This window comes from Mus musculus, chromosome 14 (assembly GCF_000001635.26).
Source record: "Mus musculus strain C57BL/6J chromosome 14, GRCm38.p6 C57BL/6J".
NCBI lineage: Eukaryota > Metazoa > Chordata > Mammalia > Rodentia > Muridae > Mus > Mus musculus.
Window position 1 is genome coordinate 66,624,574 of NC_000080.6, and position 288,358 is coordinate 66,912,931.

A 288,358-nucleotide genomic window follows, 5' to 3' on the forward strand; every position below is an offset into this window, starting at 1 on the left:
TGTCTCCCTTTTCATTTCTGATTTTGTTAATTAGGATGCTGTCCCTGTGCCCTCTAGTGAGTCTGGCTAAGGGTTTATCTATCTTGTTGATTTTCTCAAAGAACCACCTCCTTGTTTGGTTGATTCTTTGAATAGTTCTTCTTGTTTCCACTTGGTTGATTTTGCCCCTGAGTTTGATTATTTCCTGCCATCCACTCCTCTTGGGTGAATTTACTTCCTTTTATTCTAGAACTTTTAGGTGTGTTGTCAAGCTATTAGTGTGTGCTCTCTCTAGTTTCTTTTTGGAGGCACTCAGAGCTATGAGTTTTCCTCTTAGAAATGCTTTCATTGTGTCCCATAAGTTTTGGTGTGTTGTGGCTTCATTTTCATTAAACTCTAAAAAGTCTTTAATTTCTTTCTTTATTCCTTCCTTGACCAAGGTATCATTTAGAAGACTGTTGTTCAGTTTCCACGTGAATGTTGGCTTTCCATTATTTATGTTGTTATTGAAGATCAGCCTTAGTCCATGGTGATCTGATAGGATGCATGGGACAATTTCAATATTTTTGTATCTGTTGAAGCCTGTTTTGTGACCAATTATATGGTCAATTTTGGAGAAAGTACCATGAGGTGCTGAGAAGAAGGTATATCCTTTTGTTTTAGGATAAAATGTTCTGTAGATATCTGTTAAGTCCATTTGTTTCATAACTTCTGTTAGTTTCACTGTGTCCCTGTTTAGTTTCTGTTTCCACGATCTGTCCATTGATGAAAGTGGTGTGTTGAAGTCTCCCACTATTATTGTGTGAGGTGCAATGTGTGCTTTGAGCTTTACTAAAGTGTCTTTAATGAATGTGGCTGCCCTTGCCTTTGGCGCATAGATATTCAGAATTGAGAGTTCCTCTTGGACGATTTTACCTTTGATGAGTATGAAGTGTCCCTCCTTGTCTTTTTTGATAACTTCCGGTTGGAAGTCAATATTATTCGATATTAGAATGGCCACTCCAGCTTGTTTCTTCAGACCATTTGCTTGGAAAATTGTTTTCCAGCCTTTCATTCTCAGGTATTGTCTGTGTTTTTCCCTGAGATAGGCTTCCTGTAAGCATCAGAATGTTGGGTCCTGTTTGTGTAGCCAGTCTGTTAGTCATTGTCTTTTTATTGGGGGATTGAGTACATTGATATTAAGAGATATTAAGGAAAAGTAAATGTTGCTTCCTATTATTTTTGTTGTTAGAGTTGGCATCCTGATCTTGTGGCTGTCTTCTTTCAGGTTGTTGAAGGATTACTTTCTTGCCTTTTCTAGGACGTGGTTTCTGACCTTGTATTGGTTTTTTTCTGTTATTATTCTTTGAAGGGCTGGATTCCTGGAAAGGTAATGTGTGAATTTGGTTTTGTCATGGAATACTTTGGTTTCTCCATCTATGGTAATTGAAAGTTTGGCTGGGTATAGTAGCCTGGGCTGGCATTTGTGTTCTCTTAATGTCTGTATAACATCTGTCCAGGATCTTCTGGTTTTCATAGTCTCTGGTGAAAAATCTGGTGTACTTCTGATAGGCCTGCCTTTATATGTTACTTGACCTTTTCCCCTTACTGCTTTTAATATTCTATGTTTATTTAGTGTGTTTGTTGTTCTGATTATTATATGTCGGGAGGAATTTCTTTTCTGGTCCAGTCTATTTGGAGTTCTGTAGGCTTCTTGTATGTTCATGGGCATCTGTTTCTTTAGGTTTGGGAAGTTTTCTTCTATTATTTTGTTGAAACTATTTGCTGGCCCTTTAAGTTGAAAATCTTCATTCTCATCTACTCCTATTATCCGTAGGTTTGGTCTTCTCAATGTGTCCTGGATTTCCTGGATGTTTTGAGTTAGGATCTTTATGCATTTTGCATTTTCTTTGATTGTTGTGCCGGTGTTCTCTATGGAATCTTCTGCACCTGAGATTCTCTCTTCCATCTCTTGTATTCTATTGCTGATGCTCGCATCTATGGTTCCAGATTTCTTTCCTAGGGTTTCTATCTCCAGCGTTGCCTCACTTTAGGTTTTATTTATTGTGTCTACTTCCCTTTTTAGGTCTAGTATGGTTTTGTTCATTTCCATCACCTGTTTGGTTGTGTTTTCCTGTTTTCTTTAAGGACTTGTAACTCTTTAGCAGTGTTCTCCTGTATTTCTTTAAGTGAGTTATTAAAGTCCTTCTTGATGTCCTCTACCATCATCATGAGATATGCTTTTAAATCCGGGTCTAGGTTTTCGGGTGTATTGGGGTGCCCAGGACTGGGTGAGGTGGGAGTGCTGCATTCTGATGATGGTGATTGGTCTTGGTTTCTGTTAGTAAGATTCTTACGTTTGCCTTTCACCATCTGGTAATCTCTAGAGTTAGTTGTTATAGTTGTCTCTGGTTAGATCTTGTTCCTCCTGTGATTCTGTTAGCCTCTATCAGCAGACCTGGGAGACTAGCTCTCTCCTGAGTTTCAGTGGTCTGAGCACTCTCTGCAGGCAAGCTCTCCTCTTGCAGGGAAGGTACACAGAAATCTGGCGTTCAGACCTGCCTCCTGACAGAAGATGAAGGCCTGAAACAGGGCCTATCCCAGAAGCTGTTAGCTTCTGTAGTCCACACTCTCACCTGGGCAGACTAGTCTTGAAGTGATCCAGGAACCAAGATGGCTTCCCCAGGTGCTCCAAAGCCCTCCTGAGCAGGGTGGACACCTGTCCTCTGGCAGTTAAGGTGCCTGGATGTCTGGAGCCCAAAACGGGGTCTGCCTCAATAGCTGTCCTCTAGGGACCTTAGGGGTGTCCTCTGACTCCTCGCCCAGGTGACCCGGTGCTGGTGCCAACCAGAAGGGACTTGTGACCCTGGTTTTCTGCTTCCCTAATGCTGTCTCAGGTCCCGCGTGATTGGAATGGAACAGAAGTTGTGTTCCACTCACTCGTGGTCTTAGGATCGAGTGGAGAGTCCTCTCAGGACCTTGGGGATGTCTGCTGACTCGGCGCCCAAGGTGACCCGGTGCTGGCGCCGACTGGAAAGGACTTGTATAATCTTGTTTGTTAACTACAAGTATTTCTCTCTCCCAATTAAAACTGTAATTCAACACTGTCTCTTTCTTCCTTCTAGTAAAACAGTATGTTGGATATTAGTACAGCTCAAGTCACTGATTTTTTTAAAACAAGGGCTTTGGAGGTTTTGGTTTTTTTTTTTTTTTTTTTTTTTTTAATGTTTATTGTGTGTGTGCATTGTGAGCCACAGCCTCTGCAGTGTATGTGTAGGTCAGAGGGTAATCTGCAAAAGTCAGTTTTCTTCTGCTGCTTTGTGTTCTACGGGTCAAACTTTAGTCATTATTAGCAAGTTTCTTTGCTGTTAAACCATCCCTCATGTTCTGGTTTTGATGTCATGGCGAAAAAATATGTTTTTCTACTCCTGATTATCCAAAATCTCAAGTGTGGCCACTGGGCCTTTCACCAGCCTTCTCCACTGAAGCCCTTCTGATCCGTTTTGGACCCACAACTAGAGCGCTACACTGCCTTCACTCACTGTTGCATAGAATCAAGGTTGAGAGTTCTTTCAGACATTTAAAAATCTCACATACAGACCCAATTACCACCCATCTTGCTGTGCTCACTGTTAGCTGCAGAATTTTGGGAGATGGAACTAAGAAACAGATTTTGAGGGAGAAAAGATTGGACTCTAGCCTTGAAGTTGGCTTTAAAAGACAAACACATTATTTTAACTTCAACTTTGCGTGTTTGGTGTGGTCATCTCTAGAAAATTGATGAATGTCAGCTGCAAACATGTTAGTCTGAGGCACTGTTTAATTTACTTTATTAGAAATTCACGGGTTAATTTTCCTAGTTTAGAAATACATTTGTCACTGAAAATAGCAAGGAGACACCTAGGACTATCTGGTTTCAAGAGTTCATTTTTTTCTCAGCTGATTATGTAACTCTCTACCTTAGTTACTTTTCTGTCACTGTAGTAAGACATGATCAAGGCAGCTGTAGAAGAAGAAAGGGGACATTTGAGGTGTACAATTCCAGGAGGGTTTCTGGGGACTTCCTAGTTACTGTTAGTGCAAAAAAAAAAAAAAAAATGGACTTTTAAATGTATCCTTTCTCCTTTTTCTTCCCTTCCAGGCCTAGTAAAGTCCTCTCCATTGGGGTCATTGATTGCTCGCATTGAGTGCAATAATGATAAGGGGCTTTCAGAACTTTTTTTTTAAGCATTAGAATTTGCTGTCTTGATTTTTGCTGATATGAGGAACAAGACTGTCTTACCAATTTATGTCTCATGACTTCTAGAAGGTAAATATGATGCATCATTGGCAGTTAAATTAACAAGACTGGATAGAGGTCTGGGTATTGATCCAGAGTACAAGCTTAGCCTTCAATAAAAAGAATAAAAGCCTCCCTTGTTTCAAGTCTTCAAATGATGTCATGCTTTTTGCTGAACCAAAGCTAGAAGAAATTAAGGATCCTCTCTGTCCTGATGCTTTACAGAGTCTTCATTTGGGAAAGACTTCCAAAAACATTTTTAAGAATTCTGTGTGTTCTTATGTAAATGTGTATGCATGTTTTTGTGTGAATATGTGTGTGTGGAGGTCAGAGGTCACATGACCCTCAGTCTGCCTTGTTTGTTGAGGAGCCTTTCACTGGCCTAGAGCATACTGATTCTGCTAGGATGGCTGGCCATCTGACTCTAGGGAACCTCCTGTCTCTACCTCTCCAATGCAGGGATTACAAGTGTGTGCCCCCAGGCCTTGTTTCTTCATGTAGGTTCTGGGATTTGAACTCAGATCTTCGTGCTTGTACAGCAAGCACTTTACAGACTAAACTCTTTCTCCTATCTCTCAGAGAGTCTTTAAAACAAGTTTCGATTCTCATCTGGTTCACATGACATAATTTCAGTCCCCAAATAAATCCTAAACATGGAAGGGAAAATCAATGAGTCAAGAGGGTAAGGGTAAATTCTTCCATGAAGTCACCCTTCCTCATCACAGAGGGGAAAATCTTATAAACTCCTGGAAAGTGTACATGAAACACAGGCAGATGCAGTTCTTTGGTAACCTAGGCATATATTTGACAGGGAATGGAAGCAAGGGTGGTTGGTTGGATGTTAGCCGTGTTGTCTTAGCAGGCTTGAAATACTATTTAATCAAGGGACTGAGAACACTTGATTGATGTGGCTCAAGTCATATATGCTCTACGAGACCAAAGTTGCCCGAGCAACTAAAGGCTAAGGTAAGTAGCATGCTTCCATTGCACTGTCCTGTAAGTTGAGGATAGCAGGTGAACTCACACTGTTTGCAGGAGGTTATTTTCCCAGGTTGCTGTGGTTTGGGGCAGTTGATCTCATGAAGCCTCCTCCCACGCTGTCTGTGTACTGTGTGGGTTTCATGGGTTGTCAGAAGATTGGAACGCAATGCTCCTTTGGGAATTGTGATTTGTTACCTTATCCACAGCCTTCTGAGAGATGCTTTTCATTTTTCTCCTGTTTTAACTTCCTAAGCCGTAAGAGAATTGATGGAGAACGCAGGTTCCAGTGGCGGATGCTAAGCCATCTACTCTTCCACTTCAAATCATAAATCCCAGAAAATTGTCCTGATTTTATTGCGCATTGTTTTTAAGAAGCTGATTGTGAGGGTCACCTTTTTCTTTTCAATCCTCCAAATCTTGCACACTTTCTTTCTCACTAATCATTAATTCAGTCCTACCAACCAAAGAGGCCAGGTGTGTGCTGATTGGTCAGTCCTTCTCCAGTTGGATTGCTTCTTCCAATATTACGGAATTCTTGCACACACACACACACACACACACACACACACACACACACATACACACACACACATATGCTCTCGCGCCTTGTGACTTCCCTCTGTCCAGTTGCCTTTCCCATTTCTATCTATTAACCTGAATCTGGCTTATCCTGCAATCCTTCCATCAAGTGGTACCACCCACAAGCTTTACCAGACCCTGCCATCACCTGAATTTCTTGACCCTCACCACCTGCATTTCTTGACCCCACCACAGCTGGTCACACAATACTTCAGAATGAAGCCAGAGAAACCTCTCTTTGGGTTTCTGAGTTTTAGAGAGTCCAGCTCTGACTCTCTTTAGCCACAGACTTCTCCTTGATATAAAGGGTCCATGGAATTAAAGTCTCCTGCCTGATTGGAGCCTGAACCCTGACTTTCTCCTGTCTCCACCCTCTCTGGACAGGCATCACAGGTTTGTACTTGTCACTGCCAACAGGTGGCTCTCAGAAGGCCTGGACTAAGGGGTTCAAATGCATTTGCCTGGTCCTTGTAGACTCAGGGAGAGGAGAAGGGCAGCAGGTGTCCTTGGCCAGCCTTCTGACATCACTGTTTTCCCAAGTAAAATTTCAAGTTCAGCCATTTGCTAGATTAAAGGCATATTTCTACTAAAGGAACCAAAAATGTGCAAAAAAAAAAAAAATGGAACTCACAAGATTAATTTATTCATGCGATTAGTGGTGAGCATCAATCAGGACCACATCGAAACACTCTTCAGAGAGCTGGTTTCAGCCTCATAAACAGCCTTGCTGGGTTTCACTGTTCCCTTTAAAACTTAGGAAGCCCAGATCCAGAAAAGCCTCTCAGGAGGTGGGGCTTTCTCCTCAGGTCTCCATGGCTACAGTCTCTTCACTGCACCTTCCAGGAGTCTGAGTCATCATGTCACCATGCTTTAAAGGGTGACTAGAGTGACTAAAGAGTGTGTGTAGTATCCACACAGTGGACTTTACCCAGCCATAGGAACAAAATGATGTCATTTGCAAGAAATATATGGAACTGCCAATCATTGTGCTAAGTGAAATAAGCCAAATGCAGCATGTCAGACGTTGCATGTGTGCAACTTGATCTATGAATATATGTGTATAACATACATAAATATCACATATGACATGATTGTAGAATGTAAAACTATTTGGGAAAATGTAGGGAACTAGAGCGAAGCTAATGGGGTGAATACGGTCAAAGCACATGACATATTTGAATAAAAATGTCATGTTTATAAGCGATTATTTTGGATAATAAATATAAGCTGATAAGAAAATTAAGAGTAAGTAGCAGATGACTATCTTCCCATTTGTCAGCTGGGGGTTAGCAACCAGAAGGCTCATACTGAGCATTCGAGCTACAAAGATTGAAATTCGAAAGCTGAGGAGGTTTGGAAACCTACCTGGTTGAAGTGAGTAGCCATTGTGGTTTGTGCAATAGCTAGTTAGTAGTTGGTTTAGATATCATCTCATGTGTTAGTCTTAGAGATTTAAGAATTCCAAAGAACTTAGTTCATGTTTCCCTCCATAGCCTGTTTTCTTGCAGACAAAACCACTTGCCTTATCTACCATGGAACAGATATTAATGAGAAGGAATGTTCATGGCAAAGGGTAAGAGAATACAAAACTAAACAATGGTGGTCCCTCTAGGAGATAAGACTCCCAAAGAGCAACTCCTCCACATTTATTACACAAGGGGTGAAAGTCCTAGGGGTTCTAGATCAGCCTCCTCCACATGGGGAGGGATCTTAGTCTCTAGGGTTGAAAGAGCTGAAGTTCTTGTCTGTGTGTCCACGAGGATTCCTCTGTGCTTGAAGTTTCTGAAGAAGCAAGCCACTTATGTATATACTCTTTAAATACTACTAAATTCAAACAAGTCAAACATAGTAGGTATTATGTCTCTAGGCTCGGGGGTAGTAAGATTTTACACATAAAGGAGAAAGAAATCTATGTACTAGGTCTTCAGTGTTCTAGGACCTCTGGTCTCATGTGGCTGTTTCTCTGAACTCTGTGGCATACTGCTATTAAAAAGTCTCTAAAGGAGACACTGAAAGTGATAGAGGAGAAAGTGGGGAAAAGTCTCGAAGATATGGGCACATGGGAAAAATTCCTGAACAGAATAGCAATGGCTTATGCTGTAAGATCCAGAATTGACAAATGGGACCTCATAAAATTGCAAAGCTTCTGTAAGGCAAAAGAAACTGTCAATAAGACAAAAAGGCCACCAACCGCTTGGGAACGGATCTTTGCCAATCCTAAATCCAATAGGGGACTAATATCCAATATATAGAAAGAACTCAAGAAGATGGACTCCAGAAAATCAAATAACCTTATTCAAAAATGGGGTACAGAGCTAAACAAAGAATTCTCAACTGAGGAATACTGAATGGCTGAGAAGCACCTGGAAAAAAAATGTTCAACATCCTTAATCATCAGGGAAATGCAAATCAAAACAACCCTGAGATTTCACCTCACACCAGTCAGAATCGCTAAGATCAAAAATTCAGGTGACAGCAGATACTGGCGAGGATGTGCAGAAAGAACACTCCTCCATTGCTGATGGGATTGCAAGCTGGTACAACCACTCTGGAAATCAGTCTGGCGGTTCCTCAGAAAATTGGACATAGTACTACCGGAGGATCCCGCAATACCTCTCCTGGGCATATACCCAGAAGATATTCCAACTTGTAATAAGGACACATGCTTCACTATGTTCATAGCAGCCTTATTTATAATATCCAGAAGCTGGAAAGAACCCAGATGTCCCTCAACAGAGGAATGGATACAGAAAATGTGGTACATTTACACAATGGAGTACTACTCAGCTATTAAAAACAATGAATTCATGAAATTCTTAGGCAAATGGATGGACCTGGAGGGCATCATCCTGAGTGAGCTAACCCAATCACAAAAGAACACACATGATATGCACTCACTGATAAGTGGATATTAGCCCAGAAACTTAGAATATCCAAGATACAATTTGCAAATCACATGAAACTCAAGAAGAAGGAAGACTGAAGTGTGGATACTTCATTCCTTCTTTGAATGGGGAACAAAATACCCATGGAAGGAGTTACAGAGACCAAGTTAGGAGCTGAGGGGGAAGGAGAGACCATCCAGAGACTTCCCCACCTGGAGATCCATGCCATAAACAACCACCAAACCCAGACACTATTGCATATGCCAGAAAGATTTTGCTGACAGGACCCTTATATAGCTATCTCTTGTGAGGCTATGTCAGTGCCTGGCAAATACAGAAGTGGATGCTCACAGTCAACTATTGGATGGAACACAGGGCCCCCAATGAAGGAGCTAGAGAAAGTACCCAAGGAGCTAAAGGGGTCTGCAACCCTATAAGAGGAACAACAATATGAACTAACCAGTACCCCCAGATCTCCTGTCTCTAGTTGCATATGTAGCAGAGGATGGCCTAGTAGGCCATCAATGGGAGGAGAGGCCCTTGGTCTTGCAAAGATTATATGCCCCATTACAGGGGAATGTCAGGGCCAGGAAGCAGGAGTGGGTGGGTTGGGGAGTGGGGCTGGGGAGGGTATAGGGTACTTTCGGAGAGGAAACTAGAAAAGGAGATAGCATTTGAAATGTAAATGAAGAAAATATCGAATTAAAAAAATTCTCTAAACATCTTTTTTTGGAAAATGAGTAATGCTAACACAAGTTTGTTCAGGAAAGGGAGCAGAAATATAGGGCTTTTGTGATCTAAGTTATTGTTTCATATATACATGCAAGAGAAGACTGTACCTGCTACATGCAGCTGTAGCCCCATGCTCCCAAGGTTAGCTCAGCATCGCAAGATTTAAGGGATTCTAGCAAGTGTTTGGAACACTCATCCTCTGTCCGAGTCAATAACAATGAAAGACATAGGAAACGGGAGCCAGAATGGGAAAATTCTTGTTTGTTCTTAATTCTCTGAAGTTCTTTTGACTTCACGAAGTCCTAAGTTAACCAGAGCGTGGAATTTGTCCAGACGAGATAAATAATAAAATTGGTTGTGTACGTTTTCCACTCAAACAAGTTTAAAAAAAAAAGTAACAAAAGAGAAGAAACTCTTCTCCAAGGTTATATTTTCTTTTGAGAACTGGAAACAAGTGCACTTATAGACACTGGTTGAGGGAGAGATTGCCTTGAGAGCATATAGTTTTTAAAACTCCGTGTAACCAAATGAAAGGTGGGTCATATTTTAAAAGACTTTATTTTCCTTGAACTACTGCAACCAAGTCTAAGGAGCTTTCTCTGGGCTTGTGTACTTTTTAAACATCTGCAAATAATGTCAAGCACCTACACATTTGCCACCACCAGCCACACACTTCCTTTTTTTTTTTTTTTTTTTTTTTTTTGGTTTTGGTTGTGGTTGTGGTTGTGGTTTTTCGAGACAGGGTATCTCTGTATAGTCCTGGCTATCCTGGAACTCACTCTGTAGACCAGACTGGCCTTGAACTCTGCCTCCCAAGTGCTGGGATTAAAGGCATGCCACTACCACCATTGCCAGGCGACTTCTTGACTGAAATAAACCGGGCCGGGAGTTGGACTAAACTTTTCAAAGTAACCTTTGGGGAATTTCCGTGAGCACATTATCTATTCAGTAAGAACTTGGAAGGGAGTCTGCTTTTGGTTGGTTGGTTTTTTATTTGGTTTTGTTCTTTAATGTATTTATCAGCCTATTGATAGGGGAAACCCAGAGAAGGGAAGGAGAGGGAGGGGGATCAGTATCAAGCGTGGAGGGATGAGGGTAAAAAAGAGGAAGGGGTAAACGGGAAGTAGAGATCGAAATGGGACAGAGAAACAGGAAGGGAGAGAGACGAAATCCACTTTTTAAATAAGAAGGAGAAGGACAGTAACCCCGAATTTTACGAAATGTGCGGGTTGCTGCAGAGGAATACGGTAACAGCTGGAGATTACGGTACTCGCTAGGCTACAGCCTGCCTGTACTACGTCAACCCGAGCTGCAAAGTTCCGAGCCGCTCTTTTCTGTGTCCAGGAACTGAATATCAAACTGGTGATCGTGGAGTTATTGGATCGCTGTATTTGTCATTTCTTTTCTCTGTTTTCAGTCTTTATTTTAAAATATCCAGGAGAAGCAAGAAGCGAGCCCGGAGTTTGAGGGCTCAGCAGTGGTGGGGTGAGTCAGCGGGTGCTAAGGACTGGGTCTTGGTCTTTGGAGACCCTGTTCTCCTGCAGAGAACCAGAGGGCTCTGCGAGGACTGAAGGTCCGCTTCTCCTGGCGCCAGGGCCTCCGCAGCCGCGCAGCAGGTGAGTAGCGCAGCGGTGCGGAGCGCCGGCATCCCGCAGGGCCGAGTTGTGGGGTGGGCTGGTGTGCCCCTGGACTTAGCCTCGATTCTCCGCTTTGGGACTGGCTTTGAAACCAGCACCCCAAACCACCAGGTTTCCCTGATTTGCCATGGGAAGTTACCTTCTAGTTAACAAGTGTCATTTTAACCCATATATAGACCCCAAGTGGGAGAAAGCGGGTTCCGCAGTGTTGGTGTGGTTTGGTTATCACCTGTGAGGGCTTGAACTTGTGATTGTTTTCACAGCAGCCTGCTCCTGAGATCTCAGTCTTAGGGCTGTACCCCAAAAGACAAAGTATGCAGGTCCCGAAGCCCCAAACCTCTGTCTTACATCTCCTGGTCTGGTCCTTTTGCAGTGTAGAAATCGGGTTATTTAGGCAGATCGTGAACCCTAGCCCAGAAAATCCCAGGCTTCCCCGACTGCTGGCATGGGGACTTGATTTTTTTTTTTTAAGTCCCTTAGGGAATCCGCAGTGACTGCTACTCACAAAGCCTGGTCCGAGGAATAATGCGCTCCCACCCAGGTCTCCCAGAAAGCCCGGGTGTGGCTTGAGACTGGAATCCCTACAGCGGTCGCCCCTTGAAGATCCTGCCTGAATCCATCCGGGCCCTGTTTAGCTCTGGGAATTGGCTTTGCTGGGAACCTAGCTCTTTCTCGAGGGTGACTTGGCTGGTAGGCAGACCCGCGCGCTCTGCTCCCACGAGCGCAAATTCCGCGGGAGAAAGCGTACGCGCGGCCCTGCGGTTCCGTGCTCTCCGAGGTTCGCACTCCCAGACCGCCCTCTCCAGGTGACTATGGTGCAACCTGTTCTAAGGGAGACACGGAGGATCCCCACACCACCCCTGAGATTCTACCGGCTTGCCTCTGTGCGACAACCGCAGCTGCAGTCGAGCATGTGGAGCTGAGGTGGTGATGCAGGAAGGGGGCGTTTCGGGGCTTTATTTTCTCCAACCTATCTCTCGAAATTCAGCTTCCAGCTACTGCAGCTTGGGGTTTTATTGTCATTATTTGAGGTGGGGAGTTTTTTTTTTTTTTTTTTTTTTTTCTCTCTTGCTTGCTTTTGTTTTGGATTCTGAACTTGGTCAGCCAAGGCAAGGTGAAGCATTCGAAGGCACCTTCCCAGAGGGGAGGACTGGGGAGGACTGCAGAGGGGGACAGAGCACGCAGTCCCCTCCCTTGTCCCGTGTTGCCTACGTCAGGGCCTCACAAAGCCACTCATGGACTGCAGAGCGGCGGGCTCCCAGCAGGAGTCTGGTTACTGGGCGAGCTCCCCAGGGCCTGGCTGTCCAGGGCGACTGGCTCACGGACTGCCTTTTTCTTTGTGTTTTTTATTTTCAGCTGAATTCAGATAAACGAAGCTCCAGGGCCACTTCGGTCTCAGCAAATATTCCAGACCCATGTTACCTAGCCAGAACTCCTAGAAACTGGAGCTAGCGGTATCCCATAGATGGGCGGCCAAGTTGAGAGTCACTGCCGGTCAGCTGCAGCGCCCATTCGCCCAGCGTCCCTGCCTTGAGCTTCGAAGGCTGAGCCACACTTAGCTAACCATTTCAGCAAAGACTAGTCACAGACTCGTGAATTTCTAATTGCGTGGATGCACAGGATGGATCAGAGTGCACAGAGAAGCGGATTTTTGTAATTTCTGGTGGCTTTCACAGCATGTCCTTTTAAACCTTTGGAAGGTGTCCCCAGAAGCCCAGAGCGCGCCTGGCCATGTCTCCTTTAATGCTCTGTTCCTCAACGTGGCCCTCTGAGGGTTCCCAGAGCTGCTCCAGGCGGTTTACAACAGGTGTGTTCTCTCCCTCCCCCAGCCCAACCCAGCCCGCAGGATTCCCCCAAGCGGAGATTTTTTGACTTGGCTTCCTCAGGCTCACGTTTCCGCCCTCCGCCAGAGGGTGGCCGTCCAAAGCCCGACCTTGCCCCCTCCCTGGGACCATGGTGCTTCTTTCTGAAAATGCTTCTGAAGGCTCCAACTGCACCCACCCGCCAGCACAGGTGAACATTTCTAAGGCCATTCTACTTGGGGTGATCTTGGGGGGCCTCATCATTTTCGGGGTCTTGGGGAATATTTTAGTGATCCTCTCGGTGGCCTGTCATCGGCATCTGCACTCGGTGACTCACTACTACATTGTCAACCTGGCTGTGGCAGACCTCCTCCTCACCTCCACCGTGCTGCCCTTCTCTGCCATCTTTGAGATCCTGGGCTACTGGGCCTTTGGCAGGGTGTTCTGCAACATCTGGGCGGCGGTGGACGTCTTATGCTGCACAGCGTCCATCATGGGCCTCTGCATCATCTCCATCGACCGATACATTGGTGTGAGCTACCCGCTGCGCTACCCCACCATTGTCACCCAGAGGAGGGGCGTCAGGGCTCTGCTCTGCGTCTGGGCGCTTTCCTTGGTCATCTCCATCGGACCCCTGTTCGGCTGGAGGCAGCAGGCTCCGGAGGATGAGACCATCTGCCAAATCAATGAGGAGCCAGGATACGTGCTGTTCTCAGCGCTGGGCTCTTTCTACGTGCCACTGACCATCATCCTGGTTATGTACTGTCGAGTCTACGTGGTAGCCAAGAGAGAAAGCCGAGGCCTCAAGTCCGGCCTCAAGACCGACAAGTCAGACTCAGAGCAAGTGACGCTCCGTATCCACCGTAAAAATGTCCCTGCAGAAGGCAGCGGAGTAAGCAGTGCCAAGAATAAGACTCACTTCTCCGTGAGGCTGCTCAAGTTTTCCCGAGAGAAGAAAGCCGCCAAGACGCTGGGCATTGTGGTGGGATGCTTCGTCCTCTGCTGGCTGCCATTCTTCCTCGTGATGCCCATTGGTGAGTGTTCTCAACCCCACTGCTTACAGTTGAGGGAATGGGGAGTCCCACCGCTAAGGTAGAAGAGGGGTCTGCATTTCAAAGGCACAGGAAGGACTCCCTGGTGGGAACTGGAGTCTTTTCTTTTACTACTTTGTTGGTCTCTTTAATGGGAGTGTCCACTTTTCTTAATGTCCTTAAGTCTGGTTAACTTAAATCCACGCAGTCTCTTTAGAGTCCCCAAAGCAGACTACTCGGATACTGCTCCTGTTCCGCTATGGGTGGGGAAAAAAAGTCCTCTTGGCTTGAAAATACACACCACGCTTGTTCTGGGCAAATATGTGACTGTACAATTGGGTTAGATGGTACTCTCCGCTGTGTGTGTGAGTTATAGTGTCTGTCTGCTTAGGCTCTGTCTGTGCTCATTTTGTTCTCCGAATTCAGTGTGATAGAGAATATGGTAAGCCATTCACAACCGAAATATTTTTTTCATGTCCAAACTAATTAAAAAAACGTAAAGAATCCATTCTTTAAAATTCCAGTAAGCAAATACTCTTTCATTTAAGCAGTGAGTTTGAAAGCAGACACCACTCTTATCCAAAACCATCCCGGAAATGCAGATGACAGCTTGAAAACAGCACAATAATGTTGCAAATCCAATTTTTGCAGATGCAAAATTAGCTGTTGTCAGAATTAATTACCTCATTATAAGTATCAAGAAGCCAATCCACTGGGAACAGCCTCCTATCTGAAAGGCCTTCCATGCCATTCCAAAGCACTTCTTTGCTACTTTTAGTTTGTAAACTAAAATACAGACTCACGTGCTGGTTACCACCAACTATAACAAACACAAAATCATAGCAAACGTGCCCTCTAAAGTGCTTTTGAACCCAGTATCAATTACAGTACCATACTTTGCAACCCCGTGTCAGAATAACAAGTCTAGTTTTTGATTACCAACTGTGCCCCAGATGTTGACCAGACTTTTCAACACCTGCCATCTTGCCTCCACACATGGAAGAAAGACACTTTTCAATGCTATATCCACCAGCCACATGTAGCTGTTTAAATGTGGATTAAAATTAAATTATACCACAATTCCATCTCTCATCTCCACTAGCCACTTTCCAAGCACTCAATGGCCAGCTGTGGCCAGTAGCTGCATTTTGAGACTGCAGAGGCACAGATGATTTCTACAGTTGCAGAACTTCTGTGGAACAGGGCTCCTGGAGTGGCTGACCCTACATGGCCTTCCTTGTGCCTGCCTGTCCCTGTTCCAGACTCTTTCTGGAAGGAAGTTGGAGCTTTGACGTTACTGGAGTGACACTCTTTAGTCACTCTGCATTCTTCCCTTCCCACACTCCTTCTCTTTCTGCCTCCCGGAGGGCGCACTATTAGAGCTGCACCTATTCTGTACCTATTCACGCCACAGATGCCTGCTGAAGCCTTGTTTCAACCACTGAGGGTGAACAAGGCAGAAAGTCCTTACTCACAAAATAGACACCTGCACATAGGCTCCAGTACAGGGGAACGCCAGGGCCAAAAAAATGGGAATGGGTGGGTAGGGGAGTGGGGGAGGAGGGTGTGGGGAACTTTTGGGATAGCATTGGAAATGTAATTGAGGAAAATACGTAATAAAAAAATGTGAAGGACCAATAAGCACTGTCAGAGAGTCCCCAGAATGAGAGGCCAGGTGGCATAAGGATGATGGAACAGTGTTCTGAGAAGTACTGCGGAGTGTAGGGTATATTCCAGCAGAGCCCCGACTGAACTAAGCTTGTAAAATCCTGAGGGAAGAACAGATTGTCCAAGGGAACAGTGGCTGCAAAGATGGGAAAACGGGAAAACCTCACCTGTTCAAGCAAGGGCAAGAGGCAAGGACAAAAATAAAATTAAAAAAAAAAATCACAAGAGTAGATAAGATCACATCATGCAGGGTCTTTTTTTTTGTCGAAGTAAAATTTGCATAGATGATTATATATTTAACAGAAACTGAAAAGAATGGAAAATGAAAGGGCAGGGAGGGGCTGGGGACGTGGAACATCCGATCATCGATCATCGTTCTCCCACTGTGCTGGGAGTGTCTCTTAGACATCTGAGTGTCTGCCAGGTGGGCAGAAGGTGTGTGAACTGGGAGCTTTGAGGGGACATGGGCTAAGGGTAAAACCTTGGGCACACCAATGTGTATAGGCACAGGGAGGTCTGCCAGAGAGGAGGCATCCAGAGAAGAACCAAGCCTCAGAGGTGGCAGGCAGGGAGGGAAGCAGGTAACAAAAGGGAGGGGGGGTAACCCAGGAAGTGGGAAGAAAATTAGGAAATACAAGAAGAATAATTAATTGTGTCACACACAGCTCCCAGGGAGAGCAAGTGGAAGTTGCCTTGGTGATGGGGTGGTCCTTAATGGTGGACAGCAGTTGGGTGAGGCTGAAGGCTTCAGTAGAGCGCTGGGAACAGAAGCCCTACTGTGCATCCTCCAGGGAGAATGGAAGATCAAATGGGATAAGGGAAGGCAGACCCCTCTTAGGAAGAGTGTGCTAGAAGCACTAGGAAAGGGTGTTGCTTGAGAGAGCCAGGGGCAAGTCTCAAAAGTGGAAGATAGGCCATGATGTTTGTATTCTGATGGGAAAGATCAGATAGAACAGGACACCAATGGCAGAGGCAAGAGCCAAGAGAAGTGCCCAAAAGAAAGAAATGACGAAGGAGTCAAGGGATGTGAGCGCCACAGCATGAAGGAGAAGGAGAACATTAGAGAGCTCTCAGAGTACTTCAATATTCCCAGTGAACTAAGAAGCAGAGAGGGGAAGGAACAAGGAATGTGTCCATTGAACAGCAAGGAAAAAGGCACGAGCTACCTTAGGAATGAGAGTCTGTGTATTATGAAAATTTAGTCAAGACACACCAGTGTCCCAAGGGCCTATTTGGAATTTATGGTCATGAATCTGAAACAAAGCAGGGAAGAAGGCTACACCATGGTCTCCCAGAGCTAAATGGCTGAGGGATACAGGGTGTGGCTGAGGATGGATAGGTATTCCAGGGAGCGGGATAAGGAGGGCACATCTGGGAGGGATGGATACAATGGAGTCAGACCAGGGTCCACACAGAGCAGATGCTGGAAAGAGTCAGAGGTGATGGATACCTGGGACTTTAGGGTTGTGCTGGTGACTGGGGCTCTAAAGGAGATGGGGTGTGCTTACCCAGATCCTTGTGTCCCGGAGAGTAGGTAGATGCTCGGAATTTAGAGTCTTCTCCTAAGTGCTGCACTCTCAAGGAGTTAATAATGTCAGGGTAAAGATGTTGTGACAGAGGGACTTGTGGTTTTAAAAAGTAAGTAAGTAAATGGGCACAGAAGAAAACTGAAAACCTTCGCAGTGTGTCAGTAGGCTGCTCAGGACTAGGAGACCCCTAAACTCACCAATGTGTGATTGACAATTTCCTATGAAGGAATTTCTCCCAAGGAGGTATGGGCAGGTGATAAGTCACAGACATCAAAGCAGAAAGAATGGAAAGATGCATTCAGCACACCCTTGCTGTTCAGGGCCTAGAAAGTTAGTTAAAAAGATAGAGGTCTGCAAGACAGATGCTCAAACAGCATCCGTCCCCCGTGCTGAGGAACATAGCAGTTAAGTTCATCTGGAAGTCACTGTAGAAGCTTCTAGAAGCAGCGTTGCCGATGGAGCAGGTTAAGAGAACAGGACTTTGGCCGGGCCATCAGGGACATGTAAATTGTTTTCATTAGCAGATGTAAGTACCTTTGTTTTACACAAGATGTGAACAGAAAAGAATAGGCCATTATGCTATCAATCCCCAAGAGAAGAGGTATCAATCCGAACTAAGCAACCCAAGTTTGAACGGATTAGAGATAAAGCAGAATCCAGAAGGAAGAGGATATGCCCAGCTGAAACGCGAAAAACCCACATCAGGCTATCTAAGGAAAATCGAATGAGTGAGTTCTCCTTCATGACCAAAAGCTCCTGACCACTGAGGGTCGATGGCCTGTACCTGTAATCTCAGCACTTGACAGGCAGTGTCAGGGAGATCACGAGTTCAAGATCACCCTCCGCTATCCTACACTGAAACTGCAACGAGTGTAAGAATGGCCTGGGCTTCGAGAGACAATATCTCTCAAAAGTCCCCAACTAGCGACCAGGAGGAGGCTTTTCTTTCTGCCTTTGTTATGACATCTCCTTTCCTCTCAGCTCCTTCCCACTGAGCCTAGGCAGAGTCTAACTGAACTGCTTGCTTGTTTGCTTCCTTCCTCTCTCTCTCTCTCTCTCTCTCTCTCTCTCTCTCTCTCTCTCTCTCTCATTTATTTATCTATCTATCTATCTATCTATCTATCTATTTATTTATTTATTTATTGTATATGAATACACCATTGCTCTCTTCAAACACACCAGAGAGGGCATCAGACCCTATTACAGATGGTTGTGAGCCATCATGTGATTGCTGGGACTTGACCTCTGGAAGAGTAGTCAGTGCTCTTAACTGCTGAGCCATCTCTCCAGCCCCTGGACTGCTTTCTAACCTAAGTCTTGTTTGTACTGTTTCGGTTTTGCAAGCCAAATGTTTGGTTGAAGCTCAGAAGCCATTCAGCTGCGGGAGGTGACACTGGTGGCTGCTATCAGCCTTTCTGACTTTGCAGTGATGGATTGTAAGAAGCCAGTGTAGATGGCAGAGAGACTAGGGAAAGTGTTAGCCTTCCATCTAGGAAAGTTAGGGTGGAGATCTGACCCCTAGGGAAGGACCTGCAGCTGGATGGTGTCGTCTTTGGAACTCGACCCCTTGTCTGTCGCCTACTGCTTCCTGAGGCCTGAGATTTAGACCTCGGCTCTACTTTTTCATAAAACAAGGAACACCATCAGGTCTCCCTGCAGTGCCTAGCTCAGAGCAAATGACAACAATTACTGATCTTATTAGAACTCATACTAATCATTATGGAGGTGTTGGCATATGGCTGTCACCATGGGTATGTGGCTGTTGCCATGGAGGGGGGATGTACCTGGAAGCCCAGGAGGGAAAACAAGAAGTGAAGGGGACATTTATCAAACATATGATTACATGTCCAAGATCCACGTATAGTATACTGTTTTGATACAGTGCCTGGCATTGCCGTTGGGCCTACACCACTGCTTTGGCATCAAAGGAGCCAATGAGTTGGCTTGGAATTTGACTTATAAGGGCAGAGAACGTTTGAGAATTGTGCTTCCTGGACGACAGGAGACACGGCAGGGAGGGAAGATGTATTCTGAGCTGGGATGCTCCGGTGAAGGAATTGCTCTGGAGATGCTTACTACATGGAAGCAGAAGAAAACAATTTGTTTACTCAATAAAATGTCATAGACTACCTATTATGTTTGAGGCAGCTAGAGAATCACTGGCGATAACAATGACTCCCTGGAAGTCAGAACAATTAAAGACACAGCAGAGCTTCAGACAGTGATAAGTGAAAACACAGCAAACTGAAAGCACTGACTTGTGGCTTTGAAATGTCATATAATGACTGCTTCCTCAATGGCTGCCCAGATAACAGGTACCAATCATTGCTTTCCTATAGGTAAAGTGGGACCAGGCCCACCTTTACTATAGAAAAGGATGAAGAAGTCTTACAGACACTGGTGTGAAGGCAATCTAATATTGATTAGGGTTTAAGATAAAAGATCAATATTTCAGGTATTCCTACCACACCATGAACCACCTAAAAACACTGGCAAAAGGTAGCATCCATCTTACCTGTGTGTGGGACTGTGGACATAAGTCAGAACTCAGCCTGGCTGGTGGTCAGAACTGGCTGGCCTTTGTGGCCCATCCTCTTCCAGTGCTCTAAATCAATTTTCTTATAGTGGGACCATATATCTCCCATCATAGAGCATCAGCTACCAGGCCTCTGTGGAACACAATGCATCCACCTCTGGCCCAGCATCACTGGATCAGGAAACCAGCCTAAACCCAAAGGAAAGAGAAGCAGACGGGTCTCTTGATACAAGAGTAATGAATACAGGGGTGGGGGTTATTATGATCTTGCCAAGTACTGGCCCTGAGTGCATGAAGCAACCTCTCTCTTCAATCTATCAACTATATTGAGAATTTGCAATGAGCTGCACTTTGCACAACAAAGTCCTTTATTTTCCTTCCTGCTGGTTTCCAGTTTCCAGAGTGAGACCCACACAAACAACCCTGAATTTTATACAATGTCAGAAAGTGCCTCTGGATGGTGCCTTAACACTCACACACTGGACTAGGGTAGTCCTAGGCACTAAGAGCTGAAATTCTCTCCCAGAGTGCCCTAACCTTTGAGCCAAAATCTATATAACTGCTTGATCACTAGTGGTTAAAAGTGAGTGAGAAAGCTGGGTACATGGCTCTGTTGGTAGAGTGTTAAGCTAGCCTGTCTGAAGCACTAGGTTCCACCCCAACACTAAATAAACCAGACATGGTGGTGCATACCCGGAGTCCTCACACTCTGAGATAGAGACAGGAGGTTCAGTGGTTCAAGATCATTACCCACTATATAGTTAATTTAAGGGCCATCCTTGTCTAAAAAGGGGAGGGGCAGGAGAAAAAAGAAAATGCAAAAGAACCTGGCAGGGCCAACCAGATGCCCACAGGGATTTTCCAGATGGTCACTGTGGTCAGAGTTAATCCACGTCATCAGATGAAGCTGCAAAGAGAAGCACCAGATCAGGCAAGGTTTGTGAGCCATTTTTATAAGTTGTTTTTAATCCGACGACAGCCAGGGCAGAGGAATGACAAGTTCATATTTCAACATCGCAAAGATGAATGTTAAGATTGTGGCTAGACCAGTTGGGAGACCTTTGCGTTGGACAGGCTAAGCTATCTGTGTCCTGCCAGGTTCTGTCTGTATCGCATGTTCTTTCCGGGGTTCTGCATGCCTCTGGGGTTCCTCCTTGGTTGGCACCTCCTGAGCTCTGATTTACAAGAAAACACGCCTCACCATCCAAATAGTATGTCCACAGTTGGCTTTAAATGAACTTCGGCTCCCTCCCCCAAGGCAAACTTGTCTTGAAGATATACCATCATATTCAAAGGAGTGTACTGCGGGATTGGAGAGCTATTACCCCTGCAGTGGTTTGAACAATTGCTGAGCCTTTTAAAGCCTGTGTAGTCTGGCAGGTTCCTAGGCTAAGGAAGCCTGGTTCTGTAGGCAGGGAGCCTGGCTCTGTAGGCAGGGAGCACACTGCTATGGCCTTACCTCAGCACTTTGAGGTGGGGAAGAGAAAAATCTTCGTGAGGCATTGTCTTTGTCTAATGAGTTTTTTCTCTTCCCACCCCACTATTTAGCTTGCCAGTCTGACACTTACATAGTGGCCCTTTCATTTTTAATAGCAGATTCCTCTGCTCTTCGAACATTTCTTTCCACATTTGTATTAGTCATTTATTTTTTTTCCTTTGACAAAATTGCTTGTCTGTGCTTTGAGGGCACTTTTCTCCTTCCTTGTCTTCAGTAATCACTCATAAATACTGGCTTGTCTGCCTTCTGCAGAACTCAGATGGGCTGAGAAGAGGCAGCTGCTTTATAATCCAAAGAAACATCTGATCTTTCAGAGTTCTACAACAACAACACACACACACACACACACACACACACACACACACACACTCAGCCACTCCCACACTTAATAGCATCCCAAATTAGCTCCCCCACTTCGTATCATCCTACCTGCCCTGTATTCTACACATGACTTGGTACCTTGGTCTACTTTGATGCCATTCCATACCAGGTCATTTCTAAACAACATAAACTTTCTTCCCACAGCTCTGAAGCTGGTAGGTCCAAGATCAAGGAACCAGACTCATGCAGTGAGACCCTGTGTTCTGGTTCATACACTGTTCTAGCTGTTGAGGTGGAAGAATGGAGCTTGGCGGCCTTTTCGTCATCCTAAAGCCTCCCTCCTAATACCATTCTGGTAAAGGCTGAGATGTCAACAGACACACGTTAGAGGACATGAGCCCTCAGAGCAGAGGGCTTGGCCTTCCAGAACTTTCCTGGAACATACTGACTATGCCAGATCTTGTAGAACTCCAGGGTTGTCGGGGGCAGGAAAAAAAGAGATTGTGTTGGTCAACTTTCCATGCTAGAATGGAATGTCCGAGGCAATTAACTTATAAAGAAAAAAAAAAAGGCTGTTTTTGGGTCATGGTTCAGCAGGTTGTAGTCTAAAGTCTGGTGGCCTCATTGCCTTGGGCTTCAGATAAAGACAGAGCACCATGATGGGGAAGTGTGTCAGAGCAGGCACTTAACTCCAGGAGTCAGAAAATCAACCAAGAGATGAGAGAATAAGGATTCCCTAACCCCTTTGGAACTCACCCTCAGTGACTTTAGGACCTTCTGTAAATCTCCACCTCCTGAAGGTCCCCAGCATGCTGGTCTAGGCAGCAAGCTTTGATGGAACCAACCACAGGATGTAGGTTCAACAGACTATGGCCCTAAATTTGTCTTATTAGTTTGTGTGTGTTTTTAATGTTCTGCAAGGTGAGATCAGTTAGCCCAGTGGTTGATCCTAGCATATCTAGTCTAACTCTCACACCTGAGGAAACTCAGGCTGCTCTTCCATAGACCACTACTCCCCTGATGACCCTGCCACACCCCAGCCTCACTACGACTATAGACCCTAAAGGGCTGACTGCGCTTCCATTAGCCCATGGCTAAGGTCTGCCTACTCTATTGCTATTGTGCAGGGGGTCACTCAGTATCAAGAGTCCCCTTGCCCACCTTTGGTAACTTCCTGAGTCAAATTCACAGTACTGTTTTCACTCTGAGCTCAGTGAAAAAGAGGTCTGTGGGCTCCCTGCACTTGGGTGCTGCCCAAGACTTGCTCTCTGTCTCTGATCAGCTCCACAGCCCTCAGAACTAGACCTCCTTCTCCTCACACTGGGAATGGAAAGTTCCAGAAACGTCCCCAGCCCTTTCTTGTCTTCAGACAATTTTAATGGCTCCTCCATCCATGCTGAGGAGGAGCTCAGAACAAGTGACTACCTGCCTTTCCCCCCCCCCCCCCCACCATCTCTGTCCCTTCTCTTCACAGTTCCTCAGAGTAGACAGGGACAAGGCCTTTTCCTCTGGCAAATAAATGGGACTCTGCTGAGTATCTTGTTGCCACTTCCCAGGGTGGCACCCAGGTTCTGTGAAGTAACCATAGAGTGGGCTTCTGAGAGACAAAACCAGATTTTAAAAGAAGAATGGAGCTACGTTTATATAATCCTTACACTCGGTGACCATTTTTATTTGCATCTTTATGGGGCTTGTTAGTTTTCAGTCATGTAGACATAGAAAACAGTTATGCAGTCAAATATTTTAATCTGTTTCTTCATGGAATGTCTCCTCTGGGGATACTTGAAGGCGCCTCCCCAGCGGGACTCAGAGAGTCTATTTCTTTCAAAGCATCATGTATATTCTATCTGGAAGTTTTATTTTTTTGTTCGTCTTTCGGTAAATGACACATAACTGTATTAATTTTGAAATGGTTTTAGATCTGTCTCCACAGATTTATTGAGTAATCCATCAGATGCTATCGTACTTTGAAAATTCCATCTGTCATAGCAAAGGGGATCTTGAGTCTGTTTTAGTTCCATCCCATTCATCCTTCTCTCTGGTTTAGCGCTGGTGCCGCATTAATTGAATAACTGTGCCCTTGTAATACTGTCATTTCCCTTAACCCTTCCATTTCCCTACATACTGTGAAGGACGCTGATCACACTTCTGGCTTGTGACTCTGGAGTGAATACTCCCTTTTAAAATTATGCCTTGCACTTTCGGATGTTCAGTCTTCCCGGAAGCTCTGGGATGAGCTTCTGGTCCCACCTCGGAACTGTTACTGTTGCTCTAATTCGATTATAGGTGTGCCCAGAAACATTTGTGACAGTGATATTAAAAGCTGCTACTTTGATGTTTTTAAGCACATGCAAACACACACATGACACTGGGTTTTGGGTCAATACACCTCATCAAATCAAGGCAGGGTCTTCCTATAGTTTATAGAACTATTCAGGACCAGTTTTAAAATGCATTGCAATTCATTTCCACTTTGGAATGCAGTCTCATCAAAACTGGACCTACAGCTTCATCAAACATGGATTTTTTTTTAAAGATCATTTTTGGTGAGTTGGACGTAATCAATTTTATTTTATACCGTTGTCCTAGCTCATGCCCTTGGGTTAGGTACCATGCGAGTAGGAGGCTGCCCCACTAAACATTTACTTCAAGTTTCTCCTTCTGCTTCCACGTGGAGTCAGTCTGTCATTTTCACCCCTTTTGGGTACCAGCTTTATAAAGCAGATTGTAACACATTGAATTCTTTTTCCTGACCATCAGTAATAGTTGAACTAGTGTAAGAATTATGTGTGCCCTGAAGCTTTGAAAAATCTGCCCCATAAAACACTTGGGCTCAGTTCCTTTTATGGATGTAAGCCTTTGCGACTCGTTTCTATTCCTTCCATGGATGCTCATCTATTCTGATTGTCAGGTTTGATAATTTTTATTAATTTTCCATTTCCCCCTCTCCTTGCAGTTGAATATTTCAGTTTGGATTTGTGCATCACATTGTATAATTTTTCCTCTCTTGGATGTCTTCTTCATCTTCCTCCTTAGACATCACAACTTTTCCGTGTTATTGCAACAAATTGGAAGACTCCATTTTATGAATTTATTGGCTTGGTTTTTTTTTATGTTTGTTTATTGTTTTTTTTTTTCTTTCAACAAATTCAGGTTCTGAGTTTATTACTTTCATTTGTTTTCTAATTAATTGATTTAGTCTCTAGGAGTTTCTCTCTTTCATTTTCTGGTTACAGTTTTGTTTTTGATATCAGCTTGACCACAATGTTTATGTGCTTTGGTTCACTCTTGTTGAAGATTGGAAACAATAAAAGCTATTCATCTCCCTCTAAGCAAATTCTCATTTTTTTCCCTAATGTTTTACTCTCTAGCTTTTTCATCTGCTTGGTCTTGCTTTTTTTCTCTTTCTTTTGTTCTGTGTAGACATCAAAGGGGTCATTGTGGTGGTGGTTAATTTGAAAATAATTGGTATTTTATTGCCTAGTTTCTTAAAATTAATTCTAATTTACTCCGTTCTAATAGAAAAATGTAAACTCAGTAATTTTTAGCTATGGAAATAATTGCGGCTTTTAGAATTAATACATGATCAACAATTCACAGGCTCCATAGATTGCATGTTTAGTAGATTTATGTTGATGATTCATTTCTCTCATTTTTACCCTTAGCCATTATCTAGCTTGTCAAATGCTCCAAGGGCTGGTGAACTCCCACTGCTCCTGAGTTGCTTGTGGATACTTCTATGTATCGAGAGAGAAAGCTGTGGTTGTCAGCCTGGGGCTGCTATCACAGAGCAACACAGATTAGCGGCTTCAATAGCATCATTTCCTCCTCATAGCTCTGAGGCTGATGACGCCTTGTCAGGGGGGGAGATGTGATCAGTTTCCAGACTCAGTCACCTTCTCTGCATCTTCACATGGCAAAAGGAAACATAGACCCCCTTCTACTCACAAGGACACCATTGTCCCTCATGAGTCTCCACCCTCATGACTTCTTTGAAATCTAACTACTTCCCACCTGCTCAGACCCCTCCACAATGAAGACTGGAGCTTCAACATACCAGTGGGGAACAAGTGTTCTTCCGTGCCACTGGTGTGTGGATGGCACTTAAGGAATTAGTTCAATTCTTGGACTTCAGGATAGAAGCTACAACACTGGTGGAAATCGGGGAAACTGAGGCCCGACTGGGCATCGGTGGCTTCTTGCTGGCCCTGTGTGGCTGCCTTCTGAGAGACCAAAGGCCATCATTCCCCAGCCCAAGCCTGAGGCTCTCACCCACAGGACACTGCCCATCTTCTGGACTCTGCCTGTTTATCCAAGGGACAAGGGGGATGCGTTAGGCTGGTGGCTTTCAAACCAAGTTTCAGAATTCTATGCAAACTACATCCAAGATATAAACTGGATGTCAGGGGTGTCTTGCTGGTAAAAGCCGACTGGAAACCCTGAGTCCTGAGCCCTAAAGCAACACCTGCCCCACCCCCTTCCTGCTGGCAGTCCTGAAGATCAGAACGCAGGTTGCTCTTTGCCAGGGGTGTCAAATTCCAGACTCAGTACATGGCGCTGAGAGGACTGTTACAAGGAGAGTTGCCTGCCTTCTCCAGAGGGAAGGAGGCGAAGCTGACCTGGGCTCATGGGCTGTCGTTATTCTGGAATGCCCGCAGAGCAGTAGCCTTTGCCCAAAAAGGGTTTGAGAAGGGAACAGTTTGCATGCTCCTGCTTTTTTTTTTTTTTAAACGTGCTATTCACATTTAGCTTATTGCCAGGCATCTAGTTGCAAGTTAGAAAGCTGCTGTTCACAAACTGACCGTGTAGACACACCCCTCATTATGAGAAATGATTTAGCCGTACCCTGTAGTCTACAATGGCGTTGGCTTGTCTTTTCTCGTGATCTCACTAACACTGGCCGATTACTAATAGGCAATCTTAGAAAGAGAAAAAAAAGAACAACAACAACACTGAGCCCTGTTTCATGCATCCCAGGCTGGCTTCAACCTCCTTATGGAGTGAAGGACAACAACCTTGAACTACTGATCCTCCTGTTTCCATCTCCTAAATGCTAAGATGATGGACATGTGCCACCATAGCCTACTGGGCTTCCCACATCTTAAATAATTATTATTTTTTAATCCCCAGATTCCTGAAGGTTCTCAAAAAGTCTTTCCATTGTGTGTGTGTGTGTGTGTGTGTGTGTGTGTGTGTGTGTATGTGTATGTGTGTGTGTGTGTGTGTGTGTGTATGTTTGTGTGTGTGTATGTTTGTGTGTGTGTATGTTTGTGTGTCTGTGTGTGTGTGTATGTGTGTATGTATGTGTGTGTATATCTGTGTGTGTGTATGTGTGTGTGTATGTGTGTATGTGTATGTGTGTGTATGTGTATGTGTGTATGTGTGTATGTGTGTGTGTATGTGTGTGTATGTGTGTATGTGTGTGTGTATGTGTGCATGTGTGTATGTGTGTGTGTATGTGTGTATGTGTGTGTGTGTATGTATGTGTGTGTGTATGTATGTGTGTGTATGTGTGTGTATATGTGTGTATGTGTGTGTGTGTTTTTAATTGTGACCATTCACATGACATACGATTTGCTGTTTTAACCACTTGAAAGTGTCAGTTCAGCAGCTCTTGAGAAAAGGCTGACAGTGCTATGCAGCCGCCACCACTAACGAGCTCTTCTCCATCTCCGCCACATGAAACTGTATCCATTAGCAATGATTCCTCTCTTGCTCCTGGCAGCCATCCATCCTCCTTCATCGGTATGATTGCCCTGTCCTTAGGACTGCGTCCATAAGGAATCACACAATGTGTGGCCTTCCATATGTCCTCCCATAACCTGCTCTTCTAAAAGTCACCCATGCTGTGATACTTGTCCTTCATGACAGGCTAACATTTCATTTTGTGTGTGTGGATATACAGTATCTGGCTGAGCTGCCCATCCACTGCTGGGCAGTCAAATGCTTTCTACCCTCGAGCCAGTTTTGAGTATTTGCCAAGATGAATATTCATGTACCAGCCTTTGAATGTCTGCCGCAGTCCATTTGGATCCATAATCAGAAGTGGAATTGCTGAATCATCTGAGACTTCTATGTTTAGTTTGCAGAGGGTCTGCCAAACAGTTTCCCACAGCAGCTGCCCCAGTTTCTGCGGCCACCCGACGCGACGCACAAGGCCCCACTCTTCCTAACACAGCCACCACTTCTTCTCTTGACTGATGGTTACAGCCGTGGACACTGTGTGCAGTGGTACTCAGATGCGCTGCATTTCCTCATGATTCATGATGTCCCAGGCTTCCTCTACGCTCATGGTGCCTTTGTCTATCAGCTCTGGAGTCGTGTCTACCTGCTTGAGTCACTTGCCCACTTTAAGTTGGGTTGTTTGCCGCTCCTTGCTGAGGTTTCAGAGTTATTTGTGCCCGAGACTAGATCTTTATCAGTTTTGTGAATTCACAGATGTTTTTATTCTAAGGTTGCTCTTTCCCTCCTTCATCCCTTTGCCTTCTTGTTGCTATTCCTTCTTCCTCTTTTTGTAGTTTCTATATTTAACCTCTTTCAATCTCAGATTCACCATGGTTCGTCCTCAGCAGACGTACCGCTGAAATGTCAGGCACAGTATCACAAGGTACCATTGTCTTCATAATGTCCTTTGATGCACATCTATCTTTAATTTTTTTTCCCCTATTTTTATGTGACAGGGTTTCTCTGTGTAGCCCTGACTGTCCTGGTACTCACTCTGTAGACCAGACTGGCCTTGAACTCAGAGACTTGTCTGCCTCTGTCTCCTGAGTGCTGCCTCCTGAGTGCAGGGTGCACCACCACCCTGTCTTTAACTTTATACAGTGCAGTTTATCTGTCTCTTCTTTGGTTGTTTGTGTTGGCTTGCCCTGTATAGAAACCACTGCCTAATCTAAGATTCGGAAGATTTATTTCTATGTTCACATCTAAGAATTTCATGGCCTCAGTTCTTACAGTCAGTTTGTTGATAGGCTGTAAATTAATTTTTGTACTTGAGGTGAGGTGAGGTTCCACCTCACTCTTCAGTGTGGAGAAATCCAGTTATTACAATACCATCATTGAAATGACTGCTCTCCCATGCCCTGCCCTCCACCCTGCTCTCCCATCCCCTGCCCCTCACCCTGCTCTCCCATCCCCTGCCCCCCCACATGAATGGTGTAGCACATGAACACAATGTTAATATGTAGACAGAGTCCTAAAGGTGACTTCATCTGTGTTGTCCATTGCTCTCCACAGTTATGCTCATATTCTCACTAAACTCACAGCTCAATGCTTTGCTTAGGTCAGCTGGAGACCAGCCTCAGGGCTGCGTCTTCCTCTGCCTGGCTAGCGCCATGTGCTGGCTTGAGGCCCTACTCTCAGCTGTCTTTCCCTTGTTGTTACTGTCAGTGCCTGAGATCAGAACTCAGGTCCTCCTGCATGTTTATCAGGCCCTGTACTGCCTCAGCTGTCTCCTATGTGGAATCCATTGCATAGTCCATAGATATGTTATCTCTACACTAACAACGCGCTGTTTGGACTATGGTAGCTTTGTGGGATGTTTTGAAATTGCTACCTACTATTTTTTTCCATCTCTGGATGCTAAATGGACACTTTCAAGATAATTATCTCTTATAGAAAATTGTGTAATGTAGTATGGAAACCTATTCTCTTTGGAATGTCCAATTTCAAAACCTACCAAGACAGAAAGTTCAACATTATTCATAAGTTGTAGTGCTGATAAATTATTTTTGAATGTTCCAAGAGATGAAGATGCTGACTTTCCTGATATGATTACTCCGTGTCTATACATAGTAAGTTATCAAGAGGCACCTCATATATAAACATAATTAAAATAACAATAGGAGCCATAACCTAGCCTGATGAGAAATTGCTTGGTGGGGAATCCAGTCTGAACTCATGAACCTATTTGTATATTTAAAACTCATAAAATATGCTTCACAAGTGGTCATATTTTATTTGAGCACATATACACTAGAAATATTACACAATATATAGCCTGTAACTCCTTAACTTTATAAAAATCTAAATTCCAAAGTACATTTAACTTCCAAGATTTGGGGAAAGGAATTATAGGTAGCTACCTCATGGTGCTCTGATGATTTCCAGTCTCCAATAAAAAAACACACCAAGATAATTAATAGATTTATTTTATGCAGTTGACATTGACAGCACCACTGAGCTCTGCTGGCCAGGGCATCGAGGTCCTCCTGGCTCCCCTGTGATTCCAGATAATTCTCCTCCTTTTGCTTAGCTTATAGTTTGCAAATTTGGCCCAGGGGGTGGTGGCACATGACTTTAATCCCAGCCCTCAGGAGGCAGAGGCAGGTGGTTACCTGTGAGTTTGAGGCCAGCCTGGTCTACAGAGTTTGTTCCAGCACAGCCAAGGCTACACAGATAAAACCTCACTTGACCAAACAAAATAAACAAAACAAAACAGCAACAACAAATTTGTACCTTAATCAGTTTCTGTGATTGAGCTTTGCCCTTCTGGATGTGAGAGGAATCACATCCCTGAGGTGTGCCATGCCCTGCCTCAGGCATAACCAGTCCAATAGCATAGCTTATTTTACTCACTCTATAATTTACCACTAAAACTTTAGGACAGTATTTTCCCCATGTTTTCTGCTCCTATAAATGAGTCTCATAGAGGATAAATAATTCACCAGATACTACCAAGCTATTTCATGACAGAAGCTGTCTCGGTGTTTTTCTTCCCTATCCTGTTCACTTCCTTTGGCAAATGAAGCATTAACTGTGACTTCAGGAGAAAACCGATAATCCTGCGTTTTCTGCTCCACCTTTGTCATGAAGAGCTCGTATTGCTCCCTGTACGAAGAGAAGCAGATAAACGAGCTGAAGCTGGTGAAAGCCACGAAGAGCAGAGGGGGAGAAGAGAGCAAATGATTAACTCTGCAGTCTAATGTCCACTGAGTTTTCCTGTCCAGTGCTAACCCTGAACTCGCTGATTAATCACAAAGCCATTTATGAAGCGCTGAGTATTTACTGTGCCCTCGGTCCTGAGCTGAGTCTCGTGAGGCTCTTGGAACAAGATCCACTGCCCACTTTGAGAGACGTCGTTCTGCAAACCAAGCAACAGTCATCAGGACGAAGTCATGTCTGTTAGGAATGGGGCTAGAGGTTTAGAGTTAAGATGTAACAGGGAGGAAGAGCTTAGGTAGTCACAGGCTACTCTGAGAAAGCAAGGAGTTCTCAAAGGGGTCTTAAAAGGTAGGATTGGAAAAGTTGTCTGAAATGCCAAGTCGGGAGCAAGAAATGCATGGTCATGGCCTGGTGAGATAATCACTGGTGTGTGTGTGTGTGTGTGTGTGTGTGTGTGTGTGTGTGTGTGTGTGTACATGTGTATGTAGGAGAAGTGTTGCATAGTCATGGAATAAGCAATGATCATATTTCGTGGGACATTATCTTTAATGCCTTTTTGAAAACCAGATAAAGATTTGAGTCTTGAACTAAGAAGTAAGGAGTCCCTGGGAGTTTGGGGGGATGGCTAAGTAACAGTGAAACAGGGTGAGCGTGCGTTCAGACACAGGTATGGAGATGAGAGGTCCAGGCTGGATTGTTAGATTTTAATGACAGGTATATGACTGGGAGATGCAGCAGGTAGGGGATATGTATAAACATTTCAAGGCAGGTGAGAGGGAGTCAGAGTCCACACACATTTGGGAGAATCAGAGTGCAATTCATAAGCATTCAGGTGTGGAGGGCAGGGTGGTAAAGACGATGGACAAGCAGGTGGCTCCAGAGGCCTTGAGGTTTGATGATATTCTGCCTGGTATTGTGGTGTAGAAATGAAATTCTTTGCAATTGTGCTTCCCCTATAAGATGGCCCCTGGGAACAGGGTATCTGGTTAAGTAACTTCCCAAGAGTTGTGCAAATTAAATTTGAATTAGATGAAGTTAAATGTCAGAGTCACTGTGTTTCAGGGCTGTATCTCTACATGGAGCTGGTGGCTCACATATTGGACAGCACAGAGAGAAAATAGTCCATCTCCTGAAAGGGTTGTCTTGACTAAGACTGGTTTAGATTATCAAAAGTCAGTATTGGTGCTTTATGTTTGTGTGTGTGTGTGTGTGTGTGTGTGTGTGAGAGAGAGAGAGAGAGAGGCAGAGAGAGAGAGAGAGAGAGAGAGAGAGAGACAGAGACAGAGACAGAGACAGAGACAGAGTGCAACCTATTTCCTTGTTCTGGATACAAATGAGTAAACCACGAGTATAAGACACTGGGTATTTCTCAAGGAGGGCTGAGAGATGAACTTTAGGACATGGAGGAAATTGGAAAGAAAAAAACAGAAGAACAAATGTAAGTTCCCTGAGGTTGGAGACAATTGGAGCATTTGGGATAGCAGAAAACTCCGACAAGAAAAGAAGAGACAATAGTCAACGCAGCAACAGAGCTAGAAGGAAAGGAAACCACAGAAACATGGTATCAGTAAGTGGAGGCCATTTGTATCTCCATTTAGAATGGGAAAAGGTTCTCACTGGCAGGAAGGCCCCAGTTCTCAGGCTGTGTAGCATTCAGGACCTGAAAAGCGTTCTCAATTGGGAAAAAATGTCTCCCTAAGATTGGCCTATAAGCAATTGGGCATTGTCTTGATTAATGATCGATGCAGGCAGGCCTAGCTCCCTGTGGGCAGTGACACCCCCGGAAGGGTCCTCGATTGTAGAAGAAAGCAGGTAGAGCAAGCAATGAGGACCAAGCTATTAGAAAATGGCTTCATGGCTTCTGCTTCCATCCCTGCCTCCACGTTCCTGCCCTGACTCCTCAATAATGGACTGTGACTTACGAGTTACAAGATGAAACAAACCCTTTCTCTTCCCCAAGGTACTTTTGGGTCATGGTATTTTTCTCACAGCAATAGAAACCAACTAAGGCAGCAACTTAAGGGAGAAAGGGATTTTCTGGGGCTCACAGTTTGAAGCTGCTTCCATCATAATGGGGAAGCCAAGGTGGCAGGAACAGGAGGAGCTGGTGACATTGTAACTGCTGGCAGGAAGCAGAAGGAGGTGAATGTTTATATTTGCTTTCTCCTTTTCGTTCAGTCAAGGGCCCCATCCCTTGGAATAGTATCAACACACACACACACACACACACACACACACACACATTTAGTGTGGGTCTTCCGGCCTAGGTTATCAAACTCTAGAAAACTCCCTCACAGATGAACACAGATATTCATCTCCTACATAGTGTCAAGATGACACAATCAGTATTGGCCATCACAGTAGCCACAGAAATGGTGACCTTCGCATTTGGATGGGCGAGAAAGGGCAGGAGGAGAGGATAGAGTCTGGGACCTCAGGTGAAAAGAGCCACGGGTGGACCGGAATAGAAAAAACATCTCAGTGCATCTCATCACCTTTGGTCCCCTGTCTTCTCCTGGATTCTTCCTTTTGATTGGTTTGCTCTTAAACCTTAATTAGATCCAGTCTGATACAAGATGCTTTATTTACGGTCACTAATGTATTCCATGAAGACATTTAGAGCAATAGGCATTTTGATTCTCATTTCAAGATAGACAGTGTGGCAGAGTGTGAAGTAACTCACCCAGGGTCATGCGACAGGCGTGTGGTGGAGCAAGAACTGGAGTCTGGATCTCCCTGGTGCCAAATCTCGTGTCCTTAATGTCCTCTGTGCCCTCAAGACCAGCATGCTAGAGAGGCCATTCTACTTCTGCTGAGGTGAATGGCTGGTCCTCAGCTGTGCCCATGCCCACATAAGGATTCATTTGCTCTCCTCAGCCATAATTCTCCCTTGTTACTAAGAGGTGGAAAATAGGCGTGGGAAATAACACAAATAACACCTCCCGGTGTCAACCCAGCCTCCATGGGGACAAAAGTGCTTTAGCAACTCTTCCAAAGTAACCAAGGAAAAGCTTGACCTTCGAGCAGTTTCTCCATTTGGAGTTAAATTTGTCTTCAAACAAATATAGTTTGAGTAAATCAAGACCTCCTGTTTCAGCTATGTAACTGGGAAGGTGATATTTCTAATCTGATTTAAGATTTTTCTCTTGCCAAATTCCACAGTGCAACATATGAGAGAGAGAGAGAGAGAGAGAGGGAGAGAGAGAGAGAGAGAGAGAGAGAGAGAGAGAGAGAGAGAGAGAGAGAAATGCCAAGCATCAGAATAAAAAGAAAAATATCCCAAAAAGTGCATTGCTATAAACCATCATTGTGCTCATCGTAAATAGCACTTATACTTTCCAAACCCGTCTGGGGTTTTCATAGGTAACTGCCTTTATTCCAGCTGATTTGAATCACAATGTTTGTGTAGAAGCCATTGGCAAGAACTGGATGTGTGTTGAAGGTCAGGTGTCAATATCAAATGGATCTTCTGGGACAAACACCAGAAAGAAAAATCCTGTGCGCAATACCATCCCAGTCCCCACACCCTACAACCGTGTGGGTAGCAGTGCTTCTCAGTGCTACCCAGAATCACCATCCTCTTAATGTCAGCCCAATGCCTGCATCCCACTGTGCACATCTCTACATTCCAACTTTGTCCCTTGGAAGGGAATTATAGGCAGGAGCTCTTAGTTTACTAATGTTGACTCTTTCCGAGTGGTCTTGGGTAAGAGTGTTTCATAAGGGTCAGGATGGAGATTTGACAGCATGAGCCAAACACAAACTTGAGAAACTACATATTGCCCTCCTGTGATTCACCCAGGCTCACAGATGCAAGTGAGGGCCAAGGTCTGTGGGCAGCATCACGCAAAGGTGTCTCATATGGAGAACACAAGGCATGGTGTCGTGCCAGGGGGCCTGTTCTCTCTTTTGACCTTGGCCAACTTAGCAAGCCTGGCCCTCCAGTTCCAGGAAGTCATGAGGCCAGTTCGTGTGCTTTCTCCCCAATCCCATACCCTTCTCTCTATCCTCAGGCCCTCCCTGTTTCTGATTTCTAGTCTCCGGGAATGACTGAGAAAAAAAAAAAGTATGCCCCTTTTCACTAAATCAGCTCCATCCTTTAAAATGAGCCCCAGTGCACCTCTTCTAGGAAGCTATCCCAGACTGGACTAAGATCTCAGAATATCTTTAAGAAACACGTTGAGCCGGGCAGTGATGGTGCACGCCTTTAATCCCAGTACTTGGGAGGCAGAGGCAGGTGGATTCTGAGTTTGAGGCCAGCCTGGTCTACAGAGTGAGTTTCAGGACAGCCAGGGCTACACAGTGAAACCCTGTCCTGAAAAAAAACAAAAGAAAAGAAAGAAAGAAAAAAAAAAGAAACACATTGAAATCTTAGTGAACGCTAGATTCTAAAAGACTCTGCCCTCACAGTTGGCCTGTGACCAAGATCATCAGAGGTCACTGTAGACTTACAACCTACTGCTTTATGGAACATTCAGCTCTCTCTCTCTCTCTCTCTCTCTCTCTCTCTGTGTGTGTGTGTGTGTGTGTGTGTGTGTGTGTGTGTGTGTGTGTAGACAAGATGTTAATGTTGTGTATCTTAATTGCACTCTACCTTATGTCTTGAGATAGGGACCCTCACTGGACCTGGAGCTCCGTGATTCAGCTAGACTTGGTGGCCAGCAAGTCCCAGAGATCCTCTTGTCTTTGCCTTTTAGCACATAGATTACAAGCCCATGCTACCCTATCCAGCTTTTCTATGAGGGTACTGGTTATCTCCACTTAGGGCTTATTGCTTGTGTGGTTAGCATTCTGTCAACGGAGCCATCTCCCAGACCCATATGTTGGCTTTGTGTGCATCAGGGGAGGTATGGATGTGGCTGTGTATGCCTCTAGAAGCCAGTCTTGGGACTTGGTCCTCTGCTGCTCTTCACCTTGTATTTTGAGACAGGGTCTTTCTCTGGCCTGAAGCTCTCCAAGCAGGGTAAGCAGGCTAGCCATTGAGTCCTTGGGATCTGTTTGGCTCAGCGCTTAGGTTATGAGCGCTTTCCCACACATCTGGCTTTTTAAAAGCATAGATGCTAAGGCTCAAATGTACTTACATGTCAAGCACTTTATTGACTGAGCCAGATCCCCAGCCCTGTATTACATACTTTACATCCCCATGTCCATATGCAATTGAGCTTGATCCGTCCTTCAATGGCAGATCCTAAGTGTGAAAAACCTGGTCTTTATTAGTTTGAGTTCGGTATCTAACTTCCCCAGAATAGAGCTAAGAACACAGTTAGAATCATAATACTTTGAGGACAACATAGTTGGGGACACATAGGCTACTTAGGTCAGAGAGGAAGTGACCCTGTGCAGAGTGGAAATATATGTCCAGAGGAGGGGTGGGTGGTTCCCTGAGCCCCAGGGCTATAGAGGAGCACCTTGGGTAGTATTTTATCTGCCATTATTTTTGTTTGTTTGTTTATTTTATAGTTATATAATCCATGGCAGTCATGAGCTCAAACATTTAAACTGCCTGAATTCTCCCCTGCTCTATACCCTTAGCGAAGATCATTCCTTGTCTTCAGGCCTTGGTGCCCCATCAACAGAACCACTGGGATGGGTAAGCACTTAAGCCCAGAGGATATTCTACGGGCCTAACCTGGATCTGTCTTACACATATTTGAATTCTCAAGACCCACTAGGCATCAGAAGTAAGTGCTGAGTAAATATTTACCGAATCAAATGAAAGAGAATCAAAGTCTCTTTGTATTTCATCAGAGAGTACCCGGCCAGCTGTGGTTTATTTAATATGAGCAGCTTGGCTTTTCAGCCTGTCACCTAGACTCCAACAGTAGTGACTTGATCTTTAAGTAGACCCATGTTGGTGTCTTAGGCTGTAGATTCAGACAAGTTCTGGATTTGAGCCATGTGTTGTTGACTATGTGAATACACACTAGAAAAACAATTTGGCTTTCCAAGGTGCTTAAATATAAAATTAGGAATGTATCCTAACAGCTTTTTGATGCCTAAGAGGGAAAAAAATATGGGGTGAAACATCTGTATGATTAACTGCTTGTCCTGATTTGTACTCAATTACTTGGCTTAGCTTTACACAGCCTGGAGAAAAAGAGTCTTGTGATTGGGTGTAGACAGCCAACTGGAACAACTTAAGCGAAGGGGAAAAAATCTGAATTGTTCTGATTGTGTGTCCCGCTTACAACAAGTTGCTGGATTCTATTTCCAGGTCTTGTGGGGTACTTCTGTGAAGAGTAAAGTAATGTAGAAAGGCAGATATCAAAGTCACTAAAGGTCACGTTAGTGGGTCTCCTTTAAAGGGAGGTAGCTCACTTGGCAAAATGTCCGCCTTACAGCTCTGAAGGCTTCACTTAGCTATGTTTAAAAAATCCCACCACCGAGGAGGCAGAGACAGAATTATCCTTGGAGCTTCCTAGCCAAACAGCATAGACTACTTGGCAAGTTCCAGGCCAGTGAAAGAACTGTCCCCCGACCCCAGAAACTGAGAGTATCAAGGAATAACACCTAAGGCCTCTACATGCACATACACAAAAAACAAAACAGAGAGACAGAGACTGGCACACACACACACACACACACACACACACACACACAGAGAGAGAGAGAGAGAGACTCATGCACAGTGTGGGAGGAGCTATTGAAGTTGTGACCATTCTGAATCAAACATCCAGCCACAGAAGCCTCTGCAAACAAGGTAGCTCACCAGTGTGGGCATCTGAATAGCCCCTGCAACGTAGTCTCCTCCATCCAAGCTGGTGTTGCTGGCTGGTACCCCATCTCCAGGAAGCATCAAACAGTCTCCTCCAATGCATATTAGAGCCGTTCATGGTAATCTTCTTGCTTCTCCTTTTATCTCAATGTGGGTGAATTTTTTAACATGAAATCTATGCTCCTGAAGCTGTTTTCATCCTACATGGGACAAAAAAATCACAGGGTCAAAAACGACTTGGCAATCTCTCTAAATGGGGCTAAAATCATGTAAGCAGAGAAAGATGAAGTCGGTGAGCATTAGTTTTATTACAACTCACATGGTCAACTGTGTCACCATGCCTCTGTGTTGGTCAAATCCCTTTTCTCATTTTGTACTAATAATACTTCTTAGACGAAGTTAGAAAATGGCTGGGCTTGGATTCTAACCTGGACCTCCAGAGTCTAGTGTTAGAGCCTTTCCCAAATGTGTGGCTTGCCCCATCTGCTATGAGCCTCTGTACTCTTCCCTGCCCTTTGGAACCTCATTTAACTGTGCACAGCCTAATGTGACTTTAACAATAACCTTTATTCACTGCCCACCCAAACACTACTGCTGGCTCCTGGTACAGGACACAGGAGGTGCACTCCTTTTGAACAACCATTGCAATTTTGCTTGAAAGTTCTGAGACCTGTTTGTGATTTGCAACTCAGCATAAGAGAGCTACTGGCTGGTTTTCACATGTGTACATCCATATCCTAAACCTGAAAATTACAGCTCTCTCTCTCTCTCTCTCTCTCTCTCCCTCTCTCTCTCTCTCTCTCTCTCTCTCTCTTTCTCTCTCTCTCTCTCTCTGTGTGTGTGTCTGTGTCTGTGTCTGTGTCTGTGTGTGTCTGTGTCTGTGTCTGTGTCTGTGTCTGTGTCTGTGTCTGTCTCTCTCTCTTTCTCTCTCTCATTCTGTTTTAACTGCCCTCAAACTCTTACTATAGTCCAGGCTGCCTTCCAACTCTTAATCCTCCTGTCTCAGCCTTCCAATCTCTAGAACTGTAGGTATGCACCACTATATCCAGCCACCTCTGTGTTCTTATCATTTAACAAGCCTTTAGTGACTTAGCAACAATGCGGTACATTCTTTGTTTTTGAAACACACAGGCTCTCTGACTGACAGGTCATTTGCCACTTCCTCTTACATAGTGATACAGTGTAGGAGCCTCAGCATTGGCTCCAAGAAAGGAGTGTTGGAGCCATGTGTCCAGCATAGCCAGCTCTGCTTACTGAGCTGTAGATTAGAGTCCCAAGTCCCTTGTCCACTGTAACATACTTGATTCTGTCAAGGAGTATGAAGGACACAGGATCACCAAAGAAAACACAACCAAACACATTCTGGCTTTGACACTATCCACTCAGGCTACACTATGGAGGGTCTCTGTAAGGACCCACAAAATGGGATTTCTAGTTCCTCATGGAGCTCAGAGTTAAATTATTGGGGAAGTGATTTGCATACCATAGACAGTGAGTCATTGTGGAAGTGTAAGACAGTGTTGCATAGACCGTGGGGGATGAAGGTTCATCCTTTCCAAAGGAAGCCAGGCTTTCTGTGATGAGCTGCACAACAGTCAGCGAGGCCTGCCTAAGAAAGCAAAGGGTTTGGAAGCATTGATAGCAATGGGAGACAACTTTCTGTCTGCTGCTGAACACAGTAAAAGCAGCAGCTGCTCTTCTCGTTTCCCTTCTTCACTTCATTTTTACAATGATTTCTCTTACATTTACAATGAACACCTGACAGATTTGAAAATGCTGGCTCTCCACACAAAGGATGCACCCATCACCATCATGTGAGGCCTTGGAAGTCTGGCAGACACATTAAATGTTAAAACGGGGGTCTACACCTTTCACCTAGATAGCACAAAAGCCCACAGGAAGTGGGAGGCCTCCAGTGTTCCAGCTGGATGGTCACTCCTCTGCCAGATGTTTGTTGTCATGGAGACCCAGTCACAAGATGTGCGCTGAGCTCCAGACTCTCTCAGTGCTGTCAATAGATGCACGTCCAAAATGGTAGGCCTGCACTGCTTTATCTGAAACTATGTGGGGAGTGCTGGGACATGGGCTCTCCTAGACTGCTGGACTGGGGTAGAGAAAGCCCCTGTGCAAAATAATATCCATGAGAACTCACAGTTGCCTGAGGAGCGAGAGCTGATTTCTGTGTCCAGAAATGTTGGCTGGTAATCGGAAGAAAGTTCCATCTGTATTTTATCACCAGTGTTTATAAATGGACACAACTTCATTCTCATTTGAGTGTGTGTGTGTGTGTGTGTGTGTGTGTGTGTGTGTGTGTGTGTGTGTAATGTACATGTGGGTGCGCATGCCATGGTACATATGTGGAGGTCAGAGGACAGGTTGTGGATCTCATTGTCTCCTCTCACCTATCTGAGTGCTCTGGGATCAAATGCTTGCTGTCAGGCTTCAGATCCAGTGCTTTTACCCACTGAACCCTCTCGTCTCTGCCTGTATGCAACTTTAAGATACCTTTTGAAATCTAACCAGCCAACATCCATCCCCTGCTCTGCCTCATTTTGTCTTTTCATTCATATTGATTCCTCCAGGTGAAACTAAGAATGCTTTGGCCAATGTTAATAAACTATGGTTTGAAGTTCTGCTCACTAATATACTCAAGTGGATAAAACTTATATGTTCACAGTATAGGCGTGTCCCTTTGAAGAAAGTCACCCTTTCCTAGGAGCCAGACCATTTGTGCAGCTTTCCTTGTTACTCTTCTGCACCTCTTTGCATCCCTGGGTATTTCATGCTTTTACTACTGAAGTGCATGGAATTTTGAGCTCTGTTGTGTCAAATGCTGGTCAGGTCATTATTAAATAAAGCCACAGGTTTTTAGGCATTTATTGCTTAGCCAGATATGTCCCTGCTTTCTTACCATACTGCTAAGTACTTCCAGCTAAACCTTGTTCATTATCCAAGTATATAAACACTATCCTAACCTTCTGGTGTCTCTTTTTTCCAGTTCTCATAGCTGGGTGTTCTCTTGGCTGTTTGCATTGGCTGTTATTTCTACAATAGCTCCCTCTTCATTTCTTTCTCTGTTGCTGTAATAAAATACCCTGACAGTAGTGACTTAAGGGAGAAAGGACTTATTCTGACTCATGGTTCAAAATACAGTCCAGGTGAAGAAGTCAAGGAACCAGGAGCTTGAAGCTTGCTGGTCATGTTCTATCCGCAGCCAGGAGACTGGAGAACAATGAATGTTTGTTAGTGTTCAGCTTGCTTTCTCTATATTATGCTCTCCAGGATCCTCTACTTAGGGAATGGTGCCACCCACAGTGGGCAGGTCTTTCCACCTACTAAGGCAATCAAAAATAATCTCTCATAGATAACTCCCTGAAGCTTACCTCCTGGATGATTCTAAACTCTATCCAGGTGATACCATCACAAGCACCATAATGATACTATAGAATAGAAGAGAGGAAATATTTAAATATTTCTATGTAAGTAAAAATAGAAATAAAATAGTATAAATGAAAATAACCACTTGGAATACTGCAATCTTCTGAGCTGTTCTTTCCATATCAAAAGCATCAGGCTACTTTGAGGTTGTGTGAGAGCCTTCATCCTCCCTCCAGCACTTAGTATTAAAAGCAGAATCTCACACTGAGCAGTGGCGATGTTGGGAGGAACTAACAGGCTGCATGCATCGTTTCTACTTGCTTTGAGGATACAGTTGGGGAAGAAAGTGTCTAGTGATGAGGCCCTTCCATTTTTATAGCATCTTAATTAGTCTCAAGAGGAGAGCCTGAGTCACACTGGGATGCTTGTTTAGGGCAGAGGCAGAGCAAGTACCTTCATTTCTCAGCACTCTGAGTCACTCTCTGCCTAAGGCAGACAGTGGGGTGTCTGCCTGGAGTCTTTATTTTGTATTTTATTCCTGGTGCCAACTATGAAACCATATTCAAGGTACTCCAGACAAGTCAAAGGGAGATAAAAATTTATCCCTTGGTTCTATTTTCATCTCATTCAAAAATAGAAAGCAGAGAGTTCTCAGGAACTGGTAGGCACTCAGATGAGAGGCTGCACACCTGCTGCCTCTGTGACAAGGTCAGAGGAAACCATTGGTCCTGAGACAGCACCTGAACAGCAGGAGTCAGGGGCCTATTTGTCTCCCATTGAAAAGGAGTTCTGCCAGCCTTAGAGTTATTGGTACTGATGCGTTATATAATTCAAGAACCAAAGATTACTTTTCCTAGCACAATTGTGCACACATACCCATCACTTCACAGGCACACACAACCTATACTCATGCCCTGAGTGCTACAAGGAGCCATCTGCTTACCCACATTCACTCCAGAATGTGTGGATGGTTGGCAGCAGGTAGCTGAATGTCTGCCCTGGTGGCTGTCCTCTACAGATGGTAGATACCTCCTTCCTCAGAGCAGAAATCCCAATGGCTAAACTATGGCCTTATTAGATACCTATATCCTCAGGGATGCTGTCTTTGCTACAATTTCTATTGCTGTGATGAAACACCATGACCAAAAGCAACTTGGAGAGTACAGGATTTATTTCATTCACAGTTCCATATATAGTTCATTATCAAAAGCAGTGAGGGCAGAAATTCAAGCAGGACAGGAACCTGGAGGGAGACAGTAGCTGATGCAGAAGCCATAGAGGGGTACTACTTATTTCCCTTGCTTACAGTATCTTGCTCAATCATTCTTATAAAACCCAGGACCACTAAGGTAGGGATAGTAACTCCCACAATGGGCTGGGCTCTCTCCCACCAATCACTAATTAAGAAAATGCCCTACAGGTGGATGTTTTCAATCAAGCTTCCCCCCTTTCCGATAGCTATGGCTTGGGTTGAGTTACCATAAAACTAGCCAGCATGAATGCCCACCATCCAGCGATAGGCTAAGGCCTTTGTTCTGGCTTTGTTTTAGCCCAGCTCTTTCTTCTACCCCATTCTGCTTGCCTTGCTCCCACAGCTGGGAAAGGTCCAAAAAGCGGATTAAATGTGAATCTTCAACTCAGCCTCCTTCCCTAAACTATACAGTCTGTTTGACATCATTTTGTTTGTACATGTATACATCCATGCATATTTCGTGTGTGTGTGTGTGTGTGTGTGTGTGTGTGTACCCACATGCGTATGGAGGCTAGAAGTCACCCTTCATTGTCTTTCTTTGAATGTTATCCGTCTCAGTCTCTTTAAAGGCAACAGTGTCACTGGTCTGGAACTGGCCAAGTAGGCTAGCCTGCCCTGCCACGGAGCCCCGAGATATGTGTTTCTCTGCCTCCCCAGTGCAGGGTTCACAAGCTCATGCTACCACACCTGGCTTTTCTCACATTCCTTCTGGGGATCAAACTTAGGTCCTTGAACTTGCAAAAACAAGTATTCTACCAACTGAATCATCTCTCCAGTTGCCTGCCTTTCACGTCTCCCAGTCTCTTGTCCCACATACAGCCTGACTTAACCTGTATTTTTCCTCTCGGTGTTTTCAGTGAAAGCTATCTGTAGTGTATCAAAGGTTTTGCTTCCTCTGTGACCACCATGTACCTTGCTCTTGACTCCACTAACAGAGTCTCATTGGCAAAGGTGTTTTTACCACTGGTAGATAGACTTCTTTCTACTTGGAAAGTGCCCAATGAAGGGGCACGCATGCTTTGAGTTGTAGAGGATGTCGCCAGCTCCCTTTCTTAGAAAGCTGGAACGTGTTTCTTTATCCATGGATACCCTGCTTTTTCTTGGCCTGGTAAGCATTCCACCTGCAAATCCAAGGGCAAGCCAGGCCACTTGGTTCACAGCTGCATCACCTCTCACTGCTCCTGTGTGGATGGATGAAGGAGGAATTTGGCAGGAGAAAGAGAAGCTGGTGGTCTCAAAGGAAGGAAAGGACCTGGGCTCTCCATGCCTTCTTCCTCTAAGCAGATGAGAGACCAGCAGGTCATCCTCCCCTCATCAGCCTGCAAATCAGAGACAAAGGTGATCCAGCCTGGAGTATGGGGCTATCCAAGGCAGAGAGTATGGGGGCTGCTACCACTGACAGCCCCAGAAAGGGGTAGGAGCATTGGAGGGCAGAAACTGAAGATGGAGAAAGGATAGCAAAAATCAGCCTGCAGCACCTAAAGAATCCTCAGTCCCCTGTGAGTGTGACACTATGTTCTTCTCATCTGAGGGGAGCAGAGGGCAGAAAAGGGACTGATGTCTCTCCTCTCAGGATGACTGTTGTTAAATTTAAGAAAACCCACTTGGACTATTTAGGTTTGACCTCCTCCGATGTCTAAGACACTAAGTGTCACCTGGAATTTCCATGACCTTTAAAACATGTGTGTGTGTGTGTGTGTGTGTGTGTGTGTGTGTGTGTGTGTGTGTGTGTGTGTCTGTGCACACGCGCACGCGTGTTAGTTCGTGTAATGTGTACATGCAGAGGCCAGAGGAGGATGTCAAGTGTCCTGCTCTATTGCAATCCGTCTTATCCCCTTAAGACAAGGTCTCTCACTAAAGCTAGAGCTGGGCTGGAAGCCAACAAGCCCCAGTGCTCAGCCCCTGACACCCCCTCAAGTCCCACAGCTGGAGTTACAATGTACAGGATCACAGCTGGGTTTTTACATGAGTTCAAGTTCAGGTCCTCATGTTTATCCTCGCAGTAAGTGCCCTTACCTATGCAGGGATAACCTGAGCCCCAGCTAGACCTTTCATAAACTAGTCATCCTCAATGAAGAGGTGCCATCAGGGGCTGGATCCCAGGCAGGCTCAGAAGGGCTCAGCGCCAGCCTATCTGCTTAAGCCCTGGGCACAACATCACCACTGTGTTCCTGTCTTGGCATTGCTGGCATCTCCTCTCTCCTCATCAGTGTGTGAAATGAAACTGCCCCTACAGGCTGATTTGTGGCAGAGTCATTATCCATAACAAGCATTTCATAACTCCATCTATTTTTACCAGTTGTTTTAGATCTTCTTCATTAGCTCCATTGGGCATGCTGTTATCGTAATCTTCATAAGGTCCATGTGAGTTTGACAGATCTGCAGGGGCTGTCTGTGTGGCTGCCAAGAAAATGTGATTAGGTTATAACGCCACAATATGAGGCTCCTGAACTTCCCTCTTCCCCACCATCTGCACCCCAGATTCATCTCTTGAGCATATTTCTTTAGCCATGAGAAACTACGAGACCGTCCACGTATAAAGGTGAACCAAGGCACTTACACGGAACATCTTGTGCTTTCAAGAAGCCATTCAATCTTGTGTACATCATTAGATAAACAACAAAAAGTAAGAGAGACTCCACACACCAACCTCGATCCACTCTTAGACCCTGCTGTGGCAATGCAGACCTGCTCTGGTAGGCCCCAAAGGAGTTTCCGCAACATTCAAGGGTAGGGCTCTGTGAATTTAGATGGTTCTTGTAGGGTTATCTAGAAAAATCATCTGGGTACTGGTAGAAGAAATGACTGCGTAAGGTATGGCTCAGTTCTTAGTCAATGCCTTCAGTAAACCATCATATCTCTGGATACCCAGGTCTGCATTTGACACTTGCTGCATCCACAACCATCGGAATGTTCACTGTGCTGTCCCTCCAACCAAATGTCTTTGGGTTTCTTTTGTATTAATGCTTCCTTTTCTGCATTAAATGAATATCAACTGACTCCAGGGTATATCATCTGTGAGTGTGTGTATGTATGTATGTATGTATGTATGTATGTATGTATGTATGTATGTATGTATAGCTGTGTGTGCATCTGTCTGTATGCATGCATATGTGTGTATGTTTGTGTATGTGCTTGTGTGTGCATGAGTATCTGTGTGAGTGTATGTGGTGTGTGTGTGTGTGTGTGCCTGTGCAAGTGTGTGCATGTACACACGTGTGTATGGAGGCCCAGGAACAATCTTGGACATTGCTACTCAGGTACTATTCCCATTCTTATTTTTTTTAACCTTTTTTTAATTAGGTATTTTCTTCATTTACATTTCCAATGCTATCCCAAAAGTCCCCCATATCCTCCCCACCCCCACTCCCCTACCCACCCACTCCCACTTCTTGGGCCTGGTGTTCCCCTGTACTGAGGCATATAAAGTTTGCAAGACCAATGGGCCTCTCTTTCCAGTGATGGCCGACTAAGCCATCTTCTGATACATATGCAGCTAGAGACATGAGCTCTGGAGGGTACTGGTTAGTTCACATTGTTGTTCCACCTATAGGGTTTCAGATCCCTTTAGCTCCTTGGGTACTTTCTCTAGCTCCACCATTGGGGGCCCTGTGATCCATCCAATAGCTGACTGTGAGCATCCATTTCTATCTTTGCTAGGCCTCGGCATAGCTTCACAAGAGACAGCTATATCAGGGTCCTTTCAGCAAAATCTTGCTATTGTATGCAATGGTGTCAGTGTTTGGAGGCTGATTATGGGATGGATCCCCGGGTATGGCAGTCTCTAGATGGTCCATCCTTTCGTCACAGCTCCAAACTTTGTCTCTGTAACTCCTTCCATGGGTGTTTTGTTCCCAATTCTAAGAAGGGGCAAAGTGTCCACACTTTGGTCTTCGTTCTTCTTGAGTTTCATGTGTTTTGCAAATTGTATCTTATATCTTGGGTATTCTACGTTTCTGGGCTAATATCCATTTATCAGTGAGTACATATCACGTGAGTTCTTTTGTGATTGGGTTACCTCACTCAGGATGATGCCCTCCAGGTCCATCCATTTGCCTAGGAATTTCATAAATTCATTGTTTTTAATAGCTGAGTAGTACTCCATTGTGTAAATGTACCACATTTTCTGTATCCATTCCTCTGTTGAGGGGCATCTGGGTTCTTTCCAGCTTCTGGCTATTATAAATAAGGCTGCTATGATAATAATAAATCAGGCTGCTATGAACATAGTGGAGCATGTGTCCTTCTTACCAGTTGGGGCATCTTCTGAATATATGCCCAGTAGAGGTATTGTGGGATCCTCCGGTAGTACTATGTCCAGTTTTCTGAAGAACTGCCAGACTGATTTCGAGAGTGGTTGTACAAGCTTGCAATCCCACCAACAATGGAGGAGTGTTCCTCTTTCTCCACATCCTCGCCAGCATCTGCTGTCACCTGAATTTTTGATCTTAGCGATTCTGACTGGTGTGAGGTGAAATCTCAGGGTTGTTTTGATTTGCATTTCCCTGATTAAGGATGTTGAACATTTTTTCAGGTGCTTCTCTGCCATTTGGTATTCCTCAGGTGAGAATTCTTTGTTTAGCTCTGAGCCCCATTTTTTAATGGGGTTATTTGATTTTTTGGAGTCTACCTTCTTGAGTTCTTTATATATATATTGGATATTAGTCCCCTATTTGATTTAGGATAGGTAAAGATCCTTTCCCAATACTTCAGGCTAGTTAGGTTGGGTAGCAAATGTCAGCCACTCATCGTCTCTGCCTCCCTGTGCTGTAATCACAGTCATACACTACCTCATTCTGTTTTGTTTGTTTGTTTGTTTTTGTTTGTTTGTTTTCTAATGTTGTTCCAGGGGTCTGGGGTTCAAACTCAGTTCTTCATGCTGTTGAAGCAACCATTTTTCCAACTGAGTTCTCTCCCTCAGCTCCCATAATACCATCTTTTAGGGTCTTTCCTCAAGGGTCCAAATGTGTGGTATCCTAACACAGAAAAAGCTTCAGTTACTATGTTTGGGGTTCTAGAAATGGCAGAAGAGAGCAGTGTTCAAACCAGATGTTAGGAGGAGCTTAGGGAGCACCGTCAGTCACAGCCATGTTCCCTCTTTTCTTGGAAACAAGGATGCCCAGGTCAGTGTTCAAGTTCAATGACAGGTGCAAGAGGAATATGCCCCCACAGGATTTTTGCTAGTGTTGCTCTAGTATCTACAGTTTTGTGCTTTCTTGAAACATGCATGTAGTTGGCATGGGACATTCAGAGTAGGAGGTGACAACTCTCAAACTGTGATAAGCACAAATAAGAATTATCCAGGACGAGAATTGCGTGCACATATTCCCTGATCATCCCCCCCCCTCCACCCAGAAGCCTGACTGTCAGCCTGAAGGTATCCTCCGTGGATCTGCCACATGTTATACACTTCAGTATAATAGAGATTCAAGGTCATGGCCACCCTCACATACCATTTTAGCATTCAACATTCCTTCACTCTGAAATACCCCAGTCTACCTCTAACACACACACACACACATACACACACACACACTCAGCATTTATAAATAAGGAGCCATAGTCCCACAAATGAATAAGCTTCTGCATGCTGTGTCTTCACCTTCTCTCGGGTCTTGTGCTTCTATGAGGCTGCTCTGAATCCCATCGCTGTCTCTCTACTCATCTCTGTGCAGTATAAGAAGGGCACCATGGTTTCAGAAGCGGAATCAAGGATCACGTGATACCTACATGCATCTCTTTGATGTCTTCTTGAGCATCTTTGTCACATGGCTAGGTTTTCCCTTGTTGCTGACTCTCTCCTTTTCCGTTTGTGCCTAGGAATATTTCCCTAGGATTACAAGTCTGTTATTGATAAGACACGAGTGGAAACTCTTGCAGTATTGTGTGCAGATGCTGGTACTCACGTGTGTGAGTATACATGTGTGCATGTGTGTGTGTGTGTCTCTGTCTGTCTGTCTGTGTGAAAGTGGGGGGCAGTGGCCCACACTGAATATCTTTTTGTATCAGTCTCAACATTTTTTTTTGGACATGGTCTCTTACTGAATCCAGCGCTCACTGATTCAGATAGGTAGGCTGACTGCCCAGGGAATCCCAGTGGTGTTCTTGTCCCTGGTTCTTCCCCCACTCCCACCTCCACCCATGCCCAGCACTGGAGTTACACATAGGCCACCATGTCCAGCTTTTACACGAGTTTGGGATCCAAACTCAGGTTCCTGTGCTTGTGCAACAATGGCTCGGTCCATGACACCATTTCCCAGAGTGCTTTGCTATACTGTTTAAGATATTCATAGATCTCTACTCTCTTGCTTTTCAGAGAGACTATCAGTGAGCTGGGGGCAGGTCTGTATGACAGGTGATGCCAGATCACACTGGAGTTTGCCTTGGCTGTGACCATATTTTCATCAACCCCCTCTCCACACCATCGTGTGTGCAGCAGGATTTATCCTGACTCTGGAGTTAACAGTGGCTAGGACAGGCAGGCTGCCTGTGCCATATTAGTCATTGTGGATAATGGCCCAACGCCAACTCAGGTGACAGGTTGAAGCCACTACTGTTACTAGTGTGTCTGAGATCCCAGAAATCAAAGTCTAGTGTGGCTCTGAAGTTACTGTTGCAAAGTTATTTGTGCCAGACATAAGATACCTGTCAAGCACAGCCTTGAGCATGCAGCCCCCAAGGTAGGCACTCCGTTGCTCCCCCTGCAAAGGAAGAGACACAGAAATCCTAAGAGAGTAGGAGCTGGCATCTGAGAAAGGCAGAATGTGAGCCAGGTCCTGGCCTCCTACCCAGGAGGCCTGCCCTGCATTTGATTATGACATGCTCCTGACAAGGCCATAGGCATTGCTTTGTTATGTTGCTTTCATTGTTCAGCTCCACTAGGTACCAGCTCAGGAAACACAAGGACTGGAAAGTACTGGGACACCAAGCCATGGCTTCATAGAAAAAGGTTCTTCAGGGTAGGAAGGCCTCTGAAAACAAGTAGATTCTGTCATGCTGTGGAAATGCCAGTGTTACTGGGGAGAGAGAGAGAGAGGGAGGGAGAGACCAAGTCAGATCTCACTTTCTTGATTCTTTTTAACCAAGCCTACACGTGCACATCCCTACTTGTCTCCAGCCTATTTTCATACCCATACCAAATGCCCCACCTGCGCCAAGCTTACATCCTCCCCTCCCCTCCCTGATTTCTTCCCTGCCTATGATTTCAAATCACCATCAGTCCGCAGCTTGTTCTGGAAATGAGAGGCACACATGGGTTAAAGTGCTACTGCCTGAGGAAGGACATGGGCATGACCTCTTCCAGGAAGAGATGAGAACAGGAAAGAGAGCTAGCATACCTGAGCTTAGCAACAGATCTGGTCCCCAGGGAGGACTTGGGAATTAAGTTTCACAGATAGGTAGGAAGTGTTCGTTTAGACACCAATATTCCTTAATATGAGAGAGAATGAATGATGAATGAATGAATGAATGAATGAATGAAGAGTGTCTGGGACACTTGGGACAGGTTTTTCATCCTTGTGTGAAATGCTATGTTAGTTTCACACAATTTCACAGATAAGAAGGTCTGAATATTTGAACCCCCAAATCTCTATGAAGAAACCTTGTCACCGGTGTGGTGGCAGCAAGGGCTGAGAACTTTAGGAGGTGATGAGGTCGTCATGAGGATATAGCTCTGATGGTTAAGATCACTACCCCTACCTGTGGGGACACAGATACAAGAATCAAGAAACTGACTCTCATTAGAAATAGAATTTTCTTGCACCTTAATCTTGGACTTCCCAGCCTCTAGGACCATGAATCTCTATTGCTTATAATAGAGATGTATGTATTGTAATGTAATGAAATGATGTAAGCTATTCTGTTATAGATACTTGAATGAACCAAGACAGAAATGATATGGGACCTACACACCATTTTGCTGATGGGTGACAGAGCTGAGATCTCAATCCATGTCTATTTTATTCCAAAACACTTCTATAAAACCTCCACTCTCTATCCAAAACTACCAGCTACTAGTGAGCTCCAGAAACATAGTCTGCTCTCTGGCACTTCTTAGAAAGACGAGAGTACCTTCTGTTTCTGTTTTGTGGAATAGTTTGAGGGGTATTGGAATTAGGTCCTCTTTGAAGGTCTGATAGAACTCTGCACTAAAGCAAACCCATCAGGTCCTGGGCTTTTTTTGGTTAGGAGACTACTAATGACTGTTTCTATTTCTTTACAGGATAAGGAACTGTTTTGATCATTAATCTGATCCTGATTTAACTTTGGTACCTGGTATCTGTCTAGAAAATAGTCCATTTCATCCAGGTTTTCCAGTTTTGTTGAGTATAGGTTTTTGTAATAGGATCTGATGATTTTTTTGGATTTTCTCAAATTCTGTTGTTATGTCTCCCTTTTCATTTCTGATTTTGTTAATTAGGCTACTGTCCCTGTGCCCTCTAGTTAGTCTGGCTAAGGATTTATCTATCTTGTTGATTTTCTCAAAGAATCAGATCCTGGTTTTGTTGATTCTTTGTATAGGGTTTTTTTTATTTCCATTTGGTTGACTGCAGCCCTGAGTTTGATTATTTCTGCCGTCTACTCCTCTTGAGTGAATTTGCTTCCTTTTGTTCTAGAGCTTTTAGGTGTTCTTTCAAGCTCTCATGCATGTTCTCTCCAGATTCTTTTTGGAGGCACTCAGAGCTATGAGTTTTCCTCTTAGGACTGCTTTCATTGTGTCCCATAAATTTGGATATGTTGTGGCTTCATAAAACAGCAACCAACAGATTGGGAAAAGATCTTTACCAATCCTAAATCCGATAGGGGACTAATATCCAATATACATAAAGAATCCAAGAAGTTGGACTCCAGAAAACCAAATAACCCTATAAAAATGGGGTACAGAGCTAAACAAAGAATTTTCAACTGAGAAATACCAAATGGCTGAGAAGCACCTAACAAAAATATTCAACATCCTTAATCATCAGGGAAATGCAAATCAAAACAACCCTGAGATTTCACCTCACACCAGTCAGAATGGCTAAGAACATCTTCAGGTGACAGAGATGCTGGTGAGGATGTGGAGAAAGAGGAACACTCCTCCATTGCTGATGGGATTGCAAGCTTGTACAACCACTCTGGAAATCAGTTTGGCGGTTCCTCAGAAAACTGGACATAGTACTACCGGAAGATCCAGCAATACCACTCCTGGGCATATACCCAGAAGATGCTCCAACTTGTAATAAGGACACATGCTCCACTATGTTCATAGCAGCCTTATTTATAATATCCAGAAGCTGGAAAGAACCCAGATGTCCCTCAACAAAGGAATGGATACAGAAAATGTGGTACATTTACACAATGGAGTACTACTCAGCTATTAAAAACAATGAATTCATGAAATTCTTAGACAAATTGATGGATCTGGAGGGTATCATCCTGAGTGAGGTAACCCAATCTCACACACACACACACACACACACACATACACACACACACACACACACACACACACACACACACACACACACACACACACACAAAACCACCCATGATATACACTCACTGATTAGTGGATATAAGCCCAGAAGCTCAGAATACCCAATATACAATTTGTAAAACACAGGAAACTCAAGAAGAAGGAAGACCAAAAGTGTGAATACTTCAATCCTTCTTAGAATGGGGAACAAAATACCCATGGAAGGAGTTATAGATACAAAGTGTGGAGCAGAGACTGAAGGAACGACTGCCCCACCCATATACAACCACCAAGCCCAGACACTATTGCAGATGCCAACAAAAGCTTACTGACAGGAGTCTGATATAGCTCTCTCCTGAGAGGCTCTGCCAGTGCCTGACTAATCCAGAAGTGGACGCTCACAGTCATCCATTAGATGGAGCTCAGGGTCCCCAATGAAGGAGCTAGAGAAAGTACCCAAGGAGCCGAAGGGGTTTGCATCCCCCTAGGAGGAACAACAATATAAACTAACCAATAACCCCAGAGCTCCTAGGGACTAAACCACCAATCAAAGAAAACACACGGAGGGACTCCTGGCTCTAGCTGCATATGTAGCAGAGGATGTTCAAGTTGGTCATCAATGGGAGGAGATGCCCTTGGTTCTATGAAGGCTCTATGCCCCAGTATGGGGATTCCTGGGCCAGGAAGCAGGAGTGGGTGGGTTGAGGAGCAGGGGGAGGGAGAAGAGGATAGGGGATTTTCTGAGGGGAAACTAGGAAAGGGGATAACATTTGAAATGTAAATAAAGAAAATATCTAATCAAAAAAAGGGAAAAAAGTAATACTAGGTACTACATAATTACAAGTTGTCACTGCGCTGAATCACAGGGGCACCGATGGTCACTGTTAATACTAGCCATGAAAGGTTTATGTTCCTATACTCCATTTTATAGATGGAGACGCTGAGTCACAAACTTGTTCAATCACGCCTGACCATGTCATCCATACAAACTGCACCCTGGCTCTAGACAAAACACAGCACAGTGTTCTGGAAATCAAGAAAGAGACCTACTGCTTACAGTGTGTGTATGGAGCAGGTAATGTCATGAAGGTGGCATCGAAGCAAGGTTGTATGTGCTGATGCTAAGGAGTTGAAGCTGAGTGAGACTGGCATAAACTAGATGAGCATATGTCTACATACCACAACTCTCTCTCTCTCTCTCTCTCTCTCTCTCTCTCTCTCTCTCTCTCTCTCTCTCTCTCTCTCTCCCTATCTATCTATATGTGTATCTATCTATCTATCTATCTATCTATCTATCTATCTATCTATCTATGAGATGATATAAGGTGTCCTTCTCTATTACTCTCTGCCCTACTCACTTGAACACCTGAGACAGAGTCTCTCACTGAACCTAGAGCTGAGCTGGCAGCCAGTAAACTCTAACAATCCTCCTGTCTCAATACCTCAGTGTTGGCATTACAGATGCATATTTAGCCGTATGCGGTGGCAAGATCCAAATTCAGGTCCTCCCACTTGTGAGGCAAGTGCTCTTACCCACTGAGCTATCTCCCCAGCTCTATGCCAGAATATTTTTGAAGACCTCATAGAAATGCTCTATTTCTTTAAAACCAAAATAAAAAAAAGAACCTTATGTCAAATAAAGCATACTAATGCACAATAGAGTCATCTTTGTACCAATAAAAGCTATAAGATCTAATTGTTAGTATTCTAACATGGCAGAAGGATCCCATGAAGGCAAAGAGTAGCAGGAGCTAGAACAGGTCACAAAGTCAAATGCCATCCTCCTGTGGTCTCCTCCATGCTGAGCAGTCAAAGCCAATTATGGAATGATCTACCTACAGGTAGAAGGAGTCTGGGTCCCTCCTATGGTACACATACCTGTCAATCACAAACATAGATTCAAGAGATTATTTGTGACCTTCACCAGTTGCTTTAGCATTCCTTATGCTATTTTCCTTGACAAAATGAGAGTGTTAGAGCTACCAGTTCTGAGGAAAGCCATGGAAAGAAATCCGGTCTGTTCTGAACCATGGCAGGCAAAAAGTGGTAGCTCAGCTGGATCCCAGCCCATGGTCACTGTCTCTCCAAGGAGAAGGAGGTCAACTTGTGGGGGTGGTGGCCTCAACCACAAGGAGAGGAAGGCAGTGCTCACAGGGAAGAATGTGCTTCTGGCGTGCTCAGAGCCTAGCACAGTATCTGGAACACTGGAGGAATTCGAGAAATGGAGTCTGCTCCCGCATGCAAATACACTGGGCACACTCAGAAGCCAGCTTTCAGCTGCACCAGCCACACCATAGACAATCCACATTGCCCAACACTATGCCTACACAGCCTTTGCGGAGCACCAAAGGGGTAGAGCGTACGGTGCCTAGCTCTGCTCATCAACACCACAGGACCTAGAATCAGTGAAGAAACCAACCTCTGAGAGAAGTGTTCTGGATTAGGTTTGATGAGATGGGAAGGCCCATTCTGACCGTGGGTAGCACCACCCAATGGGCTGGGTTCCCAGGCTATATAAAAAGGAGAAAGATGAGCCTTCATCTGTCTCCCTGCTTCTGCAGACAGAATGTGACCAGCTGCCTGAGCGCCTTCGGCCATGCCTTCCCCACCATGATGGAAATATGAACCGTCAGTCAAAATGAACCCTTCCTTCCTTAAGATGATCTTGTTAGCTATTTGATTATAGCAAAAAGACAAGTAACTACCACAGAAGATTGACCCCTTCTCATGAGATGGTCACGTCAGGACTGGTACACATGATGGATGCAGTTCAGATGAAGGGATGAGCTAATTTCAGATCTAGTTAGTCTAAAGAAGTGACAGGAGCAAGATGGGCATAGGCAGGAGGAATTAGGTTATCAGGTTGTCAGGTTGATATGACCTTGGGGATCAGGAGCCCCTAGGATAACCAACTCAGAATGGCCATGAGCACTTCTGAGGGGAGGGAAAGGAAGTGTATCATCTTCTCTCCTCACCCTTCCCATTTCTCCAAACAACCCAAACCCTTGGTATTTGATGGGAGAAGAGCTGCAGGCACCTTTTCCATCATGGGGTATCCATCCCAAGCATCTTAAAAATGAGGAAACGTCTATTTTATCTTTCAGTCTTAGAGGTGTCCGTCCACTGGCCTCATGGCCCGGTTGTCTTTGGGGCTGGAGTAAAGCAATGCATCATGGGTGACATGGCCAGTATGCTCACCTTGCGACTTCCAGAAAGCAATGAGGGGAGAAAGGAACCATAGCTTCAACACAGCTTTCAAATTGGACTCCAAAGATCTCCAATTTCAGTTAGGCCACACCTTCCAGACTTTCTGCCATCTCTCTGTAGCCAAGCTTTTGGGCCATGGCTTCTGAGGGAGTTTGAAGATGTAAAGCATAAATGAGCAGGAGTGAGATGAAAGCTGCAGGGAGCTAGAAAGAGGAGAGCGGTTAGGGATTGATGATCCACAGAGGCTATTAGTAAGGAAGTCCTCCATTTCCAAACATCCTTTACGGGGGCCCAGAAATAGCTCAGGGGGTTGGGGGAGTGATTCATTCCTGAGTTGAGCACCCAGAACTTATGTAAAAAGCCAGGTATGGTGTGCATATTTCATAACGTCAGAACCAGGAAAGCAGAGATAGCATAGCCAACGAGCCCCAGGTCCCAGTAAGAGACTTTGTCTCTAAAAACCAGGGTGGACAGTAATTGAGGCATGACATCTGAGGTCGACCTCTGGCATCCACTTTCACACACACACATAGGCAGGAACTTGTACACTTGTACTCACAGGTGTGTGTGAGCACATGGACATACACACACGCATGTGCTCACACACACGTACACACATACACATGTGTGCACATGCGCTCATACACATGTAAACCCCAGGAAAATGGCACTCTCTCCTACCTCTCTCAACACAGATAGATGCATGGACCACAAGGCCTTGAAATTATGGTGGGGGTGGGATGTGTGGGTGTCGGCAGCATCTTTGCATCACATGTACATCCTTGCTTTATAAAGTTCTTGAATTCAGAAAAACCAATAGCAGACAGTATGGGGCTGCCTCATTGTTACAATGGTGATTGGGTCCCACAGAGTGGATATTTAAATCTCTTCTTAAGAGAACTCCCTGATGCAGCTGAGTTCCAGCATCCGATCAGAAATGGGAGCCGCCTTCTGCTCTTGCTGTCCATGATTAAGAAGTGAGCATGCTCATGGATCAGAGAGCATGGCTGATTTTTCTTTCAGGAATAAAGATGGGCTCATTTAACATAATTTCTACCTGTTCTCCTGTGATTAGTGTTTAAGTGACTCTCTCTGGGTATTAGTCACTCCGAGGAAATGAAAAGATGCCACGGTAATTGGCCATGTGGTTTTCTTTGCTTCCCTGGGGATTTCACTGGGCTCAGAAATCATTTTTTAACACAGGTCCTGTCTGCACTCTTTATTTAGCTAATTAGAGGGCTTAAGGGAGCAGTTGGCATGGGAGGGGGTGGGGGAGGCAAGAGGAGAGACAGCATGCTATAATGTCAGAAGAATTGCTTGAAACGGACTGAGTTCTTGTCCAAACTAAGAAGCTTCCTCTTCTATTAAGCTCGTCCCTCGGATGGCTGCATTACCCACTCATCTCCCTTAACCCACACCCTGCAACACTGGCATCGTGCCCTCCTTTGCACTGGTGAGCAAAGCAAGTCCAGAGAGGCTGCCTTGAGTAACGTTTCCTAGCTGGGAAGCAACAGGAGGGGGCCAGAGTTCTAGCTGGCCTTGACTCCTTGGTGCACCCATCCATCCTTGTTTAACCTATTAAATGCACCTGGGTTCCTGGAACCTGCCACTCTGCCTCCCCACCCTTGCTTGCTTTGTTTGTGGTCCTGCTGATGCTGGCTCTGCTGAGTGTCTGAGTGCTTTTCTCTCTGAGCAATAGAAGATATTAAGCATCCTCTCTCCCTTTCCCATTCCTTGCTCCCTCCCTCTTTTGCTATTCTTCTCTTTCCTCCCACATCCAAACCAGAGATGGTGTGGCAGGTACAGAGGGTGGAGAGGGGGAGGAACTGGGGGGATAGAGGAGAGAGAGATAGAGAGAGAGGCAGTTCTGGTCGTTACAGTGTTTTCTAGAGATACGCAATACTTGCTTCTAAGTGAGCTAAGAGCAATATGAGAAGGATAGGTGGAATTTTTGTTTCTCTGTCTTTGTCATCTTTCTGCTTTGTTTTGCTTTTTTTTTTTTTGAGGAGTATTCACTGGACTCATTATCTTACCTCTAGCTCTTTGTAAATTTCTCCAGCTATAATTATGATCTGTGGGAGGTATTATTCTGCTTAGATTTCTTTTGTCCACTTGACACAAGTCACCTAGAGAGAGGCGACTTCAAATGAGAAAGTGCCTCTATCAGGCTGGCCCATAGCAACTTTGAGATGCATTCTCTTGGTTAATGATGTGGGAAGGTCAAGATCACTATGGGCAGTGCCATACCTGGGCAAATAGTCCTAAGTTGTATAAGAATCTACCTAAGCAAACCAAGGAGAATAGACCAGTAAGCAGTACCTTCCATGGCTTCTGATTTAGTTCCTGCCTCTGTTTGAGTTCCTGCCCTGATTTCCCTTTACAGTGAACTACAAACTGTACAATAAAATAAATCTTTTTCTCCATAGGTTGATTTTGGTCATGGTGTATAGCAATAAAAGCCAAACAGCAACAGGGGGTGACCCCTCAAAGTCACAAAATCCTACCAACAACTGATGTAACTGATAGAATTATAGTCCCCAGACTCTTAGGCCTTCTAGCCCCAAATGTCTATTGAACAGAAAGCAGGAGTGAGCGTCCTGGTGCTGCATAGGTGGCCTTATGGTGGAAAACTCTGCTAGCCCATTTGTTCCCGTTTTTAAGTGTAGAAAGGACTTTTTTCCCTCTTCATAGAAACCGCACCTTTTCTAGAGGCCTTGTGAACTCACCAACATAAAACTATAACTTTCCTTAGCTCCTTTAGAGGTTCTAGAGACAGGGATCACCATGGAAATCACACCCAAATATATTCTTATTGGCTACCTGCCTCCAAAATCAATTGTCTGCAGTGGACTCAGAGTCAGTAGACCCCACCACCAGTGCCCAGCCCCCCATCACCGATGCTACCACATAAGGCAAAACTCAGCAATTGGCAAATGTGGGAAACAGGCGAGCTACAGTGTGTGGTCCCGTGAGTGTGTATTGCAGGCAAAGGCACACTTCGGAGAGAGACCCGCCGTATTGTTTGCCTCACCTCCCCTTCCCTCTTTTGTTCATTTCCGGATTTTCTATCCATACTTGTAACAAAGAATCCCAGTTTACAGTTGGGGTAAGGTCATCCTGTACCCAAAACAACCTTGAGTTATTATATGGACTATGAACTCACTTAGTTTGTAGGTGGCAATCTTTCCAAAGCCCGTTTACATCTTTGTTTCTGCTTTGCATCAACCCTGTAGAAATTATGCGAATCTTATTTCATAGCGATGTAAGTATGTCTGCCCAATAGAAGAGGCACCGGCAATGTATGGCTATTTAACTTAAATTTATTCCAAAGTAAGTAACTGAAAATCTTCATCTCCTCACACACTAGCCGTATTTCAAGCTCTCAGTACCAGCACAAAATAGTAAGTGCATATGTGTTATCGTGTTAATCCTTCACGAGACTTAGCCACATGGTCCAGGAAGCAAGTACAGACAAAAATTCTGAGATTTGGAGTAAAGAGCCTACAGAGAACACTTGGGCTAGTCAGACTCCTGAGTCCCCTTTCTGAAGAATCATGTCACACTGTCCTCAGGATGCAGAAATAGCCACGAGGATGCTTACTGAATGCTTTGGGGAAATTCTGCTTCTGGGAGGTGTGCACACAGTCTTTTACCTGCTCCTCTCCCTTAAAGCCCAGCAGAAACCCATAAGGCAACTATTTATACTATAAGTATGAGAAGGTTCTGAAAGCTGAACAAAAGGTAGACTGGCTATTGACCCAGAGACAGGAGAAGCAATCTGGTGACACATCCCAGGGCTTTCCTTTTTTTTTTTTTTTTTTTTTCTTGTATGCCATTCACTTCAGTGGAGCTAAAGAAGCCAAGAATACAGAAACTCAGGTTCAGCAAAAAATACTGTGAGCCAAAGCTGCTCTCTTCAGCCAGACGTCCTTGATAGGAGCAGACGGAGCATGACAGAGTTTTGCACAATAATGTCCCTGCTTAAACGAAACAGCAAAGGTAAAACATGCAACCCCATCCCTACCCAGGTCAACAAAGGCTGAGTATGGAGCCAAGACTTCCAGCCCTGTCAGGCTTGGGCTCCTGTTCTAGGGTGTGGGATTCTCACCTCCATCAACTGGCAACTGTACATCATGATCGTACAGGAGACACCTGAAAAAAATTAGACCCCATTTCTATCAGGGCATCCTCTCCACTCCCAGTCATGGAGGGTGAGTTACTGCTGATGTGTAGTGGGTTTTTTAGATTAGGGTGTTGTGTTTGCATCTTATAGGACATGTACAGAGTTATATCCTTACTATGTTTTCTTACAGTTACTTTTCAAGATTCTTTTTAAGCGTGTATGGGGGCCGAGGGGGTACAAGCACGTGTGAACACAAGAGCCCCAGGAGACCAGAGGTATCCAGTCCCCTGGAGCTCATATTACAAGTGATTGTGAGCTGTCCAGCATAGATGTTAGGAACTGAACTCAGGGGTTCTCTGCAAAAGCAGTAGGAGCACCTAACCACTAAGCCATCTATCTCTCTAGCCCTGTGACTATTCTTTAAATAATACGATAGAACCACTCCTATTTTTTAAGATTTGTTTTTATTTTATGAAGAGGAGTGTTTGCCTGCCTGTATGTATGTGCACCACATGAGTGTCTAGTGCCTCAGAGGTCAGAAAGGCCCTGACCTTGGAGTTACTGGTGGTCGTGGGCAGTGACATGGGTGCTGGGAATTGAACCCAGGTCCTCTGCAAAAGCAGAAAGTACTCTTAAACTGCTAAACTATCTCTCCAGCCCTGGGATAGCAGCATATACATCATGTATTAGAACTCCTCTAGAAATGCTGTGAAAGAAATGAAAAAGTATGCATAGGTTATATACAAACAGTGAACCTTTTTGTATAAGGAATTTCAGCATTCCCAGACTTTAGCATCCTCCTCACCAATGGATTTGAGTCCAAAAACCAATCCTCCACAGATACCACAAGACTGTCTCAAAACAGCAGCAGCAGCAGCAGCAACCACAACAACTAGAGTAGGTAGCTAGAGAGATGGCTCGATGGGAGCTCTGGCTTGGCTGCTCTTAAAGGCTCAGTTCCCAGCACCCACACCGAAGCTCCCAGCCATGTCCGACTCCACTTCCAGGCCTTCACACTTGAACACTGTGCTTTAACCATTGAGTCATCTCTCCAGCCCCTTACCCAGTTGCTTGAATCTGTATTCTTCTTTTTCCTTTTGCTAAATTTGGAGAGACTTCTGCCGGGTTTTTTTCTGGGTTATTTTATTTTATTTTATTTTATTTTTTTGCTTAGTTTTATTTCTCTTCTCATTCTAGAGCTCTAGTGACACAATGTCAGACCTTTATTTATTGTCTGTGTATTGGTCCCTGAAGCTAAGTTCTGAAAAAAAAAAAAAAAGATTGCTTTCTCAGGTTCATTTGATCATGGTATTAGTCTGTCTCCCAGTTCACTGAGTCTTTCCTGTCTCCTCTGTATCTCCTGAGTTTATCACTTCTGTTGCTTGCTCCAGTTCCAGGGGCTCCCACGCTCTCTTCTGACATCTGTGGGTATGGCACACACATTGTGCACATACTCATACACACATGGGGCAAACATTCATATACACACACACATAAAAATAAGTCATTTAAAAGGAGAGAGTAGGAAAAGAAGAGAAAACTAGAACTAACTTAAAAAAGAAAGAGGCAGGAGCAGTAATCATTGCAATTGAAAACAGAAAAAAAAATCATTGACAGGAAGGACTAGTTCTTGGGAAAGATCGATAAAATTGACATTCAACACGTCTGAGGAAGAAACTAAGAATGAAGACATACTGTCCAAATGTCAGAAGTGAGGTGAGATATTCCCTCAAGCTCTGCAAATATCGAAAGGTAGAGAGCTAATGCCAGCTTGAGGTCACAGACCAAGGGGATGGGTATCTCCAAGTATCATAACTCCCTCAAACAAAAGGCCTGAGGAGACCTGCAATTAACCATTTGAGAGCTTGAATTCAAGCTTAACATTGAGTTTTAAAACTGCCAGGAAAAGAAATAGCCAGCATCAGATGGCTTCACTAAAGAATTCAATGAAAAGCAAGAGTTAAGACCAATCAGAGTCATTTTCTTCCAGGAATTAGAAGGTAGAATCTATTACAATTTTTCATGGTGCTTATATTGCTCTGATATGAAATCCAGAGGCCATTTTTTTTAAAAAGCAAGAATAACAGTCTAACCGTTCCTTGTGAATATAATGCAAAAGTCCTTAACAAAGCAGTAGGAAGTAGAAATGTGCTAGGGGTGGTGATGTGTGCCTGCCTTCACAGCACTGGGGCGTGGGGGAGAGTAAGTCAGGAAGACCATGAGTTCAAAGCAATCCTCAGCTACACATTAAGTTCAAACCCAGCTTCGGCTACATGTGACCTAATCTCAAAACACCATAAAAGATAGCTCAAGTCCATAACAACACTTGTCACCCACACCTGAAGACCTGTGTCCAATACCCAGGATCCACATGGTAAAAGGAAGGAGAGACCCAATTCCTCCAAGATGTCCTCCGACTTTCACATGTGTGCTGTGGCATGCATGGCCACACACACTCACGCATGCACACACACACATACATGCACCCACGTGAGAGAGACAGAGACAGAGAGAGTCAGAGAGAGTCAGAAAGAGACAGAGAGACAGAGAGAGACAGACAGAGAGACAGAGACAGAGAGAGAACAAATAAGCAAACATGGAAAAATAGACAATAACATTAACTTGGCTGTGTGTCAGAAGAATTTATGAGTTAGAGATTGACTCAGTTGGTGCACAGCCTTACTGATCTCTGCATCAACCTTCCCAGAACTGGGAGGATAACACGGTCACCACCACACCCAGATTCACCCTAAGCTTGTTTCAGTCGCGTAGTCCCTAAGCTACAACAACTATAGCCATTGTAAAATATGTGCCTCGAGCTTGCAAACTAGAGGAAAGTTCATTTTTATCATCTTCATAATATGACAGCATTTGAATTTGTCTTTAAAACCTTTTATAATTTGTTCTGGTTTTTTTTTCCTGTTATCGGTTAGTGTCCTTTAATTTCAACTTGAGGGGCTCCCTCAACATCTCTTGTAAGGCAGGTATGGTGTGAAAAACTCAGTTTCTGTTTGTCTGAAAATGTTTTTTGTCTCAATTCCAAAGGACAACTTAGTGAGGAATAGTATTCTTCCTCCTTTTTTCCTTCCTTCTTCCTCCTCCTCCTCCTCCTTCTTCTCTCTCTCACTCTCTCTCCTTCCCTCTCTCCCCCTCCCTCTCCCTTTCCTTTTCACTTCTGCCTATCATACCATTCTCTATCTTTCAATGTTTCTACCCACTGAGCTCCTAGTAGCCAGATGCCTTCTGTGTCTGCCTTCTGTGTAACGAGCAGCTTTCAAATTTCTTTTTGTCTTTTGATCACTTGATGGTATGTGTTTCCATCATCATTTTTGATTGATCCTCTGAGGTACTCTGGAGTTCTCAGTGAACCCATTTCTTTTCCCTGGGGCTAGTACTCTGCTGTGCTTTAGTTCAGGCACCTTCTTTTACGAGCCCTGTCAGGTTAGAGAACTACACACGTGGCTGCCAACTACATGGGAAAGAGGCACTGAGTGTTAAGGGTGTGGGTGGACTAGTTGAAGATAGTGATGTGTGATTTGAGGTTTGTAGCTAGGACTCTCTGTGACTGCACAGGATACTCGGTAGAAAGTGAGGTGAGGTCTACACTCCAGTTGCTGTGAGTCCCTGCCTTTTCTCCTCTCCTTTCTGCTGCTATACTATTTATTCAACTGTAGATCCCCTCTGTGTTCAAGGTAAAGTGAGAACTAGGTCTCTTGCATAGAGTCCTATAGGGTTGGGGAAGTCTTGCGTTAACCTCTGTGGGGTGAAGGGTCTCCCTTGGCTCATGTTCCCCTTCATGTAACCTAGGTGAAACGAAACCGTGCAGTGTGTATGTAGAGGAAACAGAGTCATGGAACCACCTTACTGGGCTTCTGAGTGCTCACAAAACTCTTCTGTGGGTGTTGTTAAAATGAGTAATTCCGTGAGGATGGGGTGAAACAAAACACCTATTCCATAGCCCACTTACTGATCCCATTTAAGAGCTTTTAAAACTACTTAAGGAAACACAGAAGGAAATTATGACTGAATGGAATCTCCCTTCTAACCTTTCTCACTTAAATAATAATCACTCCCATTTCCTATGACAATTACCCAAAACTAGGTGAGAGGGTGCATATTGAAATACTACTAGTGCTCACCATGTCAAAAAACAAGATTAATAATAGGAATTTCATATAGCAAATTCCCATTAGGCATTATGTGGGGGTGTAGTTTATATCCAATAATATTTATTATGCTCTAGAAGTTCAATAGGTATTTGACAAATGCATATGATCATGTAACTGTTGCTACAATCAAGGAACAGAAATGTTCTGTCACCCACAAAACTTCCTTCACCCTCCTTTTTAGACAGACACAGAGATTTTGTGTTCTCTCCCTCTCCCTCCATCGCCCCCCACCTCACTATCTACCCCCTTCATCCCACCTCACCTTCTCCCTCCCTCCATCCTTCCTTCCCCCTCTCAATAACCACCCCATCCCCTCACCCTCTCCCTCCCTCCCTCCATCCACCCTTGCCCCTGCCAATCCCCCCAATCTCTCGATATCTGTGCCCCCTATTCCCCCCCCAGCAATCACTGACTTTCCTATCTCTATGATGCTACCTTTCTAAGAATGCCACAAGAATGTAGTCATGGAGGCATCTGAGTTCCACATTTTGCTTCTCTTGCTTAGCGTCCACATTCGAAATCCATCAGTGTGGTGTACAGGATTCTTCACATTAAGCTAAGGCATATTCCACTGTTCGGATAGGCCACAGCTCTTCATTCCTGCCTGGGGCATTCATGACAGTCCCAGCTTTTGTCTCCTACTATTTCTGCTGCTGTACTTTGAAAGAACATGAGTTCTCATTTCATTTGAGTAAACACCTACAAATTAATTGTTTGGTTGTTTCGATCGTTGTAGATGTATTGTCATGAAACACTGTCAAACTTCTTTGCAAAGTGACTGTGCCATCTTTTGTTATTGTAAACTATTCAGATAGAGTTGTCTGGAGGGTTTTGGTGGGAGGGATGTGTTAGCCAGACACTTCACACTGTGATGCCTGGCATACTTCACAGGAAGGAAGGGGACTTGTGTTTTGTCACAGTCTTAGAGGTATCAGTCTTTGGTCCTTAGAGGGCTCTTGGTGAGGCAATAGATCATGGTGGCACATGTGGCAAAGGCTGTTCATTCCACAGCCAGAAAGCAGAATGATGCACAAAGACTAGGATAAGACTGTGCCCAAGGACACACCCAGAGTGACCCACTTCCTCCAGCTATGCCTGTCTAAATAAAGTTGCCAGTACCTCTCAAATTAGCATCACCCAGCTGTAGACCAAGCCCTCAACACTTGTTATGCATATTCAAACCATGGCAGGGGGGAAGGAGCTGTTTTGTTGTTTTTAACCATTCTACTGCATGTAATGGTATTTCATTGTTTTAATCTCCATTTTCCAAATAGCCACTGATGGATCCAGCTATTTATTTGCTATTGCCATTTATTGGTGAACTCAAAAAACCTTTACTACTGTTTTTATTGAATCATTCCCTTACTGGTAAATTTGAAGGGTTTTATGTATTCTGAATACATGTCACTTTTTTAGACATGTGATTTGAAAATGTGTTTCTCCCAGTCTGTAGCTTGCCTTCCATTGTCCAAGTTTCTTATTTTTATTTTCCTTAAGTTGAGGGCAGAAGTTGTATGTGCATGGTTATGAATGTGCGTGTATGTGGTGGTGTGTAAACACATGTGTGCACTAGCCTGTGGAGGCCCAATATTGCTGTCAGGGACCATGCTCAATTGCTTTGGCCTGTTCATGGAGGCAGGGTCTCTCAATCAAACCCAGAGCTCAGTTGACTTCTTTGCCACAGGAAAATTTTTTTAACATCCAGACTATTCTCTCTCCAAGACTGGAAACCTAAAGTATGATCCTGACATGTCATGGAAGACTTCCTCTTCCTTGTCTTCTCCAGTGTGATTCAATCCAGTATGTCTTGGTGAGAATTTTATAATGGAATTTTTTTGGTCATTTTTGGCTCATGCATCCAAGTGATCTTGACCGATGAAAAGATGAAAAGGGGAAGAATGAGCCATTCTGAAATATCAAACGATCTGACTGCAGAAGAGCGTACACTCAGAAATGACGCTGCCCATCATGACGTTCAGATTTGAAAACTCTTCTTAAACTCTGAAGAATGAAGCTCGCTGGTTATTCAGCTCTCATTTTATCACACCCATTATGAGAATTGTAATGAAAATCAATTAAGAATCGTTCAACAATCCCTTTTCTTGTTAGGATAAGCCTGTTTCAAATTCTATGGGAAGTGGCCTAACTCTAAAATTTGACAAGTACAAGGCATGGTGGCGCACGCCTTTAGTCCCAGAACTCAGGAGGCAGAGGCAGGAGGATCTCTGAGTTCGAGGCCAGCCTTGTCTACAGATTAAGTTCCTGGACATCCAGGGCTACACAAAACACATCTGTGGCACCTGAGGATCACTACATCAGCCTTTTAAGACCAATCTGCTTCGCATCTTTCTCCATCCCCAAGTGAGATGCTCCAAGTTGCACCACAAACCTAAAGAACTGACGCTTCGATCCAAGTGTAAGTGAGAACACACAGCGTTTGTGTTTCCAGATCCAGGCCATTTCACTTCTGGTGATTTTCCAGTTCCACCTATTTCATCCTTTCATTTTTTCCTCTTTACAGTTGAACAAAATCTCACTGTGTCTATGGACCACATTTTCATTATCTGTCCATCAGTTCCGGGGCTGTTTCCATTTCCTAGCTATAGTCAATGAAGCAGCCATGAGCACACACACACACACACACACACAAGTTCTCACTATGGTAGGATAAAGAGTCCTTTGGGTGTATGCCTAGGGGTGGCATAGATAGATTGTATTTCTAGCTCTATTTCTAACTTTTTAAGAAACTTTTTCCATGTTGATTTCCAAGCACCAGTTACAGTCACCAAAGGGCTGAGAAGCCTTTTAGGAGTGGGCTCTTAGTAGATGGTACCTAGTACCCATACATGAAGCAAGACCAGTGTCAGGGGTATTGTGTCTTTACACGGCCAGAGGGTGAGATCACCTAGGCAGGATTCAGCCTTCGTCGTGATTGTTTCTCTCCTCAATGTCTATAAAATGATGGTAGTCACAGCCAGCCTGTCAATCAACTCAGTGTCTGCGGTGGAAAACATCCCTTCAAATTCGTGATTGTGTACTAATTAGCCCTAAACACTGGCTGGATACATTGATGAGAAAGGATGAAACATTAAAATGCCACACCAAGCAAATGCTGAGCTTTCTTTGGGGGTGGGGGAGGGGTTAGGGGGCGTTCGATGAATCACTCAATGGCACTTGAAATTAGAGCAGTTCTGTTCTTCTCACTAGAATAGGACACATGCTTGTTAAAAATCAGCTGCCGAACCTGCCATTCAAGGAACAAACTTATGAGGGCATATGTGATTAGATGGAGGTGGGCATGCCAGGGTAGGAGGGTGGACATCAAAAGGTGACATCCTCTAGAACCTTCCTAATGCTGTGACACTCATGTTATGGAGTCCCCCCCCCCCAACCATAAAATTATTTTCATTTCTATGTTACAAATGCATGTTTGCTACTGTTATGAACTATAATGTAAATATCTGTATCTCCTGATGGTATTAGGCAACCCTTGTGAAAGGGTTGTTTGACGCACCCACAAAGAGGTCACAACCCACATGTTGAGAACCCCTACTCTAGAATCTCTGTGCCATTTCATGAATGGGCAGTTGCTTTTCTACAAACAAAAGCATAGGGCATGCTATAAACTGGCACATTCTGGAACACCATCACCGTACCATAACATGGTAGTATGTTATGTAGACTCTCCTTATTTTTTACATTCTCCCTATTTACTGGGAGGAGAGGAGGCATGCCATGGTATATAAGTGGAGATCAGAGGACAACCTATGAGAGCTGGTTCTCTCCCTCCACCCTTCAAGTCCCAGGGAACAGCATGGGTCGTGAGGCTTGGCAGCAAGCGCCTTTACCCTCTGTGCCACCTAGCTGCCCCCAAAGCATTCCTTCTTGTTTGAGTGTTTCAGAACGTTATGTGAGTAATTCATTGCCTTTAATTGAGCTTCTCAAAAGCCCTCTCCACTGTTTCATTCTTGCCCATGACTGGAAGATTCCAGCAGATGACTCCATTCAGGAAACACGTGCAGCCTTTCTCCCCAGTGAGGTAGAGCAGCTGCTTCAGCCCCGTTTCCTGTCACCAAGTCTTCAGATGGAACAAGGAAAACAAAAATCCTGCAAACTTGGATTGGCTCAGTGGGAATTCAGACATGCAGCGTGAAATGAGTCCAAAGTGAAGTTCGTCTGGCTACATAGAACTCAAACGGCGGCCCCTTTTGTAAAATTGCTTTGGTGGCGACCACAGTTGGTCAAGAGCCTGGTATTATGGATATGACCTCTGAACATATTGGAGTACTAGCAGTTGGCTGTACGAAAAGACTTGTATGAGCCCGTGGAACTCTGTTCAGGAAAAGGCAGGAAGTAGAGGACAGCCAGCTTTTGTCAAAGGAGCTCCTTCTCAGAACTTCCACTGCCGTTACAAGTCAGGGGGTCGGTACTGTAGATGGAGCAGTGAGCTAAAGAGAACATCCATTAGCCATCTGGAGCAGGTAGATTGCAGCCATAAGCCGTGTCTAGGACTGACTCCTTGCTATTATCCTGTGGGTAGGTGGCATTAGTCTGCATGCATTAAGACTAAATCAGTAGCCATAATCCATTCTCCCTCCCTCTCTCCTGTCTTTTCCCCTCTCCCTGTTTTCCCTCCCTCCTTCTTTCTCACTCCTTCTCTCATTTTCTCCATCCCTCCCTCTTTCTCTGTTCCCCTCTTCAACAGAACTTTCCACTTATAGAACATCCTTTCTTTTAATTGACTGCACATTCCCTGTATGTTTGGCAGAAGTATATAAGAATTGTGACTTTATAAACTGTTACTATATTGATTGTTCTATGACCTTCCCATTCCCCCATTAAAGCTGTAAAGTGCTCATCGTTCAGCCTCCAAGGGCAAGCTGACAGGCTTGTTGAGATGCAGCATGGTGGTGCCCTGTCTGAGCCCAGGCTCCTGGAAGCTGAGATGGCGGGACTCTGGTTCTAATTCAGCTGCTGAGGAAGAGGTTTTCTTTTGAGCTTTTGGTGACTTTAAGATGATTGGGTATTACTTTCAGAGATGCTGGGCCTTAGAATCTGATGGGTTTTAGATCAGAAACAAGAAGAAAAGTGATTAAAATTCAGTCTGGGTGTGGCAAAGAATGAGCCTGGAAGTGCCCATTAAAGTTGCCTGGTAGAGACAAGCTCTGTATATGTATGCTGGGCAGGTGCATCATCATTCTGCATCATGGAGGATGCTGAGGGGGCAATGGTGAATAGGGCAGGTTGCTGCCTGTCAGAGCTCATCTTTCTCCAGAAGAGCCCTTGGGCTCTCATCATAAACAGCTGTGCAACTATCTTCATTACCAACAAGAGCTACATTCCCAATGAGGGGGACGATGGTCCACCAAGAGGGTGGGAACTTCCTTCCAAAACCTTTTACACAATTGTAGTAGAAACATAGGGGAAAGTTTTTTAAAAATCAGTTGTTACCCATTATTTTTTTATTAAGTATTTTCTTCATTTACATTTCCAATGCTATCCCAAAAGTCCCCCCATAGCCCCTCCCCACTCCCCTACCCACCCACTCCTACTTCTTGGCCCTGATGTTCCCCTGTACTGAGGCATATAAAGTTTGCAAGACCAAGGGGCCTCTCTTTCCAGTGATGGCCGACTAGGCCATCTTCTGATACATATGCAGCTAGAGACACGAGCTCCGGGGGGTACTAGTTAGTTCATATTGTTGTTCCACCTATAGGGTTACAGACCCCTTTAGCTCCTTGGGTACTTTCTATAGCTGTTACCCATTATTGTTTTGGGCTGACGCATTATTTTTTATTCTTTTACTTTAAGAGATTTCTCACGTTGTCTCCTGAAGATGTTCTCTGGATTTTCGTGGACACTGTGAATTAATTGTACAAAAGGCACAGTTTCCTCCTGACATTTTTACACACCATATGGCATACTTTGAGAAACATTTACCCTTCTTATGGTCACACACCTTTCTCGCCCTGCCCCCTCATCTCTAATGGCACCTTATCTACTTTCCCATCGATTTCTGTCTTGAGTTCCACACAGAGAAAAAACATGTAATATCTGCCTTCTTATATTTGTCTTAGTTCAGAGGACCCAGTGACCTGCAGTTCCAGCCGTTGTTCTGAAAAGAACACGCTCTTGTAACTGAATAACGCTCCACTCTGCATCTCCATCTCATCTTCCTATGCTAACAACATATACGTATACATTTTCTCTACCTGTTCATCTGCTGACAGGGACCTAGGCTGGTTCTGGATCTTGCTGTAGTGATGCCTCAAGAAACACGGTGAGCAGACACCTGTGTCGTGCTGGGCTGATTTGATTCCTTAAGACAGAAACTCAAAAATGGGATGGCTTGATCCCAGTCCTGCTGTCCTTAGTCCTTTGAAGAACATTTTTTCCTACTGATTTCCACAGTAGCTGGACTAATTTACACTACCACTGATGTAGAAAGATTCATTTTCCCTAACCCCAGCCCCACCACCCCCAGCATGTGTGGTTTAGTGGTTTCTGGGTGATACTCATTTCAATCATGGCTAAGGATGTGTGCTTGCTTTGTTTGTCTCATGCCCTTACATGTCTTCTTTAGAGATTTGTCAGCTCCATTCATTTGTCCACTTACTGAATATCCCATTCTCTTGGTGGTCAGTGTTTTTTTAATTATCTGGATGTTCTAGGTATTAGTCCTGTTGAATATGCATCTAGCAGAGATACTTTTCGGATTCTGTAAACTTGTCTCTTTCTTGGTTAGTCCTTTCCTTTGCTGTAGAGTTTTTCTTATTTCACACAATCACACTTGCTGGTTTTGGATGTAGTTTCTGAGCTATTGGAGTCTTTTTCAGAAAATCATGCCTACACCTTGTCTTAAAGTTTCCTCCAGTAATGTTAAGCCCTTTGCTAAGCCCTTGGGTTCATTGCAAGTTGATTTCTGCATGTGGTGAGAGATGGAACTCTAATGCAGATGCACTACCCATCACAGGCTGGCTTTTCTCCTGGGGATGTGAGAACCAGGGGGCTGTATTTGGGTTTCTTCAAATCTGGAAGCTCACTACCCCCTGCTTCCTTCTGTGCAAGGCTGTCTTTGGGTACTAAGCTCTTTTCCTGAATGGTTCTCCGGTGTTTGCTTTGTGTCCTGTGGTGATGGTTTGAATTAGTTGTTTGCTCTGCTCACAGTTGTTTTGGCTATTAGGGAATTTTAGGATTATTTTCCTAGGTCTGTGAGAAATTAACAGTTTTGATGGGGACTGCACTTGGTCTATGGACTGTCTTCAGTGAAAGTCTTGTTTTGACAGTATTGATCCGCTGATCCATGGACATGAGTTGTCCTTTCTTCTGTGATTTATGGTCTTCAGTGTACAAGATTTTGTCACTTTGGTTAAGCTTATGACAAAGTAAAATTTTTTCCTTCCTGAGGTGCTTTCGATTGTAATGGTCTCCCTGATTTCTTTCTCAGCAACTTCCTTGTTAGATGAATAGCTAGGTATAGCCAAGCATGGTAGCATACCCTGCAATCCCAGTGCTCAGACAAAGAGGCAGGGGGATTGTTACAAGTCTGTAAGCCAGGTCTCCATAGTGAGTTCCAAGGGATACACAGTGAGACCAAGTAGTTTGATGGTATTAGCAAACAAGAATGAAAGGGCCTATGCAAGAAACAGAACTGAGTTTATTGCTCTGTTTGATGCAGAAGAGTGAAGATTCTCCTCCCAGTGAGAAGAGCCAGTGTGGCCTCCTTCCTGGTGTGGCCTTCCTCCTGGGAGGAGACAAGAGCAGAGAAACAGGACAGAACAACCAGCATGCGTGCAGAGATTGGGTGAGGTCCTAGCCTGTGGTATCAGACGGGCATCCAAAAGCAGACTGAGAGACAAACATAAGCAATAGAGTTTCACTGTCACCAGAGACATGACCTATGGAGTCCCAAGAAAAGCCAAGTCACCCCAGAAAGAAAAGGAAACAAATATGCAAAGACCCACAATGACAAACTCTCCACAACTAGTTGCTATTTCCACAGTGTACTTAACATGAAAAAAATAAAAAAACCTACGTTTTCAACAGTAGGAATGGGTTGAACACACACACACACACACACACACACACACACACACACACACACACACACACATACACCTGCCTATAAGGTTGAAGAAGATGCATGGTCAGAGATGAGAGGGTCAGGTTTTAAAACAAAAACATGTAGAAGCATTTGGTATGCTACCTTTTGATTAAAAAAAAGTCAGAAGTAGAAATATATAAATGCATTCCTTATATTTTCATGAAATAAAACAATAGAGGAATAAAGAAAAAACTAATAAAATTATCACCTACAGGGCTGTAGGGAAACAGGAGAGACGGGATCAGGCTGGGAAAATGTTTGAGTACTCAGGGTATGAATTTAGGAAGCTAAGGCAGTGCTAAGTGCACAGCCATGTGTCTGCGGTGAGGGACTTGGGAAGCACACATTTCCAGGGAGAAACAGGTGAGGACAGAGAAAGCTCTTTCCTGTAAGATACAGAGCTTGAAAAGGAAGGAGTGGGTCAGACCTTACAGGTGAGGGGCAAAGGTGGGCTTCCTTTCTCCCTTTGCCACGTCCACATCTTCCTTGGTCCCCCACAGTCTTTATTCTGCACTTCCCCCACCTGCTGAGCTGTTTCCACTGTGGGCCATGCTGCTGCCCAACGAAAGTGAGCATCATCCTGCCTACATCTTTTCTACCTACAGAATTCTGCATTCACCTGAGCTCCTGCCTGCCCAAGACACCAGAGAAACCCCAGGGCTGAACCAGCTCCAGGCCCTCCCTTAAAGGTTAGGAGTGACAGGCCAGAAGTGAATGATGCAGCACACTCTTCTACAACAACTTCCCAGAGAGGCGACACCTACTCTAATTAAAAAAAAAAATCATCAGGGAAGAAATTCCTTCCCCTCAAGGCAGAAGGAAGTAGAGGGGTAGAGTGGGACCACTCCTCCAATCCTTGAGGCACTAGACATGCGTGTCAGTCAGTTTGATGGCTTCAGTCCAAATCTTCTCACCCATGGCCCTAATTATAACCTCCAGTACTCTTGTGCCGCATTGTTGCACAAATGTCCAAAGAAGACCTGTGAATATAGGCATGATCATCCTCATGGTAGGGATAAATTAGAGGACGGAAATTTCAAAAGTTGTTGGCTCATCAAGGTTCTATTCCTAGCTATAAGAAAGATTTAGAGTTGAATGATGTGCCCCATGATAGACACACATTGGTTTTGTTCTCTCTCTCTCTCTCTCTCTCTCTCTCTCTCTCTCTCTCTCTCTCTCTCTCTCCTTCCCCTCTCCTTCTCCCCCTCTCTCCATCTCTCTGTTTGTCTCTCTATTTCTGTTTCTCTGTGTCTATTTCTGTCTGTCTCTGTGGGTGTCTCTGTCTCTTCCTCCTCCTCTCCCTCCTCCTCCTCTGCTTCCTCTTCCTCCTCCTCCTCTTCCTCCTCCTTCTCCTCTTCTTCCTCCTCCTCCTTCTTCTCTTCTTCCTCCTCCTCCTTCTCCTTGTCCTCGTCTTCCTCGTCCTCCTCCTCCTTCTTCAGGTTATCTAGCCAGGCCTTAAACTGTGTCTCTTCCTGGGTTCCTGAGCAGCTGGGACTACAGGCATGCACTGCTGGCCTTCCGAGGCCTGTCTTTTCTCGAAGCCCTGCTTAGTGAGTCCAACTAGCTTTGTGAGTCTTACAGAGAGAAATAATGACTTACTGTGGGAGTGCTGCTTGGCTTTTTTGGTGGGAAAATTCTGCCTCGTAAAAGAATCTTGATGATCCAAAGCTTCTGGATTTTTCAGAAGTTCATTCAGTTAACACATAGTGTGTGTGTGTGTGTGTGAGAGAGGGGGGGGAGGGGACAGAGAAAGAGACGGAGACAGAGAGTATACATTCATTCAACTGTGTGTGCAAGCCAGAGGAAAACCTCAGCTGCCATCCATCAGATGCCATATACCTTGTATATTGGAATAGGATTGCTCTTTGACCTGGAAGTCACCAATAAGGTCACGGGGTGGCTGGCAGGCCCCAGGGATCTGCCTTTCACCACCTCTCCCATGCTAGGATTATAAACACAGGCCGTTACATATGACTATGTATAAGTGCTGGGGTTCGAGCTCAGGTGCTCAGATTCTATGTACGCATAGTGAACATACACACCACATGCAGGCAAACAATCATATGCATAAAGCAAAGTAATAGAGTCCTGTAGTTCATTACATGACCAAGCTCTGCCCTCCTCCCCAGAGCCTTCATCTCTCTCCTGTCATAGATGGCACCCACCTGCACCCTCTCTGATAAGCTGAGGCAATGGCCGTTCCCACTTCTTACTTAACTTCTCCTACACTGGATTTAGAAAGTCACTTGTTATCCCTGAAGATTCAAAGCTAGCTCTTCTCTCCAAAGATGTTTCTATCCACCACATCTGCCCAGGCCACAGCTCTTGTTTCACTCCTCTCAGCTTCATCCCTGTTTCATCCTCAGGGGTGAGTGGCACCTCTTGTAATGCGTGAACTGGGATGCCACTGGAGTGAAGTCCGAGGGAGCAATCCACAGTGCCGGAGGCTCTGCACTAAACTGTAGGCTGTTTTGTTTCCAGGCATCGAAGCTCGACATCTTTCGCCTAGTGTGGCAACCTTCTTATCAGCGATTTACCACCTGGGCAGAACCCTGCACACTGAATAGTTCTCATTTCCATCAAACTCTGTGTTGCACTTGCATTCCACTGGAACTCAGGCAGAAGTCACAGAAGGCTTGAAGTGTGCTTTTCTCCCACCTGGAGGCACCGTGAACTGGATGAGGGGTGGCCTATGTTCTTGATGTTCATTATCCTACAAGGAAGAGCAAAAACAGAGGGCCACCTTAGAGGTAAAATCTTAGCGACTGAGTCAGGAAGGCTGTAGAGAAAGAGTTTGATTCAAGCACAGGAAGCTAAATGAATTTTGATTGAGTTAGAAGTAGGGAAGTGGTAATTCCCTATTGTAGGGGTATTGCCTAGAGGGAGGAGAAGGCAGAGATAAGGAGAAAGGGAACCATGAAAAGGGTTTTCTTTCTTTCTTCAAAGGAGGAAACCAGAGATGGACTTAGCACTTTGTTATAGGAACAGAACATAGGAGAGAAGGCCAGGATGCCAGAGCACATACCCACTCCTGCCTACGTGGTTTGGAGCAGGTCATTGAGCCTCATATACCTGTTTCCACTCTGAAATTCTAAGCTATTGGTTTTCTCCTTCAGAAAAGTTAAATGAGATGATACAGCAACAGCATTTGAGAACTTCTGGGGATAGAGTGGCCACACAGTCACTCCTAGGTCCTGTTTCACTTTGAGTCATGGTGTCCCTCTATTATAACAATGTGACAGCCCAGTACATAGCTGATCTGCTTTAAAGCAGATATATGTTGTACCTTGTAGAGCCACTATTCACATTAATTTATTATACAGCTGTGATACCGTAGACAGAGAATGTGATAAAGCACCATTAGTGTTCTGTTGCTGTGATAAAATATCCTGACAGAAAGCAACGTAGGGAAGAGTTTGTTTCAGCTCACAATTCTGAGTTATAGTTCATCACTGAGAGGAAGGAAGGCACGGACTTCAAACAACTGGCCACAGCACATCCACAATCAAGAGCAGAAAGAAATGAATGCATTCTTGCTAACTAGCTTCTCTGTTGTGCTCGGCTTGATTTATGCATTCTTATTTAGTTCCGGACCCCTGCCTAGGGAATGGTGTCACTCACCGTGGGTTAGGTCTTCCTTCCTACACCAACTGACTTAATTAAGACAATCCTCTAAGACATGACCAGAGGCTAATCTGATGTAGACAATCCCTCATTGAGATTCTCTTCCTAGGTGATTCTAGGATATGTCAAGTTGACAAAGTCAACCATGACAATTAGTTTCTGTGCCGAGGTGACAGGAATATATTGAGACTGAGAATGAGGGGGCAAGCTGGTTTACACATGCCTGAGATCTCCTTGTTGGTGACCACAATGAACAGCCACCTATCTGATCTTTTAGGATTTGATTTGTAACCTGCAATGCTCATTGGAATTTCCAATGAGCCTTATATCAGATGTTAGAATCAGAATCTGTGGAACCTGTGTGTGTGTGTGTGTGTGTGTGTGTGTGTGTGTGTGTGTGTTCAAGCCAATTTTAACACAAATCCATGACTGTTCTTGCTGATGAGCTATGAAATTACAATTTTGTGCCTTCTCTCAAGCTGCTAATATCAAACAATAAGAATAAATTAAATTTTCATCAGAGCTTATCGTTGCAATTATTTCCATAACTCATTTCATTTGGACTCTATCATGGCTGTCCTCTGTTCTGCCAAGTAGACACATAAAGGTGATCTGTGTCATTCTGGACCTAGACCCAAATTTTCATGTAAAAATTTCTACTTTATATGGTCACTTGTTCATTAAACAGGGATATGTGTCAAGACAGAACCAGATGCCCACGCAATCCAGAGCAATGTGGATTTCAGTGTACAGGCAGATGCCATAGTGCATCTATAATCACATAAGCCTTCCGTCTCTAGTGTTGGACACGAAAGGAGCTGTACAGTAAATGTCTCTTTTCATTCACTTACCACAGTGATATTGAGATGCGTCCATGTGATGCATAAAGTTTGTCCTTTCTTTATTCTGGAAATGTTTATGTGTGTATAAAGAATAACTTTTAATATGTGTGTATGTGTGTGTTTCCAAATTGGCACTTTTACAAAAATGTTTGAATATGCACATACAAGCCTTTATGTAGCTATATTTTTTATTTCCCTTAAGTGTCAGGGAGAGAAACAGTAGACCAGGTAAGAGGCATGTGGCATGTGTTAAACTTTCTATTAAATCACATTTTTATTCTCTTGCAAAGTGATGGTAGTGTGTAGCAGTATCACTGGGCTGCAATTTCCATGTCCCTGATGACTAAGAATGCCACTATTGTGTGTAATAAAGGTACCCAATTCAGGATACTATAGGAATCTGGCATAAATCTATCCGTTCATTTTTAATGGTCTCTTATCAAGATGGTTGATCTACTTCTGTGTTTATCAGTTTCTATGTTCTATGAAAAAAAAATATCCTAACCTAAAACCACAAGAATATTTTCCTATCTTCTCTTAACAGATGTGTAGTCAGGGGGCTACGGGAGCGGCTCAACAGCCATTAGCACTTGCTGCTCTTGCATAGGACTCAAGTTAGGTTCCCACCATACACTTGGTCATTCACAACCATCTAAAGTTCAGCTTCCAGGAAATGTAACAGCTTCTCTGGCTCTGGGGACACCAGACACGAACATGGTACACATACACACATCCCGACAAACACTCAGATACATACAATAAAAATATGTCTACAAAGAAAAGGCTGTATAGCCTAATCCTTTACATTCCTAAGCCCATGTTAATTCAATGTTTATTGTATAGTATAAAGGACAAATATATGATCATCTTTTTGTTGTGATAGACAGTTTCTCTTTCTCTCACATGGAAAACATTCTTCTTCTCCCCCACTGAACTGCTTTTATACCTTTGTTGAAAACCCAATTTGCCTGCATTTGTGCAGTCTGCTTCTTAAGTCTGTTCTCTTCCATCCATCCATTTCCCTCTCCTCTCGCTTACACAGTACAGCTTTGATCGCTACACCTTTATCATAAGTCAAGAAGTTGGTCTAACTTTGCCAGTGTTTTCCCTTTTGCATTAACAATCCTAGATCATTGGCATGTCCATATAAATCATTCAATTGGCTTTTTATATTCTTAAGAAAGCTTTAAAGTCTTACCTATTTCAAAGAATGTGCTCATCTGTGTTATTGAATTTATTACAAAATCATCCAAAATCTCCACTTACTGCCTGTGCCTTAGAGAGTGATTCCTAAAGTTTGCTCTTGTGGACACTTTAAAAGTGCAGCAGAATGATGCCCTCCAGGTCCATCCATTTGCCTAGTTTAATAGCTGAGTAGTACTCCATTGTGTAAATGTACCACATTTTCTGTATCCATTCCTCTGTTGAGGGGCATCTGGGTTCTTTCCAGCTTCTGGCTATTATAAATAAGGCTGCTATGAACATAGTGGAGCATGTGTCCTTCTTACCAGTTGGAACTTCTTCTGGATATATGCCCAGGAGAGGTATTGCTGGATCCTCCGGTAGTACTATGTCCAATTTTCTGAGGAACCGCCAGACTGATTTCCAGAGTGGTTGTACAAGCTTGCAATCCCACCAACAATGGAGGAGTGTTCCTCTTTCTCCACATCCTCGCCAGAATCTGCTATCACCTGAATTTTTGATCTTAGTCATTCTGACTGGTGTGAGGTGGAATCTCAGGGTTGTTTTGATTTGCATTTCTCTGATGATTAAGGATGTTGAACATTTTTTCAGGTGCTTCTCTGCCATTTGGTATTCCTCAGGTGAGAATTCCTTGTTCAGTTCTGAGCCCCATTTTTAATGGGGTTATTTGATTTTCTGGAGTCCACCTTCTTGAGTTCTTTATATATATTGGATATTAGTCCCCTATCTGATTTAGGATAGGTAAAGATCCTTTCCCAATCTGTTGGTGGTCTTTTTGTCTTATTGACGGTGTCTTTTGCCTTGCAGAAGCTTTGCAACTTTATTAGGTCCCATTTATTGATTCTCGATCACACAGCACAAGCCATTGCTGTTCTATTCAGGAATTTTTCCCCTGTACCCATATCCTCTAGGCTTTTCCCTACATTCTCCTCTATAAGTTTCAGTGTCTCTGGTTTTATGTGGAGTTCCTTAATCCACTTAGATTTGACCTTAGTACAAGGAGATAGGAATGGATCAATTCACAATCTTCTACATGATAACAGCCAGTTGTACCAGCACCATTTGTTGAAAATGCTGTCTTTTTTCCACTGGATTGTTTTAGCTCCCTTGTCAAAGATCAAGTGACCATAGGTGTGTGGGTTCATTTCTGGGTCTTCAATTCTGTTCCATTGGTCTACTTGTCTGTCGCTATACCAGTACCATGAAGTTTTTATCACAATTGCTCTGTAGTACAGCTTTAGGTCAGGCATGGTGATTCCACCAGAGTTTCTTTTATCCTTGAGAAGAGTTTTTGCTATCCTAGGTTTTTTGTTATTCCAGATGAATCTGCCAATTGCCCTTTCTAATTCGTTGAAGAATTGAGTTGGAATTTTGATGGGGATTGCATTGAATCTGTAGGTTGCTTTTGGCAAGATAGCCATTTTTACTATATTGATCCTGCCAATCCATGAGCATGGGAGATATTTCCATCTTCTGAGATCTTCTTTAATTTCTTTCTTCAGAGACTTGAAGTTCTTATCATACAGATCTTTCACTTCCTTAGTTAGAGGCACACCAAGTAATTTTATATTATTTGTGACTATTGAGAAGGGTGTTGTTTCCCTAATTTCTTTCTCAGCCTGCTTATCCTTTTTGTAGAGAAAGGCCATTGACTTGTTTGAGTTAATTTTATATCCAGCTACTTCACTGAAGCTGTTTATCAGGTTTAGGAGTTCTCTGGTGGAATTTTTAGGGTCACTTATATATACTAACATATCATCTGCAAAAAGTGATATTTTGACTTCTTCCTTTCCAATTTGTATCCCCTTGATCTCCTTTTGTTGTCTAATTGCTCTGGCTAGGACTTCAAGTACAATGTTGAATAGGTAGGGAGAAAGTGGGCAGCTTTGTCTAGTCCCTGATTTTAGTGGGATTGCTTCAAGCTTCTCACCATTTACTTTGATGTTGGCTACTGGTTTGCTGTAGATTGCTTTTATTATGGTTAGATATGGGCCTTGAATTCCTGATCTTTCCAAGACTTTTATCATGAATGGGTGTTGGATTTTGTCAAATACTTTCTCAGCATCTAACGAGATGATCATGTGGTTTTTGTCTTTGAGTTTGTTTATGTACTGGATTACATTAATGGATTTCCGTATATTGAACCATCCCTGCATCCCTGGGATGATACCTACTTGGTCAGGATGGATGATTGTTTTGATGTGTTCTTGGATTCGATTAGCGAGGACTTTATTGAGGATTTTTGCATGGATATTCATAAGGGAAATTGGTCTGAAGTTCTCTATCTTTGTTGGGTCTTTTTGTGATTTAGGTATCAGAGTAATTGTGGCTTCATAGAATGAGTTGGGTAGAGTACCTTCTGTTTCGATTTTGTGGAATAGTTTGTGAAGAACTGGGATTAGATCTTCTTTGAAGGTCTGATAGATCTCTGCACTAAACCCATCTGGTCCTGGGCTTTTTTTGGTTGGGAGACTATTAATGACTGCTTCTGTTTCTTTAGGGGATATAGGACTGTTTAGATCATTAACCTGATCTTGATTTAACTTTGGTACCTGGTATCTGTCTAGAAACTTGTCCATTTAATCCTGGAGGGCATCATCCTGAGTGAGGTAACCCAATCACAAAGGAACTCACACAATATGTACTCACTGATAAGTGGATATTAGCCCAGAAACTTAGGATACCTAAGATATAAGATACAATTTGCTAAACGCATGAAACTCAAAAAGAACGAAGACCAAAGTGTGGATACTTTGCCCCTTCTTAGAATTGGGAACAAAACACCCATGGAAAGAGTTACAGAGACAAAGTTTGGAGCTGTGACGAAAGGATGGACCATCTAGAGACTGCCATATCCAGGGATCCATTCCATAATCAGCTTCCAAACGCTGACACCATTGCATACAGTAGCAAGATTTTGCTGAAAGGACCCAGATATAGCTGTCTCTTGTGAGACTATGCCGGGGCCTAGCAAACACAGAAGTGGTTGCTCACAGTCAGCTATTGGATGGATCACAGGGCCCACAATGGAGGAGCTAGAGAAAGTACCCAAGGAGCTAAAGGGATCTGCAACCCTATAGGTGGAACAACATTATGAACTAACCAGTACCCCGGAGCTCTTGACTCTAGTTGCAGATGTATCAAAAGATGGCCTAGTCGTCCATCACTGGAAAGAGAGGCTCATTGGACTTGCAAACTTTATATGCTCCAGTACAGGGGAATGCCAGGGCCAAAAGGTGGGAGTGGGTGGGTAGGGGAGTGAGGGAGAGGGTATAGGGGACTTTTGGGATAGCATTGCCGGGGCCTAGCAAACACAGAAGTGGATGATCACAGTCAGCTATTGGATGGGTCACACGGCCCCTAATGGAGGAGCTAGAGAAATTACCCAAGGAGCTAAAGGGAACTGTAACCCTATAGGTGGAACAACAATATGAACTAACCAGTACCCGGGAGCTCTTGTCTTTAGCTGCATATGTATCAAAAGATGGCCCAGTCGGCCATCACTGCAAAGAGAGGCCCATTGGACTTGCAAACTTTATATGCCCCAGTACAGGGGAACGCCAGGGCCAAAAAGGGGGAGTGGGTGGGTAGGGGATTGGGGGGGTGGGTATGGGGGACCTTTGGGATAGCATTGAAAATGTAAACGAGGAAAATACCTAATTAAAAAAAAAGACATAAACTTAAAATAATGTTTAAAAAAAGGAAATGTAAATGAGGAAAATACCTAATAAGAAATATTTTTAAAAAAAAAAGTGCAGCAGAGCAGAGTGGAAAATTCACCCCATAACCTAGACTTAGCTGAGGCCCCAGAAAAGTATCTCTTAGGAACTCAGGAGCAGTGGGAAAACCTCAAGATGAATCTCAACAAATTCCTTGGTTGTCCTGCAGTTCTTGCCTCTTACTTACACAGCCGCATGTGTAGCCCAGTTCAGGAGTGCCCATCTGAAGACTGCACAGTCCCCTCCCCAGACCTTGCCTTTCATTTCATCCACCTCTCCATCCCTGCATAATAATCTCTGCCTCTTCCACACAAGGTTTGCTTTCTGTGCAAGCTCCTCCCTGCCCGTGTGACAGGTGCAAAATGCTGATAGAGAGAAAGGGGGAGAGAGAGCACAAGCTTTGAGCTGCTCTCAAGTTGTGTGTGTTCGCCTCTGAAGCCCAAAACTCAAAAAACAGAAAACAGCAAGTCTGTTCAGTGCCCAATTCTATTGGTTTTTTGTTTTGTTTTGTTTTGTTTTGTTTTGTTTTGTTTTATCATGCCAGGAAGGTGTGTCACAACCCATTACTGTACCACGTCTGGAGCCCAGCACCTTTTGAGCAACTGTCTGTGTCAAGCAGACAACTCTTAGAAACTTCTGGCTAAGTAACCTAGAACTCCATTATTGAAATTTGTACATGGAAAGAAACATCCTCTGCGAGAAACAGTTGGGAAGCAACCGTCACAGTGTGTTTTGGAAAACTCTCTCTGTGGATGTGGAGGGGGCACAGAAAAGGAGTCAGCACACCAGCATGTGCTGATACACACGAGATAGGCAGCTCAAAGTGCCGCCGAGAGCACAGACAGACCGTGCAGTTTTAAAATGGGTTGACACGGGTATGTTTTAGAAAGTTGCTTCAAAATGTTTTTTCCCCATATGAAGGATGCAACATACATAATCCCCCAAATATCCTTTTTGTAAACTTTAATATCTCTTACAAATTGTATTTTCTCTGGATATCATGGCAGTTCCATTTTTCATTAGGTTCTAGGGACTCGGGCAAGTCTGCTTTCACTGCACAGACATTAAATGGCATGTCAAGATAACAGAATTGTTATCTATGCCTGGGAAAATAATTTGGAAAAGACAAATGCCCTAAGAATAAAAAGTAAATGAAAGTGAGCAGGAGGCAGGCAAGAGCCACGGAGGCAGAGCAAAGAGAAACACGCATGCGTGTCTGCTGACCGCGTTGTCAGCGAATCTGCTGACTGTGTTCTCTGCCCCTTTCACACTGTGTTCTTTTCACCTGGGTAAAGAAAACTGCTTTTTCTGAATGGGAGAAGTTCAGTCATTCCCTCAAAATGACCCCAGGACATGGCTTAGTAGGCAAAAAATACTTGCCACCAAACCTAATGACCTAAGTTTGATCCCTGGGTTAGAGCTAGATAGAACCAGTTTCCTCTAGCTATTATTTGAACTCCATACTGGATCTGTCTCTCTCTCTCTCTCTCTCTCTCTCTCTCTCTCTCTCTCTCTCTCTCCCTCCCTCTCTCCCTCTCTCTCTCTCTTACACACACACACACACACACACACACACACACTCAGACTAAATACATAAATATAAATCATTTAAAACTAAATCTTTCTCATCCAACTGGGGGCAATGTTCCACTGCTTAGAGGGATATAGGGGTTCGGTGAAGGAGTACAGTCAGGAGAGCATAATGGGGGCCAATACAAGCAAAGTACATGCGTGAAAAAGTCAAGATGAAACCCACCATTTTGTACACTGACTGGAAGTTTTTCATTTTAAAAAGAAGTTATTTAAGACGCATCTGTTCGCTTATGCAAACTGCAGCAATATGATTCTGGATCAAAAAGCAAACTTGATAACTTGAAGACATCTTGATCTTTCCTGCTTCGGCACCAAGATCCTAAGCCCAGGGAGCGCTTAAGGATCACCCACCAATATAGACTGACTGACTTTATTTATTTGTTTGTTTATTTGTTTGTTTGTTTGTTTATTTATTTATGTCTTGACTTCTTCTGAAATTCTTCTCAACAAATGGGTTTTCGGACCTGTTGTCGGTTAACAGACTCCTCACTGCGTTGCCGGGATCACACAGGACCCTAAGGAGGTTTTGTCTGTGTACATTGGACCTTCCAATATGTACCATATTTGTAATTAAAACTGAGAAAATATTTAGGTACAAGTCATTTAAATAAGAAAAACAAACCCACCAGCAGCAAAAACAACACTAATGATAAGCCTATGTGTAATAAGATTAAAAAATTGTATTTTTGTGAAAAGAAACTGTTTTCCAAATTGAAAAAAAAAGAAAAGGAGGAGAGGAGAGGAGAGGGAGAGGAGAGAAGAAACAGGGCTGGAGAAATAATTCAGAGGTTAAGAGAGCCTACTGATGATCTTCCAAAGGACACAATTTAGCTCCCAGCACACACATCTGGATACACACACACACACACACACACAATCTTTTTAATTTCTTAAATTAAAAAGATATTAGTAATGGTTACCAAACATTCTAGCTCTGTGTTCTGTCTTCATTATAAAGCTGAAAGAGTCGCTAAGATGTGGTTGCCTGTGGGCTGTTTGAGGTGTAGATAACACAGGATTAATGCTGATCCTTTATGCGTTTATCTGATCCCGCAGTAATCAGGTGGTTATTTAACTGCCTTCAAGGGCAATCAGTAAGAGTTTCCTTTCTCTCAGGATCCTTAGGAACTTGAGGAACTAAGCACTTTGGTAATCCTTATTGCATTATTCATGCTCTGTAAATCCCATTGACTCTTGCACTGCCTCACCTTTGGCCAAAGGTGATGGACTGTACCGGTGAGTTTTAAGGCCCTGCAGTCTCTCATGGCTGCCTGCCCTATGGCAAAAAGTCTGACCTCAGGCTTCCTACACAGACCTACAGTTTCTCCAAAAGTGTGTTAGTTCCTTTCAGAAAGTGAGGCACCATCTTATGACGTGTCCATTGCAACTGCACTCAGGATTGTTTCCAGGTATTTTTGGAAGCCTAACTTAGGAAATGAGATTCTTTTTTTTTTTTAATATAAAATATATCGTGGGGTTAGGGACAGCAGGATGGTTCAGGAGATAAAGGCACTCTCATGCTGATCTGATGACCTGAGTTCAATCCTGGGTCCTACAATGTGTAAGAAGAGACAAGACACACAAGAGATGTCCTCTGACACTCCCTAACCCCTCCACACACACACATAGGCACATACACACACATACAATATTATTAAATTTAAATACGCCATGTTTCGATGCAACAAATCAGTATATAGTCAGAAAAAACAGTCTTTATTTATGTTCCCAGTTTTCTTCTCTCACTGCATTTCATCTTGTAGGTTATTATTAGTTGGTTGCAATTAAAAAAAAATGTTTAAAAATTCTGTTTGCAATGATGGAAACAGAAGGATTTCCCTGACAATAATTCCTGTTGAAATGTTAACTGTGACCTCTGGGTCAGTTTTGGACCAATCCACTGCCCCTTGGTGCATGACTCATGACTTGGGAAGGATTTGTGGATTTTTTTAAATGAATAGGGAAAAGAATCAACAGAATGTATTTCATGACAGCTAACAGCAGAGCTGAACAGTCAGAGATCTGGGGCATGCAAAGCGGGAAATAGTCACCGTCTGGCTCTTCACATAGACTCTGCCACACTCAGTCATATTGTGTTTCAGAATACATTCAATGAATTAAATTTTATTATTTAATTAAGTATGATATAATATTATATAACCTTATCTTCTACTTGATGCCATTCTACAAGGTTTTAGGGTATTTTTCTTGGTGTGGTTAAGGAAAATTGATATTTCTCATTTCCTTTGCTTTGACTTAGGAGTCTTTCTTACATTGGGCATCAGAATCCTGCTGGCTTTAAAAGTGATTGCTCTTAAGTTGCTTTATTCACTACAGCAAAGAATTGGGATCAACCTAATTGTCCATCAACTGATGAATGGACAATGAACCTTTTTGTGTGTATATATACATAACTCTGTGTGTGTGTGTACATGCATATATAGATAGAGAAAGAGAAACATACAAAATTCATATATATATATATATATATATATATATATATATATATATATATATACACACGAATGCTAAAGAAATATGTAATCACAAAATTTACAAGGAAGTAAATGGACTTAGAATGTACAACATTAAGTGATATTATACAGTCTCAGAAAGAAAATCATCCTGCACATATATGCATCATATGCAGAATCTAGCTAATGATGCACATACAGGTACAGAAGAGCATGTTTAAAAGAGACCAGGAAAGGCTGAATATTAGAAGATGGTGAAAGACTGAGAGCAAGCACTGAGCAGGAACTGTGGAAGAGGACAGTGCGTACATTGGTTTCTAGTTCTAACTCCATCACATGCTGGCTAAGATGTGTGAAGATACATGCAACGGTCCAAGTGTACGACTCCATGGGAAGGTCCACAGCTCCCCTTGCACACGTGGCTCTTCGAGCTCTACAGAGGCTCCCTGAGTGGTGTAGTGTGTGAGTCTTGTGCATTTCCACGAGGACTGTCTTTCCATGGTTCTGTTTGGTTTGTTTTTGCAGCATTTTTAATTATGACGTTTTTTCCACTTCTAAAAATAAAAAAGTAAGCAGGGAAGCTTTGAACACACTTAAGATTTTTAGAAATATTTACATAGCATCAGTGCAAATAAATAGTGTGGACCCAGCACTTGCTGGGGTAAATTCTGATCATTCCTGTTATTCAAATGTTCCACCTCTCCTTGAATAAAACCTTACAATTATCGACAAAATTATCCCAGATCTTAGCATTAGCTACAATTTTCTCCCAAAGTTGCCTTGAATCCTCTAAGCATTTAAAACTACTTCCTTACTATTGGTGGGCAACTGAGCTCTTCCTCTGTGTTCAGCCAGGCTTCTATGAAAACTATCCAATCTGGGGGGTCATGACAGTGAATCACAGCAAATTTGCTAATTCAGCCTAATAATTTTCTTTCTTTTGTTTTTGTTTTGTTTTTTGTTTTTTGTTTTTTTGGTTTTTTGAGACAGGGTTTCTCTGTGTAGTCCCGGCTGTCCTAGAACTCACTTTGTAGACCAGGCTGGCCTCAAACTCAGAAATCTGCCTGCCTCTGCCTCCCAAGTGCTGGGATTAAAGGCATGAGCCACCACACCCGCCTAATTTTCTGCTTTCTAATTGTAGGGTTTTTTTTTTTAATTATTCTCTGTATTTTAAGTTTTTGGTCTCTTCAAGGCTGCTTAGCCTAATGGTCAGTTTCTCTCTCTATTTCATCTTCCCTGGCTATACCCTGACCCTCTACCGTTCTGTGGGATCCCACTGTGGCTTCTTGGACAAGGCCATCATTGTCAGTGTCTATAAGTTGCCTGCCATTGCACTTTTATTTTTAAATGATTCACTGAAGGGATCTCATTTGTGTGTCCAAATGTGTGTGTATAGTGTATGGACAGATGTGTGTTCATGCAAGTATATGTGTATATGTGTGCATGTGTATGTTGGTGTGCATGTGCCACCGTATGCCTATCAAGGTGAAAGCACAACCTTCACAAGTCAGCTCTCTCCTTCCACCCTGTGTGTCCTGAGATTGAACTCATGTTGTCAGGCTTGGTGGCAACTTTACCTCTGAGCCATCTTGCCTGGCCCATATCACTACAACTGTTATTTTTCAGCTGAAAAAAATATATTAGTACAGATTTCATTTTTTCTAATAATTTTTATTATGCATACATTGCTTGCTACCATTTAGTGCATAAGATATGACAGCTGTAGTTCCTATTTAGTGAGTGTACCATTTCTCAATTCGGAAAACCCATTTGTTGGTGTGAAAACTTAGGGGCCTTGGACTGAGCTCCCGTTCATTGTCCCTCACTGGGACTGCAATTATTTCTCATTCCTGGCACAAGTAGATATAGGTATGCTTTCTCCAAGGGAAAAAATAGAAATATTGGTTTCACACACTTAGAAAAATATATATCATATGCTTCATACGTTCTTTTCTTAGAATGTATCTTGAAAAAATTAAAAAAAAAATACCCTTCCAAATCCAGCCACAAAAATAAAAACCAAAAACAACAACAACCAAAACAAAAAAACAAAACAAAACAAAAAAAAACAAAAAAAACAAACCATTTATTTCTTGGTTGTTTATAATGTACAGAATTTGGAAAGAATCAAAATATATTAGCAAGAGTAAATAAATTTCAGCTTACTCATATGAGAAACACTATAATGTCATGAAAAATTGTTTTCTGAAACAAAAATAAAATAGACTATCTGTGGTTTTAAAATGAAGAAAGGCTTGTAACAAAAGCATGTGCTAGAAATACAATTCCAGTGTTTATGACGTGTTCTTGTTACCAGAATTAAATTCGGGGTGTCACACTGAGGCTCCAGGGATGAGTATGGAGATGAAGGAATGTTGTCCTGTCTTAAGAGGACAGATGGGCTGTCACCTTAAAGCTCTACCCAAGACCTAAGAGGAACAAGAAGAAAATAGGAAGCAGGCAGAACTGTGCCATTCAGGGTCTTCCTCCTTAAGGAAGGGGACCCAGTTGTTCCCCTACTTCTTTGAAAAACTCTGTACTTTTTTTGTAAGTTAAACCTTATGTCAATTAACAGATCCGAAGCTCAGGCTATTTCAAAAATCTTCAGATGTCCTGGGTAAAAGTAAATAAAGATTTAACTGTGATCATCTTAAAGCCCTAAGGTGGGACTTCTCTTTGGCAAAGGGAATGGGGAGAGGCAGCTAATGTGTGGAAGGACCAACGGAAGGGAAGGGAAGGAAAAAGAAGGACAGCTCTGGGGGAAACCCATGCCATCTGCGTTTCTAGACTATAGATTCTTGACTGACTAGTTGGCGGTGTGCATGTCTGCACATATACTCTCACACATGTGAGTACATGAGAATCCATTGCATAAAATAGGCACACTGTGGCGAGACACACCAATGATGGATTAATTTAGTGGCTTATACATTTTTGGCATTTGCAACTCAAACACAACCATTTTTAAGCACAGCTACAATAACCGTTTCAGGTGGTTCTGGTGCCTGGATACAGGCAACCTCGTTCTCAAAGCAAAGCCACTGTCCATTACTATATGAGGAGTTTCGAGAAGTGTCTTAATCATTGGTTTGACTTGCTTTGCTTTTGCTGTCTAAGTTAAGGCCCGATTTTTGCTTGGATTCATCCACAGGCATTTATAGCACAAATAAGAGAGAGAAAGAATGGGCTGCATACACGCAGCCCCTCAGCAAGTATACTGTTAAAGGCCAAAGCCAGGCACTGTATTCCTAAACTTAGTTCATTCTTACTGGTTATTTGTTCTTTGGGAAATTACAGAATACCTCTGTCTCATTTTCCTCATCTATAAAATGGGGCTAAACCGTATTCGGCATCTAGGATTGAGATGAGGTAGCTCATTAGGTAACACAGAGCAAGCACCCGGCACAAATGTGTTAAAATACCCGATGAATGTCACTGTTACAGTTACTGTCAGCAGACCCCACCATGATCCAAAAATGTTAAAGAACTCCTACAGGTGTTTGAAAACTTTGTAAACTTAAAATAAAATGATTTCTAACTCTTAAAAGCCTTTACATCTTTAAAAAAAAAAAGACAAATATGCTGAGTGGCGCAAAGGAACTTCTGTAATCCTAGCATTGAGGAGGCTGATGTAGCATTGAGGAGGCTGATGTAGAAGGACTTCAAGCTCAAGTCCAGTCTGAGCTACCTAGCATGACCCTCGAAAAGAGACAGAAAAATAGACAGATAAAAATGGGTACATAGATGATAGGCTGATGGAGCTAAATAGATGATCAACAGAAAATAGGTCGATAGACATAAGTAGATAATAGGCATATGGATAGGCAGACATAAAAATGGGTACTAGATGATATATTGATAAAGATAGCTAAGTAATTGATACGTTAGTAGATAGACAGGTGGATAGATAGATGATATAAAGATAGATGATAGATAGATAGATAGATAGATAGATAGATAGAGATAGATAGATAGATAGATAGATAGATAGATAGATAGATAGATAGATAGATAGATAGATAGATGATAAATAGGTGTAGATTAAATGGATAACTCACATACTTCTTCGTATATATCATCTTAAACTCCATCCAATGCTTTATTTAAAATGATAGAACATACTTTCTGACTCACTTCTGTATCTTTTTAAGTACATTTTATTAACAAAATTTTCTAAGAGCTTTTCTACAGAACCTAGTATGCACAGTTGACCCAATGTCCAAACATGTCTGTCCTGAACACATAATTACTCACATTCAATGGTTATTATTCACTCTTAATGATCAGAATTGTGTAAAATTCTGCTTTCAGGAAAAAAAAAGGACAAAGGTGTATACAGTTAATGTTCTTGTCCGCTCAGATAACTGTCTTACTTCTGAACTCACACTGCTGTAACACTGTGTACCCGTTCACCATCGAGTCAGAAAAGCAGAGGTGGGCTGCATAGATTACATAATCTACAAAGTAAAACACAGTCAAACAAACTCAGTGAGATTTGCATCTTAGCCCAACCAGATATTTCAGTTATGAATTAAACTCCCTAAGCTTCCATTTTCTCACCTGTAAAATGGATTTGCTGGTGTGTTTGCATAGGGTTGTCAGTGGAATTAAATGGGATAAGATTTCCAAAATATTTTACATGTTGTCACACATTAAAAGTCCCAGTAAAGGGCTGGGAAGATACCTCAGTAAGGTACCTTTTGTGAAAGCAGGAGGACATGAGTTCAAATCCCAATACCCAGCTGAACATTGGATATAATTGCACACATCTGTAATCTCAGCATAGGAGCAAAGATAGGCGGATCACTGACTGCCCTGTGAGAGGTCCTGTTTAGTGCAAGACCCTAGATCCAAAAAAAAAAAAAAAATAGAGAGTAGTAGAGAAAGATGTGCAATGCCTACCTCTGACTTACACACGTATGTACAAAGAGACACATATGTACATACACACACACATGCTCACCTCAATATATGTTTTATTCACGAGTAAACATTTATTAAACATCTATAATGTGCCAAGCACAATTTCTGTCTTAATAAAACATAGAAAAAGAAAGACATTCATGAAGTCATCACACATATCATCAGAGAAGTACAAATGTTCTAAATGCTGAGATGGAAAAGCTTAGTATGATTTTACAATGTTTAAAAGATAACTCTTCCTAGACTGGGGTCTGGAACATACGAATGGTTACAGGCAGACCCTAAGGAAGTGAAATTTAATCTAAGATCAAAACAGCAAATTGGAGCTTACATCACAAAAATGATGGAGATGCAGAGAATACCCCGTGTAAGAAAAACAGCAGCTCCTAACAGAAGGTGCTAAGAAAGAGAAGAATTCCACGAATCAGAATGTCCAGAGCAAGGTCAGAGCAGTGTGGGAAGGAACAAGAAGCAACACAAGATCATATGTCCTAGTGAGCCATGATAAGAATTGGAGATTTCACCTCAGAATCCAGGAAGGTAAACACCTTATGGCACATTCGCAGAAATGTCACCAAATTAGAATTTCAGACAGTGAATGCAAACATACAGAAGTCTTATGAGAAGGCTACTGCAGGTGATAAGTTTTGTGACTCGGCTTGGACAATGGAGATGGCTGTCAGGAAGGACTTGGGCAACGTTAGTCATGTCGTCCACTGGGGATAACCAGAAGGTGATGTCAGAAGTGATTTCTGTTGCAGCTTTTCATCCACTGTGACAAATAGCTGAGATAAATGTCCCAACAGAGGAAGAGCTTTCTCTGGCTCATGGTTATACAGGTGTTAGTCCATCATGCCAGGAAGAGACAATAGAGTGTTCACACACAGCATCCAAGAAGGAGGGCTAACTAGTCTTCTCCTTTCTCTTCTCTTACTCCACCCAGACCCCCAGCCTATAGCTGTACCATCCACATTTAGAGCAGGTCTTTCCCTTTTGACTAATCTGTAGGAACATCCTCACAGACATAAATCAAAATGTGATGCCCCCATCTTCCAGGTGCCTCTAAACATAATCAAGTTGAAGACCAAAATCAGCCGTCACTATGCCCTACTTTTTGTGACCAAAAAGCAGTTGCTATCTATCACTTATAAAGTGGGAAGTCCTAGAAGACAAGCAGGGGCACACGAGCCGCTTTGGACTTAACTATGGGAAATGTGTATGACGTTGTGAGTTCAAACACTGAGGGCTGAGCCGCACACTTGATAGCTGGATGCCAGCTACAGATAATCACCTCCAAAGTGTCCATTTTTCTCAAGTGGGTTTCCTGAAAGATCTCAAATACTTCGAGGGAATTTCTACCATGGCAAATGAAAGTTTTATCATATTAACAGGAAGCATGATGAGCCAGGAATCTGAAAATCAAAGTATTTTGCCTGGCCCTTACTTCCCTGGATGGTCACATCCTTACCTACCAACTTGGCTGTTCTATGGGTTTATAGAAAGTGATAGTGAATAACTTCAATATCATTTAGATCAAATCGTCATTGGTCAAGGCTTGTAAATTCCTTAAAACATTTCTACTATAACCACTCTCAAAAGCAAGTAAACCAACCAAAGAACTTGTCGTAGCAAACAATATACCCATATCACTTTATTATGTACGTTTAAAATTCTTCCAGTGGACAATTTCTTTCCTGCAATGTAAAAAGAAAGCCAGACATTCAAGATATCCAACTTAGAGCCAGGTGTGGTAGAGCATGCCTTTAATTCCAACACTCAGGAGGCAGAGACAGGAGAATCTCTGACTTCGAGGCCAGCCTGGTCTACAAAGTGAAGTTCCAAGACAGCTAGGGCTACGCAGAGAAACCCTGTCTCAAAAATACCAAATCAACCAATTTGCTCTCCCTCAGCGCTGTTTGTGTCTCAAGAATTTCTAAGGCCTCAGGGTTAAAAGGCTTCATAAAGAATACTGTTTTACTAACTTATTTTATTACTTCTTTGAAAGTTTCATAAAATAAGCTTTGATGATATTTAACACCCTCTCCTAACTCTTCTCAGATCCACCCCATTTTTAATCCTTCAAAATCAATTTGTGCTGCCAAAATATTCTTGGATATGTGTTCTTCCATTGCAGAATGATCAACTTACCAAGGCTCTCATGGCTCGTTAATTAATATTTTAATATTTGTATTTTTCTTTGAAAATTTCATGCATTTATACAATGTATTTTTTATCATACCCACCATCACTGCCCTGCAGGCTCCAGCTCCCCGGTGGTTAGATCTTTCTAAGAGCCTTGGATGCCACGGCTGCTGTCTTAGATTCATCCTTACCACTATCCCCATGAATCTTCCCTTCTGTCTACCCTTTTTCTGTCTTCTGGGTTTTACCAAACTTTCTGAGCCATTGTCAAAACTTCCACCAGAGCTGCTGGTTTCTATTCTTTGGCCTTAAGAGAACTTTTCGTGCATGAGCTGGCCTATAAAACACATTTCTAGTCCATAATTAAGCACATCAGCAACTGTATACAGCACTCATTCTACCTTTAAATGAATCACACTGAATAGAAGGCACCCTCGCTCCATCGACTTAACAAGCACACTTGTGTTCAAATCCAGATTGAATTTCCTACTCTCCTTTGATACTTGTGAGAGATTTTGGTGGACATGGGGGAGGGGGGGCTGTTACTAACTTGTTATTAAACAAGTTTCCTCAGATTTGCAGTTCATCAGGAAGGAGTCACTGGCTTAATTAATAGAGAGATATAATCAGGATTGTTTTTTCTCTTTCTCTAAATTTCTCTGGACATAGTGTGAAAAATAGGTTGACAGGTGTATATGTCAGTTTTATTTAGAGTAATAGAGCATACAGAATGAATATATGATATATGTATATATGTATATATGTATCATACACACACACATACATACATACATGGTTGCCTATGAACAGAAGGCCCAAGAATCTAGTAGCCGTTCATTCAGTGCACAAGGCTGGATGTCTAGCTGGTCTGCAATATATGCTGGAATCCCAAAAGTAGTAGGCTGTAGCGCCAGTGAAGGAATAGACTTTCGAACACAGAGATAGCAAACAGGAAAAGAGCAAAGGCTTTCTTCTTCCACGTCATTATAGAAGGCATGGCCTAGATTAGAGGTTGGTTTTCCCAAATCAAAAGATCTGGATTAAAGGTGTGTCTTCCCACCTCAACAATCTGAATTAGAAGTAAATCTTCCCACTTCAAATTAAGTGAAAAACCCTCACAGGTGTGCCCCTTCATTTGGGGGTTTTAGTTAATTCCAGATGTGGCCAAGTTGACAACCAAGAACAGCTACCACAGAAAGGCTAAGACCAACAACAGAGAACCAGTTAGAGGACTGGCCCAGGGTCACAGCCAAAGGAAGTGGTGGCCTAAGTAGAGATGGACAATGGCAGGAGATTGAAAGTGGTGAGGACCCGTGAGCTGTCACAAAGGAGTTGGGAGAGTGAGTGGTTGTAGCAGCCATCAGGGTTCTAGCTTCAGTCACTGAGTGGAAAGGCTGCCATTGACTACGTGCAGAGAAGAAGAAGCCAAGGGGTCCATGGGAGACAATGAGTTGGATTTGGTTTGTTAAGGTTTGATTCAGTTTGTGAGCACTAGGAGGAAGGTCTGATAATATGTGTGTACTGGAGACAGGAGCTTTGGATTCAGATGGAGTCTAGGGCATGGGATGTGAGAGAGTCATGGGTCAAAGAAAGTCACAGAATCTAAATCAATGACTTTCCCCAAGTGTAGTCTTCTCCCTGACAGTTCACAGGAGAGACTGCAGAAGACTTCATCAAGTTTGAAGAGTTAAAGAGAATGCCTCCTTCAAGCAAAGCTGAACTCCTTAAATGTTTCATTTACGATGAAGGACACTTCTCATTTACGATGCCTATCATCAAGATAGTGCCATACACTATTGCTGTTTTAAAATTTCATTGTTCCAATTTGTTGTAGTATTTTAAAACTGGCTAGCATCACTATACTTAGAGGCCATATTATAGATTCCAAAAGATGTCCTGCATTTTTTTAAAATGAGCTATTAAAACTCTTGGCTATATCTACTCTGACAGTTAAAATACCCATATTGGGTAGAAGTCAGGGACTATGGTATAGCCTGAGCCCAGGCTGGTTCTCTCTATGTCTGAAAAGAAGTTGTGTGGAGCCACAGACAACCATATCCCTGGGTCATCCTGGGCTGTTGTGGGCAAGAGAGTAAGGTTGGCATGCAGGCACTGTGAATGAAAAATGGTTATTCAGAAAATAACTGTTGTAATAACTTACATACTGCTGGAGGGTGGCTCTTGAATCAGTGTGCATGCCCATTGGTGACCTGGTAGTCATTAAAGAGTATATCATACATAGTCTCCAAGTAGGGAAATTGTCCAGAAAGCACTAAGCAGCATCAAGAACCAAAGTCCTTTTGTGAGCTCCACTCTTCACTTTCCACTATCCCAACATCAGCCAACTCACCCATGACCTTGCTGGCAAAAACCAGGACTTAAACTTCACTGGGCCTTTCTGCTCAATGCAAAGGAACACAGTCCTGAAAAAGCCCACACGGCAGACCGGTTTTGGTTATTTATGTCACTGCTTTGGATTGATGATGTTTGGCTCCAGACTCACGTCCACAAATATGGGTGGGGGTGATGGCTATCACAGCTGAAGTACAGGCTTTAGCTCTTCCTTCAGGACCCTGTAAAATGTTTTTATAAGTACTGGAAGTAATAATTTTATGAAGTGCCTGCAACTTGTCCATATAAAATTGCTTGGAGAATGGTCTCATTTTCATGTAAACATGAGCATCTTGAGGATGAGGAAGATACAGTTTTGGAATATGAGTTAAGATTCTCTCTCTCTCTCTCTCTCTCTCTCTCTCTCTCTGTGTGTGTGTGTGTGTGTGTGTGTGTGTGTGTGTGTGTGTGTATTTATAGTTGTGAGTCAATGAAGCAGGAATTTTATTCTAAATACCATTTTCTTCCATCAACAAAGACCATCCATGAACCCCATAAACATTCATTGAGCACTGTGCCCATCACCAAGACACTAGAGTCATAAAGATAAAGTACCCCTTCCACAATGCCGTCAAGAGCCTACATATGCTAAAAGCTGTTGCTAATGTTGGGGATACAGCACCAGAGTCAAAACTGAAATGGTCTGTCCTCTTGGGGACTAAATAAATAAATAGGTGAATAAATAAATAAATGCAAACAGATACAGATAGATAAATAGATAGATAGATGATAGATGGAAAGAAAATGAAAATAGAAGATGCTAGAGAAGAAACTAATAACTGCTTTGAAATAGTGGAAAGTGTGAGAAAGGTTAAACTGCAGGTATACAGGGCCTTATAGATGAGTGGAACTTTGAAAATAAAAAGAATGGAATAGATTTATCCTTAAGTATCTGTAGGAGGGAGGTCACTGAGAAGAGGAGAATGGAGTGAAGAACCACATCTATGTCTCAGATACTGTAGTGGTCTCTGTGGATCAATGAAAAGACAGCATAAGTCTGCCATGCCAAGAAGAAAGCCTGTGTATTAGAACCTCATAACTCATGCGCACAGGCATTGACTGGGCATGTGTATAGACTGAGCTCCACAGGCAGGACCCACGTGCCTGCCTCTGACCACCTCCTTTACAGTTCCCACCACACTGCCTGACTCTGAGAAGTATTTGTTAATAACTAATGGAGATAAAACAATAATAGAAGAGAGTATTGTATACAAATAAACACAGGGTCTTGATGAAGGGTCTCAAAATTACCAGATGCTATTTGATAAGTTTGGACTCTGTCTAATGAGCAACAAAAAGACAATGTGACCCATGTCATCAGGCAGATGCTCCTCATTTTGAACGAGAGAACTGGTACTCAGAGAATTGTTGGCTGGGGAGACAGGACTTTTGAAGAGCTCTGGTTTGGGCAACTTGGATGCATTTGGGGAAAATATTCTGGATCTGGAGGGCTGTCCTGGGATAAGCAGAGAAGGCTTCGAAGTGTACTTCATCTTCCATTTGTTGTCTTCTTGCCTTTCCTCATCTGAGAGTAATGGTCTGTCTCTGTCTCTGGGAGAATAGCTAATCATTCCATTCCAAACTGGGACCCAAGTTTGCCCTTCTATTCAGTTCATACATTATTCTCACTCACCATGTCTTCCCATAGACCCACCCTTTCTCATATGCTTACCATTTCTTAAAAGACCCAACATGCTGACTTTCTCAAAGAAGGGGCCACTTGTCTACGCTTAAGCAGACAATGAGAACCATGTAGTTTGTAGTTACAGTTAGATAGAAGAAGGAATAGGAGAGATCCTTCCAGAAAGGCCCTCAAGTCACATCTGCTGCTCCTACTTCAAAGTTGGGCAATGTCGTGGGATACAGGGTGAATGAGGTACAGCAGGCAAAGGATCAGCTTCTCCTCACTAGCTACCCAGGCTTAGCCATGTTGCCCACGAGCACAGAACACTGTAAGGTGCTAAACGGAACTGATGGCCTCTCCCCAAGAGGATGAAAATGGTAAATCCAATGGCTTGAATTGAAGTTCACAGGGAACCTGTATACCTGTCTTGAGTTGTGAGCTTGAGTTTCTGTATGGGCTAATCCAGGCAGCATTCTTAGTGATTCCTAGTCATCACTCCATGTGAAGACTCGGAAGAATTCTGGTAATTGAAAACTGTCCCAATGTGGCCTGGATGTGACCCCACGAAGAGCTCAGTCGGGTCACTATGACACAGCCAAACTAGGCACTCAACACAGGCCATCTGGTAGACCCCGGGAGACTAAGAAACTTGATTCTGTTCTTTCGCTATCATTCCTATGGCATTTCTCTGGGGTTTGGTTGGATGAGGCAATTTTCTCCTTTAAGGTGCCAACTGGTTTGGACTGAATGTGACTTGGCACTGGAGCTCCTTGGCATGGCAAACTGGCCAATTGTTTCCCCTCTATGCTCACTGGATATGTACCAGGCCTACTACTGAGACCACTGGTTGAACAATAATCAACGATTAAAAGTAATTTTCTCCCATGGTTGCATAACATCAAATTCTCCTTTAGAGTCTGTCTTTTTTTTAATCTAGATTCATTTAAACTCTAATTTTTCAAAATATGATAATAAGAATATTCTGAAAAGCTTTCTGAACAGTACATTTTAACTTTTTAAATGATGCAGGTATTAATTATACCAGGTCACTCTTCCTTCTTAAATGTGCCATACAATGGAAGCTGCTTGCACTACCGCTTAACACTGCCCGCACCATCGCTGGATTGCTAAATGGCACATGAAGATTGCTGGTGGGCAAGGGTAAAGTGAACTAAGATCTGAGTCTGGTCTTGACCCATTCACAGAAGAGGCATGCAAATTTGGGGTAACCACTGCCCTGTTCAGCTTAATTGTCTTGATCTCTACAGGGCAGAGGGAGGTTGCTGGTCACTAGAGTCCTGCCAATGCTTAAAGCCTAGAAGTTCTATGGCTGCACTTACCAGGAACTCACCACAAATCTAGAGTCTCTGAGAGCTGTCATCAGGACCTCAAGCTTTCAAATAGCTAATACAAAGCACACGTACTGGGAAGCTAAAAGCTTTCTGATTCCATACTTTCAATACTCAGTCCCCCTGATTCAGGAAGAAGCCATTGAGCTAGAAAAGAGAGCCCTCTAAATACCAAACCAGCACTGTCACCTCATAGCTGAAACACAACTGTAATAGCCAAGACTTTCAGTGTCTCCTTACCAACATGCCAACACACTGATGGAGCCCCAGGTCAAAAATGAGAAGCTGGGTGTTCCCAATGGTTAGGCTATTAAGTAAAAGACCAGGAGGCTTCATCGAAATTTTCCAGTGTCCGTTTCTCCTTGGGACCTAGAAGCTTCTACAATAGAAGTGAGGATTCTGAGAAGATTGTTTCTGTTGGCTTTCAGCCATGAGCACCTGTTCCACCTGCCTCGAGCCAGCTGGTTTTGAAGTGGTCACAGGGTTTCGGTTGAAAAAGAATCCAAAAACCTGCAGCAACTAATAGTGGATGGAAATTTAATTGTCTCAGACCAAGGAGATGGCACAGTAGGTAAAAAGCACTCATATCAGATCCTGGCAAACAAGCTCAGTCCCTGAATCCCACCTTTAGCCAGATGCGTGCAGTATAATAATCATAATCGTCTATAATCCTGGCACTCCTACAGTGAGATGGGAGGCAGAGACAAGATCCAAAATCAACTGGCTATCTGGCTTAAAATACATAGAACTGTACAGAACAAACAATAGATCATCATCATCATCATCATCATCATCATCATCATCCTGCCTCAACAAAGCAGAAGGAAAGAATCTACCACGGAAAGTATTTCCTCTGAGCTTCACAAACACATTGTGACACAGTCAGACAAATGCACACATAAAATACACATACACACACACACACACACACATGCCCCACTTTGAGAATGAATGAATAAATAAATAAATATTTTCTTGAAAGCTCCAAAGCATTGAAAAAAATTTCTAAAGCCCAAGAATTAAAATAGGCAAACTCACACGTGAAAGGTGACCTGACCTACAGGGCAAGATGTTCCAGGAACTAAGCTGATTGCTGTTGGATCCCTGGAGGCAAAGTCAGGACAGAGGTCACTGAGGGATGAATCACAGCTATGGGGACAAAAGAAGCACACGCTTCACACATAGGGGCTTCAGAAAACTTACTCTTCCTGGAAAGCATGACAAGAGATGTTGGGGTGTTTGACAGCAAATGGTACAGAATGGGAGAGACACAAGAGAGAAATGCCAACACAGAAGACAACCAAGGACCAGAAAGAAAGTGCATAGAAGACGGAAGACCATAGGAAGAAAGCTGGAGGAGAGAAGTGAGGGGCTACAATGGTTAGAAAAGAAAGCTGCATGCCACAGGGCAGCCACAAGCACAGGGAAAGCAAGGACACTTGGCCATTCAGTCAACTACAGTCTTCATCAACCAGGTCAACCATTCAACGGGAAGAGCGATGGCCTTACAAGTCACTGTGCTGGGTTCTAGAACTCTGTGAGTGAACAAAAGCAAGGCCCTGATCAAGTGGAATTCACACTGTACTACTGTGTGGGTCAGAGAACCATAGTTTGTATTCGTTCCTTTTCTGTCACTGTGACAGAATACCAGACAGAAGCAATTTAAAGAATGAAGCGTTTATTTCTAGCTCATGGTTTTAGGGGGTACAGTCTATGTCATGGTGGGTAAATCAGGATGGCAGGAATGTGAGGCCTCTCGTTACACTTGCATCCACTGCTAGGAAGCTGAGAAGGGTGGAGATTGGTGCTCTGTACCCTTTACCCTTCTTAACCAGCCCAAGACCACAACCCATGAAATGGTGCCACCCACATTATAAATCTCTCAGAGATGTGACCAGAGATTTCTCTTCTAGGTGATTCTAGGACCTGTCAGGCTGACAGTCAAATCAGCCATCACACATCCTTAGCACAACTGGTTCCACCCTGGTGCTCCCGATAGATGGAAACCTACATATAACCTTCTTCAGCTGTGCTCACACTTCCAAAAGCATCACCAGGAACCTGGGAGAGACGGATCTGAGAATAAAATTGAGTTTGGAAGGATGTTTGGGGAGTCCAAACAAGACTGAGTCTGCATGGGAAGGATTGGGCAAGGAAGGAGACAGTGAACTGAGGAACTTTGATGGGAACTAGCCTACATCCCAGTCCAAGCACTCTTCCTAAGACAGAAAGATGAAGTGAAGAAAGAGAGCTGAGGACATGGCTAATAGTTAAAGGAGAACACAGCCCCTTGCTATCTTTCCTCGCCCACTGGGAAGTTGCTGGTTGAAGTCTATTCTGCATCCTCCCCTAAGCGCAGCCCCTCAGCAGCTCCCCAGAGAGAATCATGTGTGTCCCTTCTAAAGTGAGATCCATGCTCTATGCAAGGGAGGACATCCAGCCATCCAGCTCTAGGGAAATCATCAGATGGGAGTGGGTAAATAGGTAGAAGGCTGAGACACATTGGGGTACTATCACACACTTACTGGAATAAACCACATGGGGCTGTGTTTCTTTTTTCTTTTTCATTTTTTATTGGTTATTTTATTTATTGGCATTTCAAATGTTATCCCCCTTCCCAGTTTTCCCTCCACAAACCCCTTTCTTTTCCCGCCTCCTCTGCCTCTATGAGGATGCTCCCCCACCAGACCACCCTCTCCTGCCTCAGCACCCTAGCATTCCCCTATGCTGGGTCATCAAGCCTCCACAGGACCAAGGGGCTCCCCTCCCAGTGATGCCTGATAAGACAATTCTCTGCTACATATCCAGCTGGAGCCATGGGTGGTTTGGAGCTTTGGTTGGTGGTTTATCCCTGGAAGCTCTGGGGGGATCTGGTTGGTTGACACTGTTGTTCCTCCTGTGGGGTTGCAAACCCCTTCAACTCCTTCAGTCCTCGCCCTAACTTCTCCATTGGGGTCCCCAAGCTTAGTCCAATGGTTGGTTGTGTGCACCCACATCTGTATTGGTCAGGCTCTGGCAGAGCCTTTCAGGAGACAGCTGTATCAGGCTCCTGTCAGCAGGCACTTCTTGGCATCCACAATAGTGTCCGGGTTTGGTGTCTGAAGATGGGATGGATCCCTAGATGGGAGAGTCTCTGGATGGCATTCCCTTCAGTCTCTGCTCCACTCTTTGTCCCTGTACTTCTTTTTGACAAGAGGAAATCTGGATTAATATTTTTGAGGTGGGTGGCCCCATCCCTCAACCAAAGGGCGAGCCTATCCACTGGATATGGTCTCTACAGGTTCTATCTCCTCTTTGTTGGGTATTTCAGCTAATGCCCTCCCTGTTGGGTCCTAGGAACCTCTTGGGCCCCTGGTATCTGAGACTTTCTAATGGCTACTCCCAATTCCCCCTCCCCCACTTCTACTCTCCTCCTTTCAAATTCCTGACCCTCTGTACTTCTCTCCTATCTCCTCCTGTACCTGAACGGGCCCAAATGGGGCTGTTTATGGAAAGGTCTTTAGCCTGGAAGTATCCCCCACTCAGTGTTTGAACAGCCAATATTCAGAGATGTTCTTGGATTAAAAAGAAAATCCCCCTGAAGAATTGAAGCTGGAGACTATCTTACATCCAATTCTTAATATGTTTCTTAAAAAAAACAAAACAAAAACAAACAAACAAACAAACAAACACTAGCTCCTTTCCTTACCCTATACCTCAGCTACAGGAAAAACAAGTTCGGTGCTCTGAATGGTGGCTGTGGAAACAGAAGACCTGCATCTCCTGCTGATGGTGTGGACACAGCATGGAGACCACAGGAAGAGAGCATGTGAAACTAGCCTTGGGTCAGGTCGACACAAGGTTAAGGCAGCATGGTTGGGAAGGAAAGAGGGGCTCAGAAATTGAGGAGTGAACGGAAGGGTGAGATTTATGAATGCCACCCTGGACTCTCAGCAGAAATAGGATCCTTAAAGGAACCTCTCAAATCACTTTAATAGCTTCTTGTTCAGAGGGCATATGGGCTGTGTGTTGTTGCTGCTGTTAGCTGAAAATTCTTCAAATAAGGAAAATACCTCCCCCTGTCTAGCTGATTTGTTTGTAATGAAGTCTCCAGATGAGGTGGATTTTGCCATACCCAGTTCATCTCTGCTTCCCTCAGTCACTAAGCCCAGGAAAAGGCAGAGGTTTGTAAAAATGAGCGGCCTTAATCACTTTGCTGTCACCATGAGAGAGAAATATTGGAAAATATATAGGCATTGGAATGCAAAGTGAATTTTCTCCAAGAATTGACCATATTTGCACAAAGCCTCTCATCACGTTAACATAGACAGCTTTCTCTGCTCTCAGATGAAGTCTGAAAAGCTTAAGTCTAATTCAGCTTTTCCCTGACCACTCATCTATCTCACTGATCACGTATACCATTCTTTCCAAGAAATGAGTGTGCAGATCAAAGAACAACTTCAGGTCTTGATCCCGAGGCACTCCCCACCTTGTGTAGGAATAGAAAACATGTCCTTTCTCTCACTGGCCTAGAACACACTAAGTAGGCAAGATTGGTTGACCAGAAAGCTTCAAGGATCTACCTATCTCTACCTCCTCAGCGCTAGATGAGCATGTGCCACCACATCTGTATTTTTTTTTTCATCTGAGTTCTGGTGACCAAAGTCAGGTCTTCAGGCTTGCAATGCCATCTCCCCAGCCCAGAAGTCATATTACGCACACTATTATTAATGATAGTTAAATTATATGCAAAAAGTTCATCACACTGCCTAACTCAAGACATAGTTGGTGACTCGAACCTTTGTTTTAATGATTAGACAGCACAAAAACCTTTTAACCTAAAGTATAAAACTTCCTCAGCTGCAGATTTTCCATAATAAACACCTGTCAACTCATATGTGTATTTGTGTGTCTGTGTACATTAGTGTGTCTGTGTTTGTTGTGTATGTACACAACTGCTCATGTGTCTGTGTGTGTATGTGCGTGTGCGAGTGCATGTGTGTGGTTTCTTTGAGACACATTGAACTTGACAAGAATTGTGCTTCAGAGATAAATGTTCCCCACCAACTGCCCCACTGATCTGGGTTTTGACTTCCATGACATGTAAGTTTTACCGGATTGAACTCAGAATACTGTTGGCTGGAGTCAACTGTAAGAATATCCAGCATGCATGTTAGGAATCCTGACTCTGAGAAGTCTGCAGCTTAGAAAGTAGGAAAATAAAGATCACAGTCTTCCCAGCATGGATAGAGAAGGTGGCTCATGAAAGCCCGCTCTTGGCTGAGGATATTTCAGCAGCTGATGGCTGCCGGAAGAGACAAGAGCATTGGTCTTCTTCAAAAATGCAGCCCCTGTCAGGCCGCCCCTGCTGCAGTGCACACTCAGCACTAAGTGTGCTCCATGCATTTTAGAAAGAAAGGAAAAAAATGTGGGGCCCTGAGGAAGACTGTCATTCCACCTTCCTCTTTATTCAAAAAGAAAAACTGAAGCCCATGGGGGGTGGGGGGCAGTGCTAATAAGGCTCCCCCAAAGCCGCTCACTCACCTGAGTGGTCAAAGAACTGTTACAGGAAGCAAGGGAAGAAAGCAGACCGGGTCAAGCTTGAAATGTGGAGGAGGGATGAGAGGACTGTGAAACCATCCTTCAAACCTGGCTGAAAGGAGTGAAGAGGAACATTTGGGGGATGCATAATTTATACACTGCCTTTTGGGGGTGCATACTTCATGCAATGCCTTTTGGGTGGAAAAATAAGGTGTGGGGGCTAGGCATTCTAGATCCCTATGTTTACAAAAGATAGGGTCGGGTAATCACAGTTTTCTCTCCTCAGGACAGGGTCTATCTGTATAGCCCTAGCTAGCTAGTCTTGGAACTCTCTCTGTAGGCCAGGCTGGCCTCACATTCTGCCTTCAGAGTGCTAGGATTAAAGGCATGCACTACCACTCTCAGCTAGGGTCATCACATTTTAACATGATGTGAATTGGAGTGTACCCACTTTATTTTATCACTTGGGCAAAACTGAGTGTTAAATGTGATGCCACACTCTGCAAAGCTCAGAGGAAGCCTACAGATGATTCCCTACCACTGAGAGAGGAGGCCAGGTCAAATCTATCTGTGTGAAATGGTCTTTGAAAACCTAGTAAATGAGTTACCAGCCAATGTGAGACACTCATTTGAATCGGGACATTTTTGAAACTTTTTATAAATATGAAAACCATGTGTGTTGTTTGTGGTTCTGATTGGCCTCTTGACTGGCCAATCATATATGTTCTTTGTGTTCTCTTTCAGGGTCCTTCTTCCCGAATTTCAAGCCACCGGAAACAGTTTTCAAAATAGTATTTTGGCTTGGGTACCTAAATAGTTGCATCAACCCTATCATATACCCATGCTCCAGCCAGGAGTTCAAGAAAGCCTTTCAGAATGTGCTGCGAATCCAGTGTCTTCGCAGAAGGCAGTCTTCCAAGCATGCCCTGGGCTACACTCTGCACCCACCCAGCCAGGCTGTAGAGGGGCAGCACAGAGGCATGGTGCGTATCCCGGTGGGCTCAGGAGAGACTTTCTATAAGATCTCCAAGACAGATGGAGTCCGTGAATGGAAGTTTTTCTCTTCCATGCCCCAGGGATCGGCCAGGATTACCATGCCGAAGGACCAATCCGCCTGTACCACAGCCCGGGTGAGAAGTAAAAGCTTTTTGCAGGTCTGCTGCTGTGTGGGGTCGTCGACCCCACGCCCTGAAGAAAATCACCAAGTTCCAACCATTAAGATCCACACCATCTCCCTCGGTGAAAACGGGGAGGAAGTCTAGAGGATGGGAAAGGTCACAGGAAAAGGGATGACACTAGGTACTGTTGATTTTCCCACTCGGAAGGCCAGGTCCATTCAACAAGGGGACCATCTGGGGAAGGGGAGAAGGAGGGTACCTGTTTATCGGGTGAGCGGGTAGGGCACAGGGGAAGAGGCGGGATGTAGGGCTAACTAACTGCTTCTAAAGGACGGGCGGCCAGTTTCCCTCAGTCTTTCTCTGATCCTGCCTTCCACTGCTGACCCTTTCAACAAGAAATACCATGGGAAAGAAAATCTCATACACAATCCAGAAGACTATAAATACAGGATGATGATTTCATTGTGAATATTTTGAGCACACACTCTAAGTTTGGAGCTATTTCTTGATGGAAGGGAGGGGACTTTATTTTCAGGCTGAACCTACTAGCGACTACATTTGACATTTATGGAGAGGGGACCTAGACAGAAAGGAGTGCAAGGTAATGACCAACATGCTTTTAGAGCAAGTTGGACCACACCATATTCTCAGCTTTGGGTGAAACTGGTCAGGGGGGCTTCCCAATGGTTGCTCTCTGACTGGTTCCTTAGCCCCATTTGAAACTGGAGTGCATTTTCCACTCTTGGATCTGAGGAGTGTGGCCAGGACTAACCAAGGACAGCATGCTTTTATCAAGAGAATAAGGTGTGCCTGGGACAGCACTTCCCAGAACTGGTGAAGGAAGGCTCCCTCTTTTATCTCCCTTAAGGAGCAAGAGGCTGGGATGGGATGGATACTAACGCCCTGCTAATGCCCTGCTTATTCCGCATCCTCTTTGATGTGACGAGCTACTCACCTTGCCTAGAACTCCATAATGGAAATCCAGGCATGGCAGAATGCTGGCTTCCATTTCCTTCCACTCTGTGTCGTGAATGGAGTTCATTTGTGGCATGAAGAATGAGTCTTAGGGTCCAGGTGCACCCCCGCCTGAGCTTCCAAACATATTGATGCCTACCCTCAAACACTTTAATTCATTGCCAAACAACTGCCAAAATTGATTCCTACTTTTTGCAAAACCTGGGAAGATGTGCTCTTTTCTTTCTTTCTTTCTTTCTTTCTTTCTTTCTTCCTTCCTTCCTTCCTTCCTTCCTTTCTTTTTCTTTTTTTTCTTTCTTTCTTTCTTTTTTTTTTTTTTTGCTTTTGCTTTATATATGCCAAATCCTTGCATTCTTAGTAATCCAGATTATTGCAAGTGGTGCCTAGGCTAATCACATGTAAAAACTAAACTATACCTGCCATTCCACTGTAAAAATTGTAAGATAAGGTGTTTGTCTGTGGCACCAACCCTAACAAGAATCACAACTACCAATGCTTTTTATAACGTCTTCCCCTGCTCACCTAATTTCTCCTAAGAGCTTCCGAGCTGGTTGAAGCTACCATGAAATCTTCTCAGTGAGGCTCCTGGCCTTCCCTTCCCAACTTTCCTTTCCTCCGTTACATCAGATGGAACTCTCTTCTATCGGCCTAAGGGTAAATCTCTACCCACTTTGCAATGGAGGAGCTGTGTGCATTGGCTGTGGCGGCTGTGGTTGGTTGTCTTGGAACTTTGACTATGACCTGCTTTCTCTACCTTTTCCTGGACCCTGTCTTCTCATTGGCCAGCTAGGTCGTTACTCAGCCTTGCGTTCTGAACTTGGCTTCTGTCACTAAAAGTTGGCTGGGATTCTAGGCTCTTGGGCTCTTTGCATAGCTCTTAACAGCTCTAACAGATGTGGGTGTGTTGACATCTGGAGAGACCTCCAGGACACAAACCTGGTTCATTTTCTCTATAGGCTTCGCTGTTCACAATATCATACTTCTAAATCTGAATTCTAAAACCCATTCTTGGTCGTGTCATTCCCTCATAAAAGGGCATCTTGACGGGAATAGGGATCTTAGCTCTTCTTCAGCGGGGTACCATTCCATGTTACTGATCATCATTAAATCCCTTGATAATAAAATGTAAATGTTAAAAGTGAGAAAGCTCGGGAATACTAAAAAAGCCACCGTTGGCACCGTTGCTAATGAGGAAAAGGAAAAAAAAAACCAACTAGAAAATGAGTTGTCAGATAAAACCTTGACAATCATACCTTGTAAAGTTCCCCCATAAACCATTGCCTGCACACTCTGCTGGCACTCCTCCCTCCAACAGCCAAATACCTAACAGCTTTTTCCACTCCCACAGCAGGACACTAGATAGAAACACACCAACTTTATAAGAAATTGATAATGTCGCCAAAACATAGTGTCAAGCACGGGATAAACAACTTAAAAGTGAACTTGTGTTTAATCATCCACCAGAAATGCCTGTACCGTTGAGTGTGCCAAAAACCGAAGTGGCTGCAGCCAAACAAATGATTGTCATATTTATATTCACGTGTTTACTGTTTCTATTTGGAGTTTGAGGAATTTACCCAGAGTAACCTCAGTTAGAATGTCCTCTTCTCTGTGTTCTAGAAAACGATCGCTTTAGGATTGTCCCTATGTCACAAAATCAATCCGACATTATGGTAGCAAATTTTGAGTCTCATCTTACATTCAGACTGTGTGTACGAAGAGGGACCTTGAATCTCTTTGCTTGAAAACTTTCTCCAGGGCATCAGACCTGCCGTTCAGTTGGTGGAGTGCTTGCCTGGTATACACTTGCCCCGCAGCACCTAATTTCTGAGTGGTGGCTCACGACTGTAAACTCAGCTTTCAGGAAGTGCAAACAGGGGGATCAAGAATTCAAGGTCGTCCTTGAATACTTAGTAAGTTTGAGCCAGCCTAGACTACTCGAGACTCTGTCTCAAAAAAATAAATAAATAGATAGATCCAGGCTATCCACTGTGAAAAAAGAACTTTCCTTTCCATAGGCTCATCTACGACTGCTTCTGCGTGGAATCCCTCTGCATTTGACACCCTGCATTTGCAGAGCAGCAAGGCTTCTGGTGCTCCTCCAGGATTGCCAGACATGGTTTATATGAACACTTAGGAAGAATGCCTCTTCAAAAACCTATACAAACAAAAACCTACACATTCCAGCTTTTATTTTACAACTTAGCAAGAACAGAAGAGGCTGGCGGCATCCCACCAGGGATTGCAGGCCATGTACTGGGCATGTTAATTTTCATGGATGCCACTCAGAGAGGAAGGCTCCGAATGCTGGCCTCCAGGTAGCCAGAGACAGGCCATTGATACGCAGCTGTACATTTTAGCTTGCTTCCTTTTCTATATGAATCATCAAGAAGACCTCCTAGACCAGCAGGTTTTGGGGCGAAAGCCTGGGAGCGAAACTTTTTTAGGAACTATTTTCTTGAGCAGGTAATTGTTCCTGCGTTAATCACTGTTCCCTAATCACCACTAACAAACATTCCTAATTGCTTCTCGGGAGAGCTCTGTCCCCATCCTCTTGCCAAAATATGATGCTGCCTCTTCAATGAATGCCTGCTGACTTAATTAGGGAAGAGACTGGCTCCTCAGCGAAGGGAAAAGTGAACAGGTGGATGTTTAAGCAAGCAGATGAAAGGCAAGCGAAAACCAGAGAGACAAGAGAAGAGAGGGGTAGCAGATACACAGGCATCAGATATACTCACTATCACTATGGTCTCTTTTTTACACTACCAGGGCTTTTATCCATGAAACCACCTGTGCGACAGACAGACCCAGTTGGAACACTTCACCAGCTTTGGGCCTCCAAACTGATGCTGAGGAGCTGGCTGAGGCCACATCTTCCAAAAGCCATGGCAACAGTGGCCTCTGGCCCTCCAAGGTCCCTGCAGGATGAAGGAGTGAACTTGACTGTTGGGGGTCTGGGCTGGGAAGCAAGCTAGGATTTCAGCATATAATGTTGGCCCCTGGGCAAAGGTGGCATTGGCAGGGTCCCCTTCATGTTTCCCAGACCCTATGGCATACGAGTGAGCTGAGAAATAGGCTTACTTGCTCTCTGTAGGAGAATGTCATGGTTCAAAACACCACTGCCAAACTTACAAAGGCCGTAGGAGTGGCAGGGACCATGAAAGGGGAAAATTGACCAAAGCTGTGGCTCAAAGCAGGGAGTTTAGTCACGATTTCCCGTGACTGGTAAGCAAGCAACTGCCCTGAAACTGGAGGTTTATTCATTTCAGAGGGGGAGATAATGGCCTTTTCTTTCATATGGCTTGGGAGTTCTTGCCACACTGTCCCTGTAGCACACTCAGAGCCATCTCACTATAAGCTGGAGGTGATGGTTTGTTAAGCCATGAAAATACAGACTTAAGTGATAAAAAAAAAATCTTAGTGTAACTTAGCATTGCATTTAGAGAAAAGAATATGATGATCATCCTGGTCTATGAAACAGGCTGAATAAAATAAGTGTATGTGAACATCATAGGGAATTAAGACAGAAATTCCAATGTGAATTTAATTTACTGTGCCTCACCACATGCTTATCAAATCTTTCTTGGCTCATTCCTGTGTAGGAGAAGAAAAGGAAGGAGTTTTGGGTTTTTTTTTTGTTTGTTTGTTTTTTCTTTTTTGAATCTACTTTTGGTATGTGAAGAAATAGAAGTTATGAGTCAAGGACTTCTTTGAACACCCTCATATTTAATCTGTCTCGGAGATGCTTCCATGTCCCCCAGTGTCCGCTGTGTATTTTGACTCACTGACTTTCATAGTGAACTGCTTCAGTTTAACTCCAGATCTGTCTGGACCTTCTCCCCTCCCATCCTGGCCAACCACTGGGAAGAACTTGTTTTCTTGGCTAACAGACAGGCACATGTCATTTTGTTCTGTCGCCATAGATAAGCTGCTACAAAGCCAGGGGAGAGTCAGGGCAAGAGTTGATTTGCTCAATAGTGTGACATGTAAGGTCAAAACCAGCTGTGACTGTCACCCTGAGGTTCCCAAAGGAAACCTGTGGGCCATTGGGTACACTCTGACCAGCAGCCCCAGATGGCCCCTCTTCACTGCACCACCCTGGTATGAAACCAAAGAGGGTAATGACAGTCCCCAGTGTATGAGCTGGCAGGGTTCTGTGTTCGTCTGCTCAGAAGTCAAGAATGTGTTTTTCCAAGAGGCATTGTTACAAATGGGGGTTGGGGGGTTGTTCCTAAAGAAGCCAAAAGTAAATAACTAAATACCTGTTTTATGTATACCAGGAGTTGGCCTGCTATTTCCATGAATGAGAAACATTTTAGGCATGATAAACTGTATGGTCTCTGTTTTGGCTCTGGCAGGAGGCCATGGACAGTCCTTTAAAAATATAGAGTCATCGATAGCTCAAAAGACAGGTTTATCCAATGGGACACAATTTTTCATCCCTGATGCAAACCACTTGGAATGGTTTCTGAAGAACTCAACCTCTCATGGTCTGGACATCTTTCATGTGCTCTCTAAGTCAGCTTTGCTTCTCCATCATGGTCTTGTGTCTCTTATTTTTGTCTTTTGTTTTTGTTTTTTTTCATATAAACTTTCCCTCCTAAGAGTTCCTTAAACTCTTTCAAGGCCTTGATGAACTCATAAATTAAACTCAGTTCCCCCTTTACCTTGAACAATGACTAATCCATCGGGTGACAAATCCCAGGCTAATGATCCACGGGGCTGCTGTTGTCTCCAACGTTCTGTTTCTTGTTCCTCGAAACACACATCGTCCTGTGCGCCCCCTGGAACTTGGGATTGCCCTTTTCATGGTCCCTGCCATTGAACTTGATGGAAAACTTCCGCTCTGAAGAATCTTCCCCAACATGGGTGTTCCAGTTTTTGCCAGGAGCTTCGGCCTTTATATCCCTGTGTTCATTTATCGGGTGCATTTTTACACAGTTCTGCGGGCTTGCCCAGCTTCAGCAACATTCACTGGCTTCATCGCAGTCCTGGATGCTAGAAGTCCAAAATCAAGGCTTTGGTTTCCTGCCGTGATCCCTACCCCAGAACCTCTTGGGCAGGAGATGTCTCTGGTCTCACTATCTCCATCACATTGCAGTGCCTTGTCTAGAGTGTCACATCTTTAGCATTAGTCCAATCTAGAAATGAGGAAAAGAAAATGTATTGTGGGATCAAAACCTACAGAAGTGTTCAGAGGCAGAAGCCATCCCAAGACAGGTCTGAAAGGGTGGGTCTCTGTCTTGATGGATCCACTAAAGATATCTGGTTTGTTGTTGTTGTTGTTTCATCCTCTCTGATCAAAATCTGAGTATGGGATAATGACTTCTCAACATGCAATGTCTCCCCTTCCTAGTCCCTGTGTCATACCACAAGTGACAGTGGTTGTAAAAAGCAGAGGCACGGGCACATTAACAAACAGTAAGCCCACGTGCAGAAACTTTCTACTATAGAAGAGGTGCTCAAAATCCAGCTGATAAGGGCTGGAGAGATGGCTCAGCAGTTAAGAGCACCAACTGTTCTTCCAGAGGTTCTTAGTTCGATTCCCAGCAACCACATGGTTGTAATGAGATCAGATTCCCTTTTCTGGTGTGTCTGAAGATAGCAACAGTGTATTCACATACATTAAATAAATAAGTAAATAAGTAAATATATAAATAAATAAACTTTTTTTAAAGATCCAGCTGATAAAATAGGAACGCTATTGACTTAGTGTTTTAATTCTGTGAACAAACACTATGACCAAGGCAACTCTTATAAGGAAAACATTTCATTGGGGCTGGCTTACAGGTTTTGAGGTTCAGTCCATTATCAAGGTGGGAATATGGCAGCATCTTGGCAGGCATGGTGCAGGAGGAGCTAAGAGTTCTACATCTTCATCTGAAGGCTGCTAGTGGAAGATTGACTTCCAGACAACTAGGGTGAGAGTCTTAAGTCCACGCCCACAGTGACACACCTACTCCAACCAGGTCACACCTATTCCAACAAGGTCACACCTCCAAATGGTGCCACTCCCTGGTCCAAGAATATACAAACCATCACAGCTATTAAGAAGGGTGACCTGCAAGTACCTTAGATACTTAGTAGCAATTTATTGCCAGTTTCCTACAAACTTGTTTTTGTTTTGTGGGGTTTTTTTTTAGAGTGAACCCCTTACTGGGGAACAAGTTAATTAAAAGATAGAGACCTTGCTTGCTCTCACCTCCATTCCTGGCAGCCAGCCTGACTCTTGCCTTCCTAGATTGAGTACCGCACCCAACCCTCATCCCTAACTTCAAGTGAGAGCAGGAGGTCTGCTAGAGCCATCCTGTCTCAGCTTCGAAAGCCCACATCAAAATGCATGCTTTCCTCATCAGAGGTGAAGGAAGAGAATCTGTATTCTCTGGACCTGACAAGTTACAAACAGCATCCTTTCAGTTATAACTATGGTGACCTAACCCAAGCTTGCAGACACCAAGATCATCTCACGCCTTCCTGTGACTCAGATGGATGGTGCAGAAGGAAGGCTTAAGTCGTGAAAAGTCGATTTTGTAGGTCTGTGAGGGTTAAGCCAACTTGTGAAGTCTTTGCCTTGCAAGCATCAAGAATTCCCTAGAAACCATGAAAGAAAAAAGGAAGAGAAAACTGACAGGAAGGAAGGAAGAAATCAAGGAAAGGAAGGGATCACAGCTCCCAGCACTGAGGGGCAGACAGGTGGATCTCTGGAGCTCGCTGGCTGGCCAGCCTAGTCAAAGCACTGAGTTCCAGGTAAAGGTGAGAGACTATACCTAAAAGACAAGGTAGCCTGCTCCTGAGAGACACTTCCTGAGGAAATTCTCTTGCCTACACACATACACATGCATAGCTATATTTTTAGAACACATGCTCCAAGCTAAGCCCTTTAACACTCTTTGAAATGATAGCATACTAACGGTTGAGACTTTATAGTCACACTGTAAATGAAAGAGTCTCACAGAGAGCTGGCATGAAGATGTGGGCATCTGGAGAGAGGGGAAGGTCTGCAAGGAGTTTGAGAGATAGAAGCCTGAGACTTGACCCACTCATTGCTCTGAAATTCTCTTGTGTGAACCTGAACCAGACTCAGCATGCTGAACCTTGACCTACTCAGCTCCACCCAGACCCCTAGCTCTGGAGGAAAGCCAAAAGAGCTATAGGCAAGGTCATCAGTCCTGGGCTGTAGTGTGCCTCCTCCTGTCTCATGGTGACTCAAAGCAAGCTCCTTGACCTGTCTTCACCTGTGAAATGGGGCAGGGGAGGGTGTGGCAGGTGTGATGGGAATTCAGGAAGATGCCTCATGAGATGATAAAAACCAACCCACTCACAGTGGGCCTCTTCGACCCACCAGGGCACGCCCCGTTTGTGTCATTTTCCCATCCCAGTTCTTCCCTCCACGGATTGAGTGTTATTAAGGCCTAAACACTCCACAGTCAACAACTGATAGAGTAAGTTTTTCCGTTACCCTGAATCCCTCCTCCGGCTCACCTGCAAGATCGGCAGCATCCACAGATGTCTTTTGTATGATTAGAAAGGAAATCAGAAACAGGCTGTGCCCTGCCGGGGCGCTGCACTCCGAAACTCAGACGCCAGCTCTGTTATCTGTACCCTTCCCCCACCGTGCTATTTTCTTTGGATTAGAGATGCTTTTACCTGGAAACTCCACTTTAATTTTTTTTTTTAAGTCAAACTCCCTGAGCTACTTTGAAGATTTCCACCAGGGTGGGACTGTCTAGGCAGGGTGGTGGTTGCGCTTTTCTCGGCTACCAACAGGGTACATTATCACAGCTGTCCTGTGAAAGGCACTACATACTTGGTGCACATGTGTTTATAGGGCTGATGCCACAAGAAAAAAAAAAAAGGCATCCTGATTGCAGGACAAGGGACAGGATTCGACACAGAGCTTCAGTTTAAATTTGTCTAAGGAGTCAGGGCTAAGCAATGCCTGGCAACTGTCAGAAGTAAATGGTTACAAGGCGAACAGCCATTCCCAATTACTAGCAGGGGCAGCTGGAGTTGGCATGGAATTCAGCAGCAACAGGAGCTGTAGGACACATGTTCTCCTTGGATAGTGCCATGGGCCATTCCAAGGACCTCTGGGCACCTCTGGACAAGTGACTTCATGGGAAGGTTCACACCACAAGCATCACTGAGCATGGCTGGCATATTTGGGAGGCTGTGTCTGGCAGAGGTTGGCCACCGTCTCGATGCCAGCAGTCTCTCATGACTCCAAACCTCAAATCTGCTCTAAGCAGAAGGGAAAAGTCGGCTTGTGAGCTGAGCTTTTTGGTCCAACTGTGCTTCAGATAAACACAGCCCGTGGCTATTTCAGGTCTCGGTTTTAGGGAGCAGCTGTGAGGTTATGGAAAGAGCCAAGGGGAGAACCTTGACCCAAGTGGCTGTTTCTCTGAGTGCTGGGAGAGAGGAAGCTGGGGCATGGCCCCTCAGAGGTCAGGAGGACATCACGGGGCTGTCCCACTGACGGGGTACAGATGTCTCAATTCTGGGAACCCTCTTTGCCAAGTTCTGACTCTCTAAAAAATGGATGTTTGAAGTTTGGAGTAAAAAATGCTACCCTGTGAAAAGAGAGCATTTTATTGCATTGATACCTGGTGGTCTCAAAGCAGAATATGGGGGCCAGCAAGACGGCTAAACACTTGCCACCAAGCCTGAAGGTCGGAGTTTAGTCCCTGGGATCCACATGGTGGCGAGAGCCAATTCCTTCAGTTGTTCTCTGACCTCCACACATGTGCTTCGCCACACATGTAAAATAAATAAGTAAAATGTAAAACAAAGAAAGCTCATTTTAAAAAAATCAGAATAGGGATCTCTAAAGGTCCACCTACCCTGCATTTTATTGAAATATATGTCTATTACAGGAAGCCAGATACCTATCTGTGACTGATATCCAATCTCCCCAAATTGCCCTCTGTCCTTCTGGGGTCACTCCAGGAGATGCTGAATCCTGCCCGACATGTGGGCATGTCCCTTGCCTAAACATCATCTCACAGGGACACAAATCTCACAGTCACGTCACGGCCTTCAACGCTGGGACACAAGCAGTTCAATATCTATAAAGCAAGCTTAGATAACTTCCCCCAGTGGATTCTTACAAGTTAAACACCCAAGGTGTAATGTGCTGCTCAGTGGCCTGGTATGAATATGGTCTAGTTAATCCCCAACACCACACACAAAAAACGACTGAACACTGAAGTCCCTTTAGTGTCCCTCAAACCCTAGCCTATCCATAGAAGTAGAGGGAAGCCAGCACACAAAACAAATCCCCACCTTCTTCCTGAGGAAGCTCCCACTGCATCCAGCTGTGGGCGCCATCATGGATCTAGGGTGTGGTATGGGCTGTCTGGGACCCGAGGGATGGAGAACCACAATGACAGAGAGAGTCTTCACCTTCAGAACATGCATGGTCCGTGGAGGGGAGGAGCAGATCAATTAATCTGTGAGACGAATAGTTATGAAGGATCCTGTGTGGGAGTTTGGAGGGAAGTGCCCACTAACCACAAAGTTAGGCTTCTCAAAAATATTAACCTTCCTGGATCCTGAGAGAAAAAGACAGTGGGCAATGAAGAAAGTTGCTCCCAGAAAGGAAGAAGCTCACCCATGCAAAGGACCTGTGGCAAATCCATCTTAAATATGGATGGGGGTTGCAGCTCCTTTAGTATGCCAGGCAAATAACTATGGCAGACCCTTGACTCAGCAAACCTCACTCCCCGAGACCTGCAGGCAAATATCTCTCTCTATCTATCTATCTATCTATCTCTCTCTCTCCCTCCCTCCCTCCCTCCCTCCCTCCCTCCCTCTCTCTCTCATGGAAAACTCCTGGAAAAACCAGTACACAGAGAATGTAGGGGCTCTTTTCCAGTAGAACCACCAGGTTTGCCCTGGCTGAAAATCGGAAAGCATTGGTTATCTTGTAGCCTGCATTTGTTGTCAAAGCTTTCTACAATATTATAGTGAGATGCCTGTACAGGAAAAAAAAAATCTAATTTATTTCTCATTGTCCATTCTCTCAAACATGAGGTGTTTAATCCGAAAGAATAGCCAAGGGCTTGAGAAGGCTTAGTAAGAAAATTGTAGGAAAGGCAATTCTGTGCAATTAAGAGTAGAAAAACTGTTATAGCAAGGAAACATTGTACAATATATTTAGGGGGGGAAGGAGTTTTATCTTGCAAAACAATACAGCAGTGAACTGCATGCATCACTACAATGCCCCCCTGGTTGCCTTCCATGCCAGAGAGGAAGGGGCAGTAGCTGTTTCTGCCAGGACAAGTGTGCAGCCAATGGTGTTTGGTGATTATTGCAAATTAAACAGCCCAGGAAGCAGAGGGGAGAGCAGATAAATCGAAGGACTTGGACTACACTTTTACAGCCTGCCGGCGCTTACCAACTTAACTTACTAGGTCTGGGGGAAAGTGTGTCTCAGTAAATAAAAGAAAGCTGCTGCTATTCCAGCACGAACCCTGACATTTGCTGGCCTGATGCAGCTTTTCTGCCTGTCTCTTCCTCAGAGCTGCTGAATATACAAACACACGACTTCCATGCTGCCAGAGATGTAGATGTGGGCTGCCTGGCTGGTTTTAGCTGCCATTATGCTCCCATAACCTTTGATATGTAACATTCCCAGGAGGTACAGCAGTTCCTTACTGCCCAGCGATCGAGAGCTATGCCCACCAGTTTCAGGTTTGGTCTTTGGTCGGTGGAGTTGATAATCATGTTTCCTTCAGTTAGTGTAAATCACGCTAAGAGTCTGGTATGTGCTCTATGCTCTATAAGGGAGAATTCTCTCCCATGTGAAAATAAAGTATCCATGTGTGTGCATTGTTGTACTTGAATTGTGTGCACCATTGTGTATTAATGCATATAGGCCACACTCAGACATCTGCAATGGCTTTGAAGCATCTGATTCCATTTAAATGGACTCCATGCCCTTGGCATGTGCTATGTAAGTGTTTATGAATTTTCTATGCAGCACTTTTACAGGTCCATTTGTTTATGATGTGACATGGTAGACAATCGTGTTGGTTTATGTTCTTCTTGTTTTTCAAGAAAGTAAATGTACATACTACTAAGCAAATGAATAAATTATTAAAATATAGGCTTTATGGATCATGCCCACTGTTGAAAATAAATCTATCTTATTTGTTTCATAATGTGTCTGTCATGATGATGAAAATTTATATGGCCCTTATACATATTGACACCATGTATTTAAGCTTTGTTCAATATTGATGAGTGTTCCCTAATAAAATATTTTAAACGTCTTTCTCTAAATACACAATTCCCTCATTATTCAGTTGTGCTGTGCTGTTAATATGGCTGGTGATAATGAAGTGGGCAGCTGAGGCAAGGAAAGTATACAGGAGAATGGACAGGCACTGTGCATGATGGCTGCATTCAAGGCACAGACAATATGACCAGGTCATCGGGCTTAGAGGAAGGCAGCAAGAGAAGGAAATAATAGAATTCAGATCTGGAGGTGTTAAATGTGTGCTGGGCAGATTGAGGGTCCAGCGGTCAGAAAAAGATGTGTGCAGTCCAGACTGAGGAGAAGTCTCCAATCGAGTTTATTTTCTGACCACAATATCAGAACCTCAGAAGCCCCACTCCCTCTAAATGACCATTCACCATGACCAAGTGAGCTTGGTCCAGTGATACAGAGATAGTTCAAAATGTACAAATCAATACTCGTGATGCATCAGAGTAAGACATGCAAGGGCAGGAATCACACGATCATCTCAACGGATGCAGAAAGGTCCTTGAGGAAGTCTAAAATCCCTTCATGATAAAAACCTCAGAGAACTAGAAATGAAATGGGAAAAAAAAAGCAATGAATGGAAGGGGTTTACCTCAATATGACAAAGGCTTTATATGCCAGACCTACAGCCAACAGAATAGTAAGTGCGGAAAACTAGTAAGTTAGAAGCAAGAGCAGGGTGTCAGTCTGCTCTATTCTCATTCTGCAGAGTATCTGAAGTCTTAGTAGAGAAATAACATAAGAGAAAGAAATAAAAGGACCACAAATAGGAAAGAAAGAAGCCAAATACAAGTAGGCAGATGATACAATCGCATATATAAGAGACCTAAAGATCCCACCAGAAAATTCTTAGGTATGATAAACCCTGTCAGTAAAATATCAGGATATAAATTCAGCATGCCAAACCCAGCACCTTTCCTATATGATAACTTCAAAATATTCCCCTTGCAATAATATCCAAAACTATAGTTACATATTGTATATGCAACACTCGTGTATTCTAAAACACCACACACATACACACACACCCTTGAGAAACACTCCATCTTGAGAAGAAACAAAGCCAGGCCTAGCTTATCGCAGTTACACTTTTCAGAACCATGTTTACAGAAGCAGCATGGTGCTGGGGCAAAAGCGACACCTGAATCAGCAAAACAGAGGATCCAGCACGAAACCCACCCAAGGACAGCCACCCGGCTCTTTACAAAGCTGCCAAAACATACATTTAGTGAAAGACGATCTCTCCAACTAGGAGTTGTGAGAAACATGTTTACTGGTAGAAGAACATGCTAGATTCCTGTCTGTTATCCTGCACAGCAGAGATTCCAAATGTATCTAAGACCTAAACCTCTCAGACTATGAGGAAACATTTCCACAGGCAGATGTAGAGAAGAACTGCCTGTGCCCAACAATTGGGATTGCATGAAATTAAAGACTTTCCAGCAGGGGAAAAATTATTAAGTGAAGAGACAAACTACAGAATGGGAGAAAATCTTTATTAACAATACCACCAACACAACGTTAACATCGGATGTTCAAAGAACTTAAAAGGCTGAATGCCAAGAAAAACAAAGAAGCTACTCAATACATGAGCTAAGGAACAGACCTCAAAAGATGAAATACAAATAACCAAGATGCTTGTTGCAGTGGGTGCTGGAGAGATGGTTCCGCAGGTGAGAACACTGTCTGGTCTTCCAAAGGACTCGCCTTTGGTTTCCAGCACCTACACAGTTCCAAGGGATTCAAAGTCCTCCTTTAGCTTCTGTAGGTAATTCACACATGAGATACACAGACGTACATGAGGACAAAACACCTATACTTATAAAATAAATATTGTTTTAAAAAAACAAACATATGAAAAAATGTTCAACAATCCTTAGTGATTATGGAAACTCAAAGCTACACTGAGATTCCATCCCTGGTCAGAACAGCTGCCAGGAAGAAAATTGTAACAACAAATACTGGTCCAGATGTGGGGAAGGGGGAAGCTTTATATACTGCTGATGGCAGTGCAAGTTAGTCAAGCCATGGTGGAAAAACAACATGGAGATTCTTCAAAAAGCAGAAGGCAGAACTACCATTTGGCTCTGCTGTACTGCTTCTGAATCGGAAGGATGTTTAGTCATCGTATCACAGAGATACTTGAGCATCCTTGCTCACTGGAGCACTAACAGCCAAGTTGGGAGTCAGCCAAGGTGTCCATCAACAATGGAGAAAGGAAACACCATAGCTATACATAGACACATACATATATAATGAAGTGCTATTAAGCCACGAAGAAAAGCATTATGTTATTTGCCAGGGAGTGAGTTTAACTTGAGATCATCACATTAAACAAAGTAAGCCACATTCAGGAGAACAAATATCACATGTGTTCTCTCAGTTATACATCCTAGATTCTATGGAGATACATAAGCCCACTTACATATGTAGGACACAAAAGCAGAGGGAGGCTAGGGGCAGGGAAGAAGAGAATGTCAGGGCAGGGAGAAAAGGGGAAAGCGAGAAGGGAAGGCTATGGGGTTAAATATGGTCAACGTGCATATTGTACTTGAAAGGATTCTTTATGAAGCCCACTACCATGTACACTTACCAATAAAAAATTCTAAAGAAGAGCAAGTCTTTTTTTCCACATTCAATTCTTAGGGAATACTTCCTCAGGGATATATGTCTAAAGCATTACACAGCACAGGCTCCCTACTAACACCCACTCTGAATTTGTTATAAAATGTTGAGTGATAATTCTATCCCTTTCCATTCTGATGTTAGCCAACATATTGAATGACCCTGTGAACCAGTGTTCCCAGACAGAGAGCAAATGCTATGTCACTCTGTTGGCCAATTATCATCTCTCCTGTTTGTAAATGTAAATCGCTTCTAACAGAATTTACAGACAAAGAGTCACTGTTGGGTGGGGACCACTCTGCTCATTATTCTACTCTGATCCAGACACTTACTTAAAACAGAATTCGTGCACATAGAAAGCTAATCAATTAAACACATTATCATGTTGGGGTTGAGATGTGCTCTGGGGTCTGAACTGTTCCCTTCTCTGAGAATCAAAGGCAGACAGACCCAGACATGTGTCAGTAACATTCAGTTTTTACTAATTCCCCAGGAGAGCTGTGTCCCACATCCTGGGTGTCACTACTGAGCCACTCGGACTCTTTCCGGTTTTCCTCATCTGACCTGCTTGAATCTGAAATTTCCAGGGTTGCTGAGTGCTATGGGCTGCATGTTCAGATCCTTCCAAGATCCCTGTGCAGAAATCTAACTTCCAGTGTGAATGTGTCTGAGGATGAATGAAGCATTTGGAAGGTAATTCAGTCTTGAGGGGACAGCCCTCCTTAATGGGATCCGTGGCCTAGGGGAAACTAAAGATAGAAGATGGTTAGAGGGCATTGAAGCATGGGTAGACACCATCAAAGCATGGTGGAAATGCCCCAGTGATGTTCATTAACTTATACAACATTATCTTGATGGTCAACTTCATGAGATTTAGGATTCCCATAAACACAAATCTCTGGGTTTATCTACATCAATATTGGTTGGGTTAATTGAGATAGGATGAGCTACACTAAATATGGTGGTACCATTCCATGGGCTGGGAGGTCGTCTCTCTCTCTCTCTCTCTCTACTTCCTGCCAGTGGTTGCAATGTGACCAGCTGTCCCCTGCCCCTGTCATGACATCCTCACCTTCTGTACCCTTGAGCTGTGAGACAGAACAAACCTTTCCTTTCTTAAGTTTTGTGCATCAGGTATTTTGTCCCGTCCACAAATAAGTAACTAATGCACTTAGAAAGTCTGAATAATTATAATAAAGGATAGATCACAGGGCTCCCAATGGAGGAGCTAGAGAAAGTACCCAAGGAGCTAAAGGAATCTGCAACCCTATAGGTGGAACAAGATTATGAACTAACCAGTACCCCGGAGCTCTTGACTCTAGCTGCATATGTATCAAAAGATCACTGGAAAGAGAGGCCCATTGGATACGCAAACTTTATATGCCCCCGTACAGGGGAATGCCAGGGCCAAAAAAATGGGAATGGGTGGGTAGGGAAGTGGAGGGGAGGGTATGGGGGACTTTTGGTATAGCATTGGAAATGTAATTGAGGAAAATACATAATAAAAAATATTAAAATTTTTTTAAAAATAAATAAAGGATAAAGAAAGTGGCAAGAGTACCCACACACACACAAAAGACAGTGACCTTTGAAAACTGCCTCACCTCTTCTCCCTTATTCAGTAACATTCAAAAGACCATCTACTAACCAGAGAGTAGGCCCCTGACACTGTGCTTCTGGGTAGCTCGGCCCCCACAGTTTTCTGTTGAATTTATACTTTTCTAAATTTAAAGGCCAGACTAAGACAAAAGAACATCCAATGTCCTCAACCATCCAGTCCACCAGCAATAAGAATCAAGTCATTGTCATGCCTACTCTACAAGCACGGCCCTGACCATGGAGTATCTGAGAGGGAATGTGAACAAGGAAGGGTGGCATTCATAAGGAAGGAAAGTCAAGGATCTAAGGTGGTTCCCCTTTGTGCATAAAGGTGTAGATACATGGAGGGAAGAAGCATTCGTACTGGCTGGTTTTGTGTCAACTTGACACAGGCTGGAGTTTATCACAGAGAAAGGAGCCTCCCTTGAGGAAATGCCTCCATGAGAGCCAGAGGTAAGGCATTGTCTCAATTAGTGACCAAGGGAGGAGGGCCCATTGAGGGTGGTGCCATCCCTGGGCTGGTAGTCTTGGGTTCTCTAAGAAAGCAAGCTGAGCAAGCCAGGAGAAGGAAGCCAGTAAGTAACATCCCTCAATGGCCTCTGCATCAGCTCCTGCTTCCTGACCTGCTTGAGTTCCAGTCCTGACTTCCTTTGATGATGAACAGCAATGTGGAAGTGTAAGCTGAATAAACCCTTTCCTCCCCAATTTGCATCTTGGTCATGATGTTTTGTGCAGGAATAGGAACCTGACTAACACAGCATCCTTCCCACTCTCCCCCATGTAAAAGCTGTCTGAGGATTTAAATGGAGAAGGCCCCATTCTATCAGCCTTCTGCCCTGTTCTCAGGAGGCAACCATCGTTCTTATTAACTGATTCCTCCAACACATTTCTACTGAGTATTCCTATACACCAGACTGATGTCATCGAGGCGTTCACTAAAGAATAGTGTAGTGGGGGAAAGCTATGGGCCATGGTGCTTCCATGCTAGACATCTTCATAAATGGTCAATACACATTCAACTTCACAGCTCTTTTAAATCACCTTATCAAAGCAGAGCGAGTAGGATCTCCTGATTGGTTGCCCTCCATGTGTTTTATAGGCCAGCAACTGAATAAATGGAGGTTCCTGGTTATCTTAGATCTCGTGTTTCTGCCTTCAAAAACACACTACCAAGTTAAAGCCAAGTCCAGTCTCCTGCCCTTCAGAAAACAACAGTTTAATATTGAGAATCCTACAAAACGGACTCTCAGAGCTTATTTTAGAGTTTCTAGCATTTTGAAGGGCCATAAACTTGTTTCAACAGTATTGCCACTGCCCAAAATATTTCTGGAACTCTTCTGAGATTGCCTTTGGAGCCAATTCATCTGCGGTGCTGCCCCCTGAAAGTCAGTTATTTACTTATGACCACAGATAACACTAGCCTTGACCACAGACGTTCTTTCTCAAATGAGAAGTGTGAGCCTTCTGAGTGAGGGGAAACTTCCAGGGCCCCTGCTGTTGGAGTCCACAAGTGGACATTGCCAATGTATTGGCCAGATGACTCTGTCATCCTGTTAGCCAGATGCAAGTCACAGAGGTCAAATCACTATAAAAAGCTGTTCTGAATAAATTCACTGGGAAAAATTGGGTCAATGCTTTACACAGACTTTTCTCTCTTTTCCCCCTTCACCTTGTTTTTCTTTTTCTTAGCTTTTTCCCTTTTTCGTGTCTCTCTCTCTCTCTCTTTCTGTGTGTGTGTGTGTGTGTGTGTGTGTGTGTGTGTGTACCATAAGTTAGCTTAAAGTGTCATTCTTCAGGCACCGTTTCTCCTTGTATTTTTGAGTTATACTAGTTATACTAGGCAAATTAAGGGCAAGAGCCCTAGGATTCTGCAGGCTTTGCCTCCCCTGCACTGGGATTACAAACTGAGCCTTTTCTCCAGCCCCCAAACATTTCTAACCAGTGTCATTGCTTTACTGGATAAAATCTTACTCTGATGCCCACTGTGCAAAGCAAAGAGAAACAGAGGAGGCATTGCCTGCTGTGAGAAAGAGCAAACCCCAGCTACTCAGTTACTCACACGCATATTCTCTCTCTGCTTCCTTCCTAAGAGCCACTGTAACAGGGCTGAAACTGAGCAGAATTCACGGTCTTCTGGAGTGGCAGCCATCTTGCTTTCCCATAGGTTCATTGCCCATGGCTATCAATCACAGTTTCCCAAACGAGGGAGGGAGTGCCTGAATACTGGTGTTGGAGCACAACCACTTTAGGATTTGGCTTTATAGAAGTCTACTACAGATGAAAGGAGAAACAAAGACCAAAGTTGATTGCCAAACATGGCCAGCATCAGCAAGAATGCTTCCTTGGAAACTGTTAGGAAGACTTGAAAGATACAAAGGGACTGACTGCTCACAGCCCCAGGACATGAGGGGTTAATAGCAGATGACAAAGAAGGTGACTGGCACTCAGGATTCCTTCTGTTCTCTTCTTCCTCAGCAAATAAATTACTGTATTTTGAAAGTAGCCCTGGGACTGGAGTGATGGGCTGTACTGATAACTCGGTGGTTATGAGAACATACTATTCTTTCATGAAGGTGTTCAGTCACTAACACCTACATTGGTGGCTCACAACCCCCTTAACTCAAGCTGTCACCCTCTTCCAGCTTCCTCAAGTACCTGCACATACAAATACATACATACAATTAACAAAAAAAAAGATTTTTAAAACTAGCTAAGATACACATATGTACTGAGCATGTGTTCATGAGAAGTACACACGAGGCAGACAGAATAGTTCAAGGAGTTCCATGAACAAAGTGACACAGAGGAACAGAGCCCGTAATGGGTTGTGAAAGGGAGGGCTCCATTGTCCACCTTCCCATGGCAGTGGCTGAAGGAACGGTAAGAAGAGTTAGGCAGTTGCCATTTGTAGCCTCAGAGCAAGAGCAAGTATTGTTTGAAATGCTTTCAGTGTGTTAGTTCGTGGATTCTCTCAATAGAAATATAAAACAGGTTCTGTTATTTCCCCCTTTTTAAAGAAGAGAAACTGCAGCTCAACAAGGATTGGGAGTTTAGAAAACTGACACACCGACACATGGCCAGTCTGGGATCAGAGTCCAGTCATTTTGATTTCAAGGATTGTGTGTGTGTGTGTGTGTGTGTGTGTGTGTGTGTGTGTGTGTGCGTGCGTGCGTGTGTGTGCATGTGCGTGTGCATGTGCGCGTGCGCGTGCACGTGCACGCACATGCGCACGCGCGCATGCACATACACACACACTCGAGCCCCTGGTAGCCCATGTGAGCATATATGGAAAGCCAGAGACTAAAGTCCATGTGTTCTCTTCAACCATTTCTTTCTTTACCTTATGTTTTGAGACAGGGTCTCTCCCTGCACCTAGAACTCTGTTTTAGCTAGACTGGCTGACCAGCATGGCCCCAGGATAGATAGCCCTGTCCCCGTCTCCCCAGAGTTAGACAAGCACACACTCTCCTACTAATTTTTTACTTGGATTCATCTGAACTCAGTTCTTGTGTTTGTGCAGTAAGTATTTTCGCTACTAACATACCTAATCAACACCTCAGGAAAACAAAATTTGAATCATAACTTCTGGGAATTAGACTTAGTGTTATTGAAGGGTGTTACTTACATGTGGGCAAATGAACGTTGTGAGGGTCTTTACTACAAACACTGCAGATCCAGGGGACAGGAAGTGGGAGACGCTAGGGTGTCTGCCAATGAGTAACAGAGCTGAGGGCTACTCAGGGAAGGTCTGCCCCAGAGGAGGAGAGCTGAGGTCTTGGAGCTGAGTCTGCTAGACTATTGTTTTTCCAGCTTCTCCAATCAGATCCAAGTATTCCTACATGAGAGTGGTGGAAGGAAAAGATGAAGAGTAGGAAGAGCCATGCCCTCTAGCATGAATACCCCGAAGGTGAGCACAAGTCAAAGCAGCAGAGAGAGCCAACAGAAATCCAACACGGTGGACAGGACCAATGATAGCACAATGGAGAGGCTGACTTACCACAGTCTCGAGCCAAGTGACAGCTGAGATGGAGGTGGTGGCCAAAGAAAAGGCAAGGGCTGGCAGATTTGGCATTTTTACATAAGTGCTGGGGATCAAACTCGGCTCTTCATGCTTGTAAGCAACTGAGTCATCTCTCTGGCAAGCTTAATCCCAAGCCAAACAATTGGGAAGTGGTTGTAACCACTTTCATACACCAGGCCACTTGACCGTTGACCCACACTGTCTGTGCCAGTAACCTTCTGTTACTGGGACAAAAGACCTGAGGTGATCAACAAGAAGAGGGAAAGGTTTATTTGGACTCAAGTGCCTGGGCATTCGTCCAGGTTGCTTTGGGCTTGTCATGGTGCAAGTATCACAGGGGAAACTCTTGAGCCATTTCTCACTGTGTGAGAACAAGAAATCAAAGAGAAGCCAGGGACTGAGTTCTTTCTATCCAATTCAAAAGCCAGTCCCCAATGGCCTCGTTTCCCCCAACTCTCCAACTAGTCCCATTTCTTTTATCATCATCATCATCATAATATTGGCTCAAATATTATCAATATTACTTATTGGCTTTGTGTACATCTGTTGGAGAGGACCATGGCATGCAGGTGAAGGCCAGAGGAAAATTTGTGGGAGCCAGTCTCTGCGTTTACCATGTGAGTCTCTGGGCTCAAACTCAGGTCATTAGACTTGGAAACAGCTGTCTCCCCACTAAGCCATCTCACTAGCCCCTCCTTACCTCTTCCACCCACAGTCATGGTCTGAGGCCTACCTTTATCATATGTGTCTTGGGAGAACATTTCAGATCCAAACTAGCCTCTGTCTAACCTCTTCTCAGCCAGCTTTTAAAACCTATATTATGTTCCGTTGACAGATGAGGAGACTGAGGCGTGCTCCCAGCAAGCATCCTCACTTCCCAGTCATATCTCTCCTCTCCCTGTCATGTAGCCTAACTTCTTAGCAAAGAGGAAAGAGACTCGCTGAGATAAAATTGATGAAGCCCAACAACATCTCGAAATCTCCACTGTGTTTAACAAAGTTCTTAATGAAATGTCCAGTGTGATTTCTCTCTGAAGTGCTGCCATTCCTCACACTTGACAATATCCAAAATTGGGGTACATGGTTTTAGAATAGACAGGATGTTTAGAACTGGGGCATCCCTGGATACATGACTGCCATCACTGTGCTAGTCCCCAGTTCCCAAGCCAGCAACATCAGCAAAATGCTCTCCTACACCCAGCTATATTAAGAAGCTCCCAAACTAATGCCATGGTCCCAGGAGTGAGCTGATTCCATCTGACTTTCTCACTATCTCAGGAGAAAGCCAAGGAGACACTCAGCCCAGGGTCCAAGCTTTTGCAGCCACCCCCAGACTTCCAGCCAGAAGACTCTTTGGGGACTCAGCATTGTAACCCCACTTAGTAAATATCGCTTCCAGGAAGATTAAAAAAAAAAACCTCTCTTCCCAGAATTCAGCTCAGTAACACTCTTTAATTACTACAGAGCAAACACCAGAGTTAATACCTCTGCTGCCACTGCAGGCTGCTGGCTGGAGACCTCTTTAATCCTCCCTTGCTTCCCACACAATGGGTGCCAGAGATCCTGTCAGGCTATAATAAATATTAATACGAGAAAAGAGGAACTGTCCTTACCAGGATCCATATTCTATGGGCGGTCAGAGGCGTGGAGGTGTGAGAAAGACTCCCATCTGTACTTAGCAGCTGGGTCCTCATATCTTCACAGTGTACCTACAGCTATGAGGCAGAGGAGAGGGTATGAGGACAGAGCAAGGCAAGCAAGGGCCTCGTGTCTCACAGGCAAGGTTCCTGTGCACGCCTCTGTACTGAAACGGTCTGAGAAATACTCAGTTCTTGAGGGAAGAAAAATTACCCTGCTGTACAAGCCATGCTTTATGGTCAGCCTGGGATTAAGCTCTCTGGGGAGATGACTCAGTTCCTTACAAGCATGAAGAACTGAGTTTGATTACCAACACTCATGTAGAAATGCCAGCGCTGGTGTTAACATGCCTGTAATCCCAGCACTGGGGAAGCAGAGAAAGGAGGGTTCCTGGCATGCATTAGCTGGCCTGTCTAGCCAACTCAGTGAGTTCAGGGCCAGTAAGAGACCCTACCCCAAAGGAGGTCTGTGGCATTTATGAGGGTGAAGCCTAAGGCTGTCCTCTAGCCTACACACACACACACACACACACACACACACACACACATACACACATATACAATTAATGATGATCATGATGATGACAATGCTGAAGATGACAATGATGATGATGATGGCAATGATGATGACGATGATGACTTAATATTTTGAAGGAGAGCATCAACTTTCATGGCTCTTTGCTTTTAACTGTGGATACAACATGAACATCCAACCTCAAGCTCTTGCCACCATTACTTCTCCACCATGATGGACTGTATTTTTGAACTGTGAGCCAAAACAAACTCCTTCTCCATTAAGTTGCTTTGGTCAAGAAACTTTGATCACAGCATCAGACAAGTGACTGATACAGAAGATACAAGACAAGTGGCTGATGGTCACCTGGGGCTGGACCTGTGTGCCCGGGTGGAGCTCTCCAGGATGCTTCCTTTTACTTTCAACCTGGAGTTCAGTTTGGTATATGTTGCAAAGTTAAAGCCCTGTTTCTTTCTATGGCAAAAATCTGATTAGTCCAGCGAATTCAGCCAGCAACTCCTCCCCACCCAATGCCCCACTTCTATAAATCCACATGGAGTGAATGACGTGGACATTTGGTCTGCAGAACTTTGCAAATGCCTTTTCCAGTCCCCACAGAGATCCTTAAATTGAATCTATCTCGATGTCACCATAACTATCAAGTGAAGACATTTCATTTATTTCCCATTTCTGATTATACCCAGTTGACTCATCCATCTACATGCAACAGATAAATGAATTCGGTGCATTCCAAATATAAAATAGCTCCTTGTCATGTGAAATTTCATGAGTTTGTTTAGTGGGGGAGAGGGACATATAGCTCTGTGTGTGTGTGTGTGTGTGTGTGTGTGTGTGTGTGTGTGTGTGTGTAAGGATATTCCAAGCCTGCACCCATGGGCCCATGGAGAGGCTACAGGCGGACACTGGGTATCTTCCTCTTTCCGTTTTTATTTTTCAACAATCCCTCAGTGATCCTGGAGCTCCAGGCCCTGCCTATCTCGATCCCCTAGTTCTGAGACTGTGGGTGTGCATCACCATGCCAGCATTTATAGGAAGGCTGAGCATCTGAACTCAGGTCTGCATGTCTGCATAGCAGGTGCTCTATCCACTAAGCCATTGCTGCTGTGTCCCCAGATTTCATATGTTAAGCTCACTTTTCCAACAGTACAAGGCTCTCATCTCATAGGGAAAATGAGGTCTACAAAACTAGTCTGCAGACAGCCTAATACACAATCATACTATGTGGTGGTTTGGATGAGATGTTCCACACCCCACCCAGCCATCCTGACTCTCGGACACCTGGTCTCCAATTGGTGATGCTGTCTGGTGAGGCTTGGAAGTTAGGAGTTGTGACCTGCTAGAGGAACTGTACAACGGGGGACGGGCTTTGATGTTTCAAACCCATGTGTCATTCCCAAATATCTCTCTCTCTCTCTCTCTCTCTCTCTCTCTCTCTCTCTCTCTCTCTCTCTGGCTCCCTCTGACTGTCTGTCTCTCTCCCTCTGTCTCTCTGTGTGTCTCTGTGTCTCTGTCTCTCTGTCTCTCTCTCTCTCCATCTCCCTCACTTTCACTCCTTGCTACATATGTTTTGAGACTGAGAACTCTCTGCTATCCCTGCACTATACCTGTATGCTGCCAGGCTCCCCACAACCACCATGGCCAGCAGAGTCAGGATTCACGAGAGGAAAGAAAGTACTTGGGCTCAACATGCCTAAGTAGCCAGTGTTGGTTCAAACTTTCAGATCTGACTCTGAGTATTTTATTTAAGCACAGCACAATTTGGTGAAATTTTTCCTGGGGATAACTGAATTCCCTGTGCACAATAAAGCTTACATACATCTTCTTGAGGAATAATGTAAACTAAATAAAGATCAAGCTATTAACCACATCGCCTCCCAGCCTTCTGGGTAGATGACAGGCTATGCATCTCTTCATTTGAACTCTGTGTTTTTAACTCTTGTGTGTTTAACATTCCAGGTTCTCAGAGCTTACCTGTGAGCACAAGTTATCCTTCTAGTACCATAATCCCAAAACAAACCTTTCTTTTTGTATAAGTTGCCTTGGACATGGTGTTTTATCGCAGCAATAGAAAACAAATTTGTGGGTCCCAGTGTCTCCAAATCCCTTGATGTGCCAAGCTTCCCCCATGCAGAGGACACTCCAGGCACCTGGGTCTGAAGCCTGCATTTGCCAGAGCCAGGCTGTTACACACTAAGACTGAACCTCTAAAATAAGACCCCACTAGCCCTAGCTACCCAAGCTTTTCCAAACTTCCATGTTCCCTCTGGCCTCAGAGTTTTGCAAAGGCAATTTTAGGAATAAAGGCAGGACAGACACACGTACAGAATAGCTGGGGTAAGGTGGGCTGTGCATTCCCTGATGGTGTGGCACCAACAGTGTAACAGTATGGAACCCTAGAGCATTCATTAAATATGGGGTGGTGGCTGTGGTTAGTCCTGCTAGGAGGACTAAGAGGTATCTGTAGGTGAGTTATCTGCAGGTGAGCAGTCTCAGGATGTATACCTCTTGAGAAGGAAGCTGCAGTTGCTAGTTTTTATGTACACTGGCCAATCATTTGTAAACACTCACACTTGGACCAAAAGGAGGCTTTGCCTTTCCAAGCCTGACCTGAAGGACATGTGACTATTTCCATTGTATATGAAGCTTAGTCTTTGACATGGCCAGCTCATGTCAAGCAGTACATTCATTCCGCACTTACTCTCTCCCTACAGGGGTCTATCAGCTAGAGAAGCTAATGAGTCTCTCATAAAGAGACATTGAAAAGAAGTCCCAAGTACTTATGATTTGTAGTGTTGTAAACTGTAGTCCTCCTAGTTTGTGGGCCATTTGTGATGATGCTTTATTCCATCGCTTCTAAATGACGAGACTTTAAGACACCAATGTCACTGGTACCCCAAAGCCACCTTCAGAATACATTTTAATAACACAAACTCGATGCGTCAATCTTAAGAAGCGTTTCCCAGGGCTGGTGAGATAGCTCAGTGGGTAATGGCGCTTGCTGCTGCAACCGATAATCTGAGTTCTATTGCAGAGTCACAGTGAATGGACAGAAGTCACTCCTGACATTTGTCCACTACCTCCATATGCACAGTGGAAGCAGAGGTGAGGTGGCTTTTAATGTCCTTATCAGAGCAATGCCCACACGTGCTAGACTCGTCGCCATTGTGGTGGATCCCTGAGAATGTAAATTACAGTAAAGAAAGACTTTTTTGGGCTCATGGCTTCAGTCCACAGTCAGCTGGATCTGTTGCACAGCCTGAGTGGGGCTAAGCATCATGGTGGTCGGAGCATGTGCAGAGACTGCTTGCTTTGTGGCAACTGAAAAGCAGAAAGAAACCACCAAGCAGGAACCAAGATCCATTCTTTTAAGACACTCATACATACCCACACATCCACATCCACACATACATACACACCCAAACATACACACTCGCACTCACACACTCACACACACATTCACATACACACACAAATATACCCACTCACACACACAATCACACACACTCACATACATATTTACACACACACACAAATACACCCACTCACATATACATTCACTCACACACAAATACACCCACTCACACACACACACACAAATATACCCACTCACACACAATCACACACACACTCACACACAAATACACCTACTCACACATACACATTCAAACTCACAATGCACATACACACACATATACACACACTCTCACACTCACACACACACATTCAAATACACACTCACACATGTACATACACACACACTGACACACATACTCATACTCATACACATACACATACATTCACACATGCACACTCACACACACTCAGACACAAATACTCACACTCACACATTCAAGCACACACTCACACACACATTCACACATGCACACACTCACACACTCAGACACAAATACTCACATTCACACATTCGAGCACACACTCACATATACTCACACTCATACATACACACATACACTCCTAATCACACTCTTCTTCCAACTAGATCCTACTTTTCTCATTTTACCAGCTACCAATAGTTCAATTTTTTTAGCCATCCATGGACTAAGCACAATTTATGTGAGCAGCCCCTTGCCCTGTGGTCTAATCATCTTTCGCAAGCCTTCACAGACACAAGTGGGAGTGTGCTCTACAAATCTCCTAAGGTGTCTCTCAATCCAATCAAGTCGGCATTCAAGATAAACCCTCAGGCCACTTAAACCTATTCTTCTGGAGTGCCATCTGTCAGCTGGGTTAAGGAGCAGGATTAAAAGGGAATAAAGAGACAGTGATAAATGCTACCAGGCTCTTTATCTGAGCCACATCTGGTGGGGCCCTTGAATTGACTTTCTCTTCCATTTGGAACTGGCTCTGCCTGCTTCTCTGGGGAGAGTACACACAGAAGTCATTTGACTGACTGACACTGATCAAGCCCTCAAATTGATGGCTCACCTCCAGTGGCACCTGATTGTCCTTTAAAAACATCTTCTACCACAAGTACCTTGTCTCTTGTGATGGGAATTTGCCAAACACTAAAGCATTCAGTGACTGGTGTGGTTGGTGGGGACCAGAGGAGCTGTGGAGCACTCGGCACAGACCCCTGGGTAGGTCTTTTCTACATCCAGCAGTGTGGGTGCCAACTGTGCTTAAGGAGAAGGGGACTGGCCAACATCTAGAAATCCTATGCTCTATTTTGTCCGAAGATGCTTCTGGGAGGATCTGTAAGGAATTTAATCAAAGAGGACTAAACTGAGAAAATGACAAATTGGGCTGACAAATGAGGGCTGGGCTAAAATACTCCCTGCTCTTCTGCGGAGTCAGTCGTGTTCTTCTCTGCTTAAAACTGACACCCTGATGGTCTCTGCATACAATCCCCTTCTCACCAACACAGACTGGACTCCTTCTGCCCTCTCCAACAGCTGCCTCTGCTTCTTCAACTGTGCCTCGTGCCTGCCTGTGGGGAAAGTTCTTCCATATCTCTAACCTCTTTCTACTCTTCTGCCCCTCCCAGATGCCAAGGCTATGTCAGATCTTCTGGGTACATACTCTAATAGCTGCCCCCACTTACAGTGCTTACAAGATTGTTAAGCAGAAGTGTGATTTGTAAGTAGATATCTGTGTCTGGGAGGTCCTGACTCCATGGTGTACCATCTTGGATATACCAAAACCCAGATGTGCCCAAGTCCCTTCTCTACAAGAGCATAGCATGTGTGTATTAGCTCTGCACATCTTCTTGTTTACATCAGGTCATCTCTGCATTACTTGTACACAGAACACAATGCAATGTAACATAAATCATTGGTATGTCCTATTGCAATGGTTCTCAGCCACCGATGAAATAAGCCAATTCAAGCCGAATAGAGAGTCAAAAAGCAAATTTATTTGGGGGCAGCTCTCGGGCAGGCTCACTAGTCCCAATGAAGAGGGCCAGGGAAATAGCCCTGCAAACACAGAGATAGGGGAGGGGGAAGGGAAGCATGTGCACACAGGGAGAGAGAAGTGGAGAGACAGACAAACAGGCAGACAGACAGACAGACAGACAGAGACAGATAGCAACAGAGAGCAGCAGAAAGAGACAGAGACAGAGACAGAGAGAATGAAAGCAAAATGTCTGGGTTGTATAGGTAAGAGTCTCTAGGGGAGAGGAAGCCTAGCCCCTGGACTGAAAAGTTCAGGGTAGGAGGTGGGGTATGCCAGCCATATCTTGTAACAGGTATGGACTGAGGGATGCTGGGAGAACCTGAAGGCCAGGTCTGCTTTGATACGTTAAATAGACACCTCCCAGTCTGAAATCTAACACTTCCTAAAGCTTCAACCATTTATTACAGTTCTTCATGTTGTGGTGACTCCCAACCATAAAATTATTCCATTGCTACTTCATAACTGTGAATATCTGATATGCAATATATCTAATACTGACCCCCGTGGAAGGGTCATTCAACCCCCAAAGGAATAGCAACCCACAGGCTGAGAACAACTGCTCTATTGTATAAAGCCTAGTGACAAGAAGAAGTCTATACATGTTTAGAACTGATAAATGTTTCACACACACTATATTTTAGTATGTGTGTACTCACGTGTGTGTGTGTATATGTATTGAATGTGTTTATATTGGGAGTGAGATTGCTCACCCCTGTATGTGCCTATAGAGATCAGAATACATGCCAAGTGTCTTTTCCCTGTCACTCTCTGCCTTATTTGTTAGGCGAGGTCCCCAACTGAACCTGGAGTTCACCACACTGGCAGGATTAGTCTGACATCAAGCCCCTGGGATTGGCCCGCCTCTGCCCTATCTGTACTGAGGTTATAGGTGTGTCCCGAAACATCAGGATTTTACATAGCTACTGGGGTTCTGAACTCAGGTCCTTATGCTTGTACAACAACATCTCCCCAGACCTTCTCCAAATATGCCTGATCCACAGTTGGTCAGAACCACGTGTATAGGACCCATGGATTTTGAGGGCTGGCTGAATTTAGTTAGCATGCCTCAACAGAACCCGAGCTCCATTTGGTCCTATGGGAACCATGACTGTTAGAATTTCTGTTTGTCTTCTCATCTAATACAAAGCCTAGTGCACAGCAAGAGCTCAGAAATATCCATTGATTGTGTAAATAAGTTGAGTGACCTCTTAATGCTAAGGAAGAACTCACAACTTCCTGCCCATCCTGGTTCTGTGTTTTTCTCGTTCTTTCAAATGTCAGTCTCACTCTTCCCTAGTGACTGAACAATTCTCTTCAGCCATCCCTGGCCAGGGCTCACACAAACAAGCACTGAGCACGGTGAGGCAGGGCTCTTTGCTGCAGATCCTCATTGTCATTCAGGTACCACATTTTCAGTGCCTCTTCCCGTAAATCAAGCTCTCCCCTCTCTTCTCAGAGCAATCAGCCTCAACCTTTGAAATGCTATTTTTCCTAGAAAACTCTTTGCTCTCAAGAGAAAAATGAAAGCTATTAAACACTCCCTGTACTGACCCATCTTTTCCTTTGCAAAAACTAATGTGTTAGAGAAAATCTTTATTGACATACCTTGGATCTTGGTCTCAGTTGTGACCACACTGTGTGGGTTTGTGTGTAGTCAAAACTCACCCAAACTGGAGGTAGCATTTCTAACATTAAACGCCACAAGTTTCACTCCATTGTTATCCATGGTGGGGAAAGAGGATGAGGTGTCAAGATTTAGCTAAGGATTTAGATTCGAACTTGGATTCTGGAAATCCCTTTACCAACTGTGAGACCACACCCAGTTTCTTAACCTCCCAAAGCTTAGGTGTTTGTCTTTGTACTATGGATACATGGGTGACAATATAGCACACAAGGTCATTGGGGATAAAATAAGTGATGTGTATGAGTGTTTAAAAATCCCTAGACCTTCAGAAGTTAGTTGTTGTAGCTATCGTCAACACTGACCTGGGTCACCTTCTACTGTAGGGTCAGATTACCTATCTCACTCCACAAAGTATTTTCCAGCTCACCAGGAGCCCAGTCAGTTCTTCAAGAATGATCAAGAGGTTAGGCCACACCAAAAACAAGGAGGGAACAGAATACCCAGTGTACAGGGCAGGTCCTTAGGGACTCATCTGAGAAGGATGAATTTAACCTCACTACATTTATTTATTTATTTAATGTTTAAATTTTTCCACTGGGATTCAGAGTCCATGATGCTTAAAATTCTGGCCTATTGAAAAAAATGTTTTCAACCAGTAATGTTACACATAGTCCATTATTGTCACTGTATCCATTTACCAGAGACTGGGTAGTTCATTAAGAATAAAGGTTTAGTCAGCTCATGGTTCAACAGATTGGGAGATACAGGTCAAGAGCCTGTCCCTAGTGGTTGCTTTTTTGCTGGTAATAGGGAATGAGGTGCTGAGAGGGTAAAAGTGAGTGACAAAATCAAACTGGTTTTCGTAATGTGCACTATCCAGACAATGCACTAATCATTAATCCATCAGTCTGTGAAGGGATTAACTTACTAATAAGGGCTCTGTCTCATGACCTAATTACTTCTAAGGGTCTCACTTCTTTCTTAAGTAATGTTGTACTAATTCTTTGAGAATTTCACATAGGTACCTAGTATATTCAGGTATATATTGTACATGGACCATAGTCTCCCCACATTGTCTATCCCACTCCCTCTGAACCCCTTCTTTGTCTCAATACATGCTCCCCTTCCCAGTTTTCATGTCTGTTTTCATGACTCCCTGAGTTCAATTAGGGTTTTTTGCAAGTATGTGGGTAGGGTGTTTTTTTTTTTTCCTTGTGTGTGGGTAGCATATTGATGGGCTGGATCTTGTGCAGGTAACCACAGCTGCTGTGAGTTTGTGTTGTTCAGTGGTCATGCCCTGGCTAGAAGGCAGAGTCTCACAGCACTTCTTCAAGCCCCTCATACTTAACATTAGCTCCGCCCCTTCTCCTGAGACTTGAGCAGGGAAGAGGGGGTGATACATATATCCCATTGAAGGTTAAGTTTCTCTTCTTAATGTCTCACAATGGAAATAAAAATTCAGCATAAGCCTTGATGGATACTGAAACTCTAACAAGCATCCATATCTTGTAGAATATGATGCTCTTGAAAAATCAGCACAGGGAAATGCTACAGTCCTCGTTTGATCCACTCAAAGAAGTAATGGTGGGGAAAGAAATAACTTGGATTGTCAAAACTTCCCACAAAGAGCCAGCTGCCCCATCTCTAGATTCCTTGCTCTAAATAATCTACCTACATGCCCCAATATGCCAGCTTCCTGAGACTTCAGTGAGAAAAAATATATATCACTGACCAAAAGCATCAGAGGAGAGAAAAGAGTTTGTTCAGCTTAGCATTCCAGGTGATAGTCCCCACCAAGGGACATCAGGACAGGACACTTGAAGCAGGGATTGAAGGCAGCCCCTCTTGCTATACCACACATTATTATATCCAAGGAGCTCACTTCACAGCAGAGAAGTACAGCAGGAACCATAGAGGATGCTGCTCTCTGGCTGGCTTGTAGGCTCTCTAGTACTCAGCAAACTGTCTCATGTACTTCAGGACCAACTGCCTAGGGATACCACTTCCCATGGCTGGACTCTCCATTAACTAACAATCAACAGAATCTCTCATAGACATGGATGTCCACCAGACCAATTTGATCTGGACTATGTCTCAACTGAGGCTGTGTGGAGTTAATCGGGACAGTGCTGTGTACTGGTTCTTCTGTCTTTTGCCAAATTCCATGAGACACACATGGTACGAAACATCCCAGGCTATGTTCCATGAAACAATAACAGACCAACTTCTTAAGAAGTTGAAGTTGAAGGGCATAAATCAAATCCCACACTTGACCTTGGACAACCCAAAGCTCCAAACCACGGCAGCCCTCCAAATCTGATTTCGACAGATAAACAAGCAATGAAAACCCCTAAAGCTAAGCAATCATCACCCTGATGATTCCCCCATCACCCACTTCCCTTATAATGAAGGGTCTGGCAGGGAATCTCACGCATAGCATACACCTGGACAGGTCTAGACTGCTGTTGACTTCAAAGGAACAACACTTCAACTGTATAGAAATCTTGAGCACAGTCATTGGTTTGGTCTTCACTGTTGATATGGTTGCTGTGTGCTGGTTCAGACCATTAGTCTGGCTGTTGGCTCAAGATCACAGTAGTAAGCTGATCACTTACTGTGGATCCAAGGGCAGTCAATATATCTTAATTGAGCTCAGCATGTGCTAGACAGAATGAAATGCAACTGAGAAGTGTTTTTGCTTAAGGCAACAGAAGCTACACCTTGCTAACTGGAAATGTTTTAAGAGTACTGTATCAGCAAGCTCACAGAACTGCCAAGAATGTGAAGGATGACAGTAGGGTCTGTCAAAAAGACCCCAGAAGGAACACAGCTGAAGTCACACCACATCCATCAAATGAGGGCACCATTTCTAGATCTGATGGTTGTCTCAGAGGCTTACTCCTGAATAAGCTCACCCTTTCTAGCTCTTTTACCACTTAGGCTAGCAGGTTCAACTCAGCTGTTCAGCTCAAATGCCTCTCCAAAGTGACTGATTCAATCTGGCTTCTCTCGGCTTCCAACTGAATTGCTCTGCTTAATCTCAAACTAACTCAGGCAACTGGTTCTAAACTTCTAATGTGTCTTACTCCCTGGCTTCAACTGCCTCTGCTGATCTGCACTGAACTACATGAACTCAACTCCACTGCACAGAAGTCATGCAACAAAACTGCACCAAATTCCACTCAACTGAACTGACTCTCTCTCCCTGTGCTGCTCTTAAGTAGCTTCTCATTCCTGTCTATCTTGTGAGAGCAGCCTGTCTGTGACTCATTCTGTCAGATCTTCCTCTCCTTTGTCACTTTGTCTGTCCCTCTAGACATCACTTTTAAACATGACTGCTTCCTTCTACAAACCAACTTTACCTACATTGTTTGGGATTAAAGGTGTGTACTAAGGGCATGCCTGTATTCCAGCCACATCATACTGTAATCCAGGGCATGTCTGCATTCTAGATGACCACACAGGTCTTTGGAAGTGATCCCTTGCCAGAGCAGCCATGTTGTTAGATCAAAATTCCTGTCTATCTGATTCCTCTGCTATCACAGCAACTGAACGACCCCCTGTGCGGTGTGCAGGCTCACTCTGCAAATTCACTGTTCCAGGATGACTAAGCTTGGATGACAACTGCATCTGTCAGACTTGAAGACAAGGAGGATTGGTCCTGAAGTTTTCTCTTCCTTTAGTGAGGCCGTGTCCTCTGCCAACACTCATATAATGGGGTTTTCCCCAAAGTAAGGAGGGAATTGATCCAGTTACTGGATAGTAAGATACAATGAGTAGTTCCTGTAAAGGGGAATTTTTAAAAAGCATGATATGAATCTCTCTCTAAAGCAATTTAGCTCAAGTACACATAACAACCAAAAGAATTGCCAGGCTGGAATGTTGATTCTGTTGTTAAGAGCACTTGCTGTAACTGAGAGGCTCTACCCAGCAGCTGACAGAAACAGATGCAGATACCCACAGCCAAACATTAGACAGCGCTCAGGGACTCTTATGGAAGAGTTGGAGGAAGGATCGTAGACTTGAAGGGGGTCGGAACTCCACATAAAAACCAACAGAGTCAACTAACCTGGACCTTTGGGGGCTTTCAGAGACTGAAGCATCAACCAAAGAACATACATGGGATGGACCTAGCACCCCTGCAAACACATATGTAGTAGATATGCAGTTCAGTCTTCATGTGTGTCCTCCAACAACTGGAGCAGAGGGCTATCCCTAAAGCTGTTGCCTCTCTATGGACTACAATCCCCTAACTGGGCTGCTTTGCCTGGCCTCGGTGGGAGAGGATGCGCCTAGCCCTGTAGAGACTTTATATGCTGGTGTGGGAAGATGCCCAGGGGGATGGGTCTCCACCCTAGCAGAGGAGAGGGAGGTAATGGGAGGAGGGATTGTGTGAGGAGGGGACTGGGGGGGATATAAAATGAATTCATACATACATACATACATACATACATACATACATACATACATACATACCCTTGCTGTTCATCCGGAAGACCTGAGTTTCACTCTTCTCACCCACACTGAACAACTCACAACTGCCTGTAACTCCAGCTGGAAGAGGGGTTCTTATGCCCTCTTCTGGCCTCTTCGGTCACTGCACACACACATATGCATAACATTAAAAAAACATGAAATAAATCTTTTTAAAAAGAAGAATTGTAATCTTGTCCTCATAGAATTAGGTAAAAATATTAAACAAATTACAAAATAAGGAACCATTTCTTTTCCTTTATCCTCAACTAAAACGCCATGGTATAGGCTGAACATACCCAAAGGTACTTCTGTCCATCACTTTAATGTTTCAAACATGTGCTCTATGATTCTAAACTGAGCATGCATGTGTGTGTGTGCAAGAATGCACTCATTCCCACATGATCAAGTATGAGGACCAGGATTCACTCCCCACCATCCACTTAGGGAGAAAAAGCATGGTGGTGCCCGTTTGTAATTCCAGTGTTGGGCACAGAGAAAGACAGCAGGATCGCTGGGGCTTGCTAGTCAGCCAGACGGGACAACACAGCCAATTCCAAAGGAATAAAGCCTGAGTATGGCCTCCGTCTTCCACACAAATGCACACACATGGGTGCACATGCGCCTGCAAAAGAGAGGGAGGGAGGGAGGGAGGGAGGGAGGGAGGGAGAGAGAGAGAGAGAGAGAGAGAGAGAGAGAGAGAGAGAGAGAGAGAGAGAGAGAGAGAGATGATAAACTAAGTTCCAAATCCTGTCCATAGCATCAGCTCTATTCCTTCCTGCTCTGGTGTTTTCTGGGTCCTAAGCAATTGTCACCCATGGATATGCAGAGTCACCCATGGATATGCAGAGTCACCCATGGATATGCAGAGTCACCCATGGATATGCAGAGTCACCCATGGATATGCAGAGTCACCCATGGATAAGCAGAGTCACCCATGGATATGCAGAGTCACCCATGGATATGCAGAGTCACCCATGGATATGCAGAGTCACCCATGGATATGCAGAGCTGTAACAGCTCCTGCTTCTTCATATGCTTGGGCTCAGACTCCAGAGAACATCAGCAACACCAAAGGGCAGGCTGCTGAACTGAGCCTAAAACGAAGCAGGAACCATGCTAGAAAAGTTGGAAGCTGAGCCACAGAGAAGGCCTCTGGCTTGGCTGGACCATGTGTCTGGCCCTAGACAATTCCAGTTTCTATCAATCCAGTGTCTACTGATGGTTTATGATGAAAAGTGGGAAAAAAAATCATGGACTCTACGTTTCTGTCCAGAATAAACAGAGAGAGAGAGAGAGAGAGAGAGAGAGAGAGAGAGAGAGAGAGAGAGAGAGAGAGAGAGAGAGAGAGATTGGGGGAGAGAAAGGAGAGGAAGGAAAGGAAAGGAAAGGAAAGGAAAGGAAAGGAAAGGAAAGGAAAGGAAAGGAAAGGAAAGGAAAGGAAAGGAAAGGAAAGGAAAGGAAAGGAAAGGAAAGGAAAGGAAAGGAGAGTTTGGTATCTTAGTGAAGCAACCCGCTCTGACCCCAAATAAACAGACTCAAGACAGGAAGTTAGACCATTCTAGAGTCCTGGAAACCAAAATATTCCTCCCAATTTTTTAGTGGGACAGTGTCCACTCCTGTCCATGAGCTAGCATCCCTGGGGCATGAGGGACACTTCTGCAGCCTCAGGTCTGCAATTGGGCTATTTTTAAGTGATCCCAGAACTGTAGCATAACTACATTTCCAGATGTATTTAACAAACTGGAAAGAGGCAGCTAAATGATATATTGGGGTTTGATTTTCCCATTCCTGGCCCCCTGGAAACACCTGTGAAGGCAGGCTCCTGCTTCCATCAGAGAGCACCACGGTAAAGCTCATCCCCATGAGATGAGCTCTGTTCATGGTCTGTGGGTGTGGGTGCACTCTGGAGACTCCATCCTCCCACCTCACTCATTGCCCTGTGGACGGGGATGTATTCTGGGACCTCCATCCCCAGAGCAGCATTCAAGGCCTGTGGATATAGACTCATTCTGGGGCCTGCAGCACAATGACTCCCCACCAGGTCTCAGTGTTCTCCCTAGTGGGAGGGTCAGGACAGCAAGAGGGCAAAGTCCATTAAGAAGATGAAGAAGGGACACATGAGAGCGGGGAGGACCATCCTGCCTTGGAAGGCAGCTCATAAAGAGGATAAGGAGGCTGACACTTTCCAGACAATTCTTCCCAAATCCTCTGACACAAAGAAATGCTGTAAAGACCCTCAGGGTTTGTCCATGGAGCTTTCTGAGGTTCACCTATGGTGGTCTGGCTCCTGGCACCTTACTCAGTACCTCAGCCTTGAGACAGTCCTAGTTCAGCAATGACTTCCCAATAAAGAGGCTTCTCCTCTGCCTGCAGCCTTGCTTCTGCCTCGGGACATCTGGCAATAATCATTTCACTCATTTGCACTGAATGAATGGTGTCTTATTTCCTCCCTGTGTACAAAGCCTCAAGTATGGCCATTAGAAGCTCTCGTGTGTCATTGGATGTTCTGTTTTGCCAAGAAAGTCTTGTTCCCTGTTTTTAAGCTCTTAGAACAATCCCATTTTAGGATATCTTCTATCTGGGCTGGCTTTTCAACAGTTCGCAACACGTGCTTTTTTAAAAGATGACTTATCCTCAAGTTTCCACATTGGGCGCCTCTCTGGGTCTCCTTTTGGAATGTCCTTGTATCGCTATCCGATGTCCCTTCTCGTTCAGTTGAGAAGGCAGCAGTCCTCATGTCTACTAAGGTATTAACCACAATGATGCCAATGGTCAACTGCAAGGAAAGCTCTGGGGTGTTGGAATTCTTCTGTATCCTGTCTTGTGATGGGTTTCACGAGAGTCTAAAGGGAGGAGGAAATGAGAGAGAGCAATGGCGAGGGAGAATGACAAATCTTGCATGGGTTCTCTTATGTAGAATCCAGGTGTGTGTGTGTGTGTGTGTGTGTGTGTGTGTGTGTGTGTGTGTGTTTAACATGGTTGATATGGTATGGTAATGGTATGAAGTGGAATATCATGGAGTGGCATGGGAGGGGATAAAAGTAGAAGGGGGGGTAATTGTAGGAGAAAAGACCAGCAAGAAAAGGAAGCAGGGAGAGTAACATGTGGAGGGCAAAGATGAGCAAAGTACAGTGACAAACATGAAAAGAAGAAGGAGGAGGAGAAGGAAGAGGGGGAGGGAGAGGGAGAGGAAGAGGAAGAGGAGGAGAAATGCATGACAATATATTTTACTTTAAATCCCTGACCCCAAGTCTTATCCAAACTAATCAATTCACAATTTCTGGGTAGATACAAGTTATCTGTATTTTTCCCAAGTTCCCCCAAGGTTTCCGGAGTGCAGTCAAGGTCAAGAGCAGGAGTGTGAGTAATGTTTGTTCTACATAAAAAGCTGTTTTGTCAGCAGCTCGGTGTCCCGTTCCCAGAGGTAACTTCTGTCAGTCAGGACACACCTGCCCCAGCTTGGGCAAAGGACTGGCTTTGTGATCGTCTTCTCCAAATGACTTCCTTAGAGAACGTGGTTTCTGTCACTGTGCCCCAGTCAGGAACCCAGAAGTAGTCCCTAGAGACCCAGAATAGGCCAGGACCCTATGTTTCCAAACTCGCTGTGGGACCACCGTCTCTATAGATGATTAAAAAGCTAACAAACACCCATTGTTTTAAAGACTTGGGAGGACTTCCTGGTCTCGTGGCTTGTGGTTTTAGTCATAGTACTCAGGAGATGGAGGCAGGACTGCTGTGCATTTGGAGACAGGCTAAATGAACTATTCAACAAACCTAGAGAAGAAAGGGGACAGATGATCTGAACAAGCAAGGGTCAGCATTATGTGTCAATTTAACTTGTCCACAGGGTGCCCAGGGGGGTCACATGAGTGGGACTCACCCCATCTGAAGACCTAAACAGACAAAACACCCACTGACAGAAGCTTCTCCTTCCCATGTGACTTCAGGTGGAAACCTCAGCTTCTTCCTGTCTGCAGTCTCAAACCAACCATCCACTTTGCAGGTACAGAGCCTGCAGCTAGAACTTGTGTGAACAGACCTGCCAAGGAAGGCCTTGAGATCCTCAGCTTTCAGAGGGTTGGTTGAAATAATTCCCTGAAAAAAATAACCACACACACCCTCTCTCTTTCTCTCTCCTCTCTTATCTCTTTCTATTTCTCTGGTGAGTTCTGACTAATGAATATTTCTTACTTTTGGGGGTGAAAAACTTTTTATGGAGTGTGTGTATGTGTGTATGTATGTGTGTATGTGTGTGACTGTGTATACGTGTGAGTGTGTATATGTGCATGTGTGTATATTGTGCATATTGTGTGTGTATATGTGTGTGTAGATGAGTGTGTATATGCATGTGCATATATGTGCATATGTGTGAATGTGTGTGTATGTGTATATATGTGTGAATGTGTGGGTGTGTATGTGTAGATGAGTGTGTATATGCATGTGCATATATGTGCATATGTGTGAATGTGTGTGTATGTGTATATATGTGTGAATGTGTGGGTGTGTATGTGTGTGTATACATGTATGTGTGTGGGTGGGCATGGGTATACCTGTGCCATGATATGTGTGTAACTCACATGAATGTGTTCAGATCATCAAGCTTGGTTGCATGTGCCCCAACTGCTGAGCCATTAGCTTCCCTATGTTCCTCCAGCAGTTTCAGTAAAGTCTTGAGGAAACTAATACAATGTTCCAGGCAGAATATTAACACTGATCAGGTCAAGGTACAGAAAATCTCCAGCATCATCTCTTCCCTCTCTCCTCTGCCTCTTCCTTAGCTCCTGGCTGTGTTGTCTCCATTTCTAGAATTTTGTCATTTCAAAAATGGTATAAATGAAGTCACACAAAAGGCTACTTTTTAACCACTAAGTTACACCACTTTTAAAGTAACAAAAAGCTCTTTCCTGCACCTTTGTAGGACTAGAAAGACTGTGGTGAGGCTCACAGCCCTTCTGAACATATGTTCCAGCTCTGAGACACACCTTTCTTTATAGCAGCCATCATACACACACACACACACACACACACACACACACACACACACACACACACACACACACACACTAAAAGCAGGTCAGGCGACAGAGGGCACCTTCCCTGGCATTTTCCTAGGACTCGGTGATCCCATCTGCCTTAGAACAAACTTTGAAACCCTGTTCAATCAGAGCTTTACCACGGCTCAATTTCAGTTGTTCCAAACCTGTTAGAGTCTATGGGAAAGTGCGCCAGGCTGTCCTTCCTCTCCTGCTTTGGGCTCCTCTTCCACAACCCGAGGGTTGGGGCAGGAGTTCCACCCCAGTGGGCCCACCCAGCAGGTCACTGCCTGCAGGGCCCACCGCATTTCTTTAACTACTTTTTAACTTCAGCAGTGAAACCATGACCCTGTTCTGTTCACATATATCAATGTACTTCATTCCTTCTCCTCTGTCTCTACCCTCCCCCATTCTTCTGCCACCTCTTGCTGGTCCCCTTCATCCTCCCAGTACCCCCTTTCTGCCTTCATGTCTATGCTTCCTTTTATGATCTCACCCTCCCTCCCTCCCTCCCTCCCTCCTGCCTATGGTCCCTTTTTTATGCTGAAGCTGCTGCATCTGTAACTGCTTTGTTACAATGTTCAGCCCCATTTTTTTGTACAATTTGAGCCCCATTCTCATCCTTTAAGGCAGCACATTGTCTTCTCGTAATCTTCTCACCCTCTGTCTGTCACTGAAACAGGCAAATGACCCCTTCAATGTCCTTCTGTCTCTCTTTGGGCCAGGTGTGTCCTCCAGATGAACCTACAGGAGTTACCTGTCACTGTTGCTGGGGTGGGACCACGTAAGCCCCAGAGCGAAACGTTTTCTGTTGACTGATTCAATAAAGAGAAGATACCTATCTAGACTCCTTGTTTATTACAGTTCAAGGTGTGCTGGCTGTCTTTGGCCCTGAACGTTCTCTGCTATGACTGCAGGCTGAATTTCTGTCCCTACCTTGCCGCTGGGGAGAAGCTGATGGATTCAGCAACAGGATCAATTTCCATGTCTAGAAAGCTTTTGTCTGATGTGATTCTGTGAGGCTAAAGTGAAATCAATTTTTGTTTCCAGGACATGGCTCTCTGCTACTTTGAATAGGTGAGGTACACACAAAATCCAATCCACAAAATGTGCCCTCCCTAGGTTTAGTCTCTGACCCTCCACAGAGAGTGTGTGATTTAGGGGGTCAATAGCAGAGATGAGTTCAACAGCTTCCAATGAAACATGCCCTGGCCAACTCCTTTCCTCTTCTTTTTTGACCAATGGGCAGAAATGGAACCCAGGTACAGATGACAGGAGGGGCCCACTCTGCCCTTGTCGCAGCACAGAGCCTGGCCACCTTAGCCACCTTGGCTGCTCAGTGTTCATGGTCTTTCGTTGAGGGTTTATGAAACATCTGCTTTGTACAAGTCTTCTCCGAGTGAGTCTGTAATAAAGTGACCCTTGAGGAACTTCCATGCTACGAGGTAGAGAGTTCATAAGAAGCTGTGAAATGAAGCATTAATGTGTAAGGCTAAGAAGAGGCATAGAGGAATCAGAAAAGACAGGAAGTGCCCAAGGAGTTGAGTGATCCCACGGAGGCATCTTACAAATGGAGTTTTAGTAACTGCTTCCTACAAAATAAATATAGCATACACGGACAATGTCCGAAACAGAACATATAGTTTTAATGGGGCAGTCTGCTCCTCCTGGGGACCCTTGGATCCCATCACTGAGCTAAGAGCTGTGTGGAACACAGATGGAACACAGCTCATTGGAGCCCATGGTTCATATTACCTTCAACATTTTGCTGGTGGGAAATGTTAAGATTTTGAGAGTAGCTTTGGTTTCCGGAAACACGCTGCTATCTCTCAGAGTAGAAGTTAGAGCAGGTCTGACTTCTAACGTGAGTGAACAATCTGGAATTTGCATTCAGAACCCCAAAAGCCAAGTGAGAAAATTGGATATGACCATTTTTTTGTCCTAATAATGAGCCTTGTAAAGAGTAGTAACTGTGAGGGGCAACTGAAAATGGGTCAAGAGAAACCTCCATTTTGAAATAAAGAACTATCCCGGTGAAGCCTTACAATGAGGCACAGGGCACGTTTGAGTCGGTGATTCTCGGTGTATTTAATTTTTCTTTGAGACTCAAAACCAAGGAAGTAGGATCCTATAATAGAAAGAAAAAAACCTGAGACTAAAGTCCTGGATAACTCGAGATGCCCACATAACCTCAGACAAGGGAAGTGACCTCTCTGAGTAGGAGTCCTCTCCTGTAGAGACATGAACGAGCACACCCAGAACTGATAAATGTACAGAGACACTCTGTTCAGGGAACTGCAGAGCCAGATCACCATAAACTGTTATTTCGTACCAGGCAGAAAGAAAGTCTAGAAAGTTAGGTGACACTGAGTGCCGGGCAACCCTGACTGTCTTGCAGATTGCTCACAGATACACTTAAGAAGCTAGACTGAAAAGCAACAAGGCTCTTAATATACACCCTAGGGGTCGGGTTCCAATACTAGGGAGAGACATGAGTGTCTATTTGTACCCATTTCCCTTTAAGCGATGGTAGCTAAGGACTCTTCTGCCTCCAACAAAGCAGTTCAACTAGAGTAACACAAGTTGCTCTTCAGATTTATTAGTACAGGTCAAAGGTCACAGACAGTAAGTCACAAAATGAGCTAAAAGTGAGCTATTACAAAGGACCATGATGATTTGGGTACTGCTGTACCATTGTGTAAGAAGGAAGCAGGGTCTCTCTCTCTCTCTCTCTCTCTCTCTCTCTCTCTCTCTCTCTCCCTCTCTCCCTCCCTCCCCCCTCCCTTCTTTTCATCCTTCATCCTTTACTTTCAGATGTGAAGGGAAGGGATGTCCTATAGACTCCCTTTTTATGAAAGACTCTAGTACAGTCTAGAAGGACATTAAGGCCACTAGTCAATTGCTTGTCCTCCATGGTATTTACAGATACTCATGTAAGTATTCCCATCCAGCTATAATTTGGGTTGTAGGTGTTAATCTCTTTGTGTACTGTACTCATTACAAAATGACTAGTTTCTAACTAGCCCTAAGACGTTCACAAATAAAATTCAAATGAGATGTCTTGAACTGGACCCCTGGGAAGTCTTGACAAAATATCCAAATGTCAAAATGTCATTCTGTCACGATTCTTTCCGGTGATTTATCACCGGCTCCTCACACTCTCTAGGTGCTTGGCTCCTGGTGGTCATCTCCATCACTCTATCAATGGCTTCTTTTTACTTTCTCATGCCTCTCAGTTAGATGCTAAGCTTCCCCCAAGGGAAGGCGTTATCTCCTTCATCTGTGCATCCACCTTTGAGCACACAACATACAACTGGAGCTTATGGAGGATCTCTTAGTAATAAGCCAGTTAAGTAAGATAGAATAGTTTTCTGACGAATGATCCTCCTGTTGTGACCTGTCACGGTTCAAGAGAAAAGGGGCAAGGTAGCGATTAGATCACAGTGACTGAGCAAAAAGTGTCAAGAGGAAGATGAGATGTGCCTTGGACTCTTGGATTCTGAAGGTGAGGAGAATTTTGGCAGGAAGACCTATTGACAAGCATTCTTTCTCTTCACAGCTTAGAGAATTTGAACAGTGTGGAGAGAAAAGGCTCACAGAACCACGGACACAGCTCCGGAGCAGGTGAAACCTGAGCTGTAAAACAGCCAAGCATCAGAATAAAGAAAAAGAAAAGATGGATGGGCCCAGCTTCTACAACACACAGGAACCCACGAATAGATCTTCTGATCTCTTCTGCAAGACTCGCTTCCACAAAGGGAGAGCCTGTGGGCTCCAGCCCTTCTTGGGTAGGACTCTTCACGTCTGGAAATCAACTTTCTCACAAGTTGTTCCCAACATGCTGACTGAGGAGTGGGCAAGGCCTTCTGCTGTCCTTGGTGTTCCAGCCAGAAAGAAGGCATTTGTCATCGAGGGCCTTCAGTATCTCCCATTACATGGGGATGATCCTCTTAGGAAAACGCCTCTGATTCCCATCCAGAAAGCATGGGAGTCAAATTCTGACACGGATGTCCTTACCACACGATATAAGAGGCTGAGACTCCAGCAGTGATTAGATTCAGTTTGGCCCACAGAGCTGGGTTACATCACCCAGGAATTTATATCTTTATCTTTGACCGTTAATAAATTGGACTGTCACTTTCTGTGCTGAGTTCATATGCTTTTGTGTGTAGGAAAATGTACAACCTCTGTAATACTTGACAATGCTAATCACACCGTAGAGATGGCCACCCCATGGGGAATATGTTAACCCCTTAGTTTATTGTTCTTAACCGTTCTCCATGCAGGTTTCCCAGTTGCTTCTTTCTTTAGGCTCAGAGAGACTTCAGTGCAACTTCCCTAGCTCTGTAGAATTTCTTTTAAATGTCTGCTTTTTTTTTTTTTTTAGACAGAATCATACTAATATACAGGCTGTATTTGAACTCACCGTGTTGCTCAAGCTGGCCTTAAACTCACAGCATGCCTCGGCCTCCCAAGTGCTAGGATTCTGGATGCTGTGTACCCTATCCAGTTACTCTATAGCTCTTATTTCTTTAAGTGTATTGCATTTATAAAGGAGGTATAGAGCATTACTCCAGAACTGAATTTAATTTTTAAAAGTGATGGAATTAAGAAAAGGCAGAGAGAAGAGAGAGCAAAGATTTGATTCATGCTTCTCTTAATTGTTAATTCCCAGTGGCCTCTTCTGCTTGTCCTTTAATGGGAGAGACGATGATCTATGCTTTGACCTAGAATGGACTTGGGATGATGGATGGCCTGGCCGTTTGATAATTACATTCCGTGTGTATAAAGGAAGCTTCCCTGCCTGCACTGAAAGCTAAGCTTGGTTGATTCCCAACTCCCACAAAGGCCAGAGGCAGTGCTCCGTGCGGTTTGAAATGCCAGTGTTTCTTCTGCTTTAAAGGATGCTGTGTTTGGTAAACTCTTTGTCCTGGAATTCACAGAGAAGGTCTCATACCTCGCACATTTGGAAGCAATTATCCAGCCTTGTGAGCTGCTTTTGTTTACTGCCATGTGTTCTCTGACATCAAAGTACATTTTCCTTTGAAAATAAAAGGCAAGTGGGCCAAAGAAAATATACCTTCTGTCCTACCACAAATTAAGAATCATCCCCAATTTGTTTCCCTACGTCCTTCCAACACCTTGTATGTGAAAGAACTGTAAAGGACCACGTGTCTGTGTCCCTCACCATCAGCATTGGGAAGCTGTACTGTCAGTAAGATGATATTGGGAACTAGTAGACTTAGATGAAGCTGCAGCCCTCAGCGTGGAGTTGGTGATCTCATATGGAGACTGGAGCTCATGTTCAGGTCTGAATGTGAAGTGTGCACTGCAGGCTCATGGGTTTGAATACTTGGTCCCCAGCTGGTGGTTCTGTTTTGAGAGGCTATGGGGCTTTTACAGATGGGATGTTGCTGGAGGAAGTGGGTCACTAGAAGTAAGGGAAGACCTTGAGGTTTGCAACCCAGACCCACTTCTGATGTTGCTTGGCTAGAAGGGTGGGTAGGGTGAGCAGTTTTACATTTATCCCTCCAGCCCCTCCCCGCCAGGATGCACTGTACCCCCTCAAACCATGAGCCAACAGAGAGCCAGAAAATGTTGGCCAGGTACCTATTTTTGTTGTTTTTTTTTAAAGACTCCTAAATAACTATGTAGGCATTTATATTAATTATGATATGACTTTAAGTGCAAAGATTGAGTTTACATGTAAAAATATCAATGACAGTCATTAAGTTTCTTTAAATAACTTTAAATGTAAAATCTCCAATTCTCTGTTTGTCTCCCTGCTTACTGAAAAAGACACAGCACTTGTGATGGGTTCAAGACCAACCAGGAAAAAAATTTAACAAAGTTTTATTATATTAGCATCTAATGGGACAGATTCCTCCTTCAAGGAGACAGAAGGAAACAGTGGACTGAGCAGATGGCTCAGTGGTTAAGAGAGTTCACTGCTCCTGCAGAGGGCCTGAGTTTAAATCCCAGTTTGCCTCACAACTGCCTGTATCTCTGCCCCAGGGGTTCCGACACCCTCTTCTGTTCTCAGTGGGCAATGTATAGCATCCCTAGTTTTGAGAAGAGGAAGAGGAGAAGGAGGCAGAGGAGGTTCTCTGCTTTCAGGATGTTTCAGGTCACACCAACAGCTAATGAGGCCCAGCTGCCACACCTTCCCTAACATAACACTATGAGGGAAAGAGATTCCTCCCCTACCTAAGTTATTCCATTGAATATTTTGCCCCAAAAGGTGAGAAAGAAAGTAACTGATAACCAGGGCAAACTCTCCCTTTCCCTCATCCTCAGCTCTCTGGCTACAAAGCTTCCATCTACTGAAAGGACAGGAGATGTGAGTGGAAAATCCTCTAAGTTCTCAGGATAACCAAGTCCACATCCGTATGACTAAATTCACGTAGTAGGCAGTGACAGCAAGGGCTGGGCCAGGCTGTCAAAACCCTGTGCTTTAGCAAACCCAGGAATGCCTTCCTATTGACTCTTCGAGTTTCCTTTTCTTCCCCCAGCTCAGAGAAAGAGCACAGCTCAACTGTCTTCTTAAAAATAGAATGTAGGACCATGCAGCTGGTTTGATCCCTTGACATTTTCCAGGAAACCACTGCAAACTCTTGGAGTGTAGTACTGGACACTTCAGAGATCTGCTGGGCTTGGGACAGCTGCTACAAAATTGCTTGCTATTGAATAATGGATACTTGGTTGGGGCGCTTGCAAATCTCACCATCAAGATATAATTTGTTTACAGGAAGTAGATCTGCATCGATTTGAATGAGTTCTTAGAGAGAAAAATACATAAACAGTCCTCAGGATCTCAGCTCAAATCTTAGGAAGCCGAATTGCCGTTTGTACTCCAGACACCACCGCAATCAGAGAAAAGTGCAGTCGAGAGTTACTGCCTCTTGCTTCAGGATGTGAGATTGTAGTGTGGAGTGAGGGGTTTGATGAAAACTTGGCTAAGGGCTGCAATGGCGGCTCTGTTGGTGGGATGCCTGTCGTGTAATCATGAGGAGTTGAGTTCAGATGCCCAGCACCCACACGAAGAAGAAGAAAAGCCAAGTGTGGTGAGACACAGCTGGGGTGATGGAGCGGAAAGACAGACCCACGGAGTTCATTGTCCGCCCAGCACAGCTGAGGCAATGATGCATGAGAGACCTATCTTCGAGAAGGTAGAAAGCCAACCATGATGCTGCCCCATTATAATCCCGGCACTCCAGAAGGTGCTGGAGGCAGGGGGATCAGGAGTTCAAGTTCATCACTGGCTCCATGCTTCCAAGCTAGCCTGAGATCCAGAAGACCCTGTCTTTTTAAAAGAAAGTTTTAATTTAATGTAAAATGTGGATCTCAATTAAAGAAGACGCTGAACATTGACCTCTGAAACTCCATAGGCAAATGAAGTCACATAAATGCACCTACCTATACATTCATACACCCACAAGAATATGCACATATTCCATAGACAAATACATACCTAAAATAATTCATTTCAAAACGTAAATATAGGGCTGGAGAGATGGCTCAGCCGTTAAGAGCACTGTCTACTCTTCCAAAGGTCCTGAGTTCAATTCCCAGCAACTACATGGTGTCTCACAATCATCTGAGATCCGATGCCCTCTTCTGTTGTGTCTGAAGATAGCAACGGTGTGCTCATATAAATAAAATAAATAAATCTTTTTTTAAAAACATAAAAATAAATAAAACTAAATGTCATGTGTCTGTGCATCTATGACAGAGAAAGTCAGAGATATCTCCATGAATATCTAGAAACCCTGTGTTTGTGGGTGCTTTTTTTTAATGTAAATGTCACAGGATTCACACCAACCCCTTCTTAGACACCCCAAAGAAGCAGTCTATAATGTAGCCATTTCCTCCAGGCTGGACATGACCATCACCATCAAGAGCCAAATAGCTTTGAGGACCCAGGTCAGGATGTCACAGCATTGGGCCCATTGACTAGTAATCCTTCCATAGAGGGAAGAGGGAGGGAGATAAGTCTTACACAAGCCTCTTGGATCCTCCCCTCCCCAAGAGTCCCCAGTACATAAGAGGTGAACAGCAGTCTGTAGTAGGACCCCTCACGGTGTATCTGCCCATAAGCCATGCAGGGGACTTCCTAGTGGTATATTACCCACGTTCCTGTGAGTAACCACAACAGACTCATTGGCTCACCAAGCTGAACTGAACTGGAATCATTTGCTCTGTGTTGGTGTCCTCTGTGTCTGGGCTGAATAGCTATCTCTTTATATATCTTTGAAAACCCCACACAACACAGCCCAAGAGCAAATATAGGTCAACATCCTTGTTCTGCTCGGACAGTAAACCTCAAACTGTACCATGTCCCAAGTCGCACAGAGCAGACATCATCCGTAGCTTCACAGCACGTTCAAGGCCAGCTTGAGCTACATGATAATCAAAATAAAATGAAATGTACAGTTCTGACCCATTTACCGACTAATTTTGGTGAAAGGTACTACAGTAAGATTCAATTTTTTTCTTTTGTATTAATTTTTGTTAGTATACAAGGTAATGGATGGGTTCTACCGTGACATCATCATGTACAGTGCTTATTCACCCCACACTACCTCTTCTTGATCCTCCTCTCCTACCTGCAAGATAGATAGATAGGTAGATAGATAGATAGATAGATAGATAGATAGATAGATAGATAGGCAGGTAGATAGGCAGGTAGATAGGCAGGTAGATAGGCAGGTAGATAGGCAGGTAGATAGATAGATAGATAGATAGATAGATAGATAGATAGATAGATAGATAGATAGATAGATAGATAGGTAGGTAGGTAGGTAGGTAGGTAGGTAGGTAGGTAGGTAGGTAGGTAGGCAGGCAGGCAGGCAGGCAGGCAGGCAGGCAGGCAGGCAGGCAGGCAGGCAGGCAGGCAGACAGACAGACAGACAGATATAGATAGATAGATAGATAGATAGATAGATAGATAGATAGATAGATAGATAGATAGATACCTGGACTTCCTTTCCTCCATTATCTGCTCTTGTTCTTTCCCTCCTCCTGATCCCCTTTCTCATTCCTAATAGTGCTATGTCACATATGTGTGTGTCTGTGTGTCTGTGTGTCTGTGTGTCTGTGTGTGTATACATAAGTCTAGATTCTGATACGTACAAGAGAAAACGTGCACTATTTGTCTTTCTGACTTTGCTTTATTCCCCCAGTGTCTTCTGTCTTCCTGCAAATGACAACATTTTGCCCTAATTCACAGCTACATAAAACCACATGGGGAACTAGCACCACATCTCCTTTATCCATTCATCTATTGATGGGCACCAAGGCTGGTTCCCATTCTTATCAGAAGCACACGTGTCCAAGAAGGAGGTAGGGCTCACACACCCTTTTACCCTGTGTAACAGAGCACCTTAGCTTGCAAATGTTGATGTCATTGATGCTCCTTCAACTGCGAGGATGAACAAGGCAGAGGCTTACCGCTGAGAGAGGGGAGGTAGTTGTGCATTCAAGCTGGAGCCACTCTGACTTGAACACACATCCTGGCTTGCTCAAGTCCTTACAAGAGTTTACAGAGAAAGCTGTTTCCTAGAACTGGACCTGAGAATTCACAAAAGCAAACAACTCACCTGTAGCTTTTTAGCCTCTCCAATACTCCAACCATAGCCATTAGGCAGGTAAACTTCCTACACTCGGAGCTGGGATGAGAAGAGAAGTCTTCACAGATGCATCCAGATAAAAACCCGCATCACTCAGGAGCAGGACCAAAGCTTAAGCCCTTTGTACTCCCTTCCTGATGCCAAGGGACCCGAATAACTCTCTGTGCTTTTAAATTCTTCAAAATAAATGACAAAGCTATCCATTTTCTAGCAGAAATAAAATAAAATAAAATCTATCCTACCACATGCAGTACTGGAAATGTCTTCAAAAGATTGAGTCCAACCTAGACAGATATGCTCTGTGACCAACTTGTGCTAATTATATGCTGCATTGAATGAAAGGAGGTAGCTTACTGCCAGACTTTATTCTCCAACTAGTGTTTAGAAACTTCTAGGGGGTAACACAGGCACTAGAAGTTAAACAATTTGATTCTCTCAAGCTCAGAGAACTCAACCCAGACATTGATGCAACTCTGGGTCTCATAACCCATCTGGGGTTTGCAAAAGGAGCCCGGGACTTTCATGCAACAGTACTGTAAGAGGAAGGCCATCTCCATTCGCCTCAGTGCTGCCTTCACCCTTTGAGGCTTTATCTCCACTGATAGACAGGAAGAAGCACCGTGTGTGATCCTATAGCAAGAGAAATGTACTTTCATAGTTAGGCTACACAGACACATAGTAGGTTACATAGATAGGATTTTGCAACTGTCACCGTTCTTGTCTAAGAACTCCACTCAAAGCACTAACATTAGTGACTCCATGTTTTCTTCAGCCAATTGCCATTATTTTGCTTCCCAGGACCAAAGGGCTTTTTCTGCTTTTGTTTTGATCCCCATAGCAGATATAAAGAGGCCAGTCACAGTGCTGGACAATCAGCATTCAAAGATGTTACCGTGCATTGCACAAAGCCAGCTTCAGAGCTGTGGGTTGTCATCCAAGCCTTGTTAAGTACTCTTCAGATCCGTCATTTAAATGTTCTTTAAAGCAGCAGATCTTCCAGGACTGGGACAAGAGACCCTGTCTTAAACATGGTACAAGCCAAGGGGCCAACATCCAAGATTGTCTCCTGTCCCCCACATGCAAACCATGGTGCACATGCATGCACACACACACACACACACACACACACACACACACACCCCTTCCAATTTTTGTGGTTTCTCAGATGAAGACACTGGCATATTTTCTTTGCCCACCAGTCTTAACTGAAGTGAGTCCCTAGAGAAACCCAAGATGTGCTCAAGGACAAGAGAGTCAAGCAAGGAGGTCGCACCCTAGTCCTCAGACGTCACCATGGGAAGGACTCCCTCTTCCTAGAAGGCTACTGCTGGAAATCAAATTTAGAAAGGTGAAGTGCCTACCATAATAAACTAGAAGTGTGTGTGTGCCATCTGATTAACCATCAGCCACCAGCCTGGCAGACATCAGTTAAGGCCCCCAGCCCTGCTATCTCCACTAAAGGATAGATTTTATACACAAATGCTTACCACTCCAGAACATCCAAACACTCGTAAATCCCTACTGGCTTATCTTGTGGACAAGCAGAATTACCACAGCTCTGTATGGAGCTGTGCTCCATTCTTGGGAGGCTATGGTTGGTGTGGTGTGAGGATTACTGGGAACAATGGGGAGCACGAAGAGAAGCAACCATGAAGAGTCTGACTGCAGACACTGCAACTCCAGTTCCAGAGGATGCAGAACCCTCTTCTGGCCTCTTCAGGCACTGCATGCCTCTGGTATACATACATACATACATACATACATACATACATACATACATACATACATTCATACCTTTGGAAGACCCAGGAATCTTGGTCCCAATGTCAGCGTGGTAGCAGCAGTAACAACAGAGCAGATGAGCCAATAGCAAGACGTGAACTTAAGCAGACAAAGCAACAATGCTTCCTTCCCTTTGAATTCCTATGTGTCTGACTACTGTCAGAAAGTGCCACCCATTCTGGAGTAGGGGCTCCCCACAGTCAGTCCACTCTGAAAATGGCCTCACAGATCTACCCAGTCCTGTGTCTCTTAATTGATTTCAAATCCAATAAACTTGGGCATGAGACCAACCACCTAGGGGAATGCCTGGACCTTTAGGGGAACATCAGATACCACCTGAGAATCCATCTGATTCCTAAGGACCCAAATAGTTTTTGTGATCTAATAACCTTCACAGGGGAAGGGGGCTGTGTCAATCAACTAACAAATGCAGTTTCAACTCAAGTCCAGAGTACAGTGAGCCCAAATGGTACAAGGAAAATGACTGCTCCTTACCCATTTCTTCTCCATGCCCCGAATAAACAATTAGAATGTTGCGACACAATGACAGAATTCCACACTGGCTCTCTGGCACACACAGCAAGAGCTGCTGTTGTAGGAAAGATTGAGCCCAACATCCTTGCTCTGCTCGGACAGCAAACCTCAAACTGTACCATGTCCCAAGTGGCACAGCGCAGACATCATCCGCAGCTTCACTGCACGTTCAAGGCCAGCTTGAGCTACATGATAACCAAAATAAAATGAAATGTGCAGTTCTGACCCATTTACTCAACTAAATGGGGACTGGGGATAAGGAAGTGACTGTGGCAAGCTAAGACCCCCAAAGCAAACTGTTCTGTCGCTTGGGCCTTATGACCCAGAATGTCCATGATGCATGAAATCTCCATGGAAACCAGCAGGATTGTGTGAAGACTCCGACATGCTTCAGTGGCGGCAGCATCCTGCAGGGCTGGGAAGCTTCGGATCAGAGCACTGTTCTCGCTGTCAGCCAAACATTTCCCACTTCAGAAATGGCTCCCAGCTTACAACTGGGCCTGCTAAAGACTGAACCCCCTGGCCATGACACATCCTGGGGCTCTGTGTGGCCTGAGCTGCCATTTTGAATGGGACGTGGTAGGACACAGTACCTCCCAGGGCTAGGAATTTTAAGTTCTGGGATGTATGTGTGTATGTACTAATGGTAGACTGAATCCAAGCTGAGCAGCTTCAAAGACACAACACACCCATGCAGATGCCTCGGGCTGGCCAACACCCCACCCTCATCTTCGCATTCCCTGACTCAAGCCAACCTATAAAACTAGCCTAGTCTATTTCCTATCTTTCTGAGGAACACCATGGCTTGCAGCTTACAGTCTATCACTGAGGGAAATCAGGGCAGAAACTCAGGACAGTAACTTGGAGACAGGCACTAAAGCCAAGGCCAGGGAGGAGTGCTGCTTATTGATGTGTTCTTTGTAGTTGACTCCGATTTCTTTTATGCAATCCAGGACCCCCTACCCAAAGGTAGCACAGACTACAGTGGTCTGGGCCCTCCCACATCCATTAGTAATGAAAAAAACACCTTGCCTACAGGCCAATCTGATGGAGGCAGCTTCTTAGTTGAGGCTTTCTCTTGCTGGGTGTCTTTAGTTTGTTTCAAGTTAGTAAATGCAAGTGAGCACAGCCACGTAGTGGGGATTCCTTCTCAGCCGTTGACTAAAGGGAGAAATGGACTCTGGCCCTGCCGGTGGGTGGTTCCAAGCAAAACAGGAACGGGAAATGGGCTAATAGCCCACTTCATGGTGCTCTGAAGGACAGAGAAAACCTTCAATCAACACATTGTCTGTCTTCTAAGAAGAGGTAGTCAGAGGCAGAGACTTCAACTGATTTTGGTAGAGGAGATAATGTCCCAGCAGTTGGTCAGGGAGTTGGAGAGAACAGGATTGAGGATTAGCGACCAGATATGAAGGTGGATCTGTGACTATTGATCGATGTGGAGACATGCATGCACGTGACTGGGTTTCCTCCACAGCAGAGGCTCTGGTGGTCAGGAAGGTCTGAGCAGACATCCATCCATTAATGGGAACTCTGTCCACGGAAGCTGGTCTAATTACCATCCCTGTTTAATCCCTCAACGCAAAGACCAACATTGGACATGAATCATGGGACTTCTCCCTGGGGAGATTAGCAGTTATCTGGTTGTTGTTAATTGGTCTTGACCTCTCCCACAAAAAGGAGTCACGAATTTAACCTCACGACTACACTTTCTGTATGCAAGTACTTCGTTAGTATGAATATCCATGTGTTTACGTGATGCAAGTGTAATGATGAGCTCATGCCCTGAATGGTATACTTTGGTCTAATGAAGAACTGATTCATCCCAAGAAATGGCAGGCCCATGAGAACCCAATGGCTCAGTGGAATGTTTTCCTAAAGGTTCAGGTATGATGTTACTTAAAGGATATCCTAAGTGGTTCTTCCTTGTAGGATGCACTTTATACTTAAACTAATAGACTACTGAGTCCTTTCATCATGCTCAGACATGAGCCCAAGAATACCTAGATGGGATGAAGTTAACCTCCTTCACTTTCAGAGCTGGTGATCACCTTGCAGAACTTCAGGAGTCCATCGTTGTCTAGTTAAGTTGGAGATGTTAATTCTCAGGGAAGGAGTGCTTCTACAACGGACAGATACAATAATTACATTACAAGCATCCTTAGTCTTGCTGGGGTCCTCATGCCTCTCAACCAATGAGGAAGGGTCCTTCTGTACTAGTTCTGATGATTGATTCCAGGTAGCTGGATGACTGCAATACAAAGAAGAGAAACGGATGCTCCTGGAAGCCAGTGGCTCTGTGGATTGTCTAATAGAATCTTACTACTAACCACTAAGAATTTGGATCTATTAGGAATTAATATTTGGATCATGCTACCAGGTAACCAAAACCTCAACCAGCTTAGGTCCTGGGCTGAAAAAAAAGGAAGATAAAAAAGACTGTTTGGGCAAGAACATTTTTTATGTTAGGATATAATGCAGATAGTAGAGAGAGCTTGTATACCACTGTCTTTTACCAGGTGTCCCCTAATGTCACCATCTTTCATTGCTGGGGGACATTTTTCAAACCAAGAACCCAGTTCTGCTCCATTACTAATAACTAAACCTGAGCTTGACTCAGGTTTCAGTTCTCCTCCATTAGTATTATTTTTTCTATTCTAGGATCCAATGTGGGTTCTGTTGTCATGTCTCATCAGTCTCTTAGCCCCATTTGCTTTTCATGAAGAGTGATCATCATAAATTTTAAAAAGTGTCGCTTGGTTAAGGATTTTCTGTCTTTTTTTTTTTTCTTCATGTTTAAACTTCATGCTGTCTCCTGGAGTTGTGGATTTAAGAAAGAATGCCACCAAGTGTCCTTCTTGTCAAAGTGTTACAACAGGGGCCAGAGCTGCCACATGGTATCACTAGAGATGGATGTGTTTCCCTTCATCTTGTGGTTAAGGCCATGTGCACCACTTTCACCACTGCCGAGTTGCTACTGTTTCCTTCTCACTGTGTGTTCACTTGAAGTGAGTCACAAGGTCCAGATCAACCTTAAAAGATGGGGTAGAGAGAATGGCGTGCTTCCTCTCAAGAGGTGGCCAGTGTTCACATATGCCATCAGAATTACTCTGTAAGAAGAGTTGTCATAGGCTGGGAGATGGCTCATTGGTTAAAGCGCTTACCACATAAAGCATGAGGTCCCAGATAAATGCCAGCAGGGTGTGTAATCACAGGAGCTCTCCTGTAACTCCAGCCTCGGGAAGAAGGAGACAAGGAGTTCCCAGAGCATGGTGACTAGGGAGACTAGACATATTAGTGAGCTGTGGGTTTGATGGAGAGATCCAGTCTCAGATAACAAGGTGGAAGAGAGATGGAAGATGATTCCTAACACCAACCTTGGGCATCCATGAATGCGCACAAACACAGGAACACACAGGTGTACACATATGCACAGAAATGGAAACAGAAAAAAAAAGAGAGCTGTATTTATTTTTTTAATTTTTTTATTAGATATTTTCTTCATTTACATTTCAAATGCTATCCCCTATACTATAAGTCCCCTATACTCTCCCCCCGCCCTGCTCCCCTACCCATCCACTCCCACTTCTTGGTCCTGGCTTTCCCCTGTACTGGGACATATAAACTTTGCAAGACCAAGGGACCTCTCTTCCCAATGATGGCTGAGAGCTGTATTTATATCTATTAATCACCCATCTCTCAGTAGGTCTTCATCTGTGTTTTGGGTTGTAATTAAAAAGTAGGTTAATTGTGTATTGTACAGAAATTTCCTCCCAGATAAAATCTCCCATATTGGAGGGAATCTCATTAAGACGTGGGATGTTCTAAAGGGAGGTAAACATTCCATCCCTCAAGGAAGCTCACTGGTCTCAAAGTAAACAATTCAATGACTTCAGGAAGTCCCTGAAAATGACTAACTATTCTAGGTCCCTCCCTCCCCAAATGGATAGAAGCAGGATACATTCTGAGAGAATCTGAGCTGCCCAAAAGTGACAGAGGCCACCCAAGCTGCCCAGAAGAATCTCAGATCTAAGTGCCTGGAAGAGACACTCTCCAACCTGTTGAGCTGCCCCACAGGCTGTGCAGCATGCTGCAGGTCCCCAGCTTTGTGAGCTGTCACCCATGCTTGGGTGAGTATTTGGTGACATAGCTGTCCTTGTGCTATGACTACCTCTGTAAGTAAGCTCTTGCTCATATTCCTGTAAGTGAGCCCAATAATCTCATTAGTTCACCAAAGTAGATTTTGGTGGTGTCTTTCCTGATGACAATGGTCATCAGCCAGGGTGAGTGTGCACATTTATTCACCTCTTCCCAGGAATAGTCACACAACAGCATAGCGCTGCAAACCTTTCGTCCCAGCACTCAAGAGGCAGAGACAAGTGGAGTTCTGCGAGTTCCCGGCCAGCCTGGTTTCCATAGTCTGTTCAGGTTAGCCCAGGCTACATAGTTGGACATAGCCTCAAAAAGAAAAAAAATTAAGTTATCTATTGGCTAGTTCAAAGTGTACTTAGTCATTTTGTACTTCCTATTGTTCCATTTTTGTCCACGGGGAGCTACTTCAGCTTCTTGGTCTTTTATGGGGAGAGTCTGGGTCTTACTTATATGAAGATGGTATGTCATCTGATGAGGCCAAAACATAACAGTTACTACTGGTGATATTCGGATGCTCACACGTGAATGTGGATGCTGATTAAATGGTAACTTATGCTGTTAAACTCGTATCTGTCATCTCCAAAACCTCCCCTCTATCCTGGGCTCTACAATGTAAGAACTCGACTCCTGCAAATGCTATTTCTCCTGTCAGTGGACTTGTTGCTAGCTTCTGCCAGTAGGAGGCAGTAGAGGGAGATCAGCTGGATGGAGAAGGATTCTGCCCCTCCTTCCTGCCAGCCCTGTGTAGCAATGACACTTCACCATAGTGGCCACATTTACTTCAGCTTCTAGACTCTTCCCAAACTTCCAGCGCTACGCTACGCTACGCTACGTTACGTTACACAACGCTACATTTCATGCTGTCTCACGAGTGGTTCGGATGATGTCAGTCTCTGCTGCACAGAGAGCCTCCTTCAAGCTTCCAGTCTCTCACATCCATGGTCTTTTACTTTTACAGTTTCATGTGCAGCCTGTTCTTTACATGAAATCGTCGTCCACACACATCGTCTGTGCTTTCTTGCATGCATCCTCACAGATACAGAAGTAAAACTTATAACCGTACAACTAAGAAATGAGAAGCCGTCTGCAAAATGAAAGCAGCTGCTTTGGTGGGACATGCTCACGGGGGCTTTCTTATCTGTCTTCCAGTACTTCTAAAGTTCTGCTGTGACAGCATTTCATAAGCCTCTGTCCTTTACAGAGGACGGCATGTACCCAGGGCAAACTACCTCCCACATGCAATGATAGGTAAGGAGACCAATTTATGTAACTTGTTGGTAATTGCCAGGTGGGCGGAGACAGAGTGTGAATTGCTGGAAGAGAGAGTAAACAGAATCCTGAGAGAGATGGTATCTAGGGAGAAATGTTTTCTGGAAACAGAAAAGGCCATTGAAGGGTTCAAAGACAGCAGACACACTTCACCACACTGGAAGCTCCCACATATAGAAAGCAAGGTGATGACTCAGTCGGTCGAGTGCTTACCACACAAACATGAAAACCTGGGTCTGGATTCCCAAAACCTGTGCAAAGGGTGAGTACTGACCCCTGACCTGTAAGCCCTATGCTAGAGGGGAGGAGACAGGGGTGGACCCCCAGCGGTCTCTGGCTAGCCAGCCTAACCTAATCTGTGAAGTACAGGCTCCCAGCGATAAGGTGGAGAGCCATTAAAGAGGATACACAGCATAAACCTCTGGCCTGTGTGCAATGTGTATCCGATTGCCTGCTCTTGTTTGCGCTCTCTCTCTCTCTCTCTCTCTCTCTCTCTCTCTCACACACACACACACACACACACACACACACACACGGAGAGAGAGGGAGTAGGTTATGACCATTTATTTCTTACCATTTGTAACGAAGTAGGGTACACAAGGAAACTTGGGTGTACATAGGACAAGAGCAAGCTGGGCTCCCAGAAGCTTTCTCCAAGACAGAAATGCTCCTCTAACTCATTCTCTGAAGCTTCAATGCAGGCATCAGCGCCCTCTGCTGGCCAGGATGCAGAGCACGCCACAGACCGCCCAAATAGCTTTAAGCTGACACCCTTAAGTGTCTTTTGAAGACCCAACTCCCAGCCCCTCTGACTGTGACTGCTTTACGCTAAAATGAGATCTTTGAGATGGGCCCTAATTTAATATGTCTAGTGTCCTTTGACGATGAAGCAAACAGGCATAGACAGAAGGAAGACATAGGGAGACACGCCTTGCACAGTTAGGGAGACACAAAAGAATCCCACCCAGCCAGGGCCTCCGTTTCGGACCGGACTCCCCAGAGATATGATAAAATAATTTCCTGTGGATTTTCATTGCATTTTTATTTATGTATGTAGGAAGGGGTGTGTGCCACCGCGTATGTGGAGGTCAAGGAACAAGTTTCTGTAGCTGGTCCTCTCATTCCACCATGTGGATCCCAGGCTGACCGGCACACCCACAGTGATGCACACCCACAGTGATGCACACCCACAGTGACGCCGTACCTTACCTGATCAAGGAAGAAACTAACATCTGAACCAGCAGTTCTCAATCTGTGGGTCACAACCCTTTTGGCGAACCTCTGTCTCCGAAACTATTTACATTATGATTTATAACAGTAGCAAAATTACAGTTATGAAGTAGCAGTGAAGATACTTTTATGGTTGGGGGGAGGGGTCCCTACAACATGAGGAGCTGTATTAAAGGGTCGCAGCTTTAGGAAGGTCAGGAACCACTGATCTAAAGCAACGCAGTTAGTTCTGCTTGGCCTACCCCATGCACCCCTGAATCTGGCCTAGTGTGAGCCTTTGGAACGCACCACTTAGTCTTTTATTTTGAGGTGCCCTCCCAACTATCTCCTTCACTCTGCGTTCATATTTCTATCTGATGTCATTCTCTCCCCAGCTAAGGGATTTGCTTTGACAGTTCTGCAGGCTGAGAGTGCTATCAATACACTCTCTCAGCATTTCATGCCTGAAGAATTCTGTATGTATATATATTCATTTTTAATTTTCCAAAACATCTGTACTTGGAAAATTAAAAATAATAATTAATAATAGTAAATTCTTACCTAGAGTTTTTTCCTTTGGGCTTCCCTCCACTGTCCTCTTGTGCCAAAATTCTTACATTTGTTTTTTGCTCACGTGTCTTCTTCTGGCGGCTTTATAAATAATAATGAATAGACTTTGTCTTCAAGTGAGCAAGGCATGTAGAGGTTATGTTCTACCTCCTTCTCTGTTTCCTATCATTCACATCTTGCAGGTGTGGTGTGTCTGTTGCAGTGGATGAATTAGTATTTATGCATTATTGTCACTAAGGCCCGTGTAAGGCACACTTCATTCCAAGCTGTATAGTCCTGAGGTTTGTCCAAACATTGGATGTCATTTATCCCCCATGACAGAATCATTTTACCACCTGTACTGTGGCTGGGTTTGTGTCAACTTGGCACAGGCTGGAATCATCACGCAGGAAAAAGCCTCAGTGAAGGAAATGCCTCCATGAGATCCAGCTGTAGGGCATTTTCTCAACCAGTGGTGCCATCCCTGGGCTGTGGTCCTGGGTTCTATAAGGAAGCAGGCTGAGCAAGCCAAGGGAGCAAGCTGTAAGCAGTGCCTACCTCTCCGTGGCTTCTGCATCAGCTCCTGCCTCCAGGGTCCTGCCCTGCTTGAGTTCCTTCAGCAATGAAGAGGGATATGGAAATGTAAGCCAAATAGACCCCTTTCTTTCCAACTTGCTTTTTGGTCATGGTGTTTTCATTAAAGCAACAGAAACCCAAGTCACCTCCTTAGAGTCCCTTTATCCCGCTTCTCCTTCCCTCCCCCATCCCCCTTGAGTCACCCACCACTGCCCCTTCCGATGGCTTTGTGGATGTGGTTCCCCAGGCTGCTCTCCACTCACTGCAGGAGAACTGCACGGTCTAAGAGTTTCCATTTTAACCATTTCTAAGCATATGGTTCAGTGGCATTGTGTGCATTCATGAATCCAACCAAATCCACTCTCCATCCCCCAAACAGAAGCTGAGCTGAGGGGCACATGACAACCCCAAGCCAGGGAGCTAATGACATCCATGTTTTCTTATAATTGTCGGGGGGGGCTTTATTATCTTAAGGAGACCTCATCAATATGCCCAAGTTTTAACTCTTTTTTTTTCACTCTTCGTATATGATATAAATCAAATGCTCCTTTAATTGGACATATTTATAACCAGTAACAGGTCCAGGTTCTGACAGTTTTATGGGTGAGTCCATTTAGACTTTCAAATAGACAATTCTTCTGCTCTGTAACTAAACCACTCTGCAGCACAGAGCATATGGACACAAGCCCCAAATGATTTAACAGGCTGCTGTATAGACACAAAACTAACGTTATACATCAGAAGATACTTAGAGCTAGCCCAGGTGTAAACTGCTCAAAATGAAAATCGAAACAAGGTATCAACTTTGTCTTGCAAATAACATTGACTGCAGTGATCTAGTTTGCCTTTCAGTTACTGTAACTAACACTGACCAAAACCAACATGGGAGAGGAAAACACGTATTTGGCTTATAGGTTACACGCATTACATCATCCAGGAAAGCCAAGGAAGGGACATAAACAGAGACTATGGAGGAACACTGCTCACTGGCTTGCTGTTCATGGCTTGCTCTGTTTGCTTTTCCTTTCTTTCCTTATTTATTTATCCACTTAACATCCCAATCACATCCTCGCATCCTCACATCCTCCCTCACATCCTCCCTGCCCAACCTCACACAGTCCCTCTCCCATCCCTCATCCCTTTCTTCCCTGGGTATCACCCCATCCTGGCACATCAAGTCTCTGTAGAACTAGGCACATCTTCTCCCACTGAGGCCAGACAAGGTGTCTCAGTTACGTGACCAAGATCCACAGGCAGGCAACAGATTCAGGGACAGCCCCCTCCCCACTCCAGTTATTAGAGACCCTCAGTTTGCTTTTCTTCTTCAATCCAGGGCCACATTCCCAGGGGTGGCACTGCCCACACGAGCTGAATCCTCCCACGTCAATCATTAATTTAAAATATGTACCCCCAACTTGCTTATAGGCCAAGCTGATAGAGCCAACTCCTCAACTGGGGGTCCCTCTTCCCAGGTTACTACATTTGTGTCAAATTCACACAACCAAACAGCACATACAGTTAGAATTTGTCTCTTTTGTGGGTAAAAATGCTAGATGGTTGGTCCAGTAAAACTTGTTGAAATTAAGTGTCTCTTCTAAAAAAAAACTAACATTTTTATATTTACTAAAATCTTTACATTTATTTTTTACATTTACTTGGTGGCGGACTGCATGACACAGCAAGTATGAAAGTAAGATGACAACTTGTATGAGTTGTTTCTCTCCTTCCACCATATTGATTGTGGGGATCAAACTCAGGCTTGGCAACAAATGACCTTACTCACTGGGACATCTCACTAGTCCAAATTATATTGTCTTCAAATGACAAAGAATGTCTTTGTGAACCCAAGAGCCAATGTTATATCTACTTTGTATTTCTGAAAACATATTCCAAATAGTTTCTTTCTGATTTTTATTAGTAAGATTTTATTAGTAAGGACCATATAAGGTTCAAACTCTTAAAATTTGAATAAATGTGAGATATGATTCATCAAGCAAATGAAATACTGTATGCTCGATCACACATTGTAACACCCCCGTGTTCCCTGCCCATCTGACATATGGGACGATGCTTCCATAAGGTGGCCCGCCAGGAAGCACTTTATTGAAAACTACTTTAGAGAGTGTTGCAGTGATTGACTCCTAACAACGGGAAGAGAAGGGAAATTGCTGCCGGCTCCTTTATGACATTGTCCTAACAGTCCAGACTAAATAGCCCTTACCTAACACCGAGCAAGAGTGGACCTTAGGAGGGTGTGAATTGCTGACAGCTTGACCTGGTATCACTCATACAACATCCCATCCTGCAACACAGACATCTCTTCTCCAGAGTGCTGGGAACACAGTCCAAGATGGACCATCTTTAGGGCCAGAAAACAATGGAGGTTAAGCCATAGAAAGCATGTTATCTAGCCATACAGAAATCAGACTGGAAAGCTCTGTGAACCTTCCCCTCATTGGGAACTAAGAAGCATACGTACTGTAGCCCTGGCATGAAGACGAGTTTCATTTGTAAACCTAAGTTTTATTTGTAAAAATTCTAGTTTTTTGAAAGTTGATACTTCCTCCCCCCACCCCCCGAGACAGGGTTTCCCTGTGTAGTCCTGGCTGTCTTGGAACTCACTTTGTAGACCAGGCTGGCCTCAAACTCGGAAATCTACCTGCCTCTGCCTCCCAAGTGCTGGGATTAAAGGTGTGCGCCACCACCGCCCAGCAAGTTGATACTTCCTAAAAGGCCTTCGAACAAACTGAACTCCAGGTCTGACCAGCTGCAGTGGTAAAGTAACCACAGGTAAAAGAAGAAATCACACCAAGTCTGCACACGCTCTTTCAAAAAAATGGAAAGGAAAATCTGATAACAAGATATCCTATGAACTCAATACTACATTGACACAATCCAAAGACATCACTACTGAACTCTGCGATCTTCATAAATAGATGCAAAAAGTTTAGTGGATTGAACCAAATAATGTAAGAGAAGGCTACTATACCGTGACCAAGATTGGTTTATCCAGCAATGCAAAGTTGGTTTAGCATTTGAAAATCAAATCTGGAGAGTCGCTATGTTAACAACTTAAAAAAAAATCAACTCAATAGATAAAGAAAATGTGTTGGATAAAAGCCAAAGTCTATTACCAATTAAAAAAAAAATCTCAGCAATGAGTGGAGGGAAATCTTCATCTTTGTAAAGCCTGGTGCCCTCTACAAAAGATATAGTGAATCCACACTTGTAAGCATGTAGTCTACAAAAGATGTGAGGGGTTGGAGAGATGACTGGGCAGTTAAGAGCACTGACTGCTCTTCCAAAGGTCCTGAGTTCAAATCCCAGCAACTGCATGGTTATCAGTGCCCTTTTCTGGTGTGTCTGAAGACAGCTATAGTGTACTCATATAAATAAAGTAAAGTAAAAGATAAAAAAGGATACAATGAATCCACACTGTTATGTGTAGTCTACAAAAGCTATAATCAATCTACAGGCTGTAAAACATAGTCTACAAAAGATGCTGGGGATCCACAGAGCCTGGATGCTTTGCGCATAAGCTCAATCCACTTCTGAGCAATGTTCTAGGAAATGTAGTCCATGTGTTAAGGCTGAGACAGCACCAATGCCAAAGAAATAAGTAAAAATGCCTTCATTTGTAGACAACCTGATCATCTACATGCAATTCCAGGAAGGCTTGGGAAAAGGTAATGGAAGATTAGCAGGACTATAAGATCAGTATACAGAAATAATGTATAGAACTGGAGAAATGACTCAGCAGGTAAAGATGACCTGAATTCCACTCCCAGAACCTACATGGTGGAAGGAGAGGACCAGCTTTGAAGGTTGTCCTCTGAAATCCACACGTGCACACACACACACACACACACACACACACACACACCACAAATAAATAAGGGTGTTAAGGAGCTAGCTCAATGATTAAGAACATTTGCTTCAGCAGATCACTGTGAGTTCAAACCCAGTCTGGTCTACAGAGAAAATTTCAGGGCAGCACAGAAAAATCCTGTCTCGTAAGAAGCAAACAAACCAAAAAGAACATTTGATTCTTCTTCAGAGGACCTGGGTTTGGTTCCCAACCTCAAAATTGCAGCTCACAACCGCCTTACCTTCAGTGCAGGGGAACTGACTCCCTCTTCTGGCAGCCACAGGCATTACATGCAGGCAAAAAAAAAAAGATTCATATTTATAAAATAACTCTTCAAAACATAAAATGTAAAAAAAAAAAATTTTAATTAAATAGCACTATGTTGTAAACATTAATCCATAAGATTATGTATACAATGGAACTTATAATAACATTAAAATATGAGATATGGATAAATCTGAAAGGACATTTACTATTAGTGCATTAAAATGTACATGCTCCACTCTCTTAAGACAAAAAACCCTTACCTACCCTCATTTCAAAATCATACTGTTCAAAGAAATGAGACACAGTAATTTACTTAAAAAAAAAAAACAAAAAAAAACCAAAACAAACAAACTTCCTCAGCTAGGTGACCAAGAAAAAAAATTAAATACATTACGAGACAAAAGAGACGGCTCATTGGTTAATCATTTGCCACACAAGCGTGAAGACCCAGTGCAGCTCAAAAGAACCGGAAAAATACTGGGAGGGAAGAGGAGGAAGGAGAGGGGTGGGGAAAAAGAATAAGGAGGGAGAGGGGGAAGAGAGGAGACAGAGGAAGAGAAGGGGGATACTAAGGAGGAAGACTGAGAAAGGAGGAGAGGGAGGGGAGACTGGGAAGGGGAGGGGAAGGGGACGGGGGGGGGGAAGGAGGGGAGAGGAAGGTGGGAGAGAGGGAAGGAAGGAGGGGAGAGAGAATATGTGGCCACAGGACATCACCAGTTCTTAACCATTTTTGCCACTTAACAATTTTTTTAACCATATATTTTTGATCATGTTGTTCCCTTTCTTGGCTCCATCCCAATCCCCCCTTCCCACCTACATTTAAATTCTTAGTAGCATTGCATGCATCCTGTTAAGAGAACAAGTTGAGACTCTGAGCCAAACGGCTTGATGCATTCGATGACTTCTTAGCTGTACAACCCAGTTCTGGATCAAACAAGGTCCCTGAACGCCAGTTTTTTGTTTTGTTTTGTTGGTGGTGGTGGTTTGTTTTGTTTGTTTGTTTGTTTGTTTGATCCCACAGCTAGGAGCTGCTGGCCCCAGAGCAGCGGAAATCTCATGCGCGCTGGCTGTCTTCCTCTCAGGCTCGTGCAATGCCGCCATCTACAGGCAAATGGCACACACTGCACAGCCAAGGGCCATTCGTTCTGAATTCCCTAATCAACACCTCTCACTTCTGTCCACCAGGTCTCTGTGAAAGTGAAATTAAAGGCACCAGGCAAAGGGCTGTTGTTCTCCGGATGACCTTGAGGGCTAAGATGCTCATTCTGGAAACCCGGGAAGTGCCAGTATTTCTGTTTTTCGATAGCACACTGTTTTATAAGGTAAACCCCTGGACACTTAGCACCTGTTAGTGGAAGAAACTGTTAAGTGCTTTCGGGCAAGGAATAAAACGTGTTTCTGTCCTCAAGGATCTGATAGTCACATATAAAATAGAATGAGATCATGTGACTGCTAAACACCCACTAGACCTGGAGAGCAAAGGCTAATGATATCCCCTGGAAACTTCCTATGTCTGGCATGCGTCCTGGAACATTTTATAAGCCAACTCATCTGGACCTCACATGGCCGCCGCCCTTCAGAAGGCAAAGCTGAGAGCTTCCGTGAGCATCCTGCACCCTCAGCTCAGAGCTAGGCTAGCAGTGAGCAAGAACATAGACCGGTTTTTGCTACAAAGCATTGACTCCTCATCAGGTAACCAAATGCGGGGTGCAATCCAGTGTCTGACTCCTCTACTCTCGGGCTACCTGTATAGCTCTGCACATGGATATGTCAATCACTTAAGGACTGTCTGTCTAGCCTCACTTCACCCCCCTTCCAGTCTGAAAACAGGGGTCAGTTATTATCCTAAACGTTCAGTCACCTTGAACCTCTCAGGACAGACTGCTCCTTACAACTTCCCAGAGAACAACCATCAAGTAGAGCAAGCCTGCATCCTGAAATAAACATCTCCTAAGAGCCAGACTGATCCCCCTACGTGATGATAAATATCAGGACTCCTTTCAACCATTCTGAAGAACCTGAACTGGAACAGTGGCCAGGCAGACAATGCATGACGGTGACCATACACACCTCTTGCCCCTTCCCCCAATTCTTCTTCTAAGTTTAAACCTCAAGAACCTTCATGAGAGACTTGGGGCAACGCTGAACTTCTAGATGCGTTCCTCTTCCCACAGTGACCACAGCAATAGATCTCCTAACCTGGCTTCTTCCATTACACATCTCTTTCACTGGCATAGTATAGCGAGTGGCCCACTCTAGCCTCTTGGGTTTGCACATCCATGCACTGCCACAGAGCCCATGCCCATCCACACTGTCTCCGTTAGGGTTTCCATTGTTGTGATTGACACCAGGACCAAGGGAACTCTTATAAAGGACAGCGTTTAATTGGGGCTGGCTTACAGGTTCAGTCCAGTATCATCAAGGCAGGAACATGACAGCATCCAGGCAGGCATGGTGCAGGAGGAACTGAGAGTTCTACATCTTCATCTGAAGGCTGCTTGGGGAAGACTAGAAGCTAGAAGAAGTGTCTCAGAGCCCACCCCTACAGTGACACTTTCTCAAACAAGGCCACACTTACTCCAATAAGGCCATGACTCCTAATAATATCACTCAAACAATGACACACAGTGACTTTAGCAAAAAAAAAAAAAATGTCCAAGGCGGAACCCATGCATTTCAAACTTTGTCATTTACTGGGAACATAAGACTCGAGTTAGAGAAATGGCTCAGCAGTTACTAGTCTTCATTGCCTTTATAGAAAGCCTGGATTCAGCTGCCAGCACCCACATTGAGTGGCTTATAGCCACTTGTAATTTCAATGCTGACATCATCTTCTGACCTCTCTGGGCACCAGCACACATGGAGTGTTTATACATACATGCAGGCACTCACACATACACATAAAATAAAAATATTTTTTAAAAAGCTTTTGGAAGGCTTGACTCTTATTTAGGCTGTTTCCAAACCCATATTTAGAGATCACACTACCTGCCTTTCTTCGCCATGTTGACATTATTAGTACTCATGTAATCATTAGCTACAACTGATGGTAGCAGATACAGAGACCCAAAGCCAAACACTAGGCAAAGCCAAGGGAACTCCACAGAAGGGGAGGGAGGAAGGATTGTAGAAGCCAGAGGGGCCAAGGACACTAGGAGAACACAGTCCACAGAGTCAACTAAGCAGGACTCATAGAGGCTCACAGAGACTGAAGCCACAACCACAGAGCCTGCCTGGATCTGAGCTAGGCCCTCTACATGCATGTATAGTTCGGTGTCCTTGGAGGACTCCTAACAGTGTGAGCAGGGTGCCTCTGACTATTGCCTGGTCTTGGGACCCTTTTCTTTCTATTGGTTTATCTTGCCCAGTCTTGACATGAGGGTTTGTGTCTGGTCTTATTGTAACTTGTTACACCATGTTTGGTTGATATCCCTAGGAGGAGGCTTGCTCTTTCTTTTTTTAAAGAAACAGAGGAGGGGGGGTGGATCTGGGGGTGGGGAAAGTCAGGGGAGGCTGGGAGGAGAGGAGGGAGGGGAAATTTTGGTCGGGATGTAGTATATAGGAGAAAATGATCATTAGCCACTAAGACAAATGGAGGAATAGAGGACGGTATTGCAAGCAGATACTCTGGGGTTGAAATCCACAGAGATGTGTAACTGGCTCCAGGGTCTCAGAGCTCTCAGTCTACCACAAGGAATAACTCACCTCACTGGTCAGCAGGCGATAACACCCATATCTCACCCTTCATCTTTCTCTCAGGTGTGATTCCATCAGTTGAGACTTTTCTTGTTTTTCTCCTGAAGTCTCTAAACCAAGCCTCTCCCCTCTCCTCTAAATTCAAGGCATTGTCTTCATCCTGCCAAGCTCTTGAGCTAGCAAATGACATTGAACGTGACCTTTGCTCATCATTTAAGATGGATCTCTCTATTTGTTAAAGCAAAACACCTACAAAATAGGAAGAGGATACATATATCATCTCCTGGTTGGGCCACTTCTCAAGGCATGAGCCAAAGCATTAAGTTGCCAAAAGATACCTTTTACCTAGGCAGAAGATAGTGTGTTGTTTCTTTGTGATAAAATAACCTGGCAAAAGCAACTGAGAAAACGTGGATACATTTAGACTAACTGCAATTTAGAAAAAGTGGACTCACGCTAAGAGTTCCCTTCACTAGTTTTGTTCTACCCTATCTCTGATATTTAGTGATGGCTATCAACCACACAGAATCTAGAATTATCCTGCCGATTGTGCCCTCTGGCCATGCCTACAAAGAATTATCTTTATCATGTTATATGATCTAGGAAGACCCAGGCTAAAAGTAGGCAGCACCAATCCACATTTTCTGGCATGGTGACTGTCCCTAGCAGTTGTTGTACAAAGGTGGTGGTATCGGAAGGAGACTTTATTAGTGATGTTTCTGTACGAGAACACCTGAGAAAATCAATTTAAGGGGGAAAAGGGAGTTTATTGGGGCTTATGGTTTGAGGGTACAGTCTGTGGTGACAGGGAAGGAGGGCATGATGACAGGAGGCAGCTGGTCATATGGTGCTTGCAGCCAGGAAACAGAGCAATAAACTCTGGTGCCCAGTTGTCTTTCTTCTTTTTCTCCCCCTTTTCCCTATAGTCTGAGCTTCCAGTTCACAGGATCATTGTCATTCACAGTTGAGCATGAGTAATCTCACTTCAAATAGATCTCCAGGGAAATAAATGCCTGCAAAGAGAGCCCCTGGGGTATGTCTTCTAGATGATTCCAAATCCTCTCAAGTTGACTATGAGATTGACCATCACGTGACCTGTTAGAAAGTCCATAGCTCACTGAAGGTAAGATCTAGTTCACTCACACACACACACACACACACACACACACACACACACACACACATACACACACTCATACACACTATCTTAATTAGGGTTTTACTGCTGTGGAAAGACACTATGACCAAGACAACTCTTATAAAGGAAAGCATTTCATTGGAGCTGGCTTTCAGTTCCAGAGGTTCAGTCCATTATTATCCTGATGGGAAGCATGGCAGCTTGCAGGCAGACATGATGCTGGAGGAGCCAAGAGTTCTACCCCTAGATCTGAAGGGAGTCGTGAGGAGACTGGATCCCACATTAGGTGGAGCTTGAGCATAGGAAACCTCAAAGCCCATCCCCACAGTGACACACATCCTCCAACAAGACCACACCTACTCCAACAAGGCCATACCTCCTAATAGTGCCACTCCCTGTGGGCCAAGTATTCAAACACATGAGTGTATGGGGTCCAAACCTATTCAACCAGCACAGATGCTATAGTCAGGGCAGTCCTTCAGGACCATGGGGAAGGCTTAGGTTGGAGAAAATTATGAGACCTGTACAGAAAGTTAAAACGCCTATCACTTGATCCTGTGGGTACAGGGAAAGAAAGCTATGGGTGGCTAATGCGGCTGGAGATCATAGAATGGAAGGTGTGAGTAGGAGGGATAAAGAAGTCTTCCTTCCCACCAGTGAGATGGAACACTACGCTCCACGGAGGGCTTGACCTTCTCTTCCTGTCCCTACTTTTGATGAAGCCACCCAGGACTACATCCCCAGCCTCCTCATTACCGATTTTAATACATAAGAGGAAAGATGCATCTCTTCCCAGCCCAGCAGAGGGTGCACAACATCACAGAGTGGTGAGGAAGAGCAGCCCTTTCTCCCCTAGACATCTCCAGATGGGTGACAAAGGCATCTATGGAGTGACAGGAAAGGCCAAGCAAGATGACCCTCAGAAAGGGAAGGCTTGGGAGATGGCTTAGTCACTAAAGTGCTTGTTGTCTAAGCATCCGGGCTTGAGTTCAGTACCCAGAACCTGTGTAAAAAGCCTTGTGATTCTGGTGCTGAGGAGACCAAGACAGGAGGCTCCTCAGGGCTGGCTGGACAACCTAGCAAACATAGCTTAATCAGAGGGCTCCCAGCCAATGGGACATCCTCTCTCAAAGTGGGAGGAAAAAGGATAGATGACATTCTGAGGAATGATACCTGTCATGGTTTGTATATTCTTGGACCAGGGAGTGGCACCATTTGAAGGTGTGGCCTTGTTGGAATAGGTGTGTCACTGTGAGTGTGGGCATAAGATCCTCACCCTAGTTGCCTGGAAGTCAGTCTTCCACTAGCAGCCTTTGGATGAAGATGTAGAACTCTCAGCTCCTCCTGCACCATGCCTGCCTGGGTGCTGCCATGCTCCCACCTTGATGGTAATGGACTGAACCTCTGAACCTGTAAGCCAGCCCCAACTAAATGTTGGTTTTTTTATAAGACTTGCTGTGGTCACGGTGTCTGTTCACAGCAGTAAAACTCTAACTAAGACAATACCCAAGATTGGCTTCTGAGCTCATGCACACATGTGCACACAAGTAAGCACACATACACACAGAGACAGAGACACAGGGGAAGAGAGAGAGAGAAAAGGGGGGAGGGGAGGGGGAGGGGGAGGGAGAGGGAGAGGGAGGGAGGGAGGGAGAGAGAGAGAGAGAGAGAGAGAGAGAGAGAGAGAGAGAGAGAGAGAGAGAGAGAGAGAAAGAGAAAGAGAAAGAGAGAAAGAGGAAAAGAGAAGAAAACCAGACACTACATCTGGGGTCCACTTAGAAGAAGTATAAAGTAAACAAAGATTTTGAGTGCATCCAGAGCACATTCAGTTGTGTGTGTGTGTGTGTGTGTGTGTGTGTGTGATATGATCCTTGTAAAATGATGACTAAAATTATGTATATATTAATACAGGAAATGGGCTGAAGAGATGGCTCAGGAGTTAAGAGCACTGGCTGCTCTTCCAGAGGTCCTGAGTTCAACTCCAGAAACCACATGGCGGCTCACAACCATCTGTCATGGGATCCAATACCCTCTTCTGGTGTGTCTGAAAGCAACCAAGGTGTATTCACATATATAAAATAAATACAACTTATCATTATGGTAGCAGTTATTCTCTAACCAGCTGTTTTCCAAATAAAGACTCGGAGACCTTTTCGATTTATTTTTTTTCCTGGTACTGGTACTTTATGTCTTTGTGTACATTAGGCCATGAATTCATATGGAATGGGCTCCAACAGCTCAGGCTCTTTTCTGTTAGTCCTCACAAAGTGTGCTTCTCTGGGTGGCGCAGGCTGGCGCTTCAGCTGCACCCAGGTGCCCTTCTCTTTGGCTTCCTATTTCTTCTGGTCGTTCTCCTTCACCCGCTTCAGGAAGCTGCCTCTGCTCTTTGAGTGCTCGATGTGCTCAATCCGCACATTGATCCTCTTGGCCAGAATTTTGCCCTTAACTTGCTTGTTGACAATGATGCCCACGGCATGCTGGGTGACATTGTAAACTCTTCCGGTTTTGCCGTGGTAGCACTTATGGGGCATTCCTTTTTGAACAGTGCCTATTCCCCTGATGTCTACAATATCATCCTTCTTGTAGATTCGCATGTATGTGGCCAAAGGAACAACGCCATGTTTCCTAAAAGGCCTAGAGAACATGTACCGGGTGCCTCTCCTCTTTCCCTTTGTGTTCGTCATTTTGGTGAGTTACTGGAAGATGGTTGTGGCGACCTGACCTTTTCGATTTATAACCAGCCTTATAGCTTTACAGCTGGGCAGGTATTAACCCTATAAGCTACCTTGTCTGATTCCCTGACAAAGTCCCCATGAACACTTTCATCTGTTCTGTTTGTGCTGCTCTTGCTTCGTCGGGCCATCCCTCACAACCAGATGGCCCATATTACCCCATGTTGACTTTCTTCTTCCTGTCCCCTTCTCTCCCCTTGTGGTCCCTACATGAGACCCCAACCCTGGGAACCTTTGCCCCATCTGCCTAGCTACAGGCTGTCAGCAACTTTTATTAGCCAATTAGAGGTCATTGCAGGTAAGCTTTACACAACCAAGGCTGTGTACCTGAGAATCTGCTCATCTTGAGGCCACCAGATCTTGGGATACAGGATTTAGCATTTGAATACATAGCAGTGAACCAAACCCTAATCGGCCATGGACAAGGTCATGGCTGGTGTACTATAGAGCTGTCTTCTCTCTTCCTACTGAACAAGTCAAGATGGCTGGAGGTCCTGTGTGGAACGATGGGTTTGTTAGGACAAAGCTAGTTTCTGTATCTGTAAAAGCAATGAGGCTTAACAGTCAAAGTTAATCACACAAACCTGTCATGTATTATTTAATCATAAGACTTTATAAACCCTGGCCCTTGGTCTTCCCCAGCCCTTACAGTGTTCCTCTCATGAGCCTTCAGACTATGTGTAGCCTTGAGCCAAAGCTGGGCTTCCTCCAGCATTAGTGAAGCCCTGGTGCTCAGGGCTCCCATCATCTGTCATCTCCTGTAGGCACCATCCCTCTCCTGGTGCTCAGGGCTCTCCTTGTCTGTCACTCAGTGGGCACCAGCCCTCTTCTGGTGCTCAGGGCTTCCCCCTTTTGTCACTCAGTGGGCACCAGTCCCTTTCAGTTGCTCAGGGCTCTCCTCATCTGTCATCCTGTGGGCCCTAGCCTTATCCTGGCACTAAAGCTTAACCAACTAACAAGACATTTAGTATCTAGGTCACTTTGCCCTTTTCAAATATTATTTTTGCAAAGGATTCTCGTAGACATTATTTTACCTACAGCCCGAGGTCCTTGTAGGAATTAATTGCGTGTAACTTGTGTATATATACACATCGTTTTTTTTTTTCTACCATCCCATCACGCTTTTCCCAAAGCTTCTTTGTAAAACTGAACATCTTCAAAATACTACTTTCCTGACAACTCTCATCATCTCCTAGGTTACCATTACCCTGGATTTTTGAGTGTAGTACACACTGTCTGGACTCCTGACTAGCGTCTACATATGTATGAATATGTATGGTGTGGTCATCCCACACACTCTGTGCTTGCCCATGTTTTCCTCACGCTGGATGACCTGCACAGTCTGTTTCCCTGGTGCTCTCCACCCTCTGGCCCCCACCCTTCTGAGCAGGAGCATTCTCATAAGAGATCGTGGATGACAGCAATTGGATATACACCTGTTGCTTGCTTTATGCATTAAGCAATGCAGCCTTCCCCTCTTTAAGTGCTTCTCAGACAGTTAGCCAGAGAGGGGTGTGTTTTCTGTATCTATTATGGATCCATTTTGAATTCTTCTTTCCTTTCCATTGACTACTTTATTTATATTGCTGTCTCTCTTAATTGATCATTTATAAGGCTTTACATCGAGAAAGTCCAGTTTGCTGTTTTCGTTTTTTCTTTTCTCCATTTAGATTTTCTGGATTGGGTGGAATGGCGTGTGCTTATAATTTCAGCATTCAGGAGACTGAAGAAGAAGAATCATGAGTTCAAGGCTAGGCTGAGAGACCTAGGGAAACAGTGCTTCCAAAAAGCAAATATATTTGAAGAGTGGAGGGATGGCTCGGTGGTTATGTGGTTAAGAGAACTTGCTGTTCTTGCAGAGAACCCAGGTTCAATTCCCAGTACCTCCTGCATGATGGCTCACAATCAACTGTCACTACAACTCCAGGGGATCTGATACCTTCTTCTGGTCTTCTTGGGCATGTTTTGCAATATTAAATTACAAATACACATAATATTATATATTATTAATAATTATATATTATTATAATATATTGTGCAAATATATTATTAGTAATAGTTATACATTATATTACATAAATGTGTATTGTATATACATATATATGTATATATTCCATATATATGTGTGTATATATATATGTGTGTGTGTGTGTGTGTATATATATATATATATGTGTGTGTGTGTGTGTGTGTGTGTGTGTATATGTGTATATATATTTATTTATTTATTTATTTCTGGGACACTGACTTGACTCTGAGCTGTACACTCCCTTATCTATTTGCCAGCCCAATGTCACCTACTTCATGACTTTTTGCAAAGATGAGCTCAGTTAAGGGGCACAGAGGTCTTACATAGCACAGCACCTGGTGTGTCATAATGAATGTTAGCTGTCAGCCCTGTGCCTTTAACCAACAGATTGTTTGGAAACAGAGGATGCCATCTCCAACAACCTCCTCCAATCTTCAACAGCTTCTACAATCTACCAATCTAGACCTTGGGTGATTACAAATCATTTCTTGATGTTTAGTTCTTTGGAAAGACATGGGGGACACTGTTGCTGGCAGTCTCCTGGTGTCCCTTTGTACCGCTCTGCTCCATCCACACTTCTTTCCTGGCTTGTGGTTCACCAAAGAGTGAGGAAAGCTGGGGAATGAACCCAGAGACCATTGCCAGGTCCCATACTGAGAGCTAGGTTTTCTCAATCCACTCCTGCTCAGTAGCGTCGTGGAGTGGATCCCCATGCCAGCTGATGGGAGAAGAGACAGCTGTGCTCTGCTAAGAGAATGCAGGCTACAGAACCTTGCTTGCCTGAGGATGGAGCCTTCTGCTCAGGGCAGTGTGAGGCTTGAGCACATCCTCCAAGCTGGCATGACTTAGATATGTCCTAGCATTTCCCTTCTGGCCTCTTTGGGCTTTCATGCATGTGTCTAGACTAAAGCATACCAACAGTGACATGGCTGACTGGACTTAACCATGCCACCAGCTACCTGGGCCACCTTCAGGTATGGTGGAAAATCCCTCCTCTAGCTTATCTCTTGCCATTCAAGAGGAGTGGCCGACAGTTGATGAGATGCTATCATCCAGAGCATGGACTTCAAGCTGGGATACCTGGATCGCTTTAAGTCCCTGCTCAAGAAGAACCACCTCCCAGGGCCTGCATGGGCCTCTCTGGGGTCTATCCTGCAAAACCTGACCCCCAAGGGGTTGAGTAGACTGTGGACTTGAAAGTTACAAGGTGCACAGGCCCTTCTTTGTGTGGAGGGCGTCTGGGGAATGATGGGATGAATGCGAGGTCGTCATTGTTCTCACGTGGGTTCCTCGTGGTTGAAGAAGAGTTGATGCTCCCCCTTCCCACATGCCTGACCACAAAGCCACCCCCCACACTCTACTTTATGGCTCCTAGAAGAAGCCAGGCCTTTCCTTCTGGAAGCAGACTCTCTTTTATTTCACCCTTAACCAGGCTCAATGTTGTAACTAGCCATCATAGGTCATGCCGAGTGTGTGAAGGATCCAAGCAGCTATCTCTTGGTCTAAGCCACTTGGGGCCTCCTGCTTTCCTGTCTTCTTGCCTTAAGGATGACGTCATCTTTTTCTTTTCTTTTCTTTTCTTTTCTTTTCTTTTCTTTTCTTTTCTTTTTTAAGGGATGATCTCATTATGTCACCCAGTCTCTCCTCGCCCTCCGGAATGCTTGGCATTTGCCCCTGTGAATCACCAGGCTGGGCCTGTGTAATTCTGTGTGTTGCCTCATATACAGTTTAGACAATAATAAATAGTGATAATAATGATAGGATGTTGTGGGGTGGGGGTAAACCATCCCTAACATATGATAGGCACAAGATGCCCAAAGCACACATCTTCTTCATTCAGAACCAACAGCACTCAAAGCAAGGAACTGTGCAAACTGATACCCAGAAACCCAGCCTGACTCTCACCCCCACCAGCATCCTCCATCCTGAGCTGATGATGGAAGCCTAGGCCTTGGTCCTGGTTTCGACAGCACCTCCACTGAGGTGTCGGGACACTCTAGGCAATCTCTTTCTCCCCTGCACCCATGTAGTGAGAAGATTTCCCAGAGTAAACACATGAGAAGCAAGCCCAGCACCTCGACTAAAACCCCACCTCGCCTTCTGTGGCCCCACTTGAACCCCAGGTTCAAATTTGGCTTGGCACTCCGGGATGCTCACTGCCTTTCCGGGATGGGGTTTTAAGACACTGATGATCCTCAGCCTCCGTGGTCCTCATCCCCCAGGAATGGCACTACATGGGTTGAGAATTCATCCTGTAGCCAGGATACTCACAGGAACCTGGGATGAGCATGGGGGTGAGCACTCATGGGCTGGACCAAGCCCAAGGCTAAGCCAGGCCAGGGCTTCCCCATGCATCACGTCAGAGGAGAGGCCGACACACTGTGGGAGTCTCAATACAGACACACCTCTGAAACAACCACATTTTGCTTTATTGGGTGTTCCGTGGTAATATAACACAGACTTCTTAAGGAATAATAAACACGAGACTTGTATTTTACCATAATTATTTTGCCATTAAGACAGTGGTTACAAAAAATAAAACAAAAATTAAAAGAAAAAAAGTACCTTTCTGGCTACACACATGATCAGCTTTAGCACTGAAAGGTCCCCCCTCATGGGTCACAATCACAGGTTCAAGGGTTCAAAACCATCTAGCGGTAAATCCTACAATGATTTAGAGCATCAAGTCACTGCAGTTATTCAGTTCTGAGACACTGTTGACTTAGTTTAGCATTTACATATGACATTCATTTAACAGACACAGAAAGCGAGCCAACGGGTAAACATGCTTACACGGACTGCGGAAATCTTCAGGTTTAAAACTGTTGTGTTGTATTGTGTTGTGTTGTGTTTTTAAGAAAATGACCAAAAACAACCAAAAGGGCCACGGCCCCATACAAGAAACATCAGGAGTAAATGGTGAAGAGCTGCAAGTTTCTCAGAATCCAAACAAATAAACAGGGAGAAAAAAAAAGTGGTTTCTGGTGTTCAAATTTCCTCTCTAAGTGCAGGTAAAAAAAAAAAAAGAGCAAATATATTAAGTCAACCAATTTTTAAAAGTGCAATTTACCTTTAAAACAACAAAATTAACAACAAACCCAAAATCCCAACCCTTAACCCCCAAAGACAAAACGTGTGGACACTCAAGGAATCACGAATTTTTTTTGATGCTCTGCTTCATACCAGCAGACTGGAATCATAAAAGCCTATGAGGTCAACCTAACACTGCTTGCAGACTGGAGTCATAAAAGCCTATGGACCTAACACTGCTTACAGGGACCTGTAAACACATCTGGAAAGAAATATGACAGAAGTCAGCAAGTACAGAAAGAAGCCAGCTAGTGAAGACCTGTCACTGTGACAGGAAGAGGAAGGGTGACAGATAGGAGGTGACATGGTCTCTAAGAGGCGATGTGATCTCTAAGCGGGCTATGCGTTCAGTGTGTACAGTTTTCTTCCCATGAGATATTGTTTCCCAAAATAGGGTTGTCCCTCTTGTAAAAGACTTGAAGTCTAAGTATCCCAAAGATTTCTACCTTCCACCACCATGTTAGACCTTTTGAGAAAAAAAAAAAAAAAAAAAACTGTACAGAAAAAAAAAAAAAGTTCCCCCACCACAACACACACACTGAGAAGTCCCAACATTCTAGAATCCCCAAAGACACTTCCTGACAAAGGCTGGAAGGGGCTCCTCCACAGAGAGAATGGCCCCATCTTGGCTGGCTCCGCCACAGGGAGACTGGTCTCAGCTTGGGGGCTGGGTTTACAGATTTGACTGGAAACTGTCACTTCTACAGCCTAACTCCTCATCTTTCCACCACATGTGACTCTATTCTTGGCCCACATGTGACAATATTGGTGACATAATCGGGGCCATTCCTGTGTCTGGCAAGCCTCAAGCTCAGCCACCTCCTAGTGATGGGAATTGGATAGCACCAATCTTAACAGAAACTAGGATAGCACAAAACTATGGTGGTGGGGGCAAAACTAAGATCTGCTCAGGCTATGCCTGAGACCAAACTGGGTTGCCTGGCTTTAAGAGCAGACAGAGTTAAGAGGAAAAAAAAAAAAAAAAAAAAAAAAAAAAAAAAAGAGCATTGTCTCGGAGAAACACAAACCAGGAGACCAACATCTAAATCTCTCCAAGAGTGCAGAAGAAAAAACCAGGACAGGAGACGTACGAAAATGGTGGAGAACCTTCAAAAGGTCTAATCTGCCGCAAAATCTAGGCCAATGAAGAAAACCCGCCTCTTCTCAACAGCTGACCCGAAGAGTAAGGGATGGGGATGGAGACACATGGAACCTTTCCAGAGGGGCGGCCCTAGCCTGCCAGCCTCGGAATCAGCTTAATGGTTACATAATTGCATCATTAGGATGTCCAGTTCAAGACCCGAGGATTAATATTGAATCAGGCTTTCAATTTAGTATTAAAAAAAAAAAAAATCTCTCCCACCCTCCCCACCCCTCCCCAGTCCCACAAAGAAAACCTTATTTAAAAATTTTTAAAAAGAAAAGAAGGCAGCTCAGGGCAATTCACTATATCTTCCCCATGACAGGAAGGTGCTAACTGCATGGCCAAGGATGTGACTGGGGCACCCTTGCTGGGATCTGCTTGGTGGCGCATGTCTGCATGTTGGATGCAGCTCCGTGTGGGGTGGATGGCTAGGCTTGGGTGTGGTGTTCATGACTGTGTAGGGACTTGGGTGAGAGAATTCAGAAACTCCAGGGGAGACCGAGTGCAGGGGGCCCAAGAGGAAGCCCCAGGAACTGGCTGCCCACAGCAACTATCACAGGCTCTTTAAAAAAAAAAAAAATGGAAGAAAGGAAGTCTCAGAATGTCCTCAGGTGTCCCATCCCCCATCCCCAAGTGGCCTGCAGGCCTAGGGGCTTTAGCCCAGGCTGGTGATGTTGGCACGGCCACCAGGGGGTGCCACGATGCGCTGGGTGGTGCGGCGGGGAATGTTGTCGTCAATCTGAGCACCTAGAGAAGAAAGAAGAGACAAGAAACGAGTGAGCGTGAGGGTCTTTAGAAATAAAACCAGACTCCTGTGGTATGCCCAGGAACAATCCTGGGGGGAAAAAAGCTGAACCAAGCACACATGTCCCGACCTCTTTCTCCAAACCTCACTAACTACAGGAAGTTCAAACTACAGGAAGTAGGAGGGCCTGCCTTCAGCCTACAAGTGACTTCCTCTCCCTGGGGAAGTCTAGACTCGATGCAAGGTACTAGAGAGTATGGCTCTTTTGACCCACGCCTCTCACGCAGGAGGAATGGATGGTTCAGATAAAGAACCTGAATCTGAAGCTCCCAGACCCAGAATGCTCTAAACTCTACACCTATTTGAGGGTTGACAGGATGTGACCAGTGGAAAATTCCACACTTGACCTGATGTGACTAACTGTAGTGGAACTTGATGTAATTAAAAATACTGTCTCAAATCCCTTTCATGACTGGGTTATATGTATATGAAACATAGAAGTATTGCATTTTGGTTTTTAATATTTTATTTTTACTTTTAATTTATGTGTATCTGTGTATGTGGAGAAGGAGGGCTATACACGTAAGTGCAGTGCCTGAGGAGGCCAGAAGAGGGCGCTGGCTTCTCTGGAGCTAGAATTCTAAATGGTTGTAAGCCACCAGACATGGGTGTTAGGAGCAAACTTGGGTCCCCAACACGATGTGAGCTCATTCTTAACTGCTGAGCCATTTGTCCCTGCCCACACTTTGTGCTTGGACTTTGGTCTTAGTCACAACATGGTTCAATATCTACATATTTTTCCAATTTTTAAAGAGGCAAACTAGCTTCCAGTCCCAATCATTTCTTTTACACAACAGACTGGCAACCTGTGCTGTCTATGCGAATGATATGGGAATACGCATTGTGACTGATCTCACACTTTAGGACAACAGGGCTTAAGGGTCTGTCTCCTAAACCAAAACACCCTGAAGTGTTCCTCATTCCTCATGGGCACAGATGGCACTTCATAAAATCCAGCAGATGGGACAAGAAAAGGAAAGTCTATGTAATGAACTACGCTGTCTAAGTTCAAGGCACCGGGGGAGAGAGGAAAGGCCCTGTTGTGGGCCAAAAGAAAGAGGGGCAGGATGTTTCCAAGACAGAAATCTACGTTTCACCACTGAGGGTGTAGCAGTGGATGTCACAGCAACTCCACAGGGAACCTTGCTGCGACTCATCACACGGAAGGCCTGAGCAAGGTGAGACTGCTGAAACTCCCAGTTCCACATTCTTTAACAACGGACATGACAGATGAGGAAACGGCCCTTCACTCACAGGGTGGGTGTCTCAGCATGGCATGGCACAAAAACCGATCTGAAGATTCTGAAACCCAGCTGCCATTTACAGCCTTTCGGTTTCCGCAGCAGTGGAGCCAAAAGCCTCCGGCTGGCTCCACAGAGCTTGCGGAACCTACCCGGAACGGCCCACCCCCTGGCCTTACCAGACAAGCTGAATCCAGACTGGTGCAGGTTCCGAACAGGTGGTGCCTGCTGCTTGGCAGGGGATGTCTTAGCTGATGAGGCTGGAGTCACCGTCTTGGGCGTCACAGACACCTCGCATACCGGTCCGTCATACAGGCCACGAGGGACCCCTCTCAGCTCAGCCAGCTGAAACACACAATCACCCCACAGCCTATGTCACATTCACAGAGGACATCTTCCCTGTACCTTCTCAGTGTCACGGAGAGGTAGCCGAGACAGGACTATGATGTGTGGGGATATGGCCCCCATTATAGACAGGTACAACAGAGAAAGATGTGCAACCAGCCCCCAAAGTTCTAGGCCAAACGCTCTCCCAAGGTGACTCCCTGATGAGTTACTCAACTGGTTTCTTAGAACTTCCCCCATCGTGTCAACATCACCTTTGAACCCTCCAAGAAGCCTCTGATCATACTGCGAAGAGGGTCTCGTGCCGTTTTCAAGACAAAACTGTCTTCCCAATATCACTCCTCTCTTAATTCCCTTAAAGCTCTACTCCTTCTCCACCTCACAGTTCCTGACCACCAGCCACGCGATGTTCACCACGCTCTGGACACACTGTACATCTTCCACAGGTCATATTCCATCTTCTAGTATCTTTATCTCCATCCTTTGGCTTGAGAAACTCCTACTCAGCCTTCAAAGCCCAACTGTCCATCTTCCCTGTCATCCTGCTCCATGATGCTAGAGCAGTGCTTCCCTCCTCTGGGTGAGTCCTTACCCCACACTCAGCATCAAAGCTCTAATCATCCCAGACTCACCCAGCAGCTGGTTAAGCTTCAGGATGAAAATGTCAGGTTTCCTTTATCCTTCTGTGCCCCCATCTCGGTATTCTGACTCATGGTGCTTAGTGGATATCTGCGGAGTAGAGACCAGCCCACGATATTTAAAAGCTTGCAAGACCACTCACCCTGCTCCTTGCTTTGATGCGTTTGTACACAAAGTCAGGGAAGGGCTTCCGGGGAATGTAGCGTCCTGAGCCTTCAGTGACATGAAGTGTGCCGTCCTCCAGGACAATCTTGCCCTGGCTGATGACCACCAGTGGGGAGCCGCGACACTCCATGCCTTCAAAGATGTTGTACTCAAGAGCCTGAGGGAAGAGACAAGCCATCATGAGAGCAATCCCTGCCCCTGGACTCAAGGAAATGGAGTTTACTGACAAACCCCAGAGAAGAAGGCTGTCTGTCCTTGCTGGCCACCCCAGGGACCCATGCTTTCTCTGCCTAGAATCTGAACTCATCTCATCCACAACTCCAAATCTGAGAGGGCAATAGCTGAAGAAAATAACAATAGTGTGTGTGTGTGTGTGTGTGTGTGTGTGTGTGTGTGTGTGTGTGTGTGTGTGTAAATGCTTTACAAATAAAAAGAAAATCATTCTGGGTGGGTCTTGTGAGGCAGACCTATACACCCGGAATTCTGGGGCAGTAAGATCTCAGGTCAAGACCCTGTCTGAGCTAGAGTGTGTTCAAGGCCAGCCTGGGCGATTTAGTGGAGCGAAGATGTAGCTCAGAGTGGAGATGTGAATCTCAGTGGTAGAACTTAGTGGCTGAACTCTTAGAATGCACAGGGCCCTGGATTCAATCCACAATTCTATAAAAAAAAAAAAAAAAAAAAAGAAGGGAAAAGAGAAACACTAATGGGGTGGGGTGGGGTTGTCTTCCCATTTCCACCAACTCTCCCCTGTGCAGATTGAACTCCCAAGGCTCGCCTCTGAACAAGGTCCAAACTAAATTGCAAAACGAGGCCGTTTTCTCACGGACTTAAGCATCCTGTGGTTAAACCAAACGTCCCCAACTGCGTGGACTGGTGGCACATAAAAGACAACAAGCCCATGACAGGATTGAGGTTTAGTTTCCTAAACGACCCACCCTTGTTTGGGGGCTCATGTCACAGAGAGTGAAAACAGGCAATTTGGCACACCCTCACGGGAAACAGGTGGTTTGCCTGCCAGTGCGTTTGTCTGTCAGTCGGAAGCGACAGAAAACAAGAGGCTTTCTGACACAGAAAGCTCTGTAAGTCAGAGTGGTGTCCTTAATTCTGGCTCAGCTCAGGCTGAACGCCTACAGCTCTCTCCACATGACTGCCTTTCAGGAACAAATGGCTAACAAATGGGTAACATGTGGCACAGAGCATGGGCTTCTGGGAAAACACAGGCCAATGGAGGGGGAAAAACTAGGGCAGTGGTTCTCAACCTGTGGGTCAAGACCCCTTTGGGGGATAGGATGACCCTTTCACAGGGGTAACCTAGGACTATCAGAAAAAAAAAACAGATTTTAAATTATGACTCATAACAGTAGCAAAATTACAGCTGTGAAGCAGCAACCAAAATAATTTGATGGTTGGGGAAGTCACCGCAACATGAGGAATTGTATCAAAGAGTCCCAGCATTAGGAACATTGGGAATCACTGCCCTTGAGGCTCTGTGAGAGGGCAGAGCCACACCAACAACCGGGTCACAGGTCATCTCTGCTCTCTGGAGCGGCGGCTGGGGGAGGGAGGGACAGAGAAAGGGCAGAGCAGCATGCATTCCCATGTGGAAAAGGAGCACTGCCCGGGAAGTGCAAGGACTGCTGCCAGCACAGCTCAGAGACTCCACAGAGAAACAGGGAGGTTGCCGTAAACAGAAGTAGAGAGATGTGGCTACACGCAAGCGGCTCCTCACGAGAATCCTAAGATGCTGGGGGCCATCATGTCTCACATCTGCCACTGACCAGAGCTGACTGTGTAAACATAATAGCCAGAGGGAGCCAGATTCTCCAGGGAGTACCCAAGGGATGCAGCCACCCACCTCTGAGGTATCCCACACAGCCTTTTCAGCTCAAGGCTGTGAGGCCCGCCCAGGCAATGGGAATTTAAACCTAAAGCCTGTATGGGCGCCAGTTTCCAGTTCAGAGTCTCAAGAGAGACCTTCGCCCCCATGGCCATTTTTTGGAGGGTCTTTCGAGACAGGGTTTCTCTACGTAGCCCTGGCTACCCTTGAACTCACTCTGTAGACCAGGCTGGCCTCGAACTCAGAAATATTGAAGCAGAGGCATAGTGGGATCTTTCACACGACCTCCCCAAGGACAGATCTTCATCTCCCTGATCCCATACGAAGAACATGCCAGCTCTGCCTTTATTTTTTTTTCCCAGTCCCCAACTAAAGACCTCATCTCAGGTGTTGTCCTTCATCACGTACCGCACGATTGGATTTGTCTTGGACATGGCAAAAGATGGGCACTGAATAACAGTGGACCGTGTCACTTAAAGCCTGCCTGAGTACTTACGGTTCCTCAGTAAGACACATGTGGTGTGGCACCGACACAAAAAGAACCTTTGGTGAGGGGATCCAGTCTCCTCTGAAATGACCTTGGAAAGGGGTGAGCATCCTCTAAGATAAAGGCGAAGCCTACCTCTTCCCTATCACTTCATCACTAACAATTCATCTCCAAACACAGCCTTGACCTTGGTCCCTTTCATCCCAGGCCTGCCATCCATCAGTGAAGTGACTTTACATACTTCTCTGACGTCCCTAACATCAGAAAGGATACAGGTCACAAAAGCACCCAGTCCCCTGTCCACCGCTGGCTGATCCCTGCATTTTGCATGAGCACTGACCCCTGGTACCCAAGGCCTTGGATAACACACAAACTGGGGCTAGTGACCTAGGAGGGAGCTGGTGGTAAGGCTTTTAGACCGATGTCCCCCTCTCCCTTAAAATACAGAGGGAAGCAGCACCATGACTCTAAGTCGGTGGTTCTCAACCTTCCTAAGGCTGTGACACTTAATACACTGACTCATGTTGTGCTGACCCCAACTGTAAAACTATTTTCATTGCTGCATCCCAACTGTAATTTTGCTAGTTATGAATTGTAATGTAAGCATCTTATATGTAGCATAGCAGATATGCAACCCCTGTCAAGGAGTCGAAATTCACAGATTGAACACCTCTGCTCTAAGTGATTTAAAGATGCTCAAAGATGTGATATCAGAGCTCCTGCCGTTTGCTGAGGTGGGAGGTTGCAACCACCACAAAGCACGGACATTTCAACTTCACCCGCATGCGTTTCCAAAAATTACAGAGCAAGTTGGAATCCTGGAAAATCCTAAGGGAGGATTAGCAATCGGGTTGTGGATTCGGTTGTTCCACACTGAAGACAGAACCTAGAATCTTGTTTGTACTTCACCAGATGGGCAGTGTCACACAGGCATGCTTAACGCCAGCCCCGACAGCAGGGGGAGACAATGAGGTGTTTGGCAGGGCTGCGCGGGATACTGCCCGGAACAGAGTGAGATAAAAATGCGATGTGATCATATTTCCTCAGATTACATCTAACATCCTATGCCAACATTATGAAAATGTAGAAGAAGGCTTTTGATACTTTTATAGTTGCGTTTGTAAGCTGTATAAATCCCCAGAAATTTATTTTTTAGGAATTTAGAGAATTTAATGTAAACTTATGCTATATTCCCTTTCCTGTCTGTAAAAAACAGTACATAACTGTGGAATTTTTGCGTTTATTTCCTTTCTTTATGCTAGGATTTTTTCTTGTTGATTCTTGTACAGTTTTCTGAATTTCTCTGTTTCTCTGTCTTCAGGGTGATGATACCCAATGCCAACCATTTGATTTTCTGTTTGTCTTGCCATGGAAGAAATAAATAAAAACTGCCATATTTTACCCCCTCCCCCCAGAAAAATGTCATGTGAGCAGCAACTGTCTTCCCAAACCTTCACTCTCCCCTGCTCTCTCGTCCATCCAGGCAGGGAGGTCCCAATGCCACCTAGCAGCCCGGTCACCTGTGTGTTTGATGAGCCATGGCAGCCCTTTTGGGGAGGGGACACTACAGAAGAGGGACAGGACTTTCCCCACCCCACCCTGCACATGCATACGCAGTCTGGGAGGGAAGAATGTTGAAAAATTAAGGCTTCTAATTCTGGCTCGACCGCAAGATCACTATGTAACGTTAGACGGGTCACTTAAGCTCTCTGCACCTCGAGGTTATTTATCTTCTCACTTAGGATAATCACACCGGACCCTTTAGTGAGAAGGTCAGATTAAGAGGAGGATTATGAAATAATAGGCATACGCACAGAAAGGTCAGTCCTGAGGGCGCCACTGAGGAGCCCAAGATGGATGGTACAAATTTAAGCCGGCTTGGCACTAAGGCTCTGCTGAACCGGCAGGGCAAAACCAGTTATAAATATGGAGTCCAGCCATCTCCCTCCCCACGAAGTACCCACCATGAAGGCGCCCACAGGTACCAAAGAAGCTGGCACTGAACCCAGCATACCCCACCCAAAACCTTCTGTCCAAGAGAGAGGATTTTAGATTGTCAGGATTTTAGGTTGGGAGGAGCTGCGGGTGTCTGATAGCTCTGGGCTCACTGAATCTATAAACTAGCAGAACACGTGAATCCCTGGTTCTCAGTTGAAACGCCAGCATGCTAACCGACTAACAGATACTAACATCTGCAAGCTCTGTGACCACAAGCTTCCCCAAATTCTGTAGTTCCTAAACTGTGACCTATTAACCTGGGTTATTTCTTCTTCCTTTAGGACAAGAAGCATAGCGGTCAATCACTCCTGAGAGAGGACTGACAGGAAATGGCAGTGCCCAATGCCGCCTCGGGAACAGACACTGGCTGCTCTAGCTGGATCCCTTGCAGTAAACACACCACACAAACCACGACAACACAGTGTTGACTGACTTCTAGAAGCTTCTGAGGACCTAAAATCACTCTGGGCCAGTGGCTCTCAACCTTCTTAGTGCTGTGACCCTTTAATATGTTGTGGTGACCCCCAGCCATAAAATTATTTTCATTGCTACTTCATAACTGTAGTTTTGCGACTGTTATGAATCATAATTAAATATCTGACATGCAGGATATTTGATATGTGACTCCTGTCAAAGGGTCATTCAACCCTCAAAGGGGTCACAACCCAAGGGCTAAAAAACCTCTGCTCTAGGGACCCTAAAGGTGTAAGGACAGCGGCTATTGCCTCTGAAATGTGCCCAAGAGTCTTAGTCTTGTGGATCTCAATAAAGAAAGTGATAGGGCCAGTCTGGCCCTTGGGACACTGCAAGTTAGCAATACATCCTGGGGAAACTTTACTCCTATCCGATTGAGGTTTCCTGAACCCCTGTCTCTTGTTGCCTGCAGCACACATGTCTACTCAAGACAGGCAAGCCTTACACTGTTGTGTGTCTTGGCAGAGATGGTCTTCACACTGTCAGGGTCCCAGATGACCAAGTCAGCATCAGATCCCACCGAGATGCGACCTTTCCGGGGGTAAAGGTTGAAGACTTTGGCTGCGTTGGTGCTGGTCACAGCCACAAACTGATTCTCATCCATCTTCCCAGTGACCTGCAGGACAGAGCATGTACACACACATGGAGAGGGTACAGAGCATGTACACACACATGGAGAGGGTACAGAGCATGTACACACACACATGGAGAGGGTACAGAGTACACACACACACACATGGAGAGGGTACAGAGCATGTACACACACACACATGGATAGGGTACAGAGTACACACACACACAAGGATAGGGTACAGAGTACACACACACACACACACACACACACACACACGGATAGGGTACAGAGTACACACACACATACATGGATAGGGTCAGAAAGCTGAAGGTATGTTGGCATGCAATTCATCCTGGGATTTCCCTTTCAATAAAGTTCCCAACAGGTCTGGGCTTCTAGTCAGTAAGTCTCAACCCAGCATCTGGCTTTCCAAGGTAAGGGCCAATCATTTCCTGAAATCTTTCCATTCTAAACACAGGAGACCAAGGATATGAGTGTGCACTACGAGGAAGAAAAAAATTAAATGGCCAAAAAAGCATATTAAAAAATTCAACCCAATCAGCAACCAAAGAAATTGAATGTCAAATAACAAAGACAAAATTCACCAACTCAATAGTGTTTTGGGGGTTCTACTCCTAAAACCCAGCGAGAAGTGTCATGCATTGTGTCAGATGTAATCTTTGCATTATGTTAACAATATAAATTCAGTCTTTAATAGATTCCCCTTGGCCTGCCCAAGTTACTTCCAGAAACTTCTCCTACAAACATAATTAAAGATATACCCAAGGATATGTCTCTACGGATATGCATCTCAGTTAAAAGAAAAATTAGGAGCATCACAAATGTCCAGTCAAAGAATTAGAGACAAATTACTGTTGGTGTTAGGAGGAAACAAGGTTTTCCATGGGTGTGGTGGCCACGCCTTTAATCCCAGCACTGGGAAGGCGGCGGCAGATGGATCTCTGTGAGTTCGAGGTCAGCCTAATCTACATTGCCAGTTTCAGGCCAACCCAGGCCACACAGAGACACCCTGTCTCCAGGGGTTGGGGGGCGGAGATAAAAATAAGTCTTTTGTTCCTCCTGTGGATTTAAGAACGCTGCATGAGATGTTAGGAATTGTTTTTGACAGGCTGTGACACTGTGTGTGATGCTAATGTCACCAGCAGGCTGACCTGCTGTGCACACAAAGTGCTGGCAAAGCCCGAGGATACTCCCCACTCACTGTAGCTTTCCTCTGAAACAAGGTGATGTTCACTCACAAGATGTAAGAGTTCACTAAGAATCAGGAAACCCACTGATTTACTGTTACTAAATACTGTTACTGTATTGTCAAACATCAGAAGGAAAAAAGCTTCCAAATCCCCAAGATCAGTATCTGTCCAAAACAGGTTGAGCAGAAGCCCACGGTGGGTCTGAATACCAAGCCTTGATGTCCTCAGCCACACTCTCAAGGAACCGGAGTTGAGGACTCTTGACTGAGAAGGTCAGCAGGGGACTGAGGAAGCCATTTCCTCCTTGATGCAGGAATATTTAGAAGGAAATGTGCTTTTAGGGAATCTCATCTTGGATTTCCATTCAGGAGAAATATCATCTTCCAAGTTCTAGTTTCTAGAATGTTCTCAACTGGCCAACGTTAGCCCCACACCCACAGCGACAGGGGCATGCATGGGCCAGCCACGAGGAAGGCCATCAGTCCTTACCACAGCTTTATCCCAAATGACAGACATCCGCTCCTCAGTGCCGTTGGTGCCCTCGGGAATCAAGGTGAAGTTGTCCTTCCCCACAGCCTTCTGGGCAGTGTTGAAGGTGCAGTGGGCACTGCCAGTGACTTGGAGGTCTCCACTGGAAGGAAACACATGACATGAGGCTTCCTTGCTGAGCAGCCTACCTCCATCTGTCTGGTGAGACATTTCACAGATGACGTCTTGCCCACCATCCTGGCGCTCACTCAGACCCTTCCTTCAGCTGACTGGTCAGAATGGCCCAGGTTAATATCAGGAAGTCCCACCCAAGATGGCGACAGATTGATTCCTTGTTCTCACTTAGCGACCCTAACTTCGGCCAATAAAGGTCTGTTTTTAAGCCTGTTCTCAGCCACCACCGTGCCGTCACCTACGGACTCATTTTGCTCTGAGTTGCTCTAGCGTGTGGATGTGAGTGAGTCAGCGGTACTCACCAGGACAGCAACGAGTTGAGAAAGTCTGGAGTGGTTGGGTCGGGGCTCAAGGGTGGGGAGGTGACAAAGGCCGCAGCCTTGGCCCAGTTCTTGCTCCAGTAATGAGAGCCATCAGTCCCCAGGCTGGCCGTGATGGGCTCACCATACACCACAGTTCCTGAAAAAGAGCACAGATGGCTCAGTCTGACACACTAAGAACAAGAGACCACTCTTAGCAGGCATTGCTATATGCTCGGCACTGTAGATTGCCCTCAGCACTCCCTTCTTGGGGTACAGCCTCATCTCACAGGTGACAACACCGAAGGCCGAAGTCCAGAACCCTAGGCAGCCAAGTGTGTACTAAGATGCCCTGTTCTGTGGACTTCGCCCTCTTTCCTGAGGCAATCCTAAACACAATACATGTTATTTATCATGTCTAATTCTAGATAGGGAACAGAAATCATAAATAAAGTCACAGAGCCAAGGTATCAGAGAGCAGTGCCAGAATCTTCCAGAGATGCCCAGATGCCTAAATTGACCTCAATGGCATCCGTCAGAGTGACAGCTGACTCATGAGAACCTGTGCTTAGGCCACTGGAGTTTCAGGATCTCTAGAAGCTCAGGATGACTCTACACAATGTCCAAGAGAAAATGTCAGCCCCCCCCCCCCAGAAGTCCAAATGGTATCTTCTCTATCTATTCAGAGTGGGCCAGACAGCTGTGCCCACTTACACTGCTGGTGTAGGTCCCTGTGTGCCTTATGTGCCTTCTTCCCTTGGCCACGCCCCCTCCCTTCCCCTAGCTCATTCCAGCAGACTTCAGGGTTGTGCTTGCTTCCTCAGCTCCTTAGCCATGCTCTGTGACATGGCAGGGACTCTCTTCACAGGGCACTCTCCATATACCATCCTCCTCCACACACACTCATCTAAGAACCTCTTATGTCATGCCTTCCAGGTTTAAAACAAATGAAAAACTATCTAGCCTCTGAACACCTAGATCTCTCCTGATCCAAAGCCAAGCTCTTCATTTCGATTTAGCGGAAGCTGGCCTTGAACTATGTGTGTAGCAGAGGACGGCCTTGCACTTCTTGTCCTCCTGCCCAGACACCAGAGAGCTGAGATTACAGAAGTGTGCCACCAGGCCTGGCCTCTCAGCCTCCCCTAATGGTCCAGACATCACGGCATCCCTGGGCATTGCATTCTACCCCAAACAATCGCCCACTTTTGAACCTTTTGACTCTTGATGGCGACACAATAATCATCAGTTCTCTGCCTGCACACAATAGGCACTCAACACACCTTCGTGCCTGTACACAGTAGGCACTTAACGAACGTGTGCAAAGCCCACTCAGTGCTCTTAACATTCAACTAATGAAAGACCAGAGAGCTGGACCTTTCTCTCAGGTTATCCAAATCCATCTGCCTCTCCTCCCGTCACCCAGGCAAGCTTCTCCCTTCTCAAAACACACAGCCCTCAAGGCCAAACCCTTCTCAGTCAGGAATGTGTCTCCCTTCCTCTCCACGGTCCTTGCAAAGGCTTATCACTGGATACTATTCCACAACACCCTCTTGCCCAGACACTCAAAACTGGCTCCAGGGAGCTGCCCCCTCCTGCCTCAGGAATGTCACAAAGAAGTGGCTGTTCAGTGAGAGGGTGATGGAACGCCCCAGCCACAGCTGCCTCCCATCCACACCCCCCCCCCAACAGCCTCCAGGCAGGAGGAAGGTTGCTAGAACTGGGGGCAAGCATGCCCAGAAGGAAACCCCTAAAAAACAGCACCAGGAAAAGAACCCAGCATTCCTGACCTACTGGAAGCTCTCCCAGTAGAAGCTTGTACAAGCTCACTGGGCACGTACCTCCAAATGGAAAAAGACCTCATAAAGCTAAGGTCAGCTGTTAGCGGTTCCTCGGGCCCATCTGAGATGCAGTGGCAGAGCGGGGGCAGCAGGGGCTCCTGCAGGAATTTCCAACAGATCTAGTGACATCTAACTCCCCATCCAGCCTGGCCTGAGAGTCCTGCTGCCCACTGCCCACCTGAGCACATAGCACCTGCAGCCCCCAGGGTATACAGGCTTTGTTACCATAAAAATATCAGAAGAGCAGGGGTGCTCAGAGGAGGAATCAACAGCTCAGCTATCTGGGAAATCTGCATTCCCAGAATACCCTGAAATTTACCATCCTCCATCCTGTCACTGAGTCTGCAGCTCCATCCTGGCTTTGGAAATCTGATTGGAGGAGGCTGGTACTAGAAACAGATGGGCTTCATCTAAGGCCAGACTGCCTGACAAGGGCTGGGTTCCCTGACCTTTGCTACGGTAGCAAAAGCCTTCAGCCTCTGGAAACCCCAGGATGGGTCAGAGCTTCCAAGATCACTGGGGACCTTCCTTCCTTCTTTCCTTCCTTCCTTCCTTCTTTCCTTCCTTCCTTCCTTCCTTCCTTCCTTCCTTCCTTCCTTCCTTCCTTCCTTCCTTCCTTCCTTCCTCCCTTCCTTCGACCATTGCAGAGTGAGGACTCTGGTCAGCCCATGCTGGAGCCAGGCACAGACCTGGGAAGAGTGAGGATGTCCCAAACTGTGGCTTCCTTCTTGTTTTGCTCTATTCACCGAACTTATAAATTTTTATTTGTGTGTGTGTGTGTGTGTGTGTGTGTGTGTGTGTGTGTGTGAATATGGGTAGTCAGCAGAGGCTAGAAGAGAATGTTAGATCCCCGTGGAGTTACAAGTGATTATGAGGGATCCAATGTAGGTGCTAGGAACTGAACTCTGTCTGGTCTTCTACAAAAGCAAGAATTCCTAACTGCTGAGCAATGTCTCTAGCTCCTGCTTTGCTTCAATTAAACCTCCTGAAGGAGTCAGAGGTCCTTACAAGCTTTTATTTCTTTTTTTTTTTAAGCTCCACAAATTAGGAAAGGACCTATTGTGTCCAAAGCCCCCACTTTCAGGGGAGTGTGCTTAAGACACTGGTATCTATATCCCCCCAACACACACACACACACACACACACCCTCATCTCAGTGGCTCAGTGCCTTGCAATAGGCTCCTTCCCTCTAACTCCTGTGCTGGAGGGGGCCATGGGCTGGCTTGCAGAGCTCAGTCAGACCACAGACACCAGTGAGCTGCCATGTGCCAGCAATCATTACCACTAATAATAATAAACCACGAACGGCTTAATTGGCCTTTTTATGCCTCTCTAAACACACTGCTGATGCTTTCTTGGTGGCTGTTGTAGTTTCATGAGTCTCTTCTCCAGAGAAAGTCTAAAATGAAGGCTGTGCCCCAAGCCAGACTCTGGCAGGCACACCAGTCAGGCCAAGAATGCAGGGGATGGGCAGGAATGGGAGGCTAGTGTTTACTCACAACCAGCCCTGGGGCCGAGCACATTCATGAAGAATAACTGCAAGCTGGGGTTTGGAAATGTTTGACAGCTTCAGGCTCCGGCAGTCTGTCATTTCCCACGAATGAGAAGCAGGACAAATCCCAAAGCAAGAACAATGAAAAAATCACGTGAAGGGAACTCAACACACAGCCACAGAAGCCCAGGGAAATGAGACAGACAGACCCACATCACTGTGTCTTTCTCTTAAAGTGCTTGGGCCACAATCTCAACCGCCTAAGATCTATGCAGTGAGGTTTTGACAGCAAGGATGGCTCCATTCTATAGCAACAAACTGTGCGTGTGTGTGTGTGTGTGTGTGTGTGCATGCGGGTATGAGTATGTATGTGCATATGTGTGGATGAGCGTGCAGGTGTGAATCTATGTGTACACAATGCACATGGGGTAGGGAGTTGCACATATAGAAGACAGCGTACCTCATTAGCCTGGATCTCTCTAAGTAGGCTAGACTGGCTAGCCAGTGAGCCCAGAGATTGCCTCCCCAATGGGCTGGCTTGCAGAGCTCAGTCAGACCGCATGGATTATAGGCATGCACCTCCACACACAACTTTCTTTACGTAGATTCTGGGAGGCAAATTCAGAATCCTTGTGCTTGTTTGCCAACTCCATCTCCCTTGTCCTGTTTTTGTTTGGTTTTTGTTTTGTTTGTTTGTTGAGTCAAGATCATGCTAATATATAGCCCAGCCTGGCCTTGAACTAACAATCCTACCTTTATGCCTCTTTTAACTTAGCTTTAGAATTATCCCTCATAGTCTCATGATCAGATTTCTCATGGTATGAATCCCTATCCCTGTGCTGAGATCATAGACATAGACCATCTCATGGGATAAGAAACAAAATATTTAGGATACATTTTCTGAAGTTTCTAGACTCGATTCTCTAGTATGAGGTAGTTCATGGGCACTAATGATTCTTCTTATAGTAAGTAAAGAAAACATATGTAGTCTACACCACAATGATGTAATGAAATACACAAAATGCCACTGGGAGCCCTGAGTCAAATATTTCTATGAGGCAAGTCTCTGGGTGTTGTATTTGATGCCATAGGCCACTCCTGAAAATCAAATTAACAGACAGAATGACACTGGTTGGTTGCCTTTAATGGTGCTAGACAAAATGGCTGGAAAGAATGAATTTAGGGATTCACATTCCCAGCTTAGGCACCAGCCTTCTGTGTGCCCTGAAAGAGCCGGTGTATGCGGTACAGCCGCAGGGCACAGGTAGCTGAAAATAAAACCCAGGATCTTATCCTACCGAGGTGAATTACAATGCAATCTGAATTCCCAGCCTCTGGGAACATGCTATTCAAATGGGAGCAGTGGCTAGGAAGTGCTTCTGTCTCCACACAGACTTCAGATGTGAGTGGCACCATCGTCTCCTATCTAGACTCCAGCCTGCTGGCCTTCCCTAAAGATTTCATACTCCAGCTGCAATACCACGTGAGCCAATGGCTTGAAATAAATCCATCTCTGTCTGCCTGTCCACTCCCCATCCTTCAATGGGCTGATTCTCTGACTAATGGGATCTACTGGGAGTTTATGACATCCACAGCCTAACCCACCTGCTGCCCTCAATCTCAAGTCTAATTCAAGATTATTATTATTATGTGCTCAATTAGTTTAACCCTATGGCCTCCTCCCCAAGTTGACGTAATCTTCATATATGACATGACTATGATATTTTCATGATGTTCAGCATCCTATTGACCTGTAGGTCAACAGAAGTCTTATCCCGGATTTGGATTTAGTATCCCTCAGCAGCCATGGCTGTTTGAATGTGGCTGTCTCTTGGTTTTAAGGGTGGGGAAGGAGAGTCCATGGGTTATATCAGCAGGTACTGCCCATAGATTAGTATTCCCTCAGAAAAGCATCTGTAGCCGCACAGGGCTCCTTGCATGAACAAACAGCAGTCTAAGAAAGGGTGGAGGGAGAAGGAGCCACCCTGGACACACAGGGCAAACAGATGGTAGGTGTCTGGAATTGTGCCTGTTTCTTCTCACAAGCTGGATGATTGGGAACAACATGTTTAGTCCCTGCATTTTAATTTCTCTTCTGTGGCATGAGCTCACCAAATCAACCACTGTCTAAATTCTTCTTAAGACTAAAACCCAAGCCAGGACTCAATGGCACAGGCCTGTAGTCCTCGCTACTCAGGGTGCTAAGGCAGGAGAATCACAAGTTCATGGCCAGCCTGGGCAATATAGGGACCTTATCCCAAAATACAAAGTAAGATGAAATACCAGGATAGAGTGCAGAGAAAGAACACTGGTCTAGCATGTGTAGGGCCCTAGGTTCAAATCCCAGTAATGCGTAGAAATAAAAGAGAAAATAAGAAAGTCCAGAAAAAAAATTAAAATCTGGCTAGTGTATTCCAGTCTTGGCTGTGTTTCATTTCTCTCTCTGCACAGTGAGGTTGGTCAAGTGGTGTGCTGTTGCATGGCACAGAACAATGGTACTCATGGGCCACTTAGAAGAGCCAGGCTACCATTGTGCTGGGTCTAGCTTGCATGCAGCTATAATCCTCACAGGCATCTCAGCCCATAGTCTTATATCCACTGCATTTCTCTATTTGCCCTAATGTCTCCCACCTTAGACATAGAAGCAGAGGGTCTGTGGGTGGCTAAGGAGAGTGAATGCACATGGAGAGAAGGTCTGGCCAATGTTTACTGAGATTATAACTCCTGTTCTGAGTCCTTCCCACAGCCTGAGACTCACAGGCTCTCTACTCTGTACTCTAGTCCTGCTTGCCCACAATGTCACTGACCACTCCCCTGTGACTTTCTGCTCCCACCTCACCCTCCCTCCAAGGGCAGACACTAGAGGTCAAGACCACTTTTTGCTCCTGGCACTGAGGCCTGAAGCCTCACACAGGAAAAACACATGGACGTCTTTGTCTTGGCTTGGTATACTGAACACACTCCAGGTTAAACCATCACACTTCATCCTTCAATGGCAAAGATGACTGGTTATTGAACACATCATCTCTTAAATACAAGCATCCCTCTGTGAGAAGAGTAACTACCACTACCTTCACTTTGTAAGCGGGACACAGATTAGTGATGGTAAGTCCTGTGGCCAAAGCCCCATAACCAGGGTCTGGTCCTGAACCACGTTATTAATCCCAGGGAACGAACCCTAACGCAGCCTGCCACTGCTTGCTTCTTGATTGTTTGAGAACACCTGTTTTTTTTTATTACCTGAGCCTACGCTGAGGATCAGACTCCAGGTTCTACCTAAACTAAGTCCCAACCGGTACAAACCACAAGAATTTCCTCTACTAAATAACCTTCAAGAGGAAAGATGAGTCGGTCAAACATTAACATGGAGCTTTGGAGCCTGAAATGAGAAGGCCAGGCACCAAGCTTAGTTCTACTCTTCCCAAGCTCTGAGCTTCAGAGGAAAACAAAAGAGAAGGCTGCTTGCCCAGGCTGCATCCTGAGGATGTTTGGAAATCCCAACTGGGTGGCAAGAGCCTCCCCAGCTCTCTGGAGGGCTAGAGCCTTCTGCTGCTCTTGTTAGCGCTGGAAGACAGTGGAATTCCCCAACGACTTTGAAGGATGGCAGAGCAACCCAGAGAAGCACCGTGTGGGCACAGCTAGATTCATGCACGGAAGGCTCTGGAATAGAACTGACTGAACTGCTTCCCTTTCTGAGCAGACTCAGAAGTTAACAGAAGCAACAAAAAGCCTCCGGTCCCTGAGGCAGCATGCCCGAGTGAAGCTGCATGCCACACACGCATGTGTCAGCCCCACCCTTCAGGGATGACCAGAGGCTTGGGAGAGAGCATGGGTGCTGCTGGAGAGCTGCTCAAGATCTCACCCTAGCTGTGGTCTGTCCAGGGGCTGACACCCTCCCTCTGCCAAGGTGAGCCTAGGATATTTTACACTTTGGACCAGGAAGGCCACAGGAATCCAAAGTCATGTGGCTGTTTGCCTTAACTAACTCCTTATTATCATGTGAGTGCTGAATGACCAGTAAAATACACAAAACTAGCTGCCATGGTGCCACGGTCCCCATTTTCAGACACTGAACCCACTATGATCGTGCTACACTAAAACAGTAGTGCCAGGAAGGGTGTTCAATGCTGAAGCTGAACACCCAGCTACCTTAAAAGTGTGCCTGGATGAGAAAAGACCACAACTTCAGTCACCACCTACAGGGTCTCCTCAGAAAATAACACAAAGCAAATTCTGAAGAAATTCTAGATTTTTTTCTCAATAGGGCCTGGTTGTATACAGCTGTGCTCCCAGCACCCAGAAGGCGGGGGCAGGGGGATCAGAAGCTCCATGGTGAGCCACACAGGGAGTTCCAGGCCAGCCTGGGCTACATGAGACCACCTCTCAAAATATTACTATTACTACTACTACTACTACTACTACTACTACTACTACTACTACTATTACTACTAAATAAAAGGCAGCTTCTCCAAGCATCCAGGAGAGGGCAGGCTCTCAAAAATTAATAGCAAGTGGTCAAATTAAGCTCCAGAAAGCTCCAAAGAGCAGGAAGCCAGAAATCACAGGATCGGTCTGGAAGCCATTGCCTCTTGGGACAGGCTGGCTGAGTAGTCATTGAGCAATTTCTTCTGGAGCTTGTACCAAGTCACCCATCAGTGAAAACATCCCACAGCCCTTATTGATTCATGAGGATCATGCAGCAAAGTAGAAACAGCTATATGGGCCAAATGGCAAAGGCAGAGGCAGAGGCAGAGGCAGAGGCAGAGGCAGAGGCAGAGGCACCAGTGAGCATGAGAGAAAAGCAGATAAATGGAGACACACGAGATGGAAAGATACACATGCAGGTTGTGGAGACAAGAAGGAAGATAGGGATCCCCTTTCGATGCTCACTTCAGATCATGCTAAGGTTCCCATCAAGGTCAATGCTATGGGTTCCAGCTCTATATGCTGTGCTGATGCCTAAGCAGAAAGCGCACAGTGTGATTAGCCAAACTGGTTTAGTGCAGCAGGTGGCAATGGAGCTACTTATGCATAATGAATAAGCTGCACCACAGAACATCCCTGAGGGAAAGTGCTGGAAGCGACACTTAGTGAATTAGTTTCCAAGAACCTGTCTCGGGAGAACCAGCTTCACTCGGTATACATCCACAGTATACCGGCAACGAGTAATTTGAGGTGAATAAGCATATGTGTCCCACACCAGCCTCTGACTGACCCCCGCAGAAATCCCCGCTCAAGGCGGAAGGAAGACACACTTTGCACAATAACATTCCCCAGAGGGGTTCTGTCGCCAGTGAAAAGTGATGTAACCTATGTAATGTAACTAGTTTGTAAAATCAACTTATAGAGAGAGGAGGACACCTGCCCACGTGGCCTTGGCTTTAAATAGATACGAACAAGGCCAGGGCCACGGAACAAAGGGAGGAAACTAGAGCTGCCCGCTCTGCTGGGCTGCAATTAGGTTAATGCTGGAACATGATCAAAGTGGCCCAGTTGGCAAGAGGGTCGGAAAAAGAGCCTCCTCCAGGATCCGCGCTGCCTTCCCGCCACCTGCCCACGGGGCATCCGAAAGGCCCGAGATGCTCACCCTTCTTCCGTGCCTGAGCGATGACTTCAGCCGCACTCTTGCTCATCACTTTGGTGACATACAGAGGGCAGTTGGTCTGGTTGGCAATAGTGATGGACCGGTTCACAGCTTCAGCCTCGACCTATGGGAGGGCAGATAAGCATGAAAACCCCGCCCATCCTCATGCCCATCTTTGTCCTTATTCACTAACAGAGACAGATGGATTCCCAAGGCTCTTTCCTAAGTGACACCCAGGACAAAGATCCACAGGCTCCACCTAGACCCACAGTCTAGTAACATTGCCAAGTGGGTTGTAACCACCCTGGGTGAATATTGGCAGAAAACAAGATATTATGAAGATAACTTATGTCACTCCCTTTAGTTATCAAAGTACTGAAACAATGGCCTCTAAGAAATTATAGAGTTTTCTGAGGAGAAATTTCACAGTGGGAGAAGGAAAAGCCTGAAGCTGGGTGCCTGCCAGAGGAGAGACGTGTCTCCAGGAAAGGCAGTTCACACAGTTCTGAGTACACAGAACACCTTCCAGGACAGCAGAGGCCAAGGCAGCGATGGGTGGGAGGGACCACACCACGACGTGGACTGTTTGGCTAAGCATGCTTCGCGCCCTCTATCTAAAGAGCTCTTATTATTTCGTCCTTTTTAACTACGTGTCTGCCGGTGGGTGGGTGTGCACATGCGTGCTGGTACCCACGGAGATCAGAAGCACTGACAATTCCCAGAGATGGAGGTACTGACAATTGTGACCTGCCTGACGTAGATGCTGAGAACCAAACCTGGGTCCTTTGCAAGAGCAGTGTGAGCGTTCCTGCCCTCTTAGCTACTGAGCCACATCTCCAAGCCATTAAAGATCCAGGCTGGCCAGAGACTCCTGATCCTGCTTCCTCATCTCTTCATCACAGCCCACCAAGTGTACCACCATGAGCAGCAGCCTAGTTAAAGCTAGTTGAACCTAAGCTTTATGTCAGGACTCTGAGGATGGGCTCAGGAAGACGCTGGATCTCTGTTCCTCTTCCTACCCTAACTACACTGAACCAATCTCCTTTCTCCACAGTTCGCCACTGCTCGTTTTTCTAATTAGCCTGTGGATGATCAAGCCGTGCTTGTCAGGGCTGCCAGGGCCCAGTCTTGTTAGGCGTAAAGACTCTGGTAACAATTTCACTTGCTCACATTTGAGAATACCCAGGCCCTGGCTGATCTCAATGTGGATATTCATTCTGCTCTCATGATCCAGAGTGAAGACATTCAATGTTCGTGACTCTGGAGACAAGTCAGCCAGATACTTGTGGGCCAAGCCAACATCACCCACAAAACAAAACAAGCTTCAATAGTCTCTGGAATGGACTAGGGCTGTACCATGTTCCCCCAAGAGTGTGTCTGGCCAGCCACAGCCTGGTACGACCTTCAACGCAGATGAAGAACTACCCAAATGGAACATCTGGCTCTTTATGCCTGATCCTCAGGGAATGGAATTTCAGATTCCACATCACATCTACCGAATACACAACCGGGAAAACCGCCTTGCTATGGAGGTATATCTTATGTACAACAACGTGGGATCATCATAACAGAAGAAACTGATTCAAACGGGATCCCAAAAGGTCACTGCCAAGTCCTAAGAAAATATTGTGGTGTAAATTCTTAAAGGTAAGAAGGGAGATAGTCCCTTTCTCTGCCTACCATACTACCCCACTCCCAACATCCCTAAGCAGAGGGTCAAAACATAAATGGCTTCATCTTGTTAATGTAACTTTAAAAGCCAGGCGGTCACTTTTCAGAGGAGATAGCTGCACTCCTACAGTTAGTTGCCTTGACTAGTCCAGTTTCCACTGGAGCACGGCAGGGCTGGGGTCTGTCGCTGCTCTCTGTGCTCTTCCCAGTGAGGGAGACCCCGGCCTTCATTCACACTCAGCTTCTGGGCATCAACTATGTGAGGAGAGTCTATGAATCTTACAGGAAAGCAACCAGCTCTCAGAAAACACTCACCAAACACTCAAATGTTTCCCATTCCAGGGATAGCTGAAGAGAGCCTCCCTCCTGCTCCCTGCCCTCCCTCCCCTCCCTGAAGTTTCCTGTGGGGCTGTCAGCTCAGAAGTCTCTGAAGTGTGAATGAAAAGGACTCCAAGATGCTCAACACTTCACAGGGATGTCAGACACAGCCCTGCAGACTTCCCAGCCCAGACCCTTCACAAAAGGACAGACACACTATAAATAAAGTCTGGGAGCTACAGGCCTGTCCTCAGTAAAGCGGGGTGTGCAGTGCCTCTAATTAAGAAGCCAAGTGGGACTGGCTGCTACTAAGACTCCTGAGGAAGACTCGCTGTCCCAGGGGTCTGTCTGGATTTGCATACACACTGTGAATGGAATTCAGGCTCCATCTGGCTCCACAGAGTGGCCTGAAATTGGACAGGGGCCAAACTAAAAACGCTAGCTCTCTGGAAGAAGAGAGTATTTAAGCCTCGCTCTCCATTCTCCAGCTAGAACAGTCCAGCCTCTGATACACAACAAACACTGTGCACTGAGCCCTGACCAAAATCTCTTTAAATCTTGTAGGAAGGGTGTAATCGCTTAAAAATAAAACCTCTGCTTATTATAGAGACCTTGAACATCTGGGAGGTTGTCTATGTGATTTTATAGATGGAGCAGAACAAGCACCACAGGGAAATGACCTATCCAAGGACCCATAGCAGAGTCCAGACAATCTCTGGGCAAGTCCCTCCCGCCTTGGCAACCTACACGCCTCGGTCATATATCCTGCGAGGCCCAGCTGGAAAGGCCTTCCGTCTGTGATGGCTTTGCTGTACAGATCTTCTTTGGCCTCAGGCTCTTACCAGCTGCCTTTTGCTAGTAGTAAGTCACATTCTGGCTCACAGATATACTTCCTGTCTGCGGCTTTGTCACCAGCTCATTGAAAGACTCAGGGAGCACCATCCCCTGCTTGCCACAGATGTCCAGGCACTGCGGTGGTCAGAACATGTGCTTCTCACCGGTACCACCTCAGACAGGTGATCCCTAGATCCGGCATTCCTACCGGTCTCCCTTTTCCCAGCTTCTTGAGGGGGGAATCCTACGGAGCTGCGAGCTGTGCACATGGTAGACTGCGAAGAGCAGCATACAGCGGCAGGAAGCTGGCCGCCCTGCACAGTTCAAACCAAGCTGGCCATCATGGTGCTACAGACGGACGAGATCCTGACACTACACAAAGTTAAAACATTAGTGTTGCCTCCTATGTGCTGGGGGGTCTCTTCCTAAAGTGGGCTGTATGGCCAAGTCCATTCAGAGTGGTTCCATGTTTGATTCTCTGTGTCGCCCCCTCAAGAGTTTAAAACACAAAAGACTCAGCTTGACAGAAGAAACAGCCACCATCAGGAAGAACAGCAAGGGTGAAGGGCTCGAAATCTTATTCTTCCTTTCTTCCTTCCTGCCTGCCTGCCTGCCTCCCTCCCTCCCTCCCTCCCTCCCTCCTTCCCTCCCTCCCTCCCTCCTTCCCTCGATTCCTCCCACCCATAGGACTGACATGGGGCAAAATTACTCAAGAGCCTTATCAAACTCAGTGCCTGGCGTTAAGTTAGGCTCCTCCCACCATGCTCCTAAGCCCTGCTGAGCCTCAGGATGTCCAGAACTGGTCACTCAGTGCTCTAATTCTGTGAGACAATGGCCAAAGAGGAGGCCCTGTGCTGAGCCACGTACGCATGGGTGTAACTTTTCTGCGTAAAGGGTTAACCAGAACAGTGGGTCCCTGAGAGCTAGCTCCTGTGGGCATCCTTCCTGTTCCCACACTTTGTTCTGCCAAGCCCTGGGATCTAGTGGCCCCATCTCCTTCGCAGGCCACTTACCAAACATCCCCCTCTGTCCTGTTTTTGGAAGGGACACCTTAAATGTTGAACCTCCATCCGCCCAGGTCCCTGAGGGTCTCCCCTTGCCTGCAATCTTTGCAGTCTAGACTGTTCCTTGCTGAACTCCTCCATCCTCCTCTGCCCCTCAGAGCTGTAAGACTGCCTGCCGTTCTACAGACCTTTTCCTATACTGAAGGACCAGCCTCTGAAAAAGCACGGATATGATACCTGCAGCCTTCTGACCTACAGGCTCCACGGTCCAGTGTGATAACCTTGTGCTTCTCAGCCTGGGCTAATCCTGTTTACGGCTCCCAATGGTTCTATCCACCAGGCCCTACTGAGTGTGCTGCACTCAGCAATGACTCATCATGTGCGTTTTAGAGGTGTAAAGGAACTCTGTGGTTCCATCCTATGTTTAAGGGACTGGCGGTACTGCAAATGGGTATGTACATGCATGCACATGCACACGCATTTCTTTGAAAGACCAAAGCACATCCAAAAAGCCCCACTTTCAACAGGTACAGGGGTGGAGGAGAGGCCCTGCACAGAATCTACGAGACATCATGTCGCACATCCCAGTCCCAGATATTCACCTCCTCTGGCCGGCTCAACACGTGTCCCTCGGGGCCCGTGATGCCCAGATCCAGGATCCTCTGCTGTTCCTGTAATGTGCATAGAAAGCCGAGTGGTCAGAGAAGGTGGGTTTCAGGTGGCGGATGCCAAGAGACCTGGGCAAAAAAGCTCCCTAGCAAGAAGTTCAGTGGGCCCTGCTGGATACCGGGTGTCATGCCAGACCTCAGAAAGAGGCATCACTATACTAATTCCAATCCCACTTGAGCAAGACAGATCCTCTAGAGCCCCTCAATATGTTCAGCATCCCCAGGGAAGCTGACAGCCACTCTTGGCCCACAGCACAGTAATATGATGGTATCCAAGTGTGACTACGGTGTTCCTTGACTCCATCCAGAACAGCTACACTGCAGTGCCAAAAGAAGGGGCCTTTCTATAATGGAAATAAGCAATATGCCTTACCAAACACTAGCAGAAAGTCCCCGAAGAGCCTTTGTACCAGACCATACGGCCCTCTGGATTTTCACACTGGTGGTCCAGCTTCAAAAGCTGTCCTACACTCTTGAGCTTGCTTTCCAGGAGAGGAAGAAAATATGAAAGGATGGGTCCCTTACCTCAGCAATGATGTCACCATTCTCTGCGTGGACTTGAGCTATGGCACCGATATCCCGGATCACGCTCAGCACTTCATAGATCTGAGGAAGAAGGGAACGAACTCAGAGACCCAAACCTGCAAGTTTCTGGTCAAAGGAAATCATCCCCTGGGTTGAAATGGCACCCAGGCTGCTGTGACAGGCTTGGCTTGGCAATAGGCTCAAGGGGACTGCCTTCTGGCCACTCTGAGAGTCAGAGAGGCAGCCCAACCAAAAGGACAGGGGTGAAGTGTGAAATGCAGGAGATGACACCCAGCTCTGCACCAGGTGTGACCAAGACTCTCAGCACTACCACTAGGCCACACAGTATCCTGATTAGAGGTTACGGTTTGATATGAGAGTTTAGAAGGGCAAGACCCCATCAAAGGCTAACTTCATTAAACTCCAAACCTGCCACCCATATCCCATCAAGCTATGAGTGAGCTATATACACACGCGGAAGAAATGTTTCCCCAGATGGCAGCCATAACCAAACTAAACAGAACATCAGGAACCTACTCAGAAAAGTTGGCTTTCTTACCTGGGAATCCGTCAGCTGGAATCGATCTTTGAAAGCCATGTACACGAGGAAGGAGTTTACCCCTGGTGACAGACAAAGAAGAGAAGCAGACACGTGACTTTCAATACATAAACTCAGAGCAAACAATCTGTTCACACGTGTGTGTGGACCTGTGCACATCTGTGCAGGGGAGCGGGTGTTGAGGGGACAAAAGAAGAGAGAAGGAGATGGAGAGCCTGAGTACAACAGCACAGCCACATGCCTGTCATCCCAGCTACTGAAGCGGGAGGATCACATGTTCAAGGCCTGTCTGAGCTACAGGGTGAGTTCAAGGTCGTGTAAAGTTTAGAGAGAGAGACCCTGTCTCAGAAAACACAAACTAGAAAGTGCTCAATATAGCGCTCAGCGTAGAGTGCTCGCCTGGCACCATGAAGTCCTGGATTTAATCTCCAGTACCACAGAATGAAAGAGGAAAAGCATGACAGAGACAGAAAGACAGGCTACAGACAGACAGGCAGACAGGCAGGCAGAATGACAAAGCAAATGGGAAGCTAGGACCAGGGTTTCTGGAAATTGTTTTTGCAGTTCTGACTTTCCTGTTTGAGAACTTCACAGGTCTATCAAAATTAAAAGCTTGCAGTCTGTAGCTACATAACACTACTGACTCCTGTCTGTAGTAACATAACTCACAACGATTGGAAGTGGAAGCCCCACCCCCACCAGCCAGTGAGCATCAGTGTCACCGTCTCAGCATCACTGTGTCAGCATCACCAAACAGTCTCTGTGTAAGCTGGAACACCATTCGGTCTGACAAAGGACATTTGGCTGTATGGGACAATGGGAGCAAACACAGAAGCCATCCTGCTGAGTGAAAACAGCAGTATCAAAAGATGGGTGCTGAAAAACCCCATGGACGGGAGGGACACGGGACAGGCCAGTGTCACAGAGAGCTGTCAGTGTCACAGAGAGAGGGTAGGATGGGGATACCTGGGCTGGAGGAAGGGGAAGGAGCAATTATGGAGATGGATCTTCATTTTGGCAAGATGAAGTATCCTAAATGTAGAGAGTGGTAGTGCGTGCGCGCGGGTGTGTGTGTGTGTGTGTGTGTGTGTGTGTGTATGTGTGTGTATTTGTATGGGTGTGTGTGTGAGTGTGTATGTATGTGTGTGTGTGTGTTTGTATGGGTGTGTGTGTATATGATTGTATGGATGTGTGTATGTGTATGGTTACATGGGTGTGTGTGTGTATGGGTGTATGGTTGTATGAGTGTGTGTGTATGTGTATGGTTTTGTATGTGTGTGTGTGTATGGTTGTATGGGTATGTGTAGTCTGTGTGTGTGTGTGTGTGTTTGTATGGGTGTATGTGTGTGTGTTTGTATGGGTGTGTGTGTGTGTGTGTGTGTGTGTGTGTGTGTGTAGTTGTATGGGTGTGTGGGGTGGGTATATGGTTGTATGTGTGTGTATAGATATATATCACTGTGTGTGTATGTGTGTATGAGAGTGTGAGTGTGTGTGTATGGTTATGTGTATGTATATGGTTGTATGAGTGTGTGGGGTGTGTGTATGTGTGTATGGTTGTATGGGGGTGTGGGGGTGGGTGGGTATATGGTTGTATGAGTGTGTGTGTGTGTGTGTGTGTGTGTGTGTGTGTGAGAATGTGCCTGTGCCACAGCATGCACATGGAGATCAGATGACAACTTGAGACTTTGAGAATCCAATTCAGGTTGACAAGCTTGGCAGTATTACCTGCTGATCCATCTCAGAGCCCCATACTGATGGATTAAAAACGAAGTGAAGACTGAGTGAGTCCACACTTACAAGCTGCATACTTACAAGTGACTCAAACTGTGTTGCTCGGGCTAGAAAGGCAGCTCAGAGCTTAAGAGCACTGGCTGCACTTCCAGAGGATCCAGGTTTGATTCCCAGCACCTACTAGTGGCTCACAACTGTCTGTCACTCCAGTTCCAGGGGGATCTAATCGGCTCTTCTGGCTTCTGCAGGCACCAGGCACCCACATGGTGCACATGCACATATAGTCTAATGCTACATGTATAGTATTTATCACATTTTTTTCTTCAAAAACTTTTTTTTCTCAAAACAACTCTTTATTCTGACTTTGACAAGAAAATTAATTATAAACTTCTGGCTATGTAAATTGTCTTTTCTTTGGCAAGCCATGCTGGTTTTTAAGAAACATTTTTTTTTAAATAAGAAAAAAAAAAAACCATTAGTTTGGCAAGCAGCTGTCCATCCTCGAATCCTGGAGTTCTTACCTCCTGAGGCACCAGACCAAATATCCCTCTCCAAGATTCATCACAATTCTAAACAATCGTCTTGACAACCTCAGAGCCTCGGAGCTTAACTCAAGCCACCTGGGGATGCTGGATGCTGCCTGAGATAAAGGCCTCTGGGCATCCCAGTTCTTCACTTCATGCCAGGCAACAGTTGCCATGGTAACCCGCCTGGCCTGATTTGGGATAGACTGGCCCCAAGGATTGAAAGTGAAAATCCACCAGCATCTGGGATTCTCAAGGCATGGGAATGGTTCTAGCTGGAGGCCAACAATGTCAGACATGTGTCTGGAGGCTGTGGACCCTGGTCTGGTTCCTAAATGATTTTAGGGTTACCTCTTGGGGGTGGGGGGAATTTACAGTAACACTGAATGGTCACTAAGGAAAAGCTGTTGCCTCCTCTCTGAAAAAATGAGATCTATTTCTGGACGGAGATGAAGGGTTGTTGCCTCCCTGGACCATGAGTCACCTGGCCCAGGGACCACCCCTCAGGAAGGCAGGTTCACCTTGGGCCAAGCTAAAAAGCTGGGAGGAATAATTAGCCTTTAAATGAGGTAGTGTGCTTTCTGTTGTAAATCTCCACTCCCTAGTGTAGCAGGCTCCAGGCTCATAGCCCTGAGGCTTCAGACATCTGCCCAATATTCTTAATTACTCAGAGAAGCTGGTCGTCGTCGTTGTTGTCTTCTTCTTCTTCTTCTTCTTCTTCTTCTTCTTCTTCTTCTTCTTCTTCTTCTTCTTCTTCTTCCTCCTCCTCCTCCTCCTCCTCCTCCTCCTCCCCCTCCTCCTTCTTCTCCCTCCTCCTCCTTCTTCTTCCTCTTCTTCTCCCTCTTCCTCCTCCTTCTCCTCCTCTTCCCTCTTCCTCTTCTTCCTCCTCCTCCTCCTGCTCCTTCTCCTGCTCCTCCTGCTGCTCCTCCTCCTCCTCCTCTTTCTTCCCCTTTCAAACTGAGCTTTCTCTAACACTCTGGCCTTTGCTGCTTCTCCAGCTCCCATCCCTGCCTCGTGGCTGCTTGTCTGTCATGTGGCTGGCCTCATGCCAGCTTAACTCAAACAACATGGTCTCTTCTCTTTCTCTGGTCTTTCTCCCTCCCTCCTCCAGGCAACATACCTGCCATTGGGGTTTTTTCTTTTAAACTCTATTAAAATGGTCCTTGAGCTTCAAAACAAAACAAACACAGAATTTTCGGGGTCAAGGGTGTTAGGAAGGTGACCTCCAGGTTAGCAGGGCATCTTAGTCCAATATTCGCAAGAGAGATTTTCAAAATATTAGAATTCAAAGTTGACATGAATTGCCCAAGGTCACAGTTAGTCTATGACAAGCTGGCTTCCCACTCTAGAGTTCTGTAGCACCTCCGTGAAGGCTGCCCCTGGCTGTTCCCAGCCTAGAGATTTGCCGTCTGACTCACAGCATACACTTTTTCAGACTCTGAACCTCTAAGAACAAAAAGTTAGTAAAACTTCCCCACAAGTCAAGACCCTGTGATCAAAGAGTGACTCCTAGGACCTAATCCATAGCTAAACTGAAGGGGGCCCAGGAAAACCATGTCCTTCAGCTCCACTCCCTAAGCCCAACCCCCAAAGACTCCTGTGGATAGGAGTCCTTGGGCACCCCAAGGTAAATGAGGACCCCTCTGGCCTTCCTGTGAACCCTTCCCCCACAATTCCTGGGATTCTTTGAAGCAGAAAAGGCTCCTCATGTTGTCTCAGGTTTGAAGACTCATCACCTACTGAGCTAGCCTCCTTCTTCCAGATCTGTGTGACGTGTTTGCCTCAAAACTCCAAAGACAACCCCTACTACTTCACTGGGCTTTGGAGGGCCAATCAATCCTTGGTACCAGTCCCTCAAGCCAGTGATCTCTAGGAAGCTGTTAACCAAGAAGGAACCCCAGGGGAAAGCCACGCTGTCTTGTTTATGCTCCCCGTGCTGGGGTAGGGCCCCCACAATCAGCATAAGCTGTAGTCCCAACTGCCCACCCACACGCTTGCTCGAGGAAGGCTTTGGGTTAGAACAAAGCGAGACCTACCGTGGTCCTTCACCAGAGCTTCCATCTCCTCCTGGATGCCCTTGTGCCACTCAGTGATGTCCACGTGCAGCGAATAGTCACAGCAGGACTTGCTGTCAGCCCACTCCCTCCACTGATCAAAGGCAGCCAATAGGCTCGTCCCGGGCTCAGGAACAACATGGTCAACTAGGAAGAAACAGACATATGCCATCCATCATCGTAAGCAACTCAAGAGCAGGTGCTTACCCACTTGAACCCTGAACTGAGCCCCCTGGGTTCCCACTGGAGACAGGGATCTCTCCAACAATGTCTAGGAATGCACTTAAGCCAACTGAGCACCCAACAGGGAGAAACTTGGCACTGGACTAGCCGGCAAGTGAAACCACGCATGAACGACTCAGATCCGATTTATCTGAGTGAGACCCGGGGCACATTCCAAGGACAATGAGTCCTTATGGACAACAGCAGTGTCAGAGGGCCAGCAAGAGGAGCCAAACCCTTCTTTGTGCTGCTGGCTGCTATGAGACGCCCCAGTAGATAGCCGGGCCTCAGTGAGGCTGGAGTGGAGCCATGCATGATAGGCCTTTCTAAAACACCCAGCAGAACCACTCACTCCTGGCCACTCAGGTTTCTCCCGTGTAATTCCACTCCATAATTGAAGGACAATCTTTCATCTTAAGGGTTCAAAGCATTTTGAAGCTGAGCTTGCTGTAATATTATTACTAAGGTAGGCTGATACTTTGGACCAACGACCATGAACTCAGGCTGCACAGTTTGTTCCCGGGGCTCCAGTGGTCACGCGCAGGTGCCCTTGGGTACATTATTCTGCCACCCTAAGTCTCAGTGCTGCGTTTAAAGGGGATTATATTTCCTACTGACTCTGTTATGAAGATCACACATAGTCAGGAAGTCTATCAACCTGACATTGCTCCTCAATCTAAATCATCCAGGGCCTTCCTCCCACGTTGTAGACGATGATTAAAGTCCCCAACAAGCTCTGTGAGATCCTGGCTGACCTCCACAGCATGACCCAATCTCTGCCACGTACTCTATCTGCAGGCTATCTTTCAGTTGTTACATCAGGATAGTTCCTCTACCCCAGGGCCTTTGCACATGTTATTATCTCTCATAGGTTCCCTGGAGGGTTCTTGCCCAGCTTCCTTGAGGACATGAGGTTTTGTGGAACTATTGTTACCTATCTTCTGCATACATGTACACACACACACACACACACACACACACACACACACACACGAAAGCACTAAAATTAGTTGTCCGAGGTTCAATAAAACTCATGCAACAATAAGGAAAAAGAGCTCAGGTCTCTGGGCACCTAAAGCCAGAAGCTATTCCTCCATATGAAATATTAGATTTCCTACACTAAGGATCAAAACTTGCAGATGCAACTAAGTTGTGATTGGCTTGACTTGGCTTCATACAAATCAGAGATACAGTCATGAGGCACAGCAGCTACCCTTGCCTAATCATTATAAATTATGTACATGTATTGAATGTCACACTGTACCCTGTAAGCCCAATTAAAATAAATGTATTTTATAACATGCTTCTAAGTTCTTTTGAGAGAATTCTTTTTTGCACCGCTCACTCACTGGGGTCTTCCTAGGCACAGGCATAAAGACCTGTCTATGCAATGAAAGGGATCCATAGCTACCTAGTATCTAGAACCTGGTGTCAGCTGATAACGGCTTTAGCAAAAGGCTTCCCTAGAAACTCTGTCAAGACAATTCCAATTTTCCTCCCTAAACTGTGTTCCCTATTCCACCCCACTCCCCGACAACAACAAAAACATCGCTTTGTTAGCAGCAAGCACTTAAGACTGTCTGTGGCTACAGCCGGCCTCACCCACAGAGACCTTGTAAGACCCTTGAGCTGCAGCTGCAGCCCTCATGCACATCTGCCAGGAAGGGCAACTCAAACATCTCCCCTGAGCGCAGCTGGATGGGACCCCCTGCAGATGTCTCCAGTGTCCTCCATTTTCTCTGCCCCCAGCATGGTCTTACTCCTCTGACTCACCCTGTTCCTGCCACCCCTCGCTCCTCGCTCAGGCAGTGCCCCTCACTCAAATCCACGCCTTTGGCTCTTCACCTGGCACCACCTCCCCACCAAGCTCATGAACGCTCACCATCTTGGGTCTCACTATCATCTGCAAAGGCTTCTGAGCACAACACACACACACACACACACACACACTACAGTCGTGAGCTCCTCAGAGCAGGTACAGTGTTCAGATACTGAAGCAGCTCAAGGCATGCGTGCCTTGGCACCCAAACCTCATTTCATTTTGCTGAAAATGTAAATGGGTTCAGGTACACCCTCAGTATCTGTGAGCAACATTCTTTGATAACCCTAGGATACCAAAATCCGTAAATACACAAATCCCTTGCATAAATTTTGGCATAGAGTGTGCATCCCACTAGATCCGTGTACTTTTGTAAGGAGGCTGAGAACTGACCCCAGGATCCCAGCATGCTACACCTGGGCTCCACTCCAGACCCTCTCCCTGTGCCTTGAACCCTCTCTATCTTGTTTGCTTGCAGTACCTGGTGCAGTGACACATAGCGCTCCACCCGAGTTGACCCGTTATTAGTACTAACATTAAGGCAAATTTCAATTTTTGCATTTTGAAACTTTCCAGAAATGTTTTCCAAACTTTTTTTTTTTAACTTGTGGTTTGGCTGAACCCAGAATTAACTAAATCCACAGATGCAGAATCTTTGGATCTGATGAGTCAACTACGCTCTCCTGGTAACAGGGTCAGCTTTCCCATGCAACCCAAAAGGCTGCTATGAAGCCTAGAGACCCTCATGCCCCAGCCTGCTGGACAAAGAATGTTTCTCCCACCAGACCGCATGGAGCACAAAGGAAAACTGCCTTCTTCAAAGCTGGCTTTTCTAAAATAGAAATAATTTTAAGTTACTAGCACATCTACTCAATTACCACCACCAGTCTCCCCCAAATCAGCCAACTCAATCTGATGCATTTTCTTTATATCTTTTTTCTATTGTATTTTATTCTATTTCCTTATTTAGAGTCTCTTTCCCAAAAGCTTAAAGGTGGCTTTAAAAAGATACCCAAGCCAGTCCTGGCTGACACATATGCATTCTCAGCATGCAGGTATTGATGATAGGAGGAGCTTGGCAAGTTTGAGGCCAGCCTAGGCTACAGAGTGTGTAAGTCAACCAGAGACACACAGTGACACCCTGCCTAAAAAAATACCAAGTGAACATCAATGAAACCTTCCAATATAAGAAGACCCCATCACACAGAAACAAGAGGAATGGATGACTAGGGGGAAGGGAAAAAAATGGTAGCCCATAGAATGAAATCAAGAACAAGGCTGTATGTTACATGTTCATATATGTGGAGACATATATAAATGCATCATATGTACACATGTGCAGGCCTGCATAGATGCTTTGTTAGTATTGTATGTATGCATACATGCATGTTTGCTTGTATGTGTGCATGCCTCTGTAGATAACATTTTGAAAGCCTTGTGCATCAGCTAGACTTCACGACAGGGCCACACCCAGGAAGTCTGACATCAAGGAGCTCTCCTTCCTTAGGGACCAACAAGCCGCATCGTCTCTCAAGAGGACACTGAACGCAGCAATGCTCAGTCTGGGAATAATAATGTTCACCCCAGGGAGGATGAGGATTATTGTAAATATCTTAATATTGGATTGGATAAAATAATTTATACCTATACACTGAATGTCTTGATTTGCCCAGCTCAGAGAATAGACTAAGCTCTTCCCCAGACTGGTTCCCTTTTGCCCCATTTATCCTGTCAGTAGGAAACAGAGCTGCTTTGAGGTACTCTTCTTCTTGAAGACTTATTTTCAGTTTGTGTGTATGGTGTTTTACCTTCCATGGAAGTCTGTGCACCACCAGTGTACCTAGTGCCACAGAGGCCAGAAGAGAGCACCCCAGAACTGGAATGACAGGCGGCTGTGAGTCCACCTGTGGGGGGCTGAGAGCCAAACCTAGGTTCTCTAGAAGAGAAGCAAGTGCTTGCTAACCACTGAGCCATCTCTCCAACCCCAGGACACCCTTTAAGATCCTATGTTTTAAGATTTGGTGATTAAAGTTCCTGAGCATTAAACACATGCAAATTCCTCATATTCCTCTCCACCCACCCCACCCCCACCCCCACTTCCCCAGTGCTGGACATCAGATCGAGTGTGTCGTGCATGGTTGGCAAGACCTCTATGAACGACTGAACTACATGGTCGGGCCTCTCATTTTTATGAGAAAAAAACGTTTCTTTCAACTACATGCTTCTTTCCACGAGATCTGTCTGATTTCTTTCTCTACCTAAGGAAGCTGAGAGTCCTGAGTAGGGTGCTCTGTGCAGGGTGCGTGCCCCTCAGGGCAGCTCAAGCAAGGATCGGGCTGTGGCTCAGACTCCACTCCACAAGGCAGTAGGGACAGTGGCCAGGGACACCTTCAGACCAGTAACAGGACCCACAAAGGGACTCAGACAATGTGACGCCATGCTTCTCCATCCTCGAGGAACACGAGAAGCGCCTTGGGTGTACACACCCATCTGTGGCCTCACCCCTTCCTTGCCCCCATTCTGGAATCATGGGTCCAGGCGGTGACCTGGGGAAGGGAGTTTCTGATAAGCAGCCATTCTAAATCTGGCTGAGTGTAGACTGTTTTTCCATTTGCCTCTCCTTCCACTCCCACCCACTCAGGCCTGTGAGGGGCCTGTTCATCACACAATGGTAATGACACCTTCAAAATACAACCAGGCTCCCTGGCTACGAGGCTAGGCCCTCTATAGGCACATCCGAAGTTGGTATCTGATTAGGGAGCCCAGCACTTCTGAGAGACAAACATGTGTCCTCTAAGCTAGTGACACTTGCAAATGTGTCCCTGAAAGGCCTTCGGGAGCTTTCCCACCATTCTCCTTCCATGGAAGGTCTCCAGGGAAGAGCTGTTCCTCAGGAACAGGGCAGAAGGTCAGGATCATTTCCGGAGGGACCAAGGGTCCTTACCGAGGATGCAATCTGGAAAACATCACTCACAGATCATCTGTACGATGACCTTCCTGGGCTATCGGGCCCTGTGAGAAAGGCATAGCCACCCACCAGCAGCCAGCAACAGCAAGAAGGTGAACATTAGGGTCAAAGCACCCCAAGACATGGGCCTGCTTCCTCCGGTGGCCTTCCTTGCTGTTGTTTTGGGGGGGCATTCCTGGATTCATCTACTAAACAGGCACAAGGCTCCCCTCCACGCAGAGCTGAGGGTACATATGGAGCATGGGGAAAGTATCTGTGAAATGCCTTGCATACACTGCCCTTTCTGCCCTCCTTAGAGCATTGCCACAGAGTCCACAGATGCCCAGAGCCTGCCCTGGAACCATCGGCTGAATCTGGACACGCTTTCAATGAAAATCCCGGGCTTCCCAGAGAATGACTGACTACAAGTTGTCAGTTCTTAATTCTGAAAGGCCTAAACCCAAACTGCTCCAGAATCTGAAATATCTTGACACGTATGGAAAGTTCCACGCTGACCTCATATCGCAGGCATGTTAACGAATTGCACAGAATTGCTTTCAGGGGCCAGGGAAGGAGCTTGGTTGGTAGAAGGCTTTCTTAACAGGCCTATGCCCCAGTACTAAAGAAACCTGGTCCGTAAACCCAGCATTTAGGAGGTAAAGGAAGCTGATGGATCAAAGCAAGTTGGAAGCCAGCCTGGGATACAGGATACATGAGACTGTGACACACACACCAAAAAAAATGCCCATGGACAGTATATAAGGTCAATAAGAAACATTACATAGGAATTTCATGTTTAGACCGTGTCCTGGACCCCATATTCAAGATAACTCATTATATATGTTCAAATACCTCACTCTGAAATTTGAAACTCTTCTGGTCCCAAGCACTTCAGATAAAGGGTGCTGGACCTGTAGTCTTGCCTGTATTATTTCTATAAAAACCTTCAAAGGATCCTACTTCTTTTGGGGAGCTTAACTGAGATATAACACAAAACTCAACCAGTTAAGGGCACAACTCAATATTTTTAGAATATCCATGTTTCTATACAAGCATCGTCACATCTGATTTTAAAACACCTCCCCACAAAAAAAAAAAAAAAAAAAAAAGGCAAAAGGAACGCTAGCAGTCCCTCCCCACCCCTTCCTGCTCATCAGCCCAAAGCAACCACTAATCTGATCGCTGTCAGTTCACATAAAGCAGAAGTGTACACGGAGTGGTCTTCTGGGTCTCCTCTGCTGCTTTCCAAGGGCAGCCACTGCAGCGTGAGCTAGCACTTTATCCCTCTTCAGGACCTGCAGTGGCTCTGCTACCCCATACTTATGCTCTTAGGTCGTGAGCAAAATCTTAAAGATACAAAGAAATACACAGCAACTTGAAAAACCTGGATACAAAATCCCTTTGGAATTTGCAGTATCTCAAAGACTCAACAATTTTAAACTTTTCTTTAAAAAAAAAATCGTTGTAGGCTCAAGTGCAGTTTTCATTTGTTTGTTATGTGGTGGTGTGTGTTCACATGTGTGTACTGGCAAGTGTGCATCCTTGTGTATTTGCACGTTGAGGTCAGAGGTTACCATCAGCCGTCTTGCTCAATCACTCTACACTGAGGCAGGCTCTTCCACCTGAACCCAGAACTCACCAGTTTGTCTAGTAGAGCCAGCCAGCTAGCTGTGGGGATTCGATTTCCACCTCCCAGGTGCTGGGATTAAGGGTGGGCCGACATGCTTATCGAACATTCTCATGGATGCTGGGAACCCACACTCTGACATGACAAGTCATTTACCCACTGGGCCCTCTCCCCACAAGCCTTCACATGCAGTTTTTAAAAATGGTACAGAAAGATGACTCACACCCTTCTCCCAACATCCAAGTCTTCACAATTCTCTGGCTTCCATTCCCACTTCTGATATGTACTCAGGAGGTGGTACTCAGGAGGCGGTCTGAACAACTAAACAGTGGGGTGCTACCTGGGTCTCCTTGCCTCCTCCCGTCTCCCCTAACCTTCATCTGCCTTCAGTCTCCCTCAGAGCCTGTCTTGGTCCTAGCACTTGCCAGACAATGGAGTCTGAGGGATGGCTCTCTTCAGTATTAGGCAAAATCCACCCCATCCCCCTATAAACACCTTAAATGGGAGACACCGGTGATAGTTTCCGTCACACAAAGGAAGCTCCCTGTCACAAGATACATGGAGCTGCCCATCTCTGAAGTCCACCTACCCATGCCTTCTTATGGGTTGTGCCTGGTAGGAGGAAGTGACCCATTCCTTCCAAGCTGCAGGAAAATGACTCTAGGAGACCAACCAGAGATGGAAGTTGGGAGCAAGGAAGAAAGACGGTCAGCATTGCCAACTCAGTGATGTCCATGGCTCGAGTCCTTAGAAGGGCATCTCCAGACTTTGCTCCTATCCCAGAAGAGCATACACATTCACAGCACCTGATTCAAGAAACGCCCACTGTCCTCACCAGCAGTCACCCACAGTGACAGGAGGGGACAATGAACCTGTTGCAGTGTGACACCTCAGCTTGTATTTATTTCAAGCAATCCTATCAATTCGTGGGCATCCTCCTGTCTACGCACATCACAAAGTGATGTCTTGGACCTTCCTTTGATTGATACTCAATGTAGGCATGCAGGGTGGGTATATGACCCTCCAGTCACAGCTGGGGACACGCAGGCCTCCATTGCCTATCTGCTATAGTAATTTGAATGAGAAATGCCCTATAGAAGCCCAGGTGTTTGTACACTTGGTCCTCAGTAGGTGTCACTGCTTGGGGGGGTTTGGAACTAGGAGGTATGGCCTAGCTGAGGGACGTGGATCACTTTGACAGTTCTTAGCCGCACCCCATTTCTATGCCCTCTCTGTTCCTTGCATGTGGGTGAGGATGTGATCTCTCTCCCTCTGCCTCCTGCCTCAGCAGCCTGCTGCCATACGTTCCCCCTGCCCCAACTATTATGGACTCTGTTTCTGAACTGTAAGCCAAAATAAAACTCTTCCTTCCATAAGTTGCTTTGGTCATGGGGGTTCATCATACAACTGAAGGGGAATCCATGCAAACTGGGAACGTGAAGCCGCTTGCCTTCCTCCAGCCTCCAGCGACAAACATCTTCTCTGCTGCAGAGTGGTTGCCTCTTCCCACGCTCTTGTCTGCCCAGAATGACCCTCTCCAGGACTAACAGCTTTGCTGGCTTTCTAGGCCTTGGGGGCTTGAGCTCATTCACTCACAGAGGTTTAACATGGTTTGGGTAGTGTCTGAAAGTTTTATCAAACCAGGAGCCATGTGGTAGTTTGAATGAGAATGCCCCCCCACACACACACACACAATAGGCTCATATATTTGAATGTTTGGTCTGCAGTTGGTGAAACTGTTTGGGAAGGATTGGTGTGGCATGTTGGAGGAAGTGTGTCACCACAGGGGCGGGCTTTAAGGTTGCAAAAGTCACCATCCCCAGTTAGTACTTGAGCTCCTCCCTTCCCCTCCCTCCCCTCTCTCACTGCCTCATGGTTGTGGATCAGCTGTAAGCTCTCAGGCACTGCTCCAGTGACTGTCTGCCTGCTCCCATGCCCCCCACCATGATGACAAATGACTGGCTTACTGACGCTGTAATCAAGCCTTCAATTGAATGCTTTCTTTTATAAGACACCTTGGTCATGGTGTCTCTTCGCAGCAACAGAACTGTTACTAAGGCAAGCCACATGGCTAGGGAGATGGATCAATGGGCAGAGTGGGCAACATGCTTATTGTACAAGTATGAGGACTGGAGTCCATATCCCAGCACCCACTAAAACATGAGCATGCAACATAACCCTAGTAAAGCAGCAGGCATGTCTCTGCGACTTGCTGACCAGCTTGTCCAGTTAAAACAGTGAGTTCTAGATTCAGTGAGAGACCACTTCATAAACACACACACACACACACACACACACACACACCAAAAACTTTGAGCCCTGACAATGGATCTGAAGAAGCCCAGGTTAACCACAGAAGGTCTTCAAAGACTAAGACATCATACACAAGACTGTTACCACATGACAAAGAAGCCAACTGACATATAAGCTAGCCGGGTAGACTCAACCTGGAGAGATTTTGCAACTAAGATCAGGATGTCAAAAGTTTGCTAGGACCACCTACCACTTTCCTGACAAAGAATCCAGGTTCTGGGCAAGTTTTAAAAGTTAGATAATCATGGCTGTCAAGATGCCTCAGTGGGTGGAAGTGCCTGCCCCCCCCCCCCCCACCAAGCCTAATGACCTGAAGCACATGGTAGAAAGAGAGAAAAAAAAGAGGCTCCTGAAGGTTATCCTCCGACCTCCACACTGTGGCACTCCCTCACCGTGCATGCATACACCTCCAAACACTAAATAAATATATGTGTGTGATTTTATATATATAAATAATTATACATATATATGTATATATATATGTATATATATATATTTCTTTTTAAAGATAAATAACCAGATGGAGCAGCTTTGGAGTTTAACTCAGGTCTGAACCCTAAATCTCTTTTTTTTTCTTTTTCACTATAATAGAAGAAAAGGTTACCCATAATCCTACCACCTTATTTATTAATAACTATTTGTCATAATCTGTCATGCAGATACATATATATAATGAGGGGGTCAAAACAGGCCATGCCCTTGTTACCTGTGTGGAGCTTCACTTTATCTTAAGAGCAGGTTGGGCTACTATCTTCTTGTTCCATCTTCCTTTGAAAGACGCCCTTGGGGATGTCCATCAGTTTCACCTTGTCCCTGAGAAACAGCTTGCAGCTGTTCCCACATCCCTCCAATGATGCATAATGTTCTTAGGAACACACTCATGTTCCTAACTGGTCCACTACTTCGAGGTCCTTCCTGGAGAGGATGCTGAAGTTGGCATGGCATAAACAGATAGACTGAAGCTCTCAGTCCAGATGATCAAAATGGCTTCACTCTGCCACCAGCAACTCATAGAAACTCCAGATAATTCTGGTGTTCAGTTAACATGTTTGCTACTTAAAGAGGCAAACACAACACCCCCTTCACCCTTCACCGCTGCCATTGTCCTAGAAAACTGGCCACTTTCCAAGACCCATCTAGGAGGACAGAGGGACCCATGGAGGGTCTTGTACAGACACACTCCCTATCCCATGAAGCCTGGATCAGTGGCCACTTTTGCCATCTTAATTCTAACTCTCGCTCAGCCCTCCTTCAGCTGTGGGCCTGCCTCCAGGGCAATTTCCCAGCTAACATTAGGCGTGCACAAAGGAGTCCACAGGGTAGGGCAGCTCAGGCACTTAGTCCCAGCACTGAGAGAAGCTGTGTCCCCTCTCTACTCTATGTCCATGTCACAGCAAGGACAATTCATAGAAAATACCATGCCTGCAGCAGGAGGACACAACCGTGGCCTGCGGGAGAAAGCAAGGAGAGCCAAGGGTGACCAAAATACTCTAGCCAAACCCGTTCACTTGCCATGCTGCAGGCTCCGGGCTGTGTAGGGTTTCTCTAAGAAAAGTTGAAGTCACTGGCTGAGGGAGGGGTGAGGTTCCTGTTTCCTGTCATTTGACAAGCACTCTGGATCAGACTCTGAACAAAAGCCACATTGACAGCAGTTCACATCCCCTCACCAGAGGGAGAAACACACTCTGACTCCAAAGGGTGTGTCAAGCCTGGAATTCCTCTAGCTTTGGAGAAGTGACTGCCCAGCCCTGCCAGCAACCTGCTCTCAGAGACACCGAAAGCCCTCAAACTCACCAGCTCTCACATCCTCAGACCACGGGGGCTCACTCATCTGAAAAGATGGAAGGAAATAGTTGCTCATTCAAATGTCTGGGGACCAGTGCTATAACTGTGCACTCTGAGCTTGCAGGAAACAGGGACATGACAAGTCACAGGTCTGGCCTTGAATCCTAGCACGACCCTTGATGAGGTCCAGAAAGCTGAGCAAGTTATTTAACTCCTCAGTGCCTCAACTTCCCCATCTGCAAAAGAGGCACAGCAAGAGCATCTATGTGGGAAACTCAAACCACATTGCCTGGGTTTGCAGCCCAGTACCACTTCTCTCACTGGTTGTAGAACCTCAAGGTCCTTGACCCGCTCTGGACCTCAGTCTTCTTATCTGTAAAATAGACATTATTCTAATCACTGCACGCAGGGCTGTTGTGAAATAGCAGGTAACACGGGAGAACAGGAAGCTGTTTCATGTGATTCCCAGCCAGTGCTGTGGTCTCTAAAGCGTAAAGCTCCTGTTGGGGAGACCAGCCACGCACCCCATCAGCAGGGGAAGGGATGGGAATGAGGGTGGCCTCAAGCAGGGAGTTTCAGAGGAAGAACAGGGTGTGAGGAGGAACTGGATAAAGGCTGTGCGGAGGGAAGGCCAAGGCCACAGCACCACAAGAAAGACTTGGAACTCTGAATCATGCCCTCAGAGGAACAGGCTTCTGCAGAAACAGACAAAAACCCAAGGAACTAGACGAGGCTGTCCTATTTATGGGGCAAGTGGCTAAGTCGGAGAGATCCTCTGAGGGCTGTCAGGAAAGGAGGCTTCTCACTTCCTGCGGAAATTCCCTGCACTGCCCGCCACCACACATACCTACTCACTCAGGGACGCCAGGATACAAAACAAAACAAAACAAAACAAAACAAAACAAAACAAAACAAAACAAAACAAAACAAAAAGCACCCCTATATGGAAAGTGTTAGGATCAGGTAAACTCACTTCCCAATGTTAAGAGGACTCAGATGTGGGGAAAGCTGCCAATCAGGGCAGATAACAAACTGGCCTCATTAGCAGGGCTCTCTGTCATCCCAATAAAAACCAAAGCAACTTGATCCCAGAGCTTCCTAGAGATCTCCCCATCAGCCCCTTGCACAGCAGGCTGACAGTGTTGGAGCAAAGCTTACTTCAAACCCCCTAGGGACACAGGAAGCCTGGGCTGGCTGGATGCCTGGGTCTTTCCCTTTCCCATGTGTATATGTGCCCACAGGGGTGTAGGGGTGTGTGTGTGTGTGTGTGTGTGTGTGTGTGTGTGTGTGTGTGCTCTCACGTGCCCATGCCCATGAGTGAATGTATATGCATGTATATGGAAGTTCATGCATGCACGTAAGGCCCGTGTTTGAGCAACATAGAGGCCTTTGGGCAGCTTAAGGGAAATAGAAGACACTTCCCAATTTTCACCACAGTCTGCCAGAAATAAATTCTAGACAATGAGCAAATTACAGAAAGAATCAAGAGATGTGATAAGTCTGTGGACCGAGGACAGCCTAAAGATTTTCCTCATGAGGCTAGGTCCACCCTCCCTGACCAGATTGAGCTGTGAGCACCAACAACACTGAGCATGGTGACACGGGGTGGGCCAGCCAATGCCTGGGCTGGCCAGATGAGGTGGCTGGAGAAATATGTCATTCATGACACTTCCTCTGTTTGTCTCAGTTTTCAGTTGCCCTGGGCTACAGAACCACAGAGTGGGTGCTGGCTGGCCAGAAATAAGAGATTATGGGGCAGGATAGAACATCATAGGAGAAAGAAGAAGGAAGGAAAGAAAGGGGGAGAGAGAGAGAGAGCAAGAAATTAAGAAAGAAGAAAGAGAGAGGGAGGGAGGGAAGGGACGGAGATAAAGAGAGAGAAAGAAGGAAAGAAAGAAAGAGAGAGAAAGAAAGAAAGAAAGAAAGAAAGAAAGAAAGAAAGAAAGAAAGAAAGAAAGGAAGGAAGGAGAGGAGGGGAGAAAGGAAGGAGGGAGGGAGTTAAGTGAGGAAGAAAGAAAGGAGGAAGAAAGGAAGGAAGAAGGGAGGGAGGCAAGGAAAAAATGAGGAAAGGAAGGGAGGGAGGGAGGGAGGAAGGAAGGAAGGAAGGAAGGAAGGAAGGAAGGAAGGAAGGAAGGAAGGCAGGCAGGCAGGCAGGCAGGCAGGCAGGCAGGCAGGCAGGCAGGCCAGCCATATGCTATAAGGCTTCTATGTACAAAGAATGCGATTACCTCAGTTTCCATTGCAAAGGTTCCTTGTCCAGAAGACAATCCAAGGATAGACTTGAGGTTTTAGACTTCCCCTTAGCAGAGACTAACAGTAACACACACATTTACTTATGCAAAGCTGGGTCAGGATACTCCCAGAAACCCAAAGGCCACAGACAATAACAGGAAAGAACAATGTGCCAGTCAAGGAGAAGGGTCATGTGTACGTGTCCCTAGACGTCCACACAGAAACACTACAGCCTGATGACAGTGACTCGGCTGTGAAAATATGGATTGAAACAAACCGTACTGTGCTCACACCTATATGTGAGGACATAGTTTACGGATAATGCATGGTTACCGTAAAGAAAGGAGCACTTAGTTCAAATACGAACCACAGAGCATACAGGAGCCGATCAGTACATCCCACCCTCACACAAAAGCTGCTGTGCGGCTGGCTCCCTGTACAGTCAGGAATAGATCGGTTTTCTGGGCTTGGAGCTAAACTAAGAAACAAAAACAAAAAAGGCTGGCCTCCCCTGTTTGTTCCAACATTGCACAATGCCTCTTACATCCCCTCCAAACGAAGTCCAGCAGGGAAGGAAGACTTGGTGAGGTCATCTGTTGACTGGGCTCAATTTAAAGCCAAAAGGAGGGGTGGGGGAGGGGGCGGGGTGTTTTCTTCCTAGGAACCTGGACTGAATTCAAAAGTCCAGCACAAACCATATCACAGCCTCACTGGAGCCTGACACAGCCACTGCACTGGCCAGTGTCTCCCTTTTCCACTGGGGATGACGGTTCGATGGGCGTGTTTTGTCCCCAGTTGGTTAGAAAGACTGAATAGGGATGAGCCAATCTGGACAGCGTCTGATAACGAACACTGTTGGATCCTGATAAGGGGCCTCTGCTTAGCCTCCAGGGGACACCCATCAGCACCCCATCACACATAAATAAAGTATGCGCTCACAATAATACAGGCTCACAATATGCTCTCCCGGTTTTCAGGAACAACAGGGAAACCCAGACCTGAAGCACAGCTTCAAACGCAAAAGCACCTGAAAACTGAAAAAAAAACGAGGGGAACCACACACGCAATTTATCCAACCAGCAGAAGAAAAGATCTTTCTTGTTCCCCATCCATACACATAAATATAATTTAAATACAGTGCTAAAATAGTATAGTAGATAAATTGTTCATCACGAAAGTTCTCTCGTTAAAATAAAGGGGAAGGGGATCCATTAGACACAATGGTGTTTGCCTATAGTCCTAGAATTCAGAAAGTGAGGCAGAAGCTCTCTTGAGCCTATGAGTTTTAAGACCATTCTAGGCAACAAATAACAAATAAATAAAATAAAAATGACCTAATTAGGGCTGGTAAGGTGTCTCAGCAGGTAAAGAAACTGGCTGCCAAGCCTAATGGCTATTCAGTCCCCAGGGCCACATGGTAGAAAGCGAACCAACTCCTTCCACTTTTCCTCTGAAAATTAAATTTTTAATAAATTTAAATTAGGAAAGTAAAATTGAGGGTAAAGAGAGTTTGGGTTTGTACTTAACTGGTAAATGTGCTTAACAGGTGCAAGGCCTTGGGTTCAAAGCCCATGACCCAAAAGGGAAAGCAACACCCAACTGGCCACACAGACCAGACTGTCTCCCACAGATACACTGTGAAGACATCCAGCAGAGTAGCAGTTTTCCACAGAAGTTTGTAATGACTACACACTACCTTTTCCTAGAGAGGAAGTTACATGTTCCTTAACCAGTCACTTCATTCATTGTGGTTGACTTGATATATCCAGTAACAGTGCTATACTTTTTTTTTTTTTGGTTTTTTGAGACAGAGTTTGTCTGTGTAGCCCTGGCTGTCCTCGAACTCACTCTGTAGAAAAGACTGGCCTCAGAAATCTGCCTGCCTCCGCCGCCCAAGTGCTGGGATTAAAGGCGTGCACCACCACTGCCCGGCAGTGCTATATACTATTTTAACTATGACCATTTTGTAGTTTGTTTTAGTATCTACCCAGTTGTGATCTCCTGTCTCTCTTTATCATGACCTTTTGGAGCATTCTCATCTCTTACCATCGTTTTTAATCTCCCACCTGACCTTCAGACACACACATGCAGCTTTTGAGATTTCTTTTTAAGATTTTTACGTGTGTGTGTGTGTGTGTCTGTGTGTGTGTGTGTGTGTGTGTGTGTGTGTGTGTGTGTGTGTGTGTGTGTGTTTGTGTACACCTGTCTGGAGCAGGAAGAGTGCCTGCACATGAGCCCTGGTACACACAGGGGGTGTTGGTTGTCCTGGAGTTGCATGCAGATAAGAGCCACCAAACATAGGTGCTGGCAACTGAACTCGGGTCCTCCGCAAGTGCAATATACGTTCTTAACTGCTGAGAACCACCTTTTGATATTTAGAGTCTATAGAAAGTAATTGCAGAACAAGCTTTCTTTACAGCATGCAGTTTTTCTATGAACGATGCATTTCTTTTCCCTTACTAAACTTTTCTCTTAGGCAGCATATGTAGTATTGTGTTCTTAACATCATTAATTTTATGTCGCTACTGTAAAAAGGATACTTAAGTTATATTTTCCCATTGGTCACTTATGGCTTATTATAGAAGCTTTTAGCCCTAGTACATATTTTCAAACTGGTCACTTCAATAAACTTCTCTTTCTAGCAACTATTTTCTTCCATCAGTCCCTTTGAATATTTAAGGACTGCGTTGAGAAAGTGCCTCAAGAACTGTATTTTCTTTGTCTGTGCAAGCAACATTCCGGGGGCGACCCAGCTAATAATACACCTGTTTTCTCTGTACCACCTTGAACTTATCACATCAGGATGAGCAAAACCGGTTCAAAACCCAAGTTGTCAGCTGAGCAGGTACATGCTGATAATCCTAGCACTGAGGGTGAGGGTCGGGGCACACAGCACAGCGCAGGTGAACCCTAAAAACGACACAATGAAGGAAGAAAGCCACCGGCAAAAGCACCGAGATTATGATTCTACTTACATGAAGTGCCCCAAATAAGCACATCTGTACAGACAGAAAATGTATTCACGATTTTCACGTGTGGGACGACACAGGTGACCTCAGCCCTGGCTAAACGCCAAGCCCCCTTTCTTCAGCGCACCACCCAAGAAACAACCGTAACAAAGACAATCTACATCTGACATCCAGCTCACTACATCCTCAAGGGACAGAATGACCAGGCGTCACAGCCGGGACTTATATGTACTTTCTCCTATGATCTAAGATAGCTGACTCTCTCCCTAAGCTGGAGGCTGTGTCCCACAGGAGAGATGTCCCACCAGGGTGGTGAAGAAGGTGGCACTCGGGCTGCCCTGCCTGGAGAAGCTTGGAGCTCAGCAAAGCAAAGGGTCTTCAAAGGAAGGCAGAAAAGCTGTTTCTATAGATGGTGGGAGTGGGAGCACGGCTATGATTTGAATGAATACCTCAAAGCTCACTGAGTTCCCCAAAGTGAATGTGTTTAAATTTCCATCCTAGATTTTTATGTTGACGATGTGTCAGAAGCAGGGACTTAAGGAAGTGGTTAGACTAGAGGTTATAAGGATGGGCCCCCATCAGTTAGTGATCTTGTAAGAAGAGGAAGAGAGGACAAGGCTGACCATATCACACCATGTAACACCTCCCTCCCATGGCTTTGCCCTAGCCCCACTACCCTCTCCAAATGCCCTCACCATGTTCCTGGATTTCCTAGACTCTCACCAGTGAGCCCCAAACCCTCTGTTCTTTATAAAGGACCTAGTCCGTGCTATTTAGTTAGAGCCATAGAAAGTGGCGGAACACAAGTGGTCTCCAGTAGCCACACGGCTGAATGCTCTTAACCAGAGAGAAAAATCAGGTGACAAAGAGAATGTGTCTCTGGAACAAACAGGACAAAAGTCACTTCAGGACAGTGAGGAGCACTTTGAGTTTGAGGAAGGGGTGGTAAAACAATTCTCAACAACACAGAAGTCAGATCACAAATCAAATTTAGCCTCCAAATCTCCCAGAGTCAGACATTCCTCTAAACCAGTTGGGCTGTCAGAGGAGAGCTGATGGACTGCCTCGCTCCACCTCTGTAACCCACCCCAGCCTCGTGCCCAGTTCTGTCTAATCTACCACACCCTGAACCCTCTCCTAAATGCCAGGAGGCATGAAAGGCCTCCAACAGGCAAGGAAAGCCAGGGGGAAATAGAGGGCTTCTTGCTGGAGCTAATAAGCAACAGTCTATCCCAGAACTAAGGTCTCCTGATTTTCTCTAAGATGCGTCCTTGAGAGATGGAGGCCTCAAATTCTTTCCACTGCACCTCATGTTTCCTTAGTGAATCCCTGGGATAGCTACACAAAGGAAAAAACAATGCTATGAGCAACAGCCCAAGCCCAGACGGTGGTGGGCTCCTCCCTGTCCTCGGACTCCCACCCCCAACAGCAAAACACCATATTCGAGGGTTGTTTGCTTCACCATCAGGTATAGGGAGGGATGAGCTGATAAACCTCACAGAGACTTAGAAAAGAGGAGCCCCAGACAAGGTCAAGGATCCTCTGAGGGCAGTTGGCTCCACCTGACATTGAACAGGGGCTGGGGCCTCTCCCAAGTGGGATTCACTTAGGCTGGTGAATTCATAGCATAAGTCACTATTGGGGACTGCTGTCCAAACAGCACTCAGGAATGCAGGAGAAATCTAGGTCATGGAGGCAGGGCTACTGTGGAGAGACCAAAGGCAGTCGGTAGACCACCATGGTGGCAAGCCTCTCCCCACGGGTGTAGCCTCCCTCTTAGTGGGAGATGTCCAATAGCTGATCATTTTCGCCCTCTATATTACAGAAAAGGGAAAGGCACTTTGAAGTGATGGTTGGTTGGAAATGCAGGATAAAGCCTGAATACTAGAATCTTCCTGCTGCTGGCAAGACAGGGGACTGGACAGAAGCCTGATGCTGCCGGCCAACTCAAAGTAAGTAAGGGATGTGCTCAGGGTTTCTGTGGCGTTCACGCACATTCTAATTGTTAAAAAGCAAGCAAACAAACGAAAAAATCAAACCCTTTTAGCTGAGAAAACAGCTTATTTGATTAAGTGCTTGCCGTACAAATCTGAAGAGCTGAGATCAATCCCCAGAGTAAATGCAGAAAATTTGGACGTGGTGGTGGTCAATAAAATCCCAGCACTGCAGATGTGGAGCTCTGTGGACCTCTAGTGCTGGCTGCCTCGCTTCCTTGCTGCGTGACCTCTCTGACTCCTATCTGCACAATGTCGGAGCTTGGATCGGAACCTTAGCTAGACTCACAGTAATGAAGCAAGTCCGTAGTCATCTCTGGGCTTCCTCCCAATCCTTCAGTCCTAGCTGGGTAGTCAGCTCTTGACCTTCAAGGTCAAAGGGAGGACAGGACAGGAAATGAGGGCCCAGGGTTTGCAAATTCTCAGAGCACTTAATTAATAATCTCTACTTGCAAATAAACTTTCTTCCCGGGTATTGTATGTCTATGGAGAAGGTCCAGAAAGCATCTGTGAGGTCATTGGCAGAGCTCGTCAGAGGACAAGGGAACAAAACAGGAGAGCACCTTAATAGTCCACACATGCCTTCCTTTGTTTGGGTCAGTCTGGCCTGCACCTTGCCCCGATGTTACATTAATAGGAAATAGGTTGAAGTGCATCCATCAGACAGGACCTTAAATGTTTGTCCTTAGAGATGTTCCACGGAGTTGCACAAAATGACCCAACACACAACCAAGACTCCTTACTTAAGCTGTGACTTCCTATCAGGTCCCCAGTTCAAACCCTGAAGAGAAACCTTCTTTCCCTCCCAGGTTTAATAGTGGCTGTATTCAGCCTGGCTTTATCTGTTATGATTTGTATTGATAATGAATTAAGGTGCAGAATAAATAATGATAGTAACAACTACCAGCTAAAGAAGAACAGTAGAGGTGTCTGCTATAGCACCTTCCGGAACCAGCCACTCACGGCACCATGGGAGCCATGATGTCATCCTCTGGTTTGATGCTATGAGACAGGAAGACACAGCCCGCAGTGTCCACCCAGAAGAGACAGAGCTCTGCTTTCTGTCAGGCCCTTCCCAAGCCCACTTCCCTGAGTTGTAGGCACTATATGACTAAATGGTTCCTTAGCCAAAATACCCACTGGAAAGGATCTGTCACTAAGGCTGGCAGAAGAAAGACTCGGGACTGTATCCTAGGATCCTCACCAAGTTACAGGACAGGAGGGTGGAGCAGAGGATGCTAGTACCAGCTCATGGCGAAATGGACACTAAGATACAGACCAGGTAACAGGTCCACCATGAAAACCACAGGGCTCAGTGTGCACAGCAGCTCAGAAGAGGCGCAGCACTGGCCTTCTTGGATTTCCAAAGACAACTGAGATCCAGTGAGGAAAGTGTCCTGGGCACAAATTTACATCTACAAAGCCAAGAGGAACTGCTTTACATAGGCTTCGCCACAAAACAGACTTTGAACTCTTCCTGATCTTATCAAATACTGTGTCTCAGCACACATTCAGGCAGTAGGTGACTGCATCCTCCATTCGGAAGAGACAGACAGATGACTGATGGGAGAGACAGTTTCGATGAATGACAGACAAGACACACGGATGGGTAATTCAATAGATTATAAATAGGTACAGACACATTTAATACTACAGTAAATTACAGAGATGCCAATAAACACAGTAGATCGATGCATATGTGACAGATTAATTAAAAGAGATGAATAGATAAAAGACAGACAGGAGATAGATGGATGGGTCACAGACTGAGCTATGACCTGGAGAAGAGTAGTGCCCCCCCCCCAAATTTCTTATGTTGAAATCCCACCCCTAGGAGGATAGCATTAGGAGGCGGGGCTTTAGGAAGTGATCATAGAACTGCTAACGCTGCCATAACTACCCCCCAACAATTTCCACCATGTGAGGGCACAGTGTCTATAACTCATAAAACAGGCCCTCACAAGACATCACATTTTCTCATGTCTTGATGCTGTACTCCCCAGCATCCACAACTCTGAGAAGTAGATTTCTGTGGTTTATAAACTGCCCCATATGATATTTTGTCATAATAGCCCAGGGTAGTAGGTAAGTAGGTGTGTGTGTGTGTGTGTGTGTGTGTGTGTGTGTGTGTGTGTGTGTGTGAGAGAGAGAGAGAGAGATATTTCCCAATAGATTCAACAGATGGCAGATACATACATACATACATACATACATACATACATACATATATACATAGATACTTAGGTTAGATAGATAGATAGATAGATAGATAGATAGATAGATAGATAGATAAAGATAAGTGGCAGATATATATTATAGACAACTTATAGATTACAGAAAAAAGATAGATGATAAATATAGGCAGGTAATAGGTAGACGTGGATTGCTAAGAATACATAGCTGAGAGACACTGGGTAGACTAACAGATGAAGATGGATAAACTACATGAGAGTCACACACACCAGAAACATCACAGCAACCATTTGTAAATAGCATGTTTTTAAAAATGCACAAATCTCACTTATTCTGTACATAAGCGTGAGAGAACAACCTAGCCATTCTCACAGATGTAAAATTGCTACCTGGAAAGACATTAGGATGGTGGCTTCCAAACGTCGAGTAAGTAGCACATGGGAAAACCAGCTCAGAGCTGGTTCTTGGTGCTCTCCTGATACTGCCTGTCACATGAAGCTCATCCTCTGAAGTGGCCAGTGAGTTCCTCCTAGCCACAAGAGCGGAGCTAGGACAGATCTCAATGGTTGCCCGGAGTACCCTGATTCTATGTCATTACCAAGATCATTTGATTCCTTGCACGCAGGCTCCCCACAAGCAAGGACTCCAGCTCTGACCTATCATTAGAGGGAGACTAGGTCATAAACACGACTCAGTCAATCTAAGACTGCAGAAACGCAGCACAACGGGTGGCCCACGGAGCTGGAGATGGCAGTCACCAAGCCAGCCAAGGTACTTCTGCCACGTGCTCCTCTTATCCCAGTTCCCACCCACTCACTTTCCCACTCACTCCCTATCCTAACCAGTGCTGGGGAAGGAGCCAAGTGAAACCTTTTAGACACCAAGGACAGCAAACTGAATCCGGAGGCTCCTTTCCAGTTGTTTCCCAAGATTCTTGAGGCACTGGCTATGCAAGCCACACCCCCAACCAGGCCATAGCAGTGAAGCCCCTCCTCTTGCAAAGAGAAGAGGGCAGAGCAGGAAACAGAGCCCAGAGGGAACCTCTGGCTTCTAGAGACCTGTGTGAACTTATATTCATTCAGTCCACTTCACCAGAAGATTCTGTGTCTGCAGTATTTAAAAAAAAAAAAAAACCACTCCCCAGGGGGTCTGAATGTGCAGTCAGACTCTTTAATTTTGTCCAGAGATCACTGCAAAATTCTCTTTGCTGGAGAGGCCTGGGCCACCACGACCCCACTTCAGGCAGCATCCGCTCTATCATTAGGGGAACATTCAGTCACATTGTAAAAGGGCTGCCTCCCAAATGGGTTAACCAGAAAGAACCCTAATCTCTACTCCCCAGAATCCCCCTTTATCATTAACCACGGCAGTGAGGCTGACTAATGGCAAAGAATCTGAATGAGTGGCTTCACCCAACAACGGCAGCAAATCTGAGACAGAGCCCTCAAAGCCCAAAGAAATAAGGGAAGAAGTAGAAAAAACAAAAACAAAACAAAACAAAACAAAACAAAAAACAAAACAAAAAAAAAAACTGGCTGCTCAAAGAGGTAAAGAACCGTAAGGGAGTGACTTAGGACAGAGCTATCAACCAGGAGGAAAACAACACATCTCCTGGCCCACCATGCCCCAAGGCACTCAGTTTTGTTTTTTAAGTATTATGTACCACTTATTGTCTGTGTGTGTGTGTGTGTGTGTGTGTGTGTGTGTATCCTGCATGAGCAGCTCTCTTTCTCTCTCTCTCCCTCTCTCTCTCTCTCTCTCTCTCTCTCTCTCTCTCTCTCTCTCTCTTTCTCTCTTTCTCTCCCCCCTTCCCTCCTTCCCTCCCTCCCTTCTAAAATCCTCAGGCCACTTCATTTGCTCTCTGCTTTGCGCTGATGGCTGAGTAGTTTCTTTCTCCTGCCACCATGCTTGCTTGCTGCCAGGCCTCACCGCTATAATGAACGCTTATTTCTCTGGGCCCATAAAACAAAATAAGCCGTTCCTCCTGTACGTTACACTGGTCATGGTATTTTATTATAGTGACTGAAAAGTCACCAATACAGAAGCCAGAGGAAGTGCTGTTCTCCTGCTGTTGTTCTTCTGGAGTTCACTCTCACTAACGGGACGGATGGAAAGTTCCCAACAGTCTGAAAACTCTGGGGAAAACTGGGGAGTTCTGGAAGCATCTCAGAGCTGAGACTCTCCCAGGTCTGTGTCAAGCCCCAGGAACAGAGCAGAGACTGGGATCCAGGAGGAGGGGGACGTTTCAGGAGATGGAGACCATCCCTTCCTAAGCCGGATTGATTGACCCTTAAGGCTATGTCTGCCAGCTCAAAAAGAGGATACAAGAGAGACAGCCAGGGCTCCTTCAAGAGAGAATCCATTGCAGACATGATTTCTGGACCATTGGGAAGACCTCTGCTCTCCTCCAGGACACGTCTCCCTATTGTCCTCAGCAACAGATAGCAAGTGATTGGCCCAGCCATGGACAAAACCTTCCAATCCAGCCACCCAATGACACCTGAGCAGGTCTAGAAAAGGCCTTCATGTCCTTAGGTGAATGGTGTGACTTAATCCATGTGAGGCTTGGGAGAGATAAGAAGCTGGGGGGTGGGGGTGGGGGTGGGCAGGGTGCACCCACTCGGACAGTCCATTGGATAGCGTGGCTTTTCTAAATCAGACCACAGGCAGATTCTGTGGTGACAACTTTAGTCCTGGACTTGGAAACTTCAGTGTGATGTGGTTGGGTGTTCTCTAAACACTTTCTAACCAGAGTCAAATGAGCCCTACAAAGGGAATAATCAAAGTATCTATTACAGACACAGCCAGCTTACACTGTGTGTTCACACGTAGGCTTGCCACTGGCGGGGAGCAAACCCGAATGCCACATGGATGAACAAATGACAAGCAACGGATGTACCACAGTGGCACTCCTGAGCCACGTCCTCTCAAGTTTCCTCCATCCACCAAGAGGCCTAGGACAAGCCCAAAGGGTCCAGCAGGGTCTCTAGGGTCATGTGACTTCTCCTACAGCTACAGTCCTCAGAAAGCAAGCTCTCTTTGCTATGCAGACCATCATGAGCACTTACCCAAGAACAGGTCAGGGAAAGAGCCTGCCTAGTCCACAACCACAGGCTTACACGCCTGAGCTCTGGGCTCTCCCCAACTGCTGGCAGAGCTGAGCATGGCACTGGTATTGGTGGTGGGTGGTTTGTGTGGCTAGAGCAGCCTCTGTCATCATAGTGAGCACAAGACAGGCGGGTGTCTTTGAAACACACCTGGCTCAGTCACACAGCATCACTCAAATCAAGGCTCCTTTGAGTTTTCTTTTATTTATTCAGCCAGCTAGCCAGCCAGCTCTCATCCATCCCTCTTAGCACTGACACTGGTTGGGTGGGAAACTTGAAAACAAAACAAAAGGTCTCAAAAGACACACCACAAGAAACTAAGTGTCACAAAGGATGAGATAAAAGCCCATCTTTTGCCAGGATTCAAAGAAGTTATAGACTGCAGGCAGAGGGCACCGATGCTGAACCTCAGAGGGAGTAAGGATTCTCATAGGCAGACGAGAGGACAATCAAGAAGTCAATGGGAGCCGGGCAGTGGTGATGCTTGCCTTTAATCCCAGTACTTGGGATGCAGAGGCAGGTGGATTTCTGAGTTCCAGGCCAGCCTGGTCTACAGCGGGAGATCCAGGACAGCCAGGGCTATACAGAGAAAGCCTGTCTCGAAAAACCAAAAAAAAAAAAAAAAAAAAAAAAACCATGGGAGTGGAGGCTGGGTAGCAGGTTAGCACCACATTGCAGATAACTTGGGTTGTGTTCTCTGAGGGGACCACTGAAGGATTCAGAGAAAAGAGACAGCAAGAGCAAAGCCTGGAGAGAAAGATTCCAGCCACAGAGGGCTGGGGTCAAACGACAGGAACAGAAAGCAAATGTGGAAATAGAGCAACATGCACTAGAACTCCTGAAGATCCAAGGAGACTCTGGGAACCAAGCCAGCGTAACCATGAGGCAGTGCTCTGGAATTGGGCACTGGAGACACAGCAGAGGAGTCACCGGGGTGCACTGTGCCCAGGTTCCACACCTCCAGGAAAAGCCTTGAACTTAGGTCAGCACAGTAACTTCTGTCCTTGGAGATTTGTCCTGAGAAGCCAGCACGGGCTTCGGAGAGCTCAACTGTGCTCTGTATTCACGTAGTAAATCTGATAAATCAACTAATCCCGGGTCCATTTTTTTTTCCTTTTATTTCATCTTACTGAACATGTGTGGACTTTTCTTGTCATCAAGTCCTGTGCTGGTTATTTTGTTGCAAACTTGACAACACAGAGTCCCCTGGGGAGACAGAACCTCAACTGGAGAATTGCCTCCATCAGATTGGCCTGTGGCCAATGATCAACGTGAGAGGGCCCCGCCCACTGTGGGCAGCACCATCCCTAAGCAGGCAGGCCTGGGCTGTATAAGAAAGTCAGTTAAGCGCGAGGCAGAAGGAGCAGTAAGCAGTATTCCCCCAGAGTTTCTGCTTGAGTTGCTGTCCTGACTTCTCTCGAAGATGGACTGTGACCTGGAAGCATAAGTTGACTTAAACCCTTTCCTCCACAAGATGCTTCTGGTCATCGTGTTTATCACAGCCACAGGAAAGCAAACTAGGACACACCCTGAAATAACACAGCTGGACAACAATTTCCTCCAGCATTTATATTGTTATCAGGCATTAGGAATAATTTAGAGGTTATTCCAAGTCTCCAGGAAGTTGTGTGTAGGAGACATGTAAATACTATGCCATTCTTACATAAGAGACTTGCGTGCTCTCAAATTTTAGTATCCTTGTGGGGGTCGTAGAACCAATCCCCATTTCTCTAAAGCAGCATTCCAGTCACCCACACAAGCAGCCACCTCCAGCCACCAACCACCACGACTGTGGGGCCAGTCTGGATGCCACCAGCTGATTATGTCTGGTGTCTCTGCCCACCCATCCCTGGACAGAAAGGGCAAAGGGCACCCTACCACCCTCCTCTGGGTCCCTCACAAAGGTCCCATTGTGTAAAGCCCAAGAGGAGCTTGGCTTTATGGTAATGACATGTTCTGCTAGTAATCTGGTGATATGTCACCTTCTTTACACTGTAACATTCGGCTGCATCTTCTTCAGCAAGTAGAGCCTTGCCAGATGGAAACAGAGCCTCCAGGGACAGAAAAACCAAAGCCAGCAAGGAGAGAGGTGAAGATTCACCCCCCTGTGCAGCTGACAGGGATTAGAGGAGGTGAGAGGAGGAGAGGGAGACGGGGTGGGCAGTCTTTGTAGCAGTTCACCCAGCTGCCGTTTCTACAACAGCCAGAGGCTCATCAACTGAAAACACCCAAAGCCTTCCCTTCTGGCTCAATGTGTATCCAGGAAGCTAGGGGGCTCTTTAAAGAAGTGTGCCCTGAGTTCCTTGAAGCTATGCCCCTGCCCTGCAGAGCAAGCTTTGGCCACACACTTAAGCCAAGAAGAATGTATGTGCACCCAGCAAGCAGAATACAGGGGAAATAATCTCGATTTCTCACCTGCACATTACAGCTCCTCTCCAGGGGAAAGGCAGTGGGCTGCTGAGTATCCTGTCCTCATCAGCAACCATGATGAAGTTTTTCATGAGTCACTGGCATTTTTTCACAAACTACAAAATTTGACAGAGGCTGGGTGTGACAGCTCGGAGCACACCATATCACCTGATTACCCTCTGTCTTTCCCTTTCCACCTTTCATAAGGTGTGGCTCTACCCAGGTTTTACAACCTGTGATTCAAACTCAGGACCTCAAATATGCAAGTTCTACTGCTGAGAGATAGGCTTGGCCCTTGTTCCATGAGGTTGTTCGTTCATCTGTTCGTTCATCGAGCCCCCTTGCTATTAAGCCAAATGGACTGCATCTTAAACCCAAACTGGCGCTATCACATGCCATACCAAAAGACAGAGCCAGCTGTTGTGCCCTCTCCCCATAGTGATCATCGTAAGGGACGGTGCCTCCACCCAGGGAAGGAATGAGAAGCCCACAGGTACTGAGTAAGGGAGTGAGACGGCCAAAGGGACGTCAGGGTAGCAAGAAGGGATATGGCCTGCAGCAGGGGAGGGATGGGAAGGCACAAGTTCCAGCAGACTGGAGCTGAAGCTCAGACCAAGTGCAAGGAGTGAAGGAGCAATGGCAGAGACAGGAGGAAGTGATAGGTAATGCATGCCAGGCCCTCCTCTGGCTTCCCAATAAGTCTGAGAGGAAACAAGCCCTTCTGCACCTGCAGAACAAAGTACAGGTGGCTACAGGAAAATAGATACATAATTATGTTTATATATATTTATATATAGCTTATATATAAATAAGTATATTTATATAAATATATTTGCATATATGTATATATGAGTGTGTATATGTATATATGTGTGTGTGTGCGTGTGTGTATATGTGTGTGTATATATATATATATTGCATTGTTAAGTGTGGGAATGAGAAGAAAGTATTAGCTATGTAAATACTTACTGTACAGATGAGATCTAATGCCCAGCAAGTTCATGCTGAGAAGAGACCAGATCCCTAGACTCCTGATTCCTAGTGAAGGGTACTTTCCTGTCACAGAGGCATGGCAATGCTTATTGTAACCGACCACTCCCTGGGAAAATGTTGTCTGTGGAATGCTAATCCACAGAGGCCACAGCACAGGCCTCCTTGGTGTCCACTTCAACTCAAGGCTGGTTACCACCCTGATTTGGCCTTTCTATCTGATATTAGAGTGGTCTGGATTTCTTTTGGTTCACTCAGAAAAAAAAAATGGGGAGGGATCAGGAAGTGACCGCTCAGTCAGTGGGATGCCAAGAAGCCAAAGAGACCAGCAAGCCAAGATGGGGCTATCCATGAAAGGCTCTCCCAAGAACGTCACTCCCAAGGCAGAGCGGCAAGAACCACCCCTGGAGGATCTGTCTGGGAACAGAGGGCTGTCCCCAACACTTCAGACTGAAAACCAGGATGATAGGAACAACAGGGAGCTGGTTCTAATTTAAAATGCAGGAGCCACAGGACATTACGCCTCTGGTTTCAGGAAAATGATGAGACCCCCAAAGCCACAGTCATCACTGAAAAAACACCCAGGAAGACAGGCCTCAAAAAGCACAAACTGTGGGGCTCTTTCAGTGTTGGTCCCAACCCCGCTAAACTTTCCCTCCATGACACAGAGAACTGACAACGTCAGTTCTTTCTTTGGACGTCTTTGGACAACGTCCCTTTCTAACAAAGGACTCTGCTAGGCCACTGTGCAGCTCCTTCACCTCCCCCAGCCCACCAGTCAAAAGGCTTGCTGGACTCAAACCACTCACAAGCAAGCTCTGAACACAGCTGCCTTGTCTGGCGAATACACTTTAGACTTGGTTGAATCAAGAACACAAAACCCTGAGAGGGACGCCATAAAAGCACACCACTGTGGGTGCCTACAGCTTTCCTATCTCACAGACAAAGCATATCAGTGGGTCTTGTTCCCAGCACAGTAGCCCATCTCATTCAGTGTCCAGAGCAGAATAGAATAGTACTCCCTTGATGGACCTCCCTGTCATTGGAATAGAGGTTTCAGTCGAACACGCCATTGCGTCTGAGTGTGGTGGCATATGCCTATCACCCCAGCATTTGGGAGGCAGGGACATGAAGATCAGGAACAAACCTCAGGTATAATACAGAGGGATTGAGGCCAGCCTGGGCTACTTAAGACCTTGTCTGAAAAAAAAAAAGAAAAAGAAAAAACAAACAAACAAAAGAAAAAAAAAAACAGAAAATTCTTCCCTATTCTATCTTCATTCTGAGAAGAATCCTTATAAGTTTTATAATCTAATATTTATGACTTCAAATGCCATACTTTCATAACCCAGACACATTTTGAGGTCAAGGAGGACAAAAGTGTCAAAGACAATCAAGCAGCTAGGCCTCCTCTCATCCTCTACCTTTTCGTAGAAGCTCACCATCACGTTCAACTGCAGGAACAAAGCTTAGGAGAAAGTAAGGCTAAGGAAATAAAGACAGTTCACTCTCTGTGGTCTCCTTATTGGGTAGATCAAACCTCTGCTCCGTTCACCCAAGGGAAGATTCTAGTGTCACAGGCTCATTTTCAGACTGCCCTGAATCCAGGTTAAAACTGATGGCGCCCAAGTCTTACTGATCATGGTGGTTCCCCCGGCCAGGGCCGCCTTGGTTCCCTGGAAGAAGTCATCAGCGGATGTCATTCCCTGGTCAGGCATCTGGAAGCGAGTATGCACGTCAATCCCTCCGGGAATCACCATTCTGGAGTGGGCTTCGATGGTCTTCACCCCTCCTGGTACAATCAGGTTTTCTCCTATTTGCCTAAGAAAGCAGAGTTGGTGAGAGAGAGGTGCCAGGGAAATGTGGAACCAAATTGGATCTGACAATCTGTTTTCATTAAACTGTAAGCATACCTTCCCTGCACGACGAGTGCTTTTTGGGTTGTTACTCTAATCTTTCATGGGAGCCCCCGCCCACTCCTCATCCTCATTCTCACCTTCATGCAGAATGAACTAGGAAGCTAGGCACAGGGGCTCATATAATCCCAGCGCTTGAAAGGCTGACATGAGAATTATATCTAGTTCAAGGTCAGCCTTGGCTACAGAGTGAGTTCCTAGCCCACCTGGACTAAACCCAACGGTAACTTACACGAGGCAGCAAATTCCCCATTCAATGCCAAGTTATCAGAAACCTCTAAGATTGAATAATGACAAAGCCCCAAAACACTTGCATAACATTCGCTCCGCCATCTCCCGACAACCCCCATTCGGCTAGTTTTCCAATAACAACTCACTCTAGAGCTGACTCTCTCTCCCAACATCTGTTTGCCCTATTTTTCCTTTTCAATGTGGGAAAAATGGAGGTGGTAGAGTGGATAGAGAGAGAGAGAGCAAAAGCAAAAAAAAAAAAAAAAAGGAAAAAGTAAACACTGTAATTCCAGCAACTACAATGTGGAAAGCAGGTGCTCATGGACTCAGATAAAGGTAAGAAAACAAACATCCATGGTGGCGGTGCTGGGGACGCTCATCATACCCACTGGGGGAAGGGGGGCTTGTGGCGGCTCTTTCTGTTTGTGAGGTTTTTGTGTGTTGTGTTGTATCTGAGATAGTGTCTCTCTCAGAGCCCTGGCTGCCCTAGAACTCACTATGTAGACCAAGTTAATCTCAAACTCAGAGAACAGCCTGCCTATACCTCCGAAGATGTGGGATTGAAAAGTGTGTGCTACCACACCCGGCTGTAGAGTTTTATCCTTGAGACAAGATCTCCTCATCCTATTAAAAAAAAAAATTTTTTTTTTTAATTTTACTACATCTTTCCACCAATTTTTAAAAAGAAGAATGAATAAAGGAAGAGCTGAATTTCTCAGACAAGTGAACTATCCTAAAAATAGTATCATCAGGCTGTTCCATTCCAAGCCAGTGTCCTTCAGCCAGACCCATCACACTCTCCTATGACTGGGATGCCAAAGGAATAAGAAAGTCATAGCCTGTGATTGCTCAAAGCTGGGACTGTTACAGACAAACACACATGGAGAAAGCATTAGCTATGGAAACACTAAGATCCATTTTGGCTTCCTAAGTCAGGATATGAGCTTCCAAGCAATCAGAGCCTGTCCAGCTCGCCCTTCTCCAGGCTCACTTGCTGCTGGAGTTTGATGAACACTGCTTATTTACAAGATGTCATTCCCTGTGATGTTTGTCTTTGAGCAGATGTGCTCTCTCTCTCTCCAGAGCCTGTGAGCTGTCCCCAGAGGAAAGGCATGAAGATATTGTTGTACACTGTTCAATTAACCCTCCAGAGTCCCAAAATACCCAAACTCAGAACCCAGTGCACAAGCAACACAGAGTGGTCTTATCTGTGCTAGGAACCACTTCAAGAATTGAACCTTAGGGCCGGAGAGATGGCTCAAGGATTAAGATCACTTGCTTCTCTTCCAAAGGACATAGGTTCAATTCCCCACACCCACAAGGTGGCTCACAACCATCCTGTTTCACAGGATCCAATGCCCTCTTCTGACTTTCAAGGGCACAACAGGCACACCCATGGTGCACATACATACACAGAAGCAACATATTCATATACATGAAATAAATCTACAAGAAATTTTTTTAAACAAATAAAGAAATGAAATCTAAAATCCTTCTAAGATTAGGCAGTCATTTGTCTGAGGTGCTGGTAATTAACTCAGTGTCCTGTGGCCCTTCCTGACTAAGCAAGCAGATACACATCTTAACAGGACAGGCTGCAGCTGCATTCCACATTTATGTCCTATGCCTGAGTACTCCATCCCAAATAACTGCAGTGTAGCCTATCACAAACCAAGTATATGAACTGGCAACAGGGGGACGCTGGGTCACCTCTGTTAAAAATAGTAGATTACATAATACATGGGTGTTTGTGTGTGCTGTGACTTCGAATTCCCCGAATCTGAATCTCCAAATTTATTAATTACCACCAATAAAAACAAGCTTAAAATATGCTAAATTGGTCACTTTTTGGTTCTTGGCAGTGCCTGACTGATGCCAGATGCACATTCTACCAATGTTACAACATTCCCAGCCCAAGCTCAGTGACTCTTGGAGTCATTAAAGCTTGAGACTACTACATGAAAGAAGTGGAAGCTTAGGAACACTGGGAAGGGGGGGGGGGAATGCATGTATATATACACATACATACACACACACACACACACACACACACACACACACATACACACACCTCCACATAGCAATGAATCGTACTTACTTGATCAACCCATCTTCCATGTATATGTCTGCATAGAAGGACTGGTCATCATTCACAATCTTGCCACCTTTGATCAGAAGACGATCGCTCTGTAACAGAGAGGGGAACCAAGTCACAACACATAACTGCCGCAGGAGAAGCATCAATCAGTCCCGAGGAAAGGGAGGTGAAGGGCATGCTTTTTACCATTCAAGAGTGATGCTCAAAGCCAGGAGATTTTGGAAGGTACCTTAACCAAGGTGAACCTACGCTAGACAAGCCGTTCATTGCCTGATTCATCAGAAGGCACTGACAGCGCTCACCCCTGACAAACAACCACCTTTTAAAGAACGCCTTAGAGTCCAAAACAAAAGGGGCATTACAGAACACCCCAGCAAAGGAAGACAATCCTTCTGAAATTATATTTGGCTAAACCTCATCTTTTAAAAAATAATTAATTAAAGAAAATTCCACCCACATGTAGGAAAGTCATGTCTTGGCAAAGTTTTTGTCGGGGAAAACTGACCAAAAGTCTGTTGTCATAGCAGATGCTACACAAACACAGGAACATCGGCCATAACAAGTTTTCAGCTCAGCGCGTCCACTCCGTCCTCATTTATCTGTGTGGTGAATCACAGCAAGTGCAGTGGGCAGGGGAGGGGCTATAAAAACACACACCCATTTAACAGGTAGAAACAGAGCTTCATGATAAATTAGAGATGCGGGGGATTTTATGTCTAATACCACTACAGATGGTTGGTCCACTTTTATGTAAAGTAAGTAAATAAATAAATAAATAAATAACGATAATCCAACTGAAAAAGCCAAGAGTATGAAAAAAAAAAAAAAAAAAAAAAAAAAACGCTTTGTTCTGATGCACAGCTATCCAAAATACTGTGGGCGGGATGCATGCAGTGTCACCACCTCGGGCTGGGAGGATGTACAGGTTTATTATTTCAGAATAGGTATAAACTGTACAAGCAGAGCCATGCCCTACACTGCACTTTTCAGAACAGCATTCATCTAGATAAGAGTCAACCCAGAACTCGGTTACAAAGTACAATCTCAGAAAGTGCCACTTGCATTTTGCAACTACCAAGAAAAGGAAACTATAGAGTTTCCTTAAAAGATTCATAGAATGCTACAGAACAAAGAAAACAAGATACAGTGGCGCACAAATGTAGCCATTATTGGGCTTGGAAAATGTTTATTGTTTCTGTTAAGTTGAAAAACTAGATCAGTTTAGTTTTACACTGTAGGGTCATCTATTCAGGTGAAGGCATTGGGAAAGCCCTTGAAAACCATCAACACGGAGAGGGTAAACAAAAAAAAAAATCTTTATTAAACCTACCCCACATACATATCATGCTATCAGAGCCTTGGAACTTCTCTGGAGTGAATGGAGCAAGATTCTATGACTGTGAGGAAACTGAGGCTTCAGCCTGCAAGGGTCCCTCCTTTCTCCCCTGAGGGAACTGGCTGTGGTGTGGGAGTCAAGAAGTCCTGCTCTTTACCACCTCCCCTTCCTCATAGCAATACCTGTCACAAAACATCACTGTGAGTTCCCAGCCAACGGGCGGGGGAGGGGAGTCGGAATTATAGTCTGTTCAACCTAGAGCCTTCTAGAAGGCTTCTTACATAAGAGACTGGCCACAGTGACAGAGGGATTGAACTAATAGGTCCTAGGGCACAGAACTAGATAACTTTAAAGAATGGAGAGGGCACTCTTTTAAAAAGTAGTCTTGTTGGTTGCCTATTTTCCCCTTCCATACTGTCAAAAGATTTTTGTCTTGATCGTGCACGAAAACAGCAAATCGTGAGGTTTGCTGGAAATCTCCCCACCCCCACTGCTCAGATGCCATCCTTCAGCGCGATGAACATTTAACATGCATCCGGTGTGTCAGCCCTTTGGGATCTGGTACCGAGGATTTGCGCGCGAGGGTTGGGGGGTGGGGTGCCTTGAGAAAAGGCTAGTACCCACCCTCGCCTAAAAACAACTCAGCCCAAGCTAGAAACCTCAGGCACACGCCCCCTCCTCTGGGCAACAGTTCCTACTGCAGATGGGTGTGTCCTTGTGCACCAAGGAAAAAGAGGCCGAGGTCCCAGGGTCCCAGAGACAAGCAGAGCAAAATCTCATCCTCAAATCCCGCCTTAAAACTCATCTTCCCTATTTGAGATGCCTTCGCATCTGCATATCCCTGGGTCCAACCTGGCCAGTGCTATCGCACAGCATTATATAACAATGAATTTCCTTGGCGATTCTCCCTGCCTGGAATCTCCAAGGATGTAGAAAATTAGACTGGTGAGATTTTTTTTTTTTCAGTAAAAGATGCAAAGAGAGGGGGAGGGCAGGGCACCACCCTCTGCATCCCCGAAGCATCGTAAATTCCTCGCAGAGGTGCTTGTCGGGGATGGAGGCCCTGAAAGAGGACGGCATCTCGGCCACCACGATCATTGTCTGGAACCAGCCGGGCCATCTGCGTGAGACGCGAGTCGCAGCCAGCGCCATTACCTCCGCGAGCTTGCTCGCTGCTGTCCCCAGCGCCCACCCGCCCAGCCCGCTTTGTATGCGCCACCACGGCCGCCTCCCTGGTGGCGGAAGGAGCAGAAAAGACGAAAAAGAGAGCCGGAAACCCTGCCAAGACCCCAGCCTCAAACCAGAGGGTTCCACGGGTCCTCCGCGTCCACAAAAAGCTCCCGCCCTTCTCTGCTCATCATTGAGTCCCTCCTCATCATCCCGGTTCACCCTGCCCTTTCCAGCATCCCTCCCTGTCATGACGCCTCCGGGCTGGAACTCGCTCTTTCTCACAGGAGGAAGGCTCCAGAAAGCTCTTTCTGGAGGGGGCGGAAGAAACGGGAGAATCTGTTTTCCCAGCTCCCCACACCCCCAAGCTCCCGGATCCCAGCCTCTCCGCTCGCAGTCGGAGAACAATATCAGAGCGTCGACCATGCATATTCAATCTGGCATCCATTTGCTTGCACCCCGCGGGCAGCGCTGCAGCATCTCGTGCTGACAATGAAAGATACAGCGGATCTGGCGCGCTACCCAAGGCTACCTCCATGCATCCTCGCACCTATTTCAATGCCTTGCAAATTGCGTGCCTTATAACTGTTATTGCATCTTCAACCCCAACCCCCACCTTCACCACCATCGCCTACGTTGGCAACAAGAAGGAAAAGTTGAGTCTCTTTCCTTCGCCTTTGAAATACATTTCTTAGATAGTCTATGTCACAAAAGGTTGCTCGCCTTTCTCAAGTACCAAACTTACCGTGATGCGTGGAATATTTTTCTTCCCCTGATAAGACATCTCTCCGGGGGGCGGGAGGAAGTAATCTCAAGAGGACAGCTTTAAAGCAAAGATAGCCGGAAAAAAAAAGACTTGGTTTAAAATATATATATATTTATATTTGTAGGAAAAAGGTACAATCCCTTAACTGGTCTTGCTATTAGGAGATTTCAAAACAGATGCAATCCTCTGTCTCTTTTCCTCTCCTCCAACACAGATCCAGCTAGGGCGGAAAAAAGAAAGAGGGAGAGAGAACAGGAGGGAAGGGGGTGGAAATAAACTACAGCAATAAAAGCCTTGGTTCCAGTCGGCCTCGATCGCGCCTGCGCCGCCAGCCACTCCCTTTCCTCCCAGGCAAAAGCCATCCGCTTCGCGAGAGGCGCTCACTGATTGGTCAGAATCGTGGGATATGCAAATTAGATGGGCGGGGCGGGGCGCAGCGCCCAGGCAGCAACTGCTGCAGTGCGCGCAGGGCGCGGTGCGTGCGCCCGAGCTGGGAGCGCGCCTTTCGCGCCCTTTCTGTGAGCCCGGGCGGGCGAGCGGCGGCTGCGGCTGGCGGCGGCCCCAGATGCTTCATCTGCAATGCAGGCCACAATGGAGGGGTGATCGTCCCGGGAGGGTGAGGAGGGGGCGCAAGCCCGCGACGGAGGGGCTTCGGTACAGCCCGGGCGGCATGCACACGCCTGCCCGCGCGCCAATCCGCGGAGGCCGCCGCTGCAGCCCCGCGTGGGGTGACTGCGCAGAGCCAATGGCCTCGCTGACGGCGAGCGCGCGACTGCACCGCGGCTTCCCCCGCCCTGCTCATCAAGCGCGGCCTCCGCCCTGCAGCGGCTGCTGCGGCAGGAGACTGCCGGCTGGAGGGACGAGGACAGCATCCGGGAAAGTCTTGGGCTACCGGGCACCGGACGCCCCGCCCCAAAACTGTTTTTTTTTTTTTTGTGACTGCTGGCTACCAAGAAGAAGAGATGGAGGCCAGCGCCTGTGGGGCAAAAGGGCCCGGTCTAGCGCCCTGGCCGCCCTCCTGGCTAGCACTCCAAGACTCTCTCCTTTGTGTAGTTGTGGCGCTTGCAGATCTAAGGAGGAAAAGCTGTTGTAGTTCATTTCCTGAAGCCCGAAGCAACGAAATGGGTTATGAAGGAGCAATAACAAGAGATAGGAGAGGTTATATCCCACAGAAAGAGGAAACTGAGTCATGGAGAAACAGAACCTCTAGTCACTAAGGGTGTACCAGGCCTCCCCTAATGATCCTAGTGGTAAAATAGACCTGAAAGCCTTTGACTGTCAAACCAGGCTAAAGATCTAACAGTGCGGTAGACAGAAGGAAGGTTCTCTAGGCAGATGACAGAACTTCTGCTAAGGCATGGCTTTGACCTTCTCACCTTGAGATCAGAGAATGCGTGTAGTCACTGCTTAATCTAGGTCATCGGGTGCCCTTTCGGTAAGGAAGTCATCTGTCTAACTGATTCACACCTGCTGAGCAAGAATTAGCCAGATAAAGACAGAATCGTTCTGAGGCTCTATATTTCCCAGTTTGTTGTTTGTTTGTTTGTTTGTTTGTTGTCTGCACCTGGCCACACGATAGGGGTCTTCTGCCTTTCTATTCTCAAAGGAGGTGTAAAATTCACCCTTTCAACCCCTGCCTTAAAAATCTACAGTCCCTGAGGGAGGGTTATGAGGCAGTCTTCACTTTTAAGTTCTGATTTAAGCTGTGCATCTTGAAAACAGAAGCCAGTCCCTATGTCCTGTTCCAACTGGATAATGTGCACTAGCTGGGCTAGCTGGTACCTAAATACTGGTGTCAGCCATTAGGTAGGCGCTGTAGTCCCAGCACTCGGGATGCAGAGAAAGAAGGATCAAGATCCACCTAGACAGTATCATAGATAGGTAGGTAGGTAGGTTGGTAGGTAGATAGATGATGGAAGGATGGATGAATGGATACATACATACATACATACATACATACATACATACAGAGATTGGATCAAGATCCACCTAGACAGTATCATAGGTAGGTTGGTAGGTAGATAGATGATGGAAGGATGGATGAATGCATGGATACATACATACATACATACATACATACATACATACATGCATAGATTGGATCAAGATCCACCTAGACAGTATTATAGGTAGGTAGGTAGGTAGGTAGGTAGATAGATAGATAGATAGATAGATAGATAGATAGATAGATAGATAGATAGATGGATAGAAGATAGAAAGATAGGTGGATCGATGAAAATAAAGCAAAACTTTCCAGGAAAGCCCACTGTAAGGTTCAGCTAGCAGTCAGCAGGAGGAGGGCCCTATTAAATCACAGGGGAAATAACTACTTGTTAGGCAAGGTTAATGAGATTCACATTAATTTAAACAAAATAGCCTCTAGTTACATTGTTTGTTTTTGTTGCACTTTCCTGCACTTGATCTTAATGGATTTAGATTCATCTTGTTATTTACCAATTTGCTGTGAAATATTTTGTTTGGTTCTATCTATCCATCTCATTAGTGTCAAGCTCCTCCCTATAGCCAGACACGCAAGGTTCTTAACCCATGATAATTGACATTTCTGCCCATAAATGTCCAGAGACAGAAGGTTAAAACTGATTTATCTGCTCTGGCTGGAGCTTAAGAGAGTATTTGGCACATAGAAGGCCCAGGAAAAAAAAAAACAAACTTTAATTAATGAAGGAAAATACTTGTAGTTGCATATCTTAGTGAACTTTCTGCTCAATTCAGTGCAGGAACATAAAAAGGGATGAGAAAGAAGCATCTAGACTGACCGATCGGTTACCATGAACTGTAACTGTTAACTCTCTGTAAAGACACTCAATGGAAAATTCCTAGGAAATCATTATCTGGGAATAGGATATTGGTGCCAGTCTCCAAGACTTCTGGGTGTTTAAAAGTTAAATGCTTGACAACAAGGATGAATCTATCTATTCTGCATTCACAGTCTCTTCCAGAGCCCACCTCCCTACAATTCCTCACCCAACACCAACCAGGAAAGGGCAAGCATTGGTGTCCCTGTGAGACAGTCCTTATGGTAGTAACACCCCAAGCATCTGGCGCAGTCTTGGGGAATAAACTGAAGGGGGAGTTGAGACTGACTTCAGCCGCCCCCTGGACTCCCAGACAGTCCCCATGCTCAGCAGATATACAGAGCTTCAAAGCAAACCTCTTCTTGCAGAGAAGAAAAAGACACCTCCCAATAGTAGTGTTTGCCTACGTGCTCAGAGCCCAGTGGCCTTTAGCTGGGCCTGTTGGCATAGGCTTGTACCTGCAGCTACTCAGGACGCCGAGGCAGGAGAAACACAAGATTCACTGCTGGTCTGTCCAGCTTTCCATGACCGTATCTCAAAATAAAGAAGTAGAAAAGCACATTGTGCTTTCTTTCCTTTCACTTCTGGTTTTTGTTTGGTTGGGATTTTTTTTGTGTTTTGTTTTGTTTTGTTCAGATAAAATAGATGCTGTGCAGCATGCAGCCTGATCTCATAGTACGTGTTAATGATTGGTACATAAATAAATAGGCTTTGTCGCTTCGTTGTTACGGGGAAAAAAACAAAAGGCTTTTCCACATCACCACCATGCCAAAAACCACACCAGACTCAGTTTATTTTGGGCACAGTCACTGTGGTGGGTCTTGGTTCCAGCCACACAGCTCCCTACCCCCACCCCCTGGTCCTTGGAACTTCAGTGGAATTTTGTTCGCAAAGCTTGTTCTTGTGAGAAGAGGGGACAAGGAACAAAGCTGCCTACAGTTTATGTTGTTTCTCCTAACTGCTAGGAGCCTCATTAATCTTGAAATGAACCTCAGAATCATACAAGGAGCCCCTAGGAAAATATCCCCATGACTATATTTTCTAAAGTTATATTTTGAGTAGATTGGACAGAGAAAGGCTCTAACTCAGGGCCTTGTGCTTGCTGGGCAAGCATCTCTTGTGTAGGCACGCCCTCATCCTCTGAAGTTGTTCCTTCCTCTCCATCATTCTTCATCCTTCCTCCCTAATCCATACCTTTGTCCTATGTGCCTCCTATACTGTGTGGTGCAACTCAGCCCCGAGCCTGGCGGGAGGGTAGATCTCTTTTCTTTCTTTCTTTCTTTCTTTCTTTCTTTCTTTCTTTCTTTCTTTCTTTCTTTCTTTCTTTGTACTCACAGTGCTAAGAACTTGTGACAGAGTCTTGCTGACAGCTCACCCTTGTAAAGAGTGCAGCAGGAGAGCTTTATGTTTTGAAAAGATGGCTTGTGGAGATGAATGGAGTAGAGATAACACCCACCCTGGCTTTATAAGGTGCTTATGCCAGGAAGTGGGGTGGTGAGCTGAAGGCTGTCAATCTGATGCTCCAGGGTGACTAGCTAGCTGCTCTCAGTTCCTCAGTAGTTTGCCCAATACAGTATCTGTCCAGACCCAGCCCTCCAAGGTTCTTAGTTTCATTTTCCTTCCATGTGGAAAGCTGAAGTGACCATTTCTGCTTCTGAGGCGCTGCGGAAGCCCAACATTGAGAATATCACAGGGAAGGGACACTCGGAAACAAAATGCTGACGGGAAGATCGGAATCTAGATGTGGCCAAGAAGAAAACCGCAACACCCCCCTGAGCCATTGCGGCCAGTTACCCAGAGCTGCAGCCTCCGTCCGATGTGGTCTGCAGAGGTTAGGATGACACAGCGGCCAAGAGAAGGAGCAGGGATCCTGGGTTGCCAAAACCAAAAGGCTCTGACCAGGGTGCTGGGCTGCAGATGGGTGCAGGCAAGGATGACTGCTTTTCTGACTATGAAACCCCAAAGGGCCCAGATTGCCAAAGGACAGCTAAGCAGACATACATGAGACCAGACCAGCTACCACCTTCCATGGGTGCATCTTTTGGGTGTGGCTCAGTGAGGATCATCAGAACAGTCATAGACTACTTTTACCAGAACTGGGCCATATGAACTACCCGCCCCCTTTGGGCTCTGAAAGGGTCCTGAAGATCCCCTGACTACATGAGGCCAAGACGGGTATTGGGACACAAAGGAAATCAGGGTATTCCACAGAAGCAAACAGAATCGAGCTTTCTCTTCCAGCCTCCAGTTGGCACAGACACCACCCAAAGGATCTCAGGATTACACACACTGCACCCTGGTATGTGTGAATACAGAATGTCCTTGAGGTCTCTGTCCCTGATGGAGACACCCAGACCTAGCTGGCCTTCCTGTCTCAGGTCTTCCCCCTGGTGGCCAATGAAGAGTATGCACATAGTTCACTCCTTTATCCTGGAGCATTGGGGTTTCACACTGGGAGAGGGCTTTTAAGTCCCAGTGATATGAGCCAGTCTGCCCACCAATTATCTGACCCTGCCTCCACCCTCAGGGCCTGAATCTTCCACAGCTGAGTTCAGCAAGATTATTTTCCTCTGTGCACTGAGCCACAGGACCAAACCTTCTATTTCTGAAAGTGGAAACCAAGAAACTGAGCTAGCAGGAAGCTTTCACCCCTACTGAGAACTTCCTCTCCTCTCCAAAGTGCAGTGTGGCCTGCTCTTTCATTCTACAAAAGAGGGCTAAACATCACTGCTAGCTTTCCGCTTCTCTGGCTTTCAATATCAATCCAATCGGATGCAATGTCACTGTGCAGCTAATAAGGTAGGAACCAGCATCTATGGAGAACAGACTGACACCGTCAGTCATGGTGCTGAGACCTTGAACACATAATCCATGTGCAGGTCTGGCTCAGTGGGAGAGTTGGCTCCCAAAATGCAACGTCCTGAATTTGACCCCCAACAAAGTTCAAATTCAATACCAAAAAAAAAAAAAAAAAAAACAATACAAATCTTTCATCTTTCCCCAAGCCCTACCAGGGCTTCCCATCCTATCATATAGATGGAGAAAGTGAAGCCCAAAGAGGCCTCAAATAAAGCACAGCTTCTTGCTGGAGCAAGAGAAATATTCAAATCCAAGAACCCCTTAGTTCAGCAAGCCTGTTGTCTTCATGATAAAGCACTTGATTTGGAGAACTCAGGCTCTGCCTTGTATGGGAGCAAGGTTTGGCTGATCTACCTGACATCTCTGTCTTCACTGATTTCTATCCTTGACCCCCCACTCCAAAACACTTTCCCTTATCCCCCAAATCCATCCCTTTCTTGTCTTATTTCTCCCTGCCCCCAACTAAAACCAGTTTCTCCGGGCAGCCTTGGACTTCCGGTCATGAGAACCAGCACAGATGGATACCAACGTTTAAATGAAACAGTGCTTAGTGTTTCTCCCCACTGGAAGGATAACGTTCACCTCATAGGCCTGTGGAGGTCTAGATGCACAGTGAGTATATCTATCAATACATTCAGGGCACAATGGACAAAAACAGATGGCGAAATCCCCCACTGGCCCAACATTCTTAAATCTTCACTATTCATCAGAATTACAGAATTACCAGAGTCTGGCCTACGTTTGCATGCAAGACAGCAGAGCCACTGCAGGAGTTGTTGCCTCTGACCTTCAGTCTTAGCAAACTGGCCCCACAGCAACACTTCATAAAGCAACCCTGACAGAGTGTGTCCATGTCTGAGAGCAAACCTCTCCTGGAGTGAGAGTCTGTCTCCCACTCCCTTTCTAATCAGGGAGCGACACTTTGCCAACAGAGATCTTGCAGCAAGGGAGACATGCTGCACCTGCTGTGCCCCCAACCAAGTCACCTCTCACCCCATGTGGCTGGGGAGCCCTATGACATGGCTAGAGTGATTGAGTTTTTTTTTTTTTTTAGGTTTATTTCACCCAAATTAAACTGATTTTCATGTAAGTACCCACCTGAAGCATGTACCAATCACTCCTATGCTAAAGTCATAAAACCTGAGGTCTGCTTGTTATAGCAGCAAAATTCTGGCTACACTGACTGCTATCACTGTGACGGTTTGTTATGCTCCTCCCAGGGAGTGGCACTATTAGAAGGTGTAGCCCTGCTCGAGTGGCTGTGTCACTGTGAACGTGGGCTTTAAGACCCTCATCCTAGCTGCCTAGAAGCCAGTATTCCACTAGCAGCCTTCAGGTGAATATGTAGAACTCTCAGCTCTGCCTGCACCATGCCTGCTTGGATGCTGCCATGTTCCTGCCTTGATGATAATGGACTGAAGCTCTGAACCTGTAAGCCAGTCCTAATGAAATGTAAGAGTTACCTTGGTCATGGTGTCTGTTCAGAGCAGTAAAACCCTAACTAAGGCAATCACAATGTCGAGATCTTTAAATCCATATGAAATCCGTACATACACATTCTGTCTCCTCCCCTTCTTCCTGAAGGCCTTCTCCTTCCAGCCCCTCCTGCCTTCATTCTCATGGCCTCAGTGACTTGGACTGACCATTCTCAAAGCTGTCTGAGCCCTTGTTTCCTCACTCTGTCACCAAGAGTGAAAGAATCCCTTCTTCTTTCCCAGGTGAACTTCATGGTCCAACGTTTGCACAGCACCCTTCTGTTCCTCGGCCTGATAGATGTCCTTGATTCTGTCACCCTGCCCCCATCTCTCAAGAGCTAACAGAACTTGACCATCTTTGTGGCTCATGCTGAGGCTTGGCCTTGGGGAATTCACTACCTAACAAGGCCAGTGCTCAGCAAGAAAGTAATATGGCCTGGAGAGTACCAAGTTCCTGGGATGGAATCACATGTACCTACTCTTTCTCCCTTGCCCCCATTTGGCCTTTTAGAGACGGGATTTCACCATTAGAGCTCAGCTTGCCTTGAACTCTTGGTCCTTCTGCCTTGGCCACTCGAGTGCTGGGATTACAGATGAGTATCACTCCAGAGCAGAGTTCTCGTCTCCCCTCCAATCAGGTAGGAAGAGGTTGTTCAACTGAGGATTATTCCAGAATTTGTATTTGCTCCCATTCCTTCTCCCTTCTAGATCGCAGCCTCTTCCTCGCTACTTTTTATTTCCTTGAACTTGGGGACATGCTCCAGCCCTCTCACCAGCCTGGGCTCTGCGTCCTCAGCAGTGATTGCCCTGTCGTTGCCCTTTGTTCTTGGCCCTACTCTAGCAAGGTGGAGTCTATTCCTATTAGCTTCTCAAGCCATGTCAACTGGCTTCTTCCCCTGCTCCGTTGAAAGAGGTCTATCATAGAGTGAGCAACTGGTCAACCTTAGGACTACTTTGTAGACTTTACCCTAAGGGAACCTGGCTGAGACACTTAACTGTTGTCTTTACCTACTTTCTTTCAACAATAATTAGCTTTTTATTTGTTTGTTTGTTTGGTTGGTTGGTTTTATTTTTTCAAGACGAGAGTTTCTCTGTGTAACCCTAGCTGTCTTGGAACTCACTCTATAGACCAACTTGGCCTCAAACTCGCAGAGATCCTCCTGCCTCTGCCTCCCAAGTGCTGGGATTACAGGTGTCCTCTACCACTGTCTGGCAACTGCTAGGTTTTTATTGTCCATGCATATAACTAAATAAATAACAGTAAGTTACAGTGTGTTATTATATATTATGATCCTCCATTTTTAAAACTCAATAAACTTGATTTTAGAGCATTTAAATTCACAGGGGAAAAAAAAGCAGAAAGTAACAAGTGTCCCATATATCCTCCCCACAGGTACACAGTTTCTCTTCCTATTAATAATGTAATAAATGTGTTACCACCAGGGATCCTATAGAGATATAATTTGAGGCAAAGTCTTATTCTAAGACTAGGCTGACCTGGAATTTATTCTGTAGTTCAAACTAGCCTCAAACCAGTAGTGATCTTCCTCTCTCCTATCTTCATTCTCCCCAGTGCTGGGATTACAGGCATGAGCCACCATATCTAACTTTGACACATTATTAATTAAAAAGCATTGCTCACACTAGAGTACACTCTTCATTGCTGTGGTTTGGATATTTGAGACGGGACGGTATATGGTATAGGTTGGCCTCCAACTCACAATGTGGCTGAGAATGTACTTGAACTCTTGATCCTTTACCTCTCAAGTGCTGGGATTATAGGCATGCACTCCTATGTCCAGCAAGTTTACTCTTGAATATTCAATCTATGATTATGAAAGTCAGTGACATTTATCCACCATTATAGTATCATATAGAATTGTTTCATGCCCTAAAAAGTTCCCTGCATTCTACAGATTATCACACACACACACCCAGAGAGAGAGAGAGAGAGAGAGAGAGAGAGAGACAGAGACAGAGACAGAGAGAGACAGAGAGACAGAGAGAGACAGAGACAGAGAGACAGAGAGAGAGAGACTCTTGGCAACCAATCTCCTTGCTAATGTAATTGCTTTGTTTCTTGAAGAACATCACATTGTCAGCGTCATACATCAAGTAGCCTTTCCAAATTAGATTTTTTTCATTCCACAATACATGGTTAGAGTTCTCTGTGCCTTTTTGCAGTCCAATAGCTCATTTATTTTTATCACTCTTTATTCTATCGGGTGGATAAACTGCGAATCTGCTTCTCTATTTAAAGACATCCATCTTGGGGGCTGGAGAGCACTCAGCAGTTAAGAGGACTTAACTAGTTTTGTGAGGACCCAGGTTCAATTCCCAGGATCCACACAGTGGCTCACCACCACCTGTAACTCCTGTTCCAGGAGATCTCATGGCCTCTTGTTGTCTGAGAGCACTATATGCACATAAGCACAGGCAGGCAAACACACATATATGTTAAGATAATTATTTTTTTAAAAAACTAAATCTTTAAAAAAGAAAGTCATCTTGGTGGCTTCTAAGGTTTAACAGTTATGACAAAAGTGGCTGTAAACATTTCCATATAGAGTTTTTTTCTGGCTATATCTTTCATCCCATCAAGGGGTAGAGTCACTGGATCACCTAGCAAGAACATATTCTTTTGATTCCTGCCAGAGAATAGATGAAAGCTGCTGCTGCTGCTGCTGCTGCTGCTGCTGCTGCTGCTGCTGCTGCTGCTGTTTTGCATCCTATTGGCATCTGACCTCCCTTCCACGCGAGTTCTTAGCACCTTGACAAGAATTAGCTGACCACACCACACGGGGGAGGGAGCTTCTTCTTTTATTCGTCTTTTCGTTTGGTTTTGTTGTTGCTGTTGTTGTTTCTTTTGTTTGGGAGACAGGGTTTCTCTGTGTAGCCCTGGCTGTCCTGAAACTGGCTTTATAAACCAGGCTGGCCTTGAACTCAGAGATCTACCTGCCTCTACTTCCTGAGTGCTGGAACTGAAGGTGTGCACCAGGACTGCCCGGCTCTTTTCATTTTGTAAATAAAGGTTGTTACTGGTGCTGGTGGTTAGTTTGAAAGAGTTTGTTTGTTTGTTTGTTTGTTTACCGTGCTGGCATTGAACCGGCCTTTCTCGATTCTAGGCAAGTGCTCTGCCACTGGCCTTTATCTCCATAAGACACGATTTGATTTCTTGGCACCACATATAGTAGTGTTGGTGTACTGGCTGGTTTTGTGTGTCAACTTGACACAGGCTGGAGTTATCACAGAGAAAGGAGCCTCCCTTGAGGAAATGCCTCCATGAGATCCAGCTGTAAGGCATTTTCTCAATTAGTGATCAAGGGGGGAGGGCCCATTGTGGGTGGAACCATCCCCGGGCTGGTAGTCTTGGGTTCTATAAGAGAGCAGGCTGAGTAAGCCAGGGGAAGTAAGCCAGTAAGTAACACTCCTCCATAGCTTTTGCATCAGCTCCTGCTACCTGTCCTGCTTGAGTTCCAGTCCTGACTTCCTTTGGTGATGAACAGCAACATGGAATTGTACGCTGAATAAACCCTTTCCTCCCCAACTTGCTTCTTGGTCATGATGTTGTGCAGGAATAGAAACCCTAAGACAGTTGGTTTGTGCCTCTGTCTTTAAGCCATTACTACCCTGTATTTGTCACCACAGAGTTTTAGATATTTTGAAGTCAGGACCTTTAATGCTTCCAGATCTAGTCTTCTTGCTCAAAAACACTTAGATTAGTCATGTTCCTTGTGGTTCCGTATTAGTTAAGACTGGTTTCTATTTCTATAAAAAGTGCCAAGAGGGCCTAAACAAAATACTACGCTATTACTAGTTTGGTGAGGTGGATAGCTTGTTTTCCTTTTTTTCCTGTTTTCATGTGTGTGCACACGCTCTTGCATGTGTGTGAGTACACATCTGTGCACAAACATGTGAAGGCACAAGGATATTGGAATCACCCTCCACTGCTCTCTACCTTATGTATTAAGGCCAGGCAGGTCTCTCAATCGAGCCCAGAGCTCACTGATCTGAGCAGTCTCCCTAGCCAGCTTGCTCTGGAGATGCCATTTCACCTTCAGAGGCTTCGGTTACAGGCTGGACACACCCACTCAACATTTATCTGGATTTTTGGGGCTCTGACCCCAGTCCTCATACTCCTGGGAGTCAAGCATTTTAGCCACTGAGTAAGCCATCTTCCCTGCCAAGACTATATCAAATTTTTTTAATGAGCATGGAATTCCATTCAATTTATCTTTGTCTTCTTTTTTTAAAAACTGTATTTATTTATTTTATGTATGTGAGTACACTGTTGCTTTCTTCAGACACACCAGAAGAGGGCATCAGATCCCATAACATGTGATTGCTGGGAATTGAACTCAGGACCTCTGGAAGAGCAGTCAGTGCTCTTAATCAGCGAGCCATCTCTCCAGCCCGTGTTTGGATTTTTTAATTCCTTTATGAATAGTTTGCAGTTGTCAACACACCACAATCCCGACATATCGTATAGTTCCATGGCTCATGCGAATGTAATTGTTTTCTAAATTTCCTTTTAAAGATACTTTAAGGTATACTAGAACAAGACTGAAGACAAGCATGTGATCCATGCTCGAAATACCAGCAGTAGAGAGACTGAGCAAAGGGTCACGAGTTTGAGGCTACATAGTAAGATTTTTGTCTCAAATAAAAACCAACCAACCAACCAACAAACAAAAAAACCCACATAGAATGTGAGAGAAATGAGCTGTAAGATAGCTCAGTGGGTAAACTCATATAGCTATAGGTGATAAACATATAGGAATGGATAGATGATAGAGATAGAGATATGATAGATAGATAGATAGATAGATAGATAGATAGATAGATAGATAGATAGACAGACAGACAATTTATCCATTGGCTCTGCTCTTCTAGAGACCCCAGAGTAATACAGGAAGCTTTTCCTTCTTTTCTTTGTTTAATTGTTTTCAAAAGACATAGGGCATCCTTGCTTTGCTCCTGAACTCAGAGGAACATTTTTTAGATTTTCCCATTAGTTACGGCACCAGCTTTGGAAATCCCCCATCCTGATCTCTGTGATGCATCCATGCATGCGTGTAGGTAGAAGGAGGCCCAAGGAGAGAGTCGGGGGTCCTGCCCTATTATTATTCCCTTGAGGCCGACTCTCCCACTGAATCTAGAGCTAGGCTGGCAGCCAGCACACTCCAGCCATCCTCTTGTCTCCACTCCCCACAATGCTGATGCTAGACACACGGCCACGCATGAGTGGATTTGTAATATGGGTGCTAGTGGTTCAAGCTAAGGACCTCAAGCATTCATAGCAAGGGTTCTGTGCTCACTCAGCTTCCTCCCTGCCTCAGATGTGAGTGTACTTGGACAGCCTTCACTGTGGTGACACAGAATCCTTCTGTGGTGGTTTCGATGAGAATGGTCCCCACAAGCTCATATATTTGAATGCTTAGTCGCTGTTTAGTAGAACTCTTTGGGAAGGATTCGGGGGAATGGCCTCCTTGGAGGTGTTTCAGGAGGAGTGAGCTTTGAAATTTCAAAAGCTCATGCCAGGCTCTGTCTCTTCTTTCTCTGCATGCTGCCTATGGGTCGGGATGTGAAGCTCTCTGCTACTGTTTCAGCGCCATGGCTGCCTGCTTGCCTCCATGATTATAATGGATTAACCCACCAACACTGTAAATAAGCCCTCAATTAAGTGTTTTCTTTTTTTTATAAGTCTCCTTGGTCACGAGGTCACTTCGCAGAAATAGAACAGTAACTAAGACACCTTTAACATCTTTTGTTTTGTTTTGTTTTGTTTTGTTTTGTTTTGTTTTGCATCGTTTGTTTTTCCAGATAGGGTTTCTCAGTCTGCCCTGGTTGTCCTGGAACTTGCTCTGTAGACCAGGCTGGCCTCCAACTCAGAGACCCCCTTGCCTATGCCTCCAGAGAGCTGGAATGAAAGGTATGTACCACCACCACCCAGCTCTCAGACACATACTTTTTATTTTTAAGATTTATTTATTTATCTTATGTGTGTAAGTACACTGTAGCTGTATAGATGGCTGTGAGTCTTCATGTAGTTGTTGGGTAATTGAATTGTAGGAACTTGCTCTGTTCAGCCCCACTCGCTCAGTCCCTGCTCGCTCCAGCCCGAAGATTTATTTATTTATTGTTATACATAAGTTCACTGTAGCTGACTTCAGATGCACCAGAAGAGGGCGTCAGATCTCTGTGGTTGCTGGAATTTGAACTCAGGACCTTTGGAAGAGCAGTCAGTGCTCTTACCCGCTGAGCCATTTCGCCAGCCTTACTCATTCTATACCTGCTTGATTGAGACTTTGATTAATGAACAACTGTTGGACTCTGGGAAAAGCTGTTTTACATTTCTTTAGATGGCTCTGTAGGGTTTTCTTTTCACATTGTCTGCACGTAGTAGGTTGGTGTGCCTGAGTTAAAACCAGTGCAACCACGTGAGGTTGAATTTGGTTGAGGGTGTTTGTATCTGTGTTCGTCAGGAATGCTCACGTGACTTTTTTTCTCTAGTAGTGTCTGCCTGGTTTTGAAATCAAGGCAAACTGTCAAGAGCCACGAAATGAACTGCAGAGTGTCCCCTGGGTTGTTTGTTTGTTTGTTTGTTTGTTTGTTTGTTTGTTTTTGGCTTGGGGACGAGCTTAAGAAGGCCTCAACTCTTTGAATGGCATGGAAGCATTAGAGGCCTCGTCATCTCTTTCTGCCTATGTGACAAAGCCTAGGGCAACGAGAGCATTCTAGGTTTGGTTAGTACCCACACGAACTGCCAAGGTCATATTGGCCTCCAAGGCACAGGGACGTTGAGCAGCCACAAAGCTCGAGTGTGTGTGTGTGTGTGTGTGTGTGTGTGTGTGTGTGTGTGTGTGTGTGTAGGGGTGGCACCGGTTCTCATATTTGCTACACTTTTCTCTGCGGTCTTCCTCAGCTTGTGTCTGCCCTTCAGCTTTTTGTTCCTTTGCTGTGCCCCAGATCTCTTCCAGATCTCCTATACACAGTCCTCTGCTTATTGATTTTCTGTGTTGGGACATTGATCACTGGGACATCCTAGCATGCTATCTTGCTGGTGACATACTTCCCCAATAAGCATGTTTACTAATTAATTTTACAGCTGTATCTGGCAGTACCGCCCCCCCCAGCCAGTGATCAACAGTTAAACTGGCTAGTAATTGAACACACTGGCATCTTGAACGCCATGATATGGGAAGGTCTTGGAGGAGTCCTGGCGTCACCTTAAAGATAAGCACAGAGATTGCAAAGAGACACCAGATACATTTCACCTAAATGGCAGGCTACAAATTAAGTGACCTGTAGTCTCCATTAGGTACTGGAGTCAAAAGGTCAGGCAAAGATGAATTTTTCCAGATTGAAAATACCAGGGAGACATGAGAACTGAGTGCAAATGTTGTCTTGTCAGTGGATTCATCAAAGGACGTCAGTAAACAGGATTGTAATGTTAACGGAGTCTCAGTGAGTGGGAGAAGGTACCCTGTCAGTTGTGACTTTTTTTTTGGATGGCTTAGTTTGATCATGAGGAGAATGTTCTTGTGTTTTGGGGAATGCACACTGGAGTGCTAAACGATGACCGAGCAACAGATCCTGACGGAGCAACAGATCTGCAGCTTCTGAACTAATGCAGAAAAAGCATATAGCTGGGCAAAGCAGGGGGACAGAGAGATGAGATGGAGTAAAATGTCTGCCATCAGGGAGCTCATTGAAAAACACAGCAAACCCAGGTACTTTCTCTCTTTTCTTCCTGTGTTTCCAGCTGACTTGGAACTCGCTGGGCAGATTCTGAGAGCCTTGAACTTACTCTAATCCTCTGCCTCTGCTCCCCAGCATTCCCATGTACTACAGCATTGTTCCCAACCATGACCTCCAAAACTCTAAATATTAAATGTCTTCAGAACACAAACTTCTTTAAAACACTTTTAAAAAGCCCAAAGTCATTTTTACAAACTTTGATATTAATAATACTAAAAGATAAACACAAATATGACCCCCCAAAACCCTACCCCACCTCCAAAAAAATCTCACAAATGCTAGCATGTGAGGCCCCTCTCTGCCTCATCCTGGAGCTCTGAACCTGCCTTGACCTTGAAGCCTCTGGGACAGCTGGCCCAGAACTGATTCTAACACATTGGAAAGCAAGAGATCCAAGGCCTCAGCTTATAAAACTGGGGTGTGTGTGTCCCTACACTCAGACAAAAGTCCAAATCTCACATTCCCTCTTGTACAAACAAACCAAAAACCTAGTAGATGAGCCATCAAAATGGGTGAGTGAATAGATAAAGGCTTCTCTCCCCCAGATTTTGAGACCTTGCTCTAATTATCTAAATATTTATACAACAATAATGAGATCAACAAGAATTGCCTAGGATCTCTATAGCCTTTAATTTAATTATGAAGATAATAATAACTTAAGTAGCAGGGAGGTAGTAGCACAGGCCTTTAACCCTAGCACTTTGGAGGCAGAGGTAGGCAGGTCTCTGAGTTCAAAATCAGCCTGGTCTACAGAGCAAGTTCCAGGACAGCTGGGGCTACACAGAGAAACCCTGTCTCACCCCATTCCAAGTCACTCATTAGAAAATTAACTTAGATAGTCACAAATAATATAAAATATCTCAGCGTGACTCTAACTAAGGAAGTGAAAGATCTGTATGATAAAAACTTCAAGTCTCTGAAGAAAGAAATTAAAGAAGATCTCAGAAGATGGAAAGATCTCCCATGCTCATGGATTGGCAGGATCAACATTGTAAAAATGGCTATCTTGCCAAAAGCAATCTACAGATTCAATGCAATCCCCATCAAAATTCCAACTCAATTCTTCAACGAATTAGAAGGAGAAATTTGCAAATTCATCTGGAATAACAAAAAACCAAGGATAGCAAAAACTCTTCTCAAGGATAAAAGAACCTCTGGTGGAATCACCATGCCTGACCTAAAGCTTTACTACAGAGCAATTGTGATAAAAACTGCATGGTACTGGTATAGAGACAGACAAGTAGACCAATGGAACAGAATTGAAGATCCAGAAATGAACCCACACTCCTATGGTCACTTGATCTTCGACAAGGGAGCTAAAACCATCCAGTGGAAGAAAGACAGCATTTTCAACAAATGGTGCTGGCACAACTGGTTGTTATCATGTAGAAGAATGCGAATCGATCCATACTTATCTCCTTGTACTAAGGTCAAATCTAAGTGGATCAAGGAACTTCACATAAAACCAGAGACACTGAAACTTATAGATGAGAAAGTGGGGGAAAGCCTTGAAGATGTGGGCACAGGGGAAAAATTCCTGAACAGAACAGCAATGGCTTGTGCTGTAAGATCGAGAATTGACAAATGGGACCTAATGAAACTCCAAAGTTTCTGCAAGGCAAAAGACACCGTCAATAAGACAAAAAGACCACCAACAGATTGGGAAAGGATCTTTACCTATCCTAAATCAGATAGGGGACTGATATCCAACATATATAAAGAACTCAAGAAGGTGGACTTCAGAAAATCAAATAACCCCATTAAAAAATGGGGCTCAGAACTGAACAAAGAATTCTCACCTGAGGAATACCGAATGGCAGAGAAGCACCTGAAAAAATGTTCAACATCCTTAATCATCAGGGAAATGCAAATCAAAACAACCCTGAGATTCCACCTCACACCAGTCAGAATGGCTAAGATCAAAAATTCAGGTGACAGCAGATGCTGGCGTGGATGTGGAGAAAGAGGAACACTCCTCCATTGTTGGTGGGATTGCAAGCTTGTACAACCACTCTGGAAATCAGTCTGGTGCTTCCTCAGAAAATTGGACATAGTACTACCAGAGGATCCAGCAATACCTCTCCTAGGCATATATCCAGAAGATGCCCCAACTGGTAAGAAGGACACATGCTCCACTATGTTCATAGCAGCCTTATTTATAATAGCCAGAAGCTGGAAAGAACCCAGATGCCCCTCAACAGAGGAATGGATACAGAAAATGTGGTACATTTACACAATGGAGTACTACTCAGCTATTAAAAAGAATGAATTTATGAAATTCCTAGCCAAATGGATGGACCTGGAGGGCATCATCCTGAGTGAGGTAACACATTCACAAAGGAACTCACACAATATGTACTCACTGATAAGTGGATATTAGCCCAAAACCTAGGATACCCAAGATATAAGATACATTTTCCTAAACACATGAAACTCAAGAAAAATGAAGACTGAAGTGTGGACACTATGCCCCTCCTTAGAAGTGGGAACAAAACACCCATGGAAGGAGTTACAGAGACAAAGTTTGGAGCTGAGATGAAAGGATGGACCATCTAGAGACTGCCATATCCAGGGATCCACCCCATAATCAGCATCCAAACGCTGACACCTTTGCATACACTAGCAAGATTTTATCGAAAGGACCCAGATGTAGCTGTCTCTTGTGAGGCTATGCCGGGGCCTAGCAAACACAGAAGTGGATGCTCACAGTCAGCTAATGGATGGATCACAGGGCTCCCAATGGAGGAGCTAGAGAAAGTACCCAAGGAGCTAAAGGGATCTGCAAACCTATATGTGGAACAACATTATGAACTAACCAGTACCCCGGAGCTCTTGACTCTAGCTGCATATGTATCAAAAGATGGCCTAGTCGGCCATCACTGGAAAGAGAGGCCCATTGGACACGCAAACTTTATATGCCCCAGTACAGGGGAACGCCAGGGCCAAAAAGGGGGAGTGGGTGGGTAGGGGAGTGGGGGTGGGTGGGTATGGGGGACTTTTGGTATAGCATTGGAAATGTAAATGAGCTAAATACCTAATAAAAAATGGAAAAAAAAAGAAAATTAACTTAGAAAACTATTTCCATGGATCCCATGGGAATTGGCAAAAATGCAAGGCTATTGCCAAGACTATAGATTGCTCTCCAGAGAACGACACTGAAGATTACCTACACAAGTCATAGAGTGGGGATATGTCGTGTCAAGTTGGTGTCTACACAGAACCTTCACCACACATACATCTGGGATCTGTAATGAATACGATTTTTATACATTAGGATGTATGTAATCTCAGTCATGATGGTAATTATGGATAATCTCAACACTGAGGTTGGTGATAGAGGTGACAGGAAGATTGTAAGTTCAAACCCTGCCTTGGCTAAAGAAAGAGAACCAGCTGGATGGTGGCCTGAGCTTTAATCCCAGCACTCAGGAGACAGAGGGAGGTGGGTTTCTGGAGTTCAAGGCCAGCCTGATCTATAAGTCTGGAGTTCCAGGACGGCTAGGGTTACACAGAGAAAGCCTGTCTCAGACAAACAAAAGAAAGGAAAAAGAAAAAAGAAAGAGAACCAATAAAAACCATATTCATTACAGATCCCAGATTCCAGCCTTCAGATATTCAGTTGTGAAACGAATCGAGTTTGCCAGACTTTTCCCCCCAATATCCAGAGGTCCATTGGTGGCCCAGGTCAAGAGGCAACAGCATCTTTCTAACTCTCATCTTCCATGTTGTTTCTCCACGCAGCTACATTCAGAATCACAGGTACCCCTTTTTTTCTCTTATATGTTATCTGAATTTTGCCTCCCTACTGCTTGTATTAGGCTTAATTCCATATTCCCCCTTGTTCAAACATAATTTGCTCTCTTTCATAAATCCATTATTTCATTCCCAACTCACATAAAATGTACTTTTTAAAACATATAAACCCATATAGCATGTGTAATTCAGACAGGGAGAAATCACTAAGAGCATGTATCAAGACCACAAAGATGGCAGTGCCAGTACCAACCACATTCCTCTTGTTGACAGAATCCTCTGGCAGCAGATGCTGGCACATTCATTTCAAAGCAATGTCGAGAAGTTAATATTCTCATTTGACTAGCTCATGTAAATAAATAACTGATTTATATCCAAATTCATAAAATGATCTGTGTGTCTCTACACTGAAACCAAAATCCAAATCATACATTCTGTTTTGCATAAACAAACCAAAAACAGAGTATTGGGGTCAGTGGGTAAAGTTATTTACCACCAAGCTAGATGACCTGAGTTTTATTTCCAGTATCCACATAATAAAAGGAGGAAACTAACTCCCACAAGTTGTCTTCTGACCTCCACAACAGTGGCAGGCCTATACCCATATACAGTGCACACACACACACACACACACACACACACACACACAAATCAATCAATCAATCAATAAATAAATAAATAAAACAGCCTTCAGGTATAAAAGCTAACTTTTCCTTATTGTTGTTTTCTTTTTTTGACACAGGTCTCACAATCTCACCCAGGCTTCCTAAAACTGATATTTCTCCTGCCTCAGCTTCCCCAGTGCTGGGATTGTAGGGGTTTCTACTGTATTAAAGCTCCTTACCTAAAAACTTCAAGTATTAAGCACTTAATTCCCTAAACAACCCTAATATTATGGACTTAATGTTTGTCCCCCAAATTCCTATTTTATTGAGATTCCACACTCTTGTAATGGTATATAGAGGGAGGGTCTTTGGTGGGTCATTATTTCATGAGGATTGAGCCTTCCTGAATGGAATTTGGACCCTCATTTTAAAAAAGAGAATATAGACCCAACATGTACTCTAACTGCTGTGTCAGGATACAAGAAGCTGGCTGCCTGCAACCAGGAAGAATGGCATCACAAGAACCCAGTCATGATGGCATCAGGTCTGAGACATCCAGGCTGCACAACCATGAGAAATAAAGGCTCAGTTTTTAAGCCATGATTCTGTGCTAACTGGTTCTATCAGCCCAAATCAGGCCATCTTACACACTGTTCTTATCCTAAGTAATTAGGAAAAGTTGCTCATAGAAATACTGCTCTATAATATTCCTACAACAACAAAGTCACAAGTTCACATGGTATCTCAGTCATTGTTCTATGGCTGCAAAGAGGTGCTACAATCAAGACTATTCTTATTTTGTTTAAAAGCATTTAATTGGGGACTTGCTTACAGTTTCAGAGGGTCAGTACTTTATCATCACGGTAGGTAACATGGGAACAGGCAGGCAAGCACAGCAGTAGAGCACTAGCTGAGAGCTTACATCTGATCCACAGCCTTGTGGATGAGGAGGGGGAAGAAAGAGAACCAGAGAGGGAGGGCAAGCACTAACTGGGCATGGTGTGTACTTTTGAAACCTCAAAGCCCACCCCCAGTGACATAGTTCCTCCAACAAAGCCCACCTACTCCAACAAGGCTACACCCCCTAATCCTTCTAATCCTTTCAAACAGTGACACTCCCTGGTGACTAAGCATTCAAATACATGACCTTATGGGGGCTTTCTTATGCACACCACCATTTACTTAGCAACATAGTTCTCAGACTGAACTCTGTCATGTAGTAATACAGCCATGTATGTTCACACAGTGTAGCTCAGCCCTGAAGGAAGCAATGGACTACTGACACACATTGCACGGGTAGTGAAGCTGCAATTTGTTAAACTGCTTTTTACTTCCCAGCTGGGGCAGCATCATTCCACCAACCCCAATGCTCTGGAGTTCCCAAAGGAAAGATATAAATATGCAACATTATTTTGAATATGCCTTAGCTAGCTTAATGGCTGGGCCACTCCTGAACTTCCGCATGGCTAACACACTCCCCTGCACACACTATTCTTGAATTACTTTCTAAAATCTATACTTTATGTCTGATACCCCAGACCCCAGTGGAAGAGTGGCCCCTGGGACCACTTTTCCATGATTCTTACATGGTTGGGTTTCTGTCTTCCATAGCTCTCATGTTTGGATCCTCTCCTCTCCTTCTGCCCTGGTGATTCTCCTTCTTCCGGTCCTGCATTTCCTCTTGGAATTCATCAAAGTTCCACCTCTGTCCCCTGTCCAGACATTGGCCACTGGCTCTTTGTTGACCATCAAAACAACAACAACAACAACAACTGTTGACAGGGACCCACAGTGGACATACAAATTCCCATAAAAGCACAAATCAAATCTCCAACTGGGTGGCCTTTGAAACATTATGATCAGAGAGAGAGAAGCTCTTCATTAAAAAAAAATCAAAAACCTCACACCAGCCAGAATGGCTAAGATGAAAAATTCAGGTGACAGCAGATGCTGGCGAGGATGTGGAGAAAGAGGAACACTCCTCCATTGTTGGTGGGATTGCAAGCTTGTACAACTACTCTGGAAATCAGTCTGGCGGTTCCTCAGAAAATTGGACATAGTACTACTGGAGGATCCCACAATACCTCTCCTGGGCATATACCCAGAAGATGTTCCAACCAGTAAGAAGGACACATGCTCAACTATGTTCATAGCAGCCTTATTTGTAATAGCCAGAAGCTGGAAAGAACCCAGATGTCCCTCAACAGAGGAATGGATACAGAAAATGTGGTACATTTACACAATGGAGTACTACTCAGCTATTAAAAAGAATGAATTTATGAAATTCCTAGGCAAATGGAGGACCTGGAGGGCATCATCCTGAGTGAGGTAGCCCAATCACAAAAGAACTCACATGATATGTACTCACTGATAAGTGGATATTAGCCAAGAAATTTAGAATACCCAAGACACAAGATACAATTTGCAAAACACATGAAACTCAAGAAGAATGAAGAGCAAAGTGTGGACACTTTGCCCTTCTTAGAATTGGGAACAAAACACCCATGGAAGGAGTTACAGAGATAAAGTTTGGAGCTGAGACGAAAGGATGGACCATCTAGAGACTGCCATACCTGGGGATCCATTCCATAATCAGCCTCCAAACGCTGACACCATTGCACACACTAGCAAGATTTTGCTGAAAGGACACTGATATAGCTGTCTCTTGTGAGGCTATGCTGGGGCCTAGCAAACACAGAAGTGGGTGCTCACAGTCAGCTATTGGATGGATCACAGGGCTCCCAATGGAGGAGCTAGAGAAAGTACCCAAGGAGCTAAAGGGATCTGCAAACCTATAGGTGGAACAACAATATGAACTAACCAGTACCCCCCGGAGCTCGTGTCTCTAGCTGCATATGTATCAGAAGATGGCCTAGTTGGCCATCAGTGGAAAGAGAGGCCCATTGGTCTTGCAAACTTTATATGCCTCAGTACAGGGGAATGCCAGGGCCAAGAAGTGGGAGTGGGTGGGTAGGAGGGGGAGGGTATGGGGGACTTTTGGGAAAACATTGGAAATGTAAATGAAGAAAATACCTAATTAAAATCAAATTTAAAAAATCAAAAACAAAAACTCAAGAATGAACAATCCACAGTGGCAAAGAGGAAACTAGTAACTGGCCAAGGCACCAAGATAGGAAAGAGGGTTTTTTAACAGACCTCTTGGTAGGGGTGGGAGGTGATGGAAATGCTTAGTGAATATTTGTTAGTGGTGTACAGCTTGTGAAAATAGTAAAAACTGGCACAGTGGTGGTAATTGTGATGGTTTGTATATGTTTGGCCCAGGGAGTGGCACTATTAGGAGGTGTGGCCTTGTTGGAGTAGGTGAGGCCTTGTTGGAATAGGTGTGTCACTGTGGCCTTAAGACCCTCATGCTAGCTGCCTGAAAGCCAGTCTTCCACCTGGAAAAAGAGGTGGAACTCTCAGCTCCTCCAGCCCCATGTCTGCCTGGATGCTGCCATGCTTCTGCCTTGATGATAAGGAACTGAACCACTGAACCTGTAAGCCTGCCCCAATTAAATGTTGTCCTTTATATAAGAGTTGCCTTGGTCATGGTATCTGCTCACAGCAGTAAAACCCTAATTAAGACAGTAGTTCTTAATTTCAACGCTGGGAAGGCAGAGGCCAGCCTTGTCTACTGAGAGAGTTCTAGGACAGCCAGGAGTACACAAAGAAACACTGTCTCAAAAAACAGTGTGTGTGTGTGTGTATACACATATATACATATGTGTGTGTGTGTGTATGTGTGTGTGTGTGTGCACTATAAATAATCTGCATCTATATTTAAATCTAAAAGGGGTTATTTTGATAGCCAAAGGACTCCATATCTTATCACACTGATACTTGTACATCTCTGTACTCATGTGGCTCTGTAATAGCAGGGAACTGGAAACCACCCTGATGCCCATCTACTAATGAGTGAACACTGAGAATGTATTCATGTACACAGTGAAATGGCAGTCAGTTGTAAATAATATAAAGTTATATCTATTTCTATAAAGAAAATAAAATTCTGAAATTTGAAGGAAAGTGGCTAGATCTGGAAAGCATAATATTAGTGATGTGACCCAACCGCCAAAAGACAAAACCACGTGTTCTACCTCATATTTGGTTTCCAGATCATAATACACAGAAGGATCGAAGTGTGGGTAAAGCCAAGAAACTAGGAAGGAAACCAAGAGAGGATGAAAATAGGCAATAAAGAAGAGTCAGGGTGAGAAAAAAAAAGACATGCAAGACATTGAAAGAGACAGTGTGGTGGGACGTGGGCGCAGATGGGGGTAAGGGGGACATGAAGGACAGACAGGGGTGGTGGGGGGACATGAGGGCAGATGGGGTGCAGGGGGCCTCAGAGACATGGAAGGAGAATCACTAAGCCTTACTCTGGTTGAAGATGTCATAATAATAACTCATGCCTTGTGTGCTAATTTAGATTTCTAGAAGGGAGGCCTGGCATAGTGTGAATACCTTTAATCCCAGCACTCAAGAGGCAAGGACAGGTGGATCTCTGCAAGTTTGAGGACAGCCTGGTCTACACAGAAAGTTCCAGGACAGCCATGGCTGCATAGAGAGACCCTATCTTGATCGGTAGGTAGGTAGATAGATTCATTCATAGATAGATAGATAGATAGATAGATAGATAGATAGATAGATAGATAGATAGATAGATAGATAGATAGATAGATTTCAAGAGGAAAAATTATTTATTCAAGGAATAAACAAATAATCTTTAAAAACTAGCAGTCAAGGACAATTTTAAGGTATGTGGATTATATCTCAATTAAAATATGCTTTTTGCCAAAACTCGGCTATCTCCAGAAGTCATTCTGCCCTAACTTGCCCTTGTAGATTCTCCTCATCTACATATAGATGGCATCAAAAAAATACAACTTGAGTGTTCTGCCCTCCAACTCCAGCCGCATGCCTTCCTCCTCCTCAGAGCCATGCCTACCTCTGCCCCGGAAGCCAGACTCCTCCTCGTCAGGGAGCTATATCCTCATCCTCAATGTCCTGACCACTTCTGAGACCTCTCTTACTATCCAATATGCCCAGGGTCTCTCCTCCCTATAATAAATGATCAAGAATCCCATCTTCCCCCCAAACAAAAGAATATATGATGCATAGGACCTTCCCTAACAACCCACCTGCCTTCCCCAACGCCCGTGAAAGTCCGTGCCTGCCCCTACTCTGATCCATCTCTCCTCACAGCACATGACAGCTGCCATGGCCCATGCTGCACTGCGGAGGCAGTTCTAACTAAGCCCCACATGAAACAGTCAGTGCGGCCTTTTGAGGCTGCCTCCTGCTTCATCCTGCTGTGCCTCAGATACTCTCAGCCTCTTTCAGCAACTTGCTTTGGGCCTTCCGTCCGTGCTCCTCCATCTCTCCAGCACTGTCTTTAGATGGGACGATTCCCACAGTCCTGACTCTATTCATCCACCCTGTGCTATCTCCGGGTGACCTTTTCTGTCTGGGGCTTCCGGCAGCCCTTCCATGCCCCATCTCCACCAAATGGATCCTGGGATTAGGTCTTACATGTTTTGGCAGATCAGTAGGCAGTTCCTGCACTACCTAGGGGAGTCCCTTTAAAAGCATCTAGAAGCTATTGAGCTTTTCTTCCACTAAACTATACTGAACCAGCCCTATATTCTCTCTGAGCCCCCATCACCAGCTCCCATGATTCCTTCTGCATTTCCCCTTTTGCTTTCTGTGTCTGCTGTGGCCCTGAATGTGTGTTCCCAAAGTTGATGAGAATTACTCCCCCAACCCCAATACAGCAGTTCTAGGAGGTGGGGGTCTTTGGGGAGGTAGTTGGATCACAAGAAGTCCCACATTCATGAATGCATTGATGTCATGGTGACAGTTATTTGTTTTTTGTTAGCCAAGGCTAACTATATAGAAGTCATTACCACTTTGCCATTCTGTGAGGACACAGCAGGAGCACTTAGCTGACACTGACACCTAGATATTGGACTTCCAGCTTCCAGATCTAAGAGAAAGAAAGTGTTCAAGATGTGGTAGGCACTTGCCTGCAATCCTGACACTTGGAAGGTATACAGAAACAGATCAGAAGTTTGAGGCAGGCTTCTGGTATACAGTAAATTCAAGGATAACCTTGGCTACCTAAACAAAGAGCTAAACAAACAAGCCAGCAAACAGACAAGTTTAAAAATATCTTATATAAGGCCAAATGGTGGTGGCAAATGACTTTAATCCCACACTCGGCAGGCAGAGGCAGGCAGATCTCCGAGTTCAAGGCCAGCCTGGTCTTTGGAGTGCGTTCCAGGACAGCCAGGACTACATAGAGAAACCATGTCTCAAGAGACAAAATAAAACAAATACTATTCAGCCGCAGTTATAGCAATGTATGAACTGAGCCGGGCCTAGAAGATAGTTCTGACATCCCCCTTTACTTAAGCCTAGCCTTGAAATTTAAATTTTTAAAAATGTATTTATTTTATGTCTATGAGTACACTGTTACTGTCTTCAGACACACTAGAAGAGGGCATAGGATCCTATTACAGATGGTCGTGAGCCACCATGTGGTTGCTGGGAATTGAACTCAGGACCTCTGGAAGAGTAGTCAGAACTTTTAACTGCTGAGCCATCTCTCCAGCCCTGCATTTAAATTTTTGTATTAAGCAAATTTCTTTGTCTTCATTTCTTGATGCACACATTAAATTTGGTATTTAACTGCTCTCATTCTGGAGCTATCCTTGGCTTTGAAATCACCCTCACTCACTCAAAGCCAGTATGTGACACCCACATAAATGTCCCTCAGGTACCTCACACTCAAAATGTCATTAGAAGTCAAACTGCTCTCTTGGAGCCACCCCTCCCCTATCCTGCATCCCATGGCTCTGAATTTCACTTTATCCAAGTGAGGAACAGAGAGACCACCACCTGATCTTCCTCAACTCTTCTACCCCAGGATCACTTGCATCTGGAGCCCATGCCCTCTCTCCCACAGGCCCAGGTCACCACCATCTCATAGGTGGCCCGTTACAGAGCCTTCGGCTTCCACCATTGTCCACAGAAGCCCTTTGAGAACCTCAGGTCTATTGTGCCAGTCTCCTGCACCGGCTCCCCACTTCCAGAAGCATCAAATCCAGGGATTTTAGGATGTTCAACAAAACTCTGTCTATTCCCCTGCCCCAGACAATTCCCAAGAGCTCATTCCCTTTGGCTCAGTAGCAGACACACAGCCCCTCTGCAGGTGGACCCTCTTCCCAGCTTAAACCTTTCTGGAGATGCCTCATAGACAGACTCCCTCTGCCCTGCCCCCTCTGTCATGGGTCTGGGAATTGTTCTAGAGACTCCTTCCTTGAGGTCATCTTCCTTCTGCCTAGAACTCCTCTCTGGAGCTCCCTAGCTAACTCCTTCAAGTCTTCATACAACTCAGACCTTCTCAGTGAGGGAGCCTCCTGGGCCACACCCTACTCCCTCTGGTAGTTCTATTGGTAATGTTTGAGGACCCTCCGATCTGTTTCCCATGGTGGCAATAACATCTGTCTCTCAGTTTCTAAACAGCTGTAAGCCTGCATCCAAAAATGATAGAGAAGATGAAATCAGCACAATGGTAGGAAACTGAAACTATTTTCATTTCAAATATTGTTTCTAGTATTGCTATCTAAATAATCCATTATACTATTATTTCTTTTAGTGACTTTGTACTTCTTCTGGCTATTTGGCCTTCTTGTTTGCCTACAATTATTTTTTTAATGAATGAATAAATATTCTTTCTTAGTTCCAAGCCTTACTTTCTAATGTGAAGTGTGGATACGGGCCACAAAGACAAAAGCCCTCAATAACTTTTAAAGCTGTAAAGGAAGCCTGAGACCTGAAGATATGAGAGGCTAACAGGTGGGGAAACAGAGGAGACAGAGCTGGCAGAAGGTGGACTGTGTGGCTTGGTGGAAGTCAGGAACATGTTTGTAAAAGGCATAAGATGGCTGGAAGTGAGCCTGCACGCTACTCCCTGGCTCCTTCTCCTCTCTATACAGACTGGACCTTCTGCTGGCTCTGAGCTAACAACACCAAACTCAAAGCTTCACACATCCAGTTGCCTAGCATCATGCCAATAAGCATCTTAAACCACTCCGAGCCTTCTTGCTTTTCCCTCTACAAAACCACACCCAGCCTATGTCGGCCAGAGCTAAGCGATGAGCCAACCCAAGTCACCATAAAGGCACTGCTGCTGACACCTTGCTGGCTCAGGAACTCACTTGGACATGTGTCCTCACCCCATCCCAGATGTCTCTTGTCCTTTATGGATGGGTAGTGGCCCACCTTTCTGCCTGGCAGGTCTCCAGCTATAAAGGACTTCCTGTTTCAGGAGGTTTCTCAAAATGCCAGCTGCCTCTCCCCACCATTGCTTATGTTGACTTGTGCTCATTTTTCTTTGTTTCCCAGACCCATGACAGAGGGGGCAGGGCAGAGGGAGTCTGTCTATGAGGCATCTCCAGAAAGGTTTAAGCTGGGAAGAGGGTCCACCTTGAATGGGAGTGCCATTTTCCATGCTCTGGGAGATTCTTTCTGCTTACTGACTGTGGATGCGATGTGACCAGTTACCTCAAACTCCTGCTGCCATGATGCCCTGCCGTGATGGTCTGCACCCTCAAACTGTGAGTCAGAACAAGCCCTTCCTTCTTTACGTTGCTTTGTCAGGAATTACGCCATAGTGATGAGAAAATTAACCAGTACAGCATGGTCACACTATACTAGGCTATCTATATACTACACTATATTAAGATAACGGCAGGTCAGGGCTGCTAAATTCACCCCTTGGGAGTACTATGACCTTGACAAGTTTGGGTAAGGGCACTAGCCACATTGGAGTGGGCTGAAGAATGGGCTGTGGTGCCCAAAATATATGTGCATCTCTTACAAACCAACACTAAAAAAAACCAATTCCATGGAAAAATGGAATTTTATTATAAATACGCAGTTCACACTAGAAAGGCCATGAATAACCAGGTACCATATGAAAAGATTCTTAACTCACAGCTACCAGGGAGAAAGGTAAACAAAAATTACAAGAGACACCAGAGAGACGTTAAGAGTGATTGCTGCTCTATCAGAGGATGTAAATTCAGATCCCAGCACCCCCATCTCACAAACATATGTAACTCCAGCTCTCAATGATCTAGCCTCTGTGGGCACCTACACACATGTGTGCACACACACAGATGCACCCATAAAGAAAACATTAAAATAAGCCTTTTATGAAAAGAAAATTACAAGAGTTCATTATCCCGTATTACTGGCAAGCATTTAAAATTTGCTATCAAATGCTGGTATGAAGTCATGGTAGACGGGTCTCAGGAAAGGCTCATGGGAGTCTAAAATGAACAGTCTGAGGGTCTGTTATATGGTCAGCAGTTTAAAAATGACTTTCACCAACTCTAACCACCTGAGTTCAACCCTCAGGGCCCATATAGTGGAAGGAAAGAACCAATTCTCTCACGTCTGACTCCCATACTCACATGCCTTGGTATAGACGACCATACATGTGGGAACACACAGAGAATGAATGAATGAATGAATGAATGAATAAGTCTAATTTTAGAAATTTGAAATGGACAGTCACATACAAAGGCCACCTGACACTATCTATAATAATGTTAAATATCCTTACCCTGGGACCCAGAGCCAGGCTCTCCCACTCTGCAGATTCCACCCCATAGATTCAACGAACTTCAGATGAGAAACAGTTATATTATTGCTGATGGATACCATGTAGGTAAAGCTAAAGTGGCCAAGTCATCCCAGAACACCTATGGAGTGGCCTTCTTCTCAGGAGCCCCTAAACAGTACATTACAGCAATTTAAACTGCAACAGGCATTGTAGATCATTTACAGCTGGTGTGAAGCAGGTATGCTGTGTTCAGATTCTATGCACATAAATCATTTTTATAAGGAAACTGCGCATTTGTGGGTTTTACCATTGTTTTTTGGGGGGTTGTTTTTGTTTTTTGTTTGTTTGTTTGGTTGGTTTGGTTTGGTTTTTTGAGACAGGGTTTCTCTGTGTAGCCCTGGCTGTCCTGGAACTCACTTTGTAGATCAGGCTGGCCTCAAACTCAGAAATCCGCCTGCCTCTGCCTCCCAAGTGCTGGGATTAAAGGCGTGTGCCACCACCACCTGGCTTTACCATTGATTTTATAGTTTAACTACCCTAAAATCATCTAGAAGCCAGAAAGAGGAGAAGGAACATAAATATAAGCAAGGTAATATGGTACACATGGATGACAATGTCATGGTCATTATTTTCAGACTGAGTTTAAAAAGATGGAGGGGGTGTGTCCAGAGACTTATTTGTCCTGTGTGCTGGCTAGGTTTATGTCAACTTGACACAAACTAGAGTCATCAGAGAGGAAGAAATCTCAGTTGAGAAAATGCCTCCATATGATCCAGATGTGGCCCAGCCTGTAGAGCATTTTCTTAATTAGTGACCAGTGAGGGAAAAGCCGGCTCACTGTAGATGATGCCACTCCTGGGAAGGTGGTCCAGTTCTATAAGGAAGCAGGCTGAGCAAACCCTGTGGAGCAAGCCAGTCAGCAGCACTCCACCATGGCCTCTGCATCAGCTCCTGCCCCCACGTTCTTCCCCTGGCTTCCTTCAGTGATATACTACAATGTAGATATGCAAGCCCAATAAACCCTTTCCTCTCCAACTTGCTTTTTTGGTCATGTTTTTTTTAATTATTATTATTATTATTGCAGCAATAGAAACCCTAACTAAGACAACCTGAAAAGCTTTATCATGTTTCCATATTGCTCTAGAAGCTTCTAAACCTGGATAATTCCATTCAGGGATTAGTTACTGAGTGTTCCATGATAACTTCAAACTATACTCAATTAGGAGGTAGCTAAAAAATACCACAGAGCTTATTGGAGAAAAATGCCATCGTGAAGCTATCTTTGCTGGGGTGCTGCAAATGAATCGTCACTGGTGGAGACCATATGGTGATGGTGGAGTTCTCTGATGAGGGAGAATCTCCAGTGGGCCTTGAAGGGAGGTGGGGCATGAAGGGGAAGGGGGCAAGGATGGACTATGACTCACATTGAAAGAAAAAAGATTGTTCTAAAACAGAAACAAGATAAAACACTCGAGAATACGCTCTCCCACCCCAGCCCTGATTTTAACACTCTGTTGAGATGGAAACTGTATGTCAGGCATGGCGATGCACCAGGGAAGTGGAAGTAGTCAGATCAGAAGTTGAGGGTCATCTTCAACTACATAGCTAGTTCAAGGCCAGCCTAAGCAACTTGAGACCTTGGAGGGAGAGGGAGAGCAAAAGAGGACACTCCCACAAAGGATATGGTCCCACCTATAATGGGCTGGGTCTTCTAACATCAATTAACAATCATGGCACTCCCCCGAAGACATGCTCACAAGCCAACCTCATCTAGATAATTCCTCATTAAGGCTCTCCTTACAGGAGATTTTATGTTGTGGAAGTTGGTATTCAAACCTGGACCATTGCATTTATCAGAGTTATCTAAGGTCCTCTTGTCATGTAGCTTCCAAAATCAAAATTGTCTTTAAAACTCCCTTTTACCAAACTACATAGTCAATGCAGTACAAAAGAAAACCATATAAAAGGTGAAAATGTCTGCAAATCGTGTGTCTGTTAAATGGTCACTAATAGTTGGTAGGTACATGGACACACTTCTATAACATAGTCAGTCTAACTCAAAAACTGTCAAGGGAGTGGACAGATATTTCTCCAGAGAACATATATGAATGGCCAGGAAGCAGTTGAGAAAATGCTGACACCACCGTTCACGTCATTAGAGAAATGCAGATCAACCCCACAATGAGGTGCTACCTCATCCCCACGGGCATAGCTACTATCAAAACAAAAAAGCAAAACAGCTGGGTATCATTGTACATGCCCGTATACACATAGTGCACAGACATATGGACAAGCAAAATACCCATACAGACCAAGTGGGTTTAATAATTATAAATCTTTTAAAAATTAAAACAGGGCTGGGGACATGGCACAGTTGTGTTTGCCCAGCATAAAAAGTCTTGGTTTCCATCCCTAGCTGCATACATTGGATGTGATGGTGTGTGCTTGTAATTTCAGCACTCAGGATGTAAAGGCAGGAAGTCCCGCAGTTTAAGGCCATCTTCAGCTACATAGTGAACCCAAAGCTCATTTTGGAGTATATGAGACCTTGTTCTGTTTCTTTTCTTAAAATTGGTTATTTTATTTATCTACATTCCAAACATTATCTCCCTTTCCACTTTCCCCTCCACAAACCACCTATCCCACCCCCTCTCCCCACAAGACCCTGTCTTTAAAAAAAATTAAGTATAGCAGTATTATCAAACGATCTAGCAATTCCACCTCTGGGTTGATAGAACTAAAATGAGGAGCACAAAGATATTTTTGATACCACATTCATAACAAAGTTATCCATCATGTCTACAGGTGGGTGAAACAAAATGTGGTTTAAGGCTGGGGGTGTGGCTTGGTGGTGGGGACTCACGTAGCACAGGCAAAGCTGTGGCTTGGATCCCTACACCAGGAGAAAAAGAATGTAGTCTTAGCAGTGAGGTAGTATCCAGTCAAAAGAAGACACTTCTTTCCATGCCATAACATGCGTGTTCCCTGAGATTGTCATGGTGAATGAAAGCAGCCAGTTACTGTGCAGCTTCCAGTTAGGACACACCTACGGTGCTGAGACCAGAAGTACCCTGGGGCTGCCAAGTCCTGGAGCTGGGCTATGCCCGAGGATGCTCAGTGGGGATAAAGCTTCAGATCTACAAACTGCAAAGAGTTCTGCTTATATTTATCACTGTAAACTTAAGTCATTACGATGATGGATTTTGTGTTATATATGTTTTACTCCAAGAGGGAAAAAAATCATTGAACATGGTTTTTCAAGTTAAATAGTTTTAAATTCCTCTTGTTGCTCTCCACCTTCCTCATGCCACCCCTGATGTCCCCAGGTTATCTGTTGGGAAAGCAATATCTCTCCATATTATTAGGTGTATAGTTTATGTACACCCGTTAAAATTTCAAGTTTATTAATCTATTGTATGTATTAAATATTTTCATATATTACATAATTAGATAAGCATATACCCAGGGATAATGAAGGAGTTTTCTTTATGTGAGCAAGGCTGGAAGGTAGAAGGCTCATTATTCAGAGCAAAAACACACAATGCTGGGGCACCCAGCTATTATAAATGAATTCCAAAGCTCCCTGAGGACTTAGTGATTTGACTGTGATTGCAGGAGGGACTCCCCAGAGCTCCAAGATAGATTTCAGGCACTTCTGTAGACCTAAGGACAGCAAGGGAAAATGCAGCAAGACCAGTAGCAAGAAGAGAGAGTTAATTTGGATTTGATTAAAAGTAAAATGTGTGTGCCTCCAAGAACACTGGTTTTTTTTTTTAAAAGGTTATAAAACGTGGCTGGAGAGATGGCTCAGATGCTCTTCCAGAGGACCAAAGTTTGGTTTCCAGCAACCATGTTGGGCAGATCACAACCACCAGTTGTAATTCTTGTTCCAGGAGATCTGACCTCCAAGGTCACCTGCACACATGATACATAAACCCAGAGAGACATAGGCGCATGCAGGCACATAAATTAAACAAATAAACCTTTGAAAAAGTGAAAAGATAACCCAGGAAAGGAAGAAATTATCAGAAACCATATGCCAGGGTTGAAAGGACAGCTGAGGGATAGAGAGCTGGGCTGTTATGTGCCAAGTCCTAGGTTTGTTTGCCAGAACTAACACTGAACAACAACCACTATCTATCCAATAAAGAGGCAGGATCTGGAATAGATAAGGAATTCATATCACTGAACAACTAGACAAGGACTCAATCTTAAAAACAGACAATGAACACCCAGCAAGCACAACAGTATATTATTGGGAATGGGCATAAAACCACCAAGAGATTCTATAGAAAGAGAAAAATGACTAGTGTTGGAGATACTATACAGACATGGGAATTCTCACACTCGGACAATGTAAAGGAGTATGGATGTTCCTAAAAATAGCTAGCCTAGGGTTACCACAGAGCAAAGAAGTCCCACTCCTGGGTAGAATCCTCAAAAAATGGAGAATATGATTCTACTTTGAGAAGAATGTGACTCACCAATTTATTCAGAATGGCCAAAAGGCAAAAATGTCCCCAATGCCCATTAAGGGACAGATGATGGAAAAACATGCAAAAAGAGGCATATTATTCAGCCAATAAAAGGAATAAAGTCCTCTGCATACTACACGAACCTTAACAATAGTGAACTCATTAAGAGAAGGAAGAAACCAATGGCCACACACTGACTCTGTGAACACAAAATGCTCAGAATAGGCAAATCCACAGAGACATAAGAACAGATCCATGGTGGGCAGAGGGTCTAATAGAAGAGTCTACTTACTAGGCACAAGGTTTTGTTTGAGGGTGATAAAAGCATTTGGGATTGGGCAGTTTGGGTAGCATCCACTGAATAGTACAAATGCAACTTTTATGCTATAAAAAGCAGCTAGGGACAGCAGAGATTTCTTTCAGATACTTTAGTGGATAAGAAGCCTTGGAGGTATAGGCCCTCTCAATGGCAGCTCAAGGTCATGACTGTGGGCCACACAGCTCTGAGGCTGCAGAGCCAGGACAGCAGTGGGCCCTTTGTGAAGTCTTCTCACTAGTAGGCAGGTCTCTGGGAATCCAAACCCACAGATGTCGTGTGTATTTGTTCAAAAATCAAACCCAGAAGCACCTTCAAGGCATGGTTCTCTCTCCCCAAGGCCAGGCTTTGGCTCTTCAAGGCCAGGACTTCTCCCCTCAAGGGCACACTATGGCCCTTCAAAGTCAGGTTCTCTCCCTCAACTGCAGGGCATTGACCCCTTCAGTGAACCACCTGGGTGTGGCTTTCAGCCTATGCCACCAAACTTCTCATTGGCAAAAAACTCAAGTGTCTGGTAACCCCTGCCCGCCCCTTCCTGCCCCTGTCACTACTTTTGCAACAATTCCCTCTGCGCTCACATACCAATCATGACTGCTGAGGATTACATGTTTGTGTCCCCTGACCATCCATCCACACGTTAAACCCTGATCCCCAAGATTGCATCACAATATGAGAATTCTGGAAGACATTAGATCATAAAGGTGGAACTGCCCAGTGAGTTTAACATCCTTAGACAGAGAGCTTGTTCCACCACCTGAGGAATATGGAGCAGTTCTCCCCTGGTGGGAGATCAGCAAGCATCTTAATCTTGGACTTCAAGAGCGCACAGCTGTGAGAATAAATGCCAGGTGTTCTAGAAGCCTAGTCTCTAGTAATCTGTCCCAGCGGTCCCAGCTGCCTTAGACTATGATTGACAGCAACTAGAAAGGGCAGACTGTCATCACAGCACTCTAATCTTAGAAAGGGGTGTCATTCATGCTCTTCCGATTTGGCCTGTGTCCCAGTGGTAGTTGAAGATATTTCTTGTGTTTAAAAATAAATGGACAGAATATCATCCGTTATGGGCACATTCATTAAGACAAATCAATAGTCCATTTGATAAATGACATTGAAGAGTGACTAGTGAAAGGAATGTAGTCACTCAGACTATTCATGCAATAACTATTATTTTTGAGATGGATACGAAATGAAGAATACCAACAGTAGCTCAGAGCTGAGCATGATGGCATACTTTTTTATCCCCAGCACTTAGGATGCTGGGAAGGAAGGATCCAGGAGTCCAAGGGTAGTCTAGTCTACCTAGTCCAGGTTAACTAGGGCTACATAATAAGACCCTGTCTCAAGGAGCTGGAGATGGGAGCAACTCAATACATCTTAGTGATTAAGACGTTCTCAGTTGTCTCGTTCTGGGTTCAAACCCCACCCTTTGCACTTCATTGGGAAGTTGCTTTTAATTTCAGACACTACCATTGCAAAATAAGGGTCACAGCAGCACATGCTTCATAAAGCCAATGTAGGATTAGTAAAACAGAACACACAAAGCATTGCCCTAAGACCTGCAACCATAAAGCTACGATGTTCAGTGGGATGTAAGGACTCTGCCAGGAGAACACAATCACACCTTGGAGTTCCCGATGCACCACTGTTCACGGACCTGAGCTGCAGAATGTGTTGGGAGAAACACGAGGCAGGTTAGGACAGCTCCACTCCAAGCCCTGTCCATGCACTTCCCAGATTAGCAAGGCCTCCGAGGTCACGTGAGTGAACAGCAGTGAACCTCCCCTTCCTGATTTTCAACAACGTGAGGACACATCTGTCAAAGGCAAGGTCTGAACGTGGTGTGGATGCACCAGCTGCCATGGAGACTCGAGAGCGGAAAGTCACAGTCAGGACATGATTTGTAAGTAGCGGGTGGGGTTCGAAGGAGGTTGTTCCTTTTCTTTAAGAACTTATACATCTGGGTTCCTTCCAGCTTCTGGCTATTATAAATAAGGCTGCTATGAACATAGTGGAGCATATGAAGCTGGAAAGAACCCAGATGCCCCTCAACAGAGGAATGGATACAGAAAATGTGGTACATTTACACAATGGAATACTACTCAGCTATTTAAAAAATGAATTTATGAAATTCCTAGGCAAATGGATGGACCTGGAGGGCATCATCCTGAGTGAGGTAACACAATCACAAAGGAACTCACACAATATGTACTCACTGATAAGTGGATATTAGCCCAGAAACTTAGGATACACAAGATATAAGATACAACTTGCTAAACGCATGAAATTCAAGAAGAAGGAAGACCAAAGTGTGGACACTTTACCCCTTCCTAGAAATGGGAACAAAACACCCATGGAAGGAGTTACAGAGACAAAATATGGAGCTGTGACAAAAAGATGGACCATCTAGTGATTGCCATATGCAGGGATCCATCCCATAATCAGCTTCCAAACGCTGACACCATTGCACACACTAGCAAAATATTGCTGAAAGGACCCAGATATAGCTCTCTCTTGTGAGACTATGCCAGGGCCTAGCAAATACAGAAGTGGATGATCACAGTCAGCTATTGGATGGGTCACACGGCCCCCAATGCAGGAGCTAGAGATATTACCCAAGGAGCTAAAGGGAACTGCAACCCTATAGGTGGAACAACAAAATGAACTAACTAGTACCCCGGAGCTCTTGTCTCTAGCTGCATATGTATCAGAAGATGACCTAGTCGGCCATCACTGCAAAGAGAGGCCCATTGGACTTGCCAACTTTAGATGCCCCAGTACAGGGGAATGCCATGGCCACAAAGGGGGAGTGGGTGGGTAGGGGATTGGGGGGGTGGGTATGGGGGACCTTTGGGATAGCATTGAAAATGTAAACGAGGAAAATACCTAATAAAAAAAATGGAAAAAAAAAGAAAATATGAAACAAAAAAAAAGAACTTATACAAAAAAAAAAGAACTTATAACTTACACATTTCCTCATTTGGAGCACATTCTAGTTTTGAAATATATTAATGCCATATGTCACAGAGCTAGGATTTGTTTAAGATAAGATCTCTTAAAAACTTTTAAGTCAGATTGATTGATTGATTGATTGATTGTATGAGCAAGTGTGTAAACCATAGCAACAAGAAGACAAGGTGTAGGAGTTGATTATTTCCTCTCATGTGTGTGGTTCTAGGGATTAAACTCGGGCAAGTGCATTTACCCAATGAGACATCTCACCTGCTTGAGAAATTCCAGGTTAGACACATACTTACTACGTGGCCAAGGCTAACCTTGAACTCCTCATTCTCCTGCCTCCACTTCCCAAGCACTGGGGTTGTAGGCATGGGCCAGCACATCTGGCTAGTCATAGGGCTATGGCTAGAATGTAACCAAGAGAAGAGGCCTCCACCCTAGTCACAGGACTGCCAACTGAGGTCCAGGGGTGAAGTCCTTTCTTCACACTTAAATGAGGAAGTCTCGTTTGAGCTGGGCATGGAAGGTAAAGACAGCACCAAGAGCGTTCAGACAATGGTCAGTTCTGATTCTCCCTCCCTTCTCAAGGAAATAGAGAGATATTCTTGTGCCAAAGAACACCTTAAAACAGTTGCCTTGATGTTGTCAGGGTTACAAAGTGGCTCAGCCCAGTCTTAATTTCTATGGCACGGAATCTGTACACTGTGCAGCTTTCAAACGGTTGGGGGCTGGTCTTGATGGTGGTAGGCCAATGGCAAATGCCTTCCCTCCCCTTGAGCTACCACGGAAAGATAGCTTTGGCTGCTTAACAAGCAGGCTGTTCTTCACCTTCGGCCTGAGGCACAAGGCTTAGGAATCTTATTTTCCTAAGCTTGAGCTTTCACTTCTTCCTTCTACAATTAATTAGTTAATTGGGCATCTACTAACTGAACTAACTTAACAAGCTTTTTACTGATGATTTGTGTAATTTTTAAAATTATAAAACCACTGTTAAACATTAAAAAATTATATATATATATATATATATATATATATATATATATATATATATATGACTGGGAGATGGTTCAGTTGGTTAAGTGCTGACCTTGTCAGCTGACCCACAGAACTCCTGTAAGAAGTTGAAAGTAGTGACAGCACTGGAGAAGCTGAGGCAGGAGGACTACTAAGAGTTTCAAGTTACTGGCCTGGATCTAGGCTCCCAGCCAAACCTCCACCACACATCTGTTCTCACATAAGACTCTCACATAAGAATCCCTTGAGCTTGGGTATCAGCCATTTACACAGAGGTACACAGTTTAACCACCAGGATTTCCTCTGTAGCGAACATTTGGGGATGTTGATTGGAAGCGACAAGAACAAAGGGGAAGAGAAGGAATTTAGAATACGGTGGTCTTTACAGGAAAGGGGAGTAGAGAGAATGGGGTAGGGGGGCTGTTATGGAACACTGGAGACCCAGAGCTGAGGGACAGTCAACTTGAGGGGAAAAGATGTGGAAGGGAATATTAAAAATCATTGTATAGGTGTGGTGACTGCCTCAATCCAATTGATGCTACTGTAACAGAATACCTAAGTTGGTTAACTTAAAACGAGGACATTTTCCTAGTTCTTTATTTTATTCTATTAGGTATTTATTTATATGCATATATACAGATATGCATGCATGATTATATATGCAGGGCTGTACATGTGTGTGAAAGCCAGAGGTAGGTCTCAGTTATCTTTCCAGGGGTTATCCATCTTGGTTTTTGAGACAAGATCTCTTCCTGGGCCCTAGGGATTGATGCTTTGACTAGGGTGGCTGCCCATGAGACACATCTTCCCAGCTGTGTCTTCCCAGCTCTGAGATTACAAGCACACACCACCGTAAACCACTACTTTTTTCTTTGAGACAGCATCTCACTATGTAGCTGTACTGGCTGGTTTTGTGTGTCAACTCGACACAAGCAGGAGTTATCACAGAGAAAGGAGCATCAGTTCAGAAAATGCTTCTATGAGATCGGACTGTATTCTTAACCCCTCCACTGGCTCTGACGGGGCAAACCACTCCTAGTGCTTTCTGGTTATGGCCTGAGAATATATCCACTAGCCCCTTTCATCTCCCGTAAGTAATATGGCCAAGGAACCTGTTCTGGCCCTTTCTTAGCCTTCACAGAACAGTGGAATTCATGGTGTGGTTAGTGAGCAAAGTGCTCCCCCCCTCTCTCTCTCCTCTTTCTCCCCCTCTGTTTCTCTCTCTCCCTCCCTCCCTCCCTCCCTCCCTCCCTCCCTCCCTCCCTCCCTCCCTCCCTCCCTCCCTCCCTCTCTCTCTCTCTCTTTCTTTCTTTCTTTCTTTCTTTCTTTCTTTCGACTAGATATTGCCATGCAGCTCTGGCTGATCTAGAACTCACTGTGTAGCTCAGGCTGCCCTTAAATTCATCAAGGTCCACCTGCCTCTGCCTCCACGGTGCTGGACTAAAGATGTGCACTATCACGTCCAGCAACTGACCATCCTTACGATTCCTTATAAACAGATTTAAGAGAGAAGAAGGGAGCATGACCCATTCCTTCTACTCTTTTCTGTGCCAGGACTTCTAGAAAAATGCCCCAAAGGCCTGAAGACACCCTGCTCACAAGCTAAATACAAGCGATAATCACCAATTCTGTCAAAAGAGTGAGCCAACTGAGCTTTCAGAAGTCACCATCATTATACACATATGCACAGCCTCTTGTGAAACATGAAAAATTCATATAGTGTAAGCACCAAGCTGGGTAAATGTTCCTAGTTATGAATGACAAAAGCCCAGGAATGACCCTTTCGTGATAAATGAGCCAGAGAGGGCTGTACAAAGGCTGAGCCAGCGTCAATGTCTAGGACTAATGACCAGGAAACTGAGGAAGAGATGGAGTTCCAGGGTTAAAACTACCTAAGGATTTGGTCTGGTGCTTTTGTCTGCAAATTGCCCCCTCCCTTTCACGTGCCTCAGATTTGCAATTCATAATCTCTGTTAAATTTAGGGTGTATTCCAATAATTGCTCCTGGTTCTCCAGCCATTGAAGCCGCCTTTCAGACTAGAATATTAATATGCTGCCTTTGTTGTACTGAGGTCACCTCCTTTGCCACCTTTACATGTTCTCTTATAGATTCTCCAGTTGTGGTCCTGTCCCCTCCAAGCTATTGGGATGACCCTCACGCCTTGCCTACTTTAGAGTGCTCACTCAACCTCAGTGTTATGCGATCTTGATTTTCACCCACACACTTCCATAAGGACTCATTTTATACTTACCCAGCTTTTAGTACAATATTGAAACATTTGATTAAGGATGTGGCTCAGTGATATAACACTTGTTTAGCATGAACAAGGGTTCAGGCCTCAGCACCACAAAAGGAAGAAAAAGATAGATAGATAGATAGATAGATAGATAGATAGATAGATAGATAGATAGACAGAGTGGCAAACAGACAGACAGAAAAACAGACAAAGCAAGCTGGTAATCATGGTGGTTCATATACCACCCATGAGGTACTGGGATTATCATGAATTCAAGTACTGCCTGGACTACAGAGCAAGATTCTGTCAAAAGAAAGAGAGAGAGCGAGAGAGAGAGAGAGACAGAGAGAGAGAGAGAGAAAGAGAAAGAGAAGAAAGAAAAAAGAAAGAAGAAAAGCGGAGAAAAGGGAAGAAAAGAAAGAAAGATTTACTTTAATTGATCACCTGGAACAAAACAAGTGTTTTGGATTTTGATTCTGGTTGCCTCTTAGTGAAATAAAAATATAAAAATCAGAAGCTGAATGGGTGTAAAATAAATGATTGCTTGCTTCAGCCTTCAAAAAAAAAAAAAAAAAGGAAGGGCTGGAGAGATGGCTTGGCAATTAAGAGCACTGACTGCTCTTCCAGAGGTCCTGAGTTCAAATCCCAGCAACCACTTGGTGGCTCACAACCATCTGTAATGAGATCTGATACCCTCTTCTGGTGGGTCTCAAGACGGCAACAGTGTACTCACATATAATAAATAAATATTTTTTAAAAATAAATAAATAAAAATACATAAATAAATAAATAAATAAAGGAAATAGTCTCCTCACCTCTGCTGCCTCCTTTGGCAAGAAGTGATTCTAAAGAAAGTAAAAAACTAGATTGCTCTGCTGTGTCAGGAAAGCGGGCAGCTGTGCCCCAACCATTGCCCCCAGAGCTGTTCTCTGAGGATTTCTCTGTAGCACACAACCTGAATGCTGGGCAAGCCCCCAGTGAGCATGTGCAGAACATCCCCCAACTTCTCCAGTGGCTGTCTGAAAGGAAGCGCCTTTAGGACTAACCTTCCTCTTGCCCTAGAAGGGAAGGCACACAGGATTCAATATAAAGTCATTCATAGATTGGTTTCTTATCTTCACCGCGAGCATGGGAGAGAAGCAGCAACCAAGCGTAAGACGCTGTGCAGTGTAAACGATCAGTTGAGGCATTAAAGCTGTGAAAAAATATTATACGAGCATAAATGTCACCCTGAAATGGAGGGAAATGTGTGTGAAAAGACCCCTGGGCTTGAAACGTGCCCTGCTGGGGATTACTGGACCATGTCAAACATTTTCCTTGACGAAGGATAGCCAAGCTAGCCTTCTTTGTCTCACCATTAACACAATCAGGGAGTCTTGCCTTCAAATGTGAGTCCTCCCTTCCCACCCTCATTTTTCCTTTCCTTTTTAGTTCTTTGAATATAATTCGCGTAGTCTCTCCCCATTCCCAAAGTGCTTCCCTTACAGCGCTGGGGAAGCGCTCTGAGAAGCCCTTGCCGAGACACTTAGCAGAACTTTGTTCTCTACATGGGCTATCTAGCTTTTCTCAGTGACATCACAACCTCCCGGACTCTTCACTGGCTGCTGAACACAGTCCAGGCAATGGTAAGAGGCTCCGGGCGCTGGCCGTGGTCCTGACCTCCTAGCTCAGAACCATGGTGCTGAGCGCACTAGAGGCGGGGACCTTGCCACACTGAGTAGCCATGTAAGCCCTTGTCCCTACAGACCCCAAGGGAATCCTCTAGTCTTCACTGCAGCCTTCCACTGCTCTCTTTGAGCTGCATCAAAAAAGGGTGGGGCTCTGAGCCGCAGCTGCAATCGGATGCCGCCCGGGAGGATTTAAGAACAGCACAGTGGTCCACCCCAATCGCCACTCGACGCCTCCAGCCCGGGGATCAGCTGGTCCCTGACGCGGGTTCCCCACCTCCCAGGGACAAGGAGGCTAGGGCAGCCTTTGTGGGAGCTCAAACGCCCACTGGCGAACCCGTGCCTCGCCGCACCCTGCGCGGTGAAGGGGTGGGCAGGGCGCGGTGCGCGTGCAGATGCGGGAGGCAGAGCTCTTGGTGCCGCGTGCTGGCTGGTGCTGGCTGCCACGCGGGGATGCTCGGTCCTCCGCGACAAGCCAGGGGGCAGCCCCGCGCTCCGATCCCACCCTCCACCCCCATACCAACCTGATCATAGATGTTCTGCAGGGCTTCCTTGCCCGAGGCCCGCCGGATCTCCACCTTCCGGCTCGATTCAACAGATGGCTCCCCACTGGCACGCCGGCTCTGCCGGTGCGGGTCGGGGCCCAAGTGGGCGACATCGCGCTGCTGAGCCACCACTTGCCCCGAGCCCCGGCCCACTGAAAGCGAGTCGAAGTCGATGGTCTTGTTCTCCGAGGACCCTTCCACAGGGCAGAACATGCCGCAGAATTTCTGCCGCGGCTTGGGACTGCCGGAGCCCAGGTTTTTAAAAAAGGCAGGGACCTCTTCGTCCTCTGCTGCCTTTCCAGATTGCTTTCTCTCGGCCATGGCTCAGGGGGCGCTGGGGAAGGTCCTGTCTGTTCGTCCGTCCGTCCGTGGTTTCCTAAGTCTCCCTAGCTGGGTGTGCACTAGCCTCTTGCTGCCGCCGCGGCTGCCTCTCCCTGCCTACCGCAAGGTGCACAGAAAGGATGGAGAGCTGGCGAACCGGCGACCCACCCCTCGCGGTCCCTCCTCCTGACCCCGCTTTCTCCCTCCCTGCCCACGCCCCCCGGCGCCGCCACGCCACCTCCGAGCAAAGTTGGATCTGAGCGGGCGGTCGCTGCGGCAGAGGATGCCAGTTCCCGGCAACGCGGGGCGGGGCGGAGTGGGGCGGGGCAGGAGGAACGCAGGATCAGGAGGGAGGGGACAAGGAGGGAGAGGACCCAGAAGGAGGAGACGGAGAAGGGAGGGTACGAGGGGGTGGGGGGCGCCCGGAGCCTGCGCCCCGGAAGTAAAGCGGACACTCCACCCGCTAATGGACGCGCGGCAGCCGCCCGACAGACCTCTCTCGGCGCCAGGGTGAGTGTCGGATAGCTATAGCCGGGCAAGGACCCGAAGGCTCAGACCCTAGTCCAGAGCCCCTCTCCCCGACCTGCCTCACTGCATTGCTAAGGTGGCCCTGGGGCTCCCCTGGCCTCGGGTGAGAGCTGAGGGTTGAGGGAGCCAAGGTTCAAGCCTGAAGGCTCTTGGAAACTGGGCAGGGGTGACCCTGGAAACAGCAAAGTCTACTCCGGGATAACCAAGTATCCGGCACCAATGCTTCAGTTTACCCACGACCTGGGCGCCAGGGCGCGCACTGCAAGGAGCAGAAGGAAAGGAGAATGTTCTCCCTGCTTGCAGCCCCTGTGGTTGGGAGGTGGGGCTCACAACATGGCGGGGGCGAAAAAGCAGAGGAGCATAGCAAATGCAAGCGGTGACCGGGGGAGAAAGCAGCAAGCCTGCGGTGCGGGGGGGGGGGGGGGGGGCATAGTAAAGAATGCAGACTGAGGATTGCGCTTCAGCATAGAAACTGGGGACCCGTAACATCATCTGAAAAGGCCATGCCCTGCACATCAGCCATTGCCTCAGAAAAGGCTCAGAAGAGTCCTGGATTTGATATCTCCAATCCCTCAAAACACACACACACACACACACACACACACACACACACACACACACACACCCAAAACGGAAAATGGTTGGGGACTAAGCAGACTGAAGCACACTCATCTTGCTTTCAAGTCGCCCCGCCTAGCTTCCCCGCCCCTGTTGCACGCTGCGCAGGAGGCCCGGGAGTTTGCCAGATGTTCCTTCTCTAGGGCCGCAGCGGTTTGCATGGAGGGTAGAGGTAGATTGCTGTTCAGGGGAGGGTTACATGCTGTGTGAGTTGTGGGCAGCCAAAGTGTGGGGATTTGGAGTGTGTGCGCGCGTGCACACGGTTCAGCCACGACCGCCAGGTTCGAGGCTTTTCCTTGCTTAGTCCCACCTCCTGGTCCTGGCTTGGTTGCATTTAAGCCCCTCCTGTTTTTCCAGAGTGGCTGAAAGCTGCAAAAGTGTTGCCCATCCTTTAGGGGTTCTGGAGCGAGATCTGAGCATGCTCACTAAGATGGATGGGTTTGGTCTAGGAGAGGCAGTTTACTGCAGCGTGTTCTCACAGGGCGTTGTGACCAAGAAATCAGTCCCATTGTCAGCCTTTGCTTAGGTAACGATTGCTTGCAGATATCAACGCCCCCAGTTGCCCGAGATAGCTTGATTGATGGAGTCATAATTTGTGCGCACACACACACAATCCTGTAGGAGCCGAAAGGAGGGCCTATGGACCTTAGCACCAGAAATGCTTGGAATTTTCTTATAAAGTGTCCATTGGAATTGTCAATGCCACACTAAAGCCCTGAGGTCTTTCATCCTCCCTGCCTTCCAAGTTAGGACACCAGTTTATGAGTCATTACGCCTAAAGTCATGTGTCTAGTTGTCCAGGCCTTTGCCCCAAGAGCCTGGTTCCTTCAACAGGTTATCCTATAGGCCTCTTTAGTGAGAAAAGTACAAAATCCTTGCATTCTTCCATACCCAAGCATTTCCCTGGTGGTTCTTTTGTACATCAAGGGTGTTTCATTTACAGTCTTAAAATCTTTTTTGGTTAACCTTCATTTATGTATATGGATGTTTTGCTTGAATGTT

At 45.1% G+C, this 288,358-nt stretch overlaps 3 protein-coding genes, 1 long non-coding RNA gene and 1 pseudogene across 19 annotated transcripts in view; 3 read left to right on the plus strand and 2 right to left on the minus strand.

Moving 5' to 3' along the window:
* The first annotated feature begins 10,677 nt into the window (after positions 1-10,677).
* Positions 10,678-146,667, plus strand: Adra1a (adrenergic receptor, alpha 1a). Of its 13 annotated transcripts, none has more exons than NM_001271759.1 (4): positions 10,678-11,030; positions 12,408-13,887; positions 102,873-103,258; positions 106,991-108,889. In NM_001271759.1, exons 2-4 carry the CDS (start codon positions 13,005-13,007, stop codon positions 107,003-107,005), a joined length of 1,284 nt encoding a protein of 427 aa, NP_001258688.1. In that variant the 5' UTR covers positions 10,678-11,030; positions 12,408-13,004; the 3' UTR covers positions 107,006-108,889. The 13 variants fall into 13 exon arrangements, with proteins under 13 accessions (NP_001258688.1, NP_038489.2, NP_001258689.1 ...); NM_013461.4 differs by having other exon boundaries at positions 12,418-13,887; positions 102,873-103,427; NM_001271760.1 differs by having other exon boundaries at positions 12,881-13,887; positions 102,873-103,427.
* Positions 146,668-173,312: 26,645 nt separating this feature from the next.
* Gm9130 lies at positions 173,313-173,855 on the minus strand (annotated as a pseudogene).
* A 4,435-nt stretch (positions 173,856-178,290) lies between these two features.
* On the minus strand, positions 178,291-286,468 carry Dpysl2 (dihydropyrimidinase-like 2). Of its 2 annotated transcripts, none has more exons than NM_001378767.1 (14): positions 285,869-286,468; positions 240,509-240,597; positions 237,900-238,084; positions 209,639-209,803; positions 205,348-205,409; positions 204,789-204,869; positions 204,198-204,266; positions 199,772-199,892; positions 190,858-191,014; positions 190,382-190,523; positions 188,553-188,723; positions 183,289-183,468; positions 182,342-182,507; positions 178,291-180,863 (listed from the first exon to the last, which is right to left on the minus strand). In NM_001378767.1, the coding sequence occupies exons 1-14, from the start codon at positions 286,208-286,210 to the stop codon at positions 180,772-180,774; spliced, it is 2,022 nt and encodes a 673-aa protein (NP_001365696.1). In that variant the 5' UTR covers positions 286,211-286,468; the 3' UTR covers positions 178,291-180,771. The 2 variants fall into 2 exon arrangements, with proteins under 2 accessions (NP_001365696.1, NP_034085.2); NM_009955.3 differs by lacking the exon at positions 285,869-286,468 and adding an exon at positions 243,757-244,027.
* Gm5464 (predicted gene 5464) lies at positions 244,277-246,432 on the plus strand. Its single transcript, NR_157372.1, has one exon. It is a non-coding gene; the product is annotated as a predicted gene 5464 (long non-coding RNA).
* Pnma2 (paraneoplastic antigen MA2) overlaps positions 277,016-288,358 on the plus strand; it is an 18,475-nt gene continuing 7,132 nt past the window's right edge. Inside the window, exon 1 of one of the 3 annotated variants that reach the window (XM_006518990.4) lies at positions 277,016-279,371. The gene's annotated coding sequence lies outside the window, so the exon portion shown is untranslated. Of the gene's footprint in view, positions 279,372-286,537; positions 286,721-288,358 lie in introns of those variants that run through there. The other 2 variants (XM_006518989.4, NM_175498.4) reach the window with 2 other exon arrangements.

Bases quoted from the DNA above. Each gene is read 5' to 3' on its own strand.
- Adra1a (NM_013461.4), top strand. From the start codon at position 13,005: ATGGTGCTTCTTTCTGAAAATGCTTCTGAAGGCTCCAACTGCACCCAC. The intron at 13,888-102,872 runs GTGAGTGTTCTC...GTTCTCTTTCAG, and splicing joins CTTCCTCGTGATGCCCATTG to GGTCCTTCTTCCCGAATTTC.
- Dpysl2 (NM_001378767.1), bottom strand. From the start codon at position 286,210: ATGGCCGAGAGAAAGCAATCTGGAAAGGCAGCAGAGGACGAAGAGGTC. The intron at 204,267-204,788 runs GTAAGGGACCCA...TGCACATTACAG, and splicing joins ATGGTGACATCATTGCTGAG to GAACAGCAGAGGATCCTGGA. The intron at 183,469-188,552 runs GTAAGGCTTGCC...CTCTTCCCTCAG, and splicing joins CTGCCAAGACACACAACAGT to GCTCTTGAGTACAACATCTT.